The sequence below is a fragment of the Mauremys mutica genome, chromosome 1 (assembly GCF_020497125.1).
Source record: "Mauremys mutica isolate MM-2020 ecotype Southern chromosome 1, ASM2049712v1, whole genome shotgun sequence".
Taxonomy (NCBI): Eukaryota; Metazoa; Chordata; order Testudines; family Geoemydidae; genus Mauremys; species Mauremys mutica.
The window spans coordinates 106,071,476-106,359,833 of record NC_059072.1 but is presented as its reverse complement, the minus strand read 5'-3'; the positions used below and the strand labels follow the sequence as shown (position 1 = coordinate 106,359,833).

Sequence of the window (288,358 nt, the reverse complement as noted above, 5' to 3'; positions counted from 1 at the left end):
AGGACTGTGTTAATGCCAACTAGGAACCTTTTACTTCACGCCTGCAGCCTCCCTTCAGGGGAGATACAGTGCAGCACTTTGGTTCGCACTGCTATTCACACACTTCTAGTCTGAACTGCAGGGGAGTGTAAACATACCCTAAGTCATTTGCTGCATTTTTATCTAAAGTACTAGAAATGTGCAAAACAATAGCATGTGAACACGCTGTCATCATCAGACTGCCATAGTCTAAGGCAAGTTTTCGTTGCTAGTGAAATGCTCTTTACTCTTTGCACAACAACAATATGAATATGAAGAAACCATATGGGCTCAGCTGAATTTGTCATGTTTAATGACTATATACAAACATACAGGTAGAGCTGGCTGGAAACTGGAATTCCCATTGCACTGGAAATTCCAACATTACAAAATAAAATTCTAAAATGAAAGGAAAAATGAAATTTCCTATGGAACAGGAATTCCAAAATGTTGTTTTGCCCAGGAGTCCTGGCCCTACCACGGTTTGCCTAGTGGACTGGCCCAGAACTGGAGACCCAGGTCCCACAAAGTCTTAGGTCCTCAGCAGCCCATGTGGCAAGTTGCCTTGGAACTGGGGACCCTGAAAGCCCTATCAGCCCCAACTCTGATGCACTGCATCTGGCAGTCTACCCTGGCGCTGAGAGCCTGAGAATCAGAGTGCCATCAAAATCCTGTCTGACTTCCTCTGGAGTTTTGTCAAAATCAACATGGTCCTGTGATTTTTTTCTGTTTTAATTAATTAGCATTTTCTGAAGGAGAAACATTCAGTTGAGAAATTTCTATTTAAAAGGTCTAACTATGTATTGTGACAGACCCAAACCAGTGGGGTACAGGAGTCTGGTAGAGGGCAAATATACTGGTCACTGGATGAGTAGTTTTCTGTTCCCTGAGTGACCAGAGCAGGGGCTGCACTAGAGTAATCAGGAACCTGCTAGAACCAATTAAGACAGGCAGGATAATTAAGACACCTGGAGCCAATTAAGAAGAAACTGCTAGACTCAATTAGGACAGGCTAGCTAATCAGGGCACCTGAGTTTAAAAAGGACCTCACTTCAGTTTGTGGCGTGCATGCGAGGAGCTGGGAGCAAGAGTCACAAGGAACTGAGAGTGAGAAGACACATTGCTGGAAGACTGAGGAGTACAAGCATTATCAGGCACCAGGAGAAAGGTCCTGTGGTGAGGATAATGAAGGTATTGGGAGGAGGCCATGGGGAAGTAGCCCAGGGAGTTGTAGCTGTTGCGCAGCTGTACCAGGAGGCACTCTAGACAGCTGTAGTCCACAGGGCCCTGGGCTGGAACCCGGAGTAGATGGCGGGCCCAGGTTCCCCCCAAACCTCCCAACTCCTGACCAGACACTGGAGGAATTGACCTGGACTGTGGCTTATACCAGAGGGGAAGGTCTCTGGGCTGTTTCCCAACTCACATGGTGAATCTGTGAGGTGAGCAAATCCTCCAATAAGCGCAGGACCCACCAAAGTAGAGGAGGAACTTTGTCACAGTATCTACACCAATCCCAAGGAACAGTGGCCCTATCTCATGGTTTTCTCAGAGTATAGTCTCTAAGAATTTATGTATTAGTGCAGTATATGGTTTCACGTGCATGCATGTACAAAAGGGCACTTGAAGGGCAGTGGTAGGAGGGAGGTGATTGGCTTAAAGAATAAAATGAGCTGCTTGGAGATTGAAAATATCAGGGGATTGGAAATAAGATAAATAGCTTTTCGTTCTAGAGTCCTGGTTCATACCTAAATTCATGTCCAAAGCTGTTACATTCTAGCACCTACACTGTGTGAACTTATCTCAACCCAGTTTCTAGTAAACAAGGGTCCACATCACAAAAGCCATCACACCAACTGGCATTAATTGGCATACTAGCTAGCAATCTCAGCAGACAGGGCAAGGACTGAAAGGCTCAGAAAACTGTAGAGTTGTTGTATCCGATCCAAGATGTAGACAGATCCTGTGTGGTAATTGTATAACACAAGCAGTGGTCCTTTCTCTGCAAACTAGAGAGCCAGGGAAAGCTCGTGTTTGTGTTTACTGAGCAATCAATGTCAGTCGAGAATCCCCTTCGTGTTTACTGCACCTGAGTCCTGTCTCGTCTGCTTCATGAGGGACACTATAAGATTGACTGACCCTTTTCCCCTTCACTACTGCTACATTTAAAACCAACCAACAACAAAATTCTAAAATGTGTCAGTGCTGGGGAGGGTCCCAAAGGGATATGCTGCAAGGACATTGCTGTAATTAACCTCTCTGGCCATCAAATGCTTCCGATGTCCTCCTGGAATACAGCAGAACTAATGGAAACAAACAAGCCTCTTGAAGGAAAGAAAGTGCAATGACATTCTTTCTTTTTGGGTGAGGAGAGTAATATCTAATTTAAGGCCAAACAGTCTCCACTGGGGGATGGGACAAAAACTCGGTGGATCCTCGGCTGAGAGGTGAGGAAAGAGAGGGAAGTGCTGCCCCATGGTATCATTCTCTCCTTGCTGCAAACCCCCAAGAAGTCCCTCAGCAGGGGTATATGAAGAGGTGAGGGCTGGGAAGGGAGCACACTGTCAGGAGGCTGGGGAAGGAAATGTGTCCTCAATAGCACCACAGAGATTCTGCACAGGTGTTAATATTGGCTGCGTTTGAGCTTAGAGCTGATCAAAAACCAGAATTTCTACCCGGTTGGAAATTCCAATAGTTTGACATTTATTTTAGTCTCAAATTGCAACAAAAAGTTAAAATACCAAACTTTGAGAAATGAAAAGTTGCAAAAAATTGCAACTTGGAAATGTTTTATTTCATTTCAGGCTGACATTAATCTGTGTCTGCCTGAGACACCACAGTGCGTCATGACAGTTGTAGTTCTGGGTCCTTCATACCTGTATTCTCCTCTATGTACCCTTCGCCATGGATGGAATACATATCCCATGATACACACCAGCCTCTCCATGATGAGTCCCATGATGCATCACAGTAGCTCAGCTACAAGATCAACAAAATATTTCAAGTAGATTTTTTGATGGAAAAGTCAGCTGAAATCAATCTTTTCCCATGAAACATTTTGATGCTGATAAAACCCCATTTTCTGTCGGAACAATGTTTCATTAGAAAGTTTTCAACCAGCCTTACTTTAAGCCCTTTCCTACCCATTCATTCAGATGGAGTAAAATCAGAATCTAGGAATGGAACCTATATGTAGAAGATAGAAATACCTTTAGAAAAGATAGTGGTCTCTCTGCAATGAAACTAAAGTGGTATTAGGCATTCTGCATGTAGTATTGTCCCTTAGAATAGGCAGACCCAATAATTGTCTATACCTACAATACAAGAGAGTGTGTGAAGTATACTTTTTAGCTTGGCTCCCAAATAGCAATATATAATTTGTGACCTCCAGTGACACAATGTTCTGATCAACAGGGGTTGCTGTTCAATAGTTTGCTCATTCATATGGTATTTAATGTTTGTACTTTCCTGCTCATAAAATATATTGCTCCATTTCACTATCATAAACAGTTATGACTTGTGCGTCGGTGGCAAAGTTTTACTGACGCACTGATGTTTCTCCAAAGCCTGCCTCCACTTGCCAGGTTTCCTGCTCATTCAGGATTATTTTGAAGCATGCTGATCGGGTGGTGCCAGAAGCTGTATATGAATACTAGACATGGAGAAGCTGGTGCTTAGCCAAAAGACCTACTGTTACTGCCAGCGGGCACCTGGGTACAATTAATTAAACTTTAGAAAAGAAGGTACCTGATTTTTCAAAGACTGATACGTGTGCGTAATTTTACTCACACAATTAGCTCCATTGACTTCAATGCAATTACTCTCATAAAGGTCAAGTCATTCATGTGCATTAGTCTTTGCAGGACTAGTCCCCATATTAGGCTCTGATTTTGTTTAAGTTGATTGAAGTGTGGGTTGAAAACTGCCATCTCTATGGTTCTACAGGTAAACTAAAGGACTCTGAAGATTTTAGTGCCTGTAATTGGGGGATTTTTAGGGGAGAACCACTGACAATGATTTTTCCCCACACATGTATATTGAGAGATATAGTCCCGAGTTTTATTTATTTTTACTCTGCCCCTCTTCCCAGAGACATAAGCCTGGTCTACACTACGCGTTTAAACCGGTTTTAGGAGTGTAAAACCGATTTAACACCACACCCGTCCACACTAAGAGGCCCTTTATATCGGTATAAAGGGCTCTTTAAACCGGTTTCTGCACTCCTCCCTAACGAGAGGAGTAGCGCTAATATCGGTATTACCATAACGGATTGGGGTTAGTGTGGCCGCAGATCGACGGTATTGGCCTCCGGGCGGTATCCCACAGTGCACCACTGACCGCTCTGGACAGCAATCTGAACTCGGATGCAGTGGCCAGGTAGACAGGAAAAGCCCCGCGAACTTTTGAATATTTCCTGTTTGCCCAGCGTGGAGCTCCGATCAGCACGGGTGGTGATGCAGTTAAAAATCAAAATAAAGAAAGAGCTCCCGCATGGACGATGCGGACGTGATCGCTGTAAGGGCAGGCAAATCTGTTCTATCAGCACTCCGTTACAGAAGACGAAATTCAAAATCATTTTTTAAATATCTCCAGACAGATGCCATAGCAGGGACTCAGCGCACTGCTGCGTGACAAGCGTAACGGAAAGCCAAAGAATCAAATGGACACTCATGGACTGGAGGACTCAAGCTATCCCACAGTTCCTGCAGTCTCTGAAAAGCATTTGCATTCTTGGCTGAGCTCCAAATGCTTCTAGGGTCAAACACAGTGTCCGCGGTGGGTCAGGGCATAGCTAGGCAATTTACGCACCCCCCACCCACCCCCAGAAGTGAAAGGGAAAACAATCCTCTCTTGACTCTTTTACATGTCACCCTATCTTTACTGAATGCTGCAGATAGACGCGATGGTGCAGCACTCAACACCAACATCCTTGCTCCCCCCACGCTATGGATGGCTGATGGTACAATACGACTGGTATCCGTCCTCATCATCAGCCTATTGGCACATGGGGCAGTGTAAAAGGACTGGTAACCATGCTGACTAGCATCTGTTAGGTCGATCAAGGGCGCCTGGTCCTAATTTTTCCTGGTAGATGGTACAGTATGGCTGATAACCATCGTCATCATAGCAACAGGGGGCTGAGCTCCATCAGCCCCCACCCTTCATGTGTAAAGAAAAGATTCAATTGCCCCTGAACTAGCACAGGGATGCTGGGCTCCTCTCCTACACACTCCTTACTGTCCTGTCTGGACTATCATAGCAGCTGGAGGCTGCCTTCCACTCATATCTCACTAACAAGTCACTGTGTCTTATTCCTGCATTCTTTATTACTTCATCACACAAGTGGGGGGACAATGCTACGGTAGCCCAGGAAGGCTGAGGGAAGAACGGAATCAACAGGTGGGGTTGTTGCAGGAGCACCCCCTGTGAATAGAATACAGCTCATAATTTCTGCAGGATCTGACACAGAGCAGCTGTGCTCTCTGGTTCTCTGATACAGGGGTTCTCTAGTACACTTGCCCATATTCTAGGCAGGACTGATTCTATTTTTAGATACCAAAAAGGAGGGATTGACTCAGGGAGTCATTCCCAATTTTGGCTTTTGCGCCCCTGGCTAAGAGCAGCCAGGGGCACTTATGACAGCAGCAAATGGCACAGTGCAAAAGGACTGGTAGCCATGATCATCTTATTACCAATTTATGGTATGGTAGATGGTACAATATGGCTGATAACCATCTCTGCTATCATGCAAAAGCAAAAGCATGCTGCTGTGTAGCGCTGCTGAATCGCCTCTGTGAGCGGCATCTAGTACACATATGGTGACAGTCACAAAAGGCGAAACAGGCTCCATGATTGCCATGCTATGGCATCTTCCAGGGCAATCCAGGGAAAAAAGGCATGAAATGCTTGTCTGCCGTTGCTTTCCCAGCGGAAGGAGTGACTGATGACATTTACCCAGAACCACCCGCGACAATGATTTTTGCCACATCAGGCACTGGGATCTCAATCCAGAAATTCAAAGGGGCGGGAGAGGCTGCGGGAACTATGGGATAGCTACGGAATAGCTACCCACAGTGCAATGCTCCAGAAATCGACGCTAGCCTCGGACCGTGGACGCACACCACCGATTTAATGTGTTTAGTGTGGCCGCGCACACTCGATTTTATACAATCTGTTTTGTTAAACCGGTTTATGTAAATTCGGAATAATCCCGTAGTGTAGACGTACCCATAGAGGTACCCATCCCCAGCAGTCACACCCTGACTTAATATCATTTCACAAACAACAACAACCACCCCAAAACCAATTCAAAAACAAAAGCCCCACAATCAGCTTGTCTCCCCAGTCTAAAATAAACACACACCGGCAGATAACATAACCCCCGAAACAAACCGTAACTCCGCCTCGCCCTGCCTAGAAGACAAGGTGAGCAATGCATCATGGAATGACGGTTAACAGAACTAGGCTCTGGCAAACCGAGTTGGTGGGGGTGGGGACGGAGAGGGTTTCCAAAGCTGAGGATCCCTTGTGGAGAATATCTTACTGAAAGTCCCTCTCATAAGTAATGAGTAGGGCCCTACCAAATTCACTGCCGTGAAAAACACGTCAGAGACCGTGAAATCTGATCTCCCCTGTGAAATCTGCCTATTGCAGGGGAGGGGCAGGGCTGCAGGTGCCCCAGCCAGGGGATTTTACTGTTGGCCAGTCTCCAGCTACTAGTCCTGGCTCAGGCTGGAGAGGGATGGGACTTCCTCTTCTCCTGCAGGGGCCGGTCCCAGAGGTGGATCTGACCTATCTCCAGGAACCAACCAAAGCTGAAGAAACCTCCGTGGCTGCTGGCTGGGACAGCCCCCGATCTGGATGGGAGGCTGCAGCCCCAGCTGTCCAGCCCCTGACCCGAATGAGAGGCTGCCAGGAAAACCCGAAGGTATGGTAACTCCCACCCTATGCCTCTCATCTGCACTGCTCATTTGTGGCACTGGCTTTAGAGCTTTGAAACCTGCTTGGCAGTCAGTGCAGATCCCGGAACATTTGTATATCAATGTACTCCTGATGTGGAACTGCTTAATAATCAAGCTATCATAGTCTGCCCTACCTTTGGTTTCAATGTTAGTCACATCAAGGGAGCACTATGTAAATATAATTTCAAGGCAACAAAGGAATGGATAATTGTAGCAAGGTCTCTGTATCAGAGAAAAAAGTTTGCCTTCTCTTCACCATTTTTAGATGGAAAAAGCTATTGGCCACAGCTGCTAACTGGGCATCCAGGAACAGCCCAGGAACCAACAACACACTGAAATTGGGCACCTGTGTAACAAATTGTGGTCAGATACCTTTAGTTAGAAATATCAGTGTAAATTTTTTCCTTTCTTCCATCTGCTTCCCACAACCCTTCAACATTCTCTCTATCTTGTCTGGAAAAAGTCTCCTCCAGCCAGCGCTTATGAAAGCCCTAATCTCTTCTAGATCCTGGGGATATTTATTCCATTGCACTACCCAAGGACAACAGCATGCTTTACTAGGGTGGATAAATACTCTTCCTTTTATTTTGCACATGGAGAAAGTGAACAGCAGTCTAGAATACTATATATTGACTGATATGGGTGTGTATTTGGCCTCAGTGAATGATATAGTGATAGCTCTGAAGTGAGATAGATTAAAGGTAGGCAGGTTTGGTGAGAAATTGTGTCCCCTCCCCAAATTAAAGGGCAAGAGATTCTTAAATTGACTTCCTAGGTTTCCCCTTTATGGATTCTGGGCATAGTAAAAGTGTCTTGGATCCACAACCAGCAGGTCTTTAAAGGGAATGGGGTTGGGTAAAATAATCTGCAGAGCAAAGCGGTAATAGTGAGTTTGTTTTAATGAGAGAGAGAGAGTGCATGCGGTGTGACATCAGAAGAGCCCTGCATGGGGGATTAACTGTGATCTTCCTTTTATATGAATAAATTACATTCATAAGCTTTCATTTTAGATATACAACAAATCCTAAATCTTTAAATCTGCATTGTTTCATTAGTGTGTACTAAGGCCTAAAGATATGTGCAGTGATGCACAACTGTGCGCTGACATTTTTTTCTGCACTCATTTAAATTATCTGCCAACCTACCAGAAGTGATGAAAATATCTAAAGTCTGCTATGAATTCAGCCCTCAGGGCTATCCAACTTCTACCCCTTATGGAAAGATATTTTTTGTCTTGTGACCCTAGACACCCCTGTATTCACACCTTATATACGAATGCAATAATATCTGTACAAAATAGGTCTTGTGATGTAGCATATGAAAGCTAATAACACACTGGTTATTAATATCATTGTAAAATGTATGTGAGAACATTTTATGTGGCATTATGATTTCCCTCTGTATGATGTTACTAGAACATATATAAGACCAGACAGTCTAGCCTAAGAAAAGGTAATAAACAGGTCTGCCATATACAAGGGAATGTGGATTTTCCTCAATTTACATATTAGCAGTAAACAAAACCATTGAGCTAAACTGGTAGGAGTTATCCTCATCTTGAGAGACAGAATTAACATGGCTCCTGCACCCCAGAAAGACATGGGAGACTGAATCCCCAGGAGGCCTTTCTGACTTGTAAAACAAAGACATCCCTTTGGGGATATAAGGAATAGAGAGAGATTCCATCTTTATCCTCCACCTTAGGAGACAAAGGGTATGGCTAGCCTACACTTGCAGATGTGCAGCGCTGGGAGTTACAGCTGTGTTCGTACAACTGTGTAGGGAAAGCGCTGGTGTGTGGCCACACTCACAGCTACCAGCGCTGCAGTGTGGCCACATCTGCAGCATTTGCAGCGCTGTTGGGAGTGTTGCATTATGGGCAGCTATCCCAGTGTTCAAGTGGCAGCAACGTGCTTTTCAAAAGAGGGGGGTGGGGTGGAGTGTGACAGGGAGCGGGGGAGAGAGAGAGAGTGGATTTTTGGAGCCGACACTTCAGCTCCCGGCCTTGCAAAATCTGAAAATTTCCTCGACCTCTCATTTACTCTTAACTGCAAATAGCCTGCAGACCAGATAAGCAGCTGTTCCAACAGACTCCCTTTCTCCCCCTCCCCCCACTGTTTCTCTCCTCAAGCAAACACTCATCCCCGTGCCTGCCTCATTCACAGCAAGGTAGTGGGTTATCTCATTTGATTTTTCACAGTCAGTTACAGATTGATCACAGCAAACAGTAGCTGTGTTTTGTTTTTTAGATAAGCAGCTCCTGGAGCCCCGAGTTCACAACAAAACAAAGAGAGGCATCATAACAAAACAAAGAGAGTAATTTAGTTAAAAGCATTCTGGGATATCTCCTAATACCCTGGAGGCCAACAACGGCGCTGGTGTGTGGCCACACTTGACGAGCAGCGCTGCATCACCAGCGCTGCACTCGTTATACCCCAAGCAGACCAGGTGTACAGCCAGCACTGCAGCCAGGGAGTTGCAGCGCTGGATGTGCCCTGCAGGTGTGGACAGTTACTAAGTTGCAGCGCTGTAAAACCTCCACCAACGCTGCAACTCTCAAGTGTAGCCAAGCCCAAAGAAACTAAGCCATTTGGTCTCTGTGATGGGTCCTGACCAGGCTGGTCAGTAAAAAGCTGGACCAGAGACTGTGGGTGAGAGAAACCATTTTGAACAAAGATTGTATGATGCTCGATTTAGGTTTAGTCTTTTTTCACTGCATATTTTCACTTTTATTTGCTTGTTATTGTCTCTACCTTTCTCTCTTTTACTTGGTTGGTATCACTTAATCCATGCTCTTTTCTTAATAAACTTGTTTTGCTTTCATTATAAATCATCAGTGCTGTGTAAGTTCAGTGAAGTGTGGGCTTCTAGAAAGCTAACGTGTTGGAGTGTTTAACAGTCTCTGCAAAGCAAACCCAACACTTTCTCTGTGAGGGCCCAGTGAGAGGGACTGGTCCCTGCAGCAGGATGATTTGGGAGTTTACTTCAGGCCTGGAAGGACACTAAGGTCAGCCCACAAGGAATAGCCAGATTGGGCAAAGCCAGGGTGAAGTTTGTGTGCTGGTTGCAGACTGTTGGGGTCAGGGCTCTGGACTAAAGCTGCACAGCCACAAGGAACGCAGGGTAACAAGGCAGACAGTGACCAAATCCCTTACTGGCCTGGGTGAACCCCAAAGTCTCACACTTCTTCTTTCATGGATATGTTTCCTAGTTTCATGTACCTAATGTAGCATTTTTGCTTACTTTGGGCTATCTCAGTGGTTCTCAAACTAGAGCCGCCGCTTGTTTAGGGAAAGCTCCTGGCGGGGTGGGTAGGTTTGTTTACCTGCCGCATCCACAGGTTCGGCAGATTGCAGCTCCCAGTGGCCACAGTTCGCCGCTCCAGGCCAATGGGGACTGCGGGAAACGGCGGCCAGTATGACCCTCGGCCCACGTCACTCTGGGGAATAGCTCACCAGGTCAACACCCCTTCCCGCAGTGGCATGCCATAACTCCATCTCTCTTCTGGCCTGCAGCCCTTCGCATGCTCAGTGGACTGCTGCTGCCTCTTCATGGCTCAGCCCTCCAGCTAAGTCACTATTGTGGATTCCCCTTCCAGTTAAAAGCATTCTGGGATATCTCCTAATACCCTGGAGATATCCCAGAGGTTGGAAAGTCACTTCTGACATACAGGTTCAGGCAATCTTCCCATTCACTGCCCTACTAGTGCCACTTCTCCAGTGGCTGGCAGGGGAACCCAGGCCCGCCCTCTACTCCAAGTTCCAGCTAAAGGACCCTCTAGTCAGCGGTCAAGGCCTGTTCCACATTGTACTTTACTGAATTTCCTTGAGCCCTTTTCCAATCTTCTAGTGCTCCCTTCCTTCTCTGGGTCTTCCAGCTACACCATTCCCTGCTCCCAGGGAGCAACTGCAGGCTGCACATCTCTGCAGCCTCTAAACACTCCTCCCAGGGAGTGACGGAAGCCTTTCCCCACCTCTGTTGTCAGCTTACCTACTTATATAGGCCCTACTTGTTCCTGCAGTTGAGCTTCTTCTAATTAAGGCTTCCCTCTAAGTTTTAATTCACTCCAGCTTGTTGCCTAATGGATTAATTGCCCCTTTCTTGCACTGCCTTAACCCTATCAGGGCAAGTGTGGGGAAGACACCAGTTTGGCGTCTGGCGTTTCAGTATAATGACTTTGTGCAGGTAACCGTTTTCATTTCCTTTTCATTTGAGGGTGTATCTTGTACCAAGTAATCTCCTATGGCATGATGAGTGGAACTGGAGAAAGAGGTTTAGGTTTCAGGAGGGACTGAGACTGGTGAAGAACCAGGGGCTCAGGATTGTAAGCTTGGAGGCTGGCTGCTGGGAACCTCAGCAAGTAATACTGGCCTCTCAACGTGTTTAATAAGTCTCTGATTCCTACTGCTCTACTTGCTTGTTGCATCACTTATTGCTAATCAAACAATCCCCCACCTTTCAATTGTGTCCATTTTCAATAATCTCCCCCACCCCTGTGGCTAATGGGAAAGATTTTGTTATTAATTAGAAATTAATTTTAGTGTTTCTGTGTGATTATAGATTGACGGGACTGGAGACTGAAATTCTCTGTTATACTTCCCTGTGGCATTCGGCCCAGCCAATGTCCTACATTGTGGACAGATTACCACATAACTTTGTTTTGGAAAAACCACCTCTGGGGATGAGAAGAATGGTTCAAATTCTATGTCTATGCCATTCAGTGTTTGATGTACCTTGAGAGACTGCCCTCATAAGAATACATCTGTGATCAGCTACGAACTGACCTGGGACCAGCAACTCATTTCACACAAACCAATAAACAGTTATTGGTCAGGCAAAATGTGCAGCTGTTTCCAGTTTTGGGTATTGTATATTGAACAGGAGGTAATATGTTCCATACCCCATTAGCCTCTCTTGATACATCCTGTCCTTCTGAAGGGCCTTGGTTTACACTTTTCTGGATCTGTACAAGAAACTCAACTAGATATTGAGATCTTCCGTGTAGAGAGCAAAATCTCCCCCGCTCCTCCTCCTGTCGCCCCATATCAAATATAAAACCTACATCTTCTTTCTTTTAGTTTCATTCCTCCCATTGGATTTCATGAATTTTAGCCATGAGGGGGAGAGCTAACAACATGCATTGAAACTATCTAATCATTTGTGAATGGATTGTGCAGAAAACATCTGTTTTCTGCCCAGCTTCACTTGTTTGTATACACTCATGACTTCAAATGATGCAAAACTGGAGGAAAATACAACAAAAGGCAGCAGACCCACCTTACTTGTTGGCTTTCCGAGACATGCTCATCCCCATTTGGGCAGTGACTCTCTGTACATCAAAAAGAGACGTTGACCCAGTGAACTAGCAAACTAACTGAATTAAGGCTGGTTTTGTCCTTTTACCCAAGATTTCTTGCCAATTTCTGCATTCAGATTAGTAAACCTCTTATTGTTTCCAGCCATGTCTGTACAGCTTTGCCCTCTTTCATTAATTCCATTGTGAGGTTTTGGCAATGTTTTCTTTACTGTGTATCTATCAAAATATAACTCTCTAATTAAATAAACATATGTGGTAGATAATAAAAAGAGCAAGACTGGCATTATTGAAATGTATAGTAAGCCTGGAATTTGGAATGTCAAAAGTGTTCATTCCTTTTTACATGGGCTTCTAGTTCTTATTTTCCCTTTACTATTTCTAATTCCATCTTCGAAGCATGAAGATAACATTTCTTTCACCACTGATTTGTCCTTTTCTACTTGGCAATGATGTCACCATCAAAACAAACCACTCAGCATTAAATTTCTTTGCTCTTTCCAGGTTGCCTACTTCCCTTCATTATTAGATTCCCTTTCCCTCATCGTAGGACACACACACACACACACACACACACCCCTCAGACTGGGATCCTTCCTGGTCATGTGGGAAAGCTCTCTGGGTCTGAAATCCAGATGCTGTGCAATGGTGAATTCAGATTGAATATATCCTAGTTTTTTCCCCCTTTGCATATAACGAGTTTATACACAGGCCTTATGTGTTGTGACCTCACTATGGGCCAGATTTTAGTGCCCTTACTTGCATGGAATACTACCATACTCTGTATGGAGTCCGACTGAGGTTTATGGCACTACTTGTGCAGTAAGGAGCTACACAACATGATGGTGATTATGATGATGTGCTATTACAGCAGCACCCAGAGGACCAACCAAGATCAGAGTCTTGTGATAGGCACTGTACAAAACACATAGTAAGCAACAGTCCTGCCTTGAAGCGCTTACGGTCTAAATAGACTAGTTAAGATGGACAGTGTGGGATGGGAAAGAAAGGCATAGAGAGGTGCAGAGACTTGCCCTGTGTCACACAGCAAGTTAGTGACAGAGCTGGAAATTGAACCCTGCTCTCCTAACTCCCAGCTCAGCACCCTATCCACAGATGCACACATATGGCTTTATAAATACTAGATCTCTTTTTATATATATGATTTATAAGTTACTCAGAAATTAACTGGACCCAAGTATTAGAAGCTACTGTCATGCACTGAGTATGAGAACCATAATATGGCCCAATAGCATCTGTCTAAAAGGGCTGAACTCATCTCCCTTAAAACCACCAGTAGTGCTGTGCCTCATCTGCACCATAATGTCCCATTTTTACTAAATCTCCATCCCGCTTTCTGTAACGCTGCTGAAAATGGCTGAGTCATGTGATCTACCCTCTCCACCAAGCTATTCAGGGAGATTCATTACTGTCAGCAATGGGTCAATAAACTACTGTGGCTGGTGTTTGTGTCACTGCTGAGATGCTTAGGAAGTTTGCTGTCCCTGAATGCTCAAGGGGTGAGAAACCAAGCCTGGGATTCAAGTTTTGTTTACACTGAATATGACCAAGAGTGCCTCTAAGTCAGTGGCTCACAGTGTTTTCCATAGTGCGATACCTCCTGCCCCCACCTCTCTGAATTGCTGCGAGCTAGCCAGGAGCCTTCTCTCCTTTAGCAATATGAGAAGAACAGGGCGTGTGCCACTCTCTGGCACCTGTCAGTGAACCCCAGTTTGAGAACACACGCTGCAGGTTACTGAGCTGGCCCCTGGTTTGAGTCTGATCTCTTTGTCAGGTAAGGCAGCAGGAGGAGCAGCACTCACTGTACTCCTAGTTATAACGATCCCAGTTCTTTTCATTAGGGTCAAATACTTTTTGGCCTCTAACGGGTGGTCTCTGTGCAGCTCCCCATTGTCTGTTCATTCCTTTTACCTTTTATTTAACTCTCCTTCTTTCCAGCAAACACGGAGCTCCAAGCAACACAAATGTATCTAACACTAGGGGCAGAATGTGGTGTACCCTGGAACACTCCCAGGGCCATTCATTGTTCAGCTAGTCGGGCTCTGTGCCTAGTTGAGTCAAGATTCTCCAACTCAGAAGGAGCTGGTTAGAGCTCATGCCCATGCCCCTGCAGCTCCCTAAGCTCACATTCTGTGCATTTGACTCTGCCCCTGCTCCTGTACAGATCACCCTGTCTTCCACCTGCTTCCTGGCCTATTTACTCCCATCTGGACTTTGAGGGGCCAAACCCTCGGCTGGTGTAAATCAGCATAGCGCCACTGACATCAATCAATGCCTTGAAGCCAATGGAGCTGTGTTCACTTATGCCCATTGAGGATCTGACCCTGAAAGCTGTTCCTGATTCTCATGTGCTGTTCGCATGGAACTGGAGTGTCTAGTGAATCTGATCATTCATGTGGGTAACGTGTTAACCTTAACGGCTCTTCAATGGGCGCACAACAAAGAGCTCCTGCAGCTGGCGCTGTCTTTGTTCACAAAGGAAAGAGTCGCCTGGTCCCAGGAGGATGACAGTAGGTTGAGCAGAAAAGAGAAACAATCCTTTCTGAGGAAATTCTCCTCCGTTATTTTTCAAAATATTTTTCCCCTTTAAAAGAGTTCTGTCATGGTCTCCATGGCTCCTGGAGGGAAGTGCTATTAAACAGCATGGCTTCTTCTTTGAAACAAACACTAAACAGGAGGGGAAAAGCAGTTTTAAAACTCCAAGAGGATTAAAAAAAAGATGTCTGATTACACCATCCTGCAACTCTGGCATCGACGTTCATATCCTGTGACTTGTCAGCTGGAGAGGAGGAGTATATTCATGTTCACTGTTGGTTTAGCCAACATTTGCTTTTATAATATGATCTTTCTGTTTTTCTTTTAACAATTGTTTCTCCTCCTCAAGTCAAAGGCAGCAGGCCAGCCCCCAGGAGCAACCCTACAATAACAAATAAGCCTGCAGAGTACAGCACTGCTGTGAAACCAAACAGTAACAAATCAGCATGTGAGCAACACAGGGTAAAAAAAAAGAGTCAGGAAGAAGACTGATTTAACTGTCCTGATTGCACAGCTGTTATAAGCAGTGAGGGGAGATTATTCAAACATCATGAAAAACATCATTTAAACTTCAAAGAAAGTGCCACTTAGTTGAGGGGTTCCCTTCTAAGCCACTCATTTCAATTAGTGTTTGGGTGGAACCTGCTCTTCGCTTCACTGAATTCATTTTGCCAGTTTTCTTTCGTACATAACTTGCCACCCTCTCCTCTTCCAAAGTATGGACATTACTTCAGAGTACTTGCATCACAACACAGCTTCCTGGCTTATTTCCTCAGGGTAGATCTTCCACTGGTTTGCCTGATTCTGAGATTCAGATGCAACAACCCTTATCGCAGACCAGCCAGAGCATCAATCCCAGTTGTGTCACAGTGGGGATAATACTGTTCTGCCTTTGGACGGGGCAGTCATCTACTTTGGTCATGGACATAAACAATTTGGCTTTGTCAGCTTTTCCATTTAGCAACTGGATTAGTGCCTATAAAATAGTGCCATGCTGGCACTTTCACTCTGTTATAACACTCGGCTATTTTAAAAAAGATGCCTCTTGCAGGTAACACTGTAATAATAATCCTGAGCTTTTATATCACACATCATCCATAACTCTCAAAGCCTATTACACAAGCGGTAAGCCCCATTATCTCCATTTTACAGATGGTGAAACTGAGGCACAGGTCAGTGATGTGACCTGCCCAGCACTCCAGTGGCAGAGTTCAAATATTAACCAGTTTTTTTGAATCCCAGTTGAGTGCTCTATCCACTAGGCCATGCTGCTTCCCTGTAGAATTACAGGCTCAAATCTAGAGATCAGTGAACTGAGCTTAAAATAGGAAACAATTAAAACCTCATCTCTCTATTGAACCAAGCTATTTTTAAGGGTGGAAAAAGTTTGATTGGGGTCAACCCCTTCTCTCTCTCTCTCTCTCTCTCCCTTTTCTGTGATGGTATTGTCCCAGCTGCAGTGTAACCAAAATCTCACTTGCTTTGGGCATGATGGGGGCAAGGCTCTGGACTGTGCTACATTTGAATTAATCTGCAGTAGGACTCCAGAGGAAGGGGAATTGCTAGAGGTGCTCCGCTCCTCTGCAGTTGCTGCAAAAGAGGATAAATCCCAGGAAGAGAGGGAGCCAGGTCTGGTGGTTGGCAGTGGATGGTCACTATGAGGAAGTCATCAAAGGTTTGAATAATATGGGTCAGGTTTGGAATGTGTGGGTATTTATGTGAACTGAACCATTTGAAACTTGACCATCATGTGTCTGGTCCACGAAGCTCATTGTAGAACACAGCTTATACACAAACCTCTCAGTAAGATCACCTAATTTGCATACCAATATTGCTACCATGGTACAACTGCTGAAATGGAAATGCCTTCTGGGCATTAACGTGCAAATCAGTGATACCAAATGCCCAGCTTCCCTTCAGAGAGTCTTAGACCCACTAGAACTACAGAGCTAAATTCACAAAGAAACTGACATTGACTCTTACACCTAACTTTTAGGCACTTTGGAAAATCACTGGGATTTGCAATGCCTGAGTATGGTGCCTTGCCTAAGCTAGCCAACAGGATATGCCAAGCCCCTTTCTTGGAGATAGATGCCCATGTCCGGGATGCGAACAGGGCCTCCCTCTGCTTGGGATTGTCAGCTGACAAGCCTTTCTTGGTGTCAGGCACCCATGCTGTTTTGGAGAGGTGGAGGAATTCTCTCATAACTTTTAGCCCAGTGTTAGTTAGGGGACTCACCTGGGCTGTCGGAGAGTTGCTGATTCAAGTCCTCCTTCCACCTGAGGGGGAGAAAGGATTTGAACTGGGATCTGCTACCTCTTGGCTTATCTGCACTGCCACACAGCTTGGATTATAGGTATGTGACTAGTAGTGTGCATCAAAGAGCTGTGCTGAAACTCCCTCATATGAATGCTGCAGATGGGAACTAAAAGGTTCCTAGTTTGCATTAATGTAATCCTGTAGTCCTACCATCATCATCATGGCAAATCCTAAAGAGGGGACATAGCCTCCTTGCAGATCAAGCACAGCCTGGTACAATCTCAAGCTAGGTCCTTAAGCCCATCTGTCTGGATGTTCAGTCCATGTGATCATATTGCACCACTGAAGCGTTGGCAACAATGGGATTGCTGGCAGTATAGTGGCATTCCTTAGTAAACACACTTTGTAGTGTATTGCTCTTCCATCCTAATAATATGCCTGTACCAAGAAAGCTCATTAGTGAATAAGAACATAAGAATGGCCTTTCTGGGTCAGACCAAAGATCCATCCAGCCCAGTATCCTGTCTACCGACAGTGGCCAATGCCAGGTGCCCCAGAGGGAATGAACCTAACAAGCAATGATCAAGTGATCTCTCTCCTGCCATCCATCTCCACTCTCTGACAAACAGAGGCTAGGGACACCATTCCTTACCCATCCTGGCTAATAGCCATTAATGAACTTAACTGCCATGAATTTATCCAGATATCTTTTAAATGCTGTTATAGTCAAAGTTGTTACCTTCAAATATCTGCAGAGTGGCTGAAGGGCCTCCTGGTAGACTCAAGCCAGTTCTCAGTGGAAGGGCACAAACTTAAAAACCACCACTGTCACTAACACACCTGGCAGCATTGTTAAAGAGTCCAAGGATGGAACTACAATGGAAATTTTCACCTCTAGAGCTGATCCATTGGGTCAGGATAAAACAGTGGTCCCCAAACTGTGAGGCATGCTCCCTAGCGGGGGCATGGAGGAATGTTCGGGGGGGGGGTGGCGAGAGGTGGGGCCCAAGACATTCCCCACAGGGGACAGGGAGGGAGTGCTACGCTTCCAGCCCTGCTTCATCCCCACACCAGCTCCATCCCCAGCCTCACTCCTCCCCCAGTCCTGTTCAGCCTCCAGTCTTGCTCTGTCTCCAGGCCCAGGAGAACGTCATGGTGGGCAGGGAGGGAGTGCCATGCTTCCAGCCCCGTGTCGCCCTGCCCTCAGATCAGCTCCAGCCCAAAACCCATTCAGCCCCCATTCCTGCTCTTCCCCTAGGCCCAGCTCTGTCCCCAGGCACACTCCATCGCCAACCCTGCCCCGCCCCCAGCCAGGTTTGCCCTCATTCCCTCTCTGCTCCCAGACTGGCTCTGTCTGTAGCCTCAGCTCCGTCTTCAGCCCAAGCTCCTCTGCTGAGGAAGCCTAGGTTGTGCTGTAATGAAGGGACGGATGTGCACAGATTCCATTAATGGTAAGGGGGGGGGCACGACTGGGAAAGTTTGTGCACCACTGGGATAGAAAGTGGAATATAGCACCTTTCACAAGTTCTGATTTTACATGAAAAATTCAAACAAAACAGATCCTGTGTTCACCTTATTAGTGTCTATCATCCTGACATGGCAATTCAGCCTTGTGTAAGTATGGTTCAAACTCCGGGTACCGTTTGTGTTCACTTGCATCTATTCTATTAATAACCAAAGTGATTTTTCTGTCACGAGAATTTCTCATGGGAACAGAAGCTTGAGGTCAGGCTCAAGTTCCTGGATGTTGTGTGAGCAGATGATTTTGCAATGTGCTTTGGCAAAGGGACAATGGAAGAGGAAGGTTACTTCTGGGCTTCAAGCATTAGACTGTTCAATTTTCAGCTCTGCCAAAGATATGCTGAGTGAACTTGGGCAAGGCGTCCAAGTCCCTTAGGCCCTTTTGAAAATTGCAGTTTTACTCTCCCTATGCCTCAGTTCCCCATCTGTAAAACTGGAATAACAATAATACTTTCTCCAACCTTGTGTCTGCCTTACATTATAAACTGTTCGGGGCAAGGACTGTCTATTACTATATACAATACCTATACGATGGTCCCAACCTTGGATGGTGCCTGTAAGTGCAACCAGGGGCATGCACAGGAGTTTACATTTCATAGCTTTTGGCAGGACATGTTCTGTGCCCCTGCCGGGACCCTGGGCTGGAGGAGCTGTCAGCTCCCGCTACAGCCTCAGGGCTGGAGGAGCTCGCTCTCCCCGCTGCTGCCCCAGGGCCAGAGGAGTTCTGTGCATCTGCACATTACTGGCGGCACCCGTGCCCCTGTTTGCCCTCCTTGTGCATGTCCCTGAGTGCAACCATAATACAAATTATAAGAACAAATTTCCCCACTGGTGTCCTCCCTGTTTTTTTCCATGTATCATTCTGCTTCTACACTTGAGGAAAAGAAAAGAAAAAACGATGCCCATTTTTTAATTTAAAACTCCTTTTTTTTGCGTGTGTGCAAGCTGGGGAATACAGAATGCGAAGAAATGTTTCCAGCAGGCAGGGTAATAGACATTAGATAAGGATCTTTCACTATGTTTTTTTAATTGGCAGATGAGAACTCCTGGTTTGACTCTAATAGTACGTTTACATCCCAACTACATGATATGCAGAGATGTCAAGTTTAGGATGTCAAGAGGCTTTCCCGTTTAATAGCAAGAGGAAAAGGATGCACTTGCATGATGAACACACTTATTACTCTCAAGATGCTTCCGTTAAAAGCAGCTTGAAGAGTTTCCATCATTATACATGGAAGAATTACTTGATGAGGAGAAAAGGGTGTCTTCTTAAAACTCTCAGCCTTCAGGTAATGCTGGGCTCTTTCAGGGCTCACCAATCAGTTGAGAAGAGTCCAATCCCAGGGAAGCGCATGAAATACATTTCTCTATATTCCATTGTGGCTTTTCATCTGTAGCTGTTGACAGCAACACATTTCATCTGAGCTTTCCTTCTGCCCCCACCACTGAAACACTGGCTTATGCTTTGATTATTTCTCACCTTGACTACTTCTCTCTGGCCTACTGGACTCCCACAAGTGACAGGAAAGGATTCACATTTGCAACACATCTAGGTCTCATGAAGTCCTTAGAACACCCGGGGTGTGTTAGTAGGTGGGGTGTGTCTCAGCCCAGCTCTCTATTTCCTTCTTAGCTCTACAGTGGTGTAGACAGGGAAAAGTTAAGGGGCATATAGCATAGCCAGCTGGGCTCGGTAACCTATCAGGGCTCAGGTGCTGGGTATAAAAAGCATAGAAAGCAAGCAGTGGGAGTTTGGTAGAGGGGAGACCAGCCTCAGGAAGGCAGTGCTCTTATTTTACTCTCTTCTATGAGAACTTTTATTTGAAAGCCCTAGAATGAGCAGGGCATTTGCCTGGATTATTGTTTCCTGTGAAGAAGAACAGTTGCCATTGGACTGCTTGTCATGCTGAGAGTTTGTTTGAATGTAGGGAGATCCCAGGCTGTCTAACTGCCCTCTAGTCTATTCAGACAGGGGCTGTTAAAATAATCTTGCTCAAACGCCACAAATTATACCCCCTCCATAAATCCCCTCACTGCTTCCTTCTAGTATTAGGATCTAGAATAAAATTCATTCATCTTGTCCTCACTTTCTCTTCATGTAAGCCCTGCTTAAATCTCTACTGTGCTTTCTCATCGTACTGATTCTTGATCCTTCACTCCTCCAAGGAACCCGGCCTCACTGGCACTCACTCAGTTTCCTTATCCTACTGTAGTTTCTGTGCCTTCCTCCATGTTGTCCCATACACCTTGAATGTTCTCCCTGTCCCTCTACCCCACACATACACTTTCTCCTCATTCAAATCCCTCCTGAAGTCTGACTACTTCTAAGAGGTGGACAAATGCTAAGCCTTGTCAGTGGGTGAGGTAGGGGAGTGCATCACAAATTGTTGAATGACCATTTAATGACCTGTACCACTGAAGCCCATGAAAGTTTTGGCTATGAATTCAATGGGAGCAGGATTGGAGGTGTCTGCAAGCTCAATGGCACAAGAATAATCTTTTCCCATAGGTCTTAATGTACAGTCCTGAGCACATTGTTTGCACTTACCACATTATTAATAATAATAATTAATAACAAATAAGCCTGCATGCACATAAGGTGATAGAGGTATAGCCAGAGGCTAAGCAAGGGATGGATTAGGAAACCACAGAATTAGCAAATTGGGAATTGATTGAGGATTGGACTTCAGCGCCTCTGTAGAATCAAAGCCTTAATTTGTCCATATTTTATTTGAGAAATAGGTAAATGCTGAGGAAAATAAACTAATCTGAGAGTGCCATTTATTTTCAAAAACTGCTAATTGAGTGTGAGTCAACATGGATATAAAAATCATTAATTAAAGAAAGATCCAGTTGTAATTTATATTATTTGGGGGGGCTGATGTGATATAAAGTTCTAACTTCACCTTTAACAAGCTTTAAGAGATTAACACAATCATATAGTCTTGCACATTATGCTTCTGGTTCATGTTAGCTCACATTCTCTTTCAGAACGTGACCCTTTGTGTTCTTCGAGTCATAGCTATTAAGTTTGTGCCTTGCTCTATAACAGCCAGATGCCAAGCCCATGGAATACCTTGGTTTTAACTCTTTGTGTTTCTCTTCTCTCATACTGTATTATGAAGGGGTGTACTTAGAGCATTCATGACTGGATGTAAAATGTTTGCTCTAAGTACAGCTCTTAAAAACTATGTTCTTTAATTGCAAACACAGATATGATTTTATTAATGGTACAAATACATGATCAAGGCAAAATAACCAAAAGTCTTTTCACAGGAGGAAAGTCTGTAGACATAGGTACCTCTGAGATACAAATTCTATCAAGAAATGTTTAATCTAACAGATCCTGACATTAGAACTGGGGTTGATCAGAAATACAAATTTTAATACAGTAAACTGGATACAAAGCAATTTTTACGTTTCAAGCCATCAAAGCCTTTTCCCCACCTTCTCTTTTCAAAACAACGTTATGTTAAAGACACATTGATGTTGTCCTTTTTCAGAAAAAATCTAGACTAAAAGTTCCTATTAAAGCATGGCTTAAAGATGGGATGTTTGGGAGGAATCTGGTGTTATGTGATGGGTAACATTTATATGCTGTAGTTAATTTGAATTTATTTGTTGACGGGCACAGTCTGTAACTCAGAAGGGGTTCAGTGATGTGTGCGTTTCTATGTCATGGTAAAGATGGATCCCTTAACTGAACATTTTCTCACTTTTAAGGGTTTGCATGGATATGATGGATTTGATGTAGCACTTAAATGACCCTAACTGTGTTTCAGTGAAGTACTGATGGTGGGATAGGAAGGTGAAGTTAGAGATCGTGCAAATGAAAGATTGGATTCATAGATTGAAAACCAGAAAGGACCATTGTGATCATCTCATCTACTCTCCTACATAACACAGGCTATATGGCTTGCCTGAATTAATTCCTGTTTGAACTAGAGCATTCAGGAGCGGTGCCAGGGTTTTTGGCGCCCTAGGCGGGGGTCTTTCCGCACTCCCGATAGTTGGCGGCAATTCTGTAGCGGGGGGGTCCTTCCGTACTCCCAGTCTTTGGGGCACTTCAGCGGCGGGTCCTGGAGCAAGTGAAGGACCCGCCGCAGAATTGCCGCCGAAGACCCGGAGCGACCCCCCCGCCGCCGAATTGCCGCAGAGGGTGGCAGAATGCCGCCCCCCCAAATCCTGGTGCCTTAGGCGACTGCCTAGGTCGCCTAAATGGAAGTGCCGGCCTGAGAGCATCTCTTCTAGAAAAAAAAATTATTCTTGATTTTAAAATTTCCAGTGATGGAGAATCCACCACAACCCTTAGTAACTTGTTCCAATGGTTAATTACCCTCCCTGTTAAAAAAAAGTATGCCTTATTTCCAGTCTGAATCTATCTAGAGGGCTCAAGCCAGGCAAAGTTCAGGTAGACATTGTGCAAGCTTCCCTAAGCACAACTTTGCAATACATCTAAATCCTGAACATCCACCAGCCTCTAATACTTCAGGCTTCTGTCCACACAAGTCTTCCAGTTTTCTTTAATGCTGAGCAGAGTCAAATAATCATGAAAAAACGTGCCGGAATGTATGATGGATTTCTGGTATGAAAAAGTCCTCTAGTAACTAGAATAAAACCACCAACCATTTCACTTACTGTCTAAGCCTGGATTTGAATATAGGTTTTCATAGGTGAAATAATTTGATTCACCCAATGCAGCACAAGATCACTTTGCAAAGGTTGAATAATCAGCTTGGTATTGTTGTGGAAAATTGACTACACGGTTGATTTTAATTCAGACAGCCTGAGGCTCCTTTATTTCATACAGGCATATATGCAGGGAGAGACAGGGAGTTGATGAATTTGTTCCTGTAACTCGGAGATCTGTTGGACCTCTGGCAATAGTGAAAGTAAATTATGGAACCGGTCGGGGACCAGCGTGGTCCAGTCAAATGGTACTTGATACCGGAGGGCTACCTGTATGGTTTTATCATCCGGCCAGTAAATGACATGGTTCCCTGCAGCAGTGGCGAGATTAAAGAGCACATCTTGCAAAATGGTATTGTTGACACAAACACAGCTGTCATTAGCCTGCGTGAGTGGCTGGGCAGCTATGGTTGTTATATGTCCGTTACCCTCCCAGCAAATGTGGTCATTGACAGTGACAATCTCCCCTGGCTGTAGTTTTCGAATGCACTGGAGTTGTGGGGGGTTCCAGTGGCCAGATTTCCATTGGTTTCCTAATCCTATCCAAATTTCAGGTGTTATTTCAGGAGCGCCAATTAAGAAGCGGTTAGGCATGTTGGGCAGCCTTACTTCCCATACGTCTCGGTGGATCACCTAATCCCACAGGCATCCTCCCCAAGGACCTGGGAGGATTCGATATGTGGGAGCCCACGCTCCTTTTACCGGCCCGTAGGCCTGGAAGGAGCACTGTGAGCGCCAGCACCTCCACCCAGAAAATTTCCAAGTATGCCTCCAGGGCCACAACTCAGATGGTACGCCTGAAGCCTCTGTGAGGGCAGCGGGCCAAGTCTGGTGCTCAAGATCACTCCTAATGGCCATTAGCTGGTCATTCAGAAAATCCTGCACCTCAGAACAGGCCTGATCCCACTGCAATACCTTCCCTCTGGGGGTGGCGCCTTTTGTTGAGGTCTTGAGGGGTAAAGAGGGAGATTCTGGCCAACAGTTTGGCCTGTGAAATTTTGGGCAAGGGCCAATTTCTCCTGCGTCTCCCTAAGTTTAAGCTTTAATTTCTCCTGGGAGTCCTTAAGACTCCTCGTATGAGATTCCTGGTGCCGTTTTCCTGTCTCCTCATACCAATCAAAATATGCATCAAACTGCCCCTGAAGCACGGTGTTGACAAGGAGCGCGCCCCGTAGGTGCACAATCTTGTCAAGGTCGAAGCTTCCTTCCAGGGAAAACTGCAGTTTTGGATCATCCCTGGTGTCCCAGTTCCATTTCTTTAAGTATTTAACAGTCGACTGGCCATAATTCGAATACATATACACAGCAGGCGTGCCTTTAGGTGGGACCGGAACGCCCTTTGACCCTCCGGCCCCCATTCTCACTTCAGCTCGCTTTCGCTCAAGCCTTTCACACTAGGAACGCCTATTTCGGATTGCCACGACTATCTACTCCTAGGTCGGAGTGACTTTGGATCCGTCAATGGCTCCACGGCTATCTACACCCAACTCAGAGTGATCTTGGACCCGCTGATGGTTCCATGACTATCTACACCCATGTTAAGATGCTAGGACCCGTCGGTGGCTTTCAGCCTGCCCTTGGCAGGAGAGGGGAAAGGGAAGAGGTTAGGGTGAAAGGTGCGGTCCCCGCACATCCCCTTCTGGCAAAGAGCACCAGTCCGTCTTCAAGAGAGCGATGTCAGTTACCCTCGTACCTCAGGGATGGTGGGCGGATTCCTGGGACTCCCCTTCTCTCCAAGCAGGGGAGGGAGCCCAAGGCTCCAAGTGGGAGAAAGGTAAAGGGTGTTGGGTAAGAGGAAAGGGTCACACATGCATCTAGGTCTGGACAGGCCTCTCGTTGGATATGCCAGTCAAGGTCCTCACAATCTCTCCAAGCATGGTTGTGGGGCTTGCTTTCGAGACACTCCCAGTCACGAGCTGGTAGGCTTCGCAGGAGGCTCAGGGCATCTTCCCACAACCAGCATTCACACTGGCCGCACGGCCTTCACTCACATACAGGCACATTCCTGACACAGCTGTCAGGGCAGAAAACAGAACCCAGGGCCATTTCCTGGCCGGATCAATACCTTTGGACCAATAGGACCTGGTCCAAGGTCTACCTAGCCACACCCAGTGGATCTTCCTGGGGATCCTGATCCCGACATTATCCGGGACCCAAACATGGAATTCCGCCTATTAAACTCAAGGGCATCAAGCGTGTCTGATAACAAAAGTTCAGATCCAGCTTTTAACTCACCCAGACCTTGAGCCTACGGGTCAGTCCTCCACCAACAACCCACGAGAGATTTCAAAAGGTAGCTTACCTTTCAGATGGGCCCAGGGTTTGGTGGGAGACTGCCCGCGGTCCTCCGGTCTAGGGAAGTCATATGTGGATCCCGGACGAGCCCCCAAATTGTTGTGGAAAATTGACCACACGGTTGATTTTAGATCAGACAGGCTGAGGCGCCTTTATTTTATACAAGCATATATGCAGGGAGAGTCAGCATGGCCCCACGCAAGAGGCAAGCTGCTCTGCCCTTCACAAATTTACCAAGCTTATAAAGGCTAAAACCGCAAAACATAGCACACTCATTACACACTATTATTGCCTTAATTGGGATACATTGTTAATTACAAGCAAGCAGATCAATTTCTTTACCATTTAGGGTTTTTCCTGTTATTGTCAAGTTTGTGGTTTGACCCTTCCAACACCCTTTTTCTTGCGGTCTGGCAATGTAAGGACAGCTGTCGCAATCTGGCATGACTGGGCCTCTTGTTCCATTCCCTGGTTCCCCTTTTCCCTACTTTAGTTCCTTCTTTTGGGGCTCTAGCCATATATTTTTCTGCCCCCGCATGTCCTTTGTGCAGACAAGCAAGCTTTAGCTACAGCTATAAGATATCACAGCTTTGCCTAAGGCCAAGGCCTAGGCCTGGGAGGGGTCTCTTTTCCCTGACAGTATACTATCTGTCTCCCAACACCACACCATCTGAAAATGTGGTAATGGACAATGATTTGGATAAGAAAAAAATCAAGTTACATTTTGTGGGAAAAAACCCTTAGATAATGTGGGGTGGGAGGTTTGCAAATAAATTCTTTTTTAAAAAGCCCTTTTGTCAAAAATCTTTTCTTGCAAAAAACTTTAACCAGTTCTAAAGAACATGTTGAGCACAGACCTTATCTCTTTCAAACTGTCCCCTTGCCTTGCACAATTTCCTATTGTATTTGGTCAGTTCCTCCACCAGAGGGAAACTTTTCTGCATACTGCTTATTTTTGTATTTCTCTTCTGTTTCCTTCCCTTTCTTGTTCCTGTGGGGAATGTGGTACTGAGCTAGTCAGGGCAGCTGTAAGTCCCCCTGAGTTTTGTAATGATCTGTGTTATCACTGAATAAAGCCTTCGCTTTCCATTGGATTCCTTAGTGCCTTCCAAGAAGGCTGGGAAGCTTAGAATGTAACTGTCCTGTAGACTGTAGAATTCCCTGTTAATGTTCTACAAACTGGTAAATTCCCAGCACCTAAATGATACTTTGTAAACCACAGTATGGCATTTGTTTTTCCCTTCACTTATCTTAGCGCACTCAGGGTCATCATTGTGGATTACCTTGAGCATTTGACTTTATAATACATTTCTAGAAACAGCATTGCATGCCTGAAATTTCCATTAATTTTGTGTGGCAGATGCTAGGTGACTTGAGCCGATTAGATTTTCGGGGATCAGCTAAGGTCATGCTGTGTTGATTGATCCCTTCTATTTAGTGAGGTAGCAGTCCCCTGCCTACCTTTTGAATGTAAATTTTACAAGCAATGCTGAGTGTAATAGAAGGTCATGGATGCAAACAGAAACTTACTTAGAGACTTGTGAAATAATAGAGACAGGTAATCAGTTTAGTGAAACCTGCATTGGCCAAGGCTACTCATCTGGCTGCAGCCTAGTGCCTTCCAAACGTCAAGCTTCCTAGTTGGAATGGACTCATTATTTTTGGAACCCCGGACTTGAGATGAAAAATATGCACCTGCAACCTGTAAAATTAAAATACAATGGGCCTGCTCTTCAACTGGTGTAAATCGGTGTAAGCGGATAGATCTAAGCCAACTGAAATCAGCTGATGATCTGGGCCGTTGTATTTTAATCTTACAAGTTGCAGGCGCACATTTTTCATCCCAAGTCCAGGGTTCTAAAAATGACGACTCCATCCCTCGTAGAAAGCTTGACCTTTGAAGGCAAAAGTTTACTGTATAAGTAGCTTTGGTATAGGTAGCCTTTTTTTTTAAACCCAAAGTCTGGAGTTTCATGTTAGACCCATGAAAACAGGAAAATCTGCAAACAAAGCAAATCTGGCAATAATTTCTACCACCAGTAGGTAGACAAATGCTATCAGGGCTGGATTAAGGCAGGGGCTTTAGGGGCTGCAACCCAGGGCCCCAGCTCAAGGGGGCTTGGGCACAAAAAAAAATCACAGGCAGTGATCTCCAGGCCGCTAAAAGGGGCGCTCAGGCAGGCTGCCTGCCTGCCATAGCCCCACGCCGCTCCTGGAAGAGGCTGGCTGCTAGCACGTCTCTGTGGCTCCTGGCAAGGGGTGGGGGAGGTGGCTCCACACTCTGCCCCCACCCCCAGCACTGTTCCCGGAGCTACGGGGCCAGTGCGGGCAGCGTACGGTGACCTGCTGCTCCCCTCCCCCAAAGGGGTGTGCAGAGACGTGCTAGCAGCCAGACGCTTCCGGGGGTGGCATGAGGCTATGGCAGGCAGGCAGCCTGCCTGAGCCCTGCTGTGCTGCCAGTCGGAAGCCGCTTGTAGTAAGTACTTCCCAGCCAGAGCCTGCACCTCGCACCCCACCCCCCACCCCAACCCCCTGCCCCAGATCAGAATCCCCTCCTCCACCCAAACTCCCTCACAGACCCCACACCACCTCCTCCACCCTAATCCCTGTTAACAAAGTGGGTTTTTTTTTACCCATCTGTTAATTAATCTGTAGATATTGTAAAGTGCTAAAGGGAACCATTTATCTACCACATAGATGGAAACTCAGAGTATGTTGTCTTTCTGTTTTGTGATCATCTTGTGTCTGTACATCATACCAATGTTCATATGCTGACATTCCAAGAGTCCAGTGCTGTGGGAAGATAGGATAATTTAATGAGCTCCTGCATTAATTGAAACTGATTTGTTTATGATTCTTTCCACCAACCGCTGCCACTCGCCTCCACAAAGAATGTTGTTGTTGTTTTTCCCATTCTCTCATTACGGACATTAATAGCTTTTCATGAATTAGCCAGTGGGGGAGGATTCTTTAATAGGGGAAAGACTCTGTGCTGAAGGCATTGTTTATCATATGTTTCCCACTCTGCCTCTGTTATGATGCCTCTGGCCTAAAGCATTGGCATCAGATGACGAAGATGTGGGATGCTGGCTACTTTGAAGTCTAGCACTAGTATAAACAGCAAAGAGGAAAAATCAGAAGCAATGATGATCTTACATTTAGCCAACAGCTCCTTCCATGCAGAAGGATCCCAACATGCTTTACAGACTGTACTCATGGTTGTGGTCCAATGCATACAGTCTTGAGAACCGCAAGTATAAACCTTGGTCTACTTGGGTGGCTCTTAGACATGAGCTCAGTTCTCCTAAACCTGTATCACCTTGTATCTTCTCCCCTGTCACTAAGCTGTAGTTCTCCCTTCCTCACTCATCTCCTTCCCAACTCACCAGCTCTTTCGGGTCTCTTGTACTTCACCTGCCCTCTATATTCACTTGTCCCCACATTTTCCCTCCCTTTATTTTATAGTACTCTTCCCCGGCTCCTTTTCCCTTCCTTCTCCCCACAGACACAGGGTCCAATATAAAGGGCTGGTGTTAATTTCCAAGGCCTTCTCTGGAAATGACCCAAGACTCCTCAGAGACTTCTCCTCTCTTCACAACAACCTCCCCTGGCCAGTTGTAGCTTTGTTTCTCACATACTATAATGTTGTTGTTGTTCAACCAAAACCAAGGTAGTTTTAGATAGAAATGAAAGTATGCACCCCAGTAACCTTGCTCATCAGTGGTGGAACACAAATAATATGACTCATCCAATCAAAATTAACCAGTAAATCTCAAATTTCATCCATTTGCAAACTGCTCATAAGCAATCTCCAGACTGAGAAATATTCACTGGAAGTATTCAACAACAAATTAAATGGGAAAATCGTAAGCAGCTTCCAGACAATTGGTGAACAGGAAAGACGTTTAAATTCATTATACACCTGTATTATGTATTGTAAATTATTCACTCAGCTTTATTTGATATTAAATTCCAGATTGAACACCAAAACAACAGTGTTTACCTAAACTTAATTCCATGAAACAGCAAAAGTGGAGTTCGTTTTCCAAAAAAAGGACATTATGATTTCAAGAGACACATTTAAAATATGCTTTCAAGCTGGGGACAGTGGAAGAGGAAGGATCATCTCTCGTTGAAACACTGGTCTGGGAAACAAGAGATCTGGGCTCATTTTCCAGCTTTGACACCGACTTTCTATGTAATCTTGGACAAGTCTCTCCCCATCTCTGTTCCTCAGTTCCTTATCTGTTAAATGGTGATAATAAGACTTATTTTACCCACGGGGGGGACACAAACCCCACAGTGAGTCTGAAGGGGTTAAAGGAAATCACTGAGCCCAGGTAACCCCACCCCACCCCAGGCCTGTAGATTGTGCTCCAACTGGAAAGGAAGCTTAATGTTGCAACTCAGCTCAGAAGGGGAAGGCTGAGGAGGAAGACAGACATACTCTGAGGGCTCATGAACAAGGCTGCCTATAGAGCTCCACTGGGGCTGAAAGTTTAGTGGTCTTTTTTTGCCTCTTGCTATCTCAGATTGGACTTGAACATGCTTGGGGGGATGGATGGTAGGCAGTGATTGAGGGAGGCAGATCTGGGGCACTCCAGAGTGCTGGACGCTATTTTCTCATAGGGCCCTACGGTGGAGCCTGGTGGGGTGGGTGGGCCCGGGCTTCCCTAGCAACTGCGCTTGTTGCAGGGGGGGCATAAACCTTGTTTCCACTCCACCCCCTTCTAGTAAGGAGAAGATAAGGATGTTGAAAACCCTGAGGTGAAGATAAGCCCCGTACAAGGATTAGGAAATGAACTGCAGGCCCTTCCTGCTGGGAGACTGGAGACTGCAAGGTGAGAGTGCTAACCAATAAGCCACCTGGCTCTCTGAGGACTCTGTTATGCTCAGCTTTGTCTGTCTTGCCTAGTTTGACTATAAACTCTTCAGGGCAGGAACTTTCTCTTACTATGTATATGTGTAATGCCTAGTACAATTGGAGCCTGAGCTCAGTTGGGGGCCTCTAGATGCTACTGTCATACAAATAAGTAATAATAATAATAATATAATAAGAAATAAATAATAATTAATAGGATTGCCAACAATTTGGCATACTTTTTATATACCTATATATTTTCCTTGATGGAAACCTTTCTGGACAATTATTGCGGGGTGGGTTGAGGTAAGAGGTAATAATTTCCCCACAGAAAGTTTATTGGAAGAGTATTTCAAATATGTAGGCACAGGCAGTGTTAATTTGTTTCTTTCTTGTTAGCTCAATTTGCTACCCGTAGGACTCAGCATATGCAAAAACACCTATTGAACCCTCCGTAGTGAATGTCTACTAATCAATAAACAATTCTGCTCTCGCTGAATCAAAAGGAAAATGATCCAGAAGAAAATAAAACATGATAAGTCATGATAAGTTAAATCCTAACATCCTTAGTAAGTTGTTCTCATCTTTACTGAGACAACTCTAAATAAATCCAGGAGGGGTTTTGCCTGTATGCAACGGCTAAGTAAAAATCTGTATCAGAACGTCAGGATTTGGGTTACTGAATTTCTATCATTATTCATTTTATCTCGGATAGATTGCTCCTCTTTCTTACTTGGGACTGGTGGAAGAGGTTGGTCCCACCTCATGGACCATCTCATTTAAGAAGTGATCGGCAATATTGGAAAGTTTGCAAACCATTGTCCTAAACCAGCAACATAGGGGAATGGCCTTTGGTGTTCATAGAATCCAAAAAACAAACAAACAAAAACATTCAGTGTAACTCTAGCATTTCTGGAAACAAAACTTCTTTATTTTAAATAAAATTACATAGCCAACTGTTAGTTTAGGAGGGAAGAGGCAGTATTTAAATACAGAGGAATTCTATGCTGCCCAGCCAGGAATTTAGAAGAAAGGGTCATACTTAGCTGTACGCCTATCCACCCAGTCCATGAAATCCCAAACTTAGAAGTAGCAAGCCCCTGCTTTTCATAAGCTTCCCTTTGGGTCCTCTTAAGCTGAGAAAGGCTTTCTCCAAAACAGGAAGGGTTTGAAAACCTTTTAGTTGGGGACTGAGTTGGCAATAAGAACACTTCTTAAGTCTCTTTGCACAGAAACTCGATCAGGAAAAACAGTTCTTCAGAGCTTAGAAGTTTTATTGCAGTATTGCTGCTGAGCTTCCTCCGCAGCTGGCTCAAAAGGATTTAAAATCTCTGTTTTTGTTTCCGCCAGCAGCAGCCAGCAAGTCCATTAATGTTTGAGCCACACAGGATTCCTGTCATTTGTTATGACAGGTAAGGATTGGGGGGGGTGTGACAAAGAGGTGCTTAAAGGAAGACATGGGGAGGATGGACTTCAGTTTCACCAGGCCTGTAGCCCTGCATGCTGGCATTACTGGCTTAGATGTCGGAAAGAGACATGGATGTTCTGAGGCTATTAAAGGGAAAAATATATGGGAGTAATATGCAAAGGGCCTGCCTGGGCCTTTAAGTCTTTGGTGTCAGTGCAGAGATGCACCATTCCTATGGAAACTCCAAGACTCCCTGTGCATCGGGCAGGCAATCTACAAATCCCCCACCCCCTGCCTGGTGTCTACACAACAGAAATATTCTGAAGAAGAGAGGGTGGGGCCACAGCAAAGGCTGGCCCTTTGAATAGGTCAGTGCCACTGTGGGTGCTAACTTCAAGTCATCCTGTGCTGAGGAAACCACAGAGGCTGCTACTATGCCTGGTCCTTACATGCAGGGACAAAGAGAAATGGATCCTTGATTTCTAACCACTCTTTCCCATCCCACATGCCTGTGCATGGCTGAAATCCAAAATGTTTGACAGCAAAGGGCCCAAATTGCAAATATAGGTATTTAAATAAAACCTCTAAATCTATATTGAAGCTGGCACCTAGGGAAATTATGGTTATACATGCATCTAAATGCAGCAAGTGGATGGATGCCTATTAGAACATCTGTATTTAAATGTAGTACCCTCATTATAATAAGGAGAATGAAAATTCAGGCTAGGAGTTGTGTATGTGTTTGTGGTTTCCTATCTATCTGCAAGTATCTTTGTTAATTAACAGTTATAGCGAGGAAAATTGTGACAATTGCAAGCTAGAAACACAGTTCTGTACTTTGATATATTTGTCTCTGTTTTGTATTTCTCAGTGTGAAATTCCTGCTTTAAAGGAAGTTTTATAATGCAAGAAAAGCTGTACTGGTCTTCAGTTCTGAATTACTTTCCTTTTACACAATTATGGTAGTGATTAGTCAGACTCCTTGTTTCAGAGGGTGAGGACTTTACAGATTCAAAATATTCTAGCATTCCAAAACTTACTCCACCTTCCTAATAATACATGTTAAATCTTACCATTGCCACATGTAAATCTCTCTATCCGATCTAACAATCCTTGTATCTCAAATTTTTCATCCACTTACAAGTTCTTGGGGTAGGCTCTGTAGGCTCAATATGTATAGCACACTGACAAATGTATATGTCTCTGAAGAAGTAGCAATCTCTGAATGCTGCTGCATCCTGCAATATTTTGGCAAACTGACTCAACCATTACAGCAATTTGACTCATCCTGTTTGTCATGCACTAACAAACTCTTTAGCCCTTGCTATTGATTAGGATAATTAACACAGTTATATGGGAGGAATCCTATAAATCATGGTAAATACTTTGTTAATTTCACTTTTATATTCCAATGCAGTCATGGACTCTATAAGTTCTGTTTCTCTTGCAGAGTTATTAACAGTGGGTGCAGGGAAACCCACATGTGGTAATTATGTATTTGCTTTCCTCCTACAATTTACATGGGGATTGGTGGTGTGTGAGGGGAAACAAACCTAAATTACCTTCCCAAATGAAGCAGACCCACCCAGCTAGTATGATGTGAACAATTTTACCTTGCTAACGAAAATTTAGGTTTGTCTTAAATAATCATCTTAGTGCCCTTACCCAAACCCTGACTCTGTAGGGGAATGTTCCTGGGAGACAGAGAAATAGTTGCATTTGGTGCGGGGAGTGAAGGGGTGAAATTGTTTTGCAGACTTGGCCTAAAAAATGCTATGGCCTCTCTCAGTCGGCACACATACCAGCGATGAACAATTAGTACAAAGCTGAGATGTTGAGAACAATATTAATTAAGGAATCAAAGGATATGAAGAAAATTTTTAATTGCCTATACACATATAGTAGGAGCCTGGACAACAAACAAGAAGAATTTGAATTGATCATTTATGAGCGTTAATTCGCTCTAGATTTATTACTAAAACCTGATGGGATGATTTGCACTGTTGGAATGATAAAATCAATGGTTATAACCTATTTAAGTAATTACTGAGTAGGCAAAAGGGGATGGGGAGTGGCACTCTGTTAAAAAAATGGGATTACCTGTTTACGAGTCACTGGTAACTCGGAAGAAAGTGATATTGAATGCTTATGGGTCAGTGTCCTAACAGATAAACCACAAGATGGAATATAGTTGGTGCCTGCTACAGACTACCAAATCACACTGGAGAACAGGATAACTGCCTCTTTGCGCACCTATCTATAATGTGTAAGGGGTGGAGGGAAGCTGTGTGATCCTGGGAGAATTTCAAATTGAATGACATATGCTGGAGGTCTCATGCTGCCAGTACTAAATCATCCTTGGTATTTCTTACCATTATAAATGGCAATTTCCTAACAAAATGTGTTGCAGCACACTCTGCTTGTATATTGTAAAAGCGATCAAGTCATGATCATTTGGACCTAAGCTACCATTAAATTTTAGTTCTGGACAACATTTCAGTTAAAAAAATAGAATGATATAAAATTAACATGGATTAAATGGATTAAAAACTGGCTAACTGATAGGTCTCAAAATGTAATTGTAGATGGGCAATGATCATAGAATGGGTGTGTGTCCGTAGGATCATGCAGTGTTTGGATCCTGACTCTATGTTATTTAACATTTTTACCAATGAGCTGAAAGAAAACATAAAATCATCATTGATAGTTTGCAAATGACAAAAATTGGGGGGAATGCTAAATAATGAAGAGGACCGGTCACTGATTCAGAGTGCTGCGGATCTCTTGCTAAACTTTATGCAAGCAAACAATATGCATTTTAATGACTAAATGTATACATCTGGGAACAAACTAGATAGGCCATACTTACAGGGCGGGGGATTCTATCCTAGGAAGCAGTGACTGAAAAAGATCTGGGGATTATGGTGGATAATCAGCTGAACATGAGCTCCTAGTATGATGCCATGGCCAAAAGACCTAACGTGATCCTAGGCTGCATAAATGGGAATCTCGAGTAGGGATAGAGAGATTATTTTACCTCTGTCTTTGTCACTGGTGTGTGACCACTGGTAGAATTCTGTATCTGGTGTCAACAATTCATGGATGATGTCAATAAACTGGAGACGATTCAGAGAAGAGTCACAAGAATGATTAAAGGATTAGAAAACATGTCCTAGAATGATAGACTCAAGGAGCTCAATCTATTTAGCTTAAGAAAGAGAAGATCAAGGGGTGATTTAATTACAGTCTATGAGTATCTACGTGGGGAACAAATATTTAATAATGGTATCTTCAATGTACAAGAGAAAGCTATAACATGGTCTAATGGGTTGAAGTTTCCGATAGACAAATTCAGACTGGAAATAAGGAGTACCTTTTTAATAGTGAGACTAATTCACCATTGGAACTTCATCACTGACCATTTTTAAATCAAGATAGGATTTTTTTTAAAGAATCTGCTCTAGGAATTATTTTGAGGAAGTTGTATGGCCAGTGCTATACAGGAGATCAGACTAGATGATCACTATGGTCTCCTCTGGCCTTGAAATCTATGATGACGAACTTCTGTAAGGACTCAGTCCCCATTGACTTCATTGTGCATTGGCTTAGATCTTAAATGGCATGAAGTTTTGTTGGAATCCTAGAAAATGTATTTGAACAGGGAAAGGGGTGGGGACAAGATTAGCTAATTGCAATGTGGCTTCGACACAGATTCTAGTTATATTAAACCACTATGCTCATTGAGTGACAAATTTTCTCCCTACTACTATCCATTTTCTCTCCTGTTTTCATTCCCCAGCCTCTTTCCCTGCCATCATCTATTTTTATTTCCCAGGAGAGGTGTTTTTTGATTTTTGGTAACATTTTTCACTCTAATTTTCCATTTCCAGTGCAACTTTTGCAAAGAATGCTGTCGACGAGGTGATATATTTAAAAGTAGCTGAACAATGTCCAGGTCTGTCTGGAACTCAATTAATCTGTAAGCCATTAAGTAAATGAAATCTAAAAATGTTTCCTTGTTCCTCTGAAGTATCAATACATTAGTGCAGTCTGCCCAGGCTCCAAGCCATTAAAATAATAGAGTTAGATTGCCCACGCACTCATCATTTTCAGGGAACTCAGCATCATGCCCTGCTCTTCTCATTAGCAGGAAGGCAGATCATATTCATCTTTTTTTCTTGTCCCTCTTTCTGGAAGCTTTCCCAGAGCAGATACCATCCTCCACCTATCCTGCTCTGAAACTGAACCCCACTGCTAAGTTACTTATGTTGGAATTAGAAGAGGTTCAGATCCAAGGGCAGCCTGGCAGACCCTGAAATGCTGACTCCCCCCACCCCCATATGCCCTCTCAATCTGGGGATAAAGCTGATCCATTGCAAGTAAATGTAAACAACAACCTGTCTCTATTCACCTGGCAAGGAACGGATAATTAGGTCACATCTGCTTTTAGTTTTGTTTCTTATCAAGAGTAGACATATGAGGAAATCAGGGCAATTATAAGATTTGGGGAATTTTCCAGTGCAGCCCGTGCTTTTTGTCACTGGTGAGACCATTGGTGAAATACTGTATCTAGTGTCAACAATTCCTTAAATTAAAAAGACAAATTCCTTAAATTAAAAAGTTCTGGCTTCATTGGGAACTGAGACATCGGTTTGTTAGAATCTTAGGTATTATACAGCTGCCCTTACCATCAGAGCTGAGTGTCTCACAATTTTTAATGTATTTATCCCCACAACACCTCTTGAAAATGCATTCAGTAAAGCAGCTGTAAGTACACTTTATTATTACATTTTATAATTATTATTATATTAACATATGAATTTTACTGAGATAATAAAAATTAGCAATCATCACCATTCTGGAATCCATTTTGATCATCTTATTGTGTCACCTCTTTGAAAAAGATGGAATTCTGGTATTCCCTCTGTCCTACCTGCAGTACGATTCCTTCTACTTCATTAGAAGCCACTTGTGGTCTGATGAGCTAAAGCATGAGGAACATACAGGGGAATAAAGGGTTTAGAATATTTGGGTTAATTGAATCTGATCCCTTCATATTTCAACTGCAGATCAACACTTAAATCTAAAATCTGCATTTATCCAGTTCAGACCTTGAGGGGACCTTGCTTCTCATTAGAAGAAACTGTACAATCTTGGGAGATCTAGATGAAAATGGTGCCAGCTCTAGCAGCTTGGCACCCACATGTGGTCTTGTGCATGCTTTGCAGTAGGCCAGCTCCTATCACCTCTCTTCCAGGTGTTTGTATTTCCTTGCTCCACTTTACCAAAGATAAATTACATTATCCTACAGTAATGACCCAAAGCCCTACATCTTATAGGAGTAAGACTGCAGGGTTTGGGTGGCTATTCCTGTAGAATGCCATAGAATTTTATTTTATATTATTTTTAAGGAATGGAGAGTATTACAACCCTATCCCATTGGAAGCCTTTGTGTTCAGGTCTGACTGAATAGTATCTCCCCCACTGGGCCAGTTTCTGCTCTCACACCAATGTAAATACAGTGTAACACAACTCTTGAAGACAATGGAGTTATATCAATGTAATCATTCAGGAATAAAGGAGAGTAGAATTTGGCTCATTGGTGTTACTTGCTAAATAAAACACTATTTCATGTAAATATGGAAGAATTGGCCCAAAAGGGTGTAACTCCCATTGATGACTGTGGGCGTTTACCTATGTAGCCAAGGGAAGTTTTGGTCTAGGCACAATCTTGCCTGTATGGAATATACAGCATATGGGTGAATTGGTGACTTTTTTTTTTTTTGGTAATACTGACACTTACATCTGTTTCATCCAGCCTTGCTTTATAATAAGGTATAAAGGGGTAAAAACAAGAACTGCAACATCACTATAAAAGTAATCTGTCTCTTTTGTTCTTGTTAAGCTGAAGACAAGTTCACACGACAACATCCAGGTTCTGCTGCACAACATGAACCTGCACTGATCTTCCCGTTCCTGCCTTTGAAATGAGCAGAAATAGAGCATATGTCAGCAACAGCTAAACAAAGGGTCTTTTTTTTATTTGCTTTCAGTAAAATCCTAGAGCCCATTCTTATGTCTCATTAAAGTCCTTTAAAGCCTATTATACCTACCCTGAGCTTTTCAGTTAATTTCTACAGTTGAAAAGCAAATTGGAACTTTAATCTGCCCTCTCATGCTACCTTAATTTAGCGTTAAATTTAAAATTGCTTTGAATTACAAATCAATTCAGAGATTTCAAGTCAATGAGCTTGCCTTTTTTCCCCCCAGACACTTTCCTTCCTGTAACAGAAGGTGTTTGAAGAATAAGCTTTGGAACACCTTCCTACCCTCAGATCACATTGGCTGGTTTGTTGTCAGTCCTAGGGTGAATTTAGTGCTGGTCAAAGGTCGAGATTCACAGCACCGAATACTAAAATTTGCTGTTTATCAATCAAACACACACAACAATGTGGGCAGTTGCAGCTCAAGTTTCTTTTCACTATCCCACATTATGTGCATCAAACCTGAATGACCAGACCATCTCTTGGGTGCTGGGGGAGTCCAGTTTCTATGTCTGTTCAGTCATTATCCTCTCGTAAGGATTCCAGGAAAAATACCATCCATGGTTATAACTCTCTTAGAAGTTGCCAGTTGGAGCCATTTCAGATGATCTGCTAGTTCTGTTTCTTTGACTGTATGAGTGGTTAGCGCTTTGGAAAATGCTTATTGTGGGAGGGGAAGTGGTCCATTTAGAAGCCATGCATTTAGGGCCAGATCCAGATCTCATTGAAGTCAATGGAAAGGTTCCCGTTGATTGCAGTGGGCTTTCAACTGGATCAAGTCCATAACCTGTAATGCCTTTTTCCCCCCTTAATCACTCTGTGACCAAAATAATTTCCTTAGGGGCAGAGCTGGCTGCTGCTGACAGGTTATACCCATACAAGCAAAACATTACATGGTGCCAAATTATTACTGTGATGTGTTATTCAAAGTGGACACCTGCACACTAGAAACTGGATTGCAACCAATGACTCATTCTTCAGTTCAGTTCAATTCAATAAGACTTAATTGGCATGACAAGCTATACAAGTGTAGCCAAAGCATAAAAAAAAGAGACAGCTCCTTCAGGTATCTGTCAGAAGTAATTACGATCCACCCAGGATGAGGCTATATGCTCTGACTGGGGTTTGCTCCTTTATATCCTTTTGTGATTACTGTCCATTCCTGATCTGGTGACAGGTCGATACATAGCTCTCTGTTACTTTTCTCCCAGGATTAGGCAGGTTTTCCCTCATTACTTTTTGATGAAAAAAAAATTGTTTACAACTCATAATTGTTGAGGAAATATCTGTCTTTCATTTCCCCATGTTTTAGATATTGAAGTAGAATGGTTGCCTCTTTGTCTCAATCACCACTCTCTCACGCTGGTTGCACAATCACTTCTCTCTGGATTCAGACTGTGCTTTAACATACTCAGCTATAAGAACTCATGTCCAACTTGGCCAAAGAAGAATGGCCCAGAAGTGAATAGCTCCATGTCCTATGAACAGTCCCCAAGACAAGGCTGACCCTCTTCTAAATGACAGGTTGTATCCAATTTTTAGAAAGGTTCTACCCAAAGGAGATTCACCATTGAACTGGAAGCCTAAGTAATACAGTTGTTTGAATTTAAAGCTACTCTGAATTGAAAACGGGCTACTTGTGGGCTGGATTCTGCTCTGATTTACATCCTGTATTGGAATCAATGGTTTTGCAGAGGATGAGGGTCAGGGTAGAATTTGGCATTTAGTTTTACCATGGCCACTAACTGTGATCTTGGCAATTGACCAATGGTACAGGAACTGACAATTAAGGTATAGTGATGCCAGTGCTATTCTTAGCATGTTAAGCTTGATCAAAATTCAAGCACATATGTCTACCTGTGCTGGAAGGTACACTTCCAGCTGCAGTGTACACATACCATTAGTGTCCCAGGGAAGAGGGCTTGCTTACTTGGCCTGACTTAGCCAGTTTGGATATTTGGTTGGTTGTTTTGGTTTTGTTTGGGTAGGTTGTTTTGCTAATATGTATTTCCCATCTAATTTTGATTCATGGGCTCTAATTCTCCTCTCACTTTCCCCAGTTTTACATCGGTATAAGCCCATTGACTTTAGTGGACCTATTTCTAATTTACCCCAGTGTAAGTGCAAGAAATATTTGTCTCTAATACCTGCTATTGGAATACATTTTACTACTTATGTCTAACCGTCCAGCACTGTTGCAGAGGCCATATCTAGGAAAGATGTCAAAACCTACCCCACTCATGTTCACTGAGTGATGGGAGGGAACATTTGTATATTAGAGGAACACTTGCAAATGGGGATATGTCTGAACTAAATGCCAAAAATGCTACTGGAGATTGACGCTTGGAGTTTGACATAATGGATATGATGCCTTGGGGAGAGCCATACTGCTGTTGTGGATTTCTCATCTGTTGCCTTTCTGAGGTCTGCGCCATATACAGAAAACCTGAAGAAGTTCTCTTTCCTTTCAAGCCTTGTGAACCTATGCAAGACGGAATAGAGACAGGACTGGCTTTTAAACTTTATTATTAATATTATTATTATTATTATTGCTCTAGCTCCTAGGGACCCCGATTAGGGCTCACTGTGCTGGATGACATACAAACACATGACAAGACAGGCACTGCCCCAAAGAGCTTAAAATTTAAGTAAATGTTTCCTTTAGTTCCATTAAACATGTCCTTTAGCCTTGTGTTGTGTAATAAAAAAGCATCTTTAATATTCCTGATTATTAAATCTTGTAGGGAAAGCTGCTGATTGTATTTTTATTTATATAAAAAGTTTCACTCATAAAGTGGCCATACCCAATACATGTCCCTGCCTTCTAACATATGAGGGAGCTTCATATCCATTGAACCTTCCTTCATTTAAAATATACTTATTTTGTCAATTGCAGTAGTTCCCCATTTTGCTAGGCACTGTGCACACAAACTTACATTCTATGCCTAACTTAGTGGTCCTTAAAACAGCCTTTAATTAGGCTTTGGTTTAATAATTCAGCTGGTAAATTGCAGAAGATGGAATCTGTCTTTTAACCAATAGCTCTGTTTCCCCTTTTCTGCTGCGGTATGTGGGGCTGATTGCTCACAAATTCTACCACAGAAGTGACAAAGGGTAAATTATTAATCTTTAGTGACTGGAACTGATGAACCTATTTGCTTTTTAGTTTTCCACATAGCAAGATGTCTTACACATAGCCTTAGATCTCTCCTTGCTATGTAGATAATAGATGACACTGCCCTACAGTCAAAATTCTTCTGAAATAAATGTAGTCAAACTTTACTAATTCTGGGTCACTGAGAACGAAAATGATGCTTAAAATTGTTGATTGGCTCTAGTTTTCAAGATATGCTATTGGGTCAGTATATATGACCCTTGACTTGGGAATAGCGGAGGATAAGTGAGTTATAAAGGGAAGGGATCTCAATTTAAACCAGAAATGACTAAAATACATCTTTGACTGGATCTATGAATAAATCTATGACTGGGTTTGGACAGTACTTGCTTTTTAGGCAAAACAATGAATGATGCAATCTGAAGCTGGTATTGCGTCATACATGATATGAATTGCATCATGTTATTCCTAGAAGTCATGGATGATGCAATCATAACAAAGCTTACATCACTCTGCTGAACAAATTGCCCTATATCAGCTCTAGAATCATACAGTGTCGTGCTCTCTTATTTGTCAGTGTTTGATTTTGCAAAGGGACACATTTCTGTTTAGCCAAAGTGAGCAGAGATGCCTCGTACTTGTGTGAACAGTGCAGATAACTTCTGCTATGTTTGTGGTGAAGTGACTTTTGCATCACAAAAGCGCAGTATAACCACTATGGTTAAGAGAGCCTATCACCTTTATTTTGGCTGCAAAATTGGAGATCAGGACAAGAGGTGGGCCCCACACATATGCTGCAACACTTGTGCAACAAATCTTCGCCAGTGGTTGAACAGGAAAAAGAAATCTATGCCTTTTGCAGTGCCAATAATTTGGAGAGAGCCAACAGATCATACCAGCAATTGTTACTTCTGCATGGTGCCTCCAGTTGGGAAAGGTGTGTCAAAGAAGAAAAAGTGGACTGTGCATTATCCAAACATTCCATCAGCTATACGCCCAGTACCCCACGGAGAAGGACTGCCGGTTCCTGATGCACCAGAATCATTCTCACTTGAGTCAGATGAGGAAGAGGAAGAGGATGAAACTTCTGGTCCTGAACCATCAATGCCACAGGACCCACATTTTCTCCCATCCTCCTCCTCTGAACCACACCTCATAACACAAGGTGAACTGAATGACCTTGTCAGGGATTTGGAACTACCCAAGAGTAAGGCAGAGCCGTTGGGCTCCATACTACAGCAGTGGAATCTCCTGGCAGGTGATGTTAGGGTTTCCATGTTCCGTGACCGTCAAAAGGATCTTGTCCCATTCTTCTTCATGGAAGGTGATCTTGTAGCCTGCAACAACATCGATGGTGTGATGGCAGCCCTCAACATCATTCACGGTCCAGATGAGTGGAGACTGTTCATTGAAGACGAGTCTTAAAGCTGTTTTACTGCATAATGGCAATGTTTTGCCATCAATTCCAGTTGGTCATGCAGTCCATATGAAGGAAACCTATGACAACATGAAACAACTTTTGAGGTGCATAAACTATGACCAACATCAGTGGCAGCTTTGTGGCGATTTGAAGGTTGTTGCTCTCTTGCTTGGTCTGCAGACTGGATACACAAAGTACTGCTGTTTTCTCTGCAAATGGGATAGTCGTGCAAGAGATTCCCACTACATCAAGAAAGATTGGCCACTCCGACAGTCATTGGAGCCTGGGAGGAAAAGTGTTCAGCATCCACCACTTGTTGAATCAAGGAAGATTTTGTTACCACCCTTACACATCAAGCTGGGTCTGATGAAGAACTTTGTCAAGGCCATTGACAAAACACAAACAGCTTTCAAGTACCTCCGTGGAAAATTTCCAAGGTTAAGTGAAGCTAAGATAAAGGAAGGTGTCTTTGTTGGTCCTCAGATTCGTGAACTTCTTCGACATGATGCATTTGACCATGCACTGCGTGGCAAGGAAAAGACGGCATGGAAAGCCTTCCAGTTAGTGGCAATAAATTTTCTCGGAAACAACAAGGCAGACAACTACAGGTTGTTGGTGGAAAACCTCCTCAAGGCATACAAAAGCCTTGGTTGCAACATGTCACTAAAGATACATTTTTTGCACTCTCATCTAGATTTTTTTTCCACCGAACTGCGGAGCAGTGAGCGACGAGCACGGCGAGCGATTTCACCAGGACATTGCAACAATGGAGAAACGCTATCAGGGCAAATGGAGCCCATCAATGCTTGCAGACTATTGCTGGACAGTGACAAGAGATGCTCCATTTAATGAATACAAGAGAGAAGCCAAGAAGCGCCGAGTAGACACTGAATAGGACTAAACTATGTACATAATAGTTTTTTGCCTTTGGTTTCATAATAAATTTTATTTATATAACCCTTTTGCTGATTTTTAAAGTGTTACATAAACAGGACAGGTGAAATATTATCATGTAAAGCAACCATAAACACATGAAAAGACCTAGGTTTAATTTATGATTAAAACTCTACTATCTACACAATATACATAGACATAAAATGTAAAAACTTAAATATCTTAGAAACAGTAGCCTATCAGTTGTTTTAATTGTCATATTTGAATTCAGCACATCAAAATACATAATAAATACCACATTTTATCTCTGAAGCAGACGACGTCTCAAAAATTGTAGACCAGTTAAGGTATGTCTTAGCCAAAGCAAAAAAACAGAAGGCTAAGTAGTGCTAGATACAGAAGGACCAAGTGAAATGTATGTTGGTATATTAATGTTGTTCTGAACAAAGCAAAATGCACAGATATAGTCACAGTAGAGTCCACTGATGATAATGTGGAAATGACAGAACTTGAAAGAGACATCATAGTCTTTGAAGGCTCCCTCTCAGATTGTTGGATGATGGCAGGTTTTTGCTTTATTACGATTCTTTTAACAGCTCCTGTATCTGTCTTGGTAAATAATGCAGAGAGGGCAGCTGCAAGAGCCTATTGTGTGCTGCTAAAATGAATACTAATGAGGGTCCCAAGACAGCACGTGGATTCAACTGCGGATATTAAAAATATAAATCCTACCCTTTTAAAAAAAAGGGTGTGGGGGGGGGGTCAAACAAAAGTTCCTTTAACAACCTTCCACCCTGTGCCATGTCCAAGAAAATTATTTCCCAAGGGGTCCATTTCATTTGTCATCTAGTCTGGCTTCCTAGAATACTTGTTCTTTTAGAAGGCTCCCTGTACATAGGTAGAAGTGGAGGTTGTGTTTTCTCCCACACTCCTTCCAAACAAAATTCCAGACTTTGTGAAAACCAAATGCTGAAGACTTCCCGCCTCCAACCTGTTATGTTTAGTTATCCTCAAGGCCAAATTAGGGCATAGCTTCTTAGGCCCCACCTCCTGGAGTCATGTGATTACATCACAATCTCTGGTTTCATTTTTTTAATAACTGGTTTCTAGCTCTCATGACTGTGAAGAAAAACTTGACACTTATTTAACAAATGCAACAACGCCTACCTAAGTCTGCAGAGAGCCTGAAATAATGGCTCTGGGAGGGAGTGCCTTACCCATTCATGTCAATGGGATGTTAATGCCCAGACCCACTGCTCTGGGAGACCTTGCCAGACCTTGCCAATACTACCCCAGAAGAGAAGTCTGTGTGGCAGGATGGGAGGATGTCCCCTGTTGCCTCTCTGGGGCCCTCCACGAACCAGCCTTTCTGGCAGAGGAGGCCCATGGGGGTTGGGAACCATAGCATGGGGGTGGATCCATTGGGGAGAGCATGCCATGAAGTGCCTATGCATCAGGACGACATTAATCTGACCCCGGTTGTCCTGTTAATAGATGTCTTTTCATGCCTTCCTTTGTGTACATCCCAGTAGCCATCATTAGAATCCTTCTACTTGTCTCCATTGATTTCATTTGGAGGATTAGTGTCCCAAGATCCACTGCTCTGTTCCAAAACCCAGTAGGAAATCTAGAACCATCTGGCATCTCCAAATAATTCACTTTCCAAACTCAGCAGCCAAAATGTCAACAAGCCCCAGTTAAAACATGTGCAGCATCTCACACAATTCATAGAAAACAGGATTTTAATCTCACGACCAGCAGCCTTTGTCATATTTTAGTTGTAGGGCAGATTCCACATATTTCTATCCTAGAAATCTCAGGCAAAAATCTTCTACAGATTGCACCCCATTGACTTGAATGAGTTGCGCTATTGTAGCTAAGTCAGAGCAGAAATTATCCTCCAAAGATTTTCACATAGTCTTTAATGCTCACTCTGTGGATCGACAGATCTGTTGCTAGAATAGGGATTACGAATGGCTGCAAAACCTTTATCCCAAAACACTCACTCTAGTTTTTGTTGCTACAGTTGGAGCTCAAGGATCCTTAATGCTTTCTGTGTCAATAAATAGGGGTCCCACACTAGGCAACAGCTTCTGGAATGCAATGGGATGTCTAGGAGACCTTTCAAAGGGGTCCTTTGGGATATGAAGCAGGAAAGGTGGGCTCTTGCTTTAGGTTGCTTTGGAAATTGGAGGAATTTTCAAAACTAGCTGTAGTGTTCTGAAAATCTGGCTGCATCTTTTGGTTCTCAAGCTGGCCTGGCACTCTGGGACTTTCAGAAGGCAACTGTCACATAAGTCTATGGAACCCATCCCGTGTTAGCAGTGGAGGGTAGGTATCTTCCTCAGACTCTTCATGGGCCCAGTGCTGCAGCACACGCTCTTTCTCATTTCCAAGGGACACAAGGGATGAAATCTCTTTGGGTGAATTTCCACTTATGGAATATTGTGGGCACATTTGGTTCATTCTGGCCAGCACGATTAGAGGTTGCCTGGACCCAGATAATTCAATTCATCCTGCACCATAACCGTTGAACAACACACTGCCTCCTCTACATCAGAACAGGCAGGGCAACAGAGCCACCCTGGATCTAAGAGGGCCAGCGTGCATCGCCATAGTATCAGGCATAACCAGCCTGCTTCTAAGGCAGCTGCTGACTGAGCACCAAAGAAGAAGAAGGGAAAAAAGGGAGAGAGAGAAAAGATAATGGCCTGCAGGTGCAGTCATTATCCCATTCCCTCTCTCCCCACATCTTTTTTTGAACACATTGTGTTCATGCACTCAGGCAGGCTAATTTTGCTTTGGCCGTAGGCCTCATGCTCTAATAAAAAAGCATGTTCATTAAGTGTGACTATTATTAACTTAAAGGATGCTTCATTTTATACTCACCTTCAAACTGCTGGCAATCAGCCTGTCCCAGATGGCCGTGGGTGGGGCCACCAGCCAAAAAAATTGCTGATTGTATTCCCCAGGATCACCATCTTTCTCCAGATCTATCACACCTTGCTGATCCTCAGCACCCTCTACTCTCCTTTCACCTTCATCATCACTGACTTGGGGCATGACTGAGGGAGGATATGCTAATATGTTTTGGATCACACTTTAGGAAAGAAATGGACAAATTGGAGAGAGTCCAGAGGAGAGCAACAAAAATGATAAAGGGTTTAGAAAAACTGACCTTTGAAAAAAGATTTTAAAAACTGGGCATTTTTAGTCTTCAGATAAAAAGTCTGAGGGGTGAGCTGATAACAGTCTTCAAATATGTTAAGGGCTGTTCTAAAAAGGACTATGATCAGCTGTTCTCCATGTCCATTGATGGTAGGACAAGAAGTAAGTTGGTTAATTTCCAGCAAGGGAGATTTAGGTTGGATATTAGGAAATATGTCCAACTATAAGGATAGTTAAGTACAGGAACAGGTTACCTAGGGAAGTTGTGGAATCCCCATCAGTGAAACAGGACATAGGAACACCTGTCAGAAATGGTTTAGATATACTTATAGACTCATAGACTCAAGGTCAGAAGGGACCATTATGATCATCTAGTCTGACCTCCTGCACAATGCAGGCCACAGAATCTCACCCACCCACTCCTGTAACAAACCCCTAACCTATGTCTGAGTTACTGAAGTCCTCAAATCGTGGTTTAAAGACCTCAAGCTGCAGAGAATCCTCCAGCAAGTGACCCGTGCCCCATGCTGCAGAGGAAGGCAAAAAACCTCCAGGGCCTCTGCCAATCTGCCCTGGAGGAAAATTCCTTCCTGACCCCAAATATGGCGATCAGTTAAACCCTGAGCATGTGGGCAAGACTCACCAGCCAGCACCCAGGAAAGAATTCTCTGTAGTAACTCAGATCCCACCCCATCTAACCTCCCATCACAGACCACTGGGCATACTTACCTGCTGATAATCAAAGATAAGTTGCCAAATTAATTGCCAAAATTAGGCTATCCCATCATACCATCCCCTCCATAAACTTATCAAGCTTAGTCTTAAAGACAGATATGTCTTTTGCCCCCACTACTCCCCTTGGAAGGCTGTTCCAGAACTTCACTCCTCTAATGGTTAGAAACCTTCGTCTAATTTCAAGTCTAAACTTCCTAGTGTCCAGTTTATATCCATTTGTTCTTGTGTCTACATTGGTACTAAGCTTAAATAATTCCTCTCTCTCCCTAATATTTATCCCTCTGATATATTTATTATAAAGAGCAATCATATCCCCCCTCAACCTTCTTTTGGTTAGGCTAAACAAACCAAGCTCTTTCAGACTACTTTCATAAGATAGGTTTTCCATTCCTCGGATCATCCTAGTAGCCCTTCTCTGTACCTGTTCCAGTTTGAATTCATCCTTCTTAAACATGGGAGATCAGAACTGCACACAGTATTCCAGATGAGGTCTCACCAGTGCCTTGTATAATGGTTCTAACACCTTCTTATCTTTGCTGGAAATACCTCGCCTGATGCATCCTAAAACCGCATTCGCTTTTTTAACGGCCATATCACATTGGCGGCTCATAGTCATCCTGTGATCAACCAATACTCCGAGGTCCTTCTCCTCCTCTGTTACTTCCAAATGATGTGTCCCCAATTTATAACTAAAATTCTTGTTATTACTCCCTAAATGCATGACCTTGCACTTTTCACTATTAAATTTCATCCTATTACCATTACTCCAGTTTACAAGGTCATCCAGATCTTCCTGTATGATATCCCGGTCCTTCTCTGTATTGGCAATACCTCCCAGCATTGTGTCATCTGCAAACTTTATTAGCACATTCCCACTTGTTGTGCCAAGGTCAGTAATAAAAAGATTAAAGTAGATTGGTCCCAAAACTGAGAAACTGAGAAACTCCACTAGTAACCTCCTTCCAGCCTGACAATTCACCTTTCAGTACGACACATTGTAGTCTCCCCTTTAACCAGTTCCTTATCCACCTTTCAGTTTTCATACTGATCCCCATCTTTTCCAATTTAACTAATAATTCCCCATGTGGAACCGTATCAAATGCCAGACTGAAATCGAGGTAAATTAGATCCACTGCATTTCCTTTGTCTAAAAAATCTGTTACCTTCTCAAAGAAGGAGATCAGGTTGATTTGGCACGATCTCCTTTTGTAAAACCATGTTGTATTTTGTCCCAATTACCATTGCCCTCAATGTCCTTAACTTCTTTCTCCTTCAAAAATTTTTCCAAGACCTTACATACTACAGATGTCAAACTAAGAGGTCTGTAGTTACCCGGATCACTTTTTTTCCCTTTCTTAAAAATAGGAACTATGTTAGCAATTCTCCAGTCATACGGTACAACCCCTGAGTTTACTGATTCATTAAAAGTTCTTGCTAATGGGCTTGCACTTTAATGTGCCAGTTCCTTTAATATTCTTGGATGAAGATTTTGTCCCATTAAGCTGTTCGAGTTTAGCTTCTACCTTGGATGTGGTAATATCTACCTCCATAGCCTCATTCCCATTTGCCATCCTACCATTATCCCCAAGATCCTCATTAGCCTCATTAAAGACTGAGGCAAAGTATTTGTTTAGATATTGGGCCATGCCTAGATTATCCTTAACCTCCATTCCATCCTCAGTGTTTAGCAGTCACACTTCTTCTTTCTTTGTTTTCTTCTTATTTATATGGCTATAGAACCTTTTACTATTGGTTTTAATTCCCTTTGCAAGGTCCAACTCTACATGGCTTTTGGCCTTTCTCACTTTATCCCTACATGTTCTGACCTCAATAAGGTAGCTTTCCTTGCTAATCCCTCCCATCTTCCACTCCTTGTAGGCTTTCTGCTTTTTCTTAATCACCTCTCTAAGATGCTTGCTCATCCAGCTTTATCTAGAACTCCTGCCTATGATTTTTTCCCCTTTCTTGGGATGCAGGCTTCTGATAGTTTTTGCAACTTTGACTTGAAGGAATTCCAGGCCTCCTCTGCCTTTAGATCCACAAGTTCTTCAGTCCAATCCACTTCCCTAACTAATTTCCTTAATTCTTTAAAGTTAGCCCTTTTGAAATCAAAAACTATAGTCCCAGATCTATTTTTATTTATCCTTCCATCTAGTTTGAACTGAATTAGCTCATGATCACTCGAACCAAGGTTGTCCCCTACAACCATTTCTTCTATGAGGTCCTCACTAATCACCAAAACCAAATCTAAAATGGCATCCCCTCTTGTTGGTTCTTCAACTACTTGGTGAAGAAATCCATCAGCTATCACATCCAGAAAAATCTGAGCCCTATTATTATTACTAGCACTTGTCCTCCAGTCTATGTATGGGAATTTAAAGTCTCCCATGATCACACAATCCCCATTAGTGTTTACTTCATTAAAAACATTAAAGAGGTCTCTATCCATATCCAAATCAGATCCCAGCGGTCTGTAGCACACCCCAAGAACTATCTCAGGGGAGGCTCTAGTAGCTTTCTTTCCCTGTGTGATTTTTGCCCAGACAGACTCTGTCTTATCCATTCCATCACTTCTTATTTCTTTACAGTTTACCTCATCATTGATATACAATGCTACTCCACCACCTTTGCCTTTAGTTCTGTCTTTCCTAAACCGCACATAGCCTTCAATACCTGTACTCCAGTCTTGACTAATATTCCACCATGTTTCTGTTATCCCTATAATATCCGGTTTCACTTCCTGCACCAGTAGCTCTAGTTCCTCCATTTTGTTACCTAGGCTCCTCACATTAGTGTACAAACATCTTAATTTTTGCCGTTTGGTTTCACGGACATTCTTTACCCAGTTAGGCACAGACATTCTACCACCAGTATCACCAATTAGACTGGTATCTATACTACCCTTCCTCTTTATATCCATTCTTCTGCCCACGGCTGTATCCGCTCTTACTTTGTTTTCTTCCCTCTCAATGTTGACCGACACTTACCAATGAAAACCAATCTTTCCTAGCCTATTCATAGCCAATGGCAATGTTGAACAGCAAACAAGATATTTGCAACACCCTGTTTACTTTTCCAGGTACATAAATAGTTTATGCAAAGAGTTTCATGCAGGCATCTGAATTTCATTTTGACAAAGCCTAGTGTCTTTTCTGTGGCTATTCTAGTGGATCTAAGGAAAGTTTTATGTTTGCTTTGCCCTTGACTGAGGATTTACAATGGGGGTGAGGAACAGGTTTTCAAAGCGTGCCCTCCGTCTTTTAAGAGAAGAAAACACCTAAGATTTATTAGGTGTTTTTTCTGTCTCACCGTGCTGAATATGACAGTTGTGTTACGCATTTGTAAGGTGTGTATGTAATATATGTTTTCTGATCACCAAGGAATAATGCATATTTAATGGCTCCACTATCAAATGGTGAAGGGAGGAATGATTTGCGGTGGATGTAGAAGTCACAGGAGGAACTAGGGGAGCTCACTACCATGGCTGTAAACTGCTATTTGGAATAATATAAACACATCATGTACATAGAGCAAGTGTGCTTCCTGTTCCAGTGTGTAGTATTCCTACTGCAATATGCATCACTGTTCATTGAAGAACCCTCCAGAGAATGTGTGTCCCATCTACCATGCCTAGTACTGAAGGAAAGTAGGCTGAGCACACTGGGCATCTGAGGGTATGTGGCCGACGGCAGCGAGACTCCCAGCCCTTGTAGACAGACTTGGGCTCATGGTACCGCACTAAATATAGTTGTGTAGATGTTGTGGCTTGGGCTAGATCTTGGACTCTGAAGCCTGGAGCGGGGAGTGGGAATGTAGTGGTGGGCCTCAGAGCCTGAGCCACAACTTCAAAGTACTGTCTACACAGCTATTTTTAATGCAGCAGCACAAGCCTCATGAGCCCAAGTCTGTCAGGCTGGGAGGCTCAATTCTGTGAGCTGTGTAGTCATACCCTGAGTGTTTTTGAAGAAAACCAATGGAGTGGCCAGACCCTGCCCCATCCTCTGAGAGTGCTAACCACATCCCAACTCCCACCCTCCCACAGAATGCTGTGGAGACCTGGATATGACTAACAAACTTCTTGGAAAAACCCATCAGCATCCAAATGCGTGCACATCCTCATTTGGATCTCAAGTTACCAGAGAACCTTTAGTGTGCACTAGCAAGGCCTACCCAGGCCAGTTAGTGCACAACACCTTGGAGAGCTTTAGAAGTCACATCCCTCAAGTATGCATTGCTGCACCATATAGAAAAGCCCCAAGACACAGACGATACCAATAGAGTGAATAATGTGGTAGCAGCAATATCATGTTGATTTCATGACTTGCGGGGGAGAGGGAGGAGAGAATGGTTGCATAACGTATACAGCCATCTGGCTAACTGAGCAATGCTTTACCATGGGAGGGAGAGATTTCTTCCTGACCCCAGCAGTTATTTTATGCCTTAAAATATGAAACTTGATAGACTTTGTGACCTTCTTTCTAGTGACTGTAAATATCTATTCTTTTTTTAAAAATTGCTAAATTCCTTGCTTCTGTATCCTATGGAAATGAATGCTACAGTTTAAGTATCTGTTGTGTGAAAGTAGTATTTCCATTTACTCATTTTAAATTTGTTGCCTTTTGGTTTCATTGACTTTCCCATTTGTTTTTATATTATGAGGGAAGATAAATAGGAACCTCCAAATAGCTATTTCTATACTACACATTAATTAACATATTTCTTCAGTCTACTCTTGCTTTTTCCATTATCATATGAAATGATCCTACTTTTTTCAACCTCCCCTAGTATGGAGTCCCCTGCAAACATGACTTCCCTCTTCCTCATTGACCCACCCCAAGTTCTCAATAATTATATTGCTCTCTTGGGTCCTTTTCTATTTTTACTCCATTCCACTCTTTTCTGATATGTGCATATCGTCCAAACCCACATAAAGCTAACTGGAGGAATATTGCAATGGACATTGGCCTATCAGACTGAATAATGATTAGGGCTGAATGGATAAGGAAGAGATTGAATCAGCAAAATTGTAGTAATGAGTCCATCCAGTAGCTTATGTTGCCTTAGTTTGTCATGCCAATTGGATCCTAACAGCCACAAGGCCACCTGCTTTCTGTCATGGTAGCTCAGCTGTTGTTCATAAATTTCAGACACTTGTGCCAGTAATTAAACTGTGCCAGCAAAGCACTATTACATTTAACTATCGCAAAAGGAGCAAAATAATTGATCAGATCTGTGGGTCATCAATTTGTTTGTGGATATATTGAAAATGAGGATGGTGGGTGTAACACTCCCTCACTCACTCTGGAGGAGGGAGGTCGCTGAAGGCTGGCGGTAGCCTGCCTCCACTCTTGTCTCAGTTTAACTGGGCCTGGGCTTGCAGAGCTCAGGCAGCCAGCAAACAACACAGTCTCAGGGGGGCTGGGACCACTCGACTTCAGAGCGAGAGCCCCTTGCAGAGGAACGAGGGTCGGCCACCCGGGGGTCGGGGGGACAGGGGGACGCAGGCCCTCACTACTCCACCGCGTCCCAGCCCAGGGCCCTGGCTGGGGTGGAATCAGCTGCCCCGGGGTCAGCAGGGATCCAACCGCAACACACTGATGCGGGGGCTTGGGGCTTTGCACCCAGTCCTCTGGGGGCTGCCCCTGGTCCACTTCCTGCCTCCGCTGGGGTGAGTACCTCTGGCGTACAGTCGTTGTCCGGCTCTCTCCGGGTAAGTGGTGGCGGGCACTCTGGGCCAGTTGTCATCCACGTCCGGGACTTGGGCCGAGCCAGGCGGGGGATCCGCTCCGTGCTGCTCCGGAACCGGCGGGACGTCCTTCCCCTCTGCAGGCTTCCCCCTGAAGGGGCTGCGGGTCTGGTCTTTTATACTGCTGGCTGTGCCCCTGTCCTTCCGGCAAGGGGGTCGGGGTGGCCTAGGCTCCGCCCTGCAAGGGGTATGTAATACTCCCTCACTCACCCCAGAGGAGGGAGGTCTGTCCGCCTCACTACAGTGGACAACAAAAGGAAGAGGAAACATCAATTTTTCAAAAAGTATCTGAGTCTCAAAATCCATTAACATTGATTTCAATCCAGGACACGGGGCCTGACTAGCACAAAGCTTGGAGTGATAATTTAAGAGACATATTTTTCCAGTGGCAGAGTACAGTAACTTTGCTGCAAGAAGAAGAAGTAAATAGGAGCTAATCACTCCAAAGAGCTATAAAGGATTATAGACAGTTAAGGATGCAGCCTTCATTTGTCTCTCTTCCTACCCTTTACTTGCATTGCTGTGGTTGAATGTTTGCTTTTTATGGATATTGTTGCAAAATTAGAAACCAAATTTTTTCTGCCCTCTTAAGCTATGCTTTTCATAGACCCACCATGGCACTGAGACCTCATGAGTTCCAGAAGCTGGAGATGATTCATTGATTTTGTTGGATCATTCTTGGACCCTTTCTGAGTTGGGGTGGTCACATGGGCAGGCTTGGGCTAATAGGGGCTTTGGATTTGTAATGTGTCCTCCATGATTAATATATATTAGGGCTGTCAATTAATCGCAGTTAGCTCACGCGATTAACTCAAAAAATTAATCACAATTAAAAAAATATTTTAAAATAAATGGTATTCTATTGTTTAATAGTTTGATTAATCACGGCTATTTTTTAATCATGCAATTAATCATGATTAATTTTTTTTAATTGCTTGACAGCTCTAATATAAACGTGTTATTCTTGAGTCAAAATGTGTCACTTTTGGGTCAACCCAGTATCCTAGAGATTAGAGATGAAAAAGTATTACCAAATTATCTAACCTCTCAACCTGCTAGTGTAGGATTGCTCCCTACAATATATATTCTAGTATTCTGTGCAGTCTAGTTTTGAATGATTGAAGTGGTGATAGTTCTGTGTAACAAAACCCCAACTTGGAAGCATTTCCTACTACTTGTAGAGTCCTGAATACAACTGGGTGAATAATTTGTAACTTAATTTTTCTATTAGTTCTCCTTTAAAAAAAATTCTCAGAGACAGTGATTTTTTTAAATTTATTAGTTATTCATGATATGAATGGGAGTCAGGAGATCTGGGTTCAGTTCCCAGCTCTGCAAGAGACCTCCCGTGAGACTTTAAGCAAGTTATTTAATCTTACTGTGGCTCAGTTCCCCACCTGTAAAACAGGAATAATAAAGCTTCCTTTCCACTCTTTGTCTGTTTTCCATTTAAATTGAGAGCCCTTTTGAGCAGGAACAGTCTCTTACTATGTATTTGTATAGTCCCTAGCACAATGGGGCACTGATCTTACTTGTGGTCTCTATACTGTACTGTAATACAAATACTATAAATACAAGTGTCTACTGAAGTTATATATTTTTAAATGATCAGGTCCAGGTGACTTGCATCCAAGAGCTTTAAAAGAGCTGCCTCAGGAGTTTTCTGTATCATTAATGTTGCTTTTCAATAAGTCTTGAAGCACTGGGGAAGTTACAGAAGGCTGAAAGAAAGTTTAAGTTTTGCCCATTTTTAAAAAGGGTAAATGGGATGACCCAGTAATTATGAAAGCTGAGGGCATTATGTAGAGTGACCCTAATTACAGTGGACCACAGAACTTATGCACTAGCTGTTGAGAGTTCTGGTACAGAGCTGTACGCACAAAGTCATAAAGCAGAGAGGAAAAATAGATCTATATTCCTTGACTCCCCTCCACTGCCACCCCGCTTAAATCCTCAGCTTGTCCTTACAGTTCATAGTAATAGAAACTTGGACCACGCTTCCCGATTAGAAGAGAATAACTTAATTCTGGGTCCCTTGGAGAAGAACCTAATGTACAAGTTACTGTTTGGGGAATAATAGTAGTAATAATAAAAAAAATCAGTTACTGATATGCATTTCATGAAAATTCATCCCTTGGGTTAAACAGGGTATGGGGGGGTTGAAATTCTAATCTACTCTAAATTCTTGTACTGTGTACGTCACTGTGGTGTCTGAGGGCTTGTATTTCAATGAAAGTGTCTTGCCAGTGAAGTAAAGGTAGAACTAGCTGACAAATAGTGCATATTTACTTACACACACCCACACAGCACAGACTATTTTTTCTAAAATTTCCATGGATCTTTTTCTTGAAAATGAAAATGTTTTGGTTTTCAGTTATTTGGAGTCCCCCCTTCCCTTTGTCTGTCATTTCTCCCTACCCCCTTCTTTTTCCTTTTTATGTTTTGCCACTGGAAAGGAGAAAAGATGGTGGGAAGGGGAAAAAACAAACTTTTGGTTTTCAAAATTATTCCAGATTTTGATTTTACAACAACCAAAAAAAACCCCTTAAAAAATCAACAGCAATGAAAAATTCACTCAAATTTAATTTAATAAAAAAACATTTTTGTTGGGGGGGAAAAACTGATAAAAAGTTTTCAAAAAGCTCTATATAAAGGCATGGTTTTACTCTAAAGGCCTCTGGGATTCTGCCCACAGGTTAACATCTCTTCCAAACCTGAAAGACATCCATTGGCATGACCGGCACCCTTCCATTCATGATGGGTGAGGATAGTCTGCTACTGAGAGCCATGAAAAAATATTCAACGCAAAGATATTACACATCAGACCTTAATTCAAATTTGACTTGCACTTGACCCCATAAGCCTGAGAGAGAATTTGTAATGAATAATTTAGTCAATTAATTTAGCCACTTTTTTGGCTAGAGAATTGTCTATGAACAGATTGTGTCTTTTTAAAATATTTTATTTACTATTCCTAATTATTCAGCAAATGCTCTGTGCAAACAAATTTGAACTTATATTTTTCTTTCAAAATTTGTTTGCTGCAATTGCTCATTCTGCTAGATTTTGTGTAGCTGCCAAAGTATTTGGTTGAATTAACGCGTCTCCATTTTATGTCATTCTATCACCCACCATTCACCATAGCTATTAATAGTGTTTATGGACACAGCTCTATTTGTGAAGGATGTCTTTGTTTATCTTTTCCCTTCTTTTATCTGATTCATTGCCAGGCCTTAGACCTGAAGGATTTAAGGAACTGTTGTGGATTTTTAAATGTCCCCTCTCTAACCCATACTCCACTCAGCTTTATTTCACAAAGGTGCTAAGTCTGTAATTGAATTCCCTGGTCTCCATTATCTACCACTGGACCATCAGTATCAAGTCATATGCACCATTTAGTAATAGCATGTGTGTGCTTGTGCTTGGTCCCAGTTTCAAAGGGAGTAGGGTTGCCAATTATGGTTAGACATATTCCTGGAGGTTTCATCACATGACATACTATTTAATTAAATATTAATCTTTAATTCCTGGAGACTGCAGGACAATCCTGGAAGGCTGGCAACTGTAAAAGGCAGCAATATTCCTGTCCATCTCATTTGGTTAACTGCATTTGAGATTGGAGCACGCATCCCCTGTCAGGGTGATGGACTTGTTTTGGTGGTTCACTCTCATAAACTAATGGAACTTGAGTGTTTTCAGAGGATTTGCGGGGGAGGGGATACTGACAGTACACTCAAGTTGATGGTTTAGTCAAATTTCATAATATTCCTTTATCTTCCACCATCCATGAGGTAGTCCCAAGGTGCTCTCTTTTCAGGCTCCATGATGGTCACACCTTTATTTACAGATGACATGACCTAAGAACCCTTTAATGCCAACTGGAAAGAATGTGTGACAAGAATGTCCTGATTCTGGTATGTACATTCTGGTTCACCAAGGAATGTTATGTGAAGTTTTAAATAAAAGCCGGTATTGGTGTATATATATACGTGTGTGTGTGTGTATATGTATATATATATATATGTACAAATACATATACATTGTGATTCATATATCCATGTAATACATTATAGGTCATTGAGGCCTGGTATGAATGATGCGTGCTTGACATTAATGCCTGCGTTGCAAGTTAGCAACTGAAGCAAGAACTTAGGGTCAAAGACTATTAGAACTCTTTGTGCAAAAACAATCTTATGTTCTGAGAAACATACAGAAAATCATCAGAACAGGAAACAGCTGGACTGATATACAATTGTATAAGAATTGGAGGAAATGGCGCACCTTGGATCATCGTGGCCTGCCCAAGATTGTCTCTTTGGAATTGTATAGGTAAAAGGCCTAGTAAACAAAGGCAAAGAACCGATGAGGCAATGGACTAATTTGATAAAATTGTTGTGTATTGGTAGCTCAAAAGATATCTTTGATTGGCCCTCTTTCACATAACTGTGCAATCCTAAACTGTCCTCTCAAGTGTTTAATGCTGACTGGCTTTTTACGGTGACCAATGCTAACATCAGCAACAGAAACATCTGTCTCTTCTGGTTATTATTCTTACTCACAAGCACCCTTCCTCTCCTTTTCTAAACCTGAGTTCACAAAGAATTTTCAAAACGGCCATGGGAGCACTTCCAATGCTAGTACCCCTGTCAGCAACTGAAGCAAGAACTTAGAGTCAAGTACTATTAGAACTCTTTGTGCAAAAACAATCTTATGTTCTGAGAAACATACAGAAAATCGTCAGAACAGGAAACAGCTGGACTGATATACAATTGTATAAGAATTGGAGGAAATGGAGTGCCTTGGATCATCGTGGCCTGCCCAGGATTGTCTCTTTGGAATTGTATAGGTAAAAGGCCTAGTAAACAAAGGCAAAGAACCGATGAGGCGATGGACTAATTTGATAAAATTATTGTCTATTGGTAGCTCAAGAGGTATCTTTGATTGGCCCTCTTTCACATAACTGTGCAATCCTAAACTGTCCTCTCAAGTGTTTAATGCTGACTGGCTTTTTACGGTGGCCAATGCTAACATCAGCAACAGAAACACCTGTCTCTTTTGGTTATTGTTCCTACACACAAGCACCCTTCCTCCCCTTTTCTAAACCTGAGTTCACAAAGAATTTTCAAAAAGGTCACGGGAGCACTTCCAGTGCTAGTACCCCTGTCAGTATTGTATTTGCATTGAATATTTGCAACGCTTTCACTTTCTGTGAACATTCTTGCAAATAAACTTCTTGCACAAAAATTCATAGAAAAGAGCATGAAAACAGTTACAAATACCTGGAAAATGGAATGCACTATTTCATACACAAAATATTTGCAACTGCGTCTTTCAAAATGTGTTTGCCAAATTTTGTAATAGTAATACCCAGTTCTTATATATCACTTTTCATCACTAGATCTCAAAGAGCTTGACAAAGGAGGCAACTATCATTATTCCCATTTTACAGATGGGAAAACTGAGATACAGAGAGAAGAAGTGACTTACTAACAATCACCCAGCAGGCTAGTGATAGAACAAGGACTAGAACCCAGATCTCCTGAGTCCTAAAATCCGTTGGTCTTGCCACTGCTCAACAGCATACAGCAATAATTTGCTCACATTTTTTCCAGGTCTGTGAATGTTTCATCATAGCTGGATTTGAGCTTTGCTCCTCTGTCTAAATTTCTATGAATAATTTTGAGGTGGCTGTTCTCAGAATGTGAAATTTACCCAATATATTGAGGGCTAGGAAAAGACCTATGTGCCACATAAGTCCTGTTTAAACCCTGTTTTGAAGGTTTAAATGGCCTCTAAGTAGTACAGTACCTAGGGTTTTTCCTGTCCCTTTGCACCGGGATGATTTTCACACAGACGAGGAGTTTTAGCTAAATTATCTGATCAGGATGGAAAAAATCAGCACAAACCAATTTGATCTTAGCCTCTGACTGACTATGAGATAGTGGCCAAGGCTTGAATTCCTAATTCCATCAGTTAGTGAAAACCAGCTGTTCTGAGGCACAGAACAGTATGTGTGCTATACTTGAAGACCTCTGGGAAGCTTCAGCTGGTGCAGAATGTGAATAAATGTATTGAAAATAATTAGTGTTGGGGTTTTTGTTTGTTTTTTAATGGAAATCCGGGAAATTGAGTGAGTGGTTTTTCAACAAAATTCTTAACTTTTATTAGAAGAAAAAGTTGTCACCATTGATCAAGATCAAAGACTTGATCCAAAGCTCACTGACTTTAGTGGAAAGCCTCCTATTGACTTCAGTGGGTTTTGGATGGGGTCCCAAATGAGCAATCTGACCAGCTCAGAAGCCATCCCACTTCAACACTTATCTTCTCAGGCAAATCTGCTCTCTTCTCAGCAGCTCTGAAGTTGATCTTCTGCACAGGTCTGTCTCCAGATTAAACACAGGTGCAAAACGGAATGTCAGGATGTGAACTAGAATGGGCCGTCCTCAGGCACTTCTAGCAAATAGGAAAACAGCAGTTCACATGAACTCAAATTTAGCCTCAGCGCACATGCCATGTGATAATTAACATAACACTTTAGATACTGAATTAAAATGCAGTTCAATGTTGATATGTAACAACCCCACCGATATTTAAACAAAAACAAAACAAAGGGGCATGAGACATTTTTTTTTTTTTTAAAAAAAGGTGGGGGCGGAGTGCGAAGCCAGGTCAGGCTTAGTGCATGAAAATGCACTTCTGGAAGATATAAACATTCTCAACTTTCTGAACAAGTAAAACCAAGCATTTATGTGTGTAAATGACACTCCTGCACACCAGTTGGACTGGCACACATTTACTTTGACTGCACCAGGTTGCAGATCCTTTTCCTGCTCCTCCAGAACCTTCTTCTCATGTTCTGGCTGCACTTTCCCCACATCTCCCAATTTTTGCATGTGGTGCCATGAAGTCGTGACACCGCCTCATCAACCTCCTCCAGACATTGGCCAGTGTGGCCATCCACCATACTAGGAGAAGGATGCTGGATGGGGATGTGTTCTGCAACTGTGGGGCTTATTTCCGCTCCTTTCTGAAGTCACGTCTCTGGGCAGAGATCCTTTGAGCCACGTCTATTGGCTACCTGGACACGTTGGAGGAGCAGTGGGCACTGTCGGGGGTTGTCTGCTTGGTGTCCCTCTCTGGATAACTGCTTTTGACCCTGTGATTCTCACTCCTGCTCCTGTTTTTTCATTTGTTGTCCCTCGAACTTACCCGAGCCCTGGGTCCAGTAGCTTCTCTCCTTAGGCTGGGGGAGGAGCCCTTAGTTGTGGACAGACTTGCACCCACCCATTTCCCCCAGGAACTCAATCGGTGCATGCCAGGTGGATGGCTAGGCATTTATCTGATTTGTGGGCAAATCCAGGCCTTTGCATGCTCAAATAATTGTGTGCACGAAATTGCCAGTGCAAATTTGGAGGCCATATCAGAAAAATTTGCCGTGTAGGTCGTGGATTCTTCAAGAATCCAAAATGTTTGGTGGAAGCTGTAGACAGTGCAATGCCTGTGGAAGTTGCCAGGCAGCACAAAGTAGAAAGAGGCAGCTTCTGGCAGCCCCAGCTGCAGTGGCAAAGCAGCCGCTAATGACTAACAGTGAGAACAGTAGATACATTTGTTTTTCTTTCAGTCCTACCTATCTCAAACAAACAGAAGAACCCAGGACAGATGTCACTTAGTACTTCTTTACAAATATGAAAATCCAGTTAAGACATCAGGGGAAGTTATGTGGTTGCTCTGTTTCTATGGTACTCCAAATTATTTTGATTTAAAAATAACCCTGGCCCCTGCTTCCTCTGTTTCTTAGCAGCTTGCAGAATGCTGCTCACCCTCTCACACGTATGGTACTACACCACATCCATTTTTAGAGGAATCCTCTGGCCTCCCAGTCATTTCAGGAGCTAGCTCTGAAATGTCTTCCTTGTTTGTATAACTCCAGACCTGGCACTCACTTCACTGCCTCTCCCTCCTCTCATTTAACACCAGCTTCCTCTCTGTCCCTCTGCATAATCTCTTGCCATCTGGAACAGCCTTCCGGTATTTCTCTGCCTCATCATCACTCCATCTCTTTTCAAATCTCATCTAATAACATCTCTTTATTCCCCTGCCTACACCTCTTAATTTCTTTCTCTCTCTCTTGGTCGTTATCTGGTTTTAATATATTCTACATACAGCATCTTTTTGCCCCTGTCTTCTCATAATCTATACAATATAATATCCACTGACTTGTATTATTTACATTTCTAAAAGATTTTGGGGTGGAGTTGGTATGAAAGAAGCTATGAAAAATAACGCTGCATTATATTATGGATAGCTGAGCCAGTTCTGTGGCTGTTCTTTTCTTTTTCTTTCTTGGTATCCCCACTGGAGCTCTGAGAAATCACTTCTTAAAATATAGACATACATGTAAGTTCACTTTTCTTCATTTACAACCCATCCACGAGGACTTCAGATTGCAGCCACTCTATTTCCAGCCCTGGAAACCTAAGTGAGTCACCTTCTAATATTGCTCTCCCACTCTTTGGTCCAGCAGAGATCCCGAGTGCCATGGAAGCAATACACATTTTATCAGAGTGGGGAGCAACTGCCTTCTAGTATATCAACAGCAGCAATTCCAGACTCTTAGATCAGTGGAGTTGATAGGTTCTGAAAGGAATTCTGGCTAATCTTCCTCAAAAAGAAGGATGGTGTCTGTGGCAGTCAGGGCAGGAGAGAGAGAAGGAGGGATTGGCCAGAGTAATCCATTCGGTTCTAGTCTCCTGGAAAATCAAACTATATCGTTATGTTGTTCTTAACTGGTAGGTGGTACAAGCGCCACAGATCTAATACAAATGAGCAGACAAAGAAGACTGTATACGTTTTCTCTCTGATAAGGGGAAAAAATTGTCTTGAACTTTTTGAGGGTCAGGTGGTGGGGTGAGGTAGGGTGGAGGCCCATGTCCCAGGAGGCTGCTGCAGCCATTCTGCTGATTGTAAGTTTACAACTCTGGCAAATGACTTAGAAACCAAAGCTGTGTTATTCTCTATATGGGAGAGTTGGTGCCAGGCTCTGAATAAGTTGTCAAAAAGAACTTAAGGAAAGGGGAAAGAGGTCAAAAGGAATCCCAGCCTTTGGGTAGCATTGAGAAATGGAACTTGACCTTTTGGTCAGTTGAACAGCACAGATGGATCATTACAAAGCAGTGGCAAAGGCAATGAGCCTATTTTAAATATCTTAAATGTATTCCTTTCATATCCCCTTTCAGTTGCTTTGCCATGAATTGCATAAATATGAATAATAGTCATCAATTAAGGCAAATATCTTCAAAGTCTTTCATCAGTTTCTCATTTAAGTCTCTTGCTGTTCATTTCACATTTCTGTTTCTCTCACGCACACTCGCTCCCTTTCATTTTGCTTGCAATTACCTGTCTGAACCTTATTTATATGTTTAATTCACTTTATGATTACAGGTACATTCTCTCACTCTCTAGTAATTATTGCCAGGCAGGATGTGATTGGCATGTATAATGATGGTTAGTCTCAACAACGGACTCTGCAGTTCCTTCTCTCCCCTGAGGAATAATGTATGGCTTCCTCTAAGTTTCACTGTGCAGAGGGAGAAAGGTCACCTAAGCCTAAAAGCCAAGTCTTATAGTACATTTTGAGTCAAATTCTCAACTGGTGCAAATCAACGTAGCTCTTTGTTTTTATGGCAATTTACGCCAGCTGAGAATCTGGCCCTTTATTTTTGTTTATTACTTTATACACTGTAGGTATTGCAGAATGTTTTACAGCCAGTTATATGCTCTGCAGGCAAATGGAAAGGTGGGAGGGTGGGTGAATTGAAAAATAATCTATTATAGAGTTAATGTGAGTGGAAACAGTAGCACAGGAGAAAAAGGTATAAAGGCCAAATTACAGCCAGGGAGAGCCTCTGAGCATAAGGGAATCAGGGCAGCTCAGAGAGTGGAATTTATTGTTTTAATGCAGAAAGTGTTAGGAGTCATCCAGATGAGGGAGCACTGCTCATCAAATTCAATATGAAGAAAGCCAGGAAGGATGTTATATTTAATGGTGGGGGGAGGGGGTCGGTAGCATGGGAGAAGGATCTACATTAAGGAAATGGGGAAGAAAAATAAGTTTAATATTAAAGACCTTAAATCGGGTATGCGGGGGCGGGCATGGCTCCCTGGTTCTCCCCCGTTTCCGGTGCCGGTGGCTCGCCCCCAGCCTCTCCCCCGCTCTTCCCCCTCACCCGCAGCCTCAGCTCGCTTGCGCTGCCAGCGGCGCAATGCTCTGGGCAGTGGGGCTGTGAGCTCCTGGGGCAGGGCAGCTGCAGAGCTGGGCCTGACCCGGTGCTCTGTGCTGTGCGGTGGCAACAGCGTGGCCTGGCTCCAGCCGGGTGGCGCGGCTGTAGCACCGCCAGCCACCAGTGCTCCAGGCAGTGCAGTAAGGGGACAGGGAGCAGAAGGGGTTGGATAGGGGGCAGAGGAGTTCAGGGTGGTGGGCAGCGGATGGGGGTGTGGATAGTGGTTGGGGGAGGAACAGGGGGTTGAATGGGGGCAGGGATCCTGGGGGAGCAGTCAAGAAGGAGAGGGGTTGGATGGGGCCATCGTCCCGGGGAGGCCGTCAGGAATTAGAGGAGGGGTTGGATGGGGTGGCGGAGGTCCAGGGGTGGTCAGGGGACAGGGAGTGGGGGGTGGTGGTGGTGGATGGGGCAGGGGTCCCAGAGGAGCTGTCAGGGAATGGGGGATGGGGGTTGGATGGGGGAGGAGTCCGGGGTGTGTGTGCAGATAGGAGGTGGGGGCTGGGCCACGACCCCTCCCCTAACCGGCCCTCCATACAATTTACGAAAACCAATGCGGCCCTCAGGCCAAAAAGTTTGCCCGCCCCTGCCTTAAATCCAAAGGCCTGATCCAAAGTCAACTGAGGTAAATGGGAGCCTTTCCACAGTTTCAGCTGGTATTGGATCAAGACCCACAGTTATGCAATCCTGGATTCCTGCAAACTACAGGTCCCTCATTCTGCACCACACTGTTCACACAAGAATGAGCCACTTGAATTCTGCTCAGGAAGATTTGCTTCAAACAAAATAGGATGGATTTTCTTTCAAGGTCAGTCCATACATGTTATGGATGGGGAAAATGCAAAGGGTAGTTGACTGGTATCTGGACACAATGTTACTTTTCCTCATAAGTGCAGTGTAGATGATGGCAGTGGATGGAAACAGGAGAGATCACTCATTTCTTAACAAAACGTCATTTCAAACCAAAAAAACAAAACTTGGTTTTGATAATGTCAAAAAGAGACTGTAGCAGTGCCTGCTCCTGGCCCCTCAACAAACTCAGTTGGAGACTGCTCCAAAGTACATGCACCAGTGCTCTTTTATTGTTCGTGCCTATCCCCACCACCTACTATTTACATATCTTACAGACCAACACCCTGGGAGACCACTAGCTTCTCCTGCCAGCAGGGATCTAGAGCTCCTTGCTCCTACCTTTCCTGTCTCTTCCTGCTTGCTACCTCCCAACCAGCATTATATAGCAGGCTGGCCACTCAGGCCTGCAGGTGCATCCCCTCAGGTGATTAGGGAGTGGCCTCCCCGGCCAGTCCTAACTAATCCCCCCTTTAAGTGGAGCTGGGCTAACGGGGCCTGGCTTGGATCTCCTGGCCAGCACCCTGTTACACCCCTCCCCCCTTAAGAGCCACAAGGCCCGGCCACCATCAGCCTGCCTGCCCTTCAGCCTTTTTGCTGTCGACCCAGGGTGGGGACTTCCGGCGGGAGGCCTCCACCTGTGGCCGCGTGGACCCTGAGCCCTTCTGCTAGTGGTCGCTCCATCCCCTGCCCACAGAAGGTACACTGCGGCGGTAGTGGCTGTCCCCATAACTATGCCTCTGCTCACAGGTAATCACACCATGCACATAACGGCAGGGCACCCAACCCCCGCTCATCCCATAATTCAGGTACGAGGCCGGAACCTATCCCCTCTTCTAGCGGGAGCTTCCCTGTCTCCTCCCGTACCTCAGGTATGGGGCCGGAACCTATCCCCTCTTCTGGCGGGAGCTTCCCTGTCTCCTCCCGTACCTCAGGTATGGGGCCGGAACCTATCCCCGCTTATGGCAGGAGCTTCCCTGCCTCAGTTTCCCCTGCACCCACTGTGGGTTTGGGGTCTCATCCATGGGTACCGCGTGCATGGGGCCCTCCCAAGCCCTGCATCCCCGGCCCCACCCCAGTGCCCACACCCCCTCCCACACTCCAAACCCCTCATCCCCAGCCTGGAGCCCCCTCCTGCACCCCAAATCCCTCATCCTTGTCCCCACCCCAGAGCCTGCACCCCCAGATAGAGCTCTCACCCCCTCTCACACCCCAATCCCAACCCAGTGAAAGTGAGTGAGGGTGGGGAAAAGCAAGGAACCAGGGGCGGGGGGGAATGGAACGAGCAGGGGGCAGGGCCTCAGAGTAGGGCTGGGGCATGGGCAGGGCCTCAGAGAAGGGGCGGGGCAGGGGTGTTCAGTTTTGTGTGATTAGAAAGTTGTCAACCCTAGGAGTGAGGTGTTCCCTCAGGCCATTGCATCATCTTGTTAGTATACTCAGACCCATACTGGAGCTGGTTGTCCACTGAATAAACAGTATCCATGAACATTCATTCAAAGTCTTAAAGGCTCTTCAGGTCAATAATACTTGTCTCTCTTGTTATTCATGCATGGATTTCATTTGCATGGATGTTTGGGTAATAGTTGTTCTTCATATGAACACCCATATTCACATGAAAAGTGTGGTGTATTGCTTGCATGCTAGGGAGCTCTGAGGGAAGCTGGATCATCTGGGTGCTCTTGAGCAGTCTGTAAAAGAGCCTGTCTTAGAACTGGTGGGTTGAGTTGTGCCTCTGTGCAGCCTACTATCCCTCTGTATATTTGGTTGCTGTGTGCTAGATTTCTGGATTCTAAGAAATAAAGAAGTGTTATGTTGCAACCTTTCAGGAATAGTATTTAGGTTTTGTTTTCAACTCTCTGTACTTATGCCACCAACATAACAAAAACAAGAGTGCTTATGTACAAACAAAAGCATCCACTATTCCCCATTTGGCATTCATTACTCTCCTGTTTAAAAAGATTCAGTTATCCAATCAGAGAGCAGCAACAATATAGTGTAACTTAAATGTCCAATCACACCTCAGGAGTAACAAACATTGAGTAAACAAAGTGAACCATTTGCAAACACCACAAAAGCTGAAAATTGCTAGTATAAACTATTTAGTGAATACTTTTGAATATGCATTTGTAGAATTTTGGATTTGTTTCAAGAACGGAAGAAAGGGCTATAATAATTTATAATGACTGAAGAATGAATGATTTATTAGCTCTTTTCATAACATGCCTATGTTTGCAATGGGCACTTTTTTAACTTCTCAGAAAGGTGCCAAGTTGAGCTTAAAGTAAGTAAATTCTGAAGGTTCAGGTAAGTTCTTATTTGCCTCCAAATCATTTATTCAGCCACATTTATTTTTTTTAAAGCACTGTATTCCAGAAAATGTGAGTCAAAGTTTAAAATAGTATCTTGAACACTGACGACTATACACGGAGATTTTGGCAAAAAGAGATTGTGTGAATTTTAAGAAAGTCATCCTGGACTGAATATCAGTCTCTGGAATTAGAAACAAAAAGGTTATTATTGTTTGTTCCAAGTAATATCTCTGTAAAGTGAAAGAGAGAGAGTGCTATTGACCTGATCAGAGTTTGAATGAGAACTCTTATTTCCAGAGTTTGGAGATAAAAATAAAAAGAATCCTGGCTTTGCCACTGAGTGGCACATTAAAAATAAAAATAAGTTCACATTTATCTTGGCTATGGATGAAATCCTGAGTCTGTTGAAATCATTCAACATTTTGCCATTGACTTCACTGGGGACCAAGATTTCACTCTTTGACTTTAAAGTCACAAAAGGGCTGTTATGGGGTTTGTTTTGATTTGGTTTAGTGTCCTCTGTTCACCAACAGTGCAATTATAGGCAGCAGGGAGACCAGGTCGCTGTTCCATGAAAAATTCTGAGTTTTTTTCCCTGTCCTCTATGAAATGAAAACAAAAACAAAACATCAAAATCTCTGACTATTTTATCAAATGGAAAATCCCATCCCATTCAGTTCTATTGCTGTGCATATTGTAGTGGTTCAGTCAGTGCTCTGCCCCCTCCCTGCTCTTCCCCGCCCACATGCACATGTTGGGGAAGGCATAGCTCTGTGGAGCCTGCTTCCCCCCTGCATAGGAAGTGGTGGTACAAGTTTTCAGCAGAAAGAAAGAAGGGGGACCTTATTCTCCCTCTATTCCCTTCTTCCAGTGCAAAGAACAGGCCATGCACTGGGTCTTGCTTGCTATTTGAAATGATTCACACACTTGAGGTGAATATATTTTCACCCCCAAATTATTTGCTTCAATTATATTTCAGAATTATTGTCATTCTTCCCTATTTTTTTGCGGTGCATGACTGGTCACCTAAAATATATGGTAATTTTTCTTCTTTGTGATTGGAACTTTTATGAACAAGTGAAGGAAAGTCAAAGAGATTGGCCCAGGTTCCCCTGCCAACCTCTGGGAGAGAGGCACAGTCCTGGCAGTGGAGAGTGGGCCGCCTGGGACAGTTTGCCCTAAAAGACTTTAATACCCTAGAAGGGGAGGACTATAGTGAGCTGGCCAGAGGGTCAAGTCACAAAGAGGAAGCTGAAGCTCCTGGAGCAAGAGGGCAACAGGGCGAGACAGGATGGGTGAAGAGACTGTGAGAGGAGGGCAAAGCACCTGGAAAGAGCTAAATCCCAAAGAGATACAGGAAGAGGCATTACCTGCAGTGAGTGGACCCCGTCACAGAGCCATCTGAATACTTCTTGAGTAAACCTATTCATAAACATATATTCACATAACTGTTCATCAGATATTTGCTTTCTGCAAACATATTATTGCAAACAAACAAAAAAAAGAACAAGATTGTGGAAAATGAGCAAAAAGAGTCAAATTCCATCAAAGTGAGTTACCGGAATTCATCTGAACAATTGCTCACAAATATATTTTTACAGTACGTACCCAGATTTTATTATAATCCTTTGACATAATATACTGATTCTCCACTCATTTATACCAGAGTATAACTCCACTGAAATTCATGAGTTGCACTGGTGTAAACCAGTGTAAATGAGAGGGAAATCAGGTCCTCCAGATTTATGTTCAATTTGTCTTAATCCAAAGATATCATCTTTTAATTTTTTATTCTGTTCTCAAAACCAGACATAAAATGACCAAACATCTTTCTCCAGACACACAGCCAAGAGCTTCCTAAATTGATCTGTCGTGATACACATCAGATGTTTATTCTAATACTAACTTCAGAAGTTTTGCCTTCATTCAGCAGAGAATTTTTGAAGACTCTGTGAGAGCATTAAGTAGCTGCGTCAACCAAATGAGTCCTTCGAGAAATAAATATCCAACATTTTAAAAGGAATTACAGAATCCTTTGAAATAGATGGTCTTACTGTCAATTACTCTCCACTTTGTTTATTAATCAGAAGCTGCTTAAAGGCTACTTTGACACTTTACTATCTTGTTCCCTTTCAAACAGATTTTCCAGGATTCCCTGGAAACTTCAGAGTATTTACGGTACTGTTTATTCCAGAGGTTTCCAGCCCCTAATGCATGTGTTAGTGAGATGAGTAATTAGACAGACATAGTAGCCCTGTAACTCTTTTAACTAACAATTCCTTTCCAAACTCCCCCCTGTTGCTTCCTCAGCATGAAGCGGGGAAGATTCTGCTAGCACAATCTAATTAGCTAAAACAAAGATTATTTAAAGAGCATCTAGATCCCTCCAGATCCATTAAATTACAGCACATTCATCCCAGTGAAGAAGCCTCATAATTTTCTCCTGGATTTAATTGTGATAATCCATTTCCAGGTCCTAGAAACTGATGAGTCTTGTGCTGGACTGCACAGGTCAGCTCAAAGTTTGCGGTAGTGGTTCAGGAGGTGCTGCTGATTTTTCTAATGGTTGCGGTTGGTATTGTATCCAAGTCATGTAATTCAAGCGCTGCTGAAGATGGAGGTTTTTGCCACGATTACTTCATCCCAGCTGGAGCCATTAGTTAGTTGAAATGTGGCTGTTCCTAGTTGCTCAATTACTTGTGGTTGCTCTGTAAATTTGAATAATAGAGAGACAATCTGGGTGTAGTAATGTCTTTTATTGGACCAACTTCTGTTGCTGAGAGAGACAAGCTTTCAACCTTATACAGAGCTCTTCTTCTTAATAGTATTTTTCTCCTGTGAGGCTGCTGAATACCTACTCAGCAGAGATTAATGGAGGGTGTGCTCCTTGAAGCAGATGTAGCAGACATGGTGAAGTACTTTATGGTCAGGAGGCAGAGTTGAGTTTTGGATTCTGTAGACAGTGCTGTTAATGCAGCAGCATTTTACAAAATCCCTCTTTAAAGCAAAGGCTGCTGGAGACCACTGCATGGCAGTGCCCCCTAAAGTTCTGTACTTAAGAAATATCTTCTGTAATAATACCACAGGGAGGAGGATTGAGGCATAGCACTTTTCATGAGGGTTTCTGTGATGGAGTATCTACTCCCAACTGGTATTAAAAAGTGTTAACTGGAGCTAGGGAGCTCAATTAAAACACCTGGTTGCACCTGGAGGGTGGGCCAGGCTCAAATGATGAAGAATCCCTGCTGGGGGAGGCAATCTTAAAGGGAAGAAGCCCAGATGAGAAGGGGGCTGCAGGGAGAGAGGGGAAGAACTCTGCAGTCCCTCTCTAGTTGCTAGGAAGTGAAGGAAGGGCCTAGAGAGAGGCAGATGTATAGAATGCCCAGGGAGGTGCTGTGGAAAGGGCCTGAAGGGAGGCCAAGGTCAGAGAAAGTCCAGGGAGGCAGAAAAGCGTCTGCTACAGGGTCCCTGGAATGGAATCCAGAGGAGAGGGAAGGCTTGGGTTCCCCTACTGGCTACAAGAAAAGGTGCAACAGGAACATCCTGACACAAGGGTGAGAAGCACTGTTGAATTTGAAGCCAGGCACCAAAGAGAAAGCCCAGCATTGCTCTGCATACGAGTGGGAGGATAATGCTGCAGATCCCAGGAAGGGGTGAAGAGTCCATGAAGGAGTGAGCTTCGGTAGGGGAAAAGAGTTATATTTGTATGAGTTTAGTTTACTGAACTCTCTGTTTACCCAGGAAAGGGTGGAAGTAAACATGACCTGTCCAGAGGGTCAAGTCACAAGTAGAAAGACCACCACAGGATGGGAACAGTTGTCAGCAGGGGGCAGTAGATGAGGAAAGAGCTTCTAGGCCATGCCAAGCCACGATGGGCACCCTAGCAGTGAGTCCACTGTTCTACTGGTTCTGAACATTGGAAACCACTTTCCCCCTTGGTCCACCAGAATCTGGATGTCTTGGGATGGGGAGTCTGGAATGCATTATGTAGAACAGATTCTGTCTCTCTCTCTCTCTCTCTCATGTTCATTAATGGTTCTTCAGTCACCTAATGTCATGGGTGCTCTAAATCAATTGAAATGAATAAATCAGTGTTTCTGTGTCTGAGGATTGACCATCCCTTGTCAGATGAGTCATGGGATTTCTTAAGGCCAAGCACCAAAAGCCACCTAGAGCAGAGGCACAGCAACAAAATCTCAGTGGAAGGAAGCAGCCTTTTCCCCATGGAATTTCTGTGAGAGGCTTCCCCAGGGGTTGATACTCCCCTCCCTGCCATGCAGCTTCTTCCAAGGGTGTTTGTGCAGTTTTGCCCACCATTATGAATCTGCCCCTTTGTTTCAATACCAGGAAGTAATAAAATCTAGACTCCCTCAACTTGGCAGTGGCATGTGGGGAAAGACTGGTATTCTGTGACTATGCTGGATGCTGTGGCTTTTCCAGAGACACTAGAGATGCTGTTAATAATTTTGAATGCTCAAAAAAAACACCCTATATTTTTGTCTAAAAGTTGACTTTTTTAAACGAAAATTTCCATCCAAATCTGACTTTTTACAAACGTTTTGTTTTTCACAATAGTTTTATTCAGATTTTAATTGAAATGGTTTTCAGTATTTTACTTATACTGAAAATCTTTTTTTGTAAGAAAAAACATTGTTAACACAATTAGATGATGGTTAAATCATATTTACATAATGATTTAAACATTCACCAGAAATAATAAAACATAAAAGGTTCAAGCTGAAAACAACTGTAACATCTTGAGATTTTTGTCAGCTTTTTTTTTCCATTTTCAGAACATCCCTAATGTACATGGAATTGTGGGAATAAATATTTTTTCAGTTCACTGGCTGAAGTGAAAAACAAAACAAAAATGGTTTTCTTGGCAAAACAAAAGCCTTAATGAATAAAAAATGTTTTGAATTGTCTGAAATGAAATATTTCATTTTCACCCATTCACAGAAACAAGGAGAAGCCCCACACCTCCATCTGACTGAATATCCTAGTGGTTAGAGCATTCACCTGGGATGTGGAAGACCCAGATTCAAAGACCCCCTGACTGATTTGGAGTGGGGATTTTATCCCAGCTCTGGCATATCCCACATGTGTGCTCTAACCATTGAGCAATAGGCTATTCTGAGGACAAGCTTTCAGTCTCTCCTGTTCCCCCTTTATATAAATACAGTAGATTCCACTTAATTGCAACCTGAATATTGACATCTATCAGTTAATAGCAACATTTTGCCAGGCACCAATCCCATCTGATTAACATTAATGTGAATGGGATTCAGACACTGGCATGATGCTTATTAGCAACATTCTTTGGAAGAAAGGCTCCCCAGCTGGCAGGTTTGCAAGGTTGTAGAGAGGGAAGGAAGTGCTGAGATGTGCCTTCCCTGGCTGCAGCCCCACAAACCAGCCTGCAGCCAGTGCTCAACCCATCCTAGTGCTTCTGTCTGGGTCTGCAGTCCCATAAACATGCCTACACACTGGGTCTGCACAGGAGATAAGGGGCTGTGGGCTGGGAGGGGAGGCTATGGGCAGGGCAGTAGTGCAGGTAGAGGGGGGCTGCAGCCTGGATGGGGGAGCTGCAGGGTACCTCTCCCCAGCCCTGTCCCTATCAATTATGGTGCCCTATGCGACCTGAGCACCTCCGCCTCCCCGCCCCCACTGCGAAGGGTCTGGGCTGCGCTCAAGGCCTGCCGGGCCATAGAGGCAGGAGCTGTGGGGGCAGGGCCGTCCAGAGTGGGGGCAAGAGGCACAGGGGCCCCCACGAGAGTTTTTCGGGGCCCCTGAAGTGGGGTCCTTCACTTGCTCAGGGGGCCCCAGAAAACTCTTGCAGGGCCCGGGCCCCTGGAGCTTCTTCTGCTCTGGGTCGTCATTGGCAATTCAGCGGCATGGGGTCCTTCCACTCTGGGACCCGCCACTGAAGTGCCCCAAAGACCTGCGGCAGGGGGTCCTTCTGGCACTTCGGCGGCAGGTCCCAGGGTGGGTCTTCAGTGGCAATTCGGCGGCGGGGGCCCCCCACCACTGAAGACCCCAGGCCCCCTGAATCCTCTGAGCAGCCCTGTGGGGGGCACTTTGGGGGGCCACAGGCCCAGAGTCACCCGGGATGGGGGGGTTAGTGAGGGCCCTGGCACTGTCAGCAGGAAGCGGAACAACCAGGCCCCAGCCCACTCCTCTACCCCCACCCCAGCCATGTCGGTCGGGGCAAAGGGTCCACCCCCCACCCCCGCACTCACCGGCAGCAGGAAGCAGAGCAACACAGTGAGGAGCCAGCGGAGTGGAGCAGGTTGGGGCGCTCCGCTTCCCACCACCGCCAGTGAGAGCGGGGGTAGGCCTGACCTCTGCTGCCAGTGCCAGGCCCCACCACTAATCCCCTGGGCCACGTCTGCCGCTGTGGGAGGGGGCTTGGGAGAAGGGTTGGAAAATGGGGGTGGGGTGGGGGTGGGAAGAGGTGGGGAATAGGTGGAGGGAGTTGTCCCGGGCCCCACACCCCACTAGGAATGCATAGGGGGGGCCAGCTGGGGTATGGGGCTGGCTGCTGGCGCTGCCACATATGAAGTCCGCAGTTGCGTAGGGCACCATGAAATTTGGGGCAATTTGGTGCCCCAAATTTTGTGCTGCCCTACGCAGCTGTATATTCTGTGTATGCTTAAGGACAGCCCTGCCTCTCCCTATATTCTGCAGTCTGTGCCCTGGCTGGGGGGCTGCACCCAGAGAAGGCAATGCTGGGATGGGCTGAGCTCCAGGCCCCAGAGTGTGCAGGGAGTGGTACAGTGCAGCCCCACAGGCTCCCAGTGCCTCTGCTCCCTGTAGAGAGCCCTAGCATCAGGTTTGCAGCCCTCTTCCCACTGCCACCCTTCCCACAATCAGGTTTGTGGGGCTGCAGCTGGGTAAGGCATATCCCAGCACTTCCTTCCCTGGCTGCAGCCTCGCAAACCTCACTTCCACTCATAGGCGCTGGACCTGGAGCTATGCCTGGCCACCTTTTAACATGGGCAGGGTTTGGAGGGCAGGGGGCCATGTTGCGCCCCCCCACCCCCGCAAAAAAAACAACCCTGCAAGCCTTGAACAGGCGCAGACTGACGCAGACTGGGGAGGAAGGGGCAAAGTGGGGCTTAGCCCCCACTCTCCATGGGGCTCCATCCGTGGTCCTGCTCTTTCCCCCAAGGACCCAACTCCTGGCTAGGCTGGAAGCCACTTGCCCTGGGTTGGGGGCCAGTGGGCCTGAGAGCAGCCCCTGGCACATGATCCCAACCTCCGGGGTGTGCTGCCCAGGGCAGGTAGAGGGTCCGGAGCTCCCCAAAGCAGCCTGGGTGACTCTGACCATGGCCTGGCTCTGGCTTCCAGCCTGGCCAGGGGGCAGGGCCTCAGGGGAAGAGGAGAAGTGGGGATGGGACGTCGTGGTCCCCCCACTCCACTTCTGCTGAGGTTCCAGTGCTCCTGCTTGCTCTTACTAGCAACTGCTGGATCATAGCAACTTTTTGTTGGCGACCAAGGGGTTGTAATAAGTGGTATCTATTGTATTTAGATATCCATTGGGACAGAGAGAGTATGTGAGAATGATTCTACAGCCTGGTGGTTAGGGGACACAGCTAGGTTTCAGTCCCTGCTTCAACGACTATTTATTTATTCATACCAAGTGGAACAGCTTCAACAGAAGAGATTGAGCAAGATCCATCCCAGAACTCTTTACAAGCCTGGGGCTAGGGCAATTTCCTGGGATATGGGAGCCCTGGCTTCAAATCCTGCTGCAAGTCAGGCAGAGGAGGGAATTGATCCCAGGTCTCCCACATCCCAAGCAAGTTCTAGAATCACAGGGCTATTAGTTATGGGGAGAAGAGGCACTGCCTCCTCTTCAATTTTGTGAATGGCACCTAACTCGCCTTATGAATCTAGCCTGGTTTTGTTTTTGTTTTGTGGCCAAACCTATATGGTGAATTTGTGTTGAATTTGCAAATAGTTTGGGGTTGGCTGAAATGGCATTCTTTAGGGGAACAAACTCTTGGTCTGAAAATTTTTTCTCAGCTCTAAATGTACATCACTGAGATGGGTATGAAGATCAATAATGGAGATCACAGTGGAGGCGGGAACACTGTTGATGTCAATAAGTTCCAAGCCTAGTCTCCCACCAAAGCTACTACTAAGATCTGTAGAATGAAGAAATGAGATTTTGACAGATGTGGGCATAGCATGAGGCAGATTAATCCAGAAAAGGAAGAGCTTCCCAGTGGGCATTCCTTTTAGGGAGAGTATCTGGTCCCTGAAGGAGAAGCTCCCTCAAGCAAGAGATGCAAGATGATATGGGCAAGTGAAAATCTGTCATGTTTGTCCCAGCACTGGGTGGTATGGTGAACTCTCTAATGACTGCAACAAAATTCTGAATATAGCTGATTCAGATTCTTCATTCAACATTTTTTTATGAGAAAGGTTCTTCCTTTTTTACTGTATTTATTTTTAATGAAAAACTAAAAACCAACAAAAATTGGTTTTCAAAAATAAAAAACAATAAAAAAAGAAAAAGCACAGTTTTTAATGAGAATTTTTTTTTAACTATAACTTGTTCATAGAACATAGTTACCATTTTCCAGCCAGCTCTAATTCAAAATGGAGGCATCTCAAGTCTATATACCTCCCAAATTGAGACAATGTATTCCCTGAGGACTCAACGATGCATCAATTTGTTGTATTATGTATTGTCCCACAAATGGGCCTGGATTTTTTTATCATTTGGTTTGAAATATAAACAATCGTCTTTTTAATGTCCATAGAGTTTTAGTCATATCTAATCTTTTAAAATACAAACTACTTCCTGAAGAACAAAAACATTGGGATGCTTGATTCTATTTGGGGATATGCTGAAATCAGCACTATAAGCCCTGTATTTTTCATAAAACTATTTCACTTTGGCAATGAGCCAGCTTGAAAGGATAACTTAATAATTGGATCGTTTCCCACTTGCCATTGTCACTGATATCCTCTTACTCTTCAGACCTGCAAATCTGAAATAATGAAATTTTAAAAAGATTATATGCTACATTAGTCAACAAGTTTCAATTCCACATCCATTTAGAACAAAATACACATGCAATGGCATGCCCCGCTGGACAGGCTTTGTTGTTGTTGCTGCTGGAGGGAGAATGACGGTGAGCAGCCCTACCCTGTCCTAGAAGGCACAGTCCTGCAAAAGGATCCTCCACTCCCATCCTATGAAGAGCAGCAACCTTTGCAATCTGAGTTACTGAAGATCCTCCGCCTTGAGATACTGAGGCCAATCCCCCACAAAGAGCCAAAGAGCTGCTCTGCACAATGTAAGGAGTACAGTCCCCCTCTGCTAAGGCTTTCAATGCCCCCTCTTTATTTCAGGACCATCTTCTCCACCCTTGTTAAAGACAGCCTTGCAACTGGAGAAAACAAGGACCCATAAAAAGCAGTTGATCCTCCCTCAATATCTCCTTTTGTAACATCCCAAGCTTCATATCAAGAGGAACAGCATGCTGTCATTTAAGAGATGAGCCCTCCCACCCTTACCTCATATCACCCTTGTGCTATCTGCCTTCTCAGCCCCAAAGGCCTGTCAGGTCGTACAGTACCAAATTATTTATTAATATAGAGCCCCAGAATGTGCTAGATTCTGCACAGAAGACACAGATCCCAGGCACTTGCAGTCTAGATGTCAGGCTTTATGGTAACCAGCAGAGAGAAGGGAACAGGGCAGGAAAAGTTGAGGGTTAAGGTGGTAAATTCCTGTACGTGCTTGGATTAGGGATGTACTCATCTCAGTGATTCTTTCAAAGGTTTTATATTATTTTCCGTGTCTTAAAAATAAAAATAAAGAAGATATTATTGGAGGATAAATATTAGTGACTCACACATTGTGGCTGCCATGGAAGAACCTTCATTTTTTCCACTGTAAGGTGAGCCTTTCCTCCAGCAAGCAACTGTGCAGCCTTTTGAACTGAAATAAATTAGTCTGAATTAAATTAGATTTTAAACTGCTTCAAACAATGATGGTCTTATTATTCTGTGTTGGACAGCACCTAGCACAAAGAGGTCTTTATCCCTAATCAGCACTCTGAGGCATTACTGCAATACTAATCAACAATAACAATAATTAGTAGTAGTAGTATGTGTTTGGTAGGAATATACTCTACAAGATTCTGGTTCTGTGTCCTGTTTACAACACTGAAAGTTTAAATAAGGCTGGAAAATACCATGGCACAATAACATGCTAATTCTGTTGTTGTAATGACTATCTGCTTTGGCTCAATATAATTTACTCACTTAGTTAGTCATTATGTAACCCTAGGCTGCAAGAACAAATATGTCAGTCTTTGGGGTTCGTAGGTTGTTCCTATCCACATCCCCCAGGATGATAGATGTGCTTTACTTTTGAAATTACACCTGGTGAATTGGACAATCAATGTTATTGTTGTCATTTTTTATTTTAGAATATATCTGAAATGCAGAATTTCCAGGATAGGTGAGTAGAAGAACATCAAGCCAGTAAAAAGTGCCTCATGTCACAGTGGATAAATAGATCTAGCTGAGAACATAGCAATAGCTCTGCTCCTGCTGCTATCTCAGAACCGAGATGATCCTAATAAACACAATGGGTGATTGTTTCTTGCTGTCTTTCTCTGTGTTATCAGGGAACGATTGTAATGATACCATCTACTAAAGTGGCTGAAACTCAAGGAGGTAAACAGTAATCTTACAATAGGACGTACACTGTGGTTTGAACATATTCACGGGCTGGTTCTCTCTGTTGGAGATGAGATCTAGAACTTCCCCCATTACACTACGCAGTGTATCTTAGGAAAATGCTGTATCATTGCATACACCAACAGATCTGTGCTGTGAAGTCATTCCCAGCACTGCCACCTTCCCTGGCCGATAATTCTGAGAATAGTGCCCTTGCTTGGTTCAGCATCTATTGCATGTTTTGATTTTGGATTGTCTCAAAGCTGCTTCCTAGGATGTGCTGGTTGCCTAGTACAGATGGCCTACTGGAAACCTGAGGGTAACATTAAAGTGGTTAGTTAAGATAGATGTTTGCCTATTGAATTGGTTACTAGTGCAGGTATCATTATCAAGAGGAAGTGTGGTCTAATGAACTAGAATGGGGAGCTAGGAACCCTTATCTCCTCTTTGTCTATGTTCCCCCATCTGTAAAATGGGGATAATAATACTAACTTTCTGGCACTTAACTTGCAAGGAGAATTAATTAGTTAATATTTGCACAGTGCTTTAAAAATGAAAAATGCTGATTTAAATCATTTACCTGTGGGTACATGAATCCAAGGTCAAAACCCACACAGAACTTCCTAGAACCAGAGAAGGAAGAGTGAAGAATCCAAGAATTTCATTAGTGACCTCCCCGTACTAATCTCATTAACCTGGGAAGTGTTCAAATACTGTGGCAATAGGTACCCACACAAAACACTGAGTAGATATTATTTATAAAAGAAACATGCCAAAGTATAATTCCTTAGAGAAGGGAGAGAAAGTAATTATTTGACTACAAACCTAATAATTTTTCAGACCATAGACAAAGATAGATCAGAGACAGTAACCCACAGGTTCCTTATTCCAAGTAGTAGAAGTGGGGGGTACAGAATAGTGCAGTGTTTTAGCTAATTCTCTCTCAGTGACCATGAATTGAGGAAGCTCAATAGATGCCAATAATTGCTGACGGCTCTGAAATTAAAGATGCCCAAGCAGACCAATATTAAACATTTAGTTTAAGTTAATGAACATTTTCTTTCTTCTGGCAATCAATGCTATAAAAATAGCAACAATTCTTTATTTGTTCCCCTTGGAATGAATTGAATAATCCTGGTAGCAATTAAGCAAAGACAATGAGTTCTCACTCTATTGTAATGACTCTCAATTCTCTATGAAGCCAATCAGGCAACCATGTAACTGCTAGTAGTATTGGAATGGTTTAGTAGAGAAAATTATTCATCTTCCATAGAGGCTGTGGTCCGGAGGACCAGGCACTGGCCTGATAGCTAAGACAGCTGGATTCTCTTCCCTGTTCTGCTTCTTTACAGGCACTATGAACTTGGGCAAGTCAGCTCTGTGCCTCAGTTTCCCAACCAGTAAAATGGAAACATGATCCTTACATTCTTAAAATGTTTTGAGTGTATCTATGGCTGTAAAAATCAAATGATTGTTTGTCATTGATTCCAAGGCCAAAAGAGACCATTGTGATCTAGTCTGACCTCCTGTATAACACAGGCCAGAGAATTTCCCCAAAATAATTCCTAGGGCAGATCTTTTAGAAAAAACATCCAGTCTTATTTTAAAAATTGTCAGTGATGGAGAATCTAATATGATCCTTGGTAAATTGTTCCAAGGCTTAATTACTCTCACCATTAAAAATGTACATCTTATTTCCAGTCTGATTTTTCTAGCTTCAATTTCCAGCCATTGGATCGTGTCTGTTATACCTTTCTCTGCTAGACTGAAGAGCCCATTATTAAATATTTGTTCCCCGTGCAGATACCTAAAGATTGTAATCAAGTTATCCCTTAACCTTTTTTGTTATTAAAATAGATTGAGCTCTTTGAATCTATCACTATAAATTGTGTTTTCTAATCCTGTAATCATTCTAGTGGCTCTTCTCTGAACCCTTTCCAATTTATCAACATCTTTCTTGAACCGTGTACACCAGAACTGCACACAGTATTCCAGCAGCGGTCACATCAGTGCCAAATAAAGAGGTAAATAACCTCTCTACTCCTATTTGAGATTCCGCTCTTTATACATCCCAGGATCACATTAGCTCTTTTTGGTATGATCTCATACTAGGAGATAATATTCAGCTGATTATCCACCACAACCCCCAGATCTTTTTCATAGTTACTGCTTCTCAGAATAGAGTCCGCCATCCTGTAAGTATGGCCTACGTTCTTTGTTCCTAGATGTATACATTTACATTTAGCCATATTAAAACACATATTGTTAGCTTTTACCCAGTTTACCAAGTGATCCAGGTCATTCTAAATCAATGACCTGTCCTCTTCATTACTTAACACTCTCCCAATTTGTGTGTCATCTGCAAGCTTTATCAGTGATTATTTTATTTTTTCTTTAAACTCATTAAAAAGAAATGTTAAATAGTGTAAGGCCAAGAACCAAACCCTGTGGGACCCACTGGAAAATACCCATTCAGTGACAATTTCCCATTTACAATTCCATTTTTAGACCTATCACATAGCCAATTTTTGATCCATTGAATATGTGCCATGTTAAATTTATATCACTCTAGCTTTTTAATCAAAATGTTGTGTGGAACTAAATCAAATGCTTTACAGAAATCGAAGTATATTACATCAATACTATTATCTTTATCAAGCAAACATGTAATCTCATCAATAATGATATCAAGTTAATTTGACAGAATCTATTTTCCATAAAACCATGTTGATTTGCATTAATTATATTACTCTCCTTTAATTCTTTATTAATCAATTCTCTTATCAGCTGCTCCATTATCTTGCCCAAGATTGATATCAGGCTGACAGGCCTGTATTTTACTCAGGTAATTCAATTTATCCTTTATGAACATTGGCAAAAGAGCCATTTTGTTCCAGTTTTTGGAAACTTCCCAATTGCTCTAAGACTTATTGAAAATCAGCATTAACATTCCTCCTGGGTCCTGAGCCAGTTCTTTTAGAACTCTTGGATGCAAATTATCTGGACCTGCTGATTTTAAAATGTCTAACTTTAGTAGCTGCTGGTAAACAACCTCTAGAGATATGAGTGGAATGGAAAGTATGTTATCATCACCATATGATGAGACTATGTAATCTGTTTTTCCTCAAATACAGAATAGAAATATTTATTCAACTTCTGCTTTTTCTACATTATTATTGGTAATTCTATCATTCCCATCTAGTAATGGATCAATACCATTTTTTACATAGAGTGCCTCTCCTCTTCCCCTTTTGCCCACTTAGCCCTTCCTAAATAGAATCATAGACTTTAAGGTCATAAGGGATCATTATGATCGTCTAGTCTGACCTCCTGCACAATGCAGGCCACAGAATCTCACCCACCCACTCCTGTATCAAACCCCTAATCTATGTCTGACTTATTGAAGTCCTCAAATCATGGTTTAAAGACTTCAAGGTGCAGAGAATCCTCCAGCAAGTGATCTGTGCCCCACGCTGCAGAGGAAGGCTAAAAAACCCCAGGGCCTCTGCCAATTTGCCCTGCAGAAAAATTCCTTCCCGACCCCAAATATGGCGATGAGCTAAACCCTGAGCATGTGAGCAAGACTAACCAGCCAGCACCCAGGAAAGAATTATCTGCAGTAACTCAGATCCCAACCCATCTAGCATCCCATCACAGGCCACTGGGCATATTTACCTGCTAATAGTCAAAGATAAATTAATTGCCAAAATTAGGCTATCCCATCATAACATCCCCTCCATAAACTTATCAAGCTTAGTCTTTAAGCCAAATATGTCTTTTGCCTCCACTGCTCCCCTTGGAAAGCTGTTCCAGAACTTCACTCCTCTGATGGTTAGAAACCTTCATCTAATACCAAGTCTAAACTTCCTGATGGCCAGTTTAGATCCATTTGTTCTTCTGGTTTGGTCTAGTTAAACCATTTCATTCCAAAGCCGAATGAAAACAATTTTTGAGACCTAGAAAGCTGTGAAACAGAACTGTTGTCCTTACCTTTCTGAGGTCATAGAAGTGTGCCTTTCCAGTCTCTTTACACATTATTCCATGGGCTGTCACTGAACTGCATGGCCCCAAATGATTTGCAGTGCTATTTACCTGCAGAAATGTCTGTCCAGAGAAAATATAACAACACACATTTTAACTATTTTTACATGACAAAAGTATTAGAAAAAATAAAACTGGATTATTATCCCTTTCTTTCAATTATATTTTTAAACTCTGGCAAGTTGATATCAGGAGAAGGGAAACACAGAATCTAGCCACTGTCCCACTCCAGTTAGTGCTCACTAAAACTAGAACTAGCCATAGCAAAAAAAAATTATTAGATTAGGCTCACAAACTCAACATTTTTCTATTAAATGATTTAATAAATCATTTATTATTTGTATTATTGCAGTGCTGGGGAGCCCCAGTCATGGACCAGGACCCCCTTGTGTTGTACAAACACAGAACAAAAAGACAGATTATGATCTAAGTGTAAGACAAGAGACAACAGCAGGATACAGACAGATGGACTGGGGAGTCCAAATAAATGTGTTACAGGTATACTATATTCCATGCCATGGCTTGCCCGCAAACTATGGGCCATATTCTGAAGCTATCACTCATGCTGAATAGTACCTTACCCAGCAAGGTTTCTCACTGAAAGCAATAGCAAGGTAATAGTCACCTTAAGTAACGGTATCAAAATCAGGCCTTATATGTAATGAGTATGCTTTCAGTAAGTGCTATTCATAATTGACTATTTGTGTTGTGTGATTGGTCACCTAAGTCACATGGTATTATTTCTGCTCTGTGACTGAATGGCTGTACAAAAACTTCATGTGTAAATGCCTCTGTGAATACATATGTGTGTGATTTGTGACACTTTCTCATGGTGTGAATGTTTATGTGAACAAAAATGTGCTTATAGGAATGTTCATGGGAAATAAATAAACAGTGCCACTAAAAGAGAACTTGTAGTTTTCATTGGAGGAATGGCTGTAAATATTTATAAATACTTTTTACAATGTTTACAATGTTTTACAATGTTCTCACAGCATTATTGCTTACCCCATTTTGAGGGGAGGAGAGAGACTCTCCAGGGACCCTTTTGTAAGTTTCTTCTCCCCAGTCCACGTACTGCAGCAAGGTAATAAAGGTATGGCTGTGGCTTCCACCAGGGGGCTTCTATGCTATTCCAAAATCAGTGGTTTTGCTTTATATACTTTCCTTGTTGATTTTGGTTTGGAGGATTTCATGCTTCCAACATTTTATTTGGATTTTTCAGGTATGTTTGAACCAGAAAACTCCACACAAAACATGTCTGAAACTGTTGAGTTTCACATGATTCCAGGTCAAATCTAAATCCCAACCTGGTATCCATAGGGAGAGGGTTTTTTACAAAAAACATTGTCCACGTTTATGAGTAAAACAGGTTCTTTTGAAAGGTTTGCAAACTTGAGCTAATTTAGGGTTCAAAAGATTCCTACCTTGTTTAGCGTAGTTTGGGATGTACCTTACTGAAAGGTTTAACAGTGTCAGCTCAAAATGCTTGAGTGTCGTGCAAAGTGCTTCCTTCTACTCAGGGCTTGGGCATGAACTGCCCAAGTGCTTATGCCAGTTAATCCTGCATTGCTGTACGTCATTTCCCACCAGCAAAAGCTTCTTCAACATGTTAATGATTGTTTGAGTAATAAGGCACCATGGGCTGTACGATAGTGCTGATTAATTTACAGCTCAGCTTTTGTGCACCTGAGGTGTACATTGATCAGCATGGCCATGTGGTCTGAAGTGTCTTGTGATTATTAAATGAGCTTTTACATTTGAAAGAAATCACATTTTTAATGGTTAAAATGCTTTGTAAGAAATTTTCAAGTCAGCTAAAATCTGATAATGCCGTAATTAGACAGATTCCTGGAGGAAAATATTTTAACCATTACAGGAGTTATAGTTTGGGGATGGGGGGAATGCTCATTAACTGACTCTTTTCTTTTCTTTATTCTATAGAATGTTTCTTCCCTTCTTAGTATGTTTAAATATTTCTCCCTTATCTTATACATCATTAGGATACCACGTTATGGTTTCCATCACCCCAGAATTGTAAGTAGTTCATTTAATTTCCTATTGATCAAATATAACTGAGAGGCATAATTTGGTCCCACCTACTACTTTTATCAGAAATTGAAAGTAAATCAACTGCTTAAGCCTTGTGAGGCACATTTGAGGAGAAGGATGGAAGAAATTATTATCCCATTTCACCCCTGGATGCTGTTTTGATTGAATGCATAAGTTGCTAGGTATTGATTCTGTTTCCTGATTGCATGAGCATAACTCTTAGAATGACGTTTCTGGTGCAAATACTTGCAGTTTTGAGTTCAAAATTCATTTGGGGGGAATATTTGCTTTTCATGAACATTTGAGAAAACAAGTTTATTTGCAGAAATATTCAACAAAATAGTTCATTTTTCATGAACACAAAATGTGTACAAACACAGCCCAAGAAAACTTGTTGAAAAATTTAAACACATATTAGTGAGTAATTGTTGCCACTACTTTACCAATTCTACAACTGTATATGTAAATATACATGTAAGTTATTGTATAGGGCTGTTGTCAGCTGTTACTGAGATGTAGACACCACTGATGTGAAACTTGTGGTATAACAGATACACAGAACAGTGTGCAGTAGTTTATGGCAAGAAGTGAAGAACACTGTGTCCAGCTGAAATTTAAGAGGGAATTTAAAGAAGACACATTATTACTCAAAGAGGAATTTGGCCAGGGCACTGAGACTAACTTCCCTACTCTTGCAAAAAGTGTGGTTACATTTTAATGATTACAAGTAGCCAAGGTAATGGGAGTCTTTCATTAACTTTACGGGTTGTTAGATTTGGGGCCCTGTAAATTGGTTTTACATCTCTCTATTCAGAATGGTCTCTAATGATATGCTGTGTCACTGGTTCACTGTAGACTAAGTGGAAAAGGTAACAGGATCACCAACAATACTTCCTGCAGCAGCCTGAACATCTTATGGGTGGAGTGTGCAGCAAGCTGGGGATTCCTCATACCACATTTCTAATAGAATTGAAATGACATTGTAGTTACTGTTTGAAAGGAAGGCTTTGGTATTCCTTTCTTGATATCAGTACTATGGAGCGAGATCTATTCAAGAATCTTAGTACAGGTCACTGAAAAAGAATTTCTAGAGGATGTGGGTTTTTTTCCAAAGTATGATCTGTAATTTAAGTAGCCCACTTGAAAATCAGTACTGGTGAGAGGTGCTTTGAGGCCACAGAGCTTCGGTCCGAAGACTCCCTGTTCATTATGATGTCACAGCCAATTAGTGGCAACTTTGCTTTGTCATGTAGAAACATGTTCACTCAGAATTGGACTGAAGCCACTAACTTCTTTCATATGTGCTACCAAACAGTCACCAGATCATAGTTACTTTGGGACACTAACACCTGGAGGCACATTAGAAACAATGGCAACTTTGATACCACAGCTGTAATCAAAACTACTTAAGAACAGCACATTTTCAGAGTATGGTTTGGTTGGGGTTAGCTTGAATTCTTCAACCCCTGGGAAAACAACATTATTTTTCAAGACCCTGATTCTGCACCTTTTGAAGTCAATGGAGAGGGGTGTGTGATGTTGCACTCCATATGTTTTATGGAAATATGCTTATAAGTGTGAATATGATGTAACTGGAATATGCTTTATGCAAAAGGTCTCTTGTAAGGTATCATTACAAAGCTTATAATCTACTGAATATATTCCTCTTATTTGTATGTATCATTCTTGTATCTGAAGCTAGAAATAGGCAGTATAATTCTTAGGTCCTATTGTAATTATGCAAACTGTGGCCCATTAATAGTGGTTTAGAATCTTGATGGCTCCCATTGACTAGGACAATTGGTTGTAAATGGCTCTGTTTACTTACAACCTTCCTGTGTACTGTAGGCCAGCCCAGGAAGAATGGAGGTTGGGGGTCTCATAGGACATGTGATCATGTCACTTGATACTGGAATCCATCTTAAATCTGGTACTTTTGCATTTAGAAAGAGGAGTGGGTACCCAGAGAGACAAAAGATTCCTGCCTTGTGCCAAAGCTATAAAAGGGGGTGGAACAGAACAAAGGTGATTGCCAGTCATGAGAAAACCCCTAGTTTCCACCTAAGATATCTGCAGGAACTAATAAGGACAGTACCAGGGGGAAGGATTTGGCCCAGACTAGAAGGGAGTCTAGTCTGTGAAAGAAGCTTATTGGAACATCGGTGAGGGTGAAATTTTACCTGTAATCAGTTTCTTAATGTATTAGGCTTAGACTTGCATGTTTTTGCTTTATTTTGCTTGGTGACTTACTTTGTTCTGTCTGTTATTACTTGAAACCACTTAAATTCTACTTTATATACTTAATAAAATCACTTTTGTTTATTATTGAACCCAGAGTAAGTGATTAATACCTGGGGGAGCAAACAGCTGTTCATATCTCTCTATCAGTGATATAGAAGATGAACAATTTATGAGTTTACCCTGTATACGCTTTATACAGAGTAAAATGGATTTATTTGGGGGTTTGGATTCCATTGGGAGCTGGGTGTCTGGGTGCTGGAGATAGGAAACCTGCTAAGCAGTTTTTGATTAAAGCCTACAGCTTTGGGGACATGGCCTAGACCCTGGGTCTGTGTTGCAGCAGACCAGTGTGTCTGGCTCAACAAGGCAGGGTTCTGGAGTCCCAAGATGGCAGGGAAAATGGGCTCAGAGGTAATCTCAGCACGTCAGGTGACAGTCCCAAGGGGGTCTCTGTGACCAAACCCGTCACAGGGGGTGTTGCCATTGACTTCCTGGATATAAACTCAGACCCTAAAACCTCTTCCCAGTTCACCTGCATAGTTGGCAAGAGAAAAGGTTTGTAATCTTTGGAGATAAACCCCTCTTTTATCCAATGGTTCATCTTTCCTTACAGCATAGGCTGCAATAAAGAGTATACGGTTAAGTGCATTTCCTTCAAAGTCCCAGAGAACAGTTCAGTATGATCTGAAGAATGCTTCCTCTCTTCACCCCCTCTTTCCACTTTAACGTGATACCCTGCACCCCTTATTAAATGTGTTGTCGAAAGCAAACAGGTTTTGGCCTTTGCGTTGCTGATTTTTTTTATTTATTCAACTAAAACAACAGCTTGGATAATAAGATGGAACTGGTAATTGGACTTTCTCCTGGGGCTATTTCTTATTGCTAGGGGGCTTTTCAGTTCTTAGACACACTCAATCCAGATTAGAAGCTGAAGTGTCTGTCAACAATGAAGACTTGAAAATAGTATGAAGTTTGTGAAATATGCTGAAGTTCAGGAACATCTTATTAGAGTGAAGGATCTGCATAAAAATATATGCACAAAGGAGGAGTATGGAAAAATTCCAGTAAATAACTCCCAATGCTATAAGAACAAAGGAAACTACTGGTATTTCTATATACATAATCCATGCTCCCATTAATTGCTACAATACAGTTCCATAGCATAGGCCCTGATTCAACAAAACACCTAAGCAGCTGTGAACCTGCAAGTGTCCACCCCTATTCAGCAAAGCACTTAAACATATGCTGAACTTAAACTTTAAGCAAATACTTATACCTGACAAATTGTAGAGGTGAAAAATCAGTGCCTGAAATTAAAGAGCTATGTACATGTATGCTGCTGCTGCTATTTGAACTAATATGCAGTAGCAGTTTTCCTCCATGTATCTTACATTGTTTATCAAACATTAATTAATAAAGCTACACAACACTGCTCTGTGTTGGGTAAGTATTGCAGCCATTTTGCAGATAGGAAAACCAAGCCGTAGAGAAATTATGCCCTACATTTTCTTAAGTGCCTCGCTTTTTGAGCAACTAACCCAGGATACCTAGGTCCTGATTTTCAATTATGCTGAGGGTAAAGAGCTCACATTGACTTCAGCTGGATTTGTCAGTGTTCAGATCCTCTGAAAACCAGGCAGTTACCGGGGAGCTTAAGTTGAGAACACAAAAACTATGGCACCCAAAAGTAGCAGGCTCTTTTTTGAAAATTTGGGCTTAAAATGACTCACCTAAATAAGAGCTAGGAAGAAAATCCAGGAATCCTGATTCCTTGCCCTGTACTAAAAATACTAAGATCCAATTTGGGAAAGTTTCCCTATTCAGGAAGGCATTTAGGCACATGCTTACCTTTAAGTATGTAAACACATGCTTAAAATTTAGCAATTGCTAAAGCCCTTTCCTGAGTTGGTGCCTACACCACTAGAAACAGATTTTATGGGATATTACTATATTTTATAAATCCAATTAATGTATACATTTATTTTATCTCTCTTTTAATATGGAACAAAATATGTGTATACAATATCCCCCAGTGGTTCAGAAAAGTAGCACTTTTCCTTGGATCAATCACCGTGCAAAAGTTCTAAGTTAATGTTCACCATAACCTTTCAAAGGAAGTCATGAAAAATTAAATAGATACAATCAACTGGAATAATACACGGGATCTATGCAGTTCATGGAGTTAATTCAGGTTGTTTCCTGAAGATGCAAATCAAGAGCAGAATGTTAGCAGGCTTCATAATTTATTAAGTTTACACCACAGAGTGACTTTTTTCCAAATGGTGTGGAAATGCACAGACATCAGAATATTCCAATTGCCTCACAACAAACACCTCTAATGTATATGTATTTCAGCCTCCGTTTGGTATTAGTGCAGGAATGTGCTTCTGCATTGGCTCGGTACTGATTTTTAGGGAGACAGACCCTTCCTGATGGAATTATACCATGTTCCATTTCATCATCCTCATCGCTCTCTGGGATGGATTCAAGAATGAATTGTTCTTATCAGCCTTAATAAAGGTACATAACACGTATGTGGTAAAATTAGAAAGATTAATAATAGAAATTATGGTTTAATGAAAAGACACAGAAACTTGGGCCACCCATGGATCACAGTGGTAACTTGTCACGAGGCTAAAGGCCATATAGAAAGGGGAAGATTTATCTTCATGTTTAATGTAGAGGTGTGATTTGTCCAGACTACAGATCCCAACATTCCACCTTGAATTTGCAGGATTACATGTTGGGATGTGTAGTCACCACAGGCCATATTAAAGAAGACAGTGCATGCAAGGCACTTTATAGAACTCCCTGGGTTTCATTTGGCCTGTTGGCTGAACTTTGACCACTCTGGATTTATTATATTAATAATTAGCACAATCATCATTGCAACAATTTAAAACTTCAGTTGGGACCTTTCTTTTTTCCTCCTTATAAATAACAAAACATATTAGAGAGGCTGTTTCAACCAGATATAATACGATTTTGAGCTACTAAGCTATTGTCACATGTCCTCAAGGGAGTCTCTCACTTCCTTGTAAAGTAATCCTGTTGAGGTATTACTGCAGGGACCTATACAATTCAGGTAACTTATAGGAAGCATATCTGAGCAGTGCCAGAGAGGTTGCACTTATCCTGTGCCTGAAGGGGCTACTTGCATAAGCAATCAGGGTTATCTATTTTATTATTATAATGTAAGCTAATTAAATAAAGCCACGATGGGGTGGGGAGCAAAGTTTTGCTTACTATTCTCATGTTTTGTAAACACATTTCAGCCTTGCTGTAGAAACAGTGGCTAGATTTTCAGTAATGATGGTACACCAATAAGTCTACCAGATCTCTTAGGACAACTTTAAAATCCTCTGTATAGTAGTAATAATAATAACAATAAAATAATAATGAAAAGAGGGTTATGGGCTTCCATGAAGATAAACAAAGGCTGTGCAAGTTCCAGGATTGAAGAAAGAGGGATTTTAGAGTAAAGAAGTGGGTGCTGGAATATATGGCAGTAGCTGATATTTCTCAAACTCAGGATAGTGTATATACACAAACTGCCATGAAGTGACACTGATTTCCATCAATGTAAATTACATTTACACCAGCTGAGGCGCTGGCTCTGTATCCGTATTTTATATAGTGCCCTTCACACAAAGCTCCCAAAAAAACTTTACAATGAGAAGCACAATAAAGTGAACATTTTAAAAGAGTTCACACAGGAAATAGGGAAACTACCCATTGAGCTGGAGTAGACTAAAGTAAAGGAAAAAAAGAGCTGGAATTTGGCAGTAATAAAGATGAAAGTATTTTTGCAGACTAGTTTTGCTGAGGGGTGACTAGAGGCAATGAGGAAGAGCAAGGACACTCAGAAGGATTATTAGTGTGAGAGATGAATAGGAGGCAGTTGTGGGAGTGCAGAAAGATGAATGGGTTTAACCAAGCAAGGTGAAGAATGGGCAACACTGTGGAAAATGAAGTCCAATGTTGATAAATGCCAAGTGTTACACACTGGAGGAGGGGGGGAAATCAACTATCCATATACCTTGTTGGGTTCTACATTAACTGTATCAAATATCTATATATCAATTTAGGAAAGGGACCTAGGCATTAGTGGGGACAGCTCAGTGAAGACCTGAGCTCAATGTACAGCTGTGGTTAAAAAAGCAAACAAGATGTGAGGTTGAATAACAAACAGTGTTGAGAATAATATGGAAAATATCATGCCATTATACAAATCAATGGTGCAACCTCAGCTGGAATAGTGTGTGCAGTACTGGCCACTCCATGTAAGGGTCCATGGGTTCCCAGGCAGCCCTCACAACCTGGCCTCTGTTGGGCAGCTCACCCAGCCCTACTGGAAATGAGGGGCTGGCAGAACTCTCTGACCCCTCCCCCAAATGCATCACCCATGAGGATCTTGCTAGGGATGATGATCAGCCCCATCGATTGGCCTGACCACAGTATTTAAGCCAGAAGAAGGCAAAGGAAATTGACTGAGAGACTTCCTGACTGGCTACTGGACCTGACTCTCACTTGATCCTTGGATTCTGAATCTGGCTATGACTCCTAGCTTGGTTCCTAGATCCTTATTCTGGCCCGTATCCCTGGCTTCATTCCTGTAGGGACCAGGGTGTAGACAGCCTGGTCTAGCAGTCACAGCTGGGTTGAGGTCCACCACCAGAGACAGTAGTCACCAGGCAGAAGCTGGAGGAATCACAAGAGCCAGGTTCCATAAGCAAGTGCCAGAGTCAGAGACCAGAGACCAGAGGCAGTATCAGTCCAGAACTGAGAGGCAGGAATCAGGGTCAGAGTCAGGCTGAAGTCAGAGATCATGAGATCAAGAAAAGTCTGGTATTGCAGCAGGCCAAAGTCTGTGTGGGTGCCTGACAACTTCCTGGGGCAACCCCTGAGGTTAAACACAGTGCATAGCCACTCAGAGGGCCACAGGAAACCACTACTCTCGGTCTCTTGGGAGGTAATTCCTGCGTCACCTACACTCCATAGTGTTCCCTTGGTATGCCTCTGCATGGCCTCCTGGTGGTATGGAGGGGATATCAGCTATTCCAGGTGCTGCAGACATGGATGCTAGTCCCTGGGTCCTTACAGTTCCTGATTTTGGCTCTTTGACTCTTGGCTGGATTCCTGGATCCTGATTCTGGCTCTGGCTCTGGCTCTGGCTCTGACCATTGGCACTTGGACTCTGTCTCTGACCACTAGGTTAGACTGGCCATATCTGGGTCCTAACACCCCTTCTCAAACAGGATATGGCAGACTTAGAGAGGTTTTAGATTAGGGTGACAAGAATGATTAGGGTCCTAGAAAAAAATTATGATTGTTCATCATAGAAAGGAGATGAATAAGAGGATATGATAAAAGTATAGAAAATAATGAATAGTCTAGAGAAGGCAGACTGGGGGAACAGAAACTCCCAGTCTTATATGTGGTGAGGGACTCTCAATTAAATTAAAAGGTGTAAAATTCAAAACTGATTAAAGGAAATATGTTTACAGACAACATGTAATTAAACAGTAAAACTCATTGTCCAAGATGACCTTGTGGCCCAAAACTTAGCAAGGTACCAAAAGTATTGGATATTAATATGGATGGCAAGAAGATCCAGAGTTATAATTGATAATACTAGCATAAATTTTGAAAGAACTATTAAACCACATGCTTTGGAATTTAAAACAAGTAAAACAATCTCCAATTATTAGAGATTAGGAGGCAATTTAATATAGAGGGCAGGTTACCCTAATGTAAGGTTACTTGCATCTTCCTCTGAAGCAGCTGGGTGCTGACCACTGCTAGAGACAAAATTCTGCACTCACTGGTCCATGAATTTGATCCAGTTTGGTGATTCCATTGTTTCCTGAGGCATTAGCCTGAAACTAACAAGAAGGTTTTAATGACTTATTGGTTCTGAGAAAGGAAGTGAGAGTTGTAGACAGATTCAATAAACAGCGAATCCCAACCAAAAGATTGACCTGTCCTTCTCAACTTAGCCCTCACAAAAAAATACAAAGAGTTGTGGATAGAAGAGATACAAGACAGATACATAATCCTCAGTAAGTGATCCTGTGACACTATGAGTTTGTTAATAGAAAATGGATTAGACTGTCAGGTCTTGCCTTGAGGTACCTTTATTCATGAGTAACACTCAATTTAGCCAGAGGTCCAATTAATTCCAGTAGCACTATTCACCAAGAGCCTGATCCAAAGCCCTTTCATATCAGTGGAAAGACTCCCATTAACTTCACTAGGTACAGGATCAGGTCCCAGGTAGGGTGCTAATCATCATAAGCAAGGGTGGTAGAATATGATCCTTAGATTATGAGCACTACAGGGCAGGAACCATGTTTTCTTGTGCATTTGCACAGCATCTAGCATAATGACAGCCTGATTCCTATTAGGGTCTGTGGGTGTTACTATAATATAAATGTTCAATAACAATAGTATGAATGTTGTGGCAAATTTAAATAGGTGTACTAACACTCTCATTCAGCAAACTAAATGCATGCTTAAATCCCATTGACCCATGTTTAGATGTGTAGCTGGGTATGGATTGATATGTATAAGTATATGCTTCAAGTGAAGCATGTGCTTAAATACTTTGGCAAATTGGAGCCCAAAAGCTGGATCCTGCAAGCCACAATGAGATGAGGATGCACTGAACATTGCAGGATCAAAATCTAAGAAATCTTGCAAGCTGTGAATATGTATATGAATTAATAATAAAACCAAAATATGGGATTAATTCACGAAGATCCTCATTCTACGTTAGAGCTTTATACTCACAAAGTGATTAAAATTATTATTTTACTTGGATCCATAGGTGGAGGTCTGAATGGATGGGGAATGGAGCTATGGAGGTCTTGCACCTCTTTGACATTGTCCCCAGAACACAGAGCTGTGCTGGGTCAGACATCCATGCATGCAAAGGAGTGGGCCTTGAAAAAGGCCAAGGCAGAGCTGTGTGACTGCACATGCTATGTGCATATTCCTTTAATGTTCTACATTCCTTTTTACTACTTTTGTTGTCCTCACCACTACCACACACACACTCTTAAAATTACCCCTCTCCTATATCTCTCAAGCTGTACACCAGTTCTTAAGAAGAAGGTTGAAGTTGCTTGATCAGCAGGGTAGATTTCCATTTACTGAACACCTGAAGTATGACAGGAGAGAACCCTTAAATTTTATTCTAGGGCAGGATCTTATCAAAATGATTTTCCTTTGTCATCAAGTACCAATAAATCACCAAGCTAATACCTAATGGAGAACACAGCGTTATTTTTCTGTCACTCTCAGGCCAGGTTACAGAACATTTTCTGGCAGAAGAAAACAATTTCCATGGATTTGTGAGCCTCTCTCATTTCAGAAGCAGAACCTCTGCAAATCCATCCACCAGAGTGCAATCCTCCATTGGTGTAAATCTACAGTTTTCCACTGAAGTCCCTGGAGCTTTGTCTATTTACAGCAACTGAGTGTTTGGCATCTCTTATGACCTATTGGAGTTTGAACCCATCTTCCTCTTTATCCAGTTAATTAAAATAAAGGAAAAAAACAGTGTATGATTTACACTCATGTTTCTGTAGCGCACACCACGTCTGTGTCTAGTCAGAGGAAAGTGGGTACTTATAGGTATAGCAGGGCAGGCTTTATTGACTGAAATCTCATTATAGGGAGATTCCACTGACGCCTTTGCAGTAGGCTACTAATTAGCTACTTTAGAGCCTGGGCTGAAGAGAGCTATTGATATTACCAAGCCTGGGGTTATTGAGTTCTGGTGGACAACTTCACCAACACATTGGCGGCCTCTCTAATTCGTAGCTGCAAACTCTTCAAATTAAGGTATCCATTTAATTCAAGGGAGTCCTCTCCCGTGAGCTGACAGAAGTCGCCTTCAAAGGGAAGCAAGCAACCCTAAAAAGAACTGATGTCACAACCATAAATACCCCTGTGACAGATGTGTAATATTTGTCTTGCTGTATAGAGGAAATAATGAAGAATATAAAGATAGGCCATGGCTAGGTAGGCGGGAAGTTGCAGCTGATAAGCAGAAGGAGAATTAGTAGTGCCTGGGGAATACAAAGCTCATATTCAGAGGGGTAGCCGTGTTAGTCTGGATCTGTAAAAGCAGCAAAGAGTCCTGAGGCACCTTATAGACTAACAGACATTTTGGAGCATGAGCTTTCATGGATGAATACCCACTTCCTCGGATGCATGTCATATTGTGAGCTCCAAAGAGTTAAGGAAGAATAGCCCAAAAGACAACCACCCTCGTTCCAACCGCTGATTTGATCCGTGACTGCGCTTTGAGTCACTTCGGGTCATTTGGGAATATAGCGTTAAGAAGCAGGGAGTGGGGGAGCAATAAGGGCAAGGACGTTAATTTGCGGCGCAGGGAGGGTTAATTACACAGGGAGTGCCATTCCTTAGCACGGCTTCGCCCCTCTGCCCTGTCAAGGGAAGAGGGGCTTTGGGAACTGGGCTTTTAGAATGTTTCCCAAAGCTGGTGTGCGGGGAAGTTTGCTGCCCAAGTTTCCAGATAGAAAGATAAAGACCAAGCTAACGTTAAACATCAGCAGGAATGGCAGACGCCGGCTTGCCATTGCCAGGAGGACGGGAGTCCGTCCCTCTCCGAGGGCTTGAGCCGAGAAGCTCTGAACTGTCCAGAGTGCTGAAAGCGGTTAGTAAAGTTGCGATCATCCCTCGGGCTTTCACCGAGACGCTCAAGTTTCTTAGATTGGTCTGGCCCTCAGCCTCAGTTAGCTTCTTTCTGACTTGAAGCTTCGCTTGACTGTACAGAGACGTCAGTTTAAAAAGCACCCGGTCAGCTGGGGTTTTAGGTCTTGTACGTTTGTGCTTCTACGTGCAGTAACTAAGAAAACATGATGCGGGAAGTAACTTGGTTTCCTTTTTTTACTTCCTGCTTCAGGGCGAACTGCCTTAAAGCTATCGGCCTCGGCAGTAGACTTGGTATGTTGTACCTACAAGACCTGGGTCATTATAACCCCGGCTGGCCAGCTGTACTTTGAAATCATACACGCCCTAAATGCAGCCCGTACACCTTCAGTGTGCTTACTTGTCCTCTGCTTTTAAAGCAAGGTTCACAAATATTTCTGACGGCCGTGAACATATGTTGTGTTCTGGCCAGTCGTGACTCAAGCATTTGCCTAAACCGATGCAAAGTTCCATGTATTTTATGAGATTACATTGGTGGCTCAATAAATATATATTAGTTTCCAGATTGATCTGAAATAGTCGAGATCAGTCCACATACTTGCCGCCGTTCGTAGGAACCTATGGTGTTTGCCAAGACCAAAGAATGCCATCTATATCTAGACGCCCAAAGAGACGTCTGCAATTTGAGGGGTTTATTGACAGACAAACTCATTGCGCGTTCATATAGCAATGCTTCCGACGTGCTAGCTTCTGTGCCTGGCGGAATGGTCTTCCAGACACTGTTTATACCCTTAATAATACAGTAGATGTAATGTGTCCAGCCACACTCCCCTTGGAACGAGAGTGGATCAGTTTGGCTTTGAAAATCACCCTGATCTCTGACTCTCATCCCAGATCGCTGCGAATTTCAAATTAACCGGTACGGTCTGTTTTGAATCATTCCCATTATCTCGGGCTTTGAGCTTCCAAAGGTCTAGGAAACAACCGTCATCGCTCAGGGAAGGAAGAAAAATAGTGTCTATTACCGATTCAATAGTTAATTCCTTTCGCTTGGGGGAAAACAAGGCATCTATCTCCTTGCTCTCTGTTCGAGTGCGTTCAGACGGGAGGAAGGAGCTATGCGGCTCGTAGTTCCCTGGCTAGCTAGCTCCTGAGCTGCGATATTATAATGATTCACTGCCTTCTCATGGCAGATCTAACTTTACTTTACTCATATGAACAGACTGATCTGGACTTAGGCAGCTGAGTATATGCCCTTATCTGTTAAAGGTATGAACATCAGTTCAACTAGAACATTGAAGTTCGGTTGGGTAAGTGCCTTTTAACCATTTCTTTGCATGGAGACTTACTTTGTTGTTTTGTTTTGTTTCCTCTGTCTCATTCTCACTTGACTGTTTATAGTTTCCCATTACTGTTGTTGCACTGGACTCTGTCAAACGCCTGCACCCCTACCCAGCTCCTTTACATCAGCCATCTGAAGGCTCCCATACGAGGATGGAGTTAAATGGGTGTTGTGTCACCTAGAAAGCTAAACAGCAGAAAACTAATGTCACTAATCTTATTTAGATTGACACGTAAACCCTAGAGTATCCCGCTGCAGAAATAACCCAGTGTGTAGCCTATCCTCGGTGCCTTAGTGGAAGATCCTGAAGAAGTCTTCCAGCAGTGCGGCTGGGGAGGTCAGAAGCTACAATCGTTTTCGGAAAGGTTGTGAATACAGTGCCACAGGTACTACTCGGAGACCTTTGTTCATCATCTCTGCCGCAGGGTATTGTGGCTTAGCCCCGGCTAGATGAGTTTAATGGTTCTCCTTTCATTGCCTGGCAGCCAATGTGAGAGTCATACAATAAACAGCGAGCGGTAGAAGCATTTAGACCAAGTGTCCACATCCAGGCGTTTATTTCTCCAAAGAAAGGCTCATGCTCTTGTATTAATTATTATTATGGGAAACCCCTAGCCTAAAATCGCCTTCTTCCGCACTGACTGGACTGCTTAAGCTACAAGGAAGCATATGGCCCAGGATAAATTTGCGGTTAGCTGGTTGATTTCCTAAAGGAAAAAGAAGCAGTCCATGGGTATCCCCGAGACGCTGTCCCAGTCTGAAACGTCCATTCCCTCTCATGGTGCCGCTTTTTTCCCTACGGAGGAGCGATCTGATTCCAACAGACCCCAGGGACAGGGAGATGAGCCGCTGACGGGGAAGTAAATGGTCCAGTCTCCCTCTCTTCGGGAGCAGAGGTGGGTGTCCTGTCCTCTCTCTCTCTCTCACCCCATCCCCGGGACTGAGGAGCCATCAGTCAGAACGCGAGCTGGTTCCAGCCCTGGAACCGCTGTGTCTTGAGACCCTGCTCCTTAGAGGCGAGCCTGCGTTTTCACGGAAAAGGAATGACCGAGTGGGTGTTTACATGAATGAATGAAGAGTAGCCGTGCCAACTCTTTGCCCCTGGGGTTAAGACATACGTGTTGCTGTCAGCGGTGCTGTGAAGGTGCGCGGCTTTTAACACCCAGGCTCTTTCTAGGGAAACTTTGCTAACAGTTAGGCATGCATCAGTTACATGCAGTACCGCTCCACGTGTGGTTTTACCAGCGCACTGATAGCTGGTGTACGTGAGTTTAGTCCCATGCACAGAGAGCATAGTGGTTACCTGAAAACGGGATGAGCAAACAGGTTCCTTTTAATCGCAAAAACAGCAAGGAGGAAATCCTGCCCTCTAGTAGACTGCAATGGGACCCCTAGCGAGAGCGAGGCCAGCAGAATTTAGTTCCCCTTTCCCCCAGTAGAAACTCTGATACCGTGAGTGGAGCTCCCTGCATTCATCTGGGGTTGGATGCTCTAATGGTATCAATACCCCTGGGAGAGCAAGGTGAGAAATGTGCAGCGTCCCCCCCCCCAGTTACTTCACTTCCCAGAAGACGGGGATTTCTCGTATGTCCTTGAAGTGGCACCTTATGTTACACCTAGAGCCAGGTCGTGCAGTTGTTTGGGTAATTGTGCGCACTCACGGTAATAGCTGAGCGGTTTACTCTGCAAAACTGGGGAGACGCCGATTTCCCTTCAGGCTTGCAAGGTTTTGAAGCCTTATGTTATCTTCTCAGTGCGCACTGAGGCGCTTGAATCAGGGAATCGCTGCAATGCCCTGTAGAGCAGAGTTTAATCAAACCACTTCCTTCTGATCTTGCAAGAACTACCCCCTCAGAAAGGACTATGCAAGATACCCCCCGCCTCCCGCAGGACAGACAATAAAAACGGCCGTAGGGAGGTCAGGGAAAATGTCTTCATGGTGAATACATCCGATTGCATCCTTCCAGCCCTCGCCCCATGGCATTTATTCAGATTGCAAACTCCTCGGGGCGAGGACTCTTTCTTTTCCCGCTCTCAACGTAACAGGGGGCTTCTCCCTTGCCTGGGCGCTGTTTTCATATAGCTATAGAATAATACGGTGAATCACATTAGGAACGGTGCAGCCACTGAAACCTTCCCAACTTTATTTCCTCCTCCAGCAACACCCCTAACCTCATGGGTGGGATGGGGGGAGAGATAAGTCTGGTGTTAGTAAATATCTGCTTCAGGTTACACTGCTCCCGCTCCCCTTCTTAACATCAATTTCCCTCTCCAGCTGTTTAACAGGTTGCCGGCGATTAGGCTTTTTGTTTGCCCTTGCTTCTTTGAGAAAGGGTTCTGCATTTTAAATATTTTAGGCTCGGGAGCAGCAAATGTGCTGTAGTTTGTTTGTAAAACAGATTTACTGCTCCAAAGAAAGGAGTTTGCAATAACAGATGCTCTGTCAAAGTTAAAAGGCATTGTTTACCAAAGAGTCATTGGGTGTCATCGAGATATATCTGCTAAAACTGGTTATGAACACAATTTAGAGAGAGAGAGGCGGGAAACCCCTCTAATTTCCCTAGGAAAGAAATATTGTATACTATAAATTTCAGAGACAAGATGTCTTAATAGGCCCTAGGCACGACGTGCAGGAAAGAAGAAGTGCATTTTTATATACTACGATTTACAGCAAGTGGCTTTATTTCTCTGGGGAAGGGGGGTTGGACTGAAGTGAAACAAGCCAGCTTAGGGGGTCATTTGGTTACATGTTTATCACTTAGGGCTCTAATCCAGTGCGATCCCGATGGGTGTCTATATCTCAGCTTTGGGCTGGAGCTGTGATAAGGTATATAGGAACCCGCTTAAATCAGTATGGTGTTGGGGAGCCCCCTGTAGCTGGTTAGAGCCACTAACGTCCTATCCTGAAGGCTACTTACTGCCTTCAAAGTCTCCCTGTGAAGTAATGTACTTCGGAGGGGATGGTAGTGGGGCAAGGGCAGTGCCCCTCCCCTCCAAAAAAGAAGTCCTTTTTCCTTCTCATGAAATGAAGGAAGCAACATTTTCAGATACCCGTGCTAGTGAAATACCTGAGAAGGGAGAACAGTTCAAACTGGGCCATAGTTGTCACACCTCTTAAACCGCCTCGCCATAGGCAAGGCTGGTTTGTGTATATGATAATTGAACTCTAATTAATTCCACAGGAATCAACTTGCACAATCAAACATTCACAACGCACCTGGGGGGAGGGGGGGAAGAGGCGTGTACTCTCCCGTTTTCCCCTAATGAGGATCTTGATTAATGCATTTTAAAATATGTTAAGCGACAAGGTCTCGGAGTCTGCTAATGTGACTTTAAGAGTTTGGAGTATCTGATTCCATAGTCCTCTTACACCAGCAAGACTGTTGTAAATGTAGGTGGGTGAGTACTTTTAGAGCCTGACTTTCCTCTCGCTCTCGCTTTTGCTGGGGTAAATCAAGAGTATCTCCATGGAGTTACATTGTAGTAAAACCGCTGTAAGCCCCTGGTTCGAAGCCAAAGGGGTGACTGATGTGGTTGATTTAAATGACTTTTGGATTACGGTTTTGCGAGAAGAAAATCAACCCCATTAATTCAGAATTATCTGACATTCCTATGAGGGCCAGGGGAATTTTTCTAGGTGGCATAAGAACATAAACAGTACTAGGTTTGAATATATGCACCAGTTGCCTTGGCACGCTTTGTATTTTACACCTAAAGAGTTGCGCATCAGCCAGTAGTTAACCCACCGGACAGTGTGTCCAGGACAGGATTGAAAACTATATTATACCCAAAGCCTTATAAATCCAAAGTTCACTGACTTCCTAGGCAAGGTGGGCTAAACACCACCACCTTGACAATCTGTATAGCCTTGTTTGAACCAAGAACTGGCCTATGAAAATGATTGCATAGGTGAACATTCTCCTGTCCCTAAAATAAGAACTTCAGATGTCTTCATTGGTCCCCGGTCCCTTTAGACATTTTAAGCTTTGTACGTAGTGCTGGTGTGTTTAGTATGGTCCCAGGAAAAGAGGCATCAGCTGAATTCAGCCGTGTGGTGTCTAGTGGAGCAGGTGGATTAGCAGAACGGGCAAGCACACCCTGAGAACCACATCTATTGAAGTGTGTGGCTTCTATGGAACGGAGGTTAAGGGGAAACAAGGCCATCAGTTTCAATTCTAGTTTAGATCATTTATCTACAGTCCTACGTAATAGAACTAATGGTAACCAGTTCAGGTTGTGCTGTATCGCTTTTACACGGTGTGGTATCCTGTTCTAAAAGCAGTAGGCCCTTTTAACTGCGGGTTAGCTATTTGATATAAAGCATTGGTATTATTGGCTAGACTCTCAAAATGCAGGGCACATAACACCAAGCCATAAGCTGATGTCACCTTCACAAACTCTCTCTCTTCAGATCTGTCCTACAAGATATGTTTCTTTGGATACCAGAACCGATTGTCTCCCCTCTTCTAGTTCCCAACACCCAGTATCTCCCCCCACCCCCCAAGGGAATAATCATCACCCCATAGCACAAATCCATACAAATCAATATCGGGTTGCCAGAACGGCAAACATTTTTTAAAAGAAGTTTGTAGCTAGATTATTTCTCCCGAACTGGCAAATTCCCTAAAGGAAAGTAAATACTCCTCAGCCTAATGACTATTAATTAAAAGGGAATGTTTTACACCCAAGGAGAATTAACTGTTGTTCGCAGAATGTATCTCCTTCCTCTAATTCGTTTGTCATTGTGCCAAGAAAACAACATCCCATGAATATTTCAGCACAATAATCTGTTTAGAAAAACCAAACTGGATTTAGTGTAATAACATTTCCCCCCTTTAGTGCACAGAGACACATGATTGCAATAATCTAAAAGCAAGATCTCCTTTTCCGCTATACATTGGGTGAGATTTACAGCTATCAGGGGATTGCAAGAGCAACCAGAAATAAAGGGGGGGTGTTGTATGTGGGGGGAGGGAAAGGTAATTGAAAAAAAAATCGGTTTTGATGTGCAAATTGTAGATAAAGACTTCTGATGAGGGAGAGGGGAAGAGGGAGAGCGAGATAACAAGAAGCAGTAATTTCTATTCAGTGAAGCCACCAAATCAGAAAGCAGTGCTGATCTTATTGGAGGAGAGCCTTCAACAGCAACTAATCCTGTCATATTGAAATAAAATGGTAAATGTTCTCTGCAGAAACCGCCTGCCCCTTGCAGCTAATCGAACACACACGGCACAAGGGGAGCTGCCTGACGATTCTAACTCCCGAGCTAACAAGGAAATATAACAGAGAAGTTCACCTAGGCGCTTCTTCCCAGCCGGTCCTTGTGGCTCCAGGAGCGTTAGGGGGAAGAATGAATTATTACCAACCCACTTACGAGCCCCAGCCTCTGCTATTTTTAATTCGCCGAGTCTTGTCTAAACCGTTGAGCCCGGTTTGATAGCACTGTTGCTCTACATTTTTTTTTAAAAGCAATTAAACTTGAGCTGAGGCAGAGGCTCCCAAGTGCCAGACGCCGCTGAGCGGTATGTGTTTGTGTGTGTGACAAACTCGATCGGTGCGGACAATACCACCTCTTTCCCAAAGCTTTCAAACGGGGGTTCTTTCCCCCAGTATCACAGCACCGACTAATCGGACTCTCTCCCCCCTCCTCTCCGCCGACCCACCCCCCTGTCGAAGATATGGAAGGGAAAGATAAAGAGGCTGCCACTGGACTCTGACTGTGTGCAGTCTGCTCTTTGCTTCCAGGGCTGGGTGGGCTGCCCAATCGCCCTTCCCAGCAAATCGCCTGGGATGCAACTTCTCGTGACTGCATTACAGGTAAGGAACCTTTGTGGTGGCTGTCACTTCGTCTTTTCTGTCTTTTCTTTATTTCATGTGTCCTCGCTGGGCTGACTTGGTATTCAGCTGCTGCTGTTATAAGAAAGCCCGCGCAAGGACCTTAAAAATCCTTGAGCCTTGCATTTTGTTTTCCAGTAGAAAATCTGATTTGGCAAAAGGAAACTTTTACTAAATGGATCGGGCGTGGGGAGGGCGACAAGGGGGTAGTAGTTAGCGGGATAACGGAAAGCAATTGAATCAACTAGACAACGGTCTGTTCTGAATTATCAATGTAATAATAACCCTAGAAACTAGGCTAAAAATGTACAGCAGTGAAAGAGAGGAGCAGGACGCTGATTGCAGACTCCCTCGCGTGTTTTAAGAAGTATCCATGGCTTTTCAATGTAACTGCTGCATTCCAACGGAGCATGGCATTTTCTGGGCTCTGTGTCACTCCTGCCTAGAGATGTGACATGTTTATTTCTCCACTTCTGAGAGATGTTACCTGCTAAGGCATGATCCCGCCTGCTCTCTCCCATCAAAGGGATTTTGCTTTAATACCGCAGGACCCTGTATTTACCGATGATAGTTAAAAGAAGGTAGCAAATATTCGCCAGGCACTGGGAGGGGAGCGGGTGGGAAGAAGAGGTGATCCCTGACAGGCCCTTGCCTCAAACCGGGGTTCGGAAAATGAGGAGGCACAAACCGTGATAGAGACAGTCTGTTACCTCGCTGGCTCAAATACAGCTGTGATCACCGTAACGCTCGGGACGGGAGGGCTTTTAAAAACGCACGCGTTGGGGGTGGGGAGACAATCGCACAGTTAATTTACGCCGCAGCCTCGGTGATAGCCGCTGCTGCTGCCCTTAGTTTCCCTTTGTTGGGCTCGAACTAGTGATTTGCGCTAACAGAGCGGTCTAAATGCCCCCAAAGAGCGGGGCGGGGAGCGGGGGAGGAAGAGTTGGGGGCTTGGAGCTGTTGACACGTAGGTTACTTGAGGCAGATGTTATCTTTGAAACTTTCATAACAGTGAGAGGACCGAAGGGCTCAAGTAGCTGTTGTGAAAGTGAAAGGGAGAAAGCGAGGAAGGCAGGTCCGAGAGGCGAAGATGTGATTGCGGGAAACGGTATGTGGGATCCCAAACCACAGGAGCCACCCACCAGAAATACTCAGTATTACAGCTCCTCAGCTGGTGTAAATCGAGGAACACAAATTGAAATCGATGGGGTGATGATTTATCGCAGCTGAGGATCTCTGCGTTCTAAATGTGCCTCTTTGTCTCGAATACTGTGATGGGTCACATCAAAGGCAGGATTGGGGTGGGAATCTACACAACGGGGGGGTGGGAGAGAAACAACCTAGTGGCACAGCTGTAATGCAGAGTGTATACATGCAGAGTCTGAAGTCACGCCAGCCATACTATTGCCGTTCATAGGCACTTTCCATTCCCATCTGAACATTACTTCTTTGCATAGCACTGCTCCACTCACAAGCATATGCACCCTTCGGATGGTTTTTTGTATGAGGAGAGTTAGAAGCCACCAAAATGGTGAGGTGTCAGGGGATGAATGCTCTGGGGCCGGATCCTGGTGTCTTAGATCTAGGGGACCGATCCCATTGATTTCAATGGGTTAGAGTTTGGCTAGCAAGATTTCGCCCCTATGTTCCAAATAGGCTGTCTCTGACCATGTCACTTTGTGTTTATTGTGACTGCACAGTATCTGGAGATATATGCATATCACAAGGGAGTAGGGTCTCAGACCCGGAATTCTGGGGAAAATCCACCTCTGAAATAACAGCTGCCCGAGCTTCTGTTTGTCTCTCTGGCTCATCAATCGGGTAGTTGCCCACTCCTTCCCCAGCCCTAAGACACACACATACACTTACACTCCTGCCACCAGGCCCACCACCACCTGTTTAAATGTAAACATCGATTCGCAGCTGTTGTAAAGATTCCTCGGTTTCTTCTTTTATGCCCGTCATCAAGTCCCCCGGCTCATCTTCGTCATAAAGCCCAGTTGTGCAAATGCTGTAGCAGCCCTAAGCTGAGGCTGCTGCACTGGGTGGAGGGGGTGTTTTTGTTCCCGGGTTGCCGCAATAGGAAATCCCTGCTCCATGCAAAAAAAAAGCTCTATTTCTGTTTTTGTCTGCTGCACACATGCTTTTCTGTAGGCACCGAAAAGTCAGTTCCCTCCGAGATGCTTCCCACAAGGAAAGCTACACCAAGAGGGCAGGGGTAGTGGTGTCGGTGGAGGTATGATGGGACAACCCTGAAAAAGAAATCAAACTGTAGAGCTCACACTTTACAAGTTTAAAGGGGAACTAGCCGCATTATGGGTGCTGTAAATCAGACACATACGGATTCAAAACCAATTTAAGCAGCATTCCGCTGTAGTCGAATTGCTCCCCTTCCCCTACCAGAGCCTGTGGGGCTATTGCACAGGTCTCAAGGAGGTGCAAAAGAGGCATGCTAAAATTCTTAGTTTGGGGGCACATTTTCCTGGCCTATATTGCTTGCCCTCCTACAGCCACCGCAAACCTCTCTCTCTCTGGCCTTCCTTCCTCTTCCCTTTGCTGTTCAAGCAAATTAAAGACTTTAAAAGAGCTTGATATTAATGAGACAACTATTATGTAACTGACAAGGTCAGACTTCCCCGGGTGTGTGACTTCGTACAGAAGACCAAAGAGCAGGTTCCATCGGGACATAGTGTTCTTTTGACAGATAACTAGATGCTCTCTGTCTTGCAAGGGAGGGACTGTGTCCGTGTCATATCACAGCACACCAATTTATGGTGGCATGAGAGCCAGCACCAGGAGGGTTAAAGTGTCTCATCTAAAGAGGCCGGCAGGATTATTTTATAAGGGTCTGACCCAACACTCATTGAAGCCAGTGGAAGTTTTTTCCATTTATTTCAGTGGGCTTTGGATCAGGCCCTAATTTCGCAAATTATGAAGAGGAATAAGTTCATAAATAATATATCTCCCCTTTAGGCTATCTCTAAGTAGCTTTTCTCCCCTCCACCCTTCCTCTATGACTTCCTCTGATCCGGTTCGATTGAGGGAATGGAGTTCTCTTTCTCGACTGGGGGAGTATGTCCCTGTCGGCAGTCTCTTCGCACTGGGACTCTCTCCTTGCTATGGCTTGCCAGTGAGGGGTGGTTTTGCAGAGAGAAACAGGAAGCATGTCCCTATTTCAGCCTCCTTCCTTGGAAGCTGTTCCCTCATCTCTGCTCTGAAATGCAGAGGCCAGGGGGCTGCCCCCCGACTGACATTCTGTACTTGCAGCTGAGGGGGAGGGGGGAATGGGAGGTTAACATTGGATCTAAAAAGTAGGCACGCGGTACGCTTTTATGGCATTACAAAGTCTGTAATTTTAGCTGCGTTCCCTGCCTCAATCTTGTGGTATATGACACAAACCACTCCGATAACACATGTATAAACCTTGTAATGCTGATCAATGAATGCTTTCCTCTCTTATTTAGGCAACTCTTTGTTGTGTTTGGCTCAGCTCCCCCCCCCCATATCTCTTAACACTTATTTGCAGTTTGTGCTTTAACAGCTGGATCACGAAAGCATGTTCTGGGCTGGGCCAATGGGCAATCTCAGGTGCAGGAAAGCTGGCCCGTTCCGCCCTGCCTGAGACCTACCTGGAAGTTCTGCATTGCAGTCAGCAGCTAGGCTGGTCTACTAGTACTCAAAATAGGTTCGAGTTCAGTTTGGGTTGCCCCGTTTTCTGTTTGTTCCATTACTTTGGAGAAAGGTGGGAGGGGGTCAAACACCCGTCGGTTCACTGCTTTCTCCGGGTCAATGCCACAGTCATAATCAAAGGCTATTTGCCCAAGACATTTTATCTTTGCTGTCTGCACAGAGTGAGAGCCACCTTCCTAAACCAAAAGTGTTGCCTGTAGGAGAGTCCAGTTTAGGTACCAGTGCGTGTCTTGGAAGTGGTGTGTGTGGGACCAATATCCGTGAAGGGAGATAAGCGAAGTCGTCTTATTGTGTGACAACGAATCTCTAAGAACTATGGACATTTTTAGCCGCTGCTGTTCACCCCCCCGCCCGCTCTGGTCTGGGTCTCCATGTGCCCTTTATGGGTCTCTATTGCTCACTGTGTCTGAATCATTCCGCCTGTTTCAGGTTTGCTGTTCCTATTCCCTTTACAGGTGTCTGATGTGAAAGTCCCCCGCACCCATTCCACTGATAGAATCCCAGACAGTTACCCCAACCCGCCCCAACTTTCTCATCTTCATTGATATTATGACCTACATACATCATGCTTTTTCTTGGTGCTGTTTCCATAGCAATACGACACAGGAAACACGGCAAGCTCAGTCGTAATGAAACAGATCCTCTGCCCCCAAGGACATCAAGACCTCTCCGAGTTCAAGTTAGGTGAAACCGAATCCGAAGGGAGTTCGCAGAGTCTCAAATGGCAGCGCCCTCTAGTGCCCGAGGAAGGCTAGGAGAACACCGCTGGGGAGTGGGAAGCGGCCCTTGGTCAAAGCAGCTCCGGGAACTGACCGCCCGAAGTAGGTGCTAGGCGAGACGGGCAGCCAGTGGTGCTTTCAGAACTAAGCGACCGCAGGCATTTTAAGTTCACGTGTCTGATTCCTAACGAGGTTAGGCATTTCCGATGGGATGCGCAAACTGGGTGGGTGAGAAGGATGCACGGGGGAAACTGAACTCAAGTGTTCGGGGAAAGGAAGGAGGTGTCTTAATCTCTATGGGATGTGTAGCCAACAACTTCCCCGGATGTTTGCCTTCCATGGACATTTGGTAGAGTATGGTTATGTCTTGGGGAAAATGGGAGAGGATGGGGGGAAAAAAGTCAATTTCCCCTCCTGCTTTATAAGAGGCTGGTCCCCACAAGGGAAGGGGAAAGTCATAGCTTGGTTCCCCAGCTACCTTCATATGTTGAACCTGATCCAGAAAGAAACCAAAAGCTTTAAATACTTACCTCAACGGTAAGAGATTCCCATCATTCTCTACGGAGTCTTTTCTGTTCCGTCTCACAGCTGTTCCTTGAGCTGTTGCTCATGCTGCACAATTTCTTGCACTTGTCTTACTTCCAGAGCTAGGTCTTTGGCTGTCCTCCCCACCTCAGGTCTGTCCACTCGCCCTCCACAGGATTCTGCAGACCACTTTAATATTTGTATCTGCCATTGCAGTAAGGTGCTCTGAGTACAGGAGGGCAAGCCCGTTCCAGTCTTGGCTCTGACACAGACTCACATGGCACACTCAGCTTCTTTGCCTCAGTTTCCCTAGCTAAAGTGGGGTTAATAATACAGAACACACATACCAAGTGGGATGGGTGCATTAGAATGGTTAATGCTTGTAAAGTGATTTGAAGATGAAAACAAGATCAAGCACCAAGTGTTCTTAGAATCCCAGTCAGGGCAATACCTATCCCTTCTCATTTACATCTTGCCAACTTTGCCCCAGCTCTGTATTTCATAGTCTGCCCAGGCCCAAATATGGGTAGAATACCCAAAACATGCCAGATAAAAAACATTAGTGTAGAGAACTGTGGGGTTTATTTGGTCATCTTTTGTGAAGTTTTCTATACCCCCCGTTTTCTGATTCAAAATTTCTGCTATGAACTATTCACTATAATAAAAAGGGAGAGCATTGAATTTGTGTGGCATGAAGATAAACCTGGAGACATGAGAGACCATTGTCTGATTCCTTTGTAGTCCAGGGGGGAAAAGGGCAAGAAAACAAAATGAGGTAGGTTTGTCTCCATCTTTTCTCTGTTTCCAATGAGTTCTTTCCTCTTCAGTGAATACTCTAAAACCCCAGCTGATTTCACTTTATGGTCTTGCAGGTTAAGGCATCAAATTCTAAATTGATTATACAACTCCAGAGAAGCAGTAATTGGAGCTGGTGGAGGGGGTCTATATTAGCCTTTTATTCACTAACTTTGGAAGCCTCATTGTTTTCTTTCCAACTTGAGATACTATGGGCCTAATTCTCAAAGGTACTAAGGCACATACAATTACTGAAGGCTTTTGAAAATGTTGGCCTTATCATATATGCTTTGTAGATGGTGCACCTGTGTGGGCATCGGTGGGTAACAGTAATCAGGCTAAGGAAGGTCAAGAGGCATCATTCAAGCCTAGATCCAGCCTGGTGGAGGGCAAAGGTGTTGTTTTTCAAATGCTTGTAGTATTAAATGCTAAAATCAGATGGTGGTATTTTCAAACCCTAGTGAAAAATAAGAGAAGAGGCAGATTCACTCCCCTGGGCACAAAGTTGCAAATTTCCTCATCTCCTCCATACCTGTGAAAACAGCTGTACCTGAGGGGAATTAAACCACTGAGTATTTCTTCCATCTGCCCCAAGAAATCCTGTCTGTCTGGTAAAGGCAATTTACAGTTCTGTCTAAGCCTCCATACCATTTCCCAGATGGGAGGTGCCCAGGAGATGTAATGAATCAGCTACCTGGCTGTCCTAGCCCCACCACTTCCCAGACAAACCATGTGTGCCTTTGGGCTGCACCATTTAGCTCTGGATCCCCAGCAGAATGAGGGTGATAGATGGCTTGTGTCACTGTACTCCCCCTTTCCAGCACCAGTTCCATTGACACAACCCAGCAGAATTAAGAAATGAAGTCAGTCCTAAGAGTTGGATTAAAAAGACCTTCTCCCAGGGTCTTTGCCATCTATTCCCCTTTCTCAGGTTTAAAGATATTATTTAGTGGGTGTAGGAAGTTGTTGGCAGACAAGTTTTGCAGCATTACCTTCAGTGCTGTATCTTTGTGCCTAACACTGCTTGTGTCCCATGCAGACAGTGCTGCAGATGAGCATTGGCTCCAAACAGATGCCTCTTCTCACGTCACTATCATTATTATCTCCCTCAGTAGCATGATTTTAAGACCAGAGAGGACGGGGTCAAGGTGCATTAAATTTCATCTTGTTTCTATCAAGCACTTTACAGAGTATGCTTGCTAATAAACCATATCTATCCAGTGGTCCCAATAGTGCATGTGCTGCCATATGTTCATTTTCAAGAATATGATAAGGGTAAAATAAACCAAATCATCACTCAGAGCGAGATTCTCAGCAAGGTAATAGAGTTACATTGATTCATACCAGCTGAGGATCTGTCCCTCTGTTTTTCTTTTGACTAGATGCTGTCCTGAATTCTTGCTACCTAGCAATGTATTTGGATCTATGGGCTAGATTATTATCTTAATTACATTCCACTCATGCAAATCAGGAGAAACTCCACTGATTTTAATGGAATTACTCCTGATTTATGCCAATGGATTTTAGCTCAGAATTTGCCTTTTAATAGTAACATTTTCTTGAAGAAACTTCATCAGGATATGCTGAGATTTTGACAACTACTTACTAAACAGCTCTTGGGAGCTTGCGCCCACTAAAGGGAAAACACAGTGTGATAATGGACATGATTAGTGGGATGGAAAAGCTCTAATAATGATAGCAATTAGACATCGTTAATAGTGACTAAAGCACAAAAGGTGATGAGCAATTGCAACTCCTAGCACCTCTCAGACTTTGCGACAAACTTTTTGAAAAGCAGTGGAGAAATTGCAGATGGATAAAATTCCTGCACAGACAGGGAGTTAGATACAATGCCCTAATAAGTCTAGCTAGTCTTGAACTATTGTGAAAAGCCCTCCTTGACACACAGAAAAAAAATGATTTGTTAATAACAAACTCAGGAAAAAAGATCTCCCCGTTCTCTAATTTCTTTGGGTTCAGTCTTCAGCAGGCATGAATAGGTATCGCTCCCTTGACTTCAATGAAGCTATGCTGATTTACATCATCTGAGGATATGGCCCTTCATCTTTGTAAATCTATTTCAGCTTGTGAAGAATGAAAAACAACACATCTTGACAATGAAAGAAATAACATTCTGCCCAGTCAGAAGCTGTATATTCCTCTGATCTAGATACTAATGAATTTTCCCCTCAAGCTTTACAATAGGTTTTCTAATGTCCCTTTTTCGCAACCCATCTAATTAATATTTAGCCAGTTAATTTCCACAGGAACATAATACAGAGAATAGGGGCTGGTGATTCCTTTCATTAGAATCATAGAATCTCAGGGTTGGAAGGGACCTCAGGAGGTCATCTAGTCCAACCCCCTGCTCAAAGTTAGGCCACCCTAACACTTAGAATTAGAACTGGTCATGTATTAAAGACATTTCACAAATATTTTAATGAATAAATATGGCAAGTTCATTCCACTTTTTTTGCGAAGTTATGTTATTCATTGTTTGTGAGTATTGGATGACCAAAGATTTGCATTCCTGTGCATTCATCTCAAGCGTTTCATGAATTTAGCATGGATAATTAACTGGAAGCGCATTATTTGTAATAATGACTCATTAGTCTCTTAGTCAAAAGTCTTCAGTCATCCAGTTAGGGAACATAGGAACTGCAACAGTAGATCAGATTGCTGACTGATCTTGTCCAGTATCTTGTTTGTGACAGTGGCTAACACTAGATGCTTCCGAGGGAGGTTCAAGAAACACCACCGTAGCCAATTATACAGTAACTTGCCCATAAGGGAAATTTCTTCTTAATACCCACCAGTTACTGGCTGATTTATCCCTTAGGAAAATGAGGGTTCATATCCCTTCTAAAAAAAACCCCAACCAAACAAAACCCCTTATCCATTGTAATGTTACTTTGGGTATTCTCATTATCCATATTAGTAGTTAATCCTGTTTTGACTCCCATTATGCTCTTGGCCTCAGTAATATCATGTGGTGATGAGTTCAGCAGGTCAATTATGTGTTCTATTAAAAAAAAACAACCAAAACACCCAAACCAAAACTTTTAATCCATTTTAAATGTGTTGCCTCTGAATGTTGTTACATTCTCATGTGTTATGAAAAAGGGCAAATAGGAGAGTCTGACTGGTCTTATATGTACCATTCATTTGTTTAATTTATCTCTATCATGTCTCCTTTTCTTTTTCCTTTCTCAACTAAACAGTCCCAGTCTTTCCAGTCTCTCTTCAGATGGAAGTTTTTCCAGGTTTCTAATAATTTCTCTCTATTTCTTCTATACCATTTTTTTTGAGATATGGTGACCACAGTGTTCCAGGTGAGGGGGTAACATTGATTTATTTAATGACATCAGATTTTCAGTATTAATCTCCATTCCATTCATTAAATATCCTAACATTTATTTTCTTTTGTGTTTTTTTTTTTACCACTGTTGTACCTCTAGCAGAGTTTTTAAGTGAATGTCAACAATGATGCCCAGGTCTTTTTTTTTCTGAGTAGTCCCACGTAATTTAGAAAGCAGTAAGGTGTGAAATATTTCACATTATTCCTTCCAATGTGCATCACCTTTTACCAGTCCACACACCATTTAATTTGATATTGTAGCTGCCCATTCACCTAGCTTGTTTAGTTCCCTCTAAAATTCCTCAGACTCTTCTAGTCTTGTTTAACCCAAACAATTGTATCTGTAAATTTTGCAACCTTACTGTTCTCTCACTTTTCCAGATGATTAATAAACAAACAGTATTGTTTCTAGTATAGAACCATGGGGCACTCTATTGTTAATCTCCTATCTGGTTGAAAATAGACCATTCATGTGTAGTCTTTTTGTTTTCATCTCTTAACCAGTTTAGAATTCAGGATCATATTTTACCTCTCACACCATGACTTCTTAGTTTCCTTAATACCTTCGTGGGAGGGACATTATCAAAGATTTTTGAAAGTTCAAACAAATTATATCAGCCAGTTCTCCTTTATCTGTGATCTTGTTGATGTGTTCAAACAATTCTAACATATACAAGAGACATATTTTTCTTTTATAAAAGCTGTGCTGGTTTGTTTCTCTCATTTGGTTTTCATGTAGGTGTTTTATCATTCTATTTTTGACCGTTGTTTCAACCAATTTAGCTGGTAGTGAAGTTAGGTTCTCTGATTTATAATTCCTAGAATCAGCCTTTCCTAAACACAGGTACAATGGTTGCCGTCCTGCAGTCCTTCTACAGCATATCTGACTCCAATGAGAGAGTGCATATTTTTGCATCTGACCAAGTGGGTATTCACCCACGAAAGCTCATGCTCCAATACGTCTGTTAGTCTATAAGGTGCCACAGGACTCTTTGTCATATTTTTATCAGCCCAGCGACTTCATTTTTAAATGCCTCCCAAACTCTGGGATGTACAACCATTCAGTTTTTGCGACAATGATGCTATTTAGTTTATCAGTTTTTCTTTTTTAACACTTTAATATCTGAGATAGAGCTGGCTAGAATTTTTTTCAACAAATCATTTGTTCATCAGAAATGCCAATTTGTCAAAACTGAAACTTTTTGCAAAGGAGGCATGGGTTAGACAAATTTCCTGACTTGAAAAAAGATAGAGAAAAAAGTTTTGAAATTGTTGAAATGTTTCATTTTGACAATAAAAAAAAATCTGTTTTGAAATTTAAGCTAAGTAGGCTGGAACTAAATATTAAGCAAGGAAAAAGATGAAAATCAAAGTAAACCATTACAAAATTATTGACCTAAAATGAAAAAAAAAATTTTTTTGGTTCACAAATATTTTTGAGATTTGACTCTTATTCCAGTGTGGGTTGAGGAAAAGTTCAAAAACTCAAAAATATTAACAGGACAGGAAAACCATTTCCTGACCAATTCTAATATGACAATTTATGTTTCCTTTGTTTCCCTGAAAAGAATAGGCCCAGTTAAGTCATCACTGCAACATCTTCTTGTGGTGAAGACTGATTCAAATAAATCAGTCAGCATTTCTGGAAGTTCTCTCGTGGGCTTCCTGATTTTAATATGCTTACAGACTATCTTTCTGTATTTGCTCATCAACTGTTTTCTTCACCATCTTATTTTCCATCTGACACATAATTTATGCTCCTTATTTTTGGCTTCACTAGGAGGGATTTTCATTTCGTGGAAGTTACTCCTTTGGCTTGAATAAGCTCTTGAACCTTGCCATTTAACTAAGTACTTTTTTTTTTCTTCTTGCTTTTCTCGTTCCTTTCGGTTTGGTGCATTCATGCCTTCTCTGACTCAAAAATGGTATGCTTAAGTAGCCCCATTTTGAGTCAAAATATTTTAATTTTCTTATTTTTGACTCTAGGGTCTTTAATTAGCTTACTCTTTTATTATTTATTTTTTTTAATCCCCACTTTTTAAATGTAGTGTCACTGAGTTAATTTTTGGAATGACTCCTGCCCTCAGGATGATAAACTCATTTATATTGTGGTCTTTACTGAGTTGTGGCTCAACTACAGTTATTTCTCGAGCCAACTCTTGAATAGCCTCTCCTTTTGTGTACTCTAGGACTAGTTGTTCCACGAAAGAACCATCCAAGGCACTGTGATGGGGTGTCCACCTCCACACAAGCCGTGAATGGATTAATGTGTTCCAGGTGGGGTCAGTTAACCGTAAATGCTGCAGCCAGAGGGGAACCACGCATTGATAGGGCCTTATGACAGATGAAGCCCAGCTTGGCAAGGAGCTGGGCTAGGATTATTAAGCCAGGAAGTGAGAGCAGGAAGGTGCTGCAGGGAGGAGGTTTGCAGTTACTCCCCAGATGGAAAGGGAGTTGGCCAGGGACAAGTAGGAGATCAAGAGTTAGAGTAAAGCCTGGCCATGAGCTGAATGAGGCAGTCTTACAAAAGGTCAAGAAGGGGGAAATAGTTAATGGGAGCAGAGGAAGCTCCAGAAGTAAACCTAGAGGTAGGGAAAGGAGATGGGGTAGGAAGGAGCCCAGAGAAACGGCACCAGAGCCTGAGGTTGAGCAGAATTAGGTTGCTAGGTGTTGGAACAGAAGACTGCCTGAGATGGCATACAGACAGCTGGCTGGCTGGGACTTTGTTATCCCAGAAGTAGGGGGAACTATATATGACCTGGCTGCAGGCTGAGTCATGAAGAAGGAGCTGAGAGAGGGATCAGCATAAGCAATCAAGAGAAAGGGGTGCCAGATGGCGCAAGAGATAATTCCTAGACACAGTCACAAGGAGCTACACTTGCAGGGAATGAAACCCTTTCAGAGGCACCAAGAAATTACTTTTTGAAGCCTGATGTTAGGGATGAGGTAGGGACAGGGATGGGGTAGGTGCATGTCAAAGTGCAGCTGCGCTACTGCTATCTTCTACTGGTTGAAAGGTATTTAAAGTCACTTGGTAACCTTGTATCATTGGGGTAAGTTAGAATAGTTCCTCGCCTTCTCTAATTCATGCCAAGACCAAGTGGCACAGGCTGGGGGAACCACAACCAACTTTCTGACAGCCCCATCTTCTTGCAAAGCTCTGCCATGAGGGAGAATTCACCCCATAGTGTCTTATACTTGCTTTCATACTATACAAGGTGCAAGGCAGTAGTGACTCAGGCCCTGCCTTGGCAGTCTTCTCACTGTGGCTGAGGACAGAATGAGTGCAGACAATGAACCTCTCATTGAATGAACTTAAAAACAATCACTCCAGGTTATGGTTAAGGGAAGAAAAGCTTTAGGGGAAGGGGACAGGCATGGGAGAAGCTTGCCCTGTTGTTTCCCATTCTGCTTGGTGGCTAAATCGAAGGCTTTGGTCTCCAGATCTGTCACTCTGGCATCTTTCACAAGCACTAAGTTCACTTTTCTATTTTGACACATGACTTCCTGGCTGGTGAACATGAGTGACACGAAAGAGATGGCCACCACCAAGCTACGTTCTATATTTAGTCTGACAATTTCACACCTTCTCAGTCAGCTGAGGGCCCCAACAGGGAGGATATACATTGGGTATCTCACTTGTGATAGATTTTCCTTCCACCCAAACATGAACCTCATGCGAGTGAGCTGTATAGTGATAGGACAGGAGGAAGTTAGAGCAGGTACCACTTTGTTTCTGACATCTATGATAACAAACACTTCTTTCATTAGCGGGAAACAACGAGTGAAGGGCTCGCTGTTATCAAACCCTCATTTTAATGAGAATGTATCTGCAAGTCATTTTGACAATTTATACACAGGGAGGGAACTTAGAGGACTTTACCAAAAGGTTTTGACATCAGGAGAAGCTCCTTATGAGGAACACCCTACCTATTATTAATTTTATAATTGTGAGGCAATAAATGCAAGGAAATAAGAATATAAAAGTGGAAGGAAGCAAGAAAATCAATGCTTTGATGTATCCTGCTTGGAGAAAACGAGTGAATTTCTCACCTCAAGAAAGAGTCAGCGATGAGACACAGGTGGATGTAAACTATTTGGCCTAAGAAAATCCACAAACAGTGTCACTCTTTGGCACCATGACTTTGGCAATTGAAGTACCAGATAGGTTTCTTTAAAGGTTCTTAACAATTTAATAAGTGGGAAAATGGAAAGAGGGCTAGTTAAAATGACTCAGGATGGTTTTGTGGTTAAGGCACTTGATTAAGACTTTGGAGATATGGGTTCAATTCCTGGCTCTATCACAAATTTCCTATGGGCTAGTCATGTGATCACCCTATGCCTCAGTTTCCCAGCTGTAAATTGTGAATAATAATGTTCCCTTTCTCACATACTATGTCTGTCCTGCCTGTTTAGATTGTAATCTCCTTGAGGCAGGAAATGTCTTATGCAGTGCCCTATGCAATGGGGCTCAGAGCTTGGTTTGGACCTCTATAAATAAACAATAAAGTAACTTTTAAAACATTTCTCATTTATTCCTTATAAAAAAAACATAGTTGTGCACTATAGGCCTGCTCCAAGTCTCACTGGAGACAATGAGAATCTTTCTATTCACTTCTGGGGGTACTGTCTCAGTCCCTATGCTTGAATGGGTATATATATTTGTGTGGGCGACTGTGCTCCTCTGACAGCGCTCTTCAGTGGCATTAGCGTTAATCTGGCAGCAAGTCAGATACTTGCTGTCATCCTTGGGTGGGAGGTCACCAAAAGAAGTACAAGAAATTTTGAAAGCAATTTAATTAACCTCTTGCCCCTCAGTGAAATAAGTATTAAAATCATTTTTTTTTATCTAGAACCTGTTCACTTGGAACAGAGGGAAAATCATAACACGCTTGTGGGTTCCAGGAGGATCAGTGCAGTACCCCACTGCCAACTCCAGTATGTGGTCTGGCCTTTCACTGTCTATAGGCCTGATACTGCAATCTGATCTATGATGCTGCACCCCCACATGCCACAGAGCCTTATAACTTACATGTTGATCCTCTTGTCTTGGAATATCCATGAATCAGTGTAAAGAGAGTGGGGGTGGTGGGCAGCAGAGGCTTGCCTCCTCCCTGCCCTCCTTTTAGCATCCTGCTACCTGTGTGAAGCATGACTGAGCAGTCCCCGCAACCCAGAAATGCGAGGAGTGCATGGACTGCTGTTGTGAGGCCTTAACACGCTGCAAAAGTGGCAGGTGGTTGCTCAAGGAGTTCTGCTCATTTGCATAAGATCCTCCCCTCCCAACTGCAGAAGGAGAAATGGTCCCTTGTGTAGCAAGTCGATGCAGCCTGCTGGGGGTCATGCACCCCATATTGCTATGTAAACTGGCATCAGGATTTGGGCTTAGCAGGTCTTCTTTTTTTTTTTTAAAGGCTCAAACTTATTAAATAAAAAGTGAAGCTGAAAACACGATGGATGGTGCTTTTTTAAAATGATTGCTGCGTTGCTGACGCATTTAATATCTCCAGGTAGTGGGACAGGAGGTTATTAGGAAGCTATCTAGGCTAGCATCCTGCCAAATTGGCCATCATTGGTCCTGTGTGAATCACAGTCATTACTTGGCTTGTTCAGGACTGTTCTGTACAGTATATTCATACCAATTTAAAATTTTGAATAAACCTGAGTGGGGAAAAAAAGGAACTGAAAAGCTCTGAAATAAACAGAGGCCAAGTTTTTAAAAAAAATGATGTCTACAGTTAGACTTCTCTAAGCATATTTAGGGGCCTAAATCAATGGCCTGACTTTCCAAAGGACTGAACCCCTTAGCGGCTCCTACTGGTTTGAAAGGAGACCTCGGGGTGTCCAGCGTTTTTGAAAATCAGGCTACTTTTTAGTTAGTTAAGTATGGATTTAGATGTGTAACTTTAGGCACAAGTTTTTTGAAAAATTTGGCCACAGCCTTTTAAAGATAAATTGGTAACAGCAGCATGGGCCCAGCTCCCATGGCCTTGCCTCTTGAGTCATTCACAGCTGTGCGAAGTGGGTGTGACATGCTGCCATTCCGATGTGATAGCATTCCACTTGCACAGGTGTAGATGACTACCCAGGGTGCAAAGCGGCGGAAAATCAGGCCCACTGTGCAGAGATTAGCAGGGCATCCTGTTCTGGGGGCAGTGCTGATTTTTGTGGGTTTCAGAAGCTAGTGGGAACTTTGCAGGCAGGTGATAAAATGTTGTTGTTACAGGCCACTGTGAGTGGAACAAGAAAACTGTGTTCTTCTGACAGATGGTTGAATGATATTCTCTTCTGAGAGATGGAGATGGGGAGAAGGAAAAGGACAGGACTTTTCAAAGTTTAGCTGGGTAATGAGTGAAGTGAAAAGCATTAAAATCAGTACATAAAATTACTAAACATCCATTTTTGTGAGGCATTGATCAGTGTGGATAGTGCTGAGTGCTCTCAGCTTCCATCTGGTCATATCCTGCTCTGTTGAAATCAGTGGGAAAGCTCCCATTGACTTAAAGAGAGCAAGATAGGCCCATAGACTTCAGCGGGAGCTTAGCATGCTCCTAGGAGATGCTCAACACCTCATAGCAGGATTAAACTCTAGCGCACACACAAAGTATAGATGTAAAAAATTACAGAGAAATATATGGTAAGAAACGGCCTCAGCAAGACAAAATTCTGAACCTCAAAATGTTTGGTGGTGGTTTTCTAAGCCACTACACAACGTGTTATATACATGCAGTGGAGTTTTGCCATTGACTTCATTAGAGCAAAGATTTCATCCTTTACTCAAGTGCTAGAGTGCTTCTGATCAGTTGTAGGTTCAAATCTGCTGTTGCCCTGTGATGAGGGGTTGGTTTGGCTGTTATAAAGACACAGGTTATTGTGGATCAAGGGTTTAGTTTTTCAAAACTCTTACATTGGGGGTGTTCAGGACTTTGGTTTAGCTCATCAGAAATCTCTGACTGATTTGCAAAATGTGGACCTAGGTTCAGATAGTCTGACACCCCACCTCCATCCAAAGTTTAGAGATTTTTCATGGCTGGGATTTGGATAGTGACTGACTTTTATTTTGAAAGGATGGTTGAAATATCAGTTCCTCCTTCACTTGCCAGCAACAGGGACCCATGTTCAGAATGCTGTGTTTCCTCACTACAGATGATGGCATCGTAAGCATCTACAGTTCGGCAGCATAGCAGAGCTGCATTGCCTTCATTCCTCGCACTGCTTAGATGCCAGTGTTGTCCCTGACGGTTGCAGCAGGAGCCCAGGCCCCTGAACCCACCTCCGGGTAGGTAAAAAGTTTTGGTTCAACTTTAATTCAAACAAGGTTGGTGGGTGGGATGAAGGAAGAACTCAACCCCTGCTGCCCCCCAAGCATTTCTTTGTGGACTTATTTCCCTCGCACATTGTTAGTTTTGAATATAAGAAGCAATGAGAGTGAGGAAGAAATTTGAGCAGCCTACATCCAGCTTTTTTTTTTTTAATTACATAGCTGGAGTTCAGTACCAGTGTTTTATTTCTCTCTTCTTGCTTCACTAAATCAAGCAGGTGAAATAAAAACACGAAAGACAGGACGGAAGGCAAATATGCAGTTTAGCACCTAGCCAGGAAAGAGAGAGAAGGAGTAAATAAGGAGGAATCAATTACTTATTTTGAGGGTTCACTCAGGCCTGTGCTTTGGGGATCACAGTGATTTGTTTTTGTTGTTGCATTAATTAGCTTTCCATCTCTTCAGCCCATTGTGCACTGCCGTGAAGCTGGGTTCCTGCACTGCAGTGTTAAGACGTGATGATTATCCTTTACTTTGCAAAGATTAGTTATTTCACAGGCTACGTGGACCCATTCTGCAGTTGTCACACTGGGGGTACGTCTACACTATGGGATTATTCCGAATTTACATAAACCGGTTTAACAAAACAGATTGTATAAAATCGAGTGTGCACGGCCACACTAAACATATTAAATCGGTGGTGTGCGTCCACGGTCCGAGGCTAGCGTCGATTTCTGGAGCATTGCACTGTGGGTAGCTATTCCGTAGCTATCCCATAGTTCCCGCAGCCTCCCCCGCCCCTTGGAATTTCCGGGTTGAGATCCCAGTGCCTGATGGGGCAAAAATCATTGTCGCGGGTGGTTCTGGGTAAATGTCGTCAGTCCCTCCTTCCGCTGGGAAAGCAACGGCAGACAAGCATTTCGTGCCTTTTTTCCCTGGACTGCCCTGGCAGATGCCATAGCATGGCAATCATGGAGCCTGTTTAGCCTTTTGTGACTGTCACCGTATGTGTACTAGATGCCGCTCACAGAGGCGATTCAGCAGCACTACACAGCAGCATGCTTTTGCTTTTGCATGATAGCAGAGATGGTTACCAGCCATATTGCACCATCTACCATACCATCAATTGGTAATAAGATGATCATGGCTACCAGTCCTTTTGCACTGCACCATTTGCTGCTGTCATAAGTGCCCCTGGCTGAGATCAGCCAGGGGCGCAAAAGCCAAAATTGGGAATGACTCCCTGAGTCAATCCCTCCTTTTTGGTATCTAAAAATAGAATCAGTCCTGCCTAGAATATGGGCAAGTGTACTAGAGAACCACTGTATCATAGAACCAGAGAGCACAGCTGCTCTGTGTCAGATCCTGCAGAAAGTATGAGCTGTATGCTATTCACAGGAGGTGCTCCTGCAACAACCCCACCTGTTGATTCCGTTCTTCCCCCAGCCTTCCTGGGCTACCATAGCATTGTCCCCCCACTTGTGTGATGAAGTAATAAAGAATGCAGGAATAAGACACACTGACTTGTTAGTGAGAAATGAGTGGAAGGCAGCCTCCAGCTGCTATGATAGTCCAGACAGGACAGTAAGGAGTGTGGAGGAGAGGAGCCCAGCATCCCTCTGCTAGTCCAGGGGCAATTGAATCTTTTCTTTACACATGAAGGGTGGGGGCTGATGGAGCTCAGCCGCCTGTTGCTATGCTGACGATGGTTATCAGCCATACTGTACCATCTACCAGGAAAAATTAGGACCAGGCGCCCTTGATTGACCTTACCGATGCTAGTCAGCATGGTTACCAGTCCTTTTGCACTGCCCCATGTGCCAATAGGCTGATGATGAGGACGGATACCAGTCATATTGCACCATCAGCCACCCATGGCGTGGGGGGAGCAAGGATGTTGGTGTTGAGTGCTGCAGCATCGCGTCTATCTGCAGCATTCAGTAAAGATAGGGTGACATGTAAAAGAGTCAAGAGAGGATTGTTTTCCCTTTCACTTCTGGGGGTGGGTGGGGGGGTGCGTAAATTGCCTAGCTATGCCCTGACCCACCGCGGACACTGTGTTTGACCCTAGAAGCATTTGGAGCTCAGCCAAGAATGCAAATGCTTTTCAGAGACTGCACAAACTGTGGGATAGCTTGAGTCCTCCAGTCCATGAGCGTCCATTTGATTCTTTGGCTTTCCGTTACGCTTGTCATGCAGCAGTGCGTTGAGTCCCTGCTATGGCATCTGTCTGGAGATTTTTTGAAAATGATTTTGAATTTCATCTTCTGTAACGGAGCGCTGATAGAACAGATTTGCCTGCCCTTACAGCGATCACATCCGCATGGTCCATGCGGGAGCTCTTTCTTTATTTTGATTTTTAACTGCATCACCACCCGTGCTGATCGGAGCTCCACGCTGGGCAAACAGGAAATATTCAAAAGTTCGCGGGGCTTTTCCTGTCTACCTGGCCACTGCATCCGAGTTCAGATTGCTGTCCAGAGCAGTCAGTGGTGCACTGTGGGATACCGCCCGGAGGCCAATACCGTCGATCTGCGGCCACACTAACCCTAATCCGATATGGTAATACCGATATTAGTGCTACTTCTCTCGTTAGGGAGGAGTACAGAAACCGGTTTAAAGTGCCCTTTATACCGATATAAAGGGCCTCTCAGTGTGGACGGGTGTGGCATTAAATCGGTTTTACGCTCCTAAAACCGGTTTAAACGCCTAGTGTAGACCAGGCCTAACTCTCTCTCCTGTGTATTGTTTTAATCCTCTGCTCCCTTCTGCAGAGCTCAGTTCTGCCACAGGGCAGTTAGTGAGTGTGCGTATGCGTCCTGCTCTGACTTCACTACTCTTTGAGCTCCGACTGCGGGACGCCAATCTCCCTAAACAACAGTAGGGACTATAGTCCCGTTTGGAGCACAGAAAGGCACACATTTTAGAGACTGTTATCACTTGGTCTGCTGTAGTTTTTCTGTCATCATGATCTGGGAGGAGGCCTCCAGCTGCTCAACAGTAAACTCCTCTGGCTAGTTAAAGGACAGCATCAGTGAGTTTCAGAAGGAGTCTAATCCATTCCTCCACAGCTGGCAATATGATTACTGGGATATGAGACCTTGGAGGTAGTGAGGCCTCAAGGAAATTGGGGAGGGACTCTTCTTGGTGGTTTGAATAATAGTTTTCATGAACAAATTAGGGCTGATGGAGTCTCACAAGGTGTTTGTAGTGAGGGTGCCATCCAGTATTCAGCGCTCAGAACACAGTAGTCTCTATGTAGGATCATCCAGCTCACATGACCTGGTTTCTGTTCCCTGATTGGATGACCTAGCTTTTATAAACAGAGCAGAGCCTGAAAAGACCACTATGTTATCACTTCCCTCAGAGTGGAAGCATGACAGACAGACATAGAGAATGCTAAGACATTTTAAATTTTCTCTAGTGAAAAGGGGGACAGGAGAGAGCATGAGATCTGGCTATGTACATAGCTAATTTCAAAACAGTAGGGTGGGAGAGACAGACTATGAGCCAGATTCATTGGCTATTCAGCAGACTTTAAATTCACTTTGCTCCTGTTCTAGTCACATAAAATAATTGCTGTGGGCCCATCCTTCCTAACTGGTACTGCTATTTCTTGCCTATTCTGCCCTTCGCCCCATCCAACCATACTCCATGACATTAACAGCAGCAACACTATAACACCTCCTCCCTCCCAGCAGCCCTCATCCATAGTGCTGATACACTACAGTGATGAAGGCTGTAGGTGGGATACAGACCCTCTTAAGAGAGCTAGGCTAATGCAAAGGAACCATAGGGCAGGCACAATCCCCATCCTGCGAAAAACCCTGGGGACAGTCCTGGGAGGTCCCATGGGTGGGATGAAGGATGTAGGGTGTGGCTGGAGTGTTCTTATGCCCAGCAATTTATGCCTTTCCAGTGACCCATAGTGCCATTACAGTAAGGATGCAGTTTAGGTTAGCCCTCAGAGCTGAGCTAACCTTGAATGGAGAACACACAGCAGTTCCACCAGCCCAAGGATGAATGTAGCCCTGAAAGGTGATATAGATCAGATGACACTGCAGGAACTATAGATAGATAGATAGATAGATAGATATAATAATGATCCTATGTCACATATAGAGGTGATCCCATAGGGAAGTTGTTCCTGCTCTTTGATTCCCCCCTTCTCTCTACCCCCGGGTTCAGCATCTGACCACTGTACTGACACCTTGCTGCAGACTCAGGAGCTGGAACAAGTGCATCTCCAGGCATGAGACCTTTCTGCTGTTTGAGCATCACCCCTCACCTTTGGTCACATCAATAGAGCCACTTGCAGAGCAAGGTAGTATTCACTGTGAGCAAGGGTGGCCAAATGTCTCTTTCATTGGCTTTCTCACTCGTCCTGCCTCTTGACAGCCTCACTCCCACACGTACACAGCCAGCATATGCACTTCCTGAAAATACAGGACCGCAAATCTGAAACTGACCAAAAGAAATATTTTACTCCATGACTTTTAATTTAATTCAATGGAATTATAGACCATGGACAGTCATTGAAATAAATAGGCATTTTTAAAAAGCATTTTTGTGTTGCTTTGGAGCATGAAATACAGACTGTTTCTGCATGTCAGGTCATTTGACCAGAGGGACAAATGGTCTTTTTTCAGTGTGGTGATTCCTATTAGTCTATGTACTAGAAGAAGAACAGGAGATTTAAGCTTACATGGGAGTGAACTAAAGGAAGCTCAGTGAGGATGATCTTTTTGCTTCTATGGTACTTTCCCTCTGACTGTGTCAGAGTGCTTTTAAAAACTTTTATTCAATACCCCATGAGATAGGGGACTTTAGTATCCCCATCAGTAATGATGGGGGCAGAGGGAACTGAACCACAGCAAAAAATAAGATACTTATGTTAAGTCACAAACGGCAGCACCAGGACTAGAATCCAGATCTCCTGTCCCCCCTCCAATGCTCTGCCTTCCTTGTGGAGCTTTATTTATATTTGCCAGTGTCAGCTGGAATGGAAGGAGAACTAAAAGGGAGGAACGTATCTACCTGAAAACAGGTTAGCCAGGCTAAATACCATGCATTTGAGAGGTCTGATCCAACTTGGGACTGACCCTTAATCCCCCACTTCCTATCTTAGAATTCCTCTCCCCACATGTGAGCCCCTTTATCCTTGACTCCTCCTTCCTTTGACAGGACATACAATAGCCAGGCCTGTATAAATCAAAGCCTTGAATCAGGAGAGTTAGAATAGATTGGAAGTGCCAGTTCCTCAGGAAAGAAACAAGACTGACGGAGATCGGAAGAGTGATTGCAGCTTCGTTACAGGGGCCATTGTGCCATTGAAACAGGTTATTGCCTATCACAAGCTGTTTTTATTTTCCAGCTCCCAAGAGATGCAGGGCTTGGCCTGAAATAAAAGTGATCTATCCCTGTTTTGTACATCTCATGCCTCTTCCTCTATTCAGTGCTTATGGATACTTACAGGGGCAAAATGATATTTCAGCTGAAAAATGTGTCTCAGTTATAAGGAAGGATGGGAAGGGGAGGATGAAGTCACACTGCTGTGTGACTGTAACAGGACTAACTTAATCACATACAAGTCTAAAGCCAGGCACTAACTCAGACCATGAAGAGAGGCTCCTGCAGCGTACTCTTAGTGGAAACGTGCCCCTTTATTTGGACCACATTTGGATTCAGTCACCAAATCCTAGAGCTGGTCAAAATATCTGAATGTTGAGCTTCCAATTAAAGTTTTCAGTCAAAATTCAATTCATGATGAAAAAAATCTGCCCCCAATTTTTTTTTTGACCATCAAAAAACTTGAACATGTTTTTTTTTGTTTTTTTTTGACATTCCAAAATTTCAATAAACCAATAGATAATTTCAAAAAGCAACTGATCCTTCCATTGAATCCCAGAGCAAAAGGGGAGCAGAGAAGGAATTGTAATTCCCTGATTCACAGTTCTCCCAGGGCAATACCCACCCCTACATGCTGCCCATAATCTGGGCTAGAAGAAGACCAGTGTAGTGCTAAAGAATCTTTCTGGGGCAGGAACCTCATCTTGTCTTTATATTGTCTGTAAGGCACCCACCACACTGTTGCTCCTATATTAACACCTGTTGGACCTGTTACTGTTCGAGTGAGTACAGCTTACGTGTGTAGGACTTGATGAATGCTGTGTAACTACAGTGTGCAATTCCAATCAGTCTCTGCAGACTCCTTTGAATCACATTTGGTCATAAAATCTAGCAGTACTTTCCATGTAACTTGCACTTTGGTTCAGAGGCATGTACTGTGTGCACTCTGTAAATAATGATATCAGGTTACATTTTTTGTGTTGCTAACCGTCTTTGATGCTACCTCAGTGCCCTTAGTCCTAATTCCGGTGGGTAGTTTTTCCTTGTAGCCAGAATCTGCATGATCACTCACACAGGTAGGCCCATTGACACCAGTGGGATTACTCACATGAGTAAAGTCTATTAGTTAAAGGAAAGGTTGCAGAACTGGATTCCTTAATTGGACATAACATGTCAAGGAGTTAGCTCCTATTATTTGGCAGAAATCTCCAAGCACTGGCAAGACGGTAAAGGTCTAATTGTCATTTTGTATTTTACAGTGATATAGATGAAACGCAAATGACAAGGCAGTTGAAGTTGCCATTACTCTTTTAAAAATAAAGTGTGTGTAATGTGTGTACTGAAATCTCTAATCGGTTCCCTGGCATTCAGGAACAAATCACTATACAAATTAATAATGAAGAGTATGGGCCAGATTCTCAATTGTGTGCATCAGGGTAGCTCTACTGAAGTTAATGGAGCTCAGCTGATTTTACACCAGCTGAGCTTCCTCCCTCCTCCCGCCCTAATTAACTAAAACAGTTTTTCAACCCAGCTCACTCCGAGTATGCTGCTAGCCTTTCAGATGAAAACATTCCTGTGTACACTCTATCTTGGAACAGCTCATTCAGGAAAATTGACTCATTTTGCTACTGATCTCCATCAGCATGTTGTTGCCTTAGTAGAATGTAGCAGTGAATGGATTAATTAGCTTGAATGCATTGATCTACATTTAAAAAATCCAGGGACTGTACTGGGCTTCTTTACATAAAACAATTTGTGTTGTGGTTTTGCTTTGTTCACATACTTGGGAAGTGAAGTAGCACTCGTGATCAAACGTCATTTATTAAATGGGACAACATTCATAAAATCTTAATGTTTTTCAAGACATAGTCTGGAACTAGTATGTACCATTGTCTCAGTCTGTCTTCCTGTTCCTTTGTCATTTTCGTTCCACTCCCTAATTCACTTATAAGAGTGGGAGTTATTGCATCACTTACAAAGATCTCCTAATTTCAGTTTCAGGTCTAAATTCACTTCTTTAAATTATGTGGCTCTTTCTTCCCTATTTTAATTCAATAGCTGTAATACATAATCATTGTTACGAATATTCATCACCATCACCACTCCCATAATCACACTGGTCATTGGGGCACCATCACTGATGAGCAATCAACCAATTGTCTCCACCCCTGATAATTGTGTGTCAATGCTTGAGTCTCCATGAAGTCCATTCCTATCCACTCTTTTATGTTGTCAATCCATCTTTTCTTCTGTCTACCTCTTCTTCTCTTCTCCTGTACTGTCCCTTAGAAGATGTTTTCGGATAGTCCAGATGATCTTGTTACATGGCTGTACCACTTCAGCTTGCACTTTTTCACGGTCGCCAGGAGATCTTCATATGACCCAGCGCATTGGGTGATGATGTTGTGGACCTCTTCATGAGTGACATGGTCAAAGTAGAAGATGCCCATGATTTTATGGAAGTATCTCATCTCTGCTACCTGTATATTCTGTTCAAATTCTGCCGTAAGGGTCCATGTCTCGCACGTATACAAAAAAATGGAGATGACCAGTGCGTGCAGCAGTTTCAGTTTGGATTCCAGGGAGATGTTCTTGTTCCTCCAAATTGGCTTTAGCTTTGCCACTGTTGCTGTTGTTTGCGCAGTTCTTACCAGAATTTCTGCCTTTGATCCTTCGTCAGTGATTGCCCCCAAATACTTGAACTGTTTCACTGTCTCCAGCTCTTGTCCACTGGCAGTGATAAGTGAGGTGATTCTGTCACTATTGAATATTATGTACATTTTTATTAAACTATTGCACATAACAAATCAGAATTAAAATAAAGTGCAGCAACATGACTAGCTTCTTCCAGATAAACTCTCTTAAAGTTAATGACAGATAATACATAACATCAGAGAGAGAGATAAATTAAACACCCTGGGCTGGGGAAAAATTATATATTTTCAGCTGTAATCTGAAAAGTGATGGATGCTAAATGAATTCCAGAGATGTAGGCAGGTTATTATTTTATCTTGTCAAAAAAATTCTATCAAAACTCTTCCAATGAAAAATTTGGTTTTCTATTAAATGAAATTTTTCACAGAAAGTGTCTGCTTTCCTTGGAAATTTTTCAATTTATTTTTTTACTCAGAATATCAAAAATCAAAACTTTTTGGCCAACCTTCCCGAACGTTGGGATTTTCAAGTTTTCCTTTTTTTCCCCAGCAAAAAGTCAAAATTTTCTGCTGAAATATTAATCAAAATTTTCCCTGGGGCAGAGGAAGAATTTCACTTTCTATCCAGTGACTACACATGACAAGAGTTGCATAAGAGCAGGCTCTCACATTAACAGTGGCCAGATTGGGTGAATGGAGAAAGAAGAGACCAATGCTAGGTTAGTGAAGGGAAAGGGGAGAAAAGTAAAGACAGATAATGTTTGAGAGATAGTAGTTGGGGGAGGAGATGTATTTGTTATTACTGAAATATATCCTGAAAAAAGACTTTGGGTCAAAATGTTGACATTTTGCTGAATAAAATTAAAGTTAAATAATTCTTAATGGATAAGGCTAAGTCTACACTTGGGGGGGGGGGGGTTCGACCTAAGATACGCGACTTCAGCTATGCGAATAGCATAGCTGAAGTCAGCGTATCTTAGGTCGATTTACCTGGCCATGAGGACGGCGGCGAATCGACCGCTGCCGCTCCCCCATCGACTCCATTTCCGCCTCTTGCCGCGGTGGAGTTTCGGAGTCGACGGTGGAGCGATCAGGGATCGATTTTATCACGTCTACACTAGATGCGATAAATCGATCCCCAATAGATTGATCACTACCCGCCGATCCAGTGGGTAGTGTAGACATACCCTTAGTCTACATTTGGAGTGCCTTACACTTTACCATATGGTAGGTAACTTTCCCTGTTGATATGGCCAATATAGGAATTCCTCAAGTAGATTAGAACTATTCATTACAAACTGAGGCTTTGATTCTGTGAACATCTAAGCACATGTTTAACTTTGAAACATGAGTATCCCCCTTGGCTTCAGTGGGACTATTCACATGTTCTAGTTAAGCTTGTGTGTGTAAATTGGGGCAATCTTTTTTTGTTTTTGTTTTTGTTTTGTTTTTTGTTGAATCACTTGCAATTTGATTTCAAAGAAAATGAGTTTATTTATCAAACATATATACTTGCTGAATAATTTGGATCAATAGGGGCTGTTCATTGCATGTTTTTTTTTTTTTTTTACTAATTGTGATTCATATTGTGTGGTTGATCCACTTCCATAGGTTACTTGGGACTACTAGAGCAGGAGTGGGCAAACTTTTTGGCCTGAGGGCCGCATCGGGTTTCTTAAATTGTATGGAGGGCCGGTTAGGGGAGGGGATCATGGCCCGGCCCCCACCTCCTATCTGCCCCCACCCCGGGACTCCTGCCGCATCCAACCCCCCTGTTCCCTGATGGCCGCTCTGGACCCATGCCCCATCCACACACACCCACTCCCTGTCCCCTGACCACCCCTGGACTCCCCGCTGCCTCATCCAACCCCTCCTCTCATTCCTGATGGCCCTTCTCCCTGTCCCCTGACCACCCCTGGACTCCCTGCCGCCCCATCCAACCCCCACTCCTTCCTGACTGCCCCCTGGGACTCCTGCCCCCATTCAGCTCCCTGTTACCCTCCCAACCACCCTGACCCTTATCCACACCCCCACCCCCTGCCCACCATCCCAAACTCCCCTGCCCTCTATCCAACCCTCCCTGCTCCCTTCCCCCTTACTGCACTGCCTGGAGCACGGGTGACTGGCGGCACTACAGCAGTGCCAAGCAGCTGGAGCCAGGCCACGCTGCCGCCACCACACAGCACAGAGACCGAGTCAGGCCGGACTCTGCAGCTGCGCTGGCCCAGGAGCTCACAGCCCCACTGCCCAGAGCATGGCACCAGCGGCGGAGCAAGCGAGCTGAGGCTGCGGGGGAGGGGGGACAGCAGGGGAGGGACCGGGTCAGGGGTCTAGCCTCCTGGGCCAGGAGCTCAGGGGCCAAGTAAGATGGTCCCGTGGGCCGGATGTGGCCTGCAGGCCATAGTTTTCCCACCCCTGTACTAGAGTGAGGCCTTCATTCAGAAAAGTATCCCTATTCAGGACAGGGTAAATCCCACTGAAGTCAAAGCATGTGCTCAGGGCCGCCCAGAGGATTCCGGGGGCCCGGGGTCTTCGGCGGCGGGGGGCCCTTCCATTCCGGGACCCGCCGCCAAAGTGCCCCGAAGACCCGCGGCGGGAGCCCCCCGCCGCCGAATTACCGCCGAAGCGGGACCCGTCGCCGAAGCGCAGCCCGGTCTTCAGCGGTAATTCGGTGGCAGGGGGGGGTCCCCGCCGCGGGCCTTCGGAGCACTTAGGCGGCGGGTCCCGGAACAGAAGGGGCCCCCTGCCGCCGAAGACCGGGCTGCGCTTCGGCGGCGGCGGCGGGTCCCGCTTCCCACCCCCGGCCCGGCCCGGGTCCGGCCCCGGCGGGTCCCGCTTCCCACCCCCGGCCCGGCGGGTCCCGCTTCCCGGCCTCGGCCTCTTACCTGAGCGCGTCTCCGGCGGGGCCTGAGCTTCGTCCCGCTCAGAGCCGCGTGGTGAGGGGGCAGGGCTGTGAGCTCCACGCCGAGCGGAGGCAGCTGCCCCGCCCCCTCCCCACGCCGATAGGAGCGGGGCGGGGCTCAGGGGCTCGGCCGGAGACTCGGCGCTTCAGGCGCCGAGGCTCCAGGAGAGGGGCAGAGGCAGGAGCCTCCGCTCTTCTCTTGGGGGCCCCTGCGGAGCCCGGGGCCTGGGGCAAATTGCCCCCTTTGCCCCCCCCTCTGGGCGGCCCTGCATGTGCTTAAGTACTGTCCTGAATTGGGACCTGACTGAGTGAAATATTTTGAACTTGGGAATAATGAGGAACAAATAGCAAATCATAGAGTTCAGGTCTGAATTTTCAGACAAGTGATCACCTGTGCTAAGATTAGTGAAAATCTTGGGATTTGCAAGTGTTTATGCAAATACCTGGCACATGTTGAAATGATGAATAATATGACACCATGAATCAGCATGACCTAAGCGGAGTCTGCACATTTGCTTGTAAAAAATATTAATGAGTCTTGGTTTTATTGTGTTTGAGTACTTTATTTGTGCTGGTCCTGAGCCCCAACACCTCTAGGTTTGTCAGTTCATAGCCCCGCACCTCTGGGCTCCCAGCCACCAGCCACTGCTCTCCGGCTGCCTAGCTGTGCAGGCAGCACCATCAGCAGCAGCAACGCAGAAGTAAGGGTAACAATACCATACCATGATTGTCCTCGGTAATGACAATAATATCATCACGCATTCAAAGTCATAAGTTTAAAATTTAAAATTAAATCATTGCTTGATCCCCAGCACCTCTTTCATTACAAATTAAGCAGCAGTGTTTAACTATTCTACCAGCTCTAGAACAAACCCATAATGTAGAGGGAACAGATGGGGGCAGGAGGGAAGAAAGAGTCTAAAAACATCTATCCTTCCTGAAGAAATAACTCAATCTCAAGGTCTATTTCTCTGGCTGCAGCTGAAAGAAAATCATTACAGGGTCCTGGGGAGGTCATACATATAATATATAATCTTACGCCCACACAAAAGCAATCCAACTTGCTCTGTTTTTCATCTTGGCCTCAGGCCAGCGAAATATTCCTTTATAAAACTGACAAGATCAGTCTTTGTGCCCACTCACTCAGAGCCAAAATGAGTGACTGACGCCTCCTCTTTGTTGTTTTGTATGTATCATCTTGAGGGGGAGGAAAGGTGTTTCCTGATATCCTGAACGTATTGAGTCTAATCTAATTAAAATGGAAAGAAGGAACCAAGAAACTGCAGCAACGCTGCCAATGCATCCGTGAGTCTGGTGATGGCAACACACATGACTCCAGCAGCCTGCACAAATTTTCTTAGAGGAATACATTAGCAATGACACCACTCTGTTGCTTGGTTCAGACTCTGTCTCTCCCTTTTCAGTCCAGTTTGGTTCTGAAGTCTGTCTCCTCAGCTCGACATCTTGTTTCCTCTTCTGGTTTTGTTTTAAGCTGTCGTGTATGTTTAGCAGTGCCAGAGGTTATCTTTGTTCCAGTTTGTTACTATTTGCCCATCTTTCTTCGGGTGCTTTTATATTTGTTGCTTTTCCTTTTCTTCTTTATTTTTTCTAGAGCTTTGACTTTTTATATATTTCTCTCCCCTCTCTCTCTTCCCTTTCTTCTCCATTTTGCTGCCCATTTTTTTGTTTCCCATAGATGCGGATCACCAGCTGTGGTACTGGTAAGCTCATCACCAGCTGGGGTGAGTTTATATGCAATGTTGCTGAAGAGAGTGGAATGAGGGGCAGAAGGTGGCTCTGTGCCAACTTTCTGCTCTGCCAATTCTAGGCCGGCCAAAGGCCAAAATGGCCCCCGGGGTAACGTAGAGCAGCTGCAAGCTGGCAGAAAGTAGCTGGAGATAGGGCCACAAACCTGGCCCTTGATTTTTATTTCACTCATTTTCTTTTTGTTTCTTTATAGTTAAAAATAAGTTTGAAATTTGCCTTCATTTCCTGTCTTTCCATTTACGTCCCCTCACCAATCTGCTACAGTCCCTCTGCGCTGGCTGCCTGTGATGGCTGAAGCAAAGCCACGCTGGCTGAGACAGATTCTTGCTACTTGGGAGGCCCTGGCACTGCACCCACACTCCTCACATAGTATTTCCTGGCATAATTTGCACGAAGGTGCTGATTCAAAGCCCATTAAAGTCAGTGGAAAATATCGCATTGACCTGAATGGGCTCAGGCTCAGAGTGCACATGTGCAGTGGTGGTTCTGCTATTCGGGCCACCTCACTGAACCTCGCTGAAATTTGTATTGGCTCATTCAGAAACATGTGGACATAGATTTATCTTTGATTTAGTCTGGCTTCAGCCCACTTCCACGCACTGCTCACGGCCATTGATTTAACATCTCTACAAGTTCAGCTTCTGAAGGAGATATGATTTCCAGGCATCTCCTCCATTTTCCTCAAGCCTGTCGTGCATACTCCACAAGGTGTGTCCAAAGCTGCAGCAATATCAGGATTTCTTGATGGCTGCCTGCATTCCACTGGACAGCTTGGCAGCCATAGCAGAGGACTAAGGAACTTTTTCCAAAGGTATCCTAAATTAATCAGCACATGATCAGTCAAGAAGGGTCACAGTGCCCCTCACAGAAATGCTGGTGCTCTCTCTCTTACACACCATATTATTGCAGAGAATTCCTTTTCTTCTAAAATGTTTGAGCCCAGTGTATTTCCATGTCAGATGAAGGCATGTTCCCTCTTGCCTCTAAACTGCCTGTATTCATTACTTTCATATGTTGGTGACTAGAAGAGAAACCCTGGGCTAACTGCTTTGGACCAATGAATGGAGAGACTTTTTGCCTTGGATGGCTCAGAGTTTGCAGTCTGCTGGCACTAAGGAAGCTAATGGACAATAATCTCCCACAGGAGTGGTTCCATGAGCAGACAGTGAAATCTTTGCCGGGCTGCAGCAATGGGGAACACTTCTCAAAGGAAAGGCCGCTCTGAAAATAGGGCATACTTCAGTTCCAACCTGCAGAGTTATCTGCTGTATTATTAATGCTTTTTGTCAGCAGAGACACACCCTTATATCCAAACACAGTTGGGTCAGAGGTAGTCTTCCAAGATATTCTGAAATATGTCACTAGTACAGTTGGGTGTGAAGGGGGTTTTCAGTTTGTGGGAAATTGTAAAATTTCAATTTTTTTCCATTCTGAAATGGAATGAAAAAAAATTGAAATTACCTGTGAAATTAAATTTAAAAAATAATTTGGGGTTGATTAAAACATTTTATTTAAATAAAATCAAAACATTTATTCCAAATTGGACATTTTAAAACTTATTATATATGAGAATTTAATTTCAAAAAGTCATTTAGAAACCAAAAAATCAAAATGATCCATTCTGAAAATGTCCAACTGAGATGCTTTGATATTATTGAAACATTTAGTGTTGGTTTTTTTCAGACAAAATTTCATCAAAATTAGACATGTCTTTCAAAACATCTTGATTTCCATTAAAACAGTAGTTTTTATTTTAAAAAAAATGAAAATTTCCAACCAGCTTTAGTCACTAGATCATTCACTCCATTGACTGGGGAATTAAAATAATTCAAAAGTTAATTGTGGTGCAGAGGGCCATACAAGCACGCAAACAGGTAAACAGGGCTAGACTATCACTCAGTAGAATTACTTTATGATATGATATGATACTGCATGTTGCGTGCTATGTGGAATTACTGTGACATATCATGTTCTTGATTATCATATTCCAGAGAGTGAATAGTAATCCAGCAGTTGTTTGGATCACTAGGTAGCTAGCCCCTTTCTTTGAAGAGCCTGCTAACCCAGGCTATTACTTTGGATATGTCTATACTACCCGCCAGCTTGGCGGGCAGCAATCGATTCAGCAGGGGTCGATTTATTGTGTCTAGTCTAGATGCGATAAATCGACCTCTGAGTGCTCTCCCATTGACTCCTATACTCCATCGCTGCGAGAGGCACAGGCAGAGTCGATGGGGGAGCGTCAGCAGTCAACTCCCTGCAGTGAAGACACTGTGGTGAGTAGATCTAAGTACATCGACTTCAGCTACATTATTCACGTAACTGAAGTTGAGTAACTTAGATCTGTTTTCCCCCCCCCACACCCACACCCTAGTGTAGACCAGGCCTTTGTTTGTTTTGCTATCCAGGCCTTACTTGCTTTCTGACCTGATGCTAAGTCTCTCATTGTACTGTCTAAATCTCTGCAATGTGGTACTTGTAGGAATTGGTATTACAATGACAGACACGTTGAAACACTGCTTTCGGCATTATGTTGTTGTACAGCAAGTTTAATTCCCTTCCGAGATACTCAGTGATCTCCCAGAGAATGTCATAACATGTCCCACACTATTGAACACTGTTGGCAGTGACCATGTGATATACAATGCCATGGAGTGAAAACTTAGCTCAAAACACCCATGTCCTGAGTGAGCTTGAAGTAACCAAAAAGAAACCAGAATTTCTGTTTGCTTAATTGGGGGGGAAAAATGTCAGCTTAATAATGTTTGAGGAGAACCACTATTTTCTGAGGTCTAAAATAAATTGCTCCTGCTTTTGGCTTGTTTTTTAGTTCCTTTTGCTTTTGTCAAGCAACATTTAATGTAATTTCATAAATAACCCTAGACACTCTTTTTAATGTCTTGTGACAAAGTTCCTCTTCTGCCTTGGTGGGTCCTGTGCTTTTTGGCGGATTTGCTCACCTCAGAGGTTCACGGCAGCCCTCAGTTTGGCCGTTTCTGCTAGAGGCTCAAACCTGCTCTTCACTCAGCTAACCTCATTACTGGCCAGCATGGGGAACATGGAGAACAATCCCCACAGTCTGTGTCCCATTAGTGGGTCAGAGACAGACCAGATCCCTTTCCAAATTAGACCTTCCCTTCTGGTGTTGCTCACAGATGAGGTCAGCTCCTCCTGTGTCCGATCAGGAGATGGGGGAACCCAGTCCCGTCCTTTACACCAGGTTCCAGCCCAGGGCTCTGTGGATTGCAGCTGTCTACAGTGTTTCCTGTATCAGCTGCATGACAGCTACAACTCCCTGAGCTACTTCCCATGGCCTCCCCCTAGTACCTTCTTTATCCTCACCACAGGACCTTCCCCCTGAAGCCTGATTACACTTGTACTCCTCAGTCCTCCAGCAGCATGCCTTCTCACTCCTTGCATGCCCTCCACTAACTGATGGGAGGTCCTTTAAACCAGGTGTCCTGATTAGTCTGCCTGCCATAACTGATTCTAGTATGTTCTTAATTGGCTCCAGGTGTCTTAATTAGCTTGCCTGTCTTAATTGGTTGTAGCAGGTTCCTCCTGATTGCTCTAGCACGGCCCCTGCTCTGGTCACTCAGGGAACAGAAAACTACTCATCCAGTGACCAGTATATTTGCCTTCTACCAGACTCCTGTACCCCACTGGTCTGGGTCTGTCACAGTCTGTTTATTCTCTATCCATCTGGCTGTTGATCTTTCCCTCAAGTTTTTAGGGAAGGTCATTACAAAGTAGATTAAAAACAGATTTGCAATCAATATCCAATCAGTATTGCATTGCAGTACCCAAAATGTGAATACATGGCTAGAGCATTTCTTTTAATGCAATTTGTCTTTTATGTAAATTTTATCTTTGCCCCCTAGTTCTGTTGCTGTCACTTATGATATAATTAATGGGTAAAGGATTTTGCCATTCTACACATCCATGTTTAACTAACAGTAATGTTACATGAGTCACAGTAAATGTCTGTGCCTCTGTTGGATCAGGGCCGCCCAGAGAATTCCGGGGGCCCGGGGTCTTCGGCGGCGGGGGGCCCTTCCGTTCCGGGACCCGCCGCCGAAGTGCCCCGAAGACCCGCGGCGGGAGCCATTACAGAACCAGTTTCTCCTCCCTTGGTTTTCACACTTCAACTGCTAGAACAGGGCCTCATCCTCCCTGATTGATCTAACCTCGTTATCTCTCGCTTGCTTCTTGCTTGCTTATATATACCTGCCCCAGGAAATTTCCACCACTTGCATCCGAAGAAGTGGGTATTCACCCACGAAAGCTCATGCTGCAAAACGTCTGTTAGTCTATAAGGTGCCACAGGATTCTTTGCTGATTTTTCAAAGTGTGATGTGGCTATCATGAATCTAAAGCCTGGCTATTCGGCAAATGAATTGACTTGTGCTATCCCTACGATCCTTCCATACAAGGATTCAGATGTCTAGTTCCTTTTGCTAAACAGGGTGACATTCCATGTGCAGAGTGTTGCATGAGTAGATTGGCGTCTCACATGACAATGATAATACTGACCTCCTTTATTAAGTACTTTGAGATCTACAGATGAAAAGTGCCATATAAGAGCTAGACATTATTTTATTTTATTAAGGGGCAGGTTGAGACAGCAGAGCTGCACAACTAATATGTTACGCCTTTTTTGAAAATGTCCTGGCCACATGCTCCTCCCACCCACATTCAGCACTAAACACGCCATAATTGTCAGAGCACAGACTTGTCACAGGAGGGAGTTATCAAGAGCAACCTCCTCACCAGATGATTTATTTTTAATACATATTGGTTTGTTGGTGCATGCCCTTTTCAAAAGGAGGTCTTATATAAGCTCACGAAAGAAATGATCAAATCTGGATCTAGGGCAAGTCTGTATCCCAGCTATGGCCAGGTAGTCTCCTCTTTGTAATTGAACTGCCCCGGTTGATGAAGTCTCAGAGCTCCCTTGTAGGAGAATATCACCCTAGTACCATCTAAAAATATTGCTCCAGACAAAAGAAACATTTGGTTGCTTTTTACAATACCTATTGCATAGCTATATGCAATTATTTTGCAATTATGTGATAAGCAATTATTAGACATGCTGATGTCCTTAGCCAATCATTCCAGTGCTAATCAGTTCATTTCATCCCTGGCTTTTTCTCTGATTTTTCCCTGAGGTGAGCAAATAGTTGTATGGCTTATAAGGTGCTTATAATGAGAAGGGGGAAATTTCTTTTGTTTTCAGTTTTGGTTTTAAGTATTTGACTGAGCAGGTTATTTTGCAACATGGAGTGTGCATGGTGAGGTTATTGGGTAATGCCAGCATCAGCCTTGAAATGAATAATTCCATCGTATTCTCTGTCCCTTTTAAGGCTTTAGATTAATGTTGGCCCTTACTGGTCTTCAGGCAAGTTCTGGCCCTTATAGAAATCATTTCATTTTTTGACAGACTGCAAAAAGGATGTGATTCAACACAGTGAAAAGCCCTCCAGTTAGAGTACCCAACAGTGAGTACTCATTAGTTCAATAGTACAGAGGGTGTCGATACGTACAATAGATTCTGGCTGGCCTTGTGCTGTAGACAGAAATCTTACATCAAAAGTACCCACCATGGGGGAAACCCTGGCACACACTGAAGTCATGGGAGATTTGCCTTTGACTGCGTGAGGCCAGGATTTCACCCCACAAGCTTGTGGATGCCAAGTACTTAACAATAGCTTTCTTCAGACTAAAAAAGGATGAACCACTGCAGGATATCAGATCCTCTTTCCCTTTAAAAGACTAAGCAGCCTGGATAGCCCATAAGTATTTGACTGTCTTAGGGTGAAAACCTGGCCTCACTGAAGTCAGCGAGAGTCTTGCCACAGACTTCAACGAAGTCAGGATTTCACCCCTAGTGTTCCAGATTAAAACATGCTCATCTCTCCTCTGGCTTATCCTTTGATTTACTACCTTTAACAGACATGAAATTCCTCAGACTTGGCAGAACCTACTTTTAATACAAGTAACTTTCATGCTAAGTGCCACTGCTGTCAGTGCTGTGAAGATTAAATTACACTTTCAACACAACTCCCATCTTACACATATGGAAATCCCTCATATCACTAGGAAAAACTAAATTGAATTCTTCACAGGAGTACCATAGGGAAATGCATGATTTTCAGAGCTTCTGGGAAATACCACAACCCACTTTAATTGGAGCGAATGGTGCTCAGCACTTTTGAAGATCAGGCCTATTAGGCGAAAAATAATACATCAGACATCAGGAATGTTTAATATAAGTTCTGGGCTGGTAATGATAATGGTCTTACTTTTACATGTCACCTTTCATCTACATGCAATCATAAAATACAGTACTAATTGACTGTACAATCTTATGCTTCACCCACCACTGAAATACAGCTGCTTCTGGAGTGAAGCATTTCAGAATGCACAACACTACATATCAGCTGAGGGTAGGAATGAAGAATACTGTATCTAATTGTAACTGCAGGAAAAATCTAGGACAGAAGAATGTAATTACCCAACATAGAATAGTTGCAACATATCTGATCTCCCAAGCAGGGCTGGCTCCAGGCACCAGCATTCCAAGCAGGTGCTTGGGGCGGCAATCTGCAAGGGGTGGCAGTCCATGTGTTTTTGCCCCCACGCAGCGTGCCGAATTGCCACTGCAGACAGCGAGGGCAGTCCATGTGCCGTTAGGGCGGCATGCACATTTCCGCGGCGGCGGCAATTCAGCGGCAGCTTCTATGTTCAGCTGTCCGCGGCGGCGCAGCTTCTGTCTTCTGGCTGAAGACAGAAGCTGCCGCCGAATTGCTGTCACTGTGGAAACGCGCATGCTGTCCTAATGGCACACGGACTGCCCCCGCTGTCCATGGCGGCAATTTGGCGCCCTGTTTGGGGCGGTGAAAACAGTAGAGCTGGCCCTGCTCCCAAGGCCAGCATGTTCACTTCCTAGAAAAGAAGAGGTCCTTTAAGCCATTCATATTTGTTCACAGTATCATTTGTGGGCTATGGAGGCAGCTTTATCTGGCCCTTACTAGTTGAAATGAGAGATACCATAACAGTGGTCTTTAAGGGAACCAGGAAGGAAGAAAAGAGAATAAATTGATAAAAGTAATTTCTTTTACACATAATTAGCCTGTGGACCTCATTGCCACAAAATATCATTGAGGCCAAAACTTCTGCAGGATTCCCAAAAAGATTGGACATTTATATGAACAATGAGAACATGCAGTTACAACAGTAAATATTAACTCCCTTCCCCAAGTTAACAAACATACTTCAAGGGTTTGGGAAGGGATATGAACTCTCCTAGTTCAGGGAAAAATCCAACCTCTGTCAAGCAGGAGGGTGGAGGAATTTTCCTTGGGGGCAAACTATCTCATGACTCCCTGCAGTGAGTTTTTGACCCCTCCTCTGAAATAGCTGGTGCTGCCCAGTGTTGGAGGCAGGGGATGTATGTCTCATCCTGTGCAATGGGGAAGCCTGGAGAAATCCCCCCTGCCACCCTCTCAAGATATTTAACATAAGTTGAAGGAAGGCTAAACTCAGAGCTTTCCATCTATATCCCATCTCTGAAGAAGCGATCGTTCTAGGCTTTCATTGATGAGTCTAGCTCAGTGGTTCTCAAACTTTTGTACTGGTGACCCCTGTCAAATAGCAAGCCTCTGAGTGCGACACCCCCCCTTACAAATTAAAAACACCTTTTTTATATATTTAACACCATTATAAATGCTGGATGCAAAGTGGGTTTGGAGTGGAGGCTGACAGCTCACGACCCCCCATGTAATAACCTCGTGACCCCCTGAGGGGTCCTGACCCCCAGTTTGAGAACCCCTGGTCTAGCTCTTTGTGCTGTAGTCACCAGTCAGAAAATTCTGAACAAACTTTTTCTGATGCTGCATATGAGGCTAATCTACTAAAGTAGTGACAAGACCATCAGTGAAAGTATGGTAACTTAATGCAACATAAATTACCTTTTTTCAGTGATATGGTATCTTACTGCCAATCTCACTACAGCATATTTGAAGTATTAGTTTACAGTTCCTCAGGGGTTGGGGAGGAGGCAGGAGAGCCACTTGAAAAGGAGATGAGGGCAGGGAGAACATGAATTTTAACCTTAATGTATCTTCCGCCTGAACTACTACTTTATGGAAGCAGCTACCAGTTTCTTCCAGACTTTCTGATGCAGATTGCTCTACTAAAACTTTCACTGGCCAGATTAATGCCAGTTGAAAATGAAATCAAAACCAATAAATCTACACTACCCATTATCCAATAAATTAATCAAGGGACTGCTGATGCTTAGTAGAAAACTTTCAAAACCATGCAGCTTAGTAGCAATTTAGATGATCTATCAGGTACTGTGTCTATTTTTCTTCCTTCTTTTCCCCCTGATCCTGATTCTGCCACTTTTTCTCAGCACAGTACCCTTCTCCCCTAATAGAGTGGCTCTCTACCTTTCCAGCTACTGTACCCCTTTCAGGTGTCTGATTTGTCTTGTGTACCCCCAAGTTTTGTCTCACTTAAACTACTTGCTTACAAAATCAGATCTAATAATACAAAAGTGTCACAGCACACTATTACTGAAGAATTGCTTACATTCTCATTTTTACCATATAATTATAAAATAAATCAATTGGAATATAAATATTGTACTTACATTTCAGCGTATAGTATATAGAGCACTATAAACAAGTCATCGTATGAAATTTTAATTTGTACTGATTTTGTTAGTGCTTTTTATGTAGCCTGTTGTAAAACTAGGCAAATGTCTAGATGAGTTGATGTACCCCCTGGAAGATCTCTGCATACCCCCAGGGGTATGTGTACCACTGGTTGAGAACCACTGTCCTAATAGTCCCATACATTTTAGTGGGGTTACTGCAGGATTAAGATACTACTCAGCTGCAACCTTGTGTATTTCAATAGGGCTACTCAAGCATTAACATGCTACTCAGTAATAGTCCTGTGTATTTAAATAGGGCTACTCTAGGAGTAATGTGCTAGCCACTAGTAGTTCCATATACTTCAAAAGGCTTATTCAGGGAGTAAATTGCTACTCACAGCAGTCACACATATTTCATAGGGCTTTCCAAGGAATAAGATACTACTCAGTAAGGATGACAGGATTCAGCTTAGTCCATGTGGCCCAGATTCTCAAAGGTATTTGGGCTCTTAACTTTCATTGGTGTCAGTGGAAGTTAGGAGCCTAAGTATCTTTGTGGGTCTGTCTGTTTGCTTTAAACTACCATGAGCCTGTGCATGAAAGCCAGGTTCTTTGTTGCTTAGGAGTTTATTTGATCCTGCTGTTTATATTCATTAGTTGCCTCTTCTCTGCCATCATAATCATCTCTACTGCAACAAATGATAAGGTCATAAACAGGGCAGTTGCAACTTCAGATTGAGGAATAAGCAACAGGAGTAGATGAATGCTTAATACATCCAGTGGTGAGCTGGAGCAGGTTCCCACAGGTTCCCAAGAACTGGTTGCTAAAATTAGACCTCCGTGGAGAACCGGTTTTTAAAGGGCCAGGGAGTGGGCAAAGAACTCTGGTCTGCGGGCTGGACCATCCTGTTGCTCCCAGGATTCCCAGCTGGGGAGGCTGAGGCTCCCCCGTCCCTTCCCCGCTTCCCCCCAGCTGCAGTGGGGCCAGCCACTGGCACCAGCTGGGCAGCTCAGCTGAGCTCCTGAGTCATCCTGCTGCTTTGAGCTGCTGGCAAGGTAACGGGGGAGGGGACTGCAAGCTCTAGGGTTGCCGGGGGGGCAAGTGGGGCAATTTGCCCCAGGCCCTGCAGGGGCCCCCGGCCCCACGGGTATGTCTCCCCCCCCCCCCCCTTAAATCAGAACTTTTTATAGGGAACCGGTTGTTAAGATTTTGGCAGCTCATCACTGCATATATGCCTCTCCCTCCTCTCATCTCCTAAATCCCCACAACAACTATGCCAACCTATGCATTTTGTCTTTGGGAAACTACCTACAGCAATACAATGCAAGAGAAGAGAAGTAGCAAAACTATTTAATTTAGAAATGAGAATTTTCTCCAGATAACACATTTTGAAGAACTTTGTGAGGCATCTCCAGGAGAGAATACTCTAAAATGCAGAAACAGTATTTATTGGCATGGATTAGCCAGCTCACCTTATATTTTTATATTTTCAGCTTCTGCAAATGATCTTGTCATTACCATCTCTGAACAAATCTATGCAATGCAAAATGAGTATAACAGATAGCAACTAAATGGTAGGCTCACACTTCTCCACTAGCGGAGAGTGTATGTACACCTTTGCACTGCCCTGGAAAAAGACAGTGTTTGAGAGGGACTTAAACTGTAGGTCCACACATGAACTTAAGGGGGAGTGGGTACCTCCTTATGTTTCTATGTGAGCTATCTGGACCCTGTGGGAGTAAACTGGTGGTGTGAGTTCACTACAGCTGGACAGGAATCTTCTGACAAAACTTTTTCTCACTGGAAGTCAATATGTTGCAACCCAAGCTACCTGTGAGAGAGTTGTTTTAGCTGGGTCTTGCAATACAAAATGTTTGATTTCCCCCCCACCCCCACAATTGTCAAAGTTGTTTCAGCATTTTTTAAAACAGTTTCTAGTTTCAATTCAAAATGACTTTGTTTCAGCATTTTATTTAACTTATACAAAGAAAGGTGAAAATTGGAATGAAATATTTTGATAAATGTGACCCAAAATTTACTGTTAAATGCTCAGTTTAGATGCCCCCGCTACTTGCAAAAAACTAAAAAAATAAAACACCCTACATCACATAGAGCAGTTTATAACACAAAAAAGAAGAACCAGGGATCCCATGACGTCCACTAGGAGCCTCATTATTACAAGCCCAAGGGAATGGGGGGCAGTAAAAGCCTAAAACAGACAAGTAGGTACTGCTTCTAGGCATACATACGCATTAAGTTGTGGAATGATGTAGGCAAAAGCATATGGCAGAAAAGGAATAGTAAAAGAGACACAGGAATGTGTGTGGAATGGAACCAATGGCAAAGAAAGTGGCAAGTAATGGACTATTCTACATGCTGGGGGTGAAGAGGAGCTCTCCCACCTCTTGGAGGCAGCGCTGTCTTCATAAGTTCATGGTTCGACACCATGGATCTCCAGGTGGGTCAAGATTATAGAGATACACCAACCTGGAGGACTCCATGCTGTTGAGCTGTTCACAACCAGCGGAAGCCAATGACTCCTTCTCAGCTACCTGGCCATTTTCTCTGTCCCCCACTGAAGCTCTTCTGATTAAGTCATTTCCATCCAAGTTGGTGGGTGTCATCCAGCTGGAAAATCAAAAACCCACATCTGAAGACAAGAAGCAGCAAACATCCACAACCGGAGGATACCTACACAATATTAGTGCAAGTTGAAAATCATGTTATTAGCCGAAGAAGATCTGTGCACTGTGTAGTTTCTTACACCTTCCTCTGAATCATGTGGCTCTGGCTGTTACCAGAGACAGAACGTAGATAGGCCAGTGGCCTGATCTGATATGGCAGTTCTTATGTTCCTATGAGCATAATGATGATAGCAAGAATAGGGTAATGCCCTTTGCAGTGCTACTGAAATATGAGGTGGATGTATCCTTCAGGGAATTAAACCAAACCTGTTTAATAGGTCTACAAATAGGGTCATATCTTGTGCATGAAAACAAACATATTTATATAGACTAGATTCATCCTGATTCCTGAGCTATTCACCTGGGCCTAACACCTCTAAGTGAGCAAAGGCATTTCGTCCTACATATGGCTGGAAGGTAAGAATAACTGTGGGGGATGAAAACACTTGCTTAGTCCAGCAAGCCATGGGGCTGCAGTCTGCAGACTCATCGGCTTGCTGTGCCTGTGAGCACCTAGGCACTCCAGGGAGGGTGAAGCAGGATCAGACAGTATTGGCTTGAAGAATTGCCAATGGCAGAAGTGAGTTCATTGCTTAAAAGATGTGTGTCCATTTACATTTCTGTTCTCCCTTACAGAAGGATTTCTATTTTGGGGGATGGGAAGGGAGGAAGAGAAAATGGGAAGGGAAATAAACAAGAGCAAGAATCAAATGAAACAAGACATCCTTGTGCATGCTGCATCGAACCGTCATTTAAATATGGCTGGGCTGCCACTGACAAGCAATTTAAAGTGATGGATTTTTCACAGGCTTCTGACTTTTTTTAAAGGCTTTTCTACTTTCTCTTTTATTTGGGGGAGAGAGAGAAATCTTTGTGGGTGGAGGAGGAATGACTCCCAAGACAAACAATGCATCTGTATTATACTGTATTGATTGTGAGTGGCCCTGCAATTACTTAGAATTACAAGCTCTCTTGCTCTCCACTTTGCCTGGGATGTTTTATGTGCTGTGAATTTGTAAAGAGCCAATAGCTGAATGGCCGTTTATTTTATTCTTTTCCCCGTGCCCTTAAAACGGCTTGCAATGACTTGGGAGAGGAGTGGGTTGATAATCACAGAGAGTGGAGTTAGTGTATTACTCACTTTCGAGTGCTCCATTAGCATACTGCTGAGCTGACACAGGAGTAAGAGGAGCCCTCTCCAAAGCAATGTTCAGTAGTTGCACATGCCAGACTGAGAGAGTGAGAATGTGCACAGCGTGGTGTTTCTTGCCAATGACCTTACGTGACAAAGGGAATTTATGGATTCCAAAGTGGCTAAAAGTCACTGAAACATTCAAAAGGCTTATTCCACTCATGCTAATCAGGAACTGACATTTCCAGCAGATATTCCACATGACAGATGTTCAAAAGGGCTTTGCAATGCAACAAGTTAGATGCTGTAGTGCAGTGGCTGCGAGGGCTGAGGCTGCAGTTACGGGGCATTTTCAGAAACAGTGCTCACACAGCACAAGCTAGTCAAACTATTTCACTGAAAGGGAGAACATTGGTCAGCATGCTAGGATTGTCTTTGGAGGAGGGAAGGGGGTTGTTTGTCCCTCCCCCCCCCCCGCAATGGATTCTTACTCCCTCAGGCTGCTTTGAAAAATCTCAGCTCTCATTTAACCTGCTTTTCTTATTTTTAGGTTTTATTTTTAGATTGCATTCAATGTTGTATAACAATCCAACAAGACAGTTGATTATTCAGTATGTTGTACCTGTAGATTTAACTACAGCTGGTCTATGTCTGGTTGCAAAGGGCTTTAAAAAAAATACATTTTGAACCGACAAAAGGCTATTTTCATTGTTTATGGAATTTTATAGCATATGGATATTTGTTAACAGGCTGAGTCATCCCAGCTGGTGCATTTAGCTTGTGAGATGTTCAACACATGCTGCAACCAGCTAATCAAGTTGCTCATTTCAACCTGCCAATTTAATAAAGGCTGTAAATTCATCCTTTTGGCTTTGGGTAGGGCTGGGGAATCTGTTTAACAAACTGCACTGAAAGTGGCCCTTATAAAGGGTCGGTGTTTGGCCCAGCTTAACGCAGTGAGTTAGACACCTTTACGCTCCTTCATGTCAGTGCTCCCCCCCATCTTTACAGAATGGGAATGGGGGCATTGTGAAAATGTCAACATGTCACACCACTTTGCAGGGGGGCAGAGAAGAGTGGAGGGAGACTTGGCTCCGCCTTTCCCCATGCAGGCTAGCAGAGCGAAGGACTTCATTAAGTTACATACCCCTGCGGTAAGGGAGTAAGGAATTGTGACTTCGAGTGCTTCTCCTCTGGTGATACAACCACCACCCCTTTCCCAGGGCACCAAGCAAAGGCTACATCTAGTCCTCAATGACTCCTTTTATACTGAGTGTAGTTCTAGCCGTGTTAGTCCCGGGATACGAGAGAGACAAGGCGAGTGAGGCAATATCTTTTTTATTGGACCAGCTTCCATTGGTGAGAGAACTCACTCACCACCTCTCTCTCTCCTTTTATTTTCATAATACAAACATCAGCCATGTGGTCAAGTCCCAGCCCTGGTTCTGGGGATTATCCCGGCTCTGTCTTCTTAGAGATTCCCCCTGCAGCACGCTGATGTAGATCATTTCAACAGAGTGTGACATTAGCAGTGGCTAACAACAAAGACTGAGAGGATTTAAAATGGAGGAGACGCATGCAGTACTGCCAACTCCAAATGTTCAAAAATGATAAGTCAGGCCCTTGAAAAACATATGATTGGTTTAAAAATCATGAGATTTTTTTTAAAATCATGAACTCGGGGTTCTTATTTGCCCCCTGTTGTTTGAGCCTTTAGACTTCACATTTTCAAAGTTTCCTCTGCAGTCCTAAAATAAAATGAAAGCTGAGATGGTCAGAATCACCTGATTCCAGGAGCATGCGCTTTTAGAACAACAACCAGTATTACGATACTTGTGATAAAATTATCAGAGTTGTCAACACTGGATTTGGCCTTCCTTGATCCATAGATACTTTTTCTGATGGGTTATTATTTTTGCTTTTAGAAAAAACATAAATAATGGGGTGTTCTTAGTGGTCTGTCCTCCATATCCTGAACACTGAGTGTTCATAGGTTCTCAAAGGAAGTAGAGCTGTTGTGAAGTTGAAAATTCTGCTTTTTATTGAATATTATATTATCAGATAGGGAAGTTAATAAAGACAGACACAGTAAATGATGGGACAGCTTTAGAAGGGAAGATGGAACCCATTCCTTGGCTAGATTGTTACTCTCCCTTGCCTTGTATAGGCACATGGAGAGAAGTAGCCTACCTTTTCTTTTGGCCCCTGCACAAAGACCAACCACAATTCTATTTCCCGTGTCCTTCCACAAGGGCTGCTCCTTACTAGTGCCTCTAGGCATAAGTCACTCCAAAGAGAGACAGGTAGGGAGAGGGAGCGGTTGTGACTGACTTCCCCCCCCTGCACCAGCCAGCACACCTGTCCACTTGTGCTCAGGTACGTGCTGCACCCCTGAAGGACTGTCCACAATGACTGTCGTGCTCCTGTTTGGTTAGGGACACTGTTGCCCAATGCCAGGATGTAGCTAAATATCAAAGTTAAGCACTCAAAATGTAGATGAAGTCTATAAAGTGTCCGTGAGAAAGCAGCACTTCTTTCTCTACAGTATCCATGTGTCCTTGAGAGATTTCTGCTTCATTTACTGACTAAACCAAGTTTGTCTATTATTAGCAAAGCAGAATTATTACAATATACAAGAATGGGCTGCATTCTATTCTGACATATGCACCATAAGCAAAATTGTCAGCAAAGTCCTAATCATTGCATTATTATTACTGGGGTTGATATAAAATCCAGGAAGAACACAACTCAGGTTTAGACACCAGGCTGGGTTTGCAGGACTAGCAGGTAGCGAGATCATCTTTTGACTTTCACACTGAGCAAATATGATACCGAAATCAATGCAAGATAGCAAACTTGGAATGGAATCCCAGATAGGTCACCTTTATAGTCACTTTTGTGGTTACCACCTTGTTCTAAGTTGGCAACAAACTGGTATTAAACTGCTCTGTTTCCAGAAGAAACTTACCTGCATCTCATCTCTGCTCACTTTGAGTTCTGCCCTGCATACATAATGGAGGAGGAGAAAAAACACCTTTGAGCTAAATCTTCACTAGTCACAGAGGACTGGGGATTTGTGTCTAAAAATTGTCCAAACAGTCCCATGTATTTCAGCAACAATTGCTAATGACAAAAGAAAATAATCATAATAAATACTAACATATTTCCAGCAAAAAGATGTGATGGTGTCTCCCACTTGTGGTTGAAACCTCCACAGCTGGAATCCTGTTCAGAGTAGTAGCTCACTCCAGCTAAACAGTAGGAGTGGGAAGGTAACATCTGAAGACCATCTTGTCCAAATCTTGTACCTCCCCGCTCTCAAAACACAGTGGATGTTTTGTTTTAACTTGAAAGTGTTGCCTCCCCATAATCCTCAATATAACTTTTATGATGAAGTATGAAGGGAGAGCATGCTGGACAGATTGACTCAGTGACAGAGATGTATTAATGTATTGCCGCTGGATAGACAGTTGTTGCTAATGACCCAGCTGAGCTGCCAACAGCCCAGGCTGGGAAGTCCATCATGATGTTGCACCTGACAGTTCCAAGGGTGGGATAAAGCTGATTACACCCTCCTCATTGTGTTGCCTTTGCTCTCAGCCTTCCTGGAAAACTTCAGAAGCCCACGGAGCATGCCAGTTTACTAGCCCTCTGTGTGCCCAGATCATTGCTCTGCAGCCTGGAGAACTGTGCAGTGAGGGAATGGCAGCAAGTTGGGGAAAAGGGGCATGCATCTGCTTTCATGCCTCTTTCTTAGGCTGTCATTTCTAGGCTCCTTGCTCCAGAAACAGATGGATTTTGATATGAGTGGAGAAGAAAGAGATCCAGGCTTTCCCAAAGATATGCCTAGTTCCTGCACTATACAGAGGTGTGCTCATTGACTGACAAGATGTATGAAGCTGTCCTGTTGAGCTCTGTACAAAGGGAGCTCTGTGTAAGTATGTCTGACGGGTTGTCCCTGTTTGCAGATTGGCATGGGGAGAGATGCCCTGTTGGGCGAGGCATGTGAGCGCCTGCAGGTGATGGTCTATTTGTTGACTGGGTGCTTTCTTCTGTGTGGAGGTGATTGATTTGTGTGGCAGGGGAGAAGGCACTTGATTGGCATATTAGTAAGAGGTAGAGGTGCTGTCTTTACTGTACTGACGTGGGGAAGGTGTTCTGTTAGCATATAGCCATAGAGAGGGGTTGCTTTCTTGGTGTGCAGGGTGCGTGTGTGGGAGTGTATTCTTGGTAGATGGGGTTGGAAGTGGTTACTCTGCTGAGGCTTCATCTTGTCCCACCAAAGCCAATGAGAGTTTTGTTGCTAATGGGAGCTTTCTCATACCCTTGGTGAGCAGAGTGTGTCTGTGTAAACAGCGCCTTGTTAAAATATTAGTAAGCATTACAAACAATCTCTCCTCTTGAAAGAGAGAATGGCATGATAAGATCTGAGGTCTGGAGCCTGTAACCCATGCTAAGACCTTGAATGGCATTTGCTAAAGCACTTAGTGGCAGCAGATGGAGCAAAGTTGTTTCTGTGTTACTGTTTAGCGGTCAAAGGCATTCTGTAGCCTGCCAGATCCATTTCCTTCCTATTTATGTGCACAGCAGTGGCACCCAAAGGTGCCAATCAGAGCTCCATCATGCTGGGTGCTGTATAAACATACAGGCAGTCTCAGTCCCAGTTCCAGTCCCAGCCCCAAAGAACTTAATGCAGTTGACTTTAAATCTCCAGAAAAAAATGATTTCCAGAAATAAACATGTAGCTTATGCTACACTTCTAGGGCCAGCCCACAATAACTATAACCACCCCTCTAACTTAATGAGCCAGTTAACTGTGAGTGCCTTATATGTGGGCTACAGCTCTTGGTAGACTTTTTTGTTTCTAATCACTTATGCTTGCTCCAGGAGATACGTTTAAAGGACCAGCTTCCTCCAACATAATGTAATTTGATTTTTACATACTAACAGCTACATTTGTATATAAATAATAACTTCCCTTGAGCCAAACAACGTTTTCTCACAGTGGAAAACATCTTCCTTAATTAAAGAAGGTCTCATGAACATTTTATTTCAGCAGCATATTTGATTTTCAGCATATTCACCCATGGACAGAACTCCTGAGAATGGGGTTCTGATTTACAACTTTTTTCCTGATGATCACAGGCAAGAAATTTGCTCCCCTCAAAAGCCATGGATTTAATAGAGTGCAATGTAAATGAGCCAACTGGCTTTACAGTTGTACTTCTATTTATCCTTAATTACTCCTAAATCACATGCAACTTGCCTCAGATGCAAATACCCCAAACGGCATTTTAGTCATGTGATATTTAGATTTGCTATAGTTTAAAATATTACAAAAATATTACATATCGTGAACATGCTTTCTCTTGAGAGCTCTAGAATAGTGGCGTTTTCCATGTTAACAAGCCAGACAGATTTAAATCCACAGTTTAGTTAGACCTTCCTGCAATATATATATATTGCAGGAAGGTCTAACTACGTATATATATATCTGCAAAGGTTACAGTTAGCAGTGGAAATTCAAATAGTAATTAATAGCAGGGAAAAAGCTAAAACTTTTTGAGGGCAGGCAGAGGGGGAGAGAAAGAGAGTGAGTGTGTGTGCTTTCTCTCTCTCTGTATATATACACCAAGTTACCTCACAGCTTTTTCCCCGCTATTAATGACTACTTTGAAGTTCTAGTGTTAACTGTAACCTTTGCAAAATAAGCATATATATGAATTTTATGCCCATTTGAATATAATTTTAGAAGCTCTGCCACTAAAGTATTGAACTTTAATGAGAAAACTACTAGAGGATTTTGCTTTTCTTTGAGGATACCCCTTTGTAATGGCTTATAGCACTTTACAAACATTTGGACTTGGATTCTATAGGGCCATACAATTATTTCTTTTTATTCTTTGATTTGCTTAATTTTTCATATGTCACCGTGTACTCATGAGAAAAATGTTAAGTATAATCCAGTAAAACCCAAGAAAATGATGTATGCAATGATGCATTTGTATTTTATCCTAATAAGGACATTTCCAAGCTTTGGTTTTTAGTATGTGATCTGGTTTCAAAAACTTCAATAGAAAAAGTTTAATGCATAGATGTCCATGTTTTTATTTGTAGGTAGTATCTAATGACGGATGACTTTAAGAGTAAGACCACATTATGCCAAAATACATTATGCTTTTAAAAGACATGGGACCAGATTCTTGGCTGTTATAAATTGGCGTAGCTCAGTTTTTCTCAAACTGCGGTCGCTGCTTGTGTAAGGAAAGTCCCTGGCAGCCCGGGCCAGTTTGTTTACCTGCCCCGTCCGCAGGTTCAGCTGATCACGGCTCCCACTGACCGCAGTTCGCCGCTGCAGGCCAATGGGGGCTGCTGGAAGCGGTGGCCAGTACGTCCCTCGGCCTGCGCTGCTTCCAGCAGCTCCCATTGGCCTGGAGCAGCGAACCGTGGCCAGTGGGAGCCACGATTGGCCGGACCTGCGGACGCGGCAGGTAAACAAACCGGCCTGGCCTGCCAGGAGCTTTCCCTACACAAGTGGCGACCCCAGTTTGAGAACCACTGGTGTATCTCCTTTGAAGACAATGGAACAGTGCTAACTCACGCTAGTAGAGAAGCAGCCCCATAATACTTCCTGGGCACTAGGGGTGGAGGAAGCACTGTGCAGAGTGGCTCTTTCTACACCTATAAAAGTGATACACCGCAGCCCACCCGTGCCCAACACAGAAGTACCTAGTCTAGTCTTGCACCACGCCCATCACCATGGTATCCGAGTGCCTTAGTGCTACTGAGTATTTCACATACCACTAGCAGGTTACTCCTCCTGGGCCCTCTCCAGCACTAGGAAGCAGGTTATACATGCTCTTGGCACAGGTGTACTAGAGTGCTACCTTTAGCGTGCGCCCATGGAAACCAGAGGTGTTTTAGCCCTATACGTATTATGGAATAGTATTGCTGTTTCACGCACTGATATCCTTTAGATGTACTAAGACTCTGTGTTAATTTGCTAGCCATACTTAAGAAAGCTAGATAAATACAATGAAATGAATTACAGAATTATAGAGATCAGAGCTAGAAAAAGACTTATTAGGCCACCTAGTAGTTCATTGTTCTTCTAGCCCGTCACTGTTCCCCATAGTATGTTTCTTAGTCCTTCTCCAGCATGACTTTAAAAGTCTATGATCATTGTCTCCACCTCTTCCCTTGGAGAAGGCAATTTCACTGTGATTTCCTGATATTCAATCTCATTTTTCCTTTTTCTTAATTTCATCCCATTCTCCCTTTTGGTTATACCACCTTGTGCCATACTGTAAAGTTCCTTTTCTTCCAGGATGTTGACATGAATAAAATGTTATACCCTTCAATCCCTTCCCTTTTGTCATTGTCATATCTAGCTCTTTTATCCTCTTCTTTGAACCCTGTGTAATTTGTCTACATCTTTCTGGTTATGAGGTGCCGAGAACTGAATTCAGTACTCCATGTGCATACTCAGCAGAATTGTTATAGAGAGAGTGACTAGTACCTCTCTCCACCATGACACAGTGCTTCTCACTATGCAGTCCAAAATCATATTGCTCTTTTACGTTGCTATATAGCACTGCAAAATCACATGCAATTAATGTCTATTATAACCCCAAGTATCTTTCCACGTTATTTTTTTTCTCACTCCTATGGAATATTTGTTTCTGACTATTCTCCCAAACTTGCAAATTGAAACATTTTATTTTCTGTTCATGATTAAAACCTCTCTAAGGCCCTGATTCATGAAAGCATCCCTTTTCAAGAAAGCTCTTAAGTACATGCTTAACCATAGGCATGTGCCTATGTTCCATTGAAGTCAATGGGGATTTAAGTAGATACTTAAAGTTAAGCATGTGCTTACATGCTCTTCTGAATAGGGATAGACTTAAATACATACTTAAGTTCCTTACTGAATCAGCGTCCATGTCCATATGTCTATATCTCGTGAACCTTGTAACTGATACTCGTAATCTCTCATAATTCAAGCCTGACCCCAGATGTATAGTACCTTCCCTCTTAACCTGTGGATATTTTATTTTTAAACATTAACTTTAATATAATTTGTAAATTTCATTTACATGCTGAATATGTTCTTCCAGGCCCTTAATGAATATGTTATATAAAACCAAACCTTCACAGCTCCCGGTGACACATTACTAGATGTCTCCCTCCAAATCTGGTACATTGCAGTTAAACATTATTCTTCGTTTGCAGTTCCCTGGCTTTTTTCAATCCAGGTGACAGACAATGCTCATATCCAAGCATTAATTGTGAGAGTAGCATTTCTTCAGACATCATATCAAATGCTTGAATAATACATATCTTAATTATGGAAAATCATTTGACGGTGTCTCATGGTGTGTTACTTGCAAAGCTAATTACAGTAGGTGTGGATATGACACATGGTATGAATATGAAATGAATAAAATCTATCTTTTATTCATTTATTTTTTACAGCCTATGGATTTTGGAATGAGGCTTTTCTGTTTGTTATACATCCTATAGTATGTTTCATAAAATTAGGTATGTTAATCGAAGAATCTTGGCCGAACTCCAGTTCAGGAATTTATAGTGAAAGCAGTATAGCTGTCTAGTGTAGGCAATGTCTTACACAGAATCCAATCAGATAAAAATTCAGCTCATTACAAAATGTGCAGAAATATCAAAATGTTTGCAATTGTGTGGTGCTTTTGCAATATGTTTTAATAGGGCTTCATTTCTGAGCTACCTCTGAACCAAAGCTATGATGGTGATAAGCCAGTGCTCTCTGTCTGATTACAGTTGTCACCTTTAAAACCTTTATTTTCAGGACCCAGTACAACAACACGATGATGCCATAATGGTGCATCAGTGTGACAATGGTTTAATATGTTTCAACAGTGTCATGTCACAATATATGTCCTCATGACATACGTGGGCTTATATCAGTTAGAGATAGAAAAAAGATCTATTAGTAAGCTCTTCAAGGGCAGGATACTCTCTCCTGATAGAGTAGATATCTGATATTAAACTGATTTAGAAATTTTATTAAAGCTAATGTTAACATTATATAATACACAGTTTGAGAAAAGAGTGTCTGTACATCTGGGTATAGTGCTTAGATTATCCACAAATACAAATTTTGGTTTAAAAATCATAAGATACATAAGGACTATAACTGCATTTAAAAGAGAACTGGGTAAATTCATGGAGGTTAAGTCCATTAATGGCTATTAGCCACGATGGGTAAGGAATGGTGTCCCTAGCAGGGCCGGCTCCAGACCCCAGTGCGGCAAGCACGTGCGTGGGGCGGCCCTTTCCCGGGGGGGCGGCAGGCTGGGCCGGCAGACCTGCCGCAGTCATGCCTGCGGGAGGTCCACCGGAGCCCCGGGACGACCGGACCTGCTGCAGGCATGACTGCGGAGGGGGCGCTCGTCCCGCGGCTCCAGTGGACCTCCCGCAGCCATGACTGCGGACGGTTCGCTGGTCCCGCGACTCGGCTGGACCTCCCGCAGGCATGCCTGCGGCAGCTCAAGCAGAGCCGCCGGACCTGCGAACCGTCCGCAGCTGCGGGAGGTCCAGCCGAGCCACGCGACCAGTGGACCCTCCGCAGTCATGCCCGCGGGAGGTCCGCTGCTCCCGCGGCTCCGGGGCGCCTCCCGCGCATGACTGCTTGGGGCGGCCAAAAAGGTAGAGCCGCCCCTGGTCCCTAGCCTCTGTTTGTTTGTCAGAGGGTGGAGATGGATGGCAGGAGAGAGATCATTTGATCGTTACCTGTTAGGTTCACTCCCTCTGGGGCACCTGGCATTGGCCACTGTCGGTAGACAGGATACTGGACTAGATGGACCTTTGATCTGACCCAGTACGGCCGTTCTTATGTTATGTTCTTATTTAGTACATAATCTGAAATAACCCAAATTTAGGTGAATAAATTTAACAATACAGTTTAGATATTAGCATCCAAATATTTGGGTACATCATTCATGAAAAGTTATTCAGAGAGTTGGTTGTAGGAAGCAAATATAGGAATGAATGTAGATTGTCCCTCAGTGATTGAGAATTTAGGATAGGTTGTCCCTTAGAAAATACAATCCATCAGGGAAGTATGTCTGTTACTTTTCCAACTTTGCTTCTCAACTTGATCAAAAGGCTGAGAAGTGCTCACAGACATCATGCACTGAGTCATCCTTACACACAGTAAGAAAGCTTTTTATGGTATTATCTCTAGCTGCATAGCTCCTGGATTTCTGTGCATGTCCTTCAGGATACAGAATCCATGGTGATCTGGTGAAAACAGAGGCAGGTGACAGCCCTGTGTTGTTCACTTGGGCTGCTGCAACAGCATTTTTTCCCCCTTTTTTTAAACTAACAAAACATTAAGGCAAAGAAAAAAAATCATTAGGTCCTCTCCAACAGATTCAAACAAGCCAAGCCTTTCTTCCTGCTCATGAAAAGAACAAAGAACTGCACTCATCCCAGACTGTTTCCAGCTATTGTGTAACCAGAAAGTGGACTGAAATTTCAAAAGCCTTAAATACTGGGTAATTCGCCATTTACAATCACTGACGAGTTCTCCAGGGAAAAGCCTTACTGTCTCTGAAAAGGCAGGAAAATATCTCCCTTTCTTTTCTAGCGCTTTCCCCTCCTTTCTCTCCCTCTTTTCTTGTGTCTCATCCATCTCTTTCTCTCTTCCTATTACTATGTTGCATATGTTGCCAGATTGTTTTAGCTCTCGTATGCCATTGCTGAGGCTTCAGACTCTTGACAGGGATGGAGTGGATGCTCCCAGTGAATATACTTGAAATAATGGTGGATAATTTAAAGTTTCTCTATCTGTAATAGGGGATAATAATACTAAGATCCCACTCCTGCAAGCTGCTCCTACTTTAGGGTACAGATGTGGGGACCTGCATGAGATAACCCCTAAGCTTATTTACCAGCTTAGATCTAGTAGCTGCCACCACCAAATAGTTTAAACAACCGTTTATGGGAGAGTCATTTGGAAACTGTTTCCCACCCAAATATTTCCCCAGCCTTTATCCCCCTTTTCCTGGCAGAATTGAGACTGATTCACCTCCCACCAATTCCTGGTGAGCCCAGATCCAAAAAACCCTTGGATCTTAAAACAAGGAAAAATCAATCAGGTTCTTAAAAGAAGACTTTTAATTAAAAAGAAAAAGGGTGAAAGGAATACCTCTGTGAGATTAGCATGCAAGCTACTCTCACAGACAACAGATTCAAAACACAGAGAATGTCCCTCTGGGCAAAAACCTTAGTTACACAAAGACACCCAATTTGATTCTCCCTCTATGCAAAAACGAAGTCACAAAAGAAAATAAACATAATTTAATACATTCCTTCTCTAAACACTTACTACTTTTAAGAAATGTTAGATGGCTGATTCCTGGATCCTTCACTCCAGCACAAACTTTTCTGAACAGACAAAAGACTCATTTCCCTCCTCCATCTTTGAAAACATCTTGTCCCTCCATTGGTTCCTCTGGTCAGGTGTCAGCTAGGCTATGTGAACTTCTTAACCCTTTACAGGTAAAAGAGGAATTAACCCTGGACTGTCTGTTTATGACACAGGTGGACCTGTACTTTCAAAGTAGTTGACAGGATAGGATTAGCTATCTCATTGGAATGTGATGAGTTTTAATTAATATATTACAGTCCTCTGAAGATGTAAAGTGTTGTATGATTGCTGAATACAGTAACACCCCCAACTAGAGAGCCTTTATTACTAACCTGCCTTGTTTTTTTGAAAGCTTTCCAAGGAGAATGCTATTGTGCTATAAGTGGATTTGTATTCATTAGGTAGCTAGCAGAACCATTGGTCCACCATAATAAGTACTGTGATAAAGGAGTTCAAGTCCCTGAAGAATGCCTGATTGGGACATGTCATTTATCTCTGTGAAAGATGACTATAGCAGACAGGCACTGATTGTCCTCTAATGTGTAAGATAACAGATTTAAAAAAAATGTTTCCTTTTAAAATGTAAAGGTCATTGAGTGTTGGTGAAAAAGTATCAGGCTGGCAGATGGGGAGAATGAGGGTCTGTGTTTGCCTCTATACTATGAACAGTGAGCAGAAAACATCCAGGCCATGGTTATCAGCAGTGAAAGCTTCCCCAGATTGTACCACCCACATGTTTCAAACCTGAATTTGAAGACCCACCACTCAGCACGATGGGGTAATTCAGCCTTTATACCCATTCAAGTCCTGGGCTCATCTATTGCACCTGTCACAAGGAGGTCAGCTGTTCTGGGGCTGCTTACCTACTAGACCCATGCTTCCCTGACAGCCCTGGGCTGGATTATCGTACTGCTCCTCTCAGGCGCAGCAAGTTATATGGGCCTGTGGTGCCCAGGCTGCAGAAATATTCAGGGCCCCGGGGGCCCGGATCCACCAATGTTTGGAGCCGGGTCTCTTCCTCCAGCCCCACCTGCCACCCCCGCGCACATCACCCAGGCCCGGAGTGTCCCTGCCTCAAGCCGGCGGCTGCCACCTGCAGCTCTGGGCTGCACTCAGCTCTGTTGGCTCCTGGCATCAACTGCCACCGCAGGGTCCTAGCGCTCCCCATCCGCTAGCGCCAGGGAAGGCTGACCCTAACCCTGCCCTAGCGCCTGGGACTCTTCCATTTTCTGGCAGGACCCTCCACCAGCACAGCCCCCCCCCACCCCCAGTCACCACTCCTGCCCCACGCTGGGCAAGGGGCAGCCACATTCTCACCCCAGTGAGGCTACAGTGAGGGGCAGCAGCAGGGGAGGAGGCACACATGTGATGGCAGCTCCCCCTCTCGGCACCCACCACAGGGGAGGTGATGGGGCTTTCTGGACCTGAGAGGGGCCCTAGGAACACGTGCAGTGACAGTGGTGCCGGTTGAGTGTGCTGCCAGGGGGACCCCTCTCTCAGAGCTCGCTGCTGCCAGTGGGGAGAGGGCTGGGGGAAGTCCTCCTCTCTGTCCCCAGCCCCGGGGCAGCTTGTCTGCACCCCAAACTCCTCATCCCTGGCCCCATGCCAGAGCCCTCACTACCCCAGCACCCTAGCCCTCTGCCTCAGCCCTGAGCCCCCTCCTACATTGTGATCCCCTCATCCCTGGCCCCACACCACAGCCCTCACCCCTGCACCCCAACCCTCTGCCTGAGCCCCTCCCAAACCCCTCATCACCAGCCTTACCCCAGAGCCCTCACATTTTTACATTATTTTAAAAAAGATGTATCAGCTTACAAGGCATGTGGGGGGAGGGGGACAGGACTTGGACCTATTCTGGGCACCACCAAAAATTATACAAACCTGCCACCCCTGGCTACTCTTTCATTCACTCTCTCCCTTCAGATCTCTTTGCCCAAGAGGATACAAGTGTATTCATTAGTTACGCTGAATGTCCTCCCCATCAGTACCCAGACAACCTGTCTTTGAACAGAGGCTGAAGGACAGCCTTCCTAGGAGTCCTAATCACATTTACATTTATCAGGGAAAGAGGCTTTAAACTGAGTTGCCACCTAGATGAGAAACTTTTTTATGGTTTCAGAGAGGATCACTGGAAACTTACAGCAATATTTTCAAAAGGAGCCTCTAATTTTGGATGCCTCAGCATTTAGGTGACCAACAAAAGGCATCTAATTGTCTCAAATTAGGGACCCCAAATCAGAGGCCCCTTTTAAACAAATTGGCCTTACTGCATGACACTGTTTGGGGGAAAGGCAGTATTCTCGAGGGGAAGGGGGATTAGAGGACAGACTTCACCTGTATGGTTTGGGATTGTAACCTGTCTTTCCTAGGTTTTGAACTGTCTGGTACTAAATGTGTATTTATTATTAATACAAGCATATTAGTCAAGTTTTCAAAAATAACTACATGGATGAAAAGCGCAAGTCCCACTGACTTTCATTTGGATTTAGGTTCTGAAGTAAATCAGGTGCATTTGAAAATGTTACCCATTGTTCCTAAAGGATGCTGAAGCTAAGCCTTAAACTTGAACTTTATTAATGGGTATAGAACTGAAAATACTATCTATGTATACAGTATATGTTAAAGTTGCTTGGCCAAATTTGGTAATGACTCTTCATGCAATAGTACTCAGTTTAATAGATCACATCAACTGTAAATAAACCCAGAACTTGTTCAAAAAATTCCCTTTTAAATATTTCACCTGGGGATATATTGGGTCTTATGCAGGTCTCATAAACTTCTCTGGTTGACACATAAGCATTTCCAGCAATACCAGTCTCTGAGTCTCAAATCTTAAAGGATAAGCTCTTAATTCTCTGAAGCCACATCAGTACAAAACATAGCTCATCTTGGTCAAATTCCCAGCTTCTGAAGAATTTCCCCAGTTCCCTGTCCTCAGCAGAACAGTCTTCTGTGCCCTCTTTCTCAAGGCTGCAGTGAGGATAAATTAATTAATGGTTGTGAGGTGCTCAGATATTAGTTTAATGGAGGCCACATAAAATCATAACTAGATATGGTCCTGGTCTGTCTTTTGTGTCTTCCAATTCTCCATTTCTTCAAGTTCCTGAATCTTGCTGCCCTAGAATCCCTCAGTTTCAAAATCCTAAAATTCTAGAATCCTTCATTTCTAGAATTCTGTTTTAGAATCTTGCAATATCTCTCTGTTCTAAACCCTAATCACTTTAAGCCAATGCCATCAGGATGCAAATAAAGGGAAACAAAATTGATTATTCTAACTGGCTATGGAACAGTCCTCTTTCCAGTCTGCTTCTTGGGTCACACTGTTTTTTTCCTCCTGGTACTTGAGTTCATATTATCTTACCAGTTTGTCGACAGGCAGCATGTAGAGATTGACTAGGACTGTGAAGAAAATTGCTTCTACCATACAATCTTTAAAACTGAAAGAGAGAGAACAAAAAAAGTGAGCCTTTTTAAGCTAATATAACCACATACAATTGCTAAACTATGGTATAATTACCATCACAAATATTACATTTTCTCTGCACTAAAGCAAAACTAGGGTAACATTTTTTAAAGCACCTAAATTATTTAGGAGCCTTAAGGCCCATTTACAAAAGTAACTTAGCACTTAGGAGCCTAAGTCTCATTGAAAGTCAATGGGATTTAGGTTCCTAAGTGCATAAATCACTTTTTAAAATGGGACATACCCTCCTAAGTCACATAGTTCAATTTTCAAAAGCATCTCATATCCCTGATGCTCATGGAAAAATGAAACCCAAATCCTACTTTTGGTGGCTTACCTAATCTGCAACTTGCAATAGGTCTGTGTGACTGAGGAGGGTTGCAATGTTGCATGGTGCAGTACCATTTAGTGTCATTGAAAGGTGTACATTTGCCCCCCAACTTCCAGAACTTTCACAGTATGTTTGTTACAGACTTCCAACTTCAGTTCCAGAACCCTGAAGACAGACCTGAGATCTGCATTTGCAGTAACAGGGGGAAAAAACAACACATACTTTGTTGCTTCAACCTCCTTCTTCCCAGATATAAGCTACTAGAACAGCAGGTGGGGTACCTGAAAGAAAAAATGCTCTTTTAATTGTCTATAAAAAACAACCAATCAACCCACATCTCTACTGAATTTTAATATTGCAAAAGCCATACAGCTAAATGATACATTCCTATATTATTTAATAGGATTCAGTGGTACAGCAGAAAATATTAATGGCATTCCATCTTAAATTACCATAAGCTTTTTTCCTTGTACTGTAACTTTCAGAATTACCACTTTCTGTCACCGACATGCCAGATCCTCATAGTTAAGAGGAGTCATCCCTAATTCTTAGCAAAATATTTAGCTTTTATCCTTCCAAACAGCTCTACTCATCCAGTGTATTTTAATAGCATTTAAAGGGGGTCTTCCAATTTTTCTCCCCACTTGTTCCTAGTTATAGCATTCAAATATAAGCAAGTACTGTATTTATTCTCCTCCAGCAAGCTGGCGCACAGGGGCTTTTGTAAATTCCATTAAAAATGGTAGCATTACTACAGAGTATCCCAATGGTGCTCCACTTTCACAGGTTACAACTCACTAGGTGCCTCAGAAAAACTTCAGTTACATGCCTACACAACTGATGATGAAGGGCCAGATCCATTGATATTCCCGGTTGTAATGGGAATTTCTCAATGGAGTTATGCTTGCAGAGAATTTGGACTCAAATCAGGCAAGAGAGACTAGGAAAAGATCCATGTGGAAGATATCTGACTTTTCTTGCATTTATTGCTGGACTGGGAAAAGAGGAGGGAAGCAGACATTAGTAGACCTGATCTTATCATTTACCCATAGTCGGTCACGCAGAGACCTAACCATTTAAAAAAAATAATTTATTTCCCCAGCAAAGGTCAGTTTAGATTCTTCATTTGCATTTTTTCAATGGCCTTTTTTTTTTCTTTGCATTTTATATAGTCTTGCAGCTGAGCTTGCCTGAGGCACATGGAGGGTATGACATTGCTGGCTACTTCCATGTCATTTTGCCCTTTAAGTCCATATTGTACCTGTAGGTGACACTTCATCTGAGTCAAAAACCCAGCCTCATTCTTAACTCACAACCAGCAACCAGGTTGTCACTCACATCACATTTACTTGCCTCCGGCTGAAGAAAAAAGTAATATTCTCTTCTGAAAGAATCCTACAGTATCTTTGCCAAATATAAATTAGCTAGGGCAATCATCTTTGGTTTCCTTAAACAAATTAGACTTCTAATATCAGGTTAGGGTATACAGAGTAAATACAGGGAAAATAAACTTAATTAGGTCTTTAATCACACAATTTTTCCTTTGAAAAGGGTCTGTGACCTGGAACGTTAAGCTCCATTACGATACAGTAAAATGCATATTGACTCTTGGAGCATGGCTGAAAACTGCCTTCTCTCAAACCACGTGGATGTGTTTTGTAATTCACTGGGGAGGCAATGTCTCACTGTGCCCAGAGCTTGGGTTAGCTGCAGCCACATTTTCTTTGAAGATTTTTGGAAATACACAAAGGGGCAAAGTGATATTTGGATTGTCATTTTGTTAAAATGCAATTTGTCCTGATACAGCTGTTTCTTTAGCAATGTGGTCTCTGTTTTTACACAGATACTACTCTGTCATGTAAGAAGTGTAAAGGCCTCTTCTGCACAGGGGTGGATTTCACCCTAAAATAGGCTCATTTCATACAAGGGCCATATTCTGAAATCTGGTTGCAGCCCCTTGTATGGTGCAGATGACATAAAGGAGAATCATCCATCTGTAAATCACCAGCAGAGAATTCCCCTGTCATAGGGCAACTCTCAGCTGGCACATCTGTGACTGGGCCAGACTGTGGGCCTCTGCCATCACCCCTGATATTGGGGGCAAGAGTGAGTGAGGCAAAGTTATGCTATGTTGTGCCAGTCCTCTACTGGCATATGGTCCATGAAGCAGAGTTCTACTTCAGTAGAGACTCTACACCAAGGTCTTTGACTGTCAGACACTTCTTTTTCCTCTACTGGTGGATCAACTAGTTCCTAGATTCTTTCTTTATTTTAATAATTCTCCTGGGTGATCATTGTGAGAGTTTTTAAGACATGGCCCTTAGGAATTGTTTGGCCAATTTGGAGCAAACAGGCCTCTTAAAGCTAATGAGACTTCAGCAGGGCAGTTTTTCTTCCAAGCCTCAGTGTATACATTAAGTATAATGGTGCTCAACAATATCAAGACATTTATTTTCATGTTACAAATACAAACCCAGGAGTAAAGACAGAGAATCTCATTTAAGACATTAGTTATTATAGAAAGGGAAGGGCTTGGTCATGGTATCATACACCAAATCCATGTGGATTTTTCTTCTAGAAGAGCTTCGTAATTTGAAACAATCTTTTAAATTATTTTTTGAAAAAATTGCACATGGGTTTCAAAAAATCACTTCCCCCCAAAATTGATCAGCATTTTCCTGGAAACCCCCACATTTTGTTTTAAAATAAAACAACCCTCTCGATCCCGAAAGCGGAGTGTCTTGGAAAATGGTCTGTGAATGGGGTGGCATGTGCCTGAGTATAGTAATGCTCTGGGTCATCTTTGCCTTCTTCCCACTTCCTCATATGCCTGTGTCCTTCATCTGTCACCAGCATTCCGAAGGGTCTCATTTACGGGGTTTGCAATGCTTCCTAATACATTAGAGGAGCTACTGTGTCCGTAGATACACAGAAAAATAATGAATGAAATTATATTCATTAAACAGGATAAGCTCAGAAAACTAGGACATGCTGCCCAATGACACAGATCCAATGAATTCCTTATTGTGTCTCCTACTACCAAAACCTTGGTGAGCCAGATCTGAGTGTGAGAGCAAACTACTGTCTCAAAATCAAGTTCCAGACTTGCTGTCGGTGATGGGGGTTGGAGTGGAGGTTTCATTTGAAATGGGCAGCCTAGAACTTCTGAACCACTCTGATGTCTTGAAGTATTGGAAGTATCATTTTTTTGACTTCATGACCTGCCCCTCAACCAGTGTTTGGCACCATATTGAACGTTATCACTCCAAGGAGTCCTGTCATCTTCTCCATTCATAGCAACATTATACTTCTGAGAGTGATGTGACATCATCTAATAATCTGGTTAGCTGTATACAGTGACATCATTAGGCTAGTTTCACAAAAGGATTTAGGCACTTAGCTGCCACTTTAGGCACCTAAATCCAAGAATTAGGCCTCACTGGGATTCACAAAATGCCCACTCAGCTGCCACAGAACCCTGTAGGCAAATAAATTTGCTTGGCACCTAATTTTTTTGCAGTAAAATTTCCCTAGGCACCTATGTTTCTGCCTCTGTGAAGCTTGCTGCTGCTTGGCTGTAGACATCTGGATGCCTAAGCCTCAGTGTGATGCATGAACCCGGGAAGATAGGCATTCTTTTGCCTAACTCGCCTGCAGGACCCAATTTGGTAAGCATGCTCAGAGCTCACCTACTGGATTGGGCCCCGAAGGTGACTGAGAGATGTGAGGAAGGAGGAGGAGGACCTAACATTCAAAGAGGGTTTTCAGTTGAGAATCCTAAGAGGCAATAGGTACCTCCTTGCAGCCTGGTCTTAAGCACTCAACTCACCGAGAAGAGAGGGGCTTAGCTTACACCCCTCTCCTTGGCATCTCCAATTCTGAGGAGCCACCTAGCATGCTGGCCTTTGTGAATCCCATTCCGAGGTGCCTACCTCCCCCCTTCATTGCATGGAGAGCCTAGGTGTTACCTCTCGCAACCTCTCTGCTTCTTACCAAGGGATGAGAACTCAGCCGGCATATACAGTGAATAAGGTAGATAGCTTGTTTAAAAGTTTGACAGACCACTTAGCTACAGAGCACACCCACATGGGAACCATTGCAGAAAGTGACACCTTCTTCACAGGCGGTATCTATCACCTACCCCTCTTTGTCTGGAGGACTGTTGAGGTTGGTTTGTTCCTTACAGATGCGAATGACAATGCTGGCCAGATATGTCAGTGCATTATTCCTCTCTCTCTCTCTCTCTTTTTCTGTGATCTATGAAATCCTTTCTGGGAGACGATAATACACTAAACAATCTTTCCAAGGACCAGTACTGCCTGGGGAAATGACAGTATCCCTTCATGACTGAGTTTGAACTTCTTGAGCATTCTGAATGAAAGCCACTTGGTTCTGCTGATGGAAATGCTGAGCCCTCAAAGAGCCAAGCAGCAAGACCTCTTAACAGATGGCAGAAGACATGACAGGGAATCTGTAGGTTATGCTGGCAGGCAGCCTTTTGTGATGAATCCATTGGGCTTTCATTTTGCAACTGAAGAATTGTTACAAAAAGGGTTAGAGGGATGTTGTGGCGTCCCAAATTTGAAACCAGCACATTTTCATTGGCATTTTTCTTTCCCTTCCTGAAATGGGAACCAGTGCTCATCAGGCAACAGTTGTTTTGTTTTATTTATTTTCTGTTCATACTAAAAGATAAAGGTGCCCTAAGATTCCTCCATTTAAACTTAGGCCTGGCCCACTATGCCCCTGTGTGTCACTGGCAGAGGAATATTAGCATTTAGCTTTTGCTGTTCACTTGCTGCTATTTTTGTTGAAGACTCTCTTCTGCCCATTCTCTCCTCCTTTCCTGCCCACAGTCTTTTTATTGTTTAACCAGTTGGCAGCTGCTCCCCCATAGGCAACAGGGCCTAGGCAATGCCAGCCACATCATGCTGAATGTTTCCTTCTCCCTTTACCCCACTTCAGAGCACCAGTGACTTGTTCACCTCATAACTTCCCTGAAAAAGGCATGATTCAAAGCCCATTGAAGTCAATGGGAGGGTTTCCATTGTTGCAAGGTGCAGTACCATTTGGGCATCAGGCCCAAAGGCATCACAGTATCTTTCAAAGGATAACTATTGTGTGTGGGGGGGTGTAGTGTGTACTAGTGAGTAGCTCTATGCCTGGAGGCTAAGTGGCATCACATTCATAATGTTCCTGAAGCCTTCTGGGGAGTGCAGGTCCTGAGGTCTTTCCTGAACCACATACCTGCCCTTGCACGGCAATGCACCTGACTGACTCCCCTGCAGCTGTAACTGACAGTCAAACAGCATCTTGATGCACGTACATCAATTTTTCCCTCTCCCCACATCAGCCATTTTGTCCCACAGACACTGTCAGACTTGAGCACTCCTGCTAGGTTGCTGACTTGCTCGGTTCCATGACTTTCCCTGCCCTCTACTTACATCCATCTCACAGGCTCATCTTCAAAACAGGCAGCTAAATCTTTGCTCTGAAGTCTCTGAAACAGTATTCCTCTTATGTGGGCCACCTGTCTTCTGAGCCAAGTCTTCTACCACAAGCAGCTCTCCTCTAGGCCTGGACAACACTGGTTGTTGGGGCAGGCTGTCCTGCTGTTCCTTGCACAGCAGCACCTTCAAGGAACACAAACCCTTACACAACTGCAGGCTGCATTTGGCTGGAAGTTTATCCTACCTAGCAACATTGCTATAGAAAGTAGGAAGAGTTTGACTTCCACTGTTGTTGTGGAGTAGTGAATTCGCTGCTGCTTTGGCACTAAGAAAGGGGAAAGGAGTTTGGTGGCCTGACCCCTCCTTTTGTTTATAAGAAATAGGGTAGTGATAACCTCCTCAGCCATCATAAGATAACATGCTTTGCATTTTTGTGATCTCACAGGCCACACACTGCTGGATGCTATTGTTTTGCTCAGAAATCACAATGCCTGGTTCAAGTCGGTTAATACAATATGTCAGTGGTTCTCATACTTTTTCATAGTGTGGAAGAGAGGTATTGTTTTGTGGATTGACACTTTTTCTATCCATGGCTGCCCAGACTATCTTCCCTCATATTCACGATCACATAATAGCCCCAGGGCAATTACAGCAATTGTGATTATGTAATATTATATTATTTAGGGTTGCCAACCCTCCAGGATTGTTCCAGAGTCTCCAGGAATTAAGGATTAATCTTTAATTAAAACAACATGGAGTCCAGTGGCACTTTAAAGACTAACCAATTTATTTGGGCATAAGCTTTCATGGGTAAAAAACCCACTTCATCAGATGCATGGAGTGAAAATTACAGATACAAGCATTATATACTGGCACACGAAGAGAAGGGAGTTACTTCACAAGTGGAGAATCAGTGATGACAGGGCCAATTTGATCAGGGTGGATGTAGTCCACTCCCAATACCTGATGAGGAGGTGTCAATTCCAGAAGAGGTAAAGCTGCTTTTATAGTGAGCGAGCCACTCCCAGTCACTATTCAAGCCCAAATTAATGGTGTTAAATTTGCAAATGAATTTTAGTTCTGCAGTTTCTCTTTGAAGTCTGTTTCTGAAGGTTTTTTTGTTCAAGTATGGCTACTTTTAAATCTGTTATAGAATGTTGAGGAAGATTGAAGTGTTCTCCTACTGGCTTTTGTATGTTACCATTCCTGATGTCCGATTTGTGTCCATTTATTCTTTTACGTAGAGACTGTCCGGTTTGGCCAATCTTTAATTAAAGATTATGTCATATGATGAAACCTCCAGGAATACGTCCAACCAAAATTGTTAATTCTAGTAATATTAGAAAAATATTGAATTCATTTACAAGTAGCCTAATGATACTTAGCAACAGGAAACTAGGAGAAAAGCTAGTACCATATTGCAAGGTAGCTATCAATGCACCACTGGCATGCTCTTCATGGACCATCAGTGGTCATCAGACCACAGTGTGAGAAGCCTCTGCTATATGGCTTCCAACAAGGGGTTGCCAAACATTTTCCATCAAAATCTTTTTTTCTCCAGAAAATTGTTTTTTTGATTAAATGAAAATGTTTAGGGAAAGTGTCTGCTTTCCTTGAAGATTTTTGATATTTTACCAGAAAACCTGAAAGTGAGATTTTTTTTTGTCAGTTTTAACAACTGAAGATTTTTTTAAAAAATCAAAAACTCCTGAAAATTGAAAAATGTTCAGGTTTGGGGCTTTTGGTGAGGAGCTGGCATTTTCCACTGAAAAGAATAGTTTGTGCTCTAAGTCACATCCTGGTTGAGGTTGTTCCTGTGAATCAGGAAGTTGTAACCAACTCCCTGATGCACCCCCAGCTCTGGTGCAGAAGAAAATCTAGCCTTCAATCACACTATTGGTACGTCTATACTTTGAGCTGGGGGTGTGATTCCCAACATGAGGAGACATACCCGCACTAGATCTGATTGAGCTAGCACACTAAAAATAGAGTGTAGCTGTGAAGTCACAATGGAGCGGCATCAATTTACACCAGCTGAGGATGTTGCCCTTGAAATCTTGAAATCCTCCCTTTCCGTTTCCTATTCCCTCTGGGTCTCTGATCTGAAAAGCAGAGAGGCATGAGGTCCCCAAACAGGGAAGGTTAGACAATCATTGTGATGGATTCAGGCAGACAGAATGATTGTTTATATTTCCACACAATGTCAGCTCCGGACTCTCCAGGTTTATGATGTGTTTAATATTGCCTTCCACACTCCCCCGCATGTCCTCACCTTGTTGCTTCCCATTAGATAGCAAAAAGTTAATGGCATTGCCAAGACAGTCTGTGGTTTCTAGGTGAAGTAATTTCCCCTCCTTTTGCCTTACCCTGCTTTATTTTCAACAGACGTTTGCTATCCAAGTTTCACATACCTTTGAGCCCAAGGTTAAACTCTCTCCATTAAAATCATTGTGTGGCTACGAACTGAGTTACTTGAAAGTAATTGAAACTTTGAGGACATTGGGTTTGTATATGCAGGGGAATGCTAATGAGCTGCAGCAACTCTCATTTCCACAATGAACAATTTCAAATAGATACTGGAGAAGGAATCCAGCAGAAGTTGTTCCTAATGGGGGAAAAGTTATATTTTGGATCAGATTCAGGCTGGTAATTAATTAATAGACAATCCAATTTAGATCAAATGAGAAATTGCCTGAAAATTTACCTGAACCTAAACCTATTTTCTATTATTAGACTATCTAGTTCATATTAATATATGCATATTTAACCTTTCTATGTGCACCCATGTATAGAACTACCAAAATAGCACAAGAAAAAAACTATTCTCATCAGACTGTATCTCAGACCATGCTGAAAGCAAGTAGTACTGGAAATATCAGAAGCAGAGAGAGGCTATGTCTACAGTACCCTCCCCCTCCACTCCCCCGGATTGACACTCCAGGGATTGATGCAACTGGGTTGATTTAGCGGGTCTAATAAGACCTGCTAAATAGACCACAGATCGCTCTCCAGTCGACCCTGGTATTCTACCCCAAATGAGAAGAATAAGGTAAGTTGATGGGAGAGTGTCTCCTGTCGACCGAGCGCAGTGTGGACCCCGCGGTAAGTTGACCTAAGCTCCTGATTCAAGCTTAAGCAAATTTATCTGAATCTCTTTGCTCTAGAAACCCCACTGGAAATCCCATAAGAACAAACATCCTGTTTTTTATTGAAATAAGAAAATTTGACATTTCATCACTTTTTAAAAAAATGACTAGCTCCATAGTAGATCAGGAGTGTGAGAAGATTTTGCAAACATTTTCTTTAAAATATTTCCCCTGGTTTTTGGTGAAATTAGGAATTTTGATGCCAGTTTTCACTGAACTTTTGACTATGACTATGTCTACACTACCGCGGTAAGTTGACCTAAGCTACACAACTTCAGCTACGTGAATAACATAGCTTCAATCAGGAATCTGAACTTTTGGTTGCTTACCTAAACTCAGCTAAACATTCCGATGTTCACCCATTGCTAGTTAGATCCAGAACCACCCAACCTCATCAATTCACAAGTCAGAACAAGATTGTTCTAACTGTCAGCATTGCAAGCTCAACCTCTACTCCTGGGGAAAATTTTGTGTGCGTCTGTATTGTTACAGACATACTTGCTGACAGATATTTTGAAATAAATTGCCAAAATAATAGAAACTGGCATGATTATATAGTGTTATTATGACAAATACATTTTGCAGAATTTTAAAATATTGTGCGCAGAATTTTTATTTTTTGGCACAGAATGCCCCCAGGAGTAAACCTCATCCCTGGAAACATACTGTGTTTTCTTTTTCCTTCAGACATCATCACCAAAAATGAAAGATTCTGTAATCAAGTTATCTGGCAATTTTACTGATGATACATGAATTGGAACAGAATATAAATTGATCTCTTTTTGTTAGGAAGTCCTGCAGGTGTATCTTCAGAAATGGGATGCTTTAATTAACTCTGTATATTGCCTTGGGTTTGTGTATAGTTTTCAAGGACCTGTAACTTTTATAAAAGGGTTAAATGAATGACACTGTGCCTGGCCAAATTTCTAAAAGTTGAGCATGTACATATATTTGAATGCAAAAACTCGATGTGCATTCGCAAAACAGGTATACACGTATGCACTTACCAGTTACCAATCTAATTTTACATTGCCAGTTACACACACTGGATGTTTGCACACATATATGTTAGGTGTGTGCATTTACATGTAAGTAACTTAGGCCTGGTCTACACTGGAGGGGGGGGGGGGCAGTGTCGATGTAAGATACGCAACTTCAGCTATGGGAATAGCATATCTAAAGTCAACGTATCTTATTTCGACTTACCTCCCATCCTCACAGTGCAGGATTGACAGCTGCGGCTCCCCTGTCGACTCCGCTTCCTCCGCTCGCCCTGGTGGAGTTCCGGAGTCGATGGGAGCGCGTTCGGGGATCGATATATCACATATAGACGAGACACGATATATCGATCCCCGATAGATCGATCGCTACCCGCCAATCCGGCGGGTAGTCTGGATGTTGTGCTCTGGTTGAGCTTACAATATTATAGCCTTGTGTCCCTGATCCTTGAGTATATTGGGGCTGCTTTCTGGTGCTCCTGTAGTGCAAAGCTGGTGGATCTGGCTGTCCAGGATTCCCTCTTTGTATGAGAATCTGCAGGTACTGATGAACCTTTAAAACTCCAGTGTGACCATTTTTCCAGCTATTGAGGCAGATGGTGTGGCCATGAAAAAAAGTATGTGGTGAGGTATCTCCGGTGCCCTGGAGATCAAGGCTGTGGATCCCTTGGGGGAGTTGGCAGCTGGCACCAATTAGAACAGCACACAGATACCCGACCAGCCTTTGGATGGCTCCAAGATAGGGAAACATAAAAGCATAAAAACTCTTTTGCACTCGTCTCCTGAGTTCTCTTTGATTGCAGCCCAGGATCTGTCCCTGAACCTCTAAAGTCCTCTGACCCCAGGGTCATCTTGTGACCTATACCAGCCATCTAAGAATGTGTTCATTCCTCTTGTGTTTTCCTACATACAAGAAGTGTCTAAACAGCTTGTATGAGAACAATACAAACTGCAAGTATATCTAAAGTATAAGAACACAGTTAAAAGATCTGTCAGCATGTGCTAATTGCAAGAGAGACAAATACAGTATATGGAGAGATTTCAGTACTCTAACTGTCTGACAGTGATATGCTAGCACCCATCATGTCAACTCATTTACAGAGTGATGGTGGATTCCATAAGTTAATTAATCTATCACCCATGTCTAATTTTATACATTTTCTGAGGAGATTCATGCCTGAGAAATGTATTACATATGACAATGTTGAGCTCTTATCTATTTCAGTCTAGTGGTAAAGTCTTGTTTTATTAGTAGCTCTAGTACAGTATATGAGATATTTTCTCTTTCTGCAACCACACTTATGAACAAAACCTCCAAATGAAGGGGGGAAAGGGTTATGAATTCCACTGAAGTAAATCTATTCAAATGAATGTTCACAAATATTTGATTTTTGCAATAGTCTCACAACTCTAGTCTCAATATATTTTTGCTGCTAAAATATAGCAATATATACTTTGTGTGTGTGTGTGTGTGTGTGTGTGTGTGTGTATTATAAAGAGAGAGTGAGACTAAGGCATGGAAAGTATACAATATGTGGACCTGACTCTCCTATACTTTATTTCAGTGTTACACTGGTAAAACGTCACTGATTTCAGTGTAACTAGACTTACATAAAACTGGAGTAATGTGCTGGTGAATCAGGTCCTATATGTGTATCTATTGCAGTCTTTGTGTGCATGTATTATAGCGGTCACAGCTGCATGGTGAAGGTTGAATACACACACATGCACATATCTATCTTAGGTTTTCCTAAGGTATCTATCCTTGTGGTACCAAAGTGATGTATACACAGTGTATATGATCATACACACATATGTACAGTGTTGCAGAGCCATGGCAAATCCCAGTTAACTCCATTTGACAGGCGGCTCTGCTTGCAATATTGTGCTGATCCCGTTAGAACCCATTGCCCACAGCAACCCTGAGCACCCATTTCCGCTTCTTCTTTTCAAGAACACAGTACAGGCATTGAACTGTGTTGCTGTAATACCAACAGACCCTGGTTGCCAGCGGGCAGGATCAAACTTGGGCCCTTTGGAGCTTAATGCATGAGTCTCTACTGCATGAGCTAAAAGCCAACTGGCTGTTAGGTGAGGCTGTAGAGCAGACTCATTTTATCTCTCTCTTTAAGAGGTCTCGGTGCCAGTAGATGGGACAGAACACCGCACCCAGAAGGTGTGTGGATTTCATGAGCAAGGGAAGATAATGTGCATTGCCCCCCTAAATAACAGCCAGGTTGAAGCAGAGGGCCCTTGTTTCAAACCCATTGTTCCCATCATCTTTATATGCCTCCTTTCTATATGGCTGGTAACTCAGCAGCTAAATTGCAGAAGGTACTAATCAAACTGAGTCAGTGTGTTCTTTGTTTAATCCAAATAACTGCTCAAGAAAAACTGTGTTAATAGGGTCAGAGATTAGAATAGGTGCTCTGAAAATGAAGTTTTTAAAGGAACAACACATGAGATGGGTGTGAGGGTTGGTTGGAGGGTGATGAGGTGCATTGACTAGGTCTCCCAGATGGGATTTTAGGAATTCAGTTAGAAGTCCGTATAGGTTTAGGGACTCTTTGTTGCAAATCCACCTCCCTCCTCTAATTTCTGCTGTTGGCACATAACAGCTGGTTCTGTATAATCAGGATTTTTTCAGTGACTCAAAGGGCAAATGAGCCTGAGGCTTTCACATACGTTGGAGAGTAGTTGAAGTTTTAAACTGGAGCAAAGAGAACATACAGAGAGAGATGATGAATACCAGCATCCACTCCTGGGGCCCAGGGAAGCACGTGCACATATATAGCAGAATCGAAGAGGCTTGTCTCCAAAACTGACGTTATCCTTGCAGGGCATGTAATTCAGTTTAAATGAAGGGAAAAGTTGCAGTGTTGTGGCTTTCCTTTCCCCCTTCTGAAATTTGACATGCAGCTGTACAATGAGGAGGGGGGAGAAGGAGCAAATGGGGGAGGCAATGGTCTGGGAATGAAACAGTTGTGTATCCAGACAGATGGCCAAATTAGAAAGTTCTTATTCAGGCAAACTTCCATTAAGCCCACAGGAATTTACCTGAGTGATAACTGAGTAAAAACAGTAAGGGATTTGGTTCTGGATTTGGATGGAAGGGGATATTTTACTCAGTAGCTGGCCCCTTTTAAGTGAAGTGCGCCCCGCTCTTCTGTGTCAGTTCAAGTACATCCCAGAGTGGCCTGATTAAGAGAGTGGGACTGTATCTGAGGCTAATAAAATTAAAGGAAGACAGCTGTAATTGGAAAGGAGGTCACTGGGGGGCATTCCCTGGGAAGGCTGAGGGCAGAAGGCCAGCAGAAGGGCTAGTCTGTGACCTTCCTGAGCTGGAAAGCCAGGAAGAAGCCTGGGAAGGACTCAGCTGGAAGGACTGGGGGGTTGCTTTGGTAAAAGAACACTTGGGGACTGAAGGAAAGTCCAGATGTGGCAGCAAATACTGATGCTGGTATGTGGTTGGACTATGTTTTTGGACTTTTAGGGACTATGTGCACTGCGTAGGATAAATGGGCTGTTTTGTGGCTTTCAAGAACTATTTGCACTTTGCGGGATAACAAACTGGCTCCAGGTAAGGGTAATATTGTACCCGGGAGAACATGTGATGGAACCTGAGATGGGGAACTGAAGCGGTCACCTGGCATTTTTGTGCCCAGCTGCAAGAGGGGTCTTTGGGAGCAAAGGGGAATCAGGGCAGGATGAAATTGGCCTATTGAATAACTGGGGCATCCTAGTCTTTGAAGATCATCTGCTGAAATTTTTTTTTCCAGTTTAGAACGGTGCAGGGAATTTATCTCTTACTTACACTAAAGGTCTCAGTGTCAGACCTAGAGGTGTGTGGAACTAGATGGGTTTGGTTGGTAGGAGTTCATGCCAACCTTCTCTTTGGTTTCTGTTTGTTATGGGCTCACGTTAACTTTGAGTGTTTTTGAATGACCCAAAACATCAAGGTGAAACCCCTAGTTTCACCTAGTTTTGTACAAACGAGACATGGTTTGTTTGAAATTGGCTCTAAGTTTCTTTGGAAAGGATGTGACAGCTGGTGAATCAGGCACAAGCTTTGCATTTGTAATGAAACATGAAGCTAGGGGAATGTTGTGTGGTTTGGGGTTATGCAGGGGATGGTTCTCTCAGCTCTCGTCACAATTCCTGTGGCCCACTCCTGGGTCTGCCATTGACTTTCTGTCTAACCTTGACCAAATCATTTCACCTGACCAATTTCTTCATCTGTAAAATGTGTGTGCTTAAACCTAACTGGCTCAGAGAAGTATTGCATGGCTTGTAGAGCTCATGTCCGTAAAGGGTATTAAGATCTTTGGATAAAAGCAATTACATAAGTACAAAGCATAAGTATTATTCCACACTTGTAGCAAAAGAAACAACTAATACTGAACCACAAAAGTGCAGTTGCAATGAGTCTCTCAAATTACACAAACAATAAAGGTGGATAGAGGCAAGGCAGACAAGTATGTCTAATACACTGCTGGATGACCTGTGAGACCCTAACTGGTGATTGAAAGGCCAGTACTAATTTAGAAAATGAAATGTCTCCTTGCAGTTATTTCTCTGTGTGGTTTGATAACATCTAAAAGTACACTGACTAAAGCCTGCAGCTAAAAATCCTCTGATTATAGCTGATTCTGCTCTCTGGCCAAATACTTCTATCACTTTCAATCTGGATTTCCCAGGCCTGACATCTTCATGTTTCATCATTGCCAAGCGAAAAATCCCATTCCACCTTTTCATATGTCTCAGCTGCAGAACAATGGCATTCAACCAACCCAGTGCCTCAGATGGAGCTGTTAATTTGCCACAGTGTTAGCAATCAACATAAATGTGCCACTTCCAGGATAGGTGTGAAATCCCTTAGCAGCTTAGAACACCTGAGAGAGTTATTCAGGACAAATTAAGAGAGAAGAGACTGTCTGAAAAGAATTTTTTTCTTAATAAATAAAATACTTGTCTTGTGGAAGGCCAACATTACCCGGAAAGAATATATACAGACATAAATATGCAGAGGTCCAAAAAATGGACACTTTTATTAAACATGCATTCAAGGCCAGATCACCAGCTGGTGTAATACACTGATTTACACCGGCAAAGGACAATTTCTAGGCAGTTATGAAGTTATATATGACAATATATTTAAAATATCACATTTGTCAGTTTCCATTTTATGTAAGATACAGTGTGGCACATTGCACCCATGATTTACGTTTTGTTCAGATATGTTCTGAGGCAGAAAACTTTTGAATCACAATGTTGCCCACCCATGTCTGTCTGCCTGCCTGTGCTCCTATTACCATGGTTCTAAACTGGACTTCTACCTATCCACTTTACACAGGATGCCAATGTATAGGTACAAATCTTACAGGCTGAGATGAAGCCCCTTTGAACTTTGAAAAGCAATGTGAAACTTGTCACCAGATTCTATCATCCTAACAGGAAATATAATTTTCATATGAAAAATTGTCAGCATTTTGTAAAAATTGCTCCAATTTCACAGATGTTTTTTGGACCCAAGGCGATTTTGATGAAAAAAGATTCATAACACATATTTGAGTAATTGTTTTTTTATGTTTGCTTCTGTTCCTAGTATTTTTCTTTTGTCACTTTTAAAACCTCTTTTTCCGCAATTTTTTCCTAGGGTATTACATTAACAAAAGTGGGGGAAAGGCAATGGATATAATTAATTTATATTTTCAAATGTGTTTTAATAAATTCAGTAAGTAGAGGCTGTTAAAGAAACTTGGTAACCATAGGCTGAGAGGAAAATACTTGCACTGTATTATTTTTATTTCCATTTATAATGTTAAATGCACCCATGTAAGTCTCTCAGTGGATGTGCAATTACTTTAGAAGGACACAATGCACATTTCAAAATGGACAATGCCCCAAAATGCTCTCCATTCCCATTACAATAGAGAACGTGATCCTCAGCTGGCATCATAAATCATAGAGTTTAAGGTCAGAAGGGACCACCAGATCAACTAATCTGACCTCCTGTATATCACAGGCCACCAGCACTCACACACTGAACCTAGCAACCAAAATGTGACCAAAGTATTACAGCACACAGGAGACTAGATTATGATGTGCCACAAAGAGGGCATAGCGGGGACTTCTTGTGCACTAATTCCTAAGGCCCCTGCGATGGCAGGGAACTGATTAAGTGAGATGTACCCACATAATCCTAACAAGTGACCCATAGTCACATGCTTCAGAAGAAAGTGGAAAACGCCCAAGGTCACTGTCAATCTGTCCTGGGGGAAAATTCCTCCCCACCCCACATATGGTGATCAGTTAGACCCTGAGCATGTGAAGAAGAACCACCCAGCCAAGCACCTGATAGAGAGAGAATGCTTGGTACTACCTCAGAACTCTGGCCCACACCATCCAGTGTCTCATCTCCAGTAGTGGCCAGGACTGAGGAAGGAGACAAGACAAAACAAAACAACCAAGCAAATCCAGAATATACTTGGGGGGAGGAGGAACCCTTCTTGACCTCTGCAGGTAGCTTGCTGAAGCCCTGAAGCATGAGCTTTTAGGAACATATCATATGACAAAAACTGGAAGTGAGGCCAGAGCTGTTGACTCCTGCCCTCATGTTACACAATCACACTTGTAAAACTTGTTATTTGCATCCACGACTCCTAATGTACAAAAACCTCACTCCTCTGATGATTAGAAACTTTCCTCTAATTTCCAGCCTGAATTTATTCATAGCCAGTTTATACCCATTTGTTCTTGTGCCAACATTGTCCTTTAGTTTAAATAGCTCTACACCCTACCTGGTGTTTATCCCTCTGATATATTCATGGAGAGCAATCACATCCCCTCTCAGCCTTTGTTTTTACTGGGATAAACAAGCCAAGCTCTTCCAGTCTTGTCTCATAACATAGACCCTCCATTCCATTGATCATCCTAGTAGCTCTTCTCTACACCTGTTCCAATTTGAATTATTCTTTCTTGAATACGGATGACCTGATCTGTTCACAGTATTCCAGTGGCGGTCTCACCAGTGTCTTGTACAATGGCATTAATACTTCTCTATCTCTACTAGAAATGCCTCATCCTGATACAACCTAGGATCACATGTGCCTTTTTCATGGCCACATTACATTGATGGCTCATAATCATTCTGTGATCAACCTCCACACCCAGGTCTCTCTCCTCTGTTTCTTTCAACTTCCAAGCCCCCAGCTTGTAGCAGAAATTCTTAATACTAGACCTTAAGGGCATGATCTTGCACTGTGTACTATTGAATTTCATTTCATTCTTGTCACTCCCATCTTCAGGGCCATCTGGATTTTCCTGTGCAATATTCTTATCCTCCTCTGCATTGACAATGCCTCCCAACTTTGTATCATCAACACATTTCATTAGCACACTCCTGCTTTTTGTGCCAAGCTCATTAATAGAAATATTGAATCCATGAGGAACTCCACAAGTAACCTCTTTCCAGTCTGATAGTTCATCATCCAGCACAACCCGTTGCCTTCTCCCCTTTAGCCAGTTCCTTACAATTCTTGTACTAATCCCCATCTTCTCTAATTTAACTAATAATTTCCCATATGGTACAAAATCAAATGTTTTACTGAAGTCCAAATATATTAGATCTACTGCACTTCCCTTAACTAAAACATCAGTTCTTTTCTCAAATAAGGAAATCAGGTTAGTCTGGCATGATCTAACTTTGCTAAGCCCATGTTGCATTTCATCATCTTTACCATTTATCTCCATCCATTTAATTATTCTTTCCTCCACAGTTTGTTCTAAAGCCTTCTATACTACTGAAGTCAGACTAACAGGTCCCTGTAATTGTCTAGATGACTTTGTTTTCCCTTTCTTAGATATAAGTATGACATTAACTATTTTCCAATCATACAGTACTATTCCAGAGTAAACAGATTCATTAAAAATTCTTGCTACTGGACAAACAATCTCATGTGCCAGTTCTTTCAGTATGCTGAGATGGGAATTATCCGATTTCCCAGATTTGAGCACATTAAGCTTTTAAAACTTTTCTTCCACCTCAGATGTGGTAATTCCATTTCTACATACTCATTTTCATCAGCCATCCTGTCTTCATGCCCATGTTCCATATTATCATCCTTATTGAAAATGGAGGCCAAGTATTATTTTACTTTTGGGGCCATACCTAGATTATCTAATCTCTTTGCCATCGCACTGCAGCCTCATCCTTCCTTATACTCTTTTTATTTATAGAACTACAAAACTGCTTATTATTTATTTCAATTTTCTTGACAAGGGCTAATTCATCTTGATATTTAGTAATTCTCACCTTATTCCTATATTTTCTAACCTCCAAGATATAGCTTTCTTTTGCTGAGCAACCTCTTTTCCCATTACCTACAGGATCTCTGCTTTTTGAGGTGGTTATTCATCCAGCTGGGTCTGGAGCCTTTCCTTACAAGTTTTTCATCTTTGCTTGGAATGTAAATGGCAGGCAGTTTTTGTATGGTTGATTTGGAAGGAAATCTTAAGCCTCCTTTACATTTAAGTCCGTGAGCTCTTTCATCTAGTTGACTTCTTTAATTCCCTTAATTAACTTCAGTGCACTTATACCAACTGAGAAACTGGCACCAAAACTCTCCTTCTCAAGTCATTTCCCTTTAGCTGGGGAAAACTTGATAAAATACTTAGTTAAAATTTTTGATCAAAACATTTTCCTGGCAAATTGTGCAGTTTCATCAGAATAGAAATTTCCCATGAGAAAATTTGACTTTTGACTTTTTTTCTGATTTTTCAATGGGAAAATTGCAAATGAAATTTTTGTTTCAAATTGACATTTCACCATTTCCACTTGTGAAAAAAACCACTATTTTGAAATGTCAAGCATCAAAATTTGGAAATAACATTTTGTGTTTCAATATTTCTGAACAGAAATTTTTTTTCAACTTTTTGTTCCGTGAAAATTTTTGATATTTCACATTTTTATTAATTTCAGAATGAAAACAAATATTGAAATTTCAAGATTTCTTGTCAGGATCTTGTGAACATGAGGGTAGTCAGTTCTAGAACTGAGGATGTCTCTGAGACTGCCAAGTTACCACGATCCCCCAATTTAAATCTGGAGACTATTATCCTGAATGCCTCAGCTGAGTTGAACTGTTGCAGTAGCACAAAATGAAAAATGCTTGTAGAGACAGGAAGCAAGAAGTAATGATAAATTATTAAATCTCAGCATCAGAACAGGTTAATAAATGGGGGTGCCCAAGGGATAAGTACTGGGAGCCTGGTGGTTCATTATATTTATTAACTGCCTGGAAAAGGGGGTGAATAGTGAGTTGGCAAAATTTGCTGATGGCAGTTATTTGGGTTAGTCAGGAAAGGCAAGGAAGGATTTGAGGAACTCCAGAAGGACCTAATTAGGCAAGATAGTGGGGGAAACAATTCAGAAGGAAGGAACAATTTAGACTACCCCTACATACTGATAGGCTTTGAACCAGACCTTTCAGGGTAAAGAAAATTGTTGTTGTTCACTACTCTAATGTTGGTCAAAAATAGGCAAGATGTTAAGGAGGGAAAAGTGAATACGATGGAAAATATCACGCCATTATATAAATTAATGCCTCCATCTCACCGTCAGTGCTGCATTCACTTTAGATCAACAAATCTGGAAAAAAAGACAGAGAAGAAGTAGAAAAGGTCCAGAGGTACTGAAGGAGTGAATCAGTGTGAGGAGTGACTGAAAAGAGTAGGACAGTTTAGTTTGAAAAGAGAGAGATAATAAAACTAATAAATTGCATGGAGAAGGCCAACTGGACACTTCTGTTTACCTGGTCTCATAATATAAGACACATTAGTAGGCAATGGATATAAAACAGATGAGAAGAAATACAGTTTTATGCAACATTTAATTAAATGGTTCGCCGTCACTGCAGTAAAATATTACCGAGACTAATAGCTTAGTAAGATTTGGAAAAAGGTGCATTATTGGAGTTCTAGGGACCGAGGATGGGAATTTCAAAAGCACTCAGCACTGGCCCAACTCTGCCTCCACTGAAAAGCCAATGGGAGTTTTACCATTGACTTCAGCGGGAGCAGAGGTAAGCCAATGCTGGGAGCTTTTGGAAATCCCACTTTTAATTCTTATTCTGAAATATCCAGCACTGACCAGTGTTGGAGACAGGATAGCTGATGAGACAGGCTATTTTGGCCTTATCCAGCATTCTCTGTTCCTGTGCCAGAAGCCGACTAACATAAGTAAAACATTTCTGCTACATATTTCTTTTATGCAGTCAATTTTATTCATTCGAGTGATCTGCAATGTGTTACATGAATTGCCAAGAAAGAGAAAGCAAATTTTTTTTTAGTGTTTGCCCTAGTTTATTATGGCAACATTGATAGGTTTCTTTGGTGCTATCATTTACCATGGCACACAGCAAGCAGATTAGTTACCTGTAACAGGTACTCACACAAAAATGTATTTACAGATCATTTGAGCATTAGAGATGGGTAATTTTGAGACTCTTATCAAATGTTGTTCTGCACAACATAAAAATATTGGATGATGTATAAGATGACTACTCTGCGCTGGTTAGGCCTCAACTGGGGTATTGTGTCCAGTTCTGGGCACTGCCTTTCAAGAAAGATGTGGAGAAATTGGAGAGGGTCCAGAGAAGAGCAACAAGAATGATTAAAGGTCTTGAGAACATGGCCTACGAAGAAAGGCTGAAAGAATTGGGTTTGTTTAGTTTGGAAAAGAGAAGACTGAGAGGGGACATGATAGCAGTTTTCCGGTATCTAAAAGAGTGTCATCAGGAGGAGGGAGAAAACTTGTTCATCTTAGCCTCTAATGATAGAACAAGAAGCAATGGGCTTAAACTGCAGCAAGGGAGATTTAGGTTGGACATTAGGAAAAAGTTCCTAACTCTCAGGGTGGTTAAACACTGGAATAAATTGCTTAGGGAGGTTGTGGAATCTCCGTCTCTGGAGATATTTAAGAGTAGGTTAGATAAATGTCTATCAAGGATGGTCTAGACAGTATTTGGTCCTGCCATGAGGGCAGGAGACTGGACTCGATGACCTCTCGAGGTCCCTTCCAGTCCTAGAGTCTATGAATCTATGAATCTATGAAGAGAAGGATGAATAGACCCAATGTACTTTAAGTGTAATTTGCAACACTCCCTACTATACTAGATATTATGCAGCTTGCAAAGGCCTGATCCAAAGCCATTGAAGTCAATGGAAAGTCTCCCATTGACTTCAATGAGCTTTGGGTTAAGCTCCAAAAATGCATTTAATTTTTGACATGCCTATTTCAGTTGAGCCTCACCTAAGCAAAGAATGAATTTTGTAACTAGCAAAAATGTCAATGGGAGTTTGGCAGCAAGTGCTCTTGAAAATCCCATTAGGTGCCTATCTTCGTCTTTAGGCACCTAAATACCTTTAAAAATCTGGCCCTCAGTGGCTAGGCAGAACGTTTGAACAACTATCAAAGGAATGCTGCTTGTATGCTCCAGTGAGGTAGCTCTTCCGAAATATCTTGTGTTCAGTGAGGGCAAACATCTCTGTGGTGTCTATCAAGGAGGGCTGTCCTTCCCAAAGTCAAGCAAAGAGCTGATCAAATATGTCTAGTGTCCAGTGATAGGACATTTCAGTGCAGTGCCCAATGTTCATTGGGCAGGCTTTCCTGTAAGGAAATGGAGGAGTTGCTCCTATGAGTGCTTGCTGGTGTCCGCTGAAGGTGCATCCTTTTATTTGTTCCAGAGGCTTCTCTTTTTTCAGCCTCCAGAAACTCCCTCTTTAGACCCAAAAGCCATTTTTATCAATCATTTGTATGCCTCAAATAAATTCCCCCCCAAGGAAAGTGATGAAAGAAGAAATGCGTGCCTTCTTTCATCGCCTGTGATATCTCTCCAGTGAAGTATAATTAAGGTATTTTCATGCTGGCTGGCCTGCACTGTCTGCCCTTCATGAGAGTTCAAGTCTATTGAGCTGTTATTTGTTTTTTACACATTGTGTGAGGAAGGATTAAGCCACTGCAGTGTTTAATACCAGTAAATGATGTGGAACTCCATAAAAACATCAGTTATGTTACAGTTAAAGGTGTCTCAGAGCTCTCCTGGAGAGCTGAGTCTCTGTCTTCATTCCTTTCATGACAGAACCTGTGGGCAATTGTCTCTGGAGATTCTGAGAGGCTTTTAAGGGAAGAAATCAGCTGAGGGATTGCTAAGAACAGAGGGGATTTTCTCCGTTATCATTTCAAATGTCTTTAAAAAAAGATACGGGAGGATTGTGCTGGCAAAAGGTGCCATACTCACAGCTCTGAAAGGAGGGGAGTCCTTACCTCAGTGCCTCAGCCCTGACATGCAGGGAGGATAGTTAATCTTCAAGACCATTTGGTCCTTGACATTTCTACTAGAGCTGTCAGCAGTGATGGTAATTAGTGCTGATTGTGATACTGTGTGGGGAGGGTTAGGAAGCAGGGGAAGAGTGTGAAAACCTGGATATTAGGAAATGGACTGAGCCTAGCAATTCATTTTGCACAGGCTATTAAATAGCCATGAGATGGCAACAATTTTCAGTCACTACTAACCTGAAATGGGTAATGTCCTAGATGTAAAAGCCTCTACGGCCCTTCATCCAGTCCTCTGAGCCAGACAGTCACCCCCATAATCTATCACTGCCTTTTACAAACATATGTGAATTGTTGTGCTTGTGAGTGAGAGAATGATAGTTCCGGTTAAAATCAGACATAGTGCCAGACACTCGGCGGGTGCCAGTTGGCATAACTCTATTGGCTTCAATAGAGCTATGCTGCTTTACAACCAGAGGATGGAAGGTCTGGAGCATAGTACAGATAGTTGTAGAGTAAACTTCCCTTCACACAGCCCTGTTAATGTATCTCAGTTTTGACCAGCAACTTCCTCTGATATTTCAATTCTGGGGCCTCACACAAATTTAAAAGTGTGTTTCAGTCCTTCCTAAACAGCCACACCCTCAGTCCTGGCACTCTGCCAACATATGTTAGTCCTGACCTTTGGGATCCCCTGCTATTACAGCAGCAAGAATGGCATTATTTTCTGGTACAGAGTAAAATAGGTACCTGTAATGTATCTGTATTTACTAGCAATTACCTAAGTACATATTATTGGAAACTTCTTAATGCCCTTAAGTCACAAAACAAAATAACAAGGGACACTCCTAAATACCACGTGCAAAGTAATTAAATGCATTACTCAGTTAATGAATGGATTGTGTAATTACTAAACATTGATACAAATTGCTAAACATTGCTGCAAAGTGTAGAATGGGTACATTTGCTTACTACTATCAATAACTTCAGTTATGTCATTGTAAGTGCATTTTAGTCAGAGTCCAGAAATAAAACCCCTCTGCTCTTGCAGAGAGTTCCTGGGAGATTCCCAGAGCACACTGAGGTGCGGAAGATGGGGGGATGTCTGATTTTCTGGTGACAGGCAAATATGGGAGAGCCAGTGTTCTAATCAGGGCTGAAGAACTATGCATGGTCTGTCCTAGATCCCAAAACACCCTTCACTAGACAAGCACTGGTAGAACATGGAAACAGAGGACACACTGGAAAAACCCAATGGTCCATGTAGTCCATTACCTTGTCTTTCACAATGTCCAGCAGCCCTGCAGAAAGCAGTCATGGGATAACCTGTTCGTATGGAAAGTTTCTTCTTAATCCTGAATAGTTAGAGGTTGGCCTAAAACCTTAAGCCCTTGAGTGGAAGAGTTTATATTTGTATCCAAACTCCTTTTTTTTTTTTGGCTAAATTTGTACTAAAATACCTCTAGATATTCTTGTTAGCCATATCAATGTCCAATCTATTTTTAGACCTGCTAAGCTCTTGCCCGCAGTGACACTGTGTGGCAAGGAGTTCTGTAAGTGAATTGTGCACTATGTGAAAAATAATTTCCTTTTACTGGTTCTAACTTTGCCGATGTTCTGTTTCAAATGTCTCCTGGTTCTTGTATTCTGAAAGGGGCTGAACAGAAGTGCCCTATCTACCTTCTGTATGACAGTCATTATTTTATGCAGTGCAGTTGTAGCTGTGTCAGTCCGAGGATATTAGAGATGCAAGGTAGGTGAGGTAACATTGTTGGTCCAATAAAAGATATTACCTCACCCACCTGATCTCTCATTCATTATTTTGTATATCTTTATCCAGTCTCCTCTTAACTGGCTCATCTCTAAGGTAAACATTACCAATCTTTTCAATCTCTCAGTGGGAACAGGATCAGCTAAATAAACCTTAATGTAGGCTGAAGAAGAGAAGGAGATAGTATTGATCTGAAGTATGTGGAGAGAAGACTCTTGAGTCTCAAAGTGTCAGGCCCATTCAGTTGCAGGGCTTGGGAGCAGCGCAGCTTGGAATAATTTACTGGGAGTAATATTCCTGGCCAATGTTGCTATTTTTCTTCCTTCAAATAATTATTCACATTATTTTCCATTACTGGATCACATTGAGTAAAAAGTGCAAGAGTTAGCTCTTGAAGCAACAAGAACAATCAGATCAATTCATGATGTGGATTAGGGGGATGGAAGTGAAGATTTTGTGTCTTTTTCCCCTGTAGAGGTTTTCAAAGCTTAACACATGCATTGACCAGGAGCAGGGACATTTATGATGAGGAGGAAGAGGCCTTTGACTATTGGAGCTGTTTTTGATGGAGGGGACTGGTCTTCCAAAAGATGTAAATACTGTGAGGGTGTTAGATGTACCTGCCTTGGGATTGCAGATTAGCTGGATGGTTCAGTGTGGGTTTTTGAATTATACTTATTGGTCTCTCCTTAATGGAGACATGGGCAGAGATTAGGTTTATTCAGTACTGCAAATCTAGTTGCATGTTCTTTATGGCACTGGCATGAAAAAATCAAGCTCACTTAACTGGTGATTGAAACAGAGACTGAACCTAGATCACCTTTAGTAACCCAGTATGTCCCTGACCCTTTGTCTCTGTCTCTCCCACCCAGTTCATTCAATCCCAGGTGGGTGCTTAAGCAATTGCTTTCAGAATACTATCTTCACTGGCCCAAACAAATAACCACCAGAGGAGTAGATTTGTCATTTTATTTTGTTCTTGTTTATTTGCTCTCCTCAGTCACCCATAACGAGGCATCATCCACTCCCTGACTGAAGACTCCACTCCATCTGTGTAGGATAGGGCATGCCCTTCAAGCCCCACCTGAAGCTTGCGCCTATTTCTCTGGCATGTGCAATTGTCAAAGCAAACAAACAACACAGCGCCTGAAGGAAACAGATCAGGCAAGGCAGTCAAAGAATGCACATTTGCAGTCATCTGCTGTCCCCCTCCTCCCTCACAACAACAAAACAAAAGCCAGGAGAATAAATTACGAGGGAACCCTTGCAGTTTTATGACGCACTTTATATGCCATGAGCCGGCCACTGCCGTGCCTCTCCGCTGCCAGAGAAAGCAAGAGTGAATACAGATTTGATTTGTCACCCAGCACAAGATGTATGGGCAGCATTAGGGAAATGACACTTGGAGCGGAACATAATAAAAAGTGTCTCACTTGGGAGGCTGGCTGGCTGGCCAGCTTTATGAAATGTTATTACCATGTTGTTTACTCCACTCCTTTCAAGGTATTTATAACATACTCGATAGACTGTCATTTTTCTCCTACTGACTCTGCACAAAGGGGGTGGGGGGGGGTGGACAAATGGGAGACAAGAATAGAGATGAGATCCAGGCATTCCCTAAGATTAGAAACAGAGGGTGAGGGAAGGCCAGAAAGTGCATTGTGCACAATTAATTAACTCAATGCATTATGGAGCAATTTCCTCTAAAATATTAGGTAGTGACACAGAACTAATGTCCTGAAGAGACAAATACAGAGACTAAAAATTACACTGTCACAATGCACACTCACAAGGAGGCCTTAATTCTGCCTCTTCCTAACTTGAATATGCTTGACTTTGTAATCTTAATAATGTTCTTTTGATGTAGGGTTTGTGTGTGTGTGTGTGTGAGAGAGAGAGAGAGAGAGAGAGAGATAGACCCATATTTCCTAATACATGCTGAATACTTCGTGTTGCTCTGGCAATAGAGAGCAGCCATAAACTGTAAACATAGTTTAATCCTCTAGTTTATGGTTATGTTGCATGGATGGAATGGTAAAAAAAAAAAACCAAACCAGCCAATGTAGCAGTGAATCTGGCCCATGTTCTCTCTGATCTTTTCTCTCTTTTACTCACATGTAGTGATTTCTCTTTGCAGTTATTGTCCCATTTAGACATAAATGATCTTGGGGTTCCACTACGAGGGAAATTTTAATATTCTCTGAAGCTTTATTCATGAAACCACAAATCCTTTTGCCATGTCAACAGTCATCACCTTTTCTTCCCTCTTTCTCTGTCTCATTGTTATTTTTCTTTTCAACTTCCTTTTGTCCTCCTTCTTCCCTTCTCATCCCCTCTGCTGTTCTTTTCATTCCCCTCTCATGTTTTCCCCTTCTTCTATCCCTTTGTCTCTCACTCTATTCCCATCCCTCTCTTAGCCCTGCCCCTCATCACTTCCTTAGTTTTCCTCAATTCCTCCTCCCTACCTCTTCATTATCTCCCTGGCAATGAATGCACTTGATCCTCTGCATTATCTACCATTCCTTCTCTCCTGCTGTGATGGTGGGTTCTTCTCACATAGCTTCTACACCACCATCTTTGCTCCAGTGGGGTCTTTCTCCTGTCTGCATCCAACTCCCCGACATGTATCAGCCAGTTTGAAACTAGTAGATAATTAAACTGCAGGAGCAAAACAAGGAAGAGAAGCACTTAATGCCACAGGAAGTAAATAGGGACACTTGAGCCCAGGCCAGTTTGCCTCTCAGGATCTCCATGAGGCCATTTATAGTCACTTTTCTAACTGTAGCTGCAGTTCAGGGACATGATTCTTAAGTCCAGACAAGAGGGGCTCAGGTGCAGGGCCCAGGGGATAAGAGTGAAGCTGGTCTTATGCCACTTTTGTGCTCTCCTGATCCTCCGGGCTACTGAGGGGCAATTTGGTCCATGTCTTAAGTTAGAGCAGACTGAAGGCTCCTGTAATGGCACTCAGTGTTGTGGCAGCTGAGGAATCAATAGAGAGCCATAAACATGCTCCATAAATGCCCCTTATAGTGTGTGGAGGCATATGTCACGATTCCCTTATAGCATGGGACGTCTCAACAGGTCTCTCTTAAAGGTTGCTTTCCATCCCTGGAATAATGTAGCCCAGTGCTTTCCAACATTTTTTCATTTGCAAACCCCTAAAAAATTTCAAATGGAGGTGCGCGCCTTGTTGGAAATCTTAGACATAGTCTGAGGACCCCCCCCCCCGGGGCACGCACACCACAGATTGAAAACCACTGTTCTATGGTAATGACAACCTTTTGCAGACCCCTTGTACCTAGTCTGTGGACCACAGATTGAAAAACTCTGCTGTAGCCTTCTCAGGGGCAATGATCTGGCTTTTGGTCCTTACTTTTCATTAAGATTTGGACAGAAAAACACATTTTAAATAAAACATCTAATTGGCAACATTTGTCAATTAAAAAAAAAAGTAAAAGTTTCAGGCATTGACATTTTCCTCAGCTTATGTGATTTTTCTTCAGCTTCTGGAAAAGACACCCACCAATTGACTCTTCACTTTCTTCCTTTCCCATCACATGAATATTTCAGGCAGTTTTGAGACTCTGTAATGAGAAATAAGATTAAGCTAAAGGCACGTTAGTAATTTTGACAAGGGCTGAAAGTGCAACGAAAAGAATTTAAGAGCAGGCTGTATTTTAATACACCTGTATTCTGAGCAGAATCACCTGAGAATATATGATCACAGAAAAATGATATAAGCTCTTGTTTGCATCAAGGCTGTCTTATTTAGCACTCATGAAGCATATATCAGGAGGGCTCAGATGGATTAATGAGGTAAAACGTATCCTGTATGACTCATGAACTGACTTCTTAAAACAGTATATAAGAGATTTTGTCTTCCAGCAGAAAAATCATCTCTGTTTTGGAGCCTTTGTGTATGTGTGTGTGTGAATATAATATAAATCAAATGAAGCACTGAAATGCAACATTAGTAATTAGTTGCATTATATCTCCTAACAGAGAGAAGTGATCCTCACTCAGTGTTCTGATGGAGAAGAGTGTATTTTGTTAGACCTGCAGTTGTAAGGTGAACTAAAAAAACCCACCAAGCTAAGCACAGATTTGTGTGGAGAAACTCTTCACTATGCAGGTTTGGGATCTGAGGTGGGAATCCAGCCAAGAAATACATTTTAAATTGACCACTCCCTCTGTGGATTCCTTCATCACTTTCTCTGGTTTACCAAAAATATCCCACAATGCATCAGTTTTACATTGCTGATGAGTTGTTTTGGTTACAATGAAACATCTTCTGTCACTGGGCCACATTCTGATACCCCTAATGATTCATAAGCAGTGATTCACTCCACAAGTAGTCCCACTGAAATCAATGAGATTCCTTGCAGAGTAAAGGCCAGAGTTATAAAGGTATTTAGGTGCCTAAAGAGACAGCTAGAAGTCTAATGGGATTGAGGTGCCTAACTCCCAGAGAAAGTCTACTTTAGGCCTGATCCAAAACTAATTGAATCTGGCCCTGGAACGTGACTGTAGCTTTGCTGTTCACCTTTAAAGCCAGGACCAGTTGTGGCTACATGATTTCAATGATGTAATAAAATACTTTGTGACACTGACATAATTTCACCACTGGGAAGGGAGGAAATAGCCCCCCTAGTGTCCTGTTCTGTGGGAGGCAGAGTGATATTTGTTGTGATTCACTGAGGAGCAATTGCTGCAGGAAGTTACAAAATTGCATTTTGGCCGAGGATACACAGGCACTTTAAGAAGCCACAGTGAATCTGGACAACTTTACAATCCATTTATCAAAGTGCCTGCAATTCCCAATTCAAGGCAGGTGAAGCAATAATATAGAAGGAGCAAAGAAAGTAAATCTGCACCCAGCGCATTTTAATAAATAAAAAGTAAAAAAAACCAAACCAAAACAAAAAAACAGTGCAGACCCATTGGGCTCTTGCCAGCTCTTGTTATTACAGCTGGAGCTTGGCACTTGCTTATTTACTGTTTCATTGAAAAGAGAAATATGGAATAAAGGATCTCTTACTGTTCAGCCCATAAAAGTGAAAGAGAAGGGGAGCGATAAGAATGAATCACCTATTATTTAATGGGCTTTCTTAGACCAGTTCTGCAGGACTCAAACTGACTTCCCTGTATAACTGCTAGGCTTTCATCCAGGGGTTAGCCTAGCACTGCTGAGTTAAATTTAATCTTTTTATCATTTACTCCTGTCTCAGCCCCTGCTTTTTCCATTATCTTTGAGCATTCTCCTGGGCCTGCCTTAGAAAAGGTGTCTCATGAGTGAATGGTCACCACCAATGGCTTGCAGAGAAATTCCACTAATTCCTACCAATTTATTGGGTACAAGTTACTGCAGGTAGCACACGGTTAAAAATAAAAGACATATAGTTTATTGAGCGTTGAGGGTTCAATGCCTTTTGCTGTTTATCCGGGAGGGTGGGGGGGAGAGAGAGAGAGAATAACACATGCATCACAGAATTGTGACACATTTTTTATCATTATTATTATTATTTTATTAGTGATGCCCAGAGACTCCACTGTGCAAAGTACTGTCTAAACACATAGTGAGAAAGAGTCCCTGCCCTGTAGATTACAGTCCAAATAGTAAGACAGATAAAATATGACAAAAACTTCCAAGGAGAAAATTGGGAACTAAAGCCCAGATTTTAAAAGTGTTTAGTTTCCATCTCAAGGTAAATATCACTGCATTATATAATACAATGTCATCATGCAAGGATACAGCACTTTGCCCTTGCACAGCCCCAGAAGTTTTGGGACCCTTTGTATACCTTACAAGTTAGACTTCCAGAATATAGGAATGGCCCAGTAAAATCAGGAGAGGAAAAAAAATGGCATGTGTGCCAACCCTAATCTATCTGCACTGTGATTAGAGTTGGGCAAATAATGGGAAAAATATTGAAAAAATGTCATGGAATTCCTCAAATATGTTATTTTACAATTGTAGGAACAGATCCTCCACTGATGGGAACTGGTATAGCACCATACCGATTTACACTAGCTGAGGATATGGCCCGTCATGTATCCAGCTCAAACTGTGATATAATAACCCCTAAGTATTTTCCTGGGTGCCTTTGTGAGTGAGCTACGGGTGGCTGACCTGATTGTGATACTTCTGTTGTGAGTGTTTGCATAGAGAGAAATCTAAAAGAATCAAAGCAGAATGATCAGTACAGACTGTGTTAGTGTCATGGTTACTGTAGCGAGGGAGGAAACACCTGGCCCCTCAAGGCATGTGGTTGGGACCAGAAGCTGAGGCTGGCAGGTGACTGCTGGTAAAGTAAGTGGAGGGGTGGGGGAAGAAGAGAGTGCAGAGCCTATCATAAAGCTGGAGAAATGAGAAAGCTTCCTTGTGTGCAAACCTGTAGTACTGGTATCCTGTGAGTCTGTTTGGAACTGGAAGGCTGGAGAAACAATTGTTTGGGTTTTTTTTAGATTGCATGGTCAGAACCTACCCACTGACCTTTGTTTGTTCCCATTTGCAAAGATGCTGCCATTGTGTTATCACAGGATGAGACAGGAATGAAAAATGGGGGTGAATGGAGGCATAGGGCCAGATTCATCCCTGCCTAAGGGTGGCTTTACCTCATGCTCCAGATGTACATCCAAAGAGCCAATGCACTGATGCAAGCAGGTTCGACACAGTCACACCCCCTCTTACTCCCAGCCCTAGAACTGGGGCCCCTGTGGAAGCGATACAGCTTTGGCAGAGCTAGATCTGTACTTGTCATAGCAGCCTCTTGTGCTGAGAGCATGCCCCAGAGAGGTCCTCGCCTGCCCTATGGCTTCTTTGCATCACACTGGCTGCTATAAAGGGGTTCTATGGCAATTATTAATTCAGCCCAGAGTCTGGGAAGTCAGGAGACCTCAGCCCAACTCTTGGGAATCATCATACATCCTGCGTAGCAGACTGCGAGCCGGTGATCTTCCCAAGGGCTCGGAGGAGGAATCTTTAACTCCCACATCTGGCCAGGGAGCAGCTGCCACTGCAGCCCTGCCACTGCAATCGCCTTGATCCTGTCTGTGCTGCATCTCTCTGTAGGGAGCCAGAACATTTACAAAGCAATCCATTGGCTCTGTCCCCCGCCAGCTTCTGTCATACCCTCAGCCCCTCCCCACCCTGCCGTGTTTTATGGAACACTCTGTGCAAAGTGCGGGAGGGGGGAGGCGCATGGCCTGCAGCCCTCTCCTCAACACAAACCTTGTGCCGTGGAACTGCATCCGTTCTGCCACGTAGGAGACCTTTGCACAGAGATGTTGCTCCTAAGTCTCTTTGGACCTCAGTTTCTTACATTGTAACAGGGCTGACACCACTTTGGACACGTCTACACTGCACACTCCTTTTGGCAGTGTGTAGAGTACATACACTACATGCCCTCCTAGCATGGGTATAAATCATGGTGTAGACAGTGAGGCACTGCTTAGGCGAGGAAAGACATGCCTGAACCCTGTGGGTATTTACCCTACATGGCTCTCTGCATGCCCAAGCAATGCCACTCCCATGTACTCTGCTATTTTTAGCAGTGTAGTGTCCCACTTCCTCCTCACTGCTGGACTCTTTCCCTGCCACAGGGAAAGGCTCTGTCAGGGGGGAGGTAGCAGGGAAAGGCTCCGGCAGCTCTACACTGGCACAGCCTTTCCCCACTGCCCTGCACCCCTCCGCCAGAGCCTTTCACTGCCACATGTAGCTACACACCACAGTGTCGGGGCAGCTTGGTTTTCACTGCAGCTTGTACCTACACTTACCCTCCATGACACTGCCAGGGGTGTATAGTGTAGACATACCATTAAAGAGCTTTGTAATCCACTGATGAGAGGTGCGGCATAAATGCAAAATATTACTATTAATTGCTAACAGTATTGCCCATTCCTGCAGATTACCATGAAGAATGATCCCATTACTGGTCTCACATCTGTGATTCGATCACACACTACTTTTCAAGATATGGCCATTGTCAGGCAAATTAACTGTTGTATTACAGATATCTGGCCTTGTAAACTGTAGCTGTGACTGGATGTATTTGCCATCTGTCAGCTGTGTGCTGGCTGATGTGAAAAGAGCTAGTGGTCGGAGTCCAGTTCCTGGTGAGCAGATGTCCGCCTCAACAACCACCATCACCGCCACTGATAATCAACTCTATTGTTAGTCATCTCAGCAAAGTCAAGTCAAAGACTGAAAGGACATGGAGTATAAAATACCTCTAGTGTGGTGATTCTTTCCTCCTGTTCAGGGCAGGGCTTAGACAGTTTCTTGGGAATGAAAGAAGCGTGCACTGCCACTACCCTTCTGTACAGATTCCTGGGTAAATTGAAAGCTGTGGTCTTCAAGGCTAATGGTGCTGATGTGCTGTATGAGTTTCCTATAGTCGTCATTGATTTTTGGAATGAGACATTTCCAAATGTACCACCGGACTCCCCTATGCCATCACTTTCAAACAGAAATGGCTCTAATTAGTGTCCTGTGTATTAAAGTCTCCAACATGCCCACCTGTGGTATCTTCTAGTTAGTCACATTTGAAAGTGTTTTAAAATGTCAGCTCTGCACCACCCAGAGATTTCCCTAGAACAAGAGAACACTCACTAATCTATCTGGCTAGCTCAGCTTTGTGGTCCCTTGACACCATCAGAGCAGCACAAAGGGCCTGTGTCACAGCCAGAATCTGGATCTAAGTGCTTTATAATTAGGGAGGCCAAAAAAAATTTGAAGAGCAACTAGCAGAAGACCGAAATTAACCAGTTTTTTTAAAGTACATCGGAAGCAGAAAGCCTGTCAAATAATCAGTGGGGCCACTGGACAAGTGAGATGCTAAAGGAGCACTCAAAGAAGACAAGGCCGTTGTGGAGAAATTAAATGGATTCTTTGCTTTGGTCTTCACTGCAGAGGATGTGAGGGAGATTCCCACACCTGAGCCATTCTTTTTAGGAACTGTTCCAGATTGAGATATCAATGGAGGAGGTTTTGGAACAAATAGATAAATTAAACACTAATATATCACCAGTACCAGATGGTATTCACCCAAGAATTCTGAAGGAGTTCAAATATAAAATTGCAGAACTACTACCTGTTGCTTAAATCAGCCTCTGTATCAGATGACTGGAGGAAAAGTAATGTGATGCCAATTTTTTAAAAAGGCTGTAGATGCGATCCTGGCAATTACAGGCTGGTAAGCCCAACCTCAGTACCAGGCAAATTGGTTGAAACTATAGTAAAGAACAAACTTATCAGACACATAGATAAACACAGTATGTTGGGGAAGAGTCAGCACACCTTTGTAAAGGGAAATCATGCCTCACAATCTATTAGAATTATTTGAGGGTGTCAACAAGCATGTGGACAATTGTGAGCCATTTGATATAGCATACTTAGACTTTCAGAAAGCCTTTGACAAGGTCCCTCACCAAAAGCTCTTAAGCAAAGTAAGGATCAGTAACTGGTAAAAAGATAGGAAACAAAAGGTAGGAATAAATGGTCAGTTTTCACAATGGAGAGAAGTAAATAGCTAGGTCCCCCAAGGATCTGTACTGGGGCCAGTATTGTTCAATATATTTATAAACAATCTGGATAAAGGGATAAAGAGTGAGGTGGCAAAGTTTGCAGACAATAGAAAACTACTCAAGATAGGTAAGTCCAAAGCCGACTGCAAAGAGTTACAAATAGATCTTGCAAAACTGGGTGACTGAGCAAAAAAATGGCATATGAAATTTAATGTTGATAAATGCAAAGTAATGTATACTGGAAAACATAATCACTACTATTCATACAAAATGATGGGGGTCTAAATTAACTGTTACCACTCAAGAAAGAGATTTAGGAGTCAACATGGATAGTTCTCTGAAATCATCTGCTCAGTGTTCAGCAGCAATCAAAAAAGCAAACAGAATGTTAGGAACCATTAGGAAAGGGATAAATAATAAAATAGAAAATATCATAATGCCACTATATAAATCCATGGTAGGCCCACACCTTGAATACTTTGTGCAGTTCTGGTTGTCCTGTCTCAAAAAAGATATATTAGAATTGGAAAAAGTACAGAGAAGGGCAACAAAAATGGGTATGGGTATGGATCAGCTTCCGTATGAGGAGATATTAAAAAGACTGGGACTGTTCTGCTTGGAACAGAGACAACTGGGGGGGGATATGAATCATGAATGGTCTGGAGAAAGTGAAGTAGAAATGTTATTTAATCCTTCACATAACACAAGAACCGGGGTCACCCAATGACATTAATAGGCAACAGGTTTAAAACAAAAATAAGGAAGTACTTCTTCCCACAGCGCACAGCCAATCTGTGGACGTTGTTGCGAGGAGAAGTTGTGAAAGCCAAAAGTATAACTGAATTTAAAAAGAATCAGATAAATTCATAGAGGATAGGTCCATCAATGGCTCTTAACTAAGAAGGTCAGGAGTGCAACCCCATGCTGTGGTTGTCCCTATACCTCTGACTGCTAGACGCTGGGACTGGACAACAGCAGATGGATCCCTTGATGAATTGTCGTGTTCTGTTCACTTCCTCTGAAACATCTGGCAGCAGCCACTGTTGGAAGACAAGATCCTGAGCTAGCTGGACCACTGGTCTGACCCAGTATGGCCATTCTTATACAGTAGAAAGTGGGCTTTTTGTTTCTTCTTGTGTTTTTAGCATTTTAATGTTTCTTTTGTCTTAACCACTTGGTTACAAGGTTTGGTTCCACCCAACACTGCTGATGATTTAGATCTATTATGAGTATGATCTTATTTCTAAAAATAGTAGCCCATGGCAGTCACATAACTTCTTTCCCTCCTTCTGTTAGCAACATGATGGCCCAATCTTTGCCAGGAACTCTTCAGTTCCATTCCAGTAACTCTGTCCCCTGTGGCTATTTCCTTGGTTTTAATTTCCAGTGTAGTTTTTCTTTAAGTATGTTATCCATGGCTCCTCCTCAGAATAAGTTAATCCCAAAGACTGAATTGTATTCCTTTGATCTGCCTTTCCTTCTTAGATGAATTAATAATATTATTATTTACCATTATTACCATGCTTTTCATTATTTACTATATTCTTTCATCCACAAAATGCCTTTTATCCCTTTCTTGAGGGCTCCAAATTACTTTACAAGCTTAAAGTGTTATACAACTTACATACCTAGGGATCCCTTCGTCCATTACCAAAATGCAGATGCCTGTTGGGTGAATTACAGCAGCTGTTTACTAGCAGACAACACTGCTCAGCAGATCAGGATGGAACGTGAGAAATACTGTATCTAAGACCCTGTGATACCGTGCACCACATTAGACCTGAATTATGTGGGCAGGCCCCCACTAGTTTTGTGGCAGAGCTGCCCTGAGTTCTGCGCCAAATTGGCAATTATATGTTAACCAAGCTTGAGAGATTTGTGTGCCTTGTAAGAATGGGAAATGGGGAAAAAGCACTGTCTTGTAAGGCGCCAGGATGGATGGTTGGATGATATGGATGCCATTGAGGTGTTTTAAAATACACAGGAGGGGGCTGTGCGCCTGAGTGGTTCAGAAGCTCTGAATGGCAGGTGCTTTCTCAGGGCCACTGAAAACAGGAAAGATGGGAGAACAGTCATGGGCCCAATCAAAACAATGAAAGGGGGATAGCTGGATAGCTGCTGAGGTCTTCGATCCTTCCGTTCTTTCCATTAGCAATTGCAGTGTTCAGGAAAGAGGCAGGCTGGTTGGACAAAAAACAGAGCATTTCCCCCCCCCCCCAACTATACAGGCAATCAGCTCAATCTGAATTTGCTCTGGCCTCTAGAAACATCTAGCTCACACTGGGCATGCTCAAAGGTTGAAGATAGACATGAGCAAGAAAGCAAAGCGCTTCTCCATGTTTCTGTATGTATTCACTGTTTACTTGCAATCTTCTGATTCTGCATATATTCCTGCTAGTATCTTCTTTGCAAGTGCTGAGATTGTCAAAGGCGTTCAAATGAGATAGGTGCTTAAATCCCATTGAAATTCATTGAGTCGGATGCCTAACTCCCTTAAGCGCCTCCAAAAATCCCAGCCTACAACATTAGCCAAAAGAAATTACAAATGGGTCTGAACACAGCTAAAGCCAAGTGTTTACAAATCTGAATGAAGAGCAGCTGGGAAATGTTTTGCTGCTTTCTTCCAGTTCTGTTTGCAATGGGGTTGGAAGAACAGAAGCACAATAAATGCTAAATTTTATTTATTTATGAGATTGCCAAAGGTGCTGGTGGCAGTTCAGTGCCCAATTCCTATTGACATTTAATAGGATTTAGGCCCCTAAACACCATTGGTGCCTTTGAAAGTCTCTTCCATATTGTCTGGAACTGTCTAGTAAGCTCCAGCCTGCCACCCAGTCACCTGCTAACACTTCCTAGGACAGAAGCTGAACCCTGACAGAGGACTCAAGTCCTGGACCCTGACTGGCAGAATGCTGGGAATCCTGATTGGTCCACAGCTTCTATATAAACCAAGCACAAGAACAGGAAATTGTCCATGCAACTGGGCTCCAGCTTGCTCTGGACTGTGTGGCTCCTGTGCCCCTAGCTTGACTTCCTTGCATCCAAACTTCTTGGCTTGACTCCCGGCATCTGACTGTAGTTCCAGACTCCAGTTTGTCTCCTGCTTCTCACCTCTTGGTATCTTGACCCAGCCTGACTCTGACTCCTGACCCATGGTTCTCATCTTCAGTTTGTCTCCTGCCTCGGACCCCCAGTATCCTGACCCGGCCTGATTCATGGTTGTGCTCTCAAGTTTGTCTCCTGCTTCTGATCTCCCAGTATCCTGACCCAGCTGACTCTTGGCTCCCGTCCCATGACTGTGGACCCGGACTCTGACCACTAGGTCTGTCTGCCCATGACCTGGCCATGACATTTATGAATTGAGGCAAAATGTAATTACCAAAATTGGGATTTGCCAAGACAGCAGATCCCTAGTCCTGAGGAAAGGGCCAGCGGATCTTGAAACGACTGAATAATCAGGTCTTCTGTTTTATCTCCATCTGAATGAAGGCAGCCATTCTGGCCTGTTTTATATCTCTTCAACAGTAGAAGGGAGACTTCCAGTTGCACACACACGTGATCATTAACATAGATACTGTCAGGCTGGTATGCCCTAAATATAACCTAAAAACACAAGATAAAAATAAAACCTCCTGCCTGATCATGATGTATCTGTCAGTTCCACAATGTGAGGTCCACAACACTGACAGCAACTTGGAGAACTTCTCTGCTTGGAAACCTGTCAAGAACAAACCCAGGACTGTATGTTTGTTTCTTTTTTTCATGATTGCATTCCTCTGGCTGTCTATCTGTGCTACATTCTGGTGAGCAAGGTGAGTAGCAAAACAGCACAAGAAGCCTGGGTCTCAAAAGATTCAGGGTGAGAGGTTTTCCTTTGACTTCAGCGAGGCCCTTGGCTTCTACATTATTTGTGAGCAGTTTGTTGTGACTAGTTGAAATTCAAACAGTGATAGTTAGCAGGGACTGGGAACAAAGGCAGTCAGGCTTCCATTGTGAATACTGACATGTAGGAATTCAAAATTTGTTTTCCATGGCTATTTTCTTAATATCCACTTAAAATTTGCTGTTTTTATGAACATCCCCACTGCTAAATCTATTCTCTAGAATATTCATAGAAGACAAACACAGAAGTGGCATGCGGAAACAGCAGAAAAAGTGAATTCAGCTTTTATTCCAGTAAATATTCTCTTTATTTTAGATAAACCCCTAGCTCCGCTGTGAAATCAGAAAAAAATGGTAAATCCTTAAACCAAAAAGAAGTTTGAGAGGTTCAAGATATCTCAGACTCAGTGGGCTTTCACTTTCCTAACTGAAACAACAGTTGGTTTAAATAGCTCACATAATTAGGGTTATACTAGATTTATTGAGGAGTACTTGTGGCACCTTAGAGACTAACAAATTTATTTGGGCATAAGCTTTCATGGGCTAAAACCACTTGATGCATCCGCTGAAGTGGATTTTAGCCCGCGAAAGCTTATGCCCAAATAAATTTGTTAGTCTCTAAGGGCTAGTCTACACTTACGAGCCGGGTCGACGCGGTGAGTTCGACTTCTCGGAGTTCGAACTATCGCGTCTAATCTGGACACGATAGTTCGAACTCCGGAAGCGCCGCGGTCGACTCCGGTACTCCACCACTGCAAAAGGCGGTGGCGGAGTCGACCTTGGAGCCGCGGACTTCGATTCCGCGGCGTCTGGACGGGTGAGTAGTTCGAACTAGGGTACTTCGAATTCAGCTACGCTATTCACGTAGCTGAATTTGCGTACCCTAGTTCGACCCCGCTTCTTAGTGTGGACCAGCCCTAAGATGCCACAAGTACTCCTCATTCTTTTTGCTGATACAGACTAACACGGCTACCACTCTGAAACTGGATTTATTGTTCTCCATCCAATAAAAAGGTAAAAATTGGAGATATACCAATCTCCTAGAACGGACCTTGAAAGGTCATTGAGTCCAGCCCCTTGCCTTCACTAGCAGGACCAATTTTTGCCCCAAATTAAGTGGCCGCCTCAAGGATTGAACTCACAACCCTGGGTTTAGCAGGTCAATGCTCAAACCACTGAGCTATTCCTCCCTCCTCCCATAGCTAAGTCCAGAACCCTTGAAGGTGATGTTAGGAAGAGAGAAAGAAATCAAGAAAATTAAATGGGACAAAAAGAAAGAAAAGGAGGGGAAAGGAAAGAATATAAATACAATAAACATATATAGAGAGAGATAGGTGTTTGCCTCTCTCTCTATGTATATATCCTATTATATTTTGCAGGCATTGCATTTATTTCTGATGTTCCATCTATTGCAGAACAGCTTTTTGTAAAGGAGGTAAGAAAAAGAATAGCCCGAATCATGATTAGCCCTGACTACATTTTACATTGTCTGCAGTGGAGGCTGCTGCTGCTGCTGTAGAAGCTTCTTGAATAAAAACAGGGGGATAATAGGAGATACCTGAGATGTCACAATAGGAACAAAGAAGAAATACCTCGGCTATTTATAAAAAAGAAAGGAAAAAAGGAAATATTCAATTCTGAATTCAAACAGTATGAGGAAAGCTGAGAAGAATCAGATATACACTGCACAAGTGGATCTTATCTTCCCTCTGTGTGAGAAGACAGACACAGGAGATTATAATACGGTACTTGGATGTTCTTGCTCTTCATTCAGCCACTTATTGCATGTCTCCCATGATGAGAAACAGATTCCCAGGTATCTTTTGAATGTTTTTAATGTGACAGGAGACAGGTTGCATTACTTAGCTAGCCAGCAGGCTGTGTCCTCCTATGTTCAGCACTGTACAGTACATGCAAATTGCCCACAGCCACTCTGCTTAAAACTGCTTCTTACATCTGTCTAATATTTTTACCAGAAGGAAAGAGTAAGTGGGAATTTTCAGATAGTAAATGTTTTATGTCATATTTGTAAAAATGTAGTAAAATTGCATAAATAAGGCAGATCTATATGGCCAAATCATCAATAGACAAACAATGGATGCTTTTATCAAGTGTCATTAACAAACTTTTCCTTTGTGAAGGATGTCCCCAGAACCCTTTTGGAGATCTGAAGATCTTCTCACTTACCACTGGTATTACTAATTACTATTATTTATTTATTAGTTTGCAATGCCATAGCACTTAGAGGCTCCAACTGAGATCAGGGCCCCACTGCGCTAGGTGCTGTATATACACACAGTAAGGGACAGTCCCTGTTCAAACAGGGTGTACAGGCTAAATGGAATTTTATAATTCACTACCTTGCTTGCCAGCTAAGGAGAACAGGATAGGATTCTCTTAGGAGCCCCTAAATGCTGCACCTTATTTGTCCAGAATGGTCACCACTGAGTCATGGAGATACTGTCTCCTCTCTGTAGCACTCCCAGTCCATGTAAGTTGGGAGAGACAGACATCTGGAATGGGAATCAAAACCAGACCCCCAGCATAGTACAGATAAACTGGCCCATAATCTTGTTTGATAACTAGCACGCACTTCACTGCCACTCCTTCAGTTTATTTACTATGCTGCAGTCCTATTAATACTCTCCTTAGATCTGTAAGATGCTGTCATACACGTGGAACTTTTGGTGATACCACAGGTGCACTCTTCATGGCTGTGCCAAGCATGCAGTCCCTAATGCCTAATGATTTTCAAATCATGATTAGGGACTGTCCCTAAAATTACGAAAATAACCCTAACTGTCCTGTTCATTTCACTTCAGTTCCACCACCATCCTGGCAGCAACAGCCATAAGATACTGAAAACCTATGCAGGGAAGTTCTTTTTCCAGTCAGGTCCTGAGGTGCATGACTGGAGCATCTCCAGCATGGAGGGGGTACTTCACAGAAGTCAGTGCAGCTTTAATTGTATGAGGTTTTTCCTGGGAGTGTTCAAGAGAGGAGGGAAAAAAGAGTCTTTTCTGTCCATGAATGATGCCCATATGCAGCAAGTAGCCAGTTCTCTATGGGCTCAGTTCTGACGTGATGTCAATGGAAGTGTAAGCCTCACCTCAGCAAGTGCATGTTACATGCCAAGGAAGCATGAGGCAGAAAGGCAAAATGATAGCAAGAAAAGCACATAACAGGAGGCTGTAAAATGAAGTAATCTTACAAGACCACACATCCCCCTTTTGATTGCCATTCTTTCTATAATGCTGCCATTTTGCACCTCCTCAGACTGTTGTTGTACATATGTATTGAGGGTATAGTTGACACAACCATTTATGTCACCCCTGTGACTGTGCGAGTTAGTAGGACAAGTTGTTATGCTGAAAGGTGCTAATGGCTGCCAGGAGCAGAGTACTGGTTCCAAAGACAACCACAGAACTCATTAAAGCCAATGGGTGTGCCAAGGACTCCTGTTCAGGATCATAAGAAGGAGCATTCAAACCCCGTTAATGGTTGAGGGCTGTGGGGCTACCGCCCAAGTCACCAGATGTGTGGACTGAGGTTTCAAACAGAAGGGCTAGTATATTGGCAGCAGGCTGTGTGTGGGTTGGAGGCCAAAAGGAATCATGAGCACTGCTCTGAGAGGAAGCAGAGGCCACGGCTTCTTGGGCTCAGAGCTCACTGTCGTGGCAGACCTTTGGATTTCTGACAAGGAAACTTCCTGCTGTTGTTTGTGTCTGTGTTCCGGGAAATAGGGCTTTGTGTACATTCTGTGTAAATAAGCAGGATAAGACCAAGAATATTCCTGACTCATAGCATCAGTTTCTCATGGAAAGAATCCTGTTAGGCTCTGATTATTGACTACTCGCTCAGGACAAAGAAGCACCGCTGCATATGGGCTGACATTTCCAAAGCTGACTAGGGGATTCAGACACACTTTGATTGGCTTTGAAAATTTCAACCATGATTGTTCAGCCTAGCTGGTTATAATGAGGGACAGCTATATCTCCTCACCACTGCCCAAAACTCAACCTGCTACTTTGGAGTTTGGTAAAATGTTCATTAACTTTCCTTCAAAGAGATTTTTCTGTCTCCTCTGCCTCTAATCTTCCAGGCTCCGATGAGACCCAGCAATGGACCTTACAAATCACCCATAGTTTACCTAGCCTGACTGGAAGCAGGAAGCACCAGAAACCTGGTGGATGAGCCAGTTCTTCCAAATTTGCAGGTTCAAGAAGCTCGCATATGGCCTATTGCTTGTTTATCTAAGTTGAACCACTAAAGCCTTTTGCAGTTTGCCCATCAATAACACTGGCTCTCACTCACTGGTTGCATATAAGTCTCAAAAGCAATTTAGGATCCCTACTTTTCAGGAATTGTCAAAGCGAAGGGGAGCACTCTTCACACACACAATGCTTTACTGACCCCTTCAGAGACCCTTAGAGACAGCTGTGCTTTCTGGGCCTGATCCGAACCCCATTCAAGTTAATGGGAGTCTTTCCCTTGACTTCAATGGATTTTGGATCAGGCCCTGCAAATCTGCAGATGTGGGTATCTGCGGCCCATGTTTGCAGATCGCAGATGGATGCAGATCCAAATGTTATTTCTAGAGCCCTGCAAATCTGTGGCTATCTACTTTATATACGTGGGTATCCACATCTGTGGATGCGGATATCCACGGATCATATGTGCGTATCACTGATTGGATGCAGATACAAATTTTGTATCTGCACAGGGCTCTACTGGTAAGGGCTTCCACAAAAATCTCCTTTTGTATCTGGGTCCAGGACGCAAATGTTCACAGAGAGATGGGTTTGAGAGAATGAGGAATCCATTCATTTATTTTGCCATTCAAATACAAATGCTTTTTCATAGCCACAACCAAATGAGAGAGCACCAGTAGGCAAATACATTTATATGAAGGGTGATTTCTGAGAATGGTTATACTTTGCTCTTGAGAAAATGTACTACAAACGTTGGCTGCATAGCAAAGTGGTCAACTTGTATAGCTTGAGTTGGAGGTGGGGTCTTTCTAGGGGATCTGGAGGCTCCTTCCATGTGTTAAAAATATCTGATATTTTGGAGCAATTTGATACATCACAAAGTGTTTTTTAAAGAGTTCTTCATGACCATTTGTATAAGCTGCAGGGATGCCCTGTTTGGCAGGGATGCTGGAGTAGTAGCCAGGGAGATAGTGAACTCCATCCGAGGCAGAGAAATCAATCCAAAGCGCCTGTCAGTTTTGTGGCAGAGTTTTAACAAGGGGCTTCCTGTAGCCCCAACAGCACATCATTGTTAAAGTAAGGGGGAGGAGGGTAGGCATGTTAAGGGGAAGAAAATCTCTATAGTGCATGTGAGAGATGAGACCCCACTCCTCAGGCTACTTACTCAAATAGATTTTGCATCAAAAGTGGCGTTATTTATAGAAACACATGCTTTACCTTAACACTAATAGTAGCCAACACAAAATAAACGTGGTCACTTAATGATCCATCTAGTGGGAGTCTACAAAGAAACCTATTTTTTTCCATTCAATTACATGATCATTGTCTTTAGTCTGACATCAGTACATTTTCTGCAGCATCATTATTTACTGAATGCCAAAGGAGCACTGGGCCTCCTTTCAAATATTGGAATGGCAAAAGGTATTGCAGGGTTGTGTAGAAACTCAGAACTGGAATAACTGGGGCTTCTTATAGATTAAGGTCGAGGTACATTTTCACTGTAGTTTAGAACTCACAGACTCTGCCTAGTTCTAGATAGTTGTATCAGCCCCTCACTTTCATAAGCACTATATACACCCACAAAGGGAAGCAAATTGAAGAAGAGGAATAGGCCGTCTTTCTCCATGCAGCATACATAATAGGGTGGGAAGCTTGTCATCAAAAGAACCTGGCTACTTTTCCATTCTCCTTCCCAAACCTTTTTCCAGGTTTAAGCATGGACTTGTTTCTGACCTCTGATATGAATGTTTGTAGAGCATGGCCAGCAGGAGTAGTCAGGAATTCCATCTATCGGATGTACCAATGTTATTTGGGAAAACTATTCTTAATGCTTAATCTTATTTGCATCAATACTACAATCCAGGTTTCCTGTGTATGATTTAAACTGGCAACTACTGGTAACATCTGCTTTGCAAAAATAATGAAAGAGTTTTTTGTAAATATTTGCTTCAACTGAAAACAAGGAAAAATCCTATTTTTCATACCCCTGCCATTTGTTGGAACCCTTCCTCCAGCTCCCGCTACTCCTTGTCTGTTGAACTTTGATGAGTGACACATGCCTTGGAGCTGGCCGTTGAAAGCATGTAAGTGTGTCTGACAATAATAGGCCAGACTAATTCTTTATGTAAAGAATGCATCTGATCCAATGAGGGTTACAGGATTGCTTGATCCTCTTCCCACTAACACTCAGACAGCCCCACATGCTTACGTGACATGTACACATACATACATTCACACATAAGCAGACATTCTTGCATAGATGCACATGCACACACAGGGAGACAGATGGTCACAAAATCAAAAGAGACACACACAGAGTTGCCCGCACACAAGCACACAAACACAGACACTCGCAACCTCACATGTGTACACAGCTAAACCATTGCTTGGAAAATAAATGTTGTGACATAGAAACCATCATGCTAAAAAGATTTGTGAGTGGCAACTACTTAATTGGTAGCCACCAAAATCAGTGTAGCCGTTGGTCATGTACAGCAGCTACAACCATCATCATTTCATGACAGAGCAAAGGAAATAGCCGGGATTCCACTGGCAGTGCCTTCTCCAGCCTGTTGCCTCTGAGGTAGCGCTGGCTGGGATTTCATTCCTAGTGCATGAGTATGTGATGTGGGAGAGCAGAGCTATATTTCATTTCACTCGTAAATCATATTGTATATTCTTCCATTGACCACATAGCCCAGGATGACAGTTAGCTTGGATCTCATTAACTGATAACACCCAGGTGGGTCACTGTGCCCTGAACACTATCAGAAGCTCTGGTGATAAACATCTCCCTGTCACCCTATTGCTTCCTGACCCTGTCCATCCTTATCATATAATTAGATCAATGCTTCTTTCCATCCTCATCTCTACTCAACGTCAGAATGGTGAATGTTTTCAAGACCACTTCCTCAGCCTCCCCCGGACACAAACAAAGCCAGGCCATTCCCTGATCTCCCATGCATGTGAGGGACTGAAATAAAAAGGGATTTTTTGGTTGTTTTGTGAGCTGATTCCCTAAGAACACAGTCCACGCACTATGCAGTGTCCAAACTAAGCCTCTTCCTCAGGTTTGGCTTTATTCATCAAGTCAACTTGTACAAAACACAAGTTTAGCTTATCTCTTCTTCCCCCAGTGGGCTACTCCTAAGGGTTCCTTCTTCAGAACAGCTCAGCCCATACCCCTACCACTGTTATTAATTGAGCCCTCCATTTTAAAGGTGTAATAATGATCATCTGTTAAGATTTTGGAATGTTCTGAATATGCACATCATCAGGCATAAAGCAACTGGGAAATATAGAAGGGCAACAGTCTCCTTGAGTGTTGTGGACCAGGGTATGAAGAATTAAGCCAACTCATGTATACAAAGGGAATATATAATGGCATGGATGTACAGAGGTTTTATTGGTATTTGTTTAGGATGACAGCATTACTTATGAGTGGAAGCAGATTCATTACAGGTCTCTAAAAAGGGAGACTACTGACATTTTCAAATGCTCATTTGCAAAGTAGTAAATGTAAAGATACAGATAATTAAAAATATAAAGGACATTCCCCCACCATGGCATGCAACTGGTTAACCAGGCAAGCATGTACCCAACTGTAAATCACTTGATCATGTATCTTACAACAGGAGTGTCCGAACTTTAATCAATCAAGAATGACATTGAAGTTCAAAAATTAAAATAGCAAAAAGACCCCCCGCCAATATTAATTAAATCAATCAGACAAATGAAAACACAACTGAACCTCAAGTAGAATTTTATACCTTACATAAAATTGCATTGAATTATAGTTAATTATAACTTTTATACTCCATATATAACCCTACCCCCAAGCAGAATCTTTATACCCTAAAAAGAAGTCTCAGAAGTTCCATGAAATCCATTAGCCACTTCACTATTGCTGTTGATTTTATGTGGAAGGTGCTCAAATACTATGGAGACGGGCAGCAACATAAACCCCTAGGTTAGACAATATCTACCCTCAAACCTTAGTTGCATAAAAACAGAGAACACTGAATCTAACACCACCTTAGAGATATAGCATGGTTATTGAAACCTGGGGGGAAAGGGGAAGCGGGGGGCACAAGCCCCACGATCATCACAAACAGGTCTCAGGGGTTCCTGAGCACCTGCCCTTTCTTTATAGCTAAATGCATTGTGGAAGTCCATTATGTGACTCTACACTGTAACATATGGTCAAAATATGGAAAAGGTTGAAAACCACTAGCCTATGAGAACTACAGCTCCCGGCATGCATTGCTCCATCTGAAAGGCATGCATCAGGATGGAGAGTAGCATGCTAGCAGTGGGAGTTGGAGATTCCTACTTTAATATCATAGCATGTGGACACAGAGTATATAGCTGTGTTTTCTTTTCCACTGCCAAGTTCTTTTTGTTTTCTTTGTAAAATAAGAAAAATCCCACTGAGAAGCAGTTAAACCAAAATATTCTAAAGCTGCTTATATCCTGGGAGGGGAAAAAATGACTTCCCGGAAATCTCTCTTGTTTTCAAACATTCTCTTTCAGATACCCTTTTGAAGTCACAGGCTCGTAGTGTGAGTGACTGAGAGCAGGGAGCGATGAAATGTGCCTCTAAGTCATAGATTTCTTCAAGAGCATCACAGGGCATGGCTGACTGGGGCATATGACATCTGCACATCAGCGTGGCATCATTGAGGCTTTGTTCAGTTTCAAATGTGGGAATTTGAGGAGCATGGAGGAGTTCAGTGGTGAAAAATATATAGACAGTTCCCCCTCCCTTCTAGTCCCAGCTCTCCCAGTACACACAAAACTAGTGTTGGTGAATTTTGCTGCTGAGGGAGGGGCCAAGGATAATGCAGATAGGTTCCATTATAAGCTTCCTCTTTCTTTCTCTCACAGCTCTGTCACTCTGCTGTGGTCCTGGCCCCAATACAATGCTAGATATCCACCTGAAGTAACCCTACTATTCCGGTTTTGGTCCCTCAAAGAAATTCTGCCACTGAACCATCCATTGCATTGACCCAAAGTGCACCCTCCTAAGCCAGACCTGTGATTCTCTTAAGCAAATTCATAACGCAGCCAGTGCACCTCAGTCCTGACTGATAATGTCCCCTGTTCCACATCGGTCTCCTTCATGGCTCAGCCAAGGCAGCTTCTTGCCAGGGTTGCCAATGAAAAACGTTATACAAAGTACAGTGTGACCTTCAGGTCAACTCTAACATACGATGCAATGCCAGCTTCACATGACTCTGTAACAAACACACTGAAATATATCAGCTCCATATAAACTCTGGAGGAAAACTGAGCATGATGATCATTTCATGTAAACTGTATAGTGGAGTAGCTGGGCACTCCCATGCAGTGTTCAACTTGGGCTAGAGGGTACCAATGTGGTGTTCCAATAATTATTTTTACAGTACAGCTGTGCTCCTCATTGAAGTCCTCATGGTTTGAAGTTCTTGCTTTCTTCCAGGCACCAAGAAGCTACTTTTGTCTCCGCATTTCAAAGCATCCAAAGCACTGCTTTAGCAGTGATGGCAAGGGATGTTGGGACATTTCAGCCTAGAAAGAAACAAGAACTGCAACTATCAGGACTCCAGAAAACACTGGATGAAGAAAACATGGCAGCAGGTTATGGATGGACCTATAGGAGAGTCCTATAACACAACATGTGACAAAAAGGAAAGGAGCATGAAAGGAAGACGATTTTGGATAATAAAGATGAAAAATTCTTCTCAGACCAACGAGTTGCATTTTGACTCCAATACTCTGCTCCTCCGTAAATGAGTCCCAGTGTGCAGCTCTGAGAGTAGAATGTTAAATAGGGGAAGAGCTCTAGAGCGAAAGAGGGGTTGGTAATAAAGTAAAAGGCAAAACAAAGATACCAAGGCAACGCAAATGCCTGGAACACAAATCAGTGGCAGCTCCAGGTAGCTAAAATGTGGGCCTGCCAATATAGTTGGGAAACAGGAGACATGGTGTTCTGGACACTGAGCTCATGGGGTTCAAATCTTTTCTCTTTCTTAGATTATTTATTTACTTATTTTAATTGTCATGCACAACCTGGTTTCATCTGGGACGAGAAACAGAAATACAAAAATGCCATGAGAACTGCGATTCTTATAGTATTTCCAGCCCACTTGAAACCAGCCTCACCAAGTATCATCATGCCTCAGCGGGTGATAGATAAGGATGCCAAATTCAGGACAAACTGCTGAGAAATAGGGCAGACTCACCCCAAATTGGTGGCTATGCTATCCTTAGATTATATGAAACCAGTAACAAAAGTATACTTCTGTATCACCGCACTGGTTAACAAGAAGTCAAAAATGCAGTCTCCTTAGGCATTCCAGCCCTCGTTTTACCACCCAGACACTGAACTCTAGGATGAGTGGTTACTGGAAACCAGTTTCATCAACTAGAAGGTCCTTCTAATCCCAAGAGATCAGCCACTTAGCCAGATCAATATATGAATCACATTGATGCTAATATTTTAGTAATAAACACTAAAGGTTTAATAATAAAAGAAAAAGAAAAGAATAAAATTGCAAAGTCCTTATATCAGGTTTGTAGCAGTGATGGAATAGACTGCTAGCTTATAAAGTCTCTCTGGTAACTTCCAGAACATTGGAAGGTCATCAGTCCATAGTTCAAAATGTTCCTTTTAGCGGTAAAGCCACAGTCCAGAAAATCAGGGCAGGAAAGAGGCAAAATGGAGATATCTCACGGGTCTTTTATATCCTCTGCCATGTGCCTAGAAACTTACTATCTCAAGATGGAGTGCAGGGTCACATGAGCACATCACATATCCTTACATGCTTTGTTGACTCATGGGGAGAAGCCATTGCCCATATTCTTGCTGAGGCACCCACAAGAAGGCTTACTGGATGGGATGTGTTTCTTCTATGGCCCATTGTCGGAGTGAAAGATCCTTAATGGGCCATCAAAACATAGCGGTGTGGCTCTAATGTAAAGTCTATCCGGTGGGTGTTACCTAGGACTACAACATACATGTATGATGTCAGTACATAGCCAATATTCATAACTTCAGATACAAAGATGATACATGCATATAAACAGGATAATCACACTTAGCAAATCATAACTTTTCCATGGACACTTTCCATGACATACTTTATACAAGATTTGTTGCAATTGTATAACAGTGGCAAAGTCAATGATATAAATAATCATATTCAATCATACAGCATCACACCAAGGGATAAGCATCTGAGCTTATGGATTTTTATCTGAATCTCTAAACTTTTTGAGACTGTCCCATCATTACAATGGATTGTAATGGTTCTAAACATAAGATCATGGTTTCATGGCCAGATTCAGCAAGAAGAGACTGAGTTGACTGTAAGGGAATGAGCTGTTATCCACTGATAAATAATAGCAAAGAAAAGACAGAAAACAATTTGCCAAAGGAATAAACCCATCCCCTCTTCACGCCTCCCTCGGGGAGTGGAACTGTCAGTGATGGACTTCCCAATTATCAGAAGAAGGGCAGCATTTTAAAAAGGTTGAAGTCCCATTTTCAAATGAGACTCAGTGTGACCCTCTGGACTTCAACCAGTCCAGTAAAGAGTTCAGTGAACACCTGCCTTGCAACTCCTAAGGGCTATGCTTCTGTGGCTCACAGCCTTGGCACCAACAGCCAATACACAAGCATGCAGGTCACCCTGGCTTCCAACAACCAGTTACTCTTTGCGGGGGGACATTAACAACCCTTCAAGTCCTGAGTCCTCCCACAAAAAAATGTCTTTCTCTGCTGTGCTCAGCCCCTCTTGCTGTAGCACCGTGAAAACCTTATCAAGTTCATTGCTCCTTTAAAGAGACAATACACAACAGCTTATTAACCTAACTGGGGTTGACAAACCCTCCACTTCAATCAAAGCACGGAGTTAGTTTATGGTAAAAATAGAGCAAGTTTATTATCAAAAGGGCATAGGTTTAAGTGATACCAAGCGTAAGGAATAAGGATAAAAAGGGTTACCAACAAACAAAAGTAAAAATACACTATTAAGACTACAACTTAATTTCAGCAAGTTACACTCTTTGTCTATGCAGGTTTCTCACCTATACTCAGATCCCAGAGACTTCAACCCCCCTTGGCTGAAGGCTCCACTATTCTATGATTTCAGGAGCTCTGGCCCCTTAAGCTCTAGTGATGGATAACTATGGAGTTCTTTCCCCTTCTTTTTATAGTCCAGCAAACCTTTGCAATCTAGTCTTTGAAAAGTAAGACCAGGCAAAGTCTTCCCCCCAGCTTGTTAGCTTGATAGCTTTGTTTACCTTATCCTCAAGCATATCTTCACTGTCTCTGCCTGATGACTCAGCTGGTCAGACAAGCAAATGTAGATTCCTTTGTCCAGAGTAGTCTGTATTTATGCACTGCTTGCCAAACACATTTTAAGAACATAATTCCAGCACATATTTATAGCTCTTTGTACACACTCTGTACATATACCACACAATGATTTTCGGGATCAATATTTTACCAGTTTGTACGTGATACCTTGCATGACATCTTTTAGGTGTTAGGTGTAATGAGTATGTCAGACCTGACAAGAGTTGCCGACACAGCGTTGTGAACCACCAATGTGCCTCTGTGTCATACTTAGGAACCTAAGTCTGATTGCAAATCAATAGGATTTAGACTTCCAAGTGCCTACATCACTTTAAAAAATGTGACTTAGCACCTACATGATTTTAGGAGCCTTTTGAAAATTTAACTCATGGTGCAAGATACGCTGGGTGTGTGTGTGCCAAATTCCCTCTAAAGAACAGAATGAATCATTGATCTTCCTGCAGTTAGGCATGGACCCCCCACACAGCCAACACACACATTACATAAAGGCGAAGTTAAGTAAGGGTTGTGACATGCTGTGAATATTAGGGATGCTTTTTCGAGCCAAAAGCCAAATGGTTTTTTGAGCTATGCAGAAATAGTTGCAAATAATTTCCCTATTGTTAGTATTTTCCAAGTTTTCCATTAAAAGATCCAAAAACAAAATATTTTCATTTTGATTCGAATAAAATTAATATTGTAAGTTTTCAGGTTTGGGGGGGTTTTAGTCACTTTCCCCTGTGGAAAAGTAAAGGGAAGGGAAAGAAAGGAAGACAGGGGGAGGGAACTGAAAAAAAATATTAATTTAGCCTCCCTTAGCTTCTAACAGAAATGGGAAAAATAATTTAAAATAATTTAATCAGAAATCAGACAATTTCAGGAACACTTTTTAAACTATTGTTTTTCATTTTGTTCAAAAAAATTCTATTTTTTGACCAAACCTAGTCAATACTCACACTCCTTCTCTTCTCCTAATCCCTCACTCCCATCTCATTCACTCCCTCTTGCCTTCTCTTCATCCGCTCTCTTTCCTCTTCCACGCCTTCTCTCTTCACGCCAGCTCCCTTTTGCAATTAACTCTCTCCTCTCTCCCTCTCCTCAGTCACTCTCCCCTCATCCCTTTCTCCAAGCACACAGTGTTGTCCACCGCTCATTCTTGCATCACTTGTAACCAGGACTACTTTTGCCTCGTGGTGGCAGTAATGGCTGAAAAGTGGTTTTGCTGTTGTGTGGCATGATGGGATGGATTTATTTACAGACACGCCACCCCCCAAAAAAGCCCAAGTGCCAACACTGTCTAAGTCAAGCTCAGTGCAAGGTGTGTGGATGTGATGGGGGGTGTGAAGGTGGAGGGAGGCTGTATTAATGTAGATGGAATAAAGGGAGCCAAGGAGTCAAAGATGTTAATATGAACCTAAAACTGTTCAATATTAAACAGTTTTAAACAAATTTCAGAGTTTCATATACAGAGACCTCAGCCTGCTCAGGACCATGTTAACATTATTAAAAATCCTTTAAATCCTCCATTAAAGATCCAGAGAAGAAGGAAAAACAGTTAAAGCATTTGAAATGTAAAGTATTAAGGCTTTTATTTTAACAACGTTCCGTCTTTCCTTTCTCTATGGCTGTAGAGAGTCTTTAAGGAAAGAAAACCCCAACTCTTGTTCTATAATCTTTTTTATGACAATAACTGTTCTTTTTGGGAAAAGAGACGAAGTGAGTTAAGATGGTGGGGAGCTATTCTTGTTGCTGCTGCTGTTAAAGTCCAGTCCCAATTTCTAGAAAACGAAACAAGCCAAACACACACAAAAGGGAAAAGAAAAGAACAGCAAAGACAGAAAATGTAGCTTTTCTCTCAGGTATTGACTCATTTGCAAAGTCACTGCTGGAGAAACACAGCATCACATGGTCTTATCAGCCACTCTGAGACCTGGCTCACTTGTTCCAACACCAGGCTGTTTGGAGCACTGCTTTTAGCTGCCTCTTTTTGGTCATAGGCTCATAGCAGTGTTGCAAAATATACCATCCTGGCCAGCTAAACCAGACTCCTATTAGACAGAAGGCAAAAGGAGAAGTATAGGAAAGAGAAGACATAAGGTAGGGAAGGAAAAGGACACATGGTGGCAGGGTGGGGGAGGAGAGACACGAAGGGTAGATCTACACGACTGCTTGAGTTGATATAATTTACATTGCTCACGGGTGTGAAAAAGACACTCCCCAGCCCCCCTGAGTGATGCAAGTTACACCAATGGTCTCCTGCCGACATAGCTTCGCCTTTCACAGAGGTGGAGTAATTATACCAACGGAGAGCACTCTCCAGACAGTATAGAGCATTTTCACACGACACGCTACAGTGGCACAGCTACATTGGTGCAGCTGCGCTGATGTAGCCCTTCTAGTGTTCACCTGCCCAAAGTCTCAAATCCCAGGTGGTGTTTGGGAGTTCACTGGAGCCAGTGGAACTGGCAATGTCATCTGGGACTCTCTCTCTGGCCCAGTCTGGTGAGGATATTTCTCAGGATGAGGATGAAGAAGGTCTGGGGACTTAGGAAACAGTTGGGGGTGGCAGCCATGATGGTGAAGCTCGCTCCTTCTCCATTTTTTGTTTTTTCATCAGCCAGTGTCACTGTGGCCAGCTTCCCCCCACCCCCCATAGTTATTTCTTTTTAAGAACCCTAAAAGGGAGTATTGGGAGGAATAGTCCGTCCTCTGATTATTTTGACCACCAATAGGCCTAATTTCCAACACACCAATATTGGTTCTTTGATTTCCAGTTTTCTATTCCTCTTGTTTACCAGTCATAATCTTAACACAGTCCTTGAGTGGTATTAGTCAATCCCTTTCTGTTTAAATTAATGCAGTCTCTCTGTCTCCTTCTTACTTAAAAAATTTTCTCTCTCTCTCTCTCTCTCTGTGTATATATATATATATATATATATTTTACACACACACACACACACACACACAAACAGGTCATTGTGACAATTTATGAACTTTCACTCACGTTTTACAGTTGAGCTTGCAATTAGGGTAAATGTGTAGGCGCAATTATCGCAACAGGTATTTGTCCCCAAGTAAATTACTTTTCCAGACCGTATTTGGTTTCCCATAAATTTGCTCCAATGTGGAAGAACATCTTTAATGGGTTGTTAAGTAAATATGGAACTAGGCTGAGTGAATTAGGTCATGCTGGTGACATTCCATATAATGAGAGTAAAGTGAAAACTCAGATAGCATAACTTATAGCTTAGCAGTATTATCCACCTCAGAAGTGTTTGCAGTGGAGAGGGGACCTGAACCGAGGGACTACAAATGGCACATAAGCAGGAAATCTCGGAGGCACCAGCCAAAGGAAGGGAGCAAGGACTAAAAGACACACAAATAGAATTGTAGCATATTAATAAAAACAGCTCTGATGACATTAGTGCAAAAGATGAGAAAGCAATCTCTCCTTGTATGGGCCAATGTCCAGCAATGAGGCTGACATAGCAAAGCCTATCACAATGCAGTTTCATATTATATGCCAATCACTATCAACATCAACTTTAAATCATCCTTTCAAGGGTATTTTTTTTCTTTTGGTAAATTCTTTTTAAAAAACTCAGTTTGGACTAGACTGGGATTTGCAGGCAGCCCACCATAAGGGGCATTGCAGAGGTGCACCATCACCCCGCCGGGAGGCATTGTGTCTCGGAGCTGCCACTATTGAACTGGGTGACAGTAATTTGAAAAAATCTTTTTATGCAGTACAGCATAATCTCCACCAACTCACATGCATCCAACCAGCACCAGTGGCCAGTAAGCTGGTGACATGAAGGAGGGCTCTACATAATCACAGATCACTGGCTCACATGATGGAGGAGCTGGAAGGCAGCCCTGGATATGAAAGGCTGCAATCTAGGTAGCCCTAACATGGGTTACAATATAGCTCGTTCTTTGTAGCAATCTAATCTGCTCTTCACTGCCCATCTGTACTGTGTCACTCAGAGTCATATCTAAGACTCTTCAATGTTGGAATTGGAAATAACCCCACCGGACGCCTGACATGTATTTTCCTTTACTCTTTCACATTCACACAAGTGTGGTGTCATAATGTTTTTCATGGATGCAAGGCTGCACATGTCGATTGTTGCTGTAGACAAACTAGGTAGGTCAAATATTGATCTGAGCAATCTTTATAGTGACTCTCAACTAAAGTGAGGAATCAGCCCGGGGCTATTTCCTTGAGTGTTGTAGTCCAAAGATGCTGTATATGTCTTTAACAAGGTCAGAGACAGTCCCCAAATCATCTGTTATTAAGCTGTTCCTGTTAAGTATTATATTTCTGGTGACCATAGAATAAGAGGCTTGGTCTTCTCCCTTTAGTGAATGATTCATATTCAAAGCTAAAATATGGTACTTTGTTAACCAAAACCTCAATGTGTTAAGACCAATATTGGTAGCTATGCGTCAGAGCCAGAATTACCCTTGCAAGAATATTTTAAATCTGTAGTGGAGAAAAATCCAATTTGACTGCAACCACAATCTATCTAATTAAAAGCAAAGCAGATACCTGTTGTTTACTGAGATGTAACACAGCCAGACAGTTACAGGGATAATTAAAAATGTAGCAACTGTGAATGAAAAAGGCTACATCTACAGACAAACTGCTAACTGAATTTTCGCTCCTCAAAGAAACGACAAACATTCAGGTTCTTGTCTCACAAAAATGGGAGATAATTGTGCAGGCTCATAGCAAAGAATCACAAATTAATAGTAATGAGAACACCTTATCTGCTATATCACATCTTCCATTTGAAAAATGCAAAGCACTTTACAAAAATGGGTAGTATCCCCATTTCACAGATGAAGGAACAAAAGATGTAGGATGCTGTTCTCCCATCCTTTCCCAAATTATTTAAACCTTTTGAACTGCAGCACCTGCCTGGAAATCTTTCAAGAACAGATTTTGTCATGAGGCTTCTGGTATCTCCTATTTCTAGTAGGATAGGAAATACCATTTAACAATGGTCACAGCTGGGAACATGACCTGCAGAGGTGCTCAAACATAAAACGTTATTAAGTTGTCCAAACTTTTTTTTAGCTTCAGAAGTGGGTTTGAGATTGGTTCAACTTCCTGGTGAAGATTAGGGACAGTTCTTTTATCTGAACCAGTTCTCTCCTTAGTTCTAAACTGAATCTGTACAGATTTGTGGAAAGGGAGGTGAGTAACAACCAAACTGAATGGATATGGAAGATGTAGAAATGGACGCCATTTCCAGGTTCTCCAGAACTCAGTGAAAAAGTGACTAAAGTTCAGAATGTCTTCGGATAACATTCTACAGAAGATTGTTCCAGAAGTAGAACCTAGATATAGTATTATAGCTGATGCCTAAATAACACATTGATTGGTGAAAGAGGGAGAGAGAGAGAGAGAGAGAGAGCACATTCAATTTATAGATTCCCAAACAGGAGACCTACATGTATAGATATCCAAACTATAATAACATTATAAGATCTTATTTAGCAAGCTCCAGCTAACTATTTTCAGAACATAGAGCAAAATCCACATTTTTGCAGCCTACCTGTAAAAAGAGATAGAGTTGAGCAAATATGAGGGAGAGTAAAGAAAGGAAGGAAGGAATAGGAGTGGGCAGAATTCCAAATTTAAATAAGTGTCCAAATGATTTAAAATCCACCTCAAATAAAATATTTTGTTTTTCTTCTTATTGTGGCTGGCATATGGAGACAATGTTGATTGGTGTTCTATAAATACAATAGATGGATAGATTAGATGACAGGTCAGCAACCTTTCAGAAGTGATGTGCCGAGTCTTCATTTATTCACTCTAATTTAAGGTTTTGCATGCCGGTAATAAATTTTAACATTTTTAGAAGGTCTCTTTCTATAAGTCTATAATATATAACTAAACTATTGTTGTATGTAAAGTAAATAAGGTTTTTAAAATGTTTAAGAAGCTTCATTTTAAAATTAAATTAAAATGCAGGCCCCCCCCGGAACAATGGCCAGGACCTGGGCAGTGTGAGTGCTGCTGAAAATCAGCTTGTGTGCCACCTTCGGCATGCGTGCCATAGGTTGCCTACCCCTGGATTAGATGATATCCTGAAGAACAGATATTCAAAAACTCTGCCTCCTTTTGGTAGGCATAATTTGCACCTGCAAAAGTTGCAGATGCTTTCCACACCTAACCAGAATGAATGATGAGTGACAGTTTTAGCAGTTGGACAGCTACCTACCTGATTTGCATCTGCATGTCTATAAAATGTTAACCTGCAAAGGTCTGGATTGGAACAGAATGGGACCTCTGCTTACTGTAAACTCAGAAGTGGAGCAAAGTCAGCTCCATGTGCAGTATGTATCAAGTTTAATCTGCACATTCTTCCATGGTTCGGAGGATTACACACTGGCCTCAGTAAACAGAAACATACTGCAGCTTTTGAGCATCTGCAGCTATTTCACTCTATTGTCCATTAGCTTTCTGATCATTGTGCTTATTTCTTAGTATTTGTCTTTTCTGTTCAGTGTTCTTTCACGGTATCTTTAGTTTCTAGGTATAGGATTGCTTCTCAGATTTGATTTATGCCCACACCCTTTTTCCTGCCCTTCTTCTGGAGTGGAAGACCAAAGGGATTTTACCGCATGATTGGAGCGATTCAATTGCTGCCATATGACCACTGGAGTAACCACCATCTGTTCAGTGGAGCTATTGAGATGAGTGTCTAGAGTAGTGCCAGAGTTGAGTGGTTCTGATAATCAGAATCTAAACTGTTCACAGTAAAGGGTCAGTTTCATCAAATTTCCTATTTTGAAACATTTTTGAAACAAAAAAATTCAGTTTTTCAGGCCAAAATGACTTTTCGTTTACAAATGTAAGTTAATTTATAATAAAAATACAAAATAAAATATATAAGGTCGATATAGAAATGAAACATTTCAAAATAATTGACAGAAAATATTTCTATTTTTTTGTTTTCGTTGTTTAGCAAAACTTTTCAAGGTTTTGACTTTTTGTTCCAGATTGAGACGGGGGGAAAAAATGAACTCTCAAAAATTCCTGTGGGACCGAAAAACAATTTCCAGCCCAGGTCTAGCTGTAGCTGAGTGAACACTATAAAAAACTTTGCAGCCAGGAAGTCAACAGAATCAAGTACCTCTCTGAACTGATGAGAATATGTAGCTGTTGATGTAGCAGTTTCTTGGCACAATTCTATTTAAAACGATTGAGATACTGGTGAAAGCAGTGGCTGAGGGCAATGCCTTCCTTCAGGATTCAATGAGTTAGTTGGCTTCTCAGGCATAGGACAGCTGGATGCTTTCTGTAGCTGGTGAGAAAGGCAACCAGGGGAATTTCTGTCGTCAGTAAAGCTGGTGTATGCGAAGAGACTTTGAGCCTGGCTAGATGACAGATGAATGCTATGCAGTGTTGTGAATAGGGAAATCACTGATAATAGCTAAATGCTAGAACCAGTTCCCATTAGTGTAAATGGAAAGACTCCCATTGAGTTGATTTGAAACAAACTATCAGCGATATTAATGTGGGCTGCAGAATCACTATTGGATGTTGTGGGTTTCTGCAGAATTCCCTGGGATTCTGTGGGAACACTGTGTGATTTCAAGCGATCTGGAATGATTCTCTGGCACAGCATAGGACCATTCAGGCCTTTGCCTGACTTTTTGGCATACTCTGCGATGTTACAAGCGATCCCCGGAGAAACTCTCTATACTGTTTGAAGCCTTAAAGTGTTTTTGTTTGCTATCATTATTTCACATCCGATAGTCCTGCAACCTTTGAGGTACTGTAATCTTTGAAACCAATAAAAAAAAAGTCTTTTTTGTTTGTTTGGCTCCATCTATGGAAGTTTTTAATAACATCTTCAGTTATGTCATGAATTAGCTCCAAATATTGATAGTAATTTGGGTATCAGCTTGAGTCAGCTTTCTGAATCTCCTCCTCCACCTGTGGCTTTTTTCACCTGCCAGCCAGGGACTTTGTGTAGTTCTAAGAAGGTTTCTCTGTTTGATATCGCAGACATGATACATGCCTTGAGGGTAATGAAGTGCTTAAATCCAATTCCTACTTGGCTGCTGAGGGAGTGTTTACCTGTCATGGCACGAATTATTCAAGGAATATCTCCTTGGAATCTGGTATTGTTCCATCTAATCTTAAAAGAAGCTTGAATACCTCCTTTGCTGAGGAGAATTTTCCTTGGCAGCTGAGGATATGACTAATTTTCATCAGGTTTCTAATTTAAGTATTCTGTCTACAGTGCTCAAAGAAGTCATTTATATTCAGATACAAACTCATTTAGTTCAGCTCAGTGTATAGGAAGAATTCCAATGAGACCATAGAGATGGCAGGGCAGCACAGAGCTTGCGCTGGTGAAGGGAGTAGAATGACCTGAGGGGCCTGGTGTAAATCAACGTAGTTTAGGGTTCTCACCCGTCCGGGTTTTACCCGGACAGTCCAGTTTTTAGCTTCTGTGTCTGGCTGCCATTTAGGGTTGCCAGGTGCCCAGTTTTTAATTGGAAGGTCCAGTCGAAAAGGGGACCTGGCAGTGTCCAGTCAGATGTACTGACCGGACACCAAAAGTCTGGTTACTGCGGGGAGTGGGGAGGTGCTGGGTCATTAACCGGTGTTAGCCCCTGCTCAGCCAGGGCCACCTCCTACCAGCCGGCAGGCTCCTTGTCAGGCTGCAGCAGCTCCCATCCCAGCACCAGAGCAGAGGGCGCTCACCTGGGAAGGGGGGCACAGGAGGGAAGTGAAGATGATCCAGCAAGTGACAGGGGGAGAGAAGTGAGCGATGGGAGTGGGGGCCTTGAGGGAAGAGTCAGGAAAGGGGGCGGGGCCTTGAGGGAAGAGGCAGAGCAGGGGCAAGGCTTTGGGAGGGGGAGAGGGGAGGAGGCAGGGCCTCGGGTGCCCCATTACCAACAATTTTTAGAAAGGTGGCAAGCCTAACGTAGCTCCAGTGGAGGAGCTGAAGAGGTAGGCCTTAGTTTTATTATTATTTGATGCAATTGACAATGACATACGTCTGACACATTTACCATCTATTGTCAGGCGCCACTTTGATTTGGTTCAAGTCCTATCTGCAACATCAAACAATGATGGTTATCATGGGTCAAATTAAGCCCAACTCCTTTGTGCATTGATGTATCTCAAGGATCAGTATTAGGATCACTTCTTTTCTTTAGCCACACATTGTTATAGTTAGGATAGGGGTTGTTTTCATGTACTTCAATTCTATATTTTCATTGTTTGGTAGATGTGACTCATATCCACTGATACCTCAGGATTCCATCAGTTTGCCAGGCTGAGCTTTCTTTCAGCATGTCCCACTGGAGAGAATGCATACTTTCATTAAAATTTGAAACAAAATTAAGATTTTTCTAGCTGGTTCCAAGTATCTCTTGTGTGGCGCATCCAGCCTGGTGATGTATTACTTTGAGCCCAGCTCCTGTTACAAAGAGCTTGGGCCCAGATATGATATGTCAATATATTTAGTAAATCCTGTACCATGTACCAGGCCTAAGTAACCAGGGTGGCCCCAAAGACACTGGAATAAAAAGGAATTCTCCACCACAGGCTGCAGACCAGCCGCAGAGCTGCTGCATGGCTTTGGCTGCACTGGTGTCCACCACTCTGGTATCACTGCTTTGCTTTGTGTTCTTCATAATACAGGATCCATAAAACTTGCTCCTCCCCTCACCATTGTCTGCCCTGCCCTCCAGACCCTAAGGCAAGGGTCGGCAACCTCTGGCACGTGGCTCGCCAGGGTAAGCACCCTGCCGGGACAAGCCAGTTTGTTTACCTGCCGCGTCGGCAGGTTCGGTGGACCGCAGCTCCTACTGGCCGCGGTTCACCATCCCAGGCCAATGGGGGCAGCGGGAAGTGGCGCGGGTGAGGGTTGTGCTGGCCGTGGCTTCCCCAACCCCTGCGCCTAATGCATGGAAATGCATAGAGAGCCCTCACAAAGCTGGCTTGCCTGGATAGAATTCATGTAAAGAGATCCCCAGGTGGTGCAAATTGTCTTAGTTCCATTGAAAGATTTGCCTCATGGGGTGTAAACCATCTGCCTGGGTAAACCAAATCTTGCTTCCTCAAACTCCAGTGGAACCATACCATTCCAGGATGTCTGAAGCCCTGTGATGTCATGGAGAGGAGGGCAGGATTCAAGCTTTTGAAATGAGAACATTTCTTATCAGAATATTGACATGCGGAGACCTTCACTTAGTTATTGTACAATACTTTCAACTTGTCAAGATTTGACTGCTGCAATTCTTTTGTCTGCTGTGCTCCCATTTATGTTTTGTCCATAATGCAGGAAGCACAGAATGCAGCAGCCAGTAGTTTTACAGATGCTCTCACGGTTGAACGTCACCAGGATGAATAATGTGTTTTAAGACCCTCCTTCCAAAATAAATATTCACCACAAAATGTTTCACTTTCAACTAATCAGCATTTTCTGATGGAAAAACATTCTGCTGGAAAATTTCCTCTCAGCATTATTTTTCCTTTTTCATTGTTGGCACTCTAGGTCCTTTTTTGCCCAGGTGCCTCATTAAAGGCTCTTATTATTGCACAGTTCTCCATCCCACTGTAACTATTCCCATTCCCAAGCTGACATGATTTTTGGCAGCACCCCAAAGGCCATCATCTCCTAAATCTACCCCCAAAAGGATCCCAGCAAATAAAAGAGAATGTTTGCTCATTCTTTCCTTCCCTTTCCTTTTCCGTCCCTCTTTGAGATGCAAAAGGGAAATGAACAGGAGTCCATTTGGAAGGCAGTGAGGTTGCAGTCTCGTTTTTCAGAGCCTTCTGCTTGTAGCTGAAGTAGATGTCAGGTGAAATACCACAGAACCAGTCAATGTTGAAGGCATGAGGAGAACAACAATAGCTTCTTCCCTTCTCCTTAAAGTCACAGCTCACATTTGCCTCTCAATCCATAAAAACAAATCCACAATACACTTTCTCCTTTCTACTGCTTCCTGGCATTTGATGTCCCATAATCGCAGCCACCTAGATTTCCAGAGTCTTCTTCCAACCTTACATGAAATAGGAAAAATAACCAATCTGTCTCTTTTTTCAGCTTTCCACAGCCAAAGTGCTCTGAATAGTTTATTTTCATTGAAGTCAACGGAATTACACCAGTATACAACTGAAGTAATCCAGTGGTAAATCAGACCCTTAATTTTTAATTTCCTTTCTCCAAATCCCCTCCACTCTGTAAACATCTTTCAGGTGCCTAAAGCTGCACACAGTAGTCAAGGTACAACCTCACCTCCTTAGGATGGGATTTGACGATCTTCTCACTAGTCTATGGAAAAAAAGCACTCTTTGTATGCAGGGAGAAGGACATCTCTGAATCATGGTGTGTGTTTTGCTCCAGGAGGTAAAGTCCAGTTTTATGGACAAAATGATTAGATAAAGTTTGCATATTTACCTTGTATTTTTCAGGTTTGCCCAGTGTAGTAAACAAGGAAATGCAAACTGGAAGTGATGCTAGCAGGTCAAAAGGAGAATACAAATGCTTTCATGATCATACAGATGGTCAAATACTCCAACACAAAGTAACAGCTGCTGGAGAAACTTTTAAAGAACAGACACGAAATAGGATATCCTGATCCTGACAGGGGCCTTTGGGCACAATAAGAATAATAATAATGAAGAAATAACTCATTAATATTCAGAGCCTTATGGAAACAACAGCTTCTTCTCTGGAGCTTCCCACAACTAGAGAGACTATATGTTGCCAAACCAGGCTTTCTCTTGTGCAATTTTAAATTCAAATCATTGTGCTAAAGTCAGTAAATTAACCAGTTTTAGATTATTGGCACAGAGGTGAGCAAGATGTAATTAAGTGCTGTACAAATCCCCAAGCCCAAAAGATGGAATTAAGGCAGTAACATCAATGCAGGCATTGGCACTTATTCATATATCACTCCCTACTATTCTTAAGGGAGTATTTTTATTTTTACTTTATTTCTGCTGTTGCCAGAGACAGAATATGCTTTTGTTCTGTTAATTTTATGGGACTGTGCTCTGTTTACAGTTTAAAGACACGTGCAGAGATTTCTTGGTATGTCCTTAACTCCCCCTCTGGGGGAGCCAGGGAAAACCAGGGTCAGGAGAACCCCTGGGACACAGTCCTTGAAGAAAATGTGCTTTTCAGGGGCCACAGGGAGACAGAAGTGAGGAGGACGGGCAAGAATGCAGAGGCAATGACACTCCATACAGATGCCTCCAGTCTTGACTTTGTCAGATTCCCTGAGATAACTCATACAGGGAAGACTTTGTCCTTTTGCTGTTTAGGAATGTTCCATGAATTTTTTACCAAAAGCAAAGGTGAAATTTATAATATCTCTTACATTCTGCAATGAAGTCTGCCAAATGTGGCTAGTTGATTGGCAAAATATTTTCACTACTGGCACCTGCTAGAAAACAGGATATTGGACTAGATGACCCTTGATGTGACTCAGTATGACCATTCTTATGTTCTAACTGGTGCATGGAATGAAATGAGGCCCAGTAATGATGCAGACTGGAGATTAATGCGAACACTAAGACCCATTCTGACTGACAGAACAAATCAACTCTCTTCTTCATGAGTTTGTGGGAGAAAATATGATTTTTTTTCTGCTTGTGTTTTGAGGACTGAATCCTAAAAGATGCTCAGTATATTGGTCCCAAATCAGCAAAACATTTAAGCTCCTGTGAGTAGTTCCATTCCAGTCACTGGACCCAAATTTCAAACATGGAAGGTCTGTTTCCTTATGGGTCTCCTTGCCTTTGTATACTGTCCTAAGCACCAGAGAAGCCCTTCCAGATTCTCCATATTAAAACTGGGGACTTATAAAAAAGGAAGTACCTACCTAATAAACTCTGGTGGGCCTGTCACATCAGCCAGATTTTTGAGCATACACAAAATTATTGTTATCAACTTTGTATGGGATGTTGAATATATCTTCTAAATCAAGACTTTAGAATTGCACCTGTGCTAAAGGATTAAGCTGTACCCTAGAGGTGTGACGCCATGAGGGTCTAAGACAGTGGTTTTCGACCTGTGGTCTGCAGACTCCCAGGTCCACAGACTACATTTAAGATTTCCAAAGGGGTCCGCACCTCTAGTAAAAATAATGTAGGGGTCTGCAAATGTTGAAAACCACTGGTCTAGGGCAAAGCAGATCATGGGAGTGTGATTCACAAGTATGTTTCATTTGCTAATAGTAATGCTGGTGAGGTGATGCACTTCAGACTCTAGTCTTTTCTCCATGTATTCAGATTTTTTACTGTCTTTTCAGGGTCTGTATTGTACTAGAATGAACATATTGAATTCCACCAGTTTGTTTCATTGTGCAAACTGCAGTTCCCATTCATAGTGAACCTTAGTTTATAGGTACAAATCCACTCCTCAGAACCCTGACTGAATATCTCAGCTGGATGCGAGGCGAGCCAGTAGGACAGTAGGAAAAAAGCTTTCCTCTCAAGAACGTGCTGTAGCTATGGAGGTGCTCTGTGGAGGCTACTCCAACATCTGCCAAGCTAGAAGTCATGGAGAGTTTGTGTAGTAGCCGAAGTTCTGACCTCATCCCCGTTACTTCAGCAGCCTGACCCTACTCTGCCTCTACCAACCACAACCCCCACTTCCCACTCAGGGAGCTGGGTTTTGTGTCACGCCAGGGGTGCACACCCACTTTAGCCTTACCAAATCCATCAATTCTGCCCTCAACCCGTGTACAACAACTAGTGTCAAAAGGAAGGGATGGGAATGATTTACCCCATAGTGAAGAATCTATTTTAACAGTAGTAGATCATGTTGTTTTCAATTCACAGCTAGTACTGACTTTCTCACTGCAGGCGAGTTTAATGCAAAGAGAAAGTGCTGGAGGAGAAAACTCCCTTGTCTGCCTGTTTTTGAAAAAGCTAAGCAACCTCCTGCTTCTGGCAGGTAGAATTAACCTGGATTTCTCTGCAACATGTGGATCAGGTGAACTATTCCTGAATTACCAAAATTCCCCAAGGAAGAAGAAGGTGAGTTGAAAGTGCAGCTAGGAAAGGCTGGTAATAGAGTGGCAGCAATTCTATACGACAACTTTTGAGGTTTCAAAACTTGCTTTCAGTCCTCATAGGAACAAGGAGAAAACTTTCAAATGTTTTCCAAAAAATGGAATTGTGGCAAAATGCCCATTTTTGGATTGGAAAGGTCCAGTTTTCAGTTCAGCTCTTCTCTTTCTCCCTCTGGGAGAAGTGACCTGAGAGCCCTGGAACTCTCAAATTTTCCCATTGAAAACTTTGTTGAAATCAATAAATCTCCACAAAATGTTTTGGCTTTGACAAAACAGCATATTTGGACTAAAATAGGCTCCGTTTAAAATGTCCCAGCCAATGCTACTTGGGCAGAATAGAGCTGAAAGAGGCTCCACATGGCCCCTCTCTAGGTTAAATCATGGGAGCTGCGGACTGCTGTCCAGTCAGCACCCCTCGCCCTCAGCTGACCAATGGGTTCCAGAGACCCCTAGGGGGAGGGGAAGAGCTACCTGGTGTCCCTCAGTGAGTTTTTCCCTCTCTTGCAGCTGGGACTGTCCCCCCTCACCACCAGCCCATCAGGTTCCCCCACCCATTGCGGCAGGCGGGTGGCATGTCTAATACATAGAGTACACTGCTAAACCTACAGCATTATTAATAAATAGCATCTATGTTCTTATTCTTTTGTGACTCTTCTGTTGTATTCCCTTTAACCTATTCATACTATAGCAAGCACACGTGAATTAAAATGATTTCACTCTTCTTTTCAGCCTCTTTCTCTCCCTCTCTCTGAAATACCCTTCTTCCATCCAACCCCACCCTAATGCTCACTGATTGATCTATAGAAAAAAGAATATCTGTCCATTCAGGGTTTTATGTCACCCTCATCACAATAGAGTCTGAAAATCTTTTTCCCAGCTGTGTTTTCCCATCACCTCAACCTTTGACAAACAAAAATCTCAAATAATGGTAATGTTAGAGACAAATACATAAGCTCCATTTTTAGTCAGTTGTTCTGCATTGGATATAAATTAGAATGGTGTAAACTGACCTCAGGCAAAGAACTCTTAAACTTGGTGCAGTCTTCCAACATCCCTAAAGGCCCAAGTTTGTTTGGTTTTCTTTATGATTACAGGTTATTTACTGTGCTGACAGCTCCCATCATCTTTGTCTTTTCTAGCCCCAAAGAAAAAGTGCAGTAATTTCATTCCAGTGAAAAAGGATCATCCTGGTTATGAAATATGGATTATATGTGCATATATGGCACCTGGTTAGTAGCAAGTACCACAGAAAGAAACTCTTGATCTCCTAGGGCAGTATACATGCATTATGCAAGTTGAGTGGATTTTTTTCTTCCTTTATGTAAGGGGACTGTTATCCCCTTACTAACAGTCAGTGGGGGTGTTTTAGTTGCTAGCTCCCAGTACCAAAAGGGGAAGGGTCGATGGGAAATCAGGACCCTGAGACTGACAGTCCCCAGGGGCAATGGAGAGACGCCAATGCTCCAGGTCAGCCTGATTGACAGGGCAGGCAGGCTAATCAAGGAGTCAGGAGGCCACGGTGGGTCCCGTCCTCCATGTGAGCTGGAATTGCCTGGGTCAGATAGAGTGGGGCCGAGCTAAGGAGAGAGCAGGGGCCCAAGCTGAGCTGGGGAACAGAGCTGCAGCCCCAAAGCCAGAGCACAGCCCAGAAAGAGCACACCTGCCCTGGGAGCAGAGCTGCAGCAACCTGAGCCAGAGAGGTCAGATAAGCAGCCCAGGAAGCAGGTCAGTGCTGGGAGCAGAGTCACAGAAGCAGCCCACAGAGCAGACCTGTGCTGGGAGCAGAGCTGCAGCAACCAGAGCCAGAGGGGCCAGAGAAGCAGCCCAGGGAGCTGGAGGCAGAGCAGCAGCAGCAGCCGTGCTGAGGCAGAGTGGAGCAGCCGGGAGCTGGGTGCGATGAGCAGCTGGGGAGAGCGAGGGGGACCCTGGGCAGTGGGCCCAGCACAGGGAGACGCCTCAGCCAAGAGGGTCTGCAGGCCAGACCTGGAGGGGGATCATAACCCTGACAGGATGGGGGCAACGCTGGTAAGAACGGTCCTGCCACCTGGCGCCTGAGAGCGTGTGGCCACTGCCAGAGCAAGTGTCCGACCCGCAGCATCTCGAGGCCTGGGACCTACAAGGAACAGACTGTGAACTGCCCTGACATTCCAGAGACACTGTTTGTGATGTTCCCTGCCACAGAGCGGGGTGATGTGTTTCCTTCAACCTTTCCCATTTTTCCTTATTCCTTTAAAAACTAATTGTTAATTAAATAAACTGTATTGCTTTAAATCATATGTAATGATCAGTGGGTCAGGAAAGCATCTGGTGCAGAGAGAGTACCCCGGAGTGGGGACACCCTAGCCCCTGACCAAGGTGACCACAGCAGGGGTGGGGGTTGAGCCCCCCCAGGAATCCTGGGCCCAGCCTTGTTGGGGTTACGAGGACTCTGCCAGACAGGAGAATGCAAGGGGAGTCCTGAAGGGTAGGAATACCTCTGGGTGAAGGAAGTTGGAGTGAGGACTCAGATCCTTCCACTAGCCCATTTCACCGGGGTAGTGGAGAAGCCAGGAAAGTTCTCCACAATAGCGGGACCATTCCCCCGCTTACATAATGTCACTCACACAAACTTAAAAGATACATATTAAAGATCTGATGCCTTGTGGAGAACTTTGGAAAACATTCCAATTAGAAACAATCTAACTTCTTTGTCACATCTGGCCTTCATGCCTTAATAATGCCCCTTGATGATCAAAATTCAAAAGGAGCGCTTAAAGATGATAAAGTCATTGCGGAGAAACTAAATGGATTCTTTGCTTCAGTCTTCACGGCTGAGGATGTTAGGGAGATTCCCAAACTTGAGCTGGCTTTTGTAGGTGACAAATCTGAGGAACTGTCACAGATTGAAGTGTCACTAGAGGAGGTTTTGGAATTAATTGATAAACTCAACATTAATAAGTCACCGGGACCAGATGGCATTCACCCAAGAGTTCTGAAAGAACTCAAATGTGAAGTTGCGGAACTATTAACTAAGGTTTGTAACCTGTCCTTTAAATCAGCTTCGGTACCCAATGACTGGAAGTTAGCTAATGTAACGCCAATATTTAAAAAGGGCTCTAGGGGTGATCCCGGCAATTACAGACCGGTAAGTCTAACGTCGGTACCGGGCAAATTAGTTGAAACAATAGTAAAGAATAAAATTGTCAGACACATAGAAAAACATAAACTCTTGAGCAATAGTCAACATGGTTTCTGTAAAGGGAAATCGTGTCTTACTAATCTATTAGAGTTCTTTGAAGGGGTCAACAAACATGTGGACAAGGGGGATCCGGTGGACATAGTGTACTTAGATTTCCAGAAAGCCTTTGACAAGGTCCCTCACCAAAGGCTCTTACGTAAATTAAGCTGTCATGGGATAAAAGGAAAGGTCCTTTCATGGATTGAGAACTGGTTAATGGACAGGGAACAAAGGGTAGGAATTAATGGTAAATTCTCAGAATGGAGAGGGGTAACTAGTGGTGTTCCCCAAGGGTCAGTCCTAGGACCAATCCTATTCAATTTATTCATAAATGATCTGGAGAAAGGGGTAAACAGTGAGGTGGAAAAGTTTGCAGATGATACTAAACTACTCAAGATAGTTAAGACCAAAGCAGATTGTGAAGAACTTCAAAAAGATCTCACAAAACTAAGTGATTGGGCAACAAAATGGCAAATGAAATTTAATGTGGATAAATGTAAAGTAATGCACATTGGAAAAAATAACCCCAACTATACATACAACATGATGGGGGCTAATTTAGCTACAACGAGTCAGGAAAAAGTTCTTGGAGTTATCGTGGATAGTTCTCTGAAGATGTCCACGCAGTGTGCAGAGGCGGTCAAAAAAGCAAACAGGATGTTAGGAATCATTAAAAAGGGGATAGAGAATAAGACTGAGAATATATTATTGCCCTTATATAAATCCATGGTACGCCCACATCTCTAATACTGTGTACAGATGTGGTCTCCTCACCTCAAAAAAGATATTCTAGCACTAGAAAAGGTTCAGAAAAGAGCAACTAAAATGATTAGGGGTTTAGAGAGGGTCCCATATGAGGAAAGATTAAAGAGGCTACGACTCTTCAGTTTGGAAAAGAGAAGACTAAGGGGGGACATGATAGAGGTATATAAAATCATGAGTGATGTTGAGAAAGTGGATAAGGAAAAGTTATTTACTTATTCCCATAATACAAGAACTAGGGGTCACCAAATGAAATTTATAGGCAGCAGGTTTAAAACAAATAAAAGGAAGTTCTTTTTCACGCAGCGCACAGTCAACTTGTGGAACTCCTTACCTGAGGAGGTTGTGAAGGCTAGGACTATAACAATGTTTAAAAGGGGACTGGATAAATTCATGGTGGCTAAGTCCATAAATGGTTATGAGCCAGGATGGGTAAGAATGGTGTCCCTAGCCTCTGTTCGTCAGAGGATGGAGATGGATGGCAGGAGAGAGATCACTTGATCATTGCCTGTTAGGTTCACTCCCTCAGGGGCACCTGGCATTGGCCACTGTCGGTAGACAGATACTGGGCTAGATGGACCTTTGGTCTGACCCGGTACGGCCTTTCTTATGTTCTTATGTTTAATAATCCCTTGAATACAACACATAAATAACGTATACTCAGAGACTGCACTGACAATTCCATTGCATTGTATTGATTTCAGAGGGAGACACACAAAAGGATGCTGTATAACCATAAGGCAAAAACACTTGGTCATCTATCAAATGCATATTACTAGTATTTTACTTTTATTTATTGAGTGCTGACTGTGTTTTATAAGGCAGAAAACAGGTTGGTAAATATGAACAAAACTGGATGTTTTGTTTCTTTATGGTTCACCTGCCTTACGGCTCAGTTCTCTGTGACATCAGTGATTTCAACCACTTACTATGTCACAAAACAGAGGATTGTGACAAATAAAGGATACGCATCAGACAATTAAATCTTCATGTTAAAAAAGCATTTTTTTCATGCACAGACAGGAAAGAAAGAGACTATACACAACTACTTTAAAAAAGTTTGGTGAAATCTGTGGGGGAAAAAACTTGATAGCACACATACTGATTTGTTTCTACTTAGATGAACAGATCCTCAGTTGGCAGAAATTGCTTAACTCTATTGACTTCAATGGAGCTATGCATATTTACATCAGCGGGGCATCTGGGCAGCAGGAAAAATTTTCAGTTTCCCATGCAGTGCAAGCCTCTTTTCAAACTGTGAAAAGAAGTAATTGGTATGTAATATTAGAAAATTATTGTGAGAAATTACACCAGCTTGTTCTATGTACCTCACAGAAGCCTTCGTGGTTGCACCTTACAAAACAGAGAGAAACTTGTTACCCTTACCATCCAATTCCAAATAAAATTTATCTTCATTCAAAATTTTAACAACTCTTTGATGAACTTCCCAAGAAAGATTTAATTTAGATACAGTCTTGAACCAAAACCCTGGATCAGAGCATGCCTAAACTTTGGAGGTGTAGGGAGGGACTTGAAACTGAGATTCAGTTCCAAATGTTGTGAATAGTTCTTAGTTTTATAATGAGCCACAAGAAAAAAAAATTGGATCTCAACAAATATGCAAATTAGTGTGTCCAAAATCTAGGTCTGGATCCAAATTTTGCATCCTGGTTCAAGCTTTAATTTAATCACCTCTATATATTATTCCCAACAGGAAATTACAAACAGCAGAGTGTTTTAGATAAACCATGCCCGTGTGGTTCTGCCAAACCACAATCTGCTACACTGAAGTTCTTTGCATACACATTTTTTCGGGCTCCATTTGCCAGAATCAAAAGGCTAATTTCATAATGATATTCCTTTTGTTTTCTTTCCTCTGCAGGTTTAAGTGATAATTGGTCATCGGGTTTCTTGTTAGAGACACAGAAATGAATAACTCAACTTACATAAACTCCTCCGCCGAGGATGTTATGGCACTGGGGAGTCCCTATAAAACTGTTGAGGTGGTCTTCATAGTCCTGGTAGCAGGATCTCTCAGTCTAGTGACCATCATTGGGAACATCCTGGTCATGGTGTCCATCAAAGTCAACAGGCACCTGCAGACTGTCAACAACTACTTCCTGTTCAGCTTGGCATGTGCCGACTTGATTATTGGTGTCTTTTCTATGAACCTGTACACTCTTTACACTGTGATTGGCTACTGGCCCTTGGGGCCTGTGGTGTGTGACCTGTGGCTGGCTCTTGATTATGTGGTCAGCAATGCCTCTGTCATGAACCTTCTCATCATCAGCTTTGACAGATTTTTTTGTGTCACCAAGCCTCTGTCATACCCTGTAAAGAGGACCACTAAGATGGCAGGTATGATGATTGCAGCTGCTTGGGTGCTGTCCTTCATCTTGTGGGCACCTGCGATTCTGTTCTGGCAGTTCATTGTTGGGGGAAGAACTGTTCCTGATGGGGAGTGCTACATCCAATTTTTTTCCAATGCTGCTGTCACCTTTGGCACTGCTATTGCAGCCTTCTACCTGCCCGTTATCATCATGACCATCCTCTATTGGCAGATATCTCGTGCCAGCAAGAGCAGGATAAAAAAAGGAAAAAAGGAACCAGCACAAACCCAGGATCCAGTTTCTCCCAGTTTGGTCCAAAGTAAAATAGTGAAACCAAACAATAACAACATCCCAACAAGTGGGGATGGGTTGGAGCACAGCAAAATTCAGAATGGTAAAGCCACAGGAGAGGCTGTGACAGAGAACTGCGTTCCAGGGGAAGAGAAGGAGAGCTCTAATGACTCCACTTCTGTCAGTGTGGTTGCTTCCAATGTGAAGGAGGATGAAGCTACCAAAGAGGCCACCAAGGCTTCTGTCTCCCAAGTTCACTCGAAAGGGGAGAATTCCAAGCTGACATGCATCAGGATAGTCACTAAGTCCCAAAAGGGTGACTGCTGTGCCCCAACCAACACCACCGTGGAGATTGTAGGTACTAATGGCCAAAATGGGGACGAGAAGCAAAACAATGTGGCCCGTAAAATTGTCAAGATGACCAAGCAGCCTGCCAAAAGGAAACCACCCCCTTCTAGAGAAAAAAAAGTGACCAGGACTATCTTGGCCATTCTCTTGGCTTTTATCATTACCTGGACACCATACAATGTGATGGTTCTCATCAACAGCTTCTGTGTCTCCTGCATCCCCAACACTGTATGGACTATTGGTTACTGGCTCTGTTATATCAACAGCACCATCAACCCTGCTTGCTATGCGCTCTGCAATGCTACCTTTAAGAAAACCTTTAAGCACCTCCTTATGTGTCATTACAAGAACATTGGCGCCACAAGGTAAAAAATAAAAATCGTGGAAAGAGGGGGAAAGTTCCAAGTTTTAAAAAACAATGCCATAGCACTTTATGCTCTAGTGTGGAACATGCAATCAAGGAGCCAAGTGGAGTCACTGACCTGGGGTGTCAGCTCTGTCTTCAAGAACTGCACTTAAAATCTTTTTTTAATTATTATTATTATTATTATCAATGGGTCTTGGGGAAATGGTGATTGAATGAGGGGTCAGCAGGGAATGTGAACTTGAGGCACAGTTCCTTGTTCTATCATGGTATCATGCAGAAGGGCTTTTTGAGTCTATGATTTTTGTCCATTCTTATAGAATAACAATAATCTTTGTGTATGTGTCTGTCTGTCTGAAGAAAAAAATGTAAGGACACTTTGACAACAAATATAACATACCTAATTGGAGAGGGGAGGGTAGAGGAGATAGAGAGACACTGAGCAATTCAAACTCCTCTTGCAAAGATTATTTCCAAAGTTAAAAGCTGACAATTATTTTTGTCAGGGTCTCATGTTGAGAAACTTAAAGGTAGGCTAACTATAACAGCTAATATAGTATCTATACCTCTCTCCCATCACCATAAATATATCAGACAAAATTATTCTTTATCTCACCATGGATCCCATGGTTCACTATCCATTGTTCCAAGCATATCAGCTTTCTCTAACTGGGGGGCGGGGTTGCTCCCATCGTGCCAATGAAAACGAATATGAAAATGAACGGGAAAAAAGGAGGTCCTTTCCAGCTTGCTGTACCACAGAGACTGTCTTGAGGCCCTTATAAGCCAAAGTCTTTGAGGATTTAGCTCACTTAAGCTCTTTTATGTGCCATCCCCCAGGAAGTTGTATTTTTCTTCAATCAGCCTTTTCTTCTTTTTTGCACCTCCCTGCCCAGGGCATAAGGATTGAAAACCAAAGCCAGCTGTGAATTAGAAGTTTTCATCAAATTAACAACCATGGGGCTCAAATCAAGGAAGTAAGTTGAGACCAGCAAGAGCAGTTAATAGGTAACGAGAGAGTTATCTCCATTTCCGATGGGCACAGACTTTATGTCCAGGATTTGCTTGTGGCTCCCAGAGGTGAAAGGTTAACATTAGAAAGTCCATCTTAATGTCCAACAGAGAGAAGGTTCCTACTAATATATTTGTTCTAAGGACAAGAATAACTGCATGTAGATTACTGTGCCTACCTGGAAGTGACTCTGGGTATGTTCCTGGAAAGAAGAAGCCAAAGTCCTTCTTAGGCATATGGTGGGGACTATGTATACTTTATGGAAAAGATACAGTGCTGGCCATGTTGCCTTTTGTATCAGCATGGAGCAATATTATCGCTACCTGTCAGGGGATAACAGTAGTAAAGGGACAGGGAGGAAAACAGTGGTTATACAGATATAGGCACTGCAATATCATTATTTTAAAATGTTCCAAAAATTGTCAGTTACTCCAGAGAGTTGATTCCTCCTGCCTGTAGAATAGCTACTTTTGCAGTATTTGATATATATTGTGGCAAAATTGAGCACTGTGTGAATTTGGCAAAGTGCTTCAGATTAAAGTAGACAGCTATTCCCTGCGAGATTTGCATCTGTCAGTATTCCTCCTCTCATTGACACTTCCAGGCACTTACAAAGGTATGCCCGTGGATTTTGCTATCCAAAGAGTAGCCTTCTATAGTGACATTTCCATGGGGTTCCTTCATTGTAATCCAAAAATATTCACCATCATCTGGAATGATGTAAACAAGTAGACCACTAAGTCATCTAGGTATATCATCCTTCTATATTACAGTCTTCCAAAGTGAACTTCAAAGTAGCAGCCTTTTGGATTACAGGGAAATTAACCATGACGACTTAATGTTGAACTTTTTCAGATGCTCAACAGAACTGTGGATTGGGGCACTTTGGAAATAGGATCTTTTTGACATGTACCAGTCCAAAGTTCCTGGCAGAAAGGGAAAATTAACCATGAAACAAAATGAGGTCCAAAAGCACCTATGTGGGATATGTTTTGACCAGCCCTTTCTTGAATTGCAGTGGCTTGTAATTTAAGGTGCCATTATTGGTGAATAAAAGAATTAACTCATTAACGGTCTGGTCCAAAGCCCTTTGAAGTCCATTGAAAGACTTCCATAGACTTCAACAGGTCAAGGCATTAAGTTAACAGAACAAATGCTTGCTCCCTATGGGTCTGATTCTGCAACCCTTACACTGAACAGCATTCACTCCCATGAGTCCAGCTTTACTGTGATTACTCACTTAAGTAAGTGCTGCTCAATGTAAGGGTTGCAAAATTGATCCCTGAGTATCTGTCAAAGCTACTTTCACCTGACGTGTCTTGAAGGCCTAAAGGTAGTTATCTAGCCATGTTTCAGCAGTCTGTGTTGTTTATTCTCTTCCAAATGGTGAAAAATCCAGAGACAAAAATCAAAGAGCATGAAATATGTTCACTTTCTATACCTTTCTTCAGGAAAGAACAGCTTTCCAAGAGACCGTGCCTGTTCCTCCCTCCCAGCAATAACACATTCCCAAAGGGGGAGTGGAGGGGCAGTTTATTCTTCCCTGAAACCACTAACAGTTCAACTTGTAACCTTGCACCTCTGACATGTGTCCAGGCTCCATTCTGAACTCTCAAGTCATCACCAGGACACGCATTACAAATCCATTTAGCACCATGAGACACCTCCTCAGGTTAAAAAGTTCACAGTTAATCACAGGACATTCTGCTACATCTCATGATGTGATGAGGCACAACGTGATGCGAAGAGAAATGGACATTGTGCCAAAGACCCACCAAGAAATTAAACATAACATACAGCTTTCTAATGCTTCTTCCTAACACCCATCACTACCTCTGAGCCTGTGAAAAGAGAGACTTTATTTCAAATTGTATTAACAGACAGTACATTTGAAAGGTTGAGAGGCCACACTAACTGCATAGTGTACTATACTTTACCCTTAGTGTATGTTTCTTAGTTGTATGTAAAATGTCTCTCCTGATACACATATACACACACATTCTTCAAAACTTTAGAGTTCCAAACATGAAATAATGTGTCTGCAAACACACACACGTGCATAGAGCATGTGTGTGCAATATACATTTTTCAATATTCAGTGTGAAGCATGGGAATGATAGCCGTGCTGCTCTCCTTATCATCTAATCTGAGGTGCAAGACAAATTCCTATTCCTCATGCTGTGTATACCCTCCTTGTGACACTGAGGCTCAAAAAGCCTCAAACAATCTGTAAGGTTTAAATTCAGTTTGGAGGGTGGATTAGCGAGATCCCATAGGGAATAGTCTCTCATGACTACTCAGTTATTTGTTCTTTCAAACAAAGAGGCACTTGTTAAAAAAATCTATATGAGTTTTATAATCCCTCTCCCCATGCCTTTCCTTGTTCTTCCAGATCTACAGGATACATCACATTCACTTCATTCCCCTTTGGATTATAGTTTTGCAGGCTGTAAATGTGATTCTTAAGAAAATGGTGCCTTCTACCTACCCATTTTAGCTCCTCATTTGTCATCTGAATATGTCAGCTTCATTGACTGATTAAAAACCACTGTTGTTGGTGCTGCTGAACTAATGAAGCAGTGGAAAGAGAAGCTGCATTCTGTTCTGGTCCATGCATCATCAGCAACAGTGCCAGCTATCTTTGTAATACTAGCACCATTATCTCTGTAATGCAGATGACAGAAGAAGCTCAGCTGGATTTTTCACAGTCCATGCTGAGCTTTACATGTAATTTTCGCAAACTGTATATGTAACTCATTAAGAAATATGGAAGACAACAATTAGCACTACTTGTCCCCCCTTATTGGCAGGCTCCCGACAGAGGACAAGACGTGACTAAGCACTGAGCTTGAACCGCTGTTTCTTCCCCTCTAGGTCAGGATTGAGTCACATTTTTCAGTCCAGTGTAGGAAGACTTGCAATTGTCACTGTCCAGTCTATAGCTGCTTTCTGAGGAGAGGACAACAGCCTGAAGGCATGTCAATATGGCGCCTTTTGTGAGCATTAACATCACTCTAGAGGAAAAAAAGGGCAGAGCTATTGCAACTGTCAGCCAAAGTAACATTGAGAAATCTGCTTTCAGCTGTGTGCAAAAACCTAAGGAACAATTCTGGTCAGCCATCTGTTTGGCATTTTTACTTGATTTATTAGGAATCAAAGGGGTCCATTTGGACATAGAAATGCTTTTGATTGTTGCCTTGTGAAAAATAGGACATGCAAAACAAAAGAAAGTCAGTATATGTGAGACTTTTTTCTCTCAAATGCCAGTAAAGACAGAAGGGTCAGATCCTGGACACTGGTTGTTTTAGACCCAGCACAGCATGGAAGGGAAAAAATCATCTCTACGTTACTTTTGCATTTCCCTAATCCTCAGACCAGACGTCTGCTGTTGGCCTGGAGGAGCAATTTAGAGTACTCCTGGTGTGTACAAAATTACACCAGCTGCAATGTCCCCCAGCAGTCTCTCCCTTGCCGTGCCCCCAACTCACCCAGCATACCAAGGCCAGGAAAATAGGCTATAAACATCCAGACATGCTGGCTGTAATGCCGCTCCAGATTCACTTATACTGAGGAAAGTGGCAGCTGGCCAGTGAAGCTAATTTTCCAGCTGTTTTTGTGCTGCCAGAGAGGTGCAAAGCAGATGAAATAGGGGTCATACACTAGCTCTCTGTTGATTTATTTTGGGAAGGGGACTCTAACTTCTCACTCACTCAGACTGCTTCAAAAAATGATGACCACATGGAAATACTTTGGGAATATCCCATGCATCTCCTTTATAATATAATTCATATTCCTATTCCCCCCATCTCACTTCCTGATGAGTGGTCCTCTTTTATAGCATCAGAAGCAGTTGCCAAATCAGTAAAAAATTGTTTCTGAAGTAAAAGACCCAGATTCACCTCTGTGCTTTGGTTGCTTTATGATGCTGGGACAATATTAAGGCAAGCTGGGCTACTCAGCCAGCATGGTAGTGTGGGAAAAGACACCAGTCAGCTAATGAAGGAGATTTTAGTGGTGTTTGCAGCAGGCTCCTGGATTGTCTGGCTGAGGACAGTTAATAAAAGAGCCAGGGCAGGCAAATAGGGCCCCTTCCTTGCTCTACCTCACCTTGTAGCTGGATGTGCACTTGGTGCTGCTCTGCAATTCAGTGTGGCAAACCTACTGGATTCCCCCCTTCCACCACTGCTTAGCTTTGCTTTCGTGTATCTGGCGCTAAATAAAGACTCTCCCACTCCCAGGGCTTTGTGGCTGCCCTAGGCTCTATTTGCTGATGGATTTTACTCTTTTATACTGCCACAAATGTTCAAGCCTTTCCCCTCTGACTGCTTTATGCCTTTCCTGCAACACACAGCAGCCATTCACCTGGCTTTAACCAGCCCGTTAAACCATCTTTGTGTCACAGAACTGGCGCTGCTGTATGCTGCCAATTCTGGTCACAATTTTTACTTTAAAACCCCGTACAAATAACTCAAAAAGTCACAAGTCAATGCTTTCATTGCTCGAGAAGCTAAATTCATACCAAGGAACAGATTGCTGGACAATAAACAGTCTGTCTTAAGATGGCAGATTTTCAAAGGCACAAAGAGGAGTTGAGCAACCAAAGTCAATGACAGTTAGGTGCCTAAATGCTCTTTGTGCCTCTGAAAACCTCCCCCTAAATATCAGTGTAGACACAGCTGGCGGAAGAGTAAACAGTTGAAATTAGGATGATAAAAGCATGTGACTTTTTTCACGCAAATCTACTAACTCTTTTGTGCTCCCTGTATAGTGCCTTTGGCTGTGAACAAAACTTCTGCCAATGTATCCTCTGTCCATGTTGTTGCACTTCACTGTAGACTTTAAAAAGAAACATTTTGTAATTTAATAAACCCTTGCATCAGTGACATACACTGGTAGAGATCCCCAACTTTATGCTTTTCTTTTTTTCCTTCTTTTCCCACTTCTCCCCCTCTGTCATAAAGCCATGTTGCCTCTCACCTCGCTGCTTTAATTAATGTCCTTCCCAGCCATTTCAGCAATGGATCTGCAGTTTCTCTCATCTTTCAGACATAGTGAGTGCTAGTATATTGATACTTCTGCCCTGCGAGGGTGTTGCCATTCTGTAGTGTGCAAACAAGCCTGATTCAATTCCATGTTCTTAGATGTACTACTGGAGACAGTAACCTCAAATCAAGATCCCTTTTAAATGTTTTAATTTTAGAAAGAAAAAACACAAAAGCAAGACAATCCTTTCTGTTCCCATTTTTAAAAGTGTATCCGCTCCAAACCAGAAAAAAACATAGGTAATTATGGAGACTATATATTGTTATGATGAAATATTACATGACAAAACACTGTGCAGTGAATGAAATGACAAACTGGGGGCCCTGTCATCCATCCTGAGCTACCCAGGTACTGTTAAAATATTCTAAGTGCTCTCTGACTTCCACTGCCTTTTTCACTAGGGAATCCCAAAACTGGGACTGTAACCAGAGCCAGTCTGATTTTGATCAGTACCACACACTGCAACCAATGTCTTGCAAATATTTTCTTTCATATTTTTACTTCCCTCAGTTTTCTATCATCTCCTTTTCTTCACTATAGAGGAGGGAAAGCAGTAGCACTGCATACATATCAGTGTTCCCTGTGCTTGAATTAGGTAGCTGGTGGATTTGGCACACATATTAATCTGCCGCTGCTTGAAGAAAGGAAAAAAAAAAGTGGACCGCTCCCCACTCCATATCTCTGTCTTGCCCTTCACCTGATGTTTGGAGACTGCCATTTCTCTTCTTTTTTGATATGGTGGGCAAAATTCACCCCTGAATTGTATTTATGAAGGAGCATGCATGAAGAGCTTTTCCTGTAAGATATCCCCAACTCTACTGACTCTCTAGGAGACTTTGGTATCTGGCGGTATCAGATGCAGTATCTCTGTAGCAATCATTGAAATGGAAGGTCCTGTTTCTGCTGCCCTTCATGACAAAGGGTTTGTTTCCATGTATTTAACATATACATTGTTTCACCCTCTGGCACTGAAAAAAGCACAGTAGGCAGGGAAACAAGACAAATTTTCTGTTCCCAAAGCTCCAAACGGACAGGCAGATTGCAGGCATTCTGGCATTACCGCTTTTCATCTGCTCTGGGGAGGCTCAGAGGTTTTGGTTCCAGAGATGATTCCATCTTTAACGTTCTACCCCAAAGATATCCATCCTTTTCTGAAGCACATAATAGTGATGATGATAATAATAATAAAAATATAATAAGTGAGAATGTGCCAAGGTCAGTAATAAACTGACCTTTTTATGACTTATCCCTTAACTTCTGGTGCCATTTTGAGGCGGTCATTGGTGAGCTTGAGTCTAATATTCAAACTGTAAATACCTTTAGGCAGTGTGCTTTAACATGACCAACAGCATACCTTGGCTATGTACAGAAATAATACAATATGTGTAATATTATCAAGATAAGGTTGCAATGTAAATATATCTACAATGAATGTTCAGTTACTCTTCAAATTGTATGTACAAGGAGGGGCCTAGGCACCTCTTGAAATCTAATTTTTTTATTATTTTTTATCTCAAGAGTATGAAAGACCTATTGTTAATTTGCAAAATTGAGTATTCTTGTCTTAAAAGAAATATACTATATGAAAAAGTGCATTAAATGTAAATGATGTCCAAAATCATATGGCAAGGTTGAGAAATGAGAATCATACAAAGTAGGGCTGCTGGAATTTGGTAGCATTCTTGATGCCGTACATTTGATCTCATATAAATAAGATAAGCACAAGTTTTCTGGTTGGCTATGTAAAGCTAACCCATGTTATTATATATACACACCTTAGATATATATATATTTATATATACTGTATAGATATATACATATTATATACAGCATTCACACAGTGAAAGAAGTGGGTGGTAAAGAGACATTTCTGGAAATTTGTGCTTAATGTTACAGTTCAGAGGGAACAAAGACTGCTATACAGGGACATTAGAGTATGTTATGCAGGATGAGGAGAGCCATAGCCAGCTAGGCAGGAGAGGCTCCAGCATAACAGTTAACCAAGGACTGAGATGAGGAGGGTTTGAAATGTTTTGAAGACAAAATGAAAATTACATGCAATATATGTGTATGTACCTCTGCTGAGTTGTATTCCTAGTTGAAGCATTGCATTAAATAGCAAAATATAATAATAATAAAACTGTTTTTGTATGTGGTACCTGTGGTTGTTTTTTTGTTTTTCCCTTATTGAGCAAACTACATTGTTTGCCCACCTGGGATAATGGGAGGCATCAGGTCACTAAACTCCCTCAGCCTGAGTTACATGGGTGTTCAGTATTTCTCTTTTTTAGTGGCTAGTGATAGTTAAACCTTCCCGGTGAATGGAAGGTAGTCCAGCTTTACAAAATAGGGATCAACTATCTTAGTCCTCCTTTCACTCTTTTCATTCTCTGCTTCCCCTGCTGTATCTTTATACATCTGTTCCTCGGCCTCTTTCAGTGTCCCTGTTTTCCCTCAGAAGACCTTAAGTGCAGGGTCCTGTCCATATTTTTACAAGGGGCTCCTACAAAATATCCCTTCTTCTTCGACTTAGCTTGGGGTATAGTCCCATGTCCTTGGGGCACAATCCTTACAAGAGAGGAGCAGTGAAGGGACTGGGATAGCTATTCATTGCTTTTCCTGTTTAAACAAAGGCATGTGTTCACAATTTACCAGGAGGGAGGCAGCATCACTGGCAAACAAACTTATAGCAATCGCCCTTTGCTTGAAATGGCTATAATTTGTTCCTAAAGCATATCGGACTGGATCGTCCAAGATGTTGAGCCACCTTCAAATCCCATTGAAGTCAGTGAGAACTGAGGGATCTCAGCACATCATAAGTTACTCACCACTTTGCAACATCATGACCACATTGCATACAGACACCACCAGGGAAGCCCGGAGATATCATCCCTGGAACCATCCCTGCCAACTGATGGAATCTGCTATATTCAAAAAGCAAAAAAAAATGTGCCAGTATCATGGTGCCCAAACACTGTCACGGGAACTTTAACCATTGACTTCAATGGAATCAGGAACAGGACCTTCATGAGCACAATGGATATATCATCTCTGGCAGGGATGTTTAGCAGTATCGAGAGACGGGATAACCCTGTAAGAGGCAGGGACATCACCCTGACCCTTCCTAGCAGGTGGCTCCCTGCTGTTCCCTCCAGCACATCCTTGTTTAAATGCTTGATTTCATTTTTTCTCTAAAGCCCTCTCCTTTCTTCAAGATCTTTTTGTTTCTCTGATTTGGCTCTTCTCCTTCTAGCAGCTTTGACATCCATGCTTGCCTCTCTCTCAATCTCTTCTCACTGTTATCTCTCCTCCCTCCATTTTGCCAACCTTCATCCATATCTCCACCTCAAAGTCCTTGATCTTGGAATAAGGGCTAGAATACAGATTGCATTAGATATCCTGCAATTCACCATCTTTGTGAAACATTCAATTAAATTTTCATGACAGGCAATTCTACGAATGGTGCTTATATGGCCCCTGAATCACAGTATCAGAGTACCTCACAATATTTAAAGTATTTATCCTCCCAGTAGCCCATCAGGGAGGGAAATACTATCATCCCCATTATACAGATAGAGAACTAAGGCACAGAGAGACTAAGTGACTTGCCCACGGTTATATAGGATGTCTGTGGCAGAGTAGGTAATTGAAATCTGGTCTTGCAAGTCCCTGGCTAGTGTCCCAAACATTGGACCATCTTTTATCGCCAAAGGAAATGCAAATCCAAACAAGAGATGAACTCAGATCACTGCATTCAGAATCCACAGTGTTAACCATTACACCGTGGAACCATTTTATTAACCTACTGGTACAATCCACCCAATTTGCACTTCCTCTTTGCAATACCTGAGAATTGCTACTGTGTGGCTCCAGCACACCCTCAAAATGCAGGTGATGAGTGTTTTGGTAGAGGAGTGACAAGGAGAGTATGAGGGCCAACTTCTGGACATGTGATAGTTGACAACACTAAGACTAACTAGATCCTTCTCCATATATTTTGTGAAGCAAAGACAAAATGTTTTTCTTTCCAGCATGTATTTTAACATTATTTGGGCATAGGTTCAGTATTCATTTCATGAAAATTCAAGGTGGGTGATGGGAACCCAAATTTGAGCCTATCAGTATTTGGACCAGCAAATGCAAAGCATCAGACTGGGATGTACTAGTCTAGACTGTGCACACACAACACTGAGTTAATGACTAATTTCCTCTGCTGCATCTAACCCGAATGCACACAGTAGCATTTCAGTGAGCAGATGGGTTGTCAGAATTCTGCAGCCTGAGCGTGTGGAGAGAGGGCAGGGGGAAAAGATAGAATGTGTGGCTGGGAACCAAAGCAAACGAACTAACAAAAAGGAATATATACTCTTCCCTAATCATCTTGCCATCTGGACTTTCACAAAATTACCCCTCTCTTTAATGGTACTGGATCATGTCCAAGCAATGGCAATACCTAATGTCACCCATGCCTCCCTACCAACCCAGTAGCATTTCCTCCTGTTCAATGTTTTGTGAGCGTTTGGAGGCTCCTTGTTTCCCAGAGCTCCCCAATCAGGTGTGTTATATTCTGGAGGAGAGTGCTTCAGATAAAGTTACCCACTCCAGCAGTGTCTCCATTAGTGACTTCCCTGTGAGCCAGCTATTCATCGGAAACTCAAACTGTGCATTGTAACTGCCTACTGGTTGCTGTGTTCAGGAAATATCCTGGGAAAATCAATACAGAAAAACACTGATAGTTTGTAAATCTATTAACTCTCTTCTGGCCCCTCACCAGCTATTTTATTCACTGTCTAGACATGGAAACCCACTTGGCTGTGAAAGGAAATGGACTTCCCCGCTTTGTTCTCTCAGGGCCTTACCAACTTCCATTTCCACCACTTCACAGATCCAGAGGGAATAATAAAAATGGTAACAATGATTTCAAAGAAGGGGAGAGAAAAAGAGAGAAGCTTTTACCCCCGTACAAAAAGATTCCTCTCTTTGTTTTTCTCCCACCTCTTTCAATGGGCTCTCCGGCTTTCACTCTTCTGAAAAGCTTGCTAAAAGGCACAGAGTAAATCATGTTAAGAGCTGTATCTGTAGCCTGAAAAATGAGGAATGGGATAGGAGGGAAAGAAGCTACAGTTGGAACATTTCAAAGGCTATTAAATTTGAGCTGATTGTTAAGTTTATAGACTCATAGATTTTACTTGACGCCTACCATAATCACTAACTATGACCTTGGATGCCTTTGTAAAATGTTTGGGAATAGGGCCAAAGCAAGGGTGATTGGATCCAGAGGGCGTGACAACAACATCAACAAATGGGAGTGTTACAGGTGACAGCCTCCTTGAATCATTTTTTTCGGAATATGGGCACAAATAGACCCTGGCCTCATAAAAGTCTCCTAGGCCCTGCTGAAAACCATGATTAAAATAAATAACATGCCAGGGGAAAGTAATTGAACCATCACCCCGGTCAAGATACTGGAAAGTCACAGCTCCCCTTGGTAACAGACAGCAAAAGACACATTAAATATGGAAACTTTGGTACTCTCAGAGGAATGACAGCAACACAGAGGAACAGGTGTTTCCTTTCGTGAATACCTACATTCCATAGCACAAATAATTAAGAAATTCCTGAGCCATTTAGCTGGATTGTCCTTTTGGTGCAAAAGTACAAGTTACATTCACCCTCTCACGAGTCAATTTGCTCCTGATATAAAGAGGGGAGGAGAGGAGCACAATGCAGTATGCATGGATTGCTCAGGACATTCTGTAGAAGGAATGGGTGTAGCATTCCAAATAGTCGGGGGGGGGGGGCTAGGTCAAATCCTATACTTGTTGTACAACGCACTCATAAACAGAAGGGAGCAACAGCTTTAACTGGCACACTTGGCACTGCACACATAAAAAAATGACAATATTACTGGTGTGGGAGACGTCAGGTAGCTGGAAGAAAGACATTTCCCAGTTGTAATATATGTCATTTTTGTTAGAAGCTGGAAAGGATTTGCCAGTACACTGTGCTGAGTGGAAAGGAGAGTCCTCTGGGTATCAGAGAGGAACCCCAGCTGGGGAGGAGAACCACTGAGAGTAAAAGGTGCTAGGAAGGAGGTGCTAATGCCAGGTGCTAGGGAGAAGGTGCTTATGTCAGGGAGGAAGAGGGAAGTTCACATTTTGGAAAAAATCCAGTCACATGCTTTTGGATGGGAAGCAAAGGATGATGGAGAAAGCTGCTGGCAAAGCCTCAGGCCCAGACTCTGCCAGTGGGCACGGCACTGTGCCACTAATGGGAGAGAGAAAGTGCAAAGGGAAAACAGGGCAGAGGAGACGGCCTTTCCCTGGGTCACACCAGGGAGAGGATGGTCTTTATTGAGCTTGTCCAATGGTCCTTTATGTAACCAAGGATGAGATTTCTGTTTCCTACTTTGGAATAACATTTGGAATGTGTCTTTTCAACCCACAGGTGCTTATTTTATAGTCCAGAGCAGATGCAAGGACTCCTTATATTTTGCTGAACACACATTTAACTACTGTACATATACAGAAGCTGCAGATGGGAGCTATTTATAACAAAATCAATAACTAAATAGATAGTAGTGAAAGCATGTGATCATCCCTGGACATATCCAGTTTAGCTGCCATGAAACAGTTTTGAGGAGAACAGATCAAGGGCCATTTGTGTGGAACCACAAGGTTAACTGTTATAATTGCCAACTCAAAGGCCTTAATTTCTGACTTACTTTTTCATCAGTAACCAGTGAGTTTGGGTACCATATATCTGGGTGCCCAGCTTGAGAAAATGTACAGGGTACAGTTTGTATAGGGTTGCCAGGCATCTAGTTTTCAACCGGAACGCCTGGCAGCTCCGGTCAGCATAAACGACCGGGCCTTTAAAAATCCGGTCGGTGGCACAATGGGGCTCCGTGTGGCTCCCAGAAGCAGCCAGTATGTCCCTGCAACTCCTAGGTGGAAGGGGAGCCAGGGAGGCTCAGCGCACTGCCCCCTCCCTGAGTGACGGCTCCACAGCTCCCATTGGCCTGGAACCATAGCTGCGGGGACGGCACCTGCAGATGGGGGCAGCGTGCAGAGCCTCCAGGCCAACCCTGTGCCTAGGGGCCGCAGGGACATACCAGCCATTTCCGAGAGCCACCAGAGGTAACTGCCGCCCAGAGCCCACACCCCAAACCTCCTCCAATATCCCAACCCTCTGCCCCAGCCTGGATCCCCCTCCTGCACCCCAAACTCCTCATCCCCAGTCCCACACTCCCAGCCAAAGCCCTCAGCCTGCCCCGCACCCCAACCCCCTGCCCCAGCCCGGTGAAAATTAGCGAGTGGTGGGGGAGAGTGAGCCACGGAGGGAGGTGGGAGTGGGGCCTCAGAGAAGGGACAGGGCAAGGGTGTTTGGTTTTCTGCAATCAGAAAGTTGGCAACTCTACCCAGCCAGAGCCTTCATCCCCTCCCTCTCCCACACCACAACCCTCCTCCCCATCCCGGAGCCCCCTCCAGCACCCCAAACCCCTTATCCCCAGCCCCACCTCAGAGCCCGCACCTCTAGCCAGAGTCTTCACCCCCCCAACATACACCCCAACCCCACGCCTCAGCCCGGAGCCCCCTCCCACACTCCAAACCCGTCATTCCCATCCCCACCCCAGGAGTATCTGGAATACATATCCCTGTTTGAAAAAGTAAATCCCTGGTGTGGGTGCTGCATGGGTCTTCTAAATGCTGCTAGTCCTGTGACATCTGGATTCAGATACACTGGAATACAATAGGATGGCAACTGAGATATATATTCAAAGGAATGTAGGACTGGAGAAAGAGCCTCTCTTCCACTGCTCTGATCTCAAGAGGAACCACTGGAGTGGAACTGTCCTCCCCACCCCATACACATTCATTTCAGAGGAAATGCACTGAGAAATATGCTCAGCTCCTTGACACTCAGACAGTATAAAGTGAGCTGGAAATGGCAGGAGCGGCATTGCAATGTTAACACAGTATGACAGCCCTAGCACATTAGCTCCTCTCCATCACTCCATATTAATATTCATCTTAGCTAATATACTATGAATGTCACTTTCCAATATTACGGCACACGAATATTAACCTGAAATGATATGAGCCATACAAAGGAGACTGCTAATCTGATTGCAAGGGGATAATATAACAGAGCCCTTAAGGATGAATAACTGACAGGCAGTGATTTCTGAGTGCTTTCCTCTTTAGCCCTCCTCCCCTTTGCATATTGCTCACACGGGACAGAGAATAATCGATTTGGAAAGGCAATTCCATATCAGATTCTGTTGTTCCTGGTCCTTTGGATATCTCATGCTGTATCTGTGATGGAGAAGTGATGAAGGCACTCATACGGAATCATCCTTTGACTTGTTCAGAGGTTAAAAAACCCACTAAGCTTCTGGTTTTCAGTACCTTTTGGTTGCTCAAGTTCTCGCTCTTTGCATTTGCTTTTCCCCTGTATTCAAAGTTACCTCTACTATGGGTCTTATTTTTCATTCAGTTATTGGCCTATGCATGGAACAATAATTCTTTAGAGCCCTAGGTAGCTCTGATGTAACTGGTAATGAATGTCACAGAATTTCTCCTCTCTAGGCTGTTGGCTTGACATAATTTCTTAGTCTTTATTGGCTAAAAGTCATTACCACCCATTGGCAACAAAATATCTTCAATTTGGTGGCTCTGCTGCCTCAAAGTGAGGCTTTAAAAGGAGATCTCTAAGAAAATGCAGATTTCATGTGGGCAGGGCTATATATCACTTGTCCACTATCCATCACCTTGTCAGTAGCCCATGTGAAGTGAACTGATGGCTGCTTTTCACTTCCTAGCAAACAGGAGACCACATCGCACAAACACACCCATGACTGGCAGTTTTTGGCAGTCGCAGCAAAAAAACTAAAGGTGAAATGGAGTGCCCCCCACCAACCTGAGAAATGGTTCTTCTGTTCTGCTGCTGTGTAACTAGAAGATTTCAGATGTAAGTTCTGTCAGTTTTGCAGATTTCACCAGCATATATTGTTACTATTATTAATAATTCCTACCTCATGTATAGCACTTTTTATCAGCAGATCTCAACCTGCCAGTGGTATTTAAGTGCCTAAATACCTTTGTAAATCTGGACCCTTGAAACCATTTGAAATCTTCCCATTGACTTCAATGAGCTTTGGATCAGGCCCATACTCTTCCTTCATGAATGGCATCCCTTAAGTAATTCAGGTTATTTCAACTGTCCATTCCCTCCTGGAGAGTCACATTTCTTTCTCCAGATGAACCATGGGCTCTTCTGGTTCACTGGGCACCAGGACAAGGGACGTGTTTCTGAAGTGGAGTTATTTCTGATTTAGTGTAAATGAGAGCAGAATCAAGAACCAGGCTTCTAGCCCTTTTGGTTGTGAAGAACACTTTAAAGATACAAACTGAGTGCAGTAATGTTTTCCTGAGTTTGCAGGCAGCCTGAAACAATAGCTCAGAGACATGTGAATTGCATCGTTCATTTCACTGGAGTGTTGATTCTGCAACCTAATCATGACACTGCAAATGGCAATATTGTTAACCATTTCACTGCTGATCACTTTAGCAGAAACATCCTGCCAATGAGCTTAACCCAAATTGCCCTTATGTCTTCCGGGGTGACAAAAGCCCCAATTGTCTCCTACCAAGCCGCCGAAACCTCCAAGTTCCTCTGACAGCATCTGCACTGCAGTCATTCCCCAGTGATGCAAAAATCTGCAAGCAATGAAATCTGAGAGTTTAGTGTTAGAGTGAAGCAAGTGTAATTTAATCTGAATGTAGATAACTGAGAGGCTACTGTGCTGACTAGTATTTATGTTCATATCTAATCATTAAACACTTCTTTCTTCAATTGGCTTGAAGCTGCTGCAGAATTTCCAGCCCTCTGCATACCCCAGCAGATATGCAAGTTTGACCGTTGGGCCCACTAACAAAGCGTTAATATGGTGTTCCACAAAGCACTTTGCCTGTAGCTTGGATAGAGGAGGGTCGTTCAGCACTGACACACAAGGCAGAGCCAGCCTCTTCCTCAATACTCTAAGTCCCTGCCAGCCCAGGGAGCAAGGGGCCAAGCTTGGCTTCATACTCCAGTCCCCACTGTGGTATGGTCCCCAAACAGAGTTTGTGACAATAACCTCACAAGAAAAAAAAAAGGGGTTATTCAGATGGAAGTCTCATATGCACCAGCAAAAAACAGCAATGTTTCCTGTACCACCGATTCCAAACCACTCCCTGCATCCCCCTCAAGGGTGCTACTCTGTGTATTGATCTGTCACAACGCAGCCATCCTCTCACATGGTTATTAATAGATCCAAAACAGCTCAAATATACACACATGCAAAGGATATTTTTCTTCATAAGCACCAGTCTGGAATCACTTCAGTAACAACTAGAAGAGTGCTAAGAAGTGTTATCAATTGTAAAAGGTATTGAACTCACAATCTTTCATTGAAACCTCCCACACCAGGCAATCAGAAGTCTGTTGCTGCTGCATCTTAACTAGGAGTCTTCAACAGGGCCATAAAACACCTTCTCTGTGGAGTGCTTGAGTCATTCACAGGCCAGACACCCACTTTTCCTTGCCTATTTGGCAGCTTGGTTTGGCCACTAAGCTGACTTCAAGGAGTAGAAAGGATACTAGAAGAGTCCACTGGTGGGGGGAGGGTAAAAATATAATGAGTTTCAACATGAAACTCTGCAGTTGAATATAGGGCCAGTCAGTCACTGGCTCGATATCTGTCCTGCTTGATAAGCTACAAGAACTTTGTCTCCAGGCATCCCACCTGGAGTAAGTGCTTGGGTTGCAGTCAAGTATAATATTGAACTATAGACTCACTGGCAGCTTTTGTCCAGTACAGGCTTTGGTTGTAAAGACTATTTGGCTAGATAAGCTAAATAACATCACATGCACCAAAACCTAAATAACTTGCTTTTAACATATTCTAAGTCAAGCACTCAAAAGTTCAGAATGTCAAGTTTACAACTGGCCATGATCCCATAATTCCTCTCACTACTGCAACATGTGCACCAAATGAGGTAGGGGATCCTGTGGGGAAAAAGTATGTAATCATGTCATTAAAGATTCTATACCTTACTACATATGCACAAAAGGTTCGAATTATGGTTGCATAGTCAGCCATAAATCTGGCATTTCCTAATTTTCAAATTGACTTTGCAACTAATAATGTTCTTTAAACATTTTTTTTATGTACAAGACTTTTTTAAAAAGCAAAAAGGTAAAAATCTGTTACATTACATGCAATGTCTTGGCGTCCTCTGAGAATATAGGGTTTGACTCATATACAGGATGTGGGAACGCTGTCTGAGTATGAGGGTATGCACCCGAACACTAGGGTAAGGCACAACCCATGGCTGAGCATGTGGAGAAATCTCAGCACTGTCTGGCAATAGGAGAAGAAGGCAACATCACCTAGGGGCAGAGGAAGACACCTGTACAGGTTGATGACAAAGGAAGGAACCAGCACTATCTGGCTTCTATAGCAGCTAAACCTGGCTCATTCCTTGAGTTAATTATAAATAAACCTTACTCACTGGCAAGGCAACCATTGACCCCCATCCTTATGTTGCTGTGTCATTTGAGAGGGAGGCTTAAAGGGAAGGAAGAGTGTGGAGGCCCATTGTCACTGACCCATACGGCAGCTCATGTGTCATTAACCACAGCTATGCGAAAAAAATAATGTTACCAAACCATACAGCAAACTCTCTTGGTTTGGGGGCTCTGTGGAGCGAGAGCCAGGTGCCTAAAGCAAACTCATACAAAAGGGGAAGAATCCAGCTAGCATTTCCCTTCCTTATTCATTTAAATAAGGAGTTTCTTTGAGTTCTCCTAGTTACATTTTGTAGCCTAAGATCAGTTCCCACACTGGCTGTTTCACTGCTCAGGGAGTGAGTCTAGAATGACATAGGACAGAAAGGGAGATGACCTGAGCTCGTTAAAATACAGCATGGTTACAAGCCACCCGCATTTTAGCAAAAGCTCAACACATTAAACAGTGGGGGGTTTTCCTGGTGTCCATTTTTCTGCCCAGATACTATTTAGCGGAAAGTATCTCAGAGTAAAATAAATCATTTGAAACACATCTATATATTTTCATTGTCTATATAGGAAGGCAGACAGACAGATGGATGGACAGAGAGACAAAACCTGCTTACAAAGTTCCTACTAATAATACATTAGGATACCGGAGGAGTTCTGCATCTGACCAGTCCCAGATGATACTTTCATACCTATCTCATGCATGGGAAGCATGCAGAAGTCCAATATGATATTCATAATATTAAAACAGTCACTCTTACTTCCAGTAATGTGGTAGAGAAGTGTATTCATGATTTGCTCATTATAATAAATGCGTCTGTGTCTGCAGATGTTCATTGCCTGATGTTTAATCAGAAGCAAATGCAATACAATGATAAAGTATTCCTATGGGGGACTTTTACATGCGCAGGTGACTCCAGATTGCAAGCAAGGGTGCTCTACCACCTGTCCAACACTATCAGGCGTCAGTTTGTTCAAATCAGTTTCTGAGTGCTTTGTTTCCAGCACTGTAAATGGGATATTTGTATATACAGTACCATATCCTGCCTGCCGGTCAACTGAAAGTGAAACAGACAGACAGATAAGGATAGTATGCAGAAACAGGGCTGTTAACTGTGATCATGGCTCCCCTGAGATTACACTGAAACCTAGTTTTCATTCAACAAACTGTGCAGAGCAAAGTCACCGAAATTCCCCCTATCCGCCTCTTCATAGAAGGAATTAGTGTATATTTCACTGACTGTACTGAACAGCAGACTCCATTTGTGTCACAGCACTGTGGAATTCACCGGACTCAGTGATTATTGTGGCCTCTTCTAGCTTTAAACTCTATGAATCTGTGGAAATCTAGGATCTAGACAAAGCTACTTACCTTAGGAATAAGAGAACCCAGTTCAGATACATATGAAAAGGCTTGACTCATCACCCAATCCTCATACTGAACCTTCTCTGAGATATGAAATTGGTGGGTTCATTCATCTTCATGCTCTTTGTGCCTTGCACCATAAGTGGGAGTGTGCCCAAGAAAAATACTTTGTATAGCATGCTTGACCCTGACAACACAGTGAAATATTAGGAATCCTGCTTGAGAAAGAAACCTTTGGATCTTTATCCAAACTGAACTGAGGGTCATTCACTTATCCCTAACTTCCTGAATTCTGCCATGCACATGGCAAGTTTATCAAGAAACAACGCATGAGAAAATGGCTGTCTTATAGTTAAGATAGTTAAATGTTGCATTATTTTAAATAAGACTTCCTTTTTTTTCTTCCCCTCCCCTCTTTTCTCTCTCTTTCTCTTTTCACTCGAGTGATCTGCATTTTATAGGTAATACTTTTAATTGGAACACTTAAGTTGCAAATCTAGTAGTTCCCAAGCCCCATGATTCACATAAGACTCTCCAAGAATAATTTTTTTTAAAAAGTGAAGGGACATCTATACAAAACAGACCACCTCTTTGTAGCTGATACATCAGGGATCTATCCAGTGGCAGATTTATCTTTGGAAAGAGTTGTATGTGTAACTGTCTGCTTATGTTGAAAAGGAAGTTACAAAACTCAGTGGAAAAAGAATGAAATTGTCTAAGTAAATGAGTTGCTTGAGCAGAATGATTATACTAACACCAACATGGCACCAGTGAGGTCTAACAGAAGAGATTCAGGAATGGTATAACCATTCCCTCCCACTTTGTCCTTGTCCAACTGTGGCCAGATTGCCTTCTGTCTGTCCATAGTCACATGTTTATCTGTCTTTACATTGGCTGTTTTCTAAAGGCTAAAAGACACTAATATAAAAATACTTCTTCTGCAGGATTCCATAACAGGTCACCCCTCCATCTCCTTACTTGGGTTGGGCAGAGTCCCAGATATTAGATAATCCACATAGAAAGGTGAGTGATGATCAATCTGCTTTTGTCTCATTGCAATCCCATTTGCCCAATGTATGTTCAAAACCATATTTCAAATACAAATGTTATTGAATTTTCATTCTGCTTCCAAGAGATTATTACCAAACGGAGTAATGATGGGACCGAGAGGGGGGAAGTGAGAAAAATAAACTAAGTATATACACCATAGATAGGGCACCCACTTGTGCAGCATAGCTACAAGGTTTCCTCAATCCCCAATAGATAGCACTAGTTCCTTTTATCTAGATAGAACATTACAAAACAAACAAACGACCCCCTGAATCTCCTTTTTAGTAGTGTTACAGCTCCTAGTAAGCACCCCTGCCTGACCACCCACAAGAACTACTGTGAAGGGAATCCAAGCCTCTGCTCTTGGGAATAGTTCTCTGGAGAAGTGAAAGTCACCACTTAACACCACTTCCGGGGAGAAAGTTGGAGAAGAGGTGTGAAACTATAACATCGACATTTGGAGGTCTATCAGCACAAGAGATGCAAGTCAGGGAGAATCCTCAAAGTCCCTTAATCTGAGTCCTGGAAACTAGAAATGCATTCATTCTACTTCCAGATGACGCAGGAGGGAAAAGAACCAATGAGGACATCACCAGAATTACAGAATTGTTATTTAATGTAGATTTTAAGGCCCCAAGGAACCATTATGATTAGCTAATGGCTTCCAGGAGTGGCACACCGCTGTCACCCCAGAGCTGCTCCAGGTAAGTGGCATGGGGCCAGAGCCTGAACCCCTCCTGCACCCCAACTCCCTGACCTGAGCCCCCTGCCTGCACCCCACCCCCCGCACACCTCCTGCACCTGAGCCCCTCTCACACCCTGCACCCCTCCCTGCACCCCTGCCCTGAGCTCCCTCCTGCACTTTGCACCCCTTCTGCACCCCAACCCCCTTCCTTGAGCCCCCTCATACACTCCTCCTTTGCCCCAACCCCTTGCCCTGAGCCCTTCCTGCACACTGCATCCCCTCCCACTCCCCACACTCCCCCCTGCATCCCAACCACCTGCTCCAGCCCTGCATGCCATTTCCCCACCCAGATGTGGCCCTCAGGCCAAAAAGTTTGCCCACCCCTGAGCTAGAGTATATTTTTAGAACGATATCTTGCTCAACCCTGACATTGTCTTGAAATAATCTTGGTTTAAATATTTCAAGTGATGGAAAATCCATCACATCTGCCTCTAAATTCTTCCAGTAGTTAATCATCCTTACAATTCAAAATGTGCCCCTTATTCGTAATTAATTTGTCTAGCTTCCCCTTACAGTCATTTGATTTTGTTGTGGCTTGTGATGCCTTTAGAAGGTTAAAGACTATTGGAAACTTCTCCCTATATAGGTACTTATATACTGTGAACAAGTCAACTCTTGACCTTCTGTTAAGGTTAATCAGCAGATTGAGCGTCTTTTACTATAACGCTTGTTTTCCAGTGGCTCCTTCCGAACCCTTTCCAATTTGTTGACTTTTTTTAAAATGTGGATACCAAAACTGGACACAATTTTTCAGTAGTGGTCTCCTTCATGCTATATACATACTACTAACACCTCCATACTTCTGCTTGATAGTCCTCAACTTATACTGCCAAGAACTGCATTTAGTCTCTTAGCTACCACATCACACTGGGAGCTCACATTCATTTGGTTAGCCAACATGACCCTTAAGTCCTGTTCTGAGTCACTGCTTTCCAAAACACAGTCCCCCATCCTATAAGCGAGATCTACATTCTTGGTTCCTAGATATATGACTTTGCATTTAGCAGTATTAAAAAGATTATTGTTGTTCACATGAACCCATCCAACCATGCTATCGCCATCACTGACAAACAGCTTTTGGAAAGGTTACACATTTCTCATCCTCCCAGCTGGAGCACAAGTTTTACTGCAGAGATACAGCCAAGATGGTTGAATTGAAGGGGAAAGGTTCAAAATGAATGGAAAGGAAACACTAGCCAGCATCTCAGACACATACAGACCACCCAGAAAAGAGAACAGAAAAAAAAAACCAAAACAACATTCTATAACCACTGTGACAAGATGGCCAATGTAGTAGGGTGGGTCCTGCACTTTTCTTGGTGGGGGGCTACGATGCCACCCCTTGTCCCTGCTCTTGGGGCACTGAGGGCCCCACTAGTGGCCCAGGAAGGTGGTAAAGGAGGGAAGCAGGGGAGGGGTCTGGGTTTGCTCCTTAGGCTGAGCCCCAGCCCCTCTCAACTCCAGTGGATTCTTACCCTCTTCCCCCTTGGGTGGGGGTACCTTCAGTCCTTAGATGCTGGGGTGGGGAGTCTCCCTCCCCTGCTGGGGCAGGGTCTCCCTTACTCCATTTATTTTTTTATCTTCCAAGTCTCACAGCACACCTCCAAGCTCCAGTCCTCTCTCCTCCCCTGACTGCCTGGAGCAGGGCCTTAATTGACTACAGGTGCTCCAATTAACCTGTAGCAACCCTCCCTAGTCTACAGGGAACCACGCCTTAATTAGCCTAGGGCTTATACTTCCCTTCTACCACTCTCCCACTGCTCCCTGGCCCTCCTGTATCACACCACCTACCATCCATTTTTCCTCTGTTTTACTGTTAGTTCATCTGGAAACAGGGCTTTGGGAAATGGAGAGCCATCCACACCCTCTTAAGTCCCCTGACATGCTGCAAGCTGGCAGTTGACACAAGTCAGCCCCCTCTGCTTTCTTCTCTTAAAGAACCAACTTTGAAAACAAGTCATGCCACATTTCTCCCTTGCTGTCTCAGGAAATAGAAAGCACCTGAGCCAGAAGGATTTGTGTGTCTGTGTGTTTTTCCCAACTACTGGGCCTCAGGCAAAGAGAAAGAGACAGAACGTGCCTAAAGGCAACACAAATTCATAGCACTGCTCAGTCCTTACAACAGCTCTCCCAGGTCATTACACCATTTGGGTCTGAATTGCTTGCATGTCCAAGAACACAGAAGAGCTCAGCTTCACTATTTTTAACCTCAAAGTAGGCTTCCTTAGTCTTTTAACTATTTGTCCAACTTCTGTTGTGCATTCTGAATCCTGATGCAGAGCACCCCATACAATAGCAGTAAGAGATAGTTATGTGACTGCCGCTGATCCAGCCCAAAAGGTAGGGTTTGGTTAGGATTCTTTATTGTTTGTTTTTAATACTACACTATTCCTAACTTCTTTCACAGCAGACTCTGCAGAAACTGAGGGGTAGGTGACCAGATGCCCCGTTTTTAAAGGGACAGTCCTGTATGTAAGCCCTCCTGCAGATGTCCTGACTTTTTCTTAAAAACGGGCAAATTGTCCCATATTTTCTGTCTCCCCCGCATCAGTACTGGTGGGTCCTGCTGCTGGCCGGATCCCTCCTTGCCAGCCACCTGCCCACCAGCGGTGAGTGGAGGGAGTCCAGTGGCTAACAACAGGGGTGGGTGTGTAAGGCTGGTGGTGGGGTGAAGATACAGCACATGGGGCTTGTGACTCCCCCTGCTGGTCCATCAGCACAGCCTCCACTGTGAGCTGCAGTGGCTGGTGAGTGCAGGCAGGCGCCAGGTGGTGGCCAGTTACATGTCGCCTCTGCTGCCCACCCATTGGCCCTCTACGTGCTCCCCCTCTCGCTGTCCTCTCCCTGCTTTGCCCCTTCCCCCCACCAACCCTGCTGCTCCTCCATAACCCCCCTAGTGGGATGTGTCCCACTCCCAGCGCTGTGAGGAGAACCAGTCCCTGGTCAAAGCGCTCAGCTCACCAGCAGCCTGGCTGGCAGGGTCCTTCCTTCTCCCACTGCCTCTGGCTGGGCTGGTGCCCTGGGAAAGCCAAAGACCTTCTGGCCCGGGGCACTGGCCAGGAGAAGCTGAGCCCGGCATGTGGCAAAGCCCTGCACAGCGCTGGCACAATGAAGCTTCTCTGCCCCTCAACTTAGCTCTGGACTTGGAGGGAGGAAGTGATTTCCAGCCTGTTCACATCCCAAACCTGCAGGCAGAGCCATGCCTTGGGTAGGGCGAATTGGAACAACCGCTCCGGGCACTGTGCTTTGAGGGGCCTCGCAGGCTGGTGCGATTGGGCAGCGTGGTTGGTCCCGGAAGAGAAGAATCCATCACTTCTGCCCTGGGCCCTGCACCCCTCTAGGAATGGCCCTGCTTGTAGGCTCCACAGCAGCCCCAGGGGCAGGGGCTTAGCAACCCTCTTCACCCCCCACTTCCCCACCCTGGGTCCTGCCCTCAGGGACTGTGGGGCTGCTCTGTCCCCTAGGCATCTTCCCCTGCTGAGCCACCTTTCTGGCCCTGTTAGCTGAAGCCCCTGCAGTCAGGTTCCCTGGGCCCTGGAGCACAATGCAGCCTTATGGCTTAACCCCTTCCTGCCTGCGCTGTAGCTGGAGGCCAGCTGTGGCCAGCAGCAGCCTGAAGGTGTTAGCTGCCTTTCGACACTGTGTGGGCAGGAAGGGACAAGCTGCTTCCAGCCACACTGGGCGGGGGAGGGGGGAAGAGAAGAGTTCTCCAAAGACCCAGGCCAGGTCATCCCTTCCCCCCCGCCCCCTCCTGTCACTTCCCTTCCACACAGTGCCAAAAGGCTGTCGCTGGCCACATTCTGAACCCTGGCAGAAGTGTGACCCATGTGTGCCCTCCCTCCCCAAGTGTTGCCTTGGAAGATGCAGTACCGGGACAGCCAGGTCTGTCCCAGGGGCCCAGCCAGCCAGGCATGGAAGGTCGATAGCGCTGGACAGGGAGGGTTGGGTCGGTCGGTCAACACCCTCCCTCTGCCCCCCCCCATGAGAAAGATGTAGGGGAGTGTGTGTGTGTCACCTCTCCCCTTGTGGGTGTGTCACCCATCCATGTGTGAGCCCTATAACCTTAAAGATAAGAAGGTAAATAAAAAGAATCCAACTACACAGTATTTCTTTTTAACAGGGGCTCAGTCAATTTGATGTTAATTTGAATATTTGCACTGCATAGCTCTGATTGATTGCCATTGAACTCACTTGAATACAAGTCATTTTACCAGGTGTCCAGTATTTAGCATAGGGAAATATGGTCACGCTATTGAGGGGAAGCTTTTAATGATGTATGAGAACATGTCTGTGAGACTACTATTGCCCATGATTAATTTACGTGTGCAATTAATCCCTGTGAGTGGTTGCCCTTTGCAACGTATCCACCTGCACAGAGGGGATTCTCCTTGCAATTTATACCTCTGCCTAGTTTCCCTTTTGAATGCATTTACAACAATGATTCCCCCTCTTGTAAATTACTCAATTGTATGGACTCCTCTTGTATTGTATGCACCTGTAGGGATTCTCCTTTCATCCTGTTGATTACTGAGATGCACATGTGCCTCTGTGCACCCCTGTCATCTTCCGCACGAAGGCAAACCCCATCTCCCTGATGGAAGAACTCCTAAGGAACTCAGACTCTTGAAACTCCCAGAGTTTCCTTTCTCTTGCACAGTAGAGAATGGGGCCTATAATTAGGAAAGGATGTTTCAACATGTTTGAATTCACTAATAGAATGATGAGTAATGGGAGAAGGGAAATGCTGATGATTGGATCAAGTGTACAGCTCGGGGCCTGAGTGGAAGAGAAAACAGAGTCGAGGGTGAAGAAGATAGTGGAGAGCAAAGGTCAATGATACACAATGAAATCTTCCATTGCAGAGGACTGAACAAAACTTCTACTGGCTCCCTTTGCAAAGGCAAAGCATTCCATGTACAGCTGAGTTGGAAAATGAGAGCGTCTTCATGAAAGATTTTGACTTTCTATTGAAAACCCCACAACTAAAAATTTGTTGTAAAAAACTGCCAAAATAAAACATTTTTAGTCTTTGGCCAAACAATTTTGTTTTTCTGATAAAAAAAAAAATCAACCGTTTCCAAGGAAACAGAGACAAGGTGCGTGAGGCAATATCTTTTATTTGACCAACTTCTGTTGATGGGAGAAAAGCTTTTGCGCTTACATGGAGCTCTGATTAAGTTTCCCAAGCCTGAAGAAGGTCAGAACTAACTACAGGGTGGAACAGATTGTTTAGCATAAGTAGTTAACACATATTTCAAGGGACCATTCAAAGAAAGCAGACATTTTGCATGAAAATTTTCATTTAGTTAAAAAATCCCATAAAAAAATAAAATTGGACAAAATATTTTTGACCAGCCTTAATTCCACACTTTAAAATCTCTTCATGAGTGTGGAAGGCTGGTACTATAAATCGGTGTATGTGCCTCAGGAAACCACAGAATGGCAAGCGGCTGCTAGAGATGAATCTACGGGGAAAAGGAATGTCCTTTAATACTGGGTCTGTTAAAGACACCTCGACAGCTAAAATAAGGAGATAATAGCTCCCTGTTATCCCTCACACAAATCCATTCCCAAGTCTCCAGGCTTGGCGAAGAGGTGACACAGTGTGTAGCTGCTATCACACAGCTACACAGAAGATCCATCATTTCACACTGGGAAAACAATCAGTGTCACAACAGATTAACATAAACCCCCTTTCATTTCCAGAGGAGGGAATTTCTTGATTACCATAAGCTTCAAGCTCATTAAAATATCACAAGGAAGAGTGTATTTCTGACATTTCTAGGTATTTCTTTTTCCTGTTCTCTCATCCTCACCAGAAGCAGTTATCAAATGTGTGGGAGGACAACTCCCGTTAATCAGAAGCAGCTCAAGGGCTAACAGGTCTGATCTAGGCTCTTGAAGAAGATGGAGAGAAAATCCTCCAACAGCAGCATATCTTCAAAGGGAGGGATGAAGAACATTCTAAACAGGAGCAGGCTGCCCCACAATGAGTTGAATACCAGGTTTTCTGCTTCCAAATTAGCTAGGAATAGAAGTTGATATTTTTACCTTTTATTAATATTATTAATTCCAATTGAGTTCATAGTGCGTAAGGACCCCCTTACACCAGATTCTGTACAAGTAAATAACACAAACATAGGCCTTGCTATAGAAAATTCAGCATCCAGGGATTAGACAATATGTGAAAGGTGGATAAAGAGACCCATAGGTAGGTGAGTGGTGGGAAAAAAGGAAACAGTTTATAGTCACAGTGGTCGTGGTAGTCACAGATAGGTGTAACCAGTTTGTCTGTTTTTATCTGGTAGTGCGTTGTAGACCTCACAGCAAAGGTAGGTTTTAAGGAGGAATTAAGAGTCTGAGACAAAGCCTATGGAGGTGAATGGACCAACTCTCATTTAAGTCAAAAGGATTTGGATCAGACACTAACAGAACATAAACTAGTGGCTTTGTGGGGAGTGTGATCAGTTTTGACAGGAAGTAGGAATGTAGGACTCCCTCTCCATACATTTCTGGCAAGTTCTTTCCTGTGGATCTTAACTACTCAATATTATAGGCAGGGCTGAGTTGGGGGCGGGGTTGGGATTTATGGAATTGAAGGCTCCTCCAATAAAAGTTTTTTTCCTGACCAAAGTGATATAGCTCCCTGGACAGACATATCATCTTTCAAAACCAACAAGCTTTATTAGCCCTGCAAAATGGATCCTGAATTATTCTTAAAGCTTAAATATATATATTTATGTTTCTATTACTGAAGTACCAGATAGTCTTGAGTAACTTTTGCTTTCTGGAAATCTACAAATTATTAAAATGTATTTCCATTTCCAGTCCAAATTGAGCTTTGAATTTTTAAGTAAAAAAGAAAGAAACAGCACAGGATTTATATCAAATAACCAATTTAATGAATGCTTATAAACTGGTAATTATCCTAGAAATGCATACTTGCACTCTCCCTCTCTCTGTTTGACTTTGAATTACTGAGATATCTAAAAGGACCATGTGACACATCTCCTCGAGGATCCTTTGGGATTTTTATTGTCTTAAGCGGAGAGTCGAACAGAACAGAACATGGTGCCCCTAACTCATCTGAAAATCTTTTTCTGAAGAACCTGTGATTTCTCTCCTCATCCCGAGTGTCCTGCTGCATTAATTATGAACAGAAATTTATGCATATTCAAATCCCAAATAGCTGATGAGCTTTGGATGGCTTTTCTTTGGTCCCTTCCATTAAGCAATCATGAAAACTTTAACAGTTCAGTTTTGCCTAAGATATCAGCTCATTGTTGATTAATGAACTGACAGAAAGTGCTCCATGGTGGATATTTCACCCTTCCAAAGAGGCCATGCTCTTATATCATCATAGACTAATCTCATCAGTTCAGTAAGTGCAAGGAGAATAAAGGAGCCAACATTTTCTAACTCTGTAGCACTCAGACTAAGCAACCTGAACATAGATAAATTCTCCACTGCTCTGCATCTTGTCTTCTTATTTACACCTACGTAAACAGTTTGTGTAAAATGCTACTACATAGATTCATAGACTTAAGGTCAGAAGGGACAATTATGGTCATCTAGTCTGACCTCCTGCACAATGCAGACAACAGAATCTCACCCACCCACTCCTGTAACAAACCCCTAACCTATGTCTGAGTTATTGAAGTCCTCAAATCGTGGTTTAAAGACCTCAAGGTGCAGAGAATCCTCCAGCAAGTGACCCGTGCCCCATGCTGCAGAGAAAGGCGAAAAACCTCCAGGGCCTCTGCCAATCTGCCCTGGAGGAAAATTCCTTCCTGACCCCAAATATGGCGATGAGTTAAACCCTGAGCATGTGGGCAAGACTCACCAGCCAGCACCCAGGAAAGAATTCTCTGTAGTAACTCAGATCCCACCCCATCTAACATCCCATCACAGACCACTGGGCATACTTACCTGCTAATAATTGCCAAAATTTGGCTATCCCATCATTCCATCCCCTCCATAAACTTATCAAGCTTAGTCTTGGAGCCAGATATGTCTTTTGCCCCCACTACTCCCCTTGGAAGACTGTTCCAGAACTTCACTCCTCTAATGGTTAGAAACCTTCATCTAATTTCAAGTCTAAACTTCCTAGTGACCAGTTTATATCCATTTGTTCTTGTGTCCACATTGGTACTAAGCTTAAATAATTCCTCTCCCTCCCTGATATTTATCCCTCTGATATATTTATAAAGAGCAATCAGATCTCCCCTCAGCCTTCTTTTGGTTAGGCTAAACAAGCCAAGCTCTTTCAGTCTCCTTTCATAAGACAGGTTTTCCATTCCTATCAGTATAGTGACATTTTGCACTCACTTTTCACAGGTATATATAAATGATGACACAAGGTGCAAAACACTGGAGAATCAGCCTGAAAGAGACAATTTTTGCTCTAATTTACACCCATGCATTTCAAACCGAGGCTTCACTGGAGCAGAAGCTGTCCCTAATCTAATACTGGCCTACACAGTACTGTAATGTACACCAATAGGGAAGTTTGAAATCCCAGCCACCCCTCATTGCCTGACTCTTTTTCACTTGTGCCTTCAGACAGAATCTGAACTCAGGCCTCCAGAAGTGAAAGACACTAATCACCTGTATTAACAAGTTCTTCCCTCTATGTCTGACTTGAGTCTTCTACTACTAGTGCTGGTCAGATATCTCAAACAACAGATAATACCAGCAGACCAAAACAGAGTGTAATAGCGCTTGCCACTTTTAGGGAATACAGTACTAATTAGAAACAAGGACACAATAAATACACTTAGATTGGTGGGCTATTAAGGGGGGGATTCTCTCGTCCAGGCTCAGTTCCAGCAAAGAAAAATTTAGATGGACTTTCAGGAACATTTTGCATCACAGTAAGGTCTATGAGGTCATGCAATGATCTTGTGCACTTGAGGGCCAATTGAAACTGTTCTTTGAAAAAATGGGAAGTGTTCCTCAAACTGACCAAATGGAGGGATATTGGGGCTAGCTGGCATGATATAACACAGCCATATACAGGCCAGGGTGGAGGGGGGGTAGGAAAGTGCATTTCTCAGGGTGGCACAATCCCTCACCCAACAGAATCCTTAAGCAATGGAGACTATGTAGGTTACAGCTTCCTAGAGGATGTTGCATCCTTTTTCCTTGCCACAGTGCATCTGGCTTCCTCTTGACTAGTGCATAAGAAGGTGGATGGGTCCAAAACCCACATCATCCCTTCCTCTGCTTGTCCTCTCTGGAGCACTGTGAGCCTCTGGCATCCCACAGAGGAAGGCATATAGGCAGGAATGAAGTTCATGTGAGAGGTGAGCTCCCTTCCCCACGCTCTTAAGGGCCTAGCACAATCAGGCCCATAGAACATAGCATTCTCTCTTTCTTTTCCCCCTGCGATGGTTTAGAGATCTTCCCTATTACTGACATGGAAAAAGGAAAACATACTTGCTAACCACTCCTGCCTCTGTGGACTGCTATGATTGGATGGCATGACGTTACTGTGGAATAGAGACAATCGAAAACTTAAGAATAGAAATGGATCAGAAAAGCTTTCCTTTTACTTGGGTGTGTGTGTTTGCTCTCTTTTCTAGCGGATCAAATGCATGTGACTGATTGTGCCTCTTTATTTTTTATGCATTAAACTTTCAGCAATATAAAATTCACAAAAATTCACTCCCTTGGCCCTGTCTGTTGTTTTGCCCACAGGAATGCTGGCAAGGGAAAGGGATAGCTTGTTTCTACTGTCAGTCTAGAGCCAGAGCCATTTACGTCGCCCTATTGGAGAAATTAGTTGGGCACCTGTAGCTGACCTACAGGTTATTTTGAAATAAATCAGTGACTTGATAACAAATGGACTTCATTCATTCTTGGCTCTGGCACCTCAGCTGGCCAGAGTTATTTCAATATCGCCCAGCAAAAATCCATAATGCGCCTGAGATTCTATTTCACTGTGGCTCTTGACTGGCTATGAGCACACAGCTGCCTTCAGAACGTCCATATGTCACCTCTAAATTATGCCAATTTCCTGACAGCTTCGAGAAGAATTTCGCAGATGTGATACCAAAACTAGAGAATTGACATTTGGTTGATAACACTCCATCAGGTTATCGAGAGGATGAAGTGGTGAATCACCTTACAGCTTGCTATGAAATCTGGTCATACGTCTGGTCATACATCATAAATGTTACTTAGAAAAGGCTATTTCAAGCTGCAGTCCATTTGTTACGGGAAGATTTCCAGATACAGAGACAAATACCTCTTAAGACGTTGTGACATAGCCCCCAATAATTCTATTAAGTATATTGGTTATGTTGTGACATGTCATGGTATCTTATGACATATAATGGTAATGACAGCAATTATGCTAAGACTAAGTAAGTGAATTTATGGAATCTGAAAGTGAAATCTAATGAACAGATTAATTTTCACTGGAAGAGTTAGCTAAAAACTAGTTAGATGATTGACAGACAGAATTGCTAAGTACCTTGAAAAAAGTTTGTCTCAAATCACTGAGGATGGTCATTCAACTGAGTCATCAAAATGCTCAATTAAATCGCTAGGCACCTGAAACAATACCTTTGGCAAAAGTGCGATGGGGAAGGAGGGTGGTTATACTAACACAAGTGCTAATTTCATATAACTGTTCATTTACTGATGCAGTATATCAGAACTGGAGATATTCACTGTGAATTAATTTTCGTTTATATCCACAACCTTGTAAAAAGTCAGCAAAAATAATTGACAGCAATTATTTCTAGCAACAGCAAATTGCATTGCTCCCCCTCAAATGGCCATCTGGTAGTGTGAAAATTATTTAATATGACTAGGCAGCCTGCTTCTTTTTCACTAAAATAGACAGTTCTACAGTGTATTTCATATTTAAACTACATTGTGCCATCCATATGCCTCACATAAAATACCATCAACATTGGCCTACTCTGTAATATATTTCACTTACAATTTTCAAAGGATTGACAATATGTATTTTTTCAGAGGACTCACTATAGTGTTCTTACTGGATGGGCTCTTAAAAATATGCACCCATATATTCACTTTTAACAACAGCAAAAGCTCCCTTTCATTTAATTGAAAGGGCAATAAGTGCTCTATAAATCAACAGCAACAAATCTCTTAATTTTTTATTGCCATTGTGTTTACCCAAAGAATTCCCTTGCCCATCCAAAGTTTGGGACATGGGGACAAGTGAAATAGAAAGAAATTGGTTTCACAGCTCCATCTAAGCTTTGATACATTAAGAGCCAGATTCTAGCCCAGCCTTGATGACATCACAGGAGCGTAAGAAAGAGTAAGACCAGCCCACTTGTCCCTACGCAGGTTACCCAGTCCTTGGGTCTGGGCATACATGGATAAAGGTCACTGTGAACCTACTGTGATAGACCTAGGCCAGTTGGGAACAGCAGAGTAGTCCTATTAGTATCCAGGAAGGACTAATAGGACCTGCTAAAGGACCTCCCCCCAGCCTAAGGAGAGGATCCACAGGTCCGGGACACTAACTAAGTACGTGGGACAACTAATGAAAAAAACAGGAGAGGGAGTGAGGTCATAGGGCTAAATGAAGGGAACCAGATGGGGACACCGAGCAGAGAACCCCGGACAATGCCCACTGCTCCTCGAAGGCGTCAAGGGAGCCAGTGGACGCCGCCCAGAGGAACTCCGCCCGGATGCGTGAACGGACGGAGGAGCGGAAATAGGCCCCACAGTCGCAGGAAATCCCATCGGCCAACCTCCTCTCCCTGGTTTTATAGATGGCCAGTTTGGCCAGGACTAAGAGGAGGTTGACAAGGAGATCCCGCGACTTCGTGGGGCCACGGATAGGGAGTGCATAGACAAACAGGTGAGGGGAAAAGTGCAACCAAAAACGCAATAAGAGATCCAAGAGGAGCCGGAACAGGGGCTGCAACCTGGCGCACTCTAAATAAACATGCGCCAGGGTCTCCTTCACGCCGCAAAAGGGGCAGGTGTTGGGGACAGGGGTAAACCGCGCCAAGTACACGCCCGTGCTCACGGCCCCGTGAAGGAGCCGCCAACTGACATCCCCGGCGGGCCTCGGGACTAGGGCAGAATACAGGCTGGCCCACCGGGGCTCCTCACCCTCGAGAGGTGGCAGGAGGTCCCGCCATTTTGTATCGGGGCGGGACGCGAGGGTGAGGTAGTGAAGCGTGTGGAGCACGAGCGTGTACAGATGTTTTCTTGGCGCGGTCTGGAACAAAACCGGCTGCAGATCGGGCAGCCGGCTTGCAGTGAAAGGGCGAGGGGGGTGATTGGGGCCATGGGGCAGGGGCCCGATAAAAAGATCCACAGGGCCCGGGGTGGAAGGTGGGCGGGGCGTGCCCTCTCGCAGGACCCGGTCGAGGTAAACCCGAGCAGCGGGCAGTAAAGCGGCCTTCACCTCCTGAAGTACGCGCCGGGGGGTACGAGGGCTGGAGAGCCCCATGCGCTGAGCGAGCGTCAGGGGATCCAGCCAGTCTCCCCGGTCGTAGTCCAGGAGGTCTCCGACCCTGGTGACTCCTGCCAAGACCAGCCTCTGGCGCACCGCGGGGGACTCCGCCACCTGCACACGGAGCTGGGGGTTGTGTAGCAGGGGCTCCGCGAGGAGATCGACCCCCACGGTGGCCGCCACGGACCTGGTCGTTGAAAAGAGCTTCCAGGTCCGGAGGAGGTCTTGGTAGAAGACCGGCAGCTCAGAGAGGTCTCGCGGAAGGCCTCTCGGATGGAGAGAAAAGAGCTGCCGGTCGTATCGGAGCCCTCGGAAGCGGCGGAGGAAGGTGTGTGCCAATACGCTCCACGCCGGACTACCCACACTGTACAGGAGCCTCTGCAGGGCCTGGAGGCGGAAGACGTGGACCTGAGTGCGCAGGCACTTCAGGCCCTCCCCCCTCCTCCTCCAGGGGCAGGTGGAGGACCCCTGCAGAGACCCAGTGCGTTCCTGGCCAGAAGAACTCCAGAACCGCCGTCCGGAGGTTGGCCAGGAAATCCGGGGCCGGGACCAGGGTGTTGAGCCGGTACCAGAGCATGGACAGGACTAATTGATTCAGCACCAGCGCCCTCCCTCGAAGAGAGAGGCACCGGAGTAGTCCTGTCCATTTCCGGAGCCGCGCCCTCACCCCGCCCTCTAAACCATGCCAGTTCTCCGGCGGAGACGGATGCGTGGCAGAAAGGTAAACGCCGAGATAGAGCAGCGGACCCGCGCTCCACCGGATGGCCTGAAGCGCGGGTGGGAGGGAGCTCGCCTGCCACCCGTCTCCTACCACCAGGCCAGAGCTCTTGACCCAGTTGACCCGGGCGGAGGAGGCCGCCGAATAAATGGCCTGGCAAGCCTCCACCCGCACCAAGTCGCCCGGGTCCTGGACCACGAGGAGCACATCGTCGGCGTACGCCGACAGGACCAGCCGCAGCTCCGGCTCCCGGAGCACCAACCCCGTCATCCTCCGACGGAGGAGACAGAGGAAGGGCTCGATCGCCAGAGCGTACAGCTGACCCGAGAGGGGGCACCCCTGCCGTACTCCTCGCCCGAAGCTGACCGGCTCGGTCAGGGTCCAGTTGAGCCTGACCAGACACTCCGCAGAAGCGTACAGCACCTGGAGAAAACCCACAAACTGGGACCCGAAGCCAAACGCTTGCAGAGTGCCCAGGAGATACCCGTGATCCACCCTGTCGAATGCCTTCTCCTGATCCAGGGACAGGAGGGCGAACGACAGACCATCCCTACACCCTAATTCCAGAAGGTCCCGGACCAGATACAAGTTATCAAAGATCGTGCGGCCCGGGACGGTGTAGGTCTGGTCCGGGTGGACCACGTCCGCCAGCACGGACCCTAGCCGAATCGAAATGGCCTTCGCAACGATTTTGTAGTCCGTGCTGAGGAGCGAGATGGGACGCCAATTCCGTAAATCGCGGAGGTCCCCCCTCTTCGGCAATAAGGCGAGCACGGCTCGCCTGCACGAAAGAGGGAGGACCCCGCTCCGCAAAGACTCAGCCCAGACGGTGACTAGGTCTGGGCCGAGGACGTCCCAGAACACGCGGTAGAACTCCACGGTCAGCCCGTCCATGCCCGGAGATTTATCGGTGGGCATGCGACGGAGGGCTTCCGAGAACTCGGCCAGAGTGAGAGGCAGCTCTAGCCGGTCCCGGTCGCCCGCGCTGACTGTCGGGAGTCCGTCCCAGAGCACTCTGCAAGCGTTAGGATCGGTCGGATCCGGGGAGAAAAGAGCCGCGTAGAAGGCCCTAGCCCTCCCGCAGATCTCCGCCGGATCCGTGAGGGGGGTGCCGTCCTCCGCCAGGAGGCAGGTGACGTGCTTTTTGGCCCCCCTCCTTTTCTCCAGGGCGTAGAAGAAGCGGGAGCCACGATCCATCTCCCGAAGGAGGCGGATGCGGGATCGAACAAAGGCACCCCGGGCTCGATGATCCTCGAGGGCCCGGAGCTCCTCCCGCTTCTCCCGGCACGCTCCGCAGAGGGATGGATCCTCGGGGCTGGCGGCCAGACGCCTCTCCAGCTTCAAAACCTCCCGTTCCAACTGCTCTATCGCCGCATCCCTCCGTCGGCTGGCGCCCCGGGTGTAGTCGCGGCAGAAGAGCCGGGCGCGCACCTTCCCCAGGTCCCACCATCGCCGCGCCAAGGGAAAGGCGCGTCTGTGCCCTCGCCAGGCCAGCCAGAACTCCCGGAAGGACGCCACGAAGCCCACGTCCTCCAGCAAACTATTATTAAAATGCCAGTAGGCCGGCCCCGGCCTCTCCGTGCAGAGATAGGCCGTCACGGTGGCAAGATGGTGATCAGAAAAGGGGGCCGGCCGAACGCTGGAGGAGTGGGCTCGTGAAAGGTGGAAATGTGACAGATAAATGCGGTCCAGCCGGGAGTGGCGCGACCGATGGGCCTCCACCCGGACGAAGGTGAAAGTCGAGACGTCGTCCGGGTGGTGGTCGCGCCAGACGTCCACCAGGGAGTGGCGTTCGACGATCTCCCGGAGGACGTCCGCTGCGGCCGGGCACTGCTCGGTCCCCGAGCGGTCCCGTTCCTCGAGGGTGGTGTTAAAGTCCCCGCCCAGGACCAGGCACTCACGAGGATCCAGGGAGCTGAGGAAGGCGGACGCCTGCCGATAAAAACGCAACCTCTCCGGGCCCGATGTCGGGGCATAGACGTTGACGAGATTAACCACAAGCCCCTCCATGCGGACCCGGAGGTGCAGCAGGCGGCCCGGCACAGCCTCGGCGACCCCCAGCACCTCGGGCCGTAGGTCGGGGGAGAACAGGGTCGCCACTCCTGCCGAGCGAACCGAGAGGTGGCTAAAGTAGACCCTGTGCCCCCACTCCAGCCGCCAGCTAGCTTCAGCGGCCGGATCCGTATGGGTCTCCTGCAGGAAAACCACAGAGTACCCTCCGTCCCGAAGGAAGGAGAGCACCTGGCTCCTGCGGAGACCCATCCTACAGCCCCGGGCGTTCAAAGTGGCAAAGATGATCGTCGCCATGAGGAGTGTTGGGGGGGATCCTCGCCGGCAGACACGCCCACGGCCTCCGTCGGGCCGCGCAGCAATCCGTGACCAAACCCGTGGGTGAGTAGAGAGTCACGGAAGAAGCAGACCCGCCGGTAGGCCGCGGCGGCCTGCTTCCCGGTCCCCTTACCCTCCCGCATGAGGGCCTTTGCGGCCCGGAGGATTAGATGGAAATCCCCCCACCGCTGGAGCGCAAGATGGACTTTGTTACGGGAGCCACGGACGTCCTCAAGGAACTCCCGCAGCTCCTCCCTCAGCGCATGGGGGGGCGGGGTAACGGATCGAGAACCGTCCCCCAGCGGGGCCCCCGTCACAGCCCCGTGGCCCACCGAGGCGGGCAGGCAGGGGGCAGACCCTCGACGTGGCGTCCGATGGGCCGACGCCCCGCGGCCCGCCCCGCTCCCCAGTTCAACAGGGGGCGGCGGAAGGAGAGCAGCAGCCCCTGATGGGTCAGAGCAGGGAAAAACAACTAAGGCCGCACCCTGGGGAGTATCCCCAGGGGCAGCAGTGGCATCACGGGAGGTGGAGGGGACAAGAGTAGGGCCAGGGGTCGGTTGGCCCACACCCAAGAGGGACACCCCCTGGGAATCGGGTCCGGGTAGCGGGGCACCGACCGTCGCCTCAATGGGCTCGGCAGCCGTCAGTGAGGTGCCACCTGCAGCCGGGCTGATGGAAGACCCCAGGGGACCCTCGGAGGCGGGAGCAGAAGCATCAGTCAGGAGTAGGGAACCCGGGGACAGGGGGACCGTAGTGAGGTTGCTCAGATCGAGGCCCGTTTGCAAAGGGTCGTCCTCCCCCTGTGTAACTGGGGTCAGACCCAGGGCCTCGATCTCCTCATAGATGGAGGGGAGATCGCCGTCCGCCACCCCGGGGCCCTCCCTGCCAGCACCCGAAGCGACGCCCACCTCAGCGCTCGCAGGGGGTGCGGATGGCAAGCGGGCAAGAGGGGCTCCCTTGGGGGCGTTCTCGGGAAGGGACCCCGGAGGAGGGGCAGTGTCACTGTCCGGTGCTGCCACGTCGTGCCTAGCCAGCACCACAAAACGGGCGTCGTCAGGGGGCAAAGCGGAAGGCTCGTCATCAGAGACCCCCTTCCTGCTCTTCCGGGGGGCCTCCGAATCCGAAAGATGTAATGGGACCGGAGCCTTCCGCTTGCCCCGCTTCCCCTGCACTAAGGACCAGCCCTCCATGGCATCATCCGGGGGCTGGCTAACAGGGGTCAGGTCTGGGGGCAAGGGCAGCGGCTTAGGGACTCGGGGAGGCAACGGAGGGGCAACAGGAATGAGGGAGGAGTCTCCCTTGGGCGGGCCCTCTCCCACGCCCAGCGTTATCTCCGCCGCACCCTCCTCCACAGCGGTGGACTGAGAAGGAGGAGGGGCAGCTTCAGGTGCTGGGCAGCTAGGGGCACTGGCGGTGACGGGGCCGGCGCCATACCGGGGCTCGGGGGTCCCGGACGCTCCTCCGTGCCGGGCCAAGGGGCAGTCCCTCCGGACGTGCCCCATCGCCCGGCAGAGGTAGCACCGGGCCTCCCCCGTTGAATAATGCACCCGGTAGCGGGCTCCCTGGTAGGGGACCACAAAGGACCCCTCGAGCGCCTCTCCGTCATGTGCCGCCGGCGGCAGTTGAAGCTGCACTTGCCGGCGGAACGAGAGGACGTGACGGAGGGCGGGGTCCTTGCAGCCCAACGGGAGAGGGCTGATGACAGAAATAGGGCGCCCCAGGGCAGAAAGGGCGGGCAGCAGGGCGGCATTGGGAAGGAAGGGAGGGACGGAGGTCAGGACCAAGCGGACCCCCAGGTCTTCCAAGGGCTCCAGGGGCACAAACACGCCCCCCACTGCCAGACCCGTCTCTACCGCTTCCTGGGCGGCGGCCTCCGACGCCAGGAAGAAGACCACCTTCCTGTACATTTTGGAGGCCGCCACAATGGCCGTGGGCCCCACTACCCTCGCCAACGCCCTCACATAGATTTCGACGTGGGGCGAGGCGGGCACCAGGAGGCAACGGACGCCGTGCTTCCTAGTCAAGGTGGGAAAGGGGCCCCGGCCGCTAGAGATGGTAGTGGAAGCGGCAGGCGGAGGAGTAGCGGCAGGCGGGGGGGCCGCCGCCACCTGGGCATATGCCCTGGGGGCCGGGGGAGGGACACCTGCGGAGCTGGTAGAGGGAACAGCGGGGAGGGATGCCGCGGCCGGTAGCGGGACCACGGCAGCGGGGGTAGTCCCTGCCATGGAGGGCCTGGTCTTTATAGCTGGGCCCTTACCCTTCTTCCCACCCCGACCTTTCCGACCGGCTGGGGGGGCTCCCTCCGAATCGGAAGGGGCGAAGGACGTGGCAGCAGCGGACGTCTCCCCGATACTCGCCGTTGCCGGTGCCCCAGCGGGGGCAGTGGCAGGTAAACCAGCAGCGGCGGTCGAGGTAGAGGCTTGGGGATTGGACACGGGGGTTTCAGGAGGAGGGGCGGTGGGAGCATCGCGAGGGGTCTCCCCCGCCGCGTCCCCCGCCATAACGAGAGCGGGAAGGGGGACAAACAGCGAGGGGAGGGGAGGGAAAGGAGGCGACCACTCCTCCCCGCTAGGCTGCAGGCAGGGGAGGAGGGTGCCAGAAAGGGAAGGCTAAAGGGGCGTGGGGAGCAATCGAGGACCCGGGGGTGGGAGGGTAGCAGGTCACCGACCCAGAGGGAAATTCCGGCTCCTCTAGATGCACTAGGGGATCAGGGGGGCTAACAGCATAGGGGGGGTGCAGTGAACAAGGGCAAACTCAAACGGGGGAAGGGCACAAGCGCATGGAAGGGGGCATGGGCGCACGAGGGGAGGAGCCAATGAGGGCTGGGGGATCACGGGAGGGGGGAAAGTTGAGCTAGGAGCGGGGTAGAGGAACCACGGGGCTAGCTACAGGGCTGGGGCAGGACAATCAGGGCCACAGAGGGAAATGGGTGGGGCAGACAAATGTGGCAAAGGAGAGGGGGCCAGGCCAAGGGGGTGGGGGTGGGGGGTGCGCCCACGGGCACTTGTGCAAAAATTCAATGCAGCTGGCTGCTGCTGCAGGCCCAAATGGTGGAGGTGGGCGTGGCAAGGCAGGTGAGCAGCTCAGTCCCAGAGGCAGGAGGCCGAAGCAGAAGGAAAAACAGCCAGCGGGGGTGGTGGAGGGGGCAACGATGGTGGTGGGGGCGAAGGGGGACACGGATGGACCAGGGGCAGGCTCCACGCCACACCCCCGGTGTCCCAACAGACACAGTCCAAACCCCCACCACAAGAGCACAGTCTGAAAAATACTCAGTCCATAAGTGCCCCCTCCACGGTGGTCTTCAGAGTCTCCATGAGGTCCTCCAGCAGCAGGCAGCACTCTCCTTCTCCTCCTCCTCCTCGGGGCTCCAGCAGCTCCCCAGCAACTAACACAGCAGCTCCAGCAGCTCCAGGTGGTGGTCTGGTGGCCAGGCAGGAGGGACCCCGCTCAGAAGATGGTGGTGGTGGCTTCCTCAGCAACAAGGCCTGGAGCTGGGGTCCCTCACTCCCCTCCTCTGGGGAGCGGGCCAGCAGCCCCCCCCCCAAGGGGCTGTGGGTGGAGCAACAGCAGCAACTGGGTGGTCCTATTAGTATCCAGGAAGTGGGCGGGCGAAGCCCGCCCACTGCTAAAGGACCTCCCCCCAGCCTAAGGGGAGGATCCACAGGTCCGGGACACTAACTAAGTACGTGGGACAACCAATGAAAAAAACAGGAGCGGGAGTGAGGTCATAGGGCTAAACGAAGGGAACCGGATGGGGACACCGAGCAGAGAACCCCGGACAACGCCCACTGCTCCTCGAAGGCGTCAAGGGAGCCAGTGGACGCCGCCCAGAGGAACTCCGCCCGGATGCGTGAACGGACGGAGGAGCGGAAATAGGCCCCACAGTCGCAGGAAATCCCATCGGCCAACCTCCTCTCTCTGGTTTTATAGATGGCCAGTTTGGCCAGGACTAAGAGGAGGTTGACAAGGAGATCCCGCGACTTCGTGGGGCCACGGATAGGGAGTGCATAGATAAACAGGTGAGGGGAAAAGTGCAACCAAAAACGCAACAGGAGATCCAAGAGGAGCCGGAACAGGGGCTGCAACCTGGCGCACTCTAAATAAACATGCGCCAGGGTCTCCTTCACGCCGCAAAAGGGGCAGGTGTTGGGGACAGGGGTAAACCGCGCCAAGTACACGCCCGTGCTCACGGCCCCATGAAGGAGCCGCCAACTGACATCCCCGGCGGGCCTCGGGACTAGGGCAGAATACAGGCTGGCCCACCGGGGCTCCTCACCCTCGAGAGGTGGCAGGAGGTCCCGCCATTTCGTATCGGGGCGGGACGCGAGGGTGAGGTAGTGAAGCGTGTGGAGCACGAGCGTGTACAGATGTTTTCTTGGCGCGGTCTGGAACAAAACCGGCTGCAGATCGGGCAGCCGGCTTGCAGTGAAAGGGCGAGGGGGGTGATTGGGGCCACGGGGCAGGGGCCCGATAAAAAGATCCACAGGGCCCGGGGTGGAAGGTGGGCGGGGCGTGCCCTCTCGCAGGACCCGGTCGAGGTAAACCCGAGCAGCGGGCAGTAAAGCGGCCTTCACCTCCTGAAGTACGCGCCGGGGGGTACGAGGGCTGGAGAGCCCCATGCGCTGAGCGAGCGTCAGGGGATCCAGCCAGTCTCCCCGGTCGTAGTCCAGGAGGTCTCCGACCCTGGTGACTCCTGCCAAGACCAGCCTCTGGCGCACCGCGGGGGACTCCGCCACCTGCACACGGAGCTGGGGGTTGTGTAGCAGGGGCTCCGCGAGGAGATCGACCCCCACGGTGGCCGCCACGGACCTGGTCGTTGAAAAGAGCTTCCAGGTCCGGAGGAGGTCTTGGTAGAAGACCGGCAGCCCAGAGAGGTCTCGCGGAAGACCTCTCGGATGGAGAGAAAAGAGCTGCCGGTCGTATCGGAGCCCTCGGAAGCGACGGAGGAAGGTGTGTGCCAAGACGCTCCACGCCGGACTACCCACACCATACAGGAGCCTCTGCAGGGCCTGGAGGCGGAAGACGTGGACCTGAGTGCGCAAGCACTTCAGGCCCTGCCCCCCCTCCTCCAGGGGCAGGTGGAGGACCCCTGCAGAGACCCAGTGTGTTCCTGGCCAGAAGAACTCCAGAACCGCCGTCCGGAGGTTGGCCAGGAAATCCGGGGCCGGGACCAGGGTGTTGAGCCGGTACCAGAGCATGGACAGGACTAATTGATTCAGCACCAGCGCCCTCCCTCGAAGAGAGAGGCACCGGAGTAGTCCTGTCCATTTCCGGAGCCGCGCCCTCACCCCGCCCTCTAAACCATGCCAGTTCTCCGGCGGAGACGGATGCGTGGCAGAAAGGTAAACGCCGAGATAGAGCAGCGGACCCGCGCTCCACCGGATGGCCTGAAGCGCGGGTGGGAGGGAGCTCGCCTGCCACCCGTCCCCTACCACCAGGCCAGAGCTCTTGACCCAGTTGACCCGGGCGGAGGAGGCCGCCGAATAAATGGCCTGGCAAGCCTCCACCCGCGCCAAGTCGCCCGGGTCCTGGACCACGAGGAGCACATCGTCGGCGTACGCCGACAGGACCAGCCGCAGCTCCGGCTCCCGGAGCACCAACCCCGTCAACCTCCGACGGAGGAGACAGAGGAAGGGCTCGATCGCCAGAGCGTACAGCTGACCCGAGAGGGGGCACCCCTGCCGTACTCCTCGCCCGAAGCTGACCGGCTCGGTCAGGGTCCAGTTGAGCCTGACCAGACACTCCGCGGAAGCGTACAGCACCTGGAGAAAACCCACAAACTGGTGTCCGAAGCCTAACGCTTGCAGAGTGCCCAGGAGATACCCGTGATCCACCCTGTCGAACGCCTTCTCCTGATCCAGGGACAGGAGGGCGAACGACAGACCATCCCTACACCCTAATTCCAGAAGGTCCCGGACCAGATACAAGTTATCAAAGATCGTGCGGCCCGGGACGGTGTAGGTCTGGTCCGGGTGGACCACGTCCGCCAGCACGGACCCTAGCCGAATCGAAATGGCCTTCGCAACGATTTTATAGTCCGTGCTGAGGAGCGAGATGGGACGCCAATTCCGTAAATCGCGGAGGTCCCCCCTCTTCGGCAATAAGGCGAGCACGGCTCGCCTGCACGAAAGAGGGAGGACCCCGCTCCGCAAAGACTCGGCCCAGACGGTGACTAGGTCTGGGCCGAGGACGTCCCAGAACACGCGGTAGAACTCCACGGTCAGCCCGTCCATGCCCGGAGATTTATTGGTGGGCATGCGACGGAGGGCTTCCGAGAACTCGGCCAGAGTGAGAGGCAGCTCTAGCCGGTCCCGGTCGCCCGCGCTGACCGTCGGGAGTCCGTCCCAGAGCACTTTGCAAGCGTTAGGATCGGTCGGATCCGGGGAGAAAAGAGCCGCGTAGAAGGCCCTGGCCCTCCCGCAGATCTCCGCCGGATCCGTGAGGGGGGTGCCGTCCTCCGCCAGGAGGCAGGTGACGTGCTTTTTGGCCCCCCTCCTTTTCTCCAGGGCGTAGAAGAAGCGGGAGCCGCGATCCATCTCCCGAAGGAGGCGGATGCGGGATCGAACAAAGGCACCCCGGGCTCGATGATCCTCGAGGGCCCGGAGCTCCTCCCGCTTCTCCCGGCACGCTCCGCAGAGGGATGGATCCTCGGGGCTGGCGGCCAGACGCCTCTCCAGCTTCAAAACCTCCCGTTCCAACTGCTCTATCGCCGCATCCCTCCGTCGGCTGGCGCCCCGGGTGTAGTCGCGGCAGAAGAGCCGGGCGCGCACCTTCCCCAGGTCCCACCATCGCCGCGCCGAGGGAAAGGCGCGTCTCTGCCCTCGCCAGGCCAGCCAGAACTCCCGGAAGGACGCCACGAAGCCCACGTCCTCCAGCAAACTATTATTAAAATGCCAGTAGGCCGGCCCCGGCCTCTCCGCGCAGAGAGAGGCCGTCACGGTGGCAAGGTGGTGATCAGAAAAGGGGGCCGGCCGAACGCTGGAGGAGTGGGCTCGTGAAAGGTGGAAACGTGACAGATAAATGCGGTCCAGCCGGGAGTGGCGCGACCGATGGGCCTCCACCCGGACGAAGGTGAAAGTCGAGACGTCGTCCGGGTGGTGGTCGCGCCAGACGTCCACCAGGGAGTGGCGTTCGACGATCTCCCGGAGGACGTCCGCTGCGGCCGGGCACTGCTCGGTCCCCGAGCGGTCCCGTTCCTCGAGGGTGGTGTTAAAGTCCCCGCCCAGGACCAGGCACTCACGAGGATCCAGAGAGCCGAGGAAGGCGGACGCCTGCCGATAAAAACGCAACCTCTCCGGGCCCGATGTCGGGGCGTAGACGTTGACGAGATTAACCACAAGCCCCTCCATGCGGACCCGGAGGTGCAGCAGGCGGCCCGGCACAGCCTCGGCGACCCCCAGCACCTCGGGCCGTAGGTCGGGGGAGAACAGGGTCGCCACTCCCGCCGAGCGAACCGAGAGGTGGCTAAAGTAGACCCTGTCCCCCCACTCCAGCCGCCAGCTAGCTTCAGCGGCCGGATCCGTATGGGTCTCCTGCAGGAAAACCACAGAGTACCCTCCGTCCCGAAGGAAGGAGAGCACCTGGCTCCTGCGGAGACCCATCCTACAGCCCCGGGCGTTCAAAGTGGCAAAGATGATCGTCGCCATGAGGAGTGCTGGGGGGGATCCTCGCCGGCAGACACGCCCACGGCCTCCGTCGGGCCGCGCAGCAATCCGTGACCAAACCCGTGGGTGAGTAGAGAGTCACGGAAGAAGCAGACCCGCCGGTAGGCCGCGGCGGCCTGCTTCCCGGTCCCCTTACCCTCCCCCATGAGGGCCTTTGCGGCCCGGAGGATTAAATGGAAATCCCCCCACCGCTGGAGCGCAAGATGGACTTTGTTACGGGAGCCACGGACGTCCTCAAGGAACGCCCGCAGCTCCTCCCTCAGCGCATGGGGGGGCGGGGTAACGGATCGAGAACCGTCCCCCAGCGGGGCCCCCATCACAGCCCCGTGGCCCACCAAGGCGGGCAGGCAGGGGGCAGACCCTCGACGTGGCGTCCGATGGGCCGACGCCACGCGGCCCGCCCCGCTCCCCAGTTCAACAGGGGGCGGCGGAAGGAGAGCAGCAGCCCCTGATGGGTCAGAGCAGGGAAAAACAACTAAGGCCGCACCCTGGGGAGTATCCCGAGGGGCGGCAATGGCATCACGGGAGGTGGAGGGGACAAGAGTAGGACAAGGGGTCAGTTGGCCCACACCCAAGAGGGACACCCCCTGGGAATCGGGTCCGGGCAGCGGGGCATCGGCCGTCGCCTCGATGGGCTCGGCGGCCGTCAGCGGGGTGCCACCCGCAGCCGGGATGATGGAGGATCCCAGGGGACCCTCAGAGGCAGGAGCAGAAGCGGCAGTCAGGGGAGGGGAAACCGGGGACAGGGGGACCGAGGTGAGGTCACTCAGATCGAGGCCCGCTAGTAAAGGGTCGTCCTCCCCCTGCGTAACCGGGGTCAGACCCAGGGCCTCGATCTCCTCGTAGATGGAGGGGAGATCGCCGTCCGCCACCCCGGGGCCCTCCCCACCAACACCCAAAGCGACGCCCACCTCAGTCCTCGCGGAGGCTGCGGATGGCAAGCGGGCAAGGGGGGCTCCTTCGGGGGCTTCCTCAGGAAGGGACCCTGGAGGAGGGGCAGCGTCACCGTCCGGTGCTGCCACGTCGCGCCCAGCCGGCACCACAAAACGGGCGTCGTCGGGGGGCAAGGCGGAAGGCTCGTCATCAGAGACCCCCTTCCTGCTCTTCCGGGGGGCCTCCGAATCCGAAAGATGTAATGGGACCGGAGCCTTCCGCTTGCCCCGCTTCCCCTGCACTAAGGACCAGCCCTCCATGGCATCATCCGGGGGCTGGCTAACAGGGGTCAGGTCTGGGGGCAAGGGCAGCGGCTTAGGGACTCGGGGAGGCAACGGAGGGGCAACAGGAACGAGGGAGGAGTCTCCCTGGGGCGGGCCCTCTCCCACGCCCGGCGTTATCTCCGCCGCACCCTCTTCCACAGCGGTGGACTGAGAAGGAGGAGGGGCAGCGTCAGGTGCTGGGCAGCTAGGGGCACTGGCGGTGACGGGGCCGGCGCCATACCGGGGCTCGGGGGTCCCGGACGCTCCTCCGTGCCGGGCCAAGGGGCAGTCCCTCCGGACGTGCCCCATCGCCCGGCAGAGGTAGCACCGGGCCTCCCCCGTTGAATAATGCACCCGGTAGCGGGCTCCCTGGTAGGGGACCACAAAGGACCCCTCGAGCGCCTCTCCGTCACGTGCCGCCGGCGGCAGTTGAAGCTGCACCTGCCGGCGGAACGAGAGGACGTGACGGAGGGCGGGGTCCTTGCAGCCCAACGGGAGAGGGCTGATGACAGAAATAGGGCGCCCCAGGGCAGAAAGGGCGGGCAGCAGGGCGGCATTGGGCAGGAAGGGAGGGACGGAGGTCAGGACCAAGCGGACCCCCAGGTCTTCCAAGGGCTCCAGGGGCACAAACACGCCCCCCACCGCCAGACCCGTCTCTACCGCTTCCTGGGCGGCGGCCTCCGACGCCAGGAAGAAGACCACCTTCCCGTACATTTTGGAGGCCGCCACAATGGCCGTGGGCCCCACTACCCTCGCCAACGCCCTCACATAGGTTTCGACGTGGGGCGAGGCGGGCACCAGGAGGCAACGGACGCCGTGCTTCCTAGTCAAGGTGGGGAAGGGGCCCCGGCCGCTAGAGATGGTAGTGGAAGCGGCAGGCGGAGGAGTAGCGGCAGGCGGGGGGGCCACCGCCACCTGGGCATATGCCCTGGGGGCCGGGGGAGGGACACCTGCGGAGCTGGTAGAGGGAACAGCGGGGAGGGATGCCGCGGCCGGTAGCGGGACCACGGCAGCGGGGGTAGTCCCCGCCATGGAGGGCCTGGTCTTTATAGCTGGGCCCTTACCCTTCTTCCCACCCCGACCTTTCCGACCGGCTGGGGGGGCTCCCTCCGAATCGGAAGGGGCGAAGGACGTGGCAGCAGCGGACGTCTCCCCGATACTCGCCGTTGCCGGTGCCCCAGCGGGGGCAGTGGCAGGTAAACCAGCAGCGGCGGTCGAGGTAGAGGCTTGGGGATTGGACACGGGGGTTTCAGGAGGAGGGGCGGTGGGAGCATCGCGAGGGGTCTCCCCCGCCGCGTCCCCCGCCATAACGAGAGCGGGAAGGGGGACAAACAGCGAGGGGAGGGGAGGGAAAGGAGGCGACCACTCCTCCCCGCTAGGCTGCAGGCAGGGGAGGAGGGTGCCAGAAAGGGAAGGCTAAAGGGGCGTGGGGAGCAATCGAGGACCCGGGGGTGGGAGGGTAGCAGGTCACCGACCCAGAGGGAAATTCCGGCTCCTCTAGATGCACTAGGGGATCAGGGGGGCTAACAGCATAGGGGGGGTGCAGTGAACAAGGGCAAACTCAAACGGGGGAAGGGCACAAGCGCATGGAAGGGGGCATGGGCGCACGAGGGGAGGAGCCAATGAGGGCTGGGGGATCACGGGAGGGGGGAAAGTTGAGCTAGGAGCGGGGTAGAGGAACCACGGGGCTAGCTACAGGGCTGGGGCAGGACAATCAGGGCCACAGAGGGAAATGGGTGGGGCAGACAAATGTGGCAAAGGAGAGGGGGCCAGGCCAAGGGGGTGGGGGTGGGGGGTGCGCCCACGGGCACTTGTGCAAAAATTCAATGCAGCTGGCTGCTGCTGCAGGCCCAAATGGTGGAGGTGGGCGTGGCAAGGCAGGTGAGCAGCTCAGTCCCAGAGGCAGGAGGCCGAAGCAGAAGGAAAAACAGCCAGCGGGGGTGGTGGAGGGGGCAACGATGGTGGTGGGGGCGAAGGGGGACACGGATGGACCAGGGGCAGGCTCCACGCCACACCCCCGGTGTCCCAACAGACACAGTCCAAACCCCCACCACAAGAGCACAGTCTGAAAAATACTCAGTCCATAAGTGCCCCCTCCACGGTGGTCTTCAGAGTCTCCATGAGGTCCTCCAGCAGCAGGCAGCACTCTCCTTCTCCTCCTCCTCCTCGGGGCTCCAGCAGCTCCCCAGCAACTAACACAGCAGCTCCAGCAGCTCCAGGTGGTGGTCTGGTGGCCAGGCAGGAGGGACCCCGCTCAGAAGATGGTGGTGGTGGCTTCCTCAGCAACAAGGCCTGGAGCTGGGGTCCCTCACTCCCCTCCTCTGGGGAGCGGGCCAGCAGCCCCCCCCCCAAGGGGCTGTGGGTGGAGCAACAGCAGCAACTGGGTGGTCCTATTAGTATCCAGGAAGTGGGCGGGCGAAGCCCGCCCACTGCTAAAGGACCTCCCCCCAGCCTAAGGGGAGGATCCACAGGGCCGGGACACTAACTAAGTACGTGGGACAACTAATGAAAAAACCAGGAGCGGGAGTGAGGTCATAGGGCTAAACGAAGGGAACCAGATGGGGACACCGAGCAGAGAACCCCGGACAACGCCCACTGCTCCTCGAAGGCGTCAAGGGAGCCAGTGGACGCCGCCCAGAGGAACTCCGCCCGGATGCGTGAACGGACGGAGGAGCGGAAATAGGCCCCACAGTCGCAGGAAATCCCATCGGCCAACCTCCTCTCCCTGGTTTTATAGATGGCCAGTTTGGCCAGGACTAAGAGGAGGTTGACAAGGAGATCCCGCGACTTCGTGGGGCCACGGATAGGGAGTGCATAGACAAACAGGTGAGGGGAAAAGTGCAACCAAAAACGCAATAGGAGATCCAAGAGGAGCCGGAACAGGGGCTGCAACCTGGCGCACTCTAAATAAACATGCGCCAGGGTCTCCTTCACGCCGCAAAAGGGGCAGGTGTTGGGGACAGGGGTAAACCGCGCCAAGTACACGCCCGTGCTCACGGCCCCGTGAAGGAGCCGCCAACTGACATCCCCGGCGGGCCTCGGGACTAGGGCAGAATACAGGCTGGCCCACCGGGGCTCCTCACCCTCGAGAGGTGGCAGGAGGTCCCGCCATTTTGTATCGGGGCGGGACGCGAGGGTGAGGTAGTGAAGCGTGTGGAGCACGAGCGTGTACAGATGTTTTCTTGGCGCGGTCTGGAACAAAACCGGCTGCAGATCGGGCAGCCGGCTTGCAGTGAAAGGGCGAGGGGGGTGATTGGGGCCACGGGGCAGGGGCCCGATAAAAAGATCCACAGGGCCCGGGGTGGAAGGTGGGCGGGGCGTGCCCTCTCGCAGGACCCGGTCGAGGTAAACCCGAGCAGCGGGCAGTAAAGCGGCCTTCACCTCCTGAACTACGCGCCGGGGGGTACGAGGGCTGGAGAGCCCCATGCGCTGAGCGAGCGCCAGGGGATCCAGCCAGTCTCCCCGGTCGTAGTCCAGGAGGTCTCCGACCCTGGTGACTTCTGCCAAGACCAGCCTCTGGCGCACCGCGGGGGACTCCGCCACCTGCACACGGAGCTGGGGGTTGTGTAGCAGGGGCTCCGCGAGGAGATCGACCCCCACGGTGGCCGCCACGGACCTGGTCGTTGAAAAGAGCTTCCAGGTCCGGAGGAGGTCTTGGTAGAAGACCGGCAGCCCAGAGAGGTCTCGCGGAAGACCTCTCGGATGGAGAGAAAAGAGCTGCCGGTCGTATCGGAGCCCTCGGAAGCGGCGGAGGAAGGTGTGTGCCAATACGCTCCACGCCGGACTACCCACACCGTACAGGAGCCTCTGCAGGGCCTGGAGGCGGAAGACGTGGACCTGAGTGCGCAGGCACTTCAGGCCCTGCCCCCCCTCCTCCAGGGGCAGGTGGAGGACCCCTGCAGAGACCCAGTGCGTTCCTGGCCAGAAGAACTCCAGAACCGCCGTCCGGAGGTTGGCCAGGAAATCCGGGGCCGGGACCAGGGTGTTGAGCCGGTACCAGAGCATGGACAGGACTAATTGATTCAGCACCAGCGCCCTCCCCCGGAGAGAGAGGCACCGGAGTAGCCCTGTCCATTTCCGGAGCCGCGCCCTCACCCCGCCCTCTAAACCATGCCAGTTCTCCGGCGGAGACGGATGCGTGGCAGAAAGGTAAACGCCGAGATAGAGCAGCGGACCCGCGCTCCACCGGATGGCCTGAAGCACGGGTGGGAGGGAGCTCGCCTGCCACCCGTCCCCTACCACCAGGCCAGAGCCCTTGACCCAGTTGACCCGGGCGGAGGAGGCCGCCGAATAAATGGCCTGGCAAGCCTCCACCCGCGCCAAGTCGCCCGGGTCCTGGACCACGAGGAGCACATCGTCGGCGTACGCCGACAGGACCAGCCGCAGCTCCGGCTCCCGGAGCACCAACCCCGTCAACCTCCGACGGAGGAGACAGAGGAAGGGCTCGATCGCCAGAACGTACAGCTGACCCGAGAGGGGACACCCCTGCCGTACTCCTCGCCCGAAGCTGACCGGCTCGGTCAGGGTCCAGTTGAGCCTGACCAGACACTCCGCGGAAGCATACAGCACCTGGAGAAAACCCACAAACTGGGGTCCGAAGCCTAACGCTTGCAGAGTGCCCAGGAGATACCCGTGATCCACCCTGTCGAACGCCTTCTCCTGATCCAGGGACAGGAGGGCGAACGACAGACCATCCCTACACCCTAATTCCAGAAGGTCCCGGACCAGATACAAGTTATCAAAGATCGTGCGGCCCGGGACGGTGTAGGTCTGGTCCGGGTGGACCACGTCCGCCAGCACGGACCCTAGCCGAATCGAAATGGCCTTCGCAACGATTTTATAGTCCGTGCTGAGGAGCGAGATGGGACGCCAATTCCGTAAATCGCGGAGGTCCCCCCTCTTCGGCAATAAGGCGAGCACGGCTCGCCTGCACGAAAGAGGGAGGACCCCGCTCCGCAAAGACTCGGCCCAGACGGTGACTAGGTCTGGGCCGAGGACGTCCCAGAACACGCGGTAGAACTCCACGGTCAGCCCGTCCATGCCCGGAGATTTATTGGTGGGCATGCGACGGAGGGCTTCCGAGAACTCGGCCAGAGTGAGAGGCAGCTCTAGCCGGTCCCGGTCGCCCGCGCTGATCGTCGGGAGTCCGTCCCAGAGCACTTTGCAAGCGTTAGGATCGGTCGGATCCGGGGAGAAAAGAGCCGCGTAGAAGGCCCTGGCCCTCCCGCAGATCTCCGCCGGATCCGTGAGGGGGGTGCCGTCCTCCGCCAGGAGGCAGGTGACGTGCTTTTTGGCCCCCCTCCTTTTCTCCAGGGCGTAGAAGAAGCGGGAGCCGCGATCCATCTCCCGAAGGAGGCGGATGCGGGATCGAACAAAGGCACCCCGGGCTCGATGATCCTCGAGGGCCCGGAGCTCCTCCCGCTTCTCCCGGCACGCTCCGCAGAGGGATGGATCCTCGGGGCTGGCGGCCAGACGCCTCTCCAGCTTCAAAACCTCCCGTTCCAACTGCTCTATCGCCGCATCCCTCCGTCGGCTGGCGCCCCGGGTGTAGTCGCGGCAGAAGAGCCGGGCGCGCACCTTCCCCAGGTCCCACCATCGCCGCGCCGAGGGAAAGGCGCGTCTCTGCCCTCGCCAGGCCAGCCAGAACTCCCGGAAGGACGCCACGAAGCCCACGTCCTCCAGCAAACTATTATTAAAATGCCAGTAGGCCGGCCCCGGCCTCTCCGCGCAGAGAGAGGCCGTCACGGTGGCAAGGTGGTGATCAGAAAAGGGGGCCGGCCGAACGCTGGAGGAGTGGGCTCGTGAAAGGTGGAAACGTGACAGATAAATGCGGTCCAGCCGGGAGTGGCGCGACCGATGGGCCTCCACCCGGACGAAGGTGAAAGTCGAGACGTCGTCCGGGTGGTGGTCGCGCCAGACGTCCACCAGGGAGTGGTGTTCGACGATCTCCCGGAGGACGTCCGCTGCGGCCGGGCACTGCTCGGTCCCCGAGCGGTCCCGTTCCTCGAGGGTGGTGTTAAAGTCCCCGCCCAGGACCAGGCACTCATGAGGATCCAGGGAGCCGAGGAAGGCGGACGCCTGCCGATAAAAACGCAACCTCTCCGGGCCCGATGTCGGGGCGTAGACGTTGACGAGATTAACCACAAGCCCCTCCATGCGGACCCGGAGGTGCAGCAGGCGGCCCGGCACAGCCTCGGCGACCCCCAGCACCTCGGGCCGTAGGTCGGGGGAGAACAGGGTCGCCACTCCCGCCGAGCAAACTGAGAGGTGGCTAAAGTAGACCCTGTCCCCCCACTCCAGCCGCCAGCTAGCTTCAGCGGCCGGATCCGTATGGGTCTCCTGCAGGAAAACCACAGAGTACCCTCCGTCCCGAAGGAAGGAGAGCACCTGGCTCCTGCGGAGACCCATCCTACAGCCCCGGGCGTTCAAAGTGGCAAAGATGATCGTCGCCATGAGGAGTGTTGGGGGGGATCCTCGCCGGCAGACACGCCCACGGCCTCCGTCGGGCCGCGCAGCAATCCGTGACCAAACCCGTGGGTGAGTAGAGAGTCACGGAAGAAGCAGACCCGCCGGTAGGCCGCGGCGGCCTGCTCCCCGGTCCCCTTACCCTCCCCCATGAGGGCCTTTGCGGCCCGGAGGATTAGATGGAAATCCCCCCACCGCTGGAGCGCGAGTTGGACTTTGTTACGGGAGCCACGGACGTCCTCAAGGAACGCCCGCAGCTCCTCCCTCAGCACATGGGGGGGCGGGGTAACGGATCGAAGACCGTCCCCTAGTGGGGCCCCCATCACAGCCCCGTGGCCCACCAAGGCGGGCAGGCAGGGGGCAGACCCTCGACGTGGCGTCCGATGGGCCGACGCCACGCGGCCCGCCCCGCTCCCCAGTTCAACAGGGGGCGGCGGAAGGAGAGCAGCAGCCCCTGATGGGTCAGAGCAGGGAAAAACAACTAAGGCCGCACCCTGGGGAGTATCCCGAGGGGCGGCAATGGCATCACGGGAAGTGGAGGGGACAAGAGTAGGGCAAGGGGTCGGTTGGCCCACACCCAAGAGGGACACCCCCTGGGAATCGGGTCCGGGCAGCGGGGCATCGGCCGTCGCCTCGATGGGCTCGGCGGCCGTCAGCGGGGTGCCACCCGCAGCCGGGATGATGGAGGATCCCAGGGGACCCTCAGAGGCAGGAGCAGAAGCGGCAGTCAGGGGAGGGGAAACCGGGGACAGGGGGACCGAGGTGAGGTCATTCAGATCGAGGCCCGCTAGTAAAGGGTCGTCCTCCCCCTGCGTAACCGGGGTCAGACCCAGGGCCTCGATCTCCTCGTAGATGGAGGGGAGATCGCCGTCCGCCACCCCGGGGCCCTCCCCGCCAACACCCGAAGCGACGCCCACCTCAGTCCTCGCGGAGGCTGCGGATGGCAAGCGGGCAAGGGGGGCTCCCTCGGGGGCTTCCTCAGGAAGGGACCCTGGAGGAGGGGCAGCGTCACCGTCCGGTGCTGCCACGTCGCGCCCAGCCGGCACCACAAAACGGGAGTCGTCGGGGGGCAAGGCGGAAGGCTCGTCATCAGAGACCCCCTTCCTGCTCTTCCGGGGGGCCTCCGAATCCGAAAGATGTAATGGGACCGGAGCCTTCCGCTTGCCCCGCTTCCCCTGCACTAAGGACCAGCCCTCCATGGCATCATCCGGGGGCTGGCTAACAGGGGTCAGGTCTGGGGGCAAGGGCAGCGGCTTAGGGACTCGGGGAGGCAACGGAGGGGCAACAGGAACGAGGGAGGAGTCTCCCTGGGGCGGGCCCTCTCCCATGCCCGGCGTTATCTCTGCCGCACCCTCCTCCACAGCGGTGGACTGAGAAGGAGGAGGGGCAGCTTCAGGTGCTGGGCAGCTAGGGGCACTGGCGGTGACGGGGCCGGCGCCATACCGGGGCTCGGGGGTCCCGGACGCTCCTCCGTGCCGGGCCAAGGGGCAGTCCCTCCGGACGTGCCCCATCGCCCGGCAGAGGTAGCACCGGGCCTCCCCCGTTGAATAATGCACCCGGTAGCGGGCTCCCTGGTAGGGGACCACAAAGGACCCCTCGAGCGCCTCTCCGTCACGTGCCGCCGGCGGCAGTTGAAGCTGCACCTGCCGGCGGAACGAGAGGACGTGACGGAGGGCGGGGTCCTTGCAGCCCAACGGGAGAGGGCTGATGACAGAAATAGGGCGCCCCAGGGCAGAAAGGGCGGGCAGCAGGGCGGCATTGGGCAGGAAGGGAGGGACGGAGGTCAGGACCAAGCGGACCCCCAGGTCTTCCAAGGGCTCCAGGGGCACAAACACGCCCCCCACCGCCAGACCCGTCTCTACCGCTTCCTGGGCGGCGGCCTCCGACGCCAGGAAGAAGACCACCTTCCCGTACATTTTGGAGGCCGCCACAATGGCCGTGGGCCCCACTACCCTCGCCAACGCCCTCACATAGGTTTCGACGTGGGGCGAGGCGGGCACCAGGAGGCAACGGACGCCGTGCTTCCTAGTCAAGGTGGGGAAGGGGCCCCGGCCGCTAGAGATGGTAGTGGAAGCGGCAGGCGGAGGAGTAGCGGCAGGCGGGGGGGCCACCGCCACCTGGGCATATGCCCTGGGGGCCGGGGGAGGGACACCTGCGGAGCTGGTAGAGGGAACAGCGGGGAGGGATGCCGCGGCCGGTAGCGGGACCACGGCAGCGGGGGTAGTCCCCGCCATGGAGGGCCTGGTCTTTATAGCTGGGCCCTTACCCTTCTTCCCACCCCGACCTTTCCGACCGGCTGGGGGGGCTCCCTCCGAATCGGAAGGGGCGAAGGACGTGGCAGCAGCGGACGTCTCCCCGATACTCGCCGTTGCCGGTGCCCCAGCGGGGGCAGTGGCAGGTAAACCAGCAGCGGCGGTCGAGGTAGAGGCTTGGGGATTGGACACGGGGGTTTCAGGAGGAGGGGCGGTGGGAGCATCGCGAGGGGTCTCCCCCGCCGCGTCCCCCGCCATAACGAGAGCGGGAAGGGGGACAAACAGCGAGGGGAGGGGAGGGAAAGGAGGCGACCACTCCTCCCCGCTAGGCTGCAGGCAGGGGAGGAGGGTGCCAGAAAGGGAAGGCTAAAGGGGCGTGGGGAGCAATCGAGGACCCGGGGGTGGGAGGGTAGCAGGTCACCGACCCAGAGGGAAATTCCGGCTCCTCTAGATGCACTAGGGGATCAGGGGGGCTAACAGCATAGGGGGGGTGCAGTGAACAAGGGCAAACTCAAACGGGGGAAGGGCACAAGCGCATGGAAGGGGGCATGGGCGCACGAGGGGAGGAGCCAATGAGGGCTGGGGGATCACGGGAGGGGGGAAAGTTGAGCTAGGAGCGGGGTAGAGGAACCACGGGGCTAGCTACAGGGCTGGGGCAGGACAATCAGGGCCACAGAGGGAAATGGGTGGGGCAGACAAATGTGGCAAAGGAGAGGGGGCCAGGCCAAGGGGGTGGGGGTGGGGGGTGCGCCCACGGGCACTTGTGCAAAAATTCAATGCAGCTGGCTGCTGCTGCAGGCCCAAATGGTGGAGGTGGGCGTGGCAAGGCAGGTGAGCAGCTCAGTCCCAGAGGCAGGAGGCCGAAGCAGAAGGAAAAACAGCCAGCGGGGGTGGTGGAGGGGGCAACGATGGTGGTGGGGGCGAAGGGGGACACGGATGGACCAGGGGCAGGCTCCACGCCACACCCCCGGTGTCCCAACAGACACAGTCCAAACCCCCACCACAAGAGCACAGTCTGAAAAATACTCAGTCCATAAGTGCCCCCTCCACGGTGGTCTTCAGAGTCTCCATGAGGTCCTCCAGCAGCAGGCAGCACTCTCCTTCTCCTCCTCCTCCTCGGGGCTCCAGCAGCTCCCCAGCAACTAACACAGCAGCTCCAGCAGCTCCAGGTGGTGGTCTGGTGGCCAGGCAGGAGGGACCCCGCTCAGAAGATGGTGGTGGTGGCTTCCTCAGCAACAAGGCCTGGAGCTGGGGTCCCTCACTCCCCTCCTCTGGGGAGCGGGCCAGCAGCCCCCCCCCCAAGGGGCTGTGGGTGGAGCAACAGCAGCAACTGGGTGGTGGGGGGGAAATCTACTAGCCAGCCAGCAAGCAGACAGCAGAGAAAGGGGGTGGGTGGTGGTGTCTAGCCCAGCCAGGGGAGCAGCCGGAGCAGTAGCAGCAGCAAGGGCCCAGCAGGAACAGCAGCAGCAGCAGCCCTCTCCCTCCTACCCTCTACAGCAGAGGAGTCGAAGGGAGAGCTTCTGGCCACTGGAGAAAGAGTTTTCTGTTCCCTGAGTGACCAGAGCAGAGGCTTCTCCAGGCTAATGAGAACACCTGATTCCAATTAAGCTGCTAAGAGTCAGGTGAGGCTGTTAAGCACCTGACTCTAATTAAGGCCCCTCTGATGCTATAAAAGGGCTCACTCCAGTCAGGCCAGGGGGAGCCAGAGGAGAGGAAGTGTGTGAGAGGAACTGGGAGCAAGAGGTGTGCAAGAAGCTGAGAGTGAGTAGGCATACTGCTGGAGGACTAAGAGGTACAAGCATTATCAGACACCAGGAGAAAGGTCCTGTTGGGAGGAGGCCATGGGGAAATAGCCCAGGGAGTTGTAGCTGTTGCGTAGCTGTTCCAGGAGGCACTCTAGACAGCTGCAGTCCACAGGGCCCTCGGCTGGAACCCGGAGTAGAGGGTGGGCCCAGGTTCCCCCAAAACCTCCCAACTCCTGATCAAACACAGGAGGAATTGACCTGGACTGTGGCTTCTACCAGAGGGGAAGGTCTCTGGGCTGTTTCCCGACCCACCGGGTGAATCTGTGAGGCAAGCAAATCTGCCAATAAGCGCAGGACCCACCAAGGTAGAGAAGGAACTTTGTCACACTACTTACAGGCCAACAGTGAAGGAAGAGGAGAATGTGCAGAGGCTTAGTTTCCCCCTCATCCACACACTACAATCCACCACTCATAAGCACAGCAGGGATGCAGAGAAATAATGTGTTGCTGGTGAAAGCCAGCAGAAAATGATGACCTCCTTTGGAAAAAGGCGAGTATTGTGACTCCCCGAGCTGCAATTCCCTATGGCCCAGGGATGCTCCTTACTATTGGCTGTATCCTTGGAATGCACTCTAGCCCTTACTTTTCTGAATGATTGCTGTCTCTGAAGAAGTGAGGAATACTTCACATCCATGCAGCAGACACAGCAATGAGAGAAATTTTGCCATCATTTGAAATCCTTGTGTGTGTTGCTGCTGCTGCTGCTATCTGTCTGGGGTTTTCTGAGCTGCCAGGCTTCCAGCAGGGTGATTGTCAGAAGGCATCCATCTCTTGCAATACCTAATAGGCTGGGATAGCACTGGCCTACAGCTTTCTCATACACATTCCTAACTGGCAGCTACACCGGCAGCATCAGGAATCAATCCCAAAGGTTTAGCAAATTTTTCTGCACAACAAACTTGGTGATTGTCCTTTCTCTTTAATGCGTGCTACCAGCATGGCTGAGAAAAAGATGCTAAAAACAACAACAGCAAGAAACAGGTATTTGTATTATTATTCATGAGAACCAACAGAACATTTCTCACTGACACTTCAATGAGCAATGTCTTACTAACAGATTCTGAGATTGTAAAATCAGAAGGAACCACTGTGATCATCGAGTCTGAACTCCTGCATAACACAGGCTATAGGACGTCCCTGAATTAATTCCTCTTTGAACGAGAGCATATAGTTTAGAAAAAACATCCAGTCTTGACTTAAAAGTTGCCAGTGATGGAGAATCCACCTCAAGCCTTGGTACATTGTGGCAATTGCTCTCACCATTAGAAGTTTCAGAGTAGCAGCCATGTTAGTCTGTATCCGCAAAAAGAACACGAGTACTTGTAGCACCTTAGAGACTAACAAATTTATTTGAGCATAAGCTTTTGTGGGCTACAGCCCACTTCATCAGATGCATAGAATGGAACATATAGTGTGAAGATATCTATACATACAGAGAACATGAAAAAGTGGAAGTAGCCATACCAACTGTAAGAGGCTAATTATTTAAGATGAGCTATTATCAGCAGGAGAAAAAAAACTTTTGTAGTGATGATCACACCTTCTTGTCAACTGTCTAAAATGGGTCATCTTGATTATCACTACAAAAGTTTTTTTTTCTCCTGCTGCTAATAGCTCATCTTAATTAATTAGACTCTTACAGTTGGTATGGCTACTTCCACTTTTTCATGTTCTCTGTATGTATAGATATCTTCTCACTATATGTTCCATTCTATGCATCTGATGAAGTGGGCTATAGCCCACGAAAGCTTATGCTCAAATAAATTTATTAGTCTCTAAGGTGCCACAAGTGCTCCTGTTCTTTTTACCATTAAAAGTGTATGCCTTATTTCAAGGAGAGGCCTGTCACAAACATCTTTTGAGATGTTTGCAACCTCCCTGTTCATCATGAGTTCAGAACAAATTCTGATTCCAGCAAACCTTCTGTGGCACCAGTTGTTTCAGTTCTGCTATTCAAAAAGGGGAATGGTTGTTCAGCAAACATGAAAGACCTAAACACCTTTTCTGTTTGCTACCACTAATCTGGCTGGCTGGCTGGCCACCATCACTGTTGTGTCTGAGCCCTTTGCCATTATTTTAAACAAGTGTATTTGGTAAACACTTGAAGTTGATGGGCCTGCTCAGTAAAGCAAGTGCTCACTAATATGGACAAGGGCCTTATAAGAACTTGTTTTTGTCACAGTCTGGCATCACCTTCTGCTTCACCATGCACTGATTTCAGAATAATATTCTGGTGACATCATACTCTGTTGCTATGTATATCACACATTCACCATTAAGATGCCTTCACTGGAAGATCAAATACTGAAGAGGAGATGGGTTGAGAAAGAACAAGACCTAATTTAATGGTATATATCTATGAAAATCAGTGAACGGTAAATTGGTTTATGTTCTAGATTTATGAATAAAGAAAAGGACAGAGATTTTAGTTTCTGGAGCAGTGTTTTTCAACCTGTGGTCCATAGAGCCTTAGGGATCTACAGACTATGTCTAAGATTTCCAAAGGGGTATACATTCAAAAAATTTTAGGTGTCCGCAAGTGAAAAAAGGTTGAAAACCACTGTTCTAGAGCAACCCCTGTTCACTTCTGCCCGCATCCGGACACATACCTTTGCAGACCTTACACACACAGTAAGAAGCTAATGCCATGTATGTAATACTAGTTCTATCCATCCATTTCATAAGGAGCCACTCCATTTGCATTTTCTGGAACAGGTACATTAAATAGAACTGGTGGGAATTTTTTCACTGGAATTTTTTTTTAAATAAAATATGTTTTCAACAACAACTAAAACTTTTCATGACACAATTTCATTGATTCATGATGAAATTAAAAACAAAAAAAACCCAACTTTTAAAAATTTTTATTTGTTTTGAAATTGTGGGAGAAATGACACTTCTTCATAACTTCCTTCCCTTGTTCCCCACCGGAGAATGGGTTTCTCCCACTTTACCTCATGTTTTTACTTCCTTGTGCCCATTTTGGTATTTTTAAAGAGTGGGATTTGTGTCACCAAGGAGAAAAATATGAACTGAGATGTGCCAAAATGAAACATTGAAATTTTGAAACAATTTTTCCCTCAAAAATGAAAAGATTCCATGAAAAAATTAAAAAAAAACATTGTTTCCAAAAATGTTCACCTTTCTCTAACCAGCTCTAACATTAAATAAATACTCTATGCTAAAGATGCAAATCCTATGGTAATGGGAGGATATAAGTACCAAAGTTAGATGGAAAGGAGAAATAACTAGTTTTTGCAGAGCTATCTGTCAGAACTAAAGGAACCCATGAGGGGGGTCTCTCCAGCTCAAGCCTCGCTATCCAAAACCAAAGTGAAAACCAAAGAGGTGTGCATGTTTAGTGGGGTCATCGAAGATCCACGGCTACTGGCTTCCTACAGAAGAAATAACAAGTGATGCCTCTATGAATTCTGGCCCAGGTCAATGTGTGCGGCAGCACAGGCCCTGCAGACCAGAAGCCGTCACTTTGCTTTTCTCTGCTGAAGAGGAAGAGAGGTTGTCTGAGATGTCCCAGTGGAATGACAACAAATGATGGGGAACCCCTAAAGAGAGGAGATGGGGTTTCGCTTTATGGAGAGTAGCCAATTTAATTCATGATGATC

At 44.9% G+C, this 288,358-nt stretch overlaps 1 protein-coding gene and 1 long non-coding RNA gene across 5 annotated transcripts; one reads left to right on the top strand and one right to left on the bottom strand.

Moving 5' to 3' along the window:
• The first annotated feature begins 100,711 nt into the window (after nt 1-100,711).
• CHRM2 (cholinergic receptor muscarinic 2) lies at nt 100,712-230,910 on the top strand. Of its 3 annotated transcripts, XM_045001193.1 has the most exons (4): nt 100,712-101,317; nt 117,569-117,701; nt 227,628-229,079; nt 229,975-230,910. In XM_045001193.1, exons 3-4 carry the CDS (start codon nt 227,674-227,676, stop codon nt 229,979-229,981), a joined length of 1,413 nt encoding a protein of 470 aa, XP_044857128.1. In that variant the 5' UTR covers nt 100,712-101,317; nt 117,569-117,701; nt 227,628-227,673; the 3' UTR covers nt 229,982-230,910. The 3 variants fall into 3 exon arrangements, 2 of the variants coding, with proteins under 2 accessions (XP_044857128.1, XP_044857129.1); XM_045001194.1 differs by having other exon boundaries at nt 227,628-230,910; XR_006575987.1 differs by lacking the exons at nt 227,628-229,079; nt 229,975-230,910 and adding an exon at nt 204,823-205,213.
• Nucleotides 182,756-227,967, bottom strand: LOC123360278. Of its 2 annotated transcripts, none has more exons than XR_006575996.1 (4): nt 227,692-227,967; nt 185,267-185,327; nt 184,209-184,401; nt 182,756-182,889 (listed from the first exon to the last, which is right to left on the bottom strand). It is a non-coding gene; the product is annotated as an uncharacterized LOC123360278 (long non-coding RNA). The 2 variants fall into 2 exon arrangements; XR_006575997.1 differs by lacking the exon at nt 182,756-182,889 and adding an exon at nt 183,172-183,292.
• Nucleotides 230,911-288,358: the final 57,448 nt, after the last annotated feature.

Excerpts from the sequence above, each read along its gene's own strand:
- CHRM2 (XM_045001193.1), top strand. The coding sequence starts at position 227,674 with ATGAATAACTCAACTTACATAAACTCCTCCGCCGAGGATGTTATGGCA.